Below are 288358 nucleotides of genomic sequence, written 5' to 3' on the forward strand. Positions count from 1 at the left end.
AGATTTCAAGAGGGTTAGTGGTCCTTATGGCTCTTCCAAAATGGTTTTTAAGAAAACAAAGGGAAGCACAAACAGTACTGCGCCCTTTGAAGAGATGCAGAGAAGAATATCAGTACTGATTGAGCAAGAAACTATCACCTCAAAAGAGTGCTTGACATATAAAAATATGACAATTTTAATTAAATTGATTTACACTTGTCACAATTGCTCTGTGAACCATTCTCCTCTCAAAAGCTAACTTAAGAGCTTTTATTCAAAAGAAGACACAATCCATTAAAAAGAAACGGGAGATAAAATACATTTGTAAAGGCTCTGGCAGCTATAGGCTCTCACATTTTTGCATTAGGAAAAAATAAACTAATTCACGCAGGAGAAAGTAGTAGTTACAACCACAGCAGTGTTTACTGTTTCCCATTCCTTGAAGACTTTTTAACAATTAAATTAGAGGAGGAACATTCTTCTTTTGTGATTGGTGATGTTGGAACTATAAACCAAAACACTTTTCGAAGAAATTAATGTAAGGCTTTGGTTTCAAACACAGCAAAGCTGCCAAAATGCAGCCTACCTCCTTTTACTCACCCTTGGCTTTAGCCCCTGAGCTGGTATTTGCCTGATCAAATCACAGGCCAGTTAAAAAAATCTAAATTGACAGAAAATGCACTGCCCATTGCAAAAATACTAGTCAGTGCATTTTTGCTAGTTCAGCTCACTTAGCTCAGTCACGAGGTGATCAGACAAGCTCCAGTGCAAAGGACAGCATGGGAAGAGGTGGTGGGGATGGGCTCAAGTGTCCATTTGGGCAGCAGTTGCTGCCTCAGCTTACATGGATCACCAAATTGAAACTTAGCCCTTTCGGCCTTCTCTTTTCCATGTGTGACTGATTTTTGGATAGCCTTCCTCTTGTGGCTGAAGAGTCTTTGAAGTTTTGTCTCTATGATTTATCATAGAGTAGAATCATAGAATCATAGAATCATAAAATCATTAAGGCTGGAAAAGAACCTTGAGTCCAACCTTTGACCAAACACCACCCTATCAAATAAACCACAGCACTAAGAGCCACGTCCAGTAATTTCTTGCACACTTCCAGGGATGGTGACTCCGCCACCTCCCAGGGCAGCCTGTTCCAATGCTTAACCAGACTTTCAGTGAAGAAATTCCTCCTCATTTCCAACCTGAACACATTATCCTGGCACATCTTCAGGCTGTGTCCTCTTGTTCTGTCACTGTTGCCTGGGAGAAGAGACCGACCCCCACCTGGTTCACCCTCCTCTCAGGAAGTTGTAGAGAGCAATAAGGTCACCCCCAAGCCTCCTCTTCTCCCGGCTAAGCAAGCCAAGCTCTTTTTCAGATGTTAACTATTATAATATCCTTTTGTCTTCAATGGAAAGAAGTGTTATTTCCAATGCAATTTCTGCTAGTTAACTTGTACGAAAAAAAATCAGTTCCAATCAAGAACTTAGACAATTTATATATATTCTTCCTATTTCTTTTGCTACATCAGCATACCAGAAATGGTCAAGAGACATTTTGGACTTCCGAGTTACTCTCTCTAGTTGCTTTTCAGACCTGTAATGCAGATTACAAAGATGTGCTGCCAAGATGCTTGTTCCTTCTCCCACTGCCTCTGCTGGCAATGGTGTTGCATGGAGAGGAGCCTGACCCGGCAGGCCACGCCCAGGTCCTCACCAAAGCCACACTCTCCTCTGGCAAACTCTGCATTCCAAAAGGACAAGTTATGAAGGAGGCAAAGGGCATTATACCAGAGGTCAAGAAGACACAAGATATGACTCTAACATAGCAGTGGTACAGCAGTGTGTGATAACAAAGAGCTGAAAAGCACTTCAGCATGTTGCATTCTCTGTAAGTGTCAGGACAGGAAGGTAATGTGAAGGGTGGTTTGTATGCTCTTAGCATTCACATCCCATGTCTCCAATTATCCCTATGAGAACAGAGATTTGTTTCCTTTTTAAAATTATGCTATTCTTTTGGCATCAGATGGCTGAAAGTTACTAACATTATTTAACATTGTGCAAAAGAAAAAAAGTCTTTTGTGGATTTAAGTAGGAGAGAGCAGCAGAAATCAAGATGCAAAATTCAGTTCATACACAGAACAGAAAAACAGGAAAACGGGTCAGCTTCTTCAAGTAGAGGGGATTTATAGTTGTCAGTATGTAGAGTAGGAACATAGCAAAAATATTCAATGGAATTAAACTTTTTTTTTAAATTTCAACTGCACTTTAGTTATAAAAATACTAAGGGTATGTGAAGGAAATTCTGCCTGATTTCCAGTATATCTTTGTGTAACTGTTTGTCACTGTAGCAAATCATTGAGACATCATGAAAGCAGACCAAATGTAAGACTTGTATTTCTGTCTTCAGCAATCACAATAAAGCTGCATATCTCTTTAGAAGGGTAAGGGCATACCAGCAGGGATGGCATCAGAATTTGTTTTCATTTATCAGCATTAAGATTTTAGTGGAAAATGTTCTAAATAATAATTAATGGATGATGTGGTGATTGTGTTTGTGTGAGTACTTTGCTTTCCCATGAGGTCTTTACCACATCCCAGTATAGCATTGTCTGTCTTTTGCTTTATTGTTCAAGTTCAATCATTCTTTCCATCTCCAGAGCCACCACAGAATTCATAATTGAACAATGCCATGTAAAGAAAAAGTGCCTTCTGCCATAATTAAACATTCTCTCTGTGCTGCAAACATCATAATAAATCAGTCAATGTGCTGAAATTTTTCAAATTACTATAATTCTTGTATCACAAACTCTTATAATAGTCCTTTAATTTCAAAGCCCATAAACGAGGTTAAAGAAGAAATAATCTAAAGGAATAGTAAAGGGAGGAAAAATATAATTTCTCTGAAAAGATAATGAAAGTGTTGTATTCTCTCCAAAATATACAGCAAGAGCAAGGCAGTGACTGTATGTCAACCACTGAGCAAACCCCATAGCATTTCTCTTTCACCTTCCCATGGTATAAAATTTGGAATAATCATCTTGCTGCATGTTGCAACTTCTACTTAACTTCCACTGGTTTTTTTTAATTCTGTAAGGATCTAAAACACATAAGCTCTCCTGCTTGTCCCCAGCTTTAAAAAAAACTCATCAGGTGATGAGTAGCACAGGAATATTGTGGAAACTCCACGCTGATGTTCATTATGCTTATAATTTTTTCCTGTAGCAAGCATGATCAGAAACTAACCCTTAACTAAAATGATATCCAAGATTCCTCCTCTATCACTTCCAGAACTGAACATGATGAAGATAAACAATGATCCTAAGTCTTGCAATAAAATCAGTAAAATTAGCTCAGCATGGAAATGTAGCATATTAGGAATATCTTATGCATGAAGATGGAAAAATATAGTACAAGAGGTAAATTGACACATAGAATAGCAATCACTTCAAGATTAAACAATTTTTGTGTCCTGGGAATTCTTGTCAGTACTGATTCATCCACACCCCACTTATGTCTGATTCTTTTTTCCCAATTAAACAGAATGCAGTCTTATTATCTGATTGTTTTTCTGGCAAAGACACTGTGTTTTCTCTTGTGCTTCTTAAATAGAGATGCAGATTCTTAAACAGCTGGACATTCAACAGAAATGATCTCATTCTTTAAATCTGTGGCATCAAAACAAGACAGAAATAACCTTTGAGTGCAATGAGTATTTTTGACAAGATTAAGGCCCCATGCAGGAAATGGGACACTGAATTGTTTTTAAGATCTTTAATATGTATCTGTCAGAAGAAATCTAAACTGACTTTTGGAAAGGAAGGATGATGTGGACTGAGCATTTTCTTATTGCTGTACCATAATTAAAGTTATTGTTGCCAGGCTAATTTATAATCACTGGGAGCCTCTGCTTTCCCCTTTGGCTGCATGAGGAATTTGACTGCAGGATGGAGTAAGTTTTTCCAGTAGCCTGGGTAATCCCTGTTTTTCCCACCCATCACTAAAACCATTCTTTGCATTAATGTGGTTTTCAGCTGCACTTCAGATCTGAAAGCAGAACTCTTATCAGTTACAGAAAGAAATTCCAAAATATTGTGACTAATGCTACTGAGAGAGCTATAAATCCTCATGCCAATAAAGGGTAAGGCGTAAAAAAATTATCTTTGTATTCCTAAGACACTAGGATTTTAATATGAACCCTGAAGTATCAGGGATTTTCAGGGCATGTTGTGGGTCTGTGAGTGCAGGAGTCCTCAGGAAGCAACGGAAGCAGAGACAAGGTATGTGTGCAACTTCCCAAAAGGTCCTCAGCTCCTGCTTCCTGCACACCTCTGCTTAGTTCCAAAGCACTAGGTGATTTTTGGAAGTTTGCTTTCCTCAGGAGTTTTGGACAGGTGGGGTTTTGTTTTGGTTTGATTTTGTGGTTTGATTTTTTTATTGGGTCAAGGGTTTGAGTAAATTTTCTGGGTAAGCTGGAACATATTAAACCTCCAAGGTGAGAGACAGCTGTCAATGGAAGAAAAGTTCCTGCTCACAAAGGCCTATCTTTCTCACATTTACTTGAAAATTAAATTTACTTGAAAAGTAAATTTAATTTCTGCTTCTATACATGTGCCTGTGTACTTTAGGATATAATTTATTGTAATAACAAACAGGATACTGTGGTCTCCGGGAACAGCTGCAAGGGGCTTTGGAGCAGTGGCGTGGAAAGCGCTACATCCTTCCTGCAGCAGCCAGCAAGAACTGCAGCCAGCCCAGCACAGAGCCGGGCTACAGTCAGCAGTCTTGGTTAATCTCAATCTAAATCCCCCCGGAATGCCTGCAGCAGTGTTTGACAAACTCCTGTGATGAATCTGCCACAAAGGCCACTTATTACCTGAATTTATGCCTGAAGTTCCATCTCTTCCCATCATCCTGGCAGTTCACAGGCTGTGAAATGGGGACTGAGTGCACTTTCTTTTTTGGGGAATGAGGAACTTTAGGAGGATGCAGCAATTTCAACCCCAGTAGCTGTGTAAAGAGGATTGCTGGTGTGGGGAGGCTCAATTTCCTCAAAGACCTGACAAAACTGCTTGAAAATAAAGAAGCTTTGCCCATATGTAGGTGCAGATAATGTCATAAATGATTAGAACTGGTCAGAAACAAAATCACTGAGACCTGTTTAGTATTTTGCTCTAAATCAGGACATTTCTAAAATCACAGGATCATAGGATCATAGAATCATAGAATGGCTTGGGTTGGAAGTGACTCTAAAGACCATGTAGTTCCAACCCCCTTGCCATGGGCAGGGACACCTCCCCCTAGACCAGGTTGCTCAGAGCTCCATCCAGCCTGGCCTTCATCACTTCCTGGGATGGGACATCTACAACCTCCCTGGGCAACCTGTTCCAGCGCCTCACCACCATCATAGTTAAGAACTTCCTTCTAATATCTAATCTAAATCTACTTTCTTTTACTTTAAGTCCGTTCCCCCTTGTTCTGTCACTACAAGTGCTTGTAAAAATGACAAACTCTCAAATATAAGAATTATAATTATAAATATAAGAATTATAAACAGGCATTTTACATAGACGTGAAATGCTTCCTTCCTTAGCACATTAACCTTTCAAAGAGGCAGAAAAAAACACTATTCATTTGAATTTTTTTTTAAGTTTTCCACTTACAAATATTCTTTTTAACCTGACATTATGCTATTTTAGAGGGAGAGCATTGAAACAAAGCAATCTGTTTCAAACACCGTCACCATGCAGCCACTAGGCTGGGCTCTGATCAGGCACCTTGTGCTCTACACCTGCACAAATAGAGTTTCTGAGATGGGAAATCACACCCTTTTAGCTGATCAAGAATGGATCATGGAGATACGAAATGGGCAGAGCTACGACCAAAAACTGAAAGGGCCTTGCCAGACCAGGTTTAGCAGCCTCATGCTCTCAGACAAAGTGCTCTATGAGTGGAGATTCACCAAATCTTTAGTCATGGGAAAAGCTATGCAAATGATTTGCATATTCCAATTTTTTATGCTTTTCTATGAACCAATTCCTTGGAAAACAGTTTTTCATGTAACTTCTTCTGTCAAGAACTCACTGAAGAATGAAATCTAAATGTGAGGAAACTTCAAGTGCAGTAGGATGCTGCCTCAAGTCCAGTCAATTATTCCACCTTTTTAAAGTTTTCCAGAATTGTTCTTCCTCAGCACGAGACCCTGAACCACTACTTCTTAACATACTCCATGTGTCATGGAAAGTGGTGACTGGCTTCATGAGCAGCTTCTCACTGACCCAAACCCCCCATAGGAACATCTCTGGTAGATTACAAATACCACACAAAACTACCACGGTTCTACAATCAGAGTAAGTTTCTGCTGCAGCACAGAAAAGTGTTTTTGGAAGCCAGCACTTGAATATATTCTTGGATTTTAGAGACTGAAAGACTTTATGTCTGCTTTTCTGACTATTCATCCATCACAAGCCTTTAAACGGAAGAGCAAAGTTTACATATTTTGTGAGAGCCCATTTTGGTCAAGTTTTTTTAATTCAAGCCCCTCTTGCAGGACCTTCATCCTGGTCCTTGTTCCAAACTCCCTTTTCAAATTTAAAGATGGATATGAATACATTTGAAATAAGTCCCAACCACTGTCCTGGGCTTAAGAGAAGATGAAGAAGGAAGGAAAAAATTCTTGCCCAAGCAGTTATGAAAAGGGACATTTTGGCTGTTGTTCTCTTCTGTGTTTCCAAAGTAAATCTTCTCGTCTCTTGACTGTCTGTTCATACACACCCTGGCAGTTCTACCTGACTGACACCATCTGTTATTCCTATGCTTGGGGAGAGAAATTAGTCTCTTCAGTCTCTGTAGGAAAAGATATAAAAACAAATGCTGAAAATGTAGTGGCTGTCTATAATATACTGCAAAGGCCTAAACCAGTGGTATTTACATCTTGAGCCACATTAAATTTAGGCTGTGGGCAAATGACCAAATCTTTTTGCAAGATGTTGCAAATATTTGTTGACAATAAATATGTGATGTGAGTATCCAGAATGTCTATGAGTAATTGGTATTAAAACAACATTGCTGCAGATCACTGTTCATAATAATGCCTTGGAAACTTGTAGCTGAAGTATGTTTGCTACCTTGATATAATTTATAGATTTATCTTAAAGCCTGAAATTTAAGCTTTAAGAAAGTATTTAAAAAAAAGAAAAAGAAGTATTTAAAACAAACAAACAAACAAACAAACAACGAACTAAGGCCTTCAACGTTTAAGCAAACAGAATAAGTGTTGGTTGTGAAGAGGAACCATGACTCTGAAAATTAACCACCCCTGCCCTTACAGGATTCCTTGTCTACACTTCGTCTTGTCATCTGGGATGCATCATTGCTGTATTGTGTTGCTTTGGGTCAAACAGATTTTTAACTGAACTGACAAAGAAGTGTAAATCCTTAAGGCAAACCCCCAATATTAGTTAATTTTGTCAGAATTAACTAGCTGGATTTCATGAAGAAACTTGCTGAGAACCTTCAAAGGGTTTTTAATAAAAGGATACTATAGTTACTGGGAGCTAAAACATTAATGAGTGCTTAAAGCTTGAAATCTTAGATCTTATTCATAGAAAGTCTGGAGGGTGGTAACCTACAATAGCAGTTACTAATATTTCTACTTCCTCTGCTTTAAGGAGAAATATCCCCATAGCTGTGAAATAAGCAGCTTAGAAAATTCTTAAATTACATCCTATGTAGCTTTATTGGCTGCTTCATTCAAGAAAGAGTAGGCTGACACTGCCATAGTAATGTCAGATGTAGTTTGCTTAATAAAACTTCTCTCTGATTAGACTGTGGGCAGATATCTTGGCACTAAAACTATAAGATTGTGGTGGATTTCACTGAGTTTAAGAATAAATTTTTTATAAGCATTTTATTTCTTCTTTCAGGCAGTAAAGTCAGAATTAAACATATACTCATCTTTCTATAATCAAGGCATATTGTAAAGGACCTCCCACACAGCCCTTACTGTGACTGTGATCTTTTTCTTGCTTGCAGGGGTCAATAACCAAATAACACAGCTTCTCCAGGAGATATCCCCTTAAAGAGACCTTGAATGTTTTTCTGAGAAATCTGTTCCTATTTGGAGCTGTCAGACTAAATTTCTCTGTTTCAAGACAGCAGTCTTCTGTTGGTGGCTGGGGGTTTTCTGGTTTTTTTTCCTACTACTTTCAAGTAGTGGGGTAGTATCAACATCTTTCTGGAAGTTCTCCAGCAGTTTCTAAAATTCTAAGTCACAATTACACCTGCAGTATCACACTTCGTGGATTTTCTGCCACAGGGGAAGATCAAGACTTAAAGCCTTTCTGCCTGAAGATGTTTTTCACCTCTGCCTGGTGAGGTACTAATTTATATCCCAGAAATTGACTATAAAATAGTAAATATCAGAGTGGTATCATAATTAACCTTGATTTTATAGCAACATGTGTTACCTAGCAAGGTGCAGAGCAAAGAGGATTCATGTCCCCTGTACCATACTGACATAGCATCAGTGTGCTAAGTGATTACCAGATATAACACCTAAGTGTAACACAATTTGAAGGTCATTATCATGGTCTGTTACAATGGTGCCTTAAAAAACCATAGAAGTTGTCAACAGACACTACATTATCATTAGCAAGCAGTTTGGCTAAGAGATTTCTGTGAGGACTGAAAATGGGAAGCACTGTCCAGTCATAATTAACTCCAGTACTGTGGACAGTAAAGGTCAAAACTGAAATATCTGGCAGACTCAGAGACTGACTGCATGTTGTTGTGACGTAATTCTGTCCATCTTACTACAGAGACTTCTTTATCATCACCAACAAAATAATTCGGTTAGAGAGGGAAAAAATCTGGTGATTTCTACAATTTCTCTTGTATAAGAAGAGAGAAAATAACTTCTCTGAGCTTAATACCATCACCACAGTGAACTTGTATCACCATGCAAATGCTATCCAGTGACAGCAAACATTTCCTCACTCACCCTAAAGTGATAGTGCTCAGCTAAATTAAGTATTTTATACTCAGTTAGATGATCATCTGCTTATGTGTACAGGAGATTTTGTGCCTTCAAGGTTGGTGGCATACATGTGTACCCTTCAAATAATACCTTCTTGCTAAGTCAACCCAGCACTGCCTCTAGACACAACCTCCTGCAGCCAGGCTGCAAGCATGGGCCACTGGGCAAAAGCAGAGATGGCAACTGGTTTATGTATGGAATTGAATTGGTCCTGAGCCTGCAGTTAAACTTTCCTCAGAATACTGTGGAAGGAAAGACTGACTCTTCCTTTAGCTGTTATTAATTGACATTATTTCTGTAGTTCCACTGCCATGCACCTTTTTCCTTGGCTTTCAATTTACCAATGAAAGTAAAGTCTAAAGAGAGAGTACACATGAGGCAGGGATTACTGGCCATCTCCTTCCCTTTAGTGTCAATCACCTGCAGAAAGTAGGGAACTATAAAACAGTGAGATAAAAGAACAGAGTGTTTCAACACTGAAGATCCTGTATCATAGCATTAAGATATAAAAGCTTATTTTGGGAGCAGCTGGGTTGAGGCTGGGTAACCTCAAATGGTTATCAAAATGTGCAAAGAGCTACTGTTTTAAACAATGCATGTGCTCTCCTGCCATGGGGATGCCACATACACGTCCCACTTCCACAAAGAAAAGCATAAACAGCCTTGTTAGCTGCTCAACTATGGAGAACTGTCACCACTAATGAGGCTCTGATATTTTTGTTTTTCTGTGAAAAGAAGTCAGCAGATCTTTTCATTCACAGGCATGAAAGAAAGAGATGAGGAAGATGCTGACTTCCAGACTCTGCAAATGCTCACAGAAATTGCAGTCCAGTGACAGGTAATTTATTTATTGTCACTCCATTGTGAAATTACCATATAAATTTCCCACCAGTGTGGGAAGATTAGCTACTATGTATTCAGGCGGCCTTAAGTGTAGAAATAAACTCTCTACAGAGGTCAAATAAACTGTCCCTGAAAATGCTCATCATCTTGGTATGTGAGAATCCATTAATACAGTGAAAGTGGGATGCAGTTGGGAGGGACGAATTTCAGAAAACATTTAGTTGAAAGTAATGGTAGGTACAAAATCTAATTGGACACCTATATGCTAAGAGTAATTATTAATGGACCCACTGTTTAAATTGAGGGATTGATCAAGCCTCCTTTTCCTATCAACTTGGGTCTATAGAAATCTGGCCCAGGTCCAGTTTCATTCAAAGTTTCATTTGTAACCTGGATGATGGACTATGCAGCATTTCTATTAAATTTGCAGACAACATGAAACTGCAGAAGACTAAAAGGATATTGGCTGATAGGGTCACAATTCAGAATAATTTCAACTCATAGGAAAATAATTCGGAAGAAGACATGAGAGGGAATTCAGAGCAGGTGATGAAAAGCTTTATACTTAGGCCATGTTTCCACAACATGTGAGATCTGCGCATTGCTCAAGCGCCCACCTTTACCACATCACTTAGTAGCAAATATAATGTTTATTATCATCATTTGTAACCTATTACCACATGAGCAACATGCCATGCTCACCTCTACCCTAAGCAGCAGCAGTAGGCTGTATATCTACCTGGAAGTGGTCAGAGAGCTGTGTGAAGATGTATAGACCCATTCAAGGCTTATCACACATATCATAAAGGGACAGTGCAATTGTATGGCTGTCAGTGGTGCTAAATCTGGGCTGCTGTAGTTCTGCTATCTGCAGGACTTCCCAGCTACATTCCCATCCTTTTATTTTTGCGACCACTGCTTCTAATTCAACCACATGCTGAGACAGTTCAGGGGGCTGACAGCTGGCTCTGCCAAGAAAGTGATTATTTTTTGTCAGAGCAGCTCTCAGAGTCAGCTCACCACATAATTCTATGAGCTGGTGCAATGTGAGGGATGGGAACATGAGTCTGGGGCTGAGTGGGGCAGCAGGAACTCAGCAGCTTGGATGTGATCAGCTCAAAAGTACCATAGCACTGTAAACAGAGAGAGGACTCAACTAAGACTTTAGGAACTCACTGTAGCCATGTGAATAAAGGGACTGCCCCTCTGAAATCATCCCATGAGAAAAGAGATGTCTCATAGCTATGGGATGAGCATCCATATGTGGCTGTAGAAAATGGGCTTGATAACCTGAAGGCCAGAGGAATATCCCTTAAAGGGAAGAAAGTCAGATTTCAGACTAACTTGAAAAGGATTCTGCTTCTCTGCTGTCTCCTGCATGGCATTTGCAGGAGCAAAAAGGAGCAGATGGCACTAGACAGAGAACAAGAAGCCCAAATGGAGCCCTGGTCACCACCTGTGCCTGCCACAGCTTGTTCACTCACCCGGGACAAATGGGAGGGGCAAATTGTGGAGGATGCCCTGACTGACTGTGCTGTGCACAATCCCTGACCACTGCTTGCTGTGCTGTGAAATTATGCATATGCTGGGGTGAAAGCAGTAAACAATTGTGCTCTGCAAATCTTGCTCCCAGTCTTTTTTTAATGGTGTTATTCCTGCACCCATCCTGGACTCCCAGTCTCTGCCAGACCTGGCATAGGGCTGGCAAGGCCTAGATCCCCCAGGCTGCCAGTTCATTATTCCCAACACTGTGTTAATAATCCGCCAAATTTCTCTTGCAACTTTTCTGCTTGGCAAAAGTGCAAAGACAACCCAGAGCTGTTAAAGTGTAATGGAATTTGTTAAAATGTAACAAGGGCTGCACTACGCAAAGACGATGGCAGTTCTGAAAGCCAGAGGGACTGTGAAGAACTGGAAAGGTTGGAATCCCATCATGTGTCCTGCTGTGTCCATCCCTTCTAGTGACCCTTACAGTCGACTGTTCCTCAGTCAGAAGGAGTTTTCAGTGCTAGAAGGAATCTTGTTGTCCTGGGGAAATATCACAACTGCCACACATAGGGCACAGATGCCGTGGTGTGGTGGTGGAGGAAGATGCAGAAGAGCAGAGCATGGCAGAAAGTGCAGAGATCCCTTGGCCACTGGCACTAACTCTCCATCACCTGCTCTCTCTTCAACAAAAGCACAGACGGTATGATCACCTGGACAGAAACCATAAGGGAGCAATAAAAGCAACTGGAGGTCTAGAAACACAAGGAAAGATTACAAGAATAAGGGATATTTATCCTGTGGAGGAAAGACAAAGGGAAGCCTCATAATAGTCTTCAGAACCCACCAATGGAGAGGAGCAGAGCAGTGGAATTAAACTGCAGCAATTACACCCACTAAGTCTTTAGCACCTGCCCTGACAAGGCCGTGTGAGGAAGCTGGTGATACAATCTTGGGGTGAATTGATGACCTGTTCCACCTCTGACTAAATTTTTATGATTTTATAATTAATACACATTGCATTTGCATCCTAGACCAGATAAAGCAATAAAGAGATTCATTAGATATGAAAGAGGATTACAGGGATTTGGTTAAGAATATTGCTGTAATCAGAGTCCTGTCATAGCACACTGAAAGGATTCTGCTCAGAAATCAGAGGCCCAGATAACTCTGCAAGCCATACTCCCAACACCATTCCTCTTCAGTCTTCAAGTTATTATTTAATTGCTCTTTTAATTATCTTTATTATAATTTGCTTGAATTAATTTTACTCAAATAAAAAATACTCATATTTACCAAAATCAGAAGGATTTTATAAATTGTACTTTTGTATATATTTTATGTCACCACCTTTTTGAGCACTATTCTGGATTTAGGACTGCTAAGTAACAGCAAGTTCTTTATCCAGCACCCATCCATCTTCTAACATCCATTCTTTATCCTTGAGTCCTTCAGTGTGTTGCACTAACAAGTACACTCTGGGAAAATGCTTCCTGAATCACCTCCTGTCTTTTACAACAGCATCAGAATGGTTACATATCAACCAAACCCATTTTACTGAACTACCTGTATGATCTGATTTGAAAGTAATGATAACAATGAAACAGAGAATTAGCACAGGAACTCTTTCAACAATTTTTGACTCCTCAGTTAAATTCTTCTATGGAAATAGTAATTTTGCTGAGCTTTTCCACTTTTTACTGTCCTTTAGCAGACAGCTTGTCCTTTTACTGGTGCATTTGTGTACCTAAATCTCATTGTTTGTGCCATTTCAGCTGCCTGGGTGTGCTCATGCAGTGCTACAAGGAGAGGAAGACTGGAAGTGGTGCCTGTTGCATCCCAAAGGACAGGCAGAAATGTCATTTAGTGCTGTGCTATTGCTTACACTCCAGTGCTGAATAACAATGTAGAATACAAGTTGTGATCATCTGATTCCAGATTTTCTGGTAGTAAAATTAATCCTGGAAGAATACTGGTACACTGCAAGTTTATTCTGGATCCTATTAATATTTCCTATCCCCTGCTTCCAGACACACACTCTTATTGCCTTGTAATTCAAAAGGTTAATCAGTTTACTGGGTTCTAGGGGGGTAGTACCAGGGAGAAGGGGAAGCTGATTTGGGGGCAATAGCTTTGATTCCTCCCTGTATTTCCAAACAGGTTCTCTTTTTTTTAAACAACAAGAAAAATCAAAATAATAGTTTATAATTCTATAGCTCCCATCCTCAAATCTTTCCTGTTTAAAACCTGATTAAAATCTCCTTTTCGTTCTCAGCTTTTTCTCAGATCACCAGTACCAGACTTCTGTGGGTGTGCTCTATCACATATTTATTTATTTAAGTGATATTTCTGCCTTCTTTTGTAAGGAGAACCAAAAAGAACAAAGCAATACCCAACAAATTCCTTTGTGTGTGTATATATATATATATATGTATATATATATATATGCTTTCTTTTGCATGAAGCCAGCTGGTGCTTCAGCTGCTTTTTTCCATGAAAGTGTTTAGTAACTTCTTAATCTTAAATGAGGAATCCTATACATAACAATATACTAATCCTTGATTAATGTCCTGATAAATCCTGGGGTTTTTACTACAATATAGGAATTCAGGCCAAGTGGAGAAGAATATCATAAAGTAATCCCTTTATTTTCCATCTGAATTTTGCAGAGGTTTCAAATATGTTTAAATTAGCTTTGTAGACTGTACTTCCCCTGGCCTTTGTCTTCTCTTCTGTTTATTTATGCTATTTTAGCCCCTCCGGCAATATTCAATAAATAATCATTTCCTTTCTGTTAAAAACTGCCATTGTATAATGTTTGTTCCAATGCATATCTCCTATAGTTTTAGCTGAAAATCACCATCACCACCAACCTGAAGAAGCTTAATTCAGTAAGTTATTAGTGCAGGCCAGTGCTTAAGAATTTAACTCACAGAAATTAAGAAAATGAAAGCAAACACATCTACAGTTTGGCTATGTTTGTACAGAATCCTGCATGAAGTGAAAGTCAAAGAATTTATTGTTTCTATTACATGCTGCATATCAAAATGCACTTGATGTTCTAGCAGTTTTGGTAAGCATATGATAGAAGGAGCCAACAGAAGTGTATTTCCCATTGATACTGAGTCCGTAAGCCTGATTCTGCCTCAGGCTGATTTCCAGTTTACAAACTCAATAGACATCCAGTGCTAGTGGAAGAAAGGCTAACTGCATGCTTTTCCAACAGAAAACTCCTCAGAAAGGACAGATATCTCAGGTTTTTTGAGATCTAAAAAATTATTGTGTCCTGCCCATTCAAAAGACAGAAGATTTTTTTAGTATTCACTGAGCATAATTCTTCTTTGCTTTTCTCAGAAAGAGAAAATAAAAGCTCATTGAGAGATTTTATCCTAGAATGACTGTGGCATGCAATGTCTTGGCTAGCTGTGACAAGAGAAGCTTACCAGATGAGCTTCCAGCCAAATATTTAGTCTTACTCTGGTACCTTTACTATGCTACTCATGCAGGCATCCCTCTGTCACTGCAGTTTGACTGTTGCCTCCCCACAGTCATATCAGCAAGTTCATATTCTTCCTTTGAAACAACACACTTTGCTGTATGTACTTGTCTCATCTGAACAGTTTTAAATCATTCTGGGACCTCCTTAACCAAGACAGACCCTAAAACATCATCTTTGTCTAAAGCTTTCTTGGCAAGTTCCTCATGAGACATACAGTAAATTCACTCAAATGAAAAACAGGTCACCCTACTGCACCTTGCCACTGAATCATTGCATACCTCCCTGTTCCTGTGCTTCAGATGCAAGAAATGGGTTTTGCTACTCCATTACATTTTAGCTATTTTCCTCTAATAAAGGGAGTCCCAAGTATCACCAAATCTAAGTTTTCCACTTGTCCTGTTGCTAAGTTTTATAAAATCTTGGCATAAATGAAAAGTTTGTTATAAAATGAGGTCAATAAAGGATTGCTATATAAGGTCACTGAAGAGCTCATAGAGCACGTGTTACACAATGCCAGCTAGTCAAAGTGAGCTACCAGTCGCAAACCATGACAATGGCAACAGAAGTCCTAATGATGAGTAGCTGCCTCACAGTTGTTTGTAGTTTTCCATAAACCCCAGCACTTGCCATGCAAATAGAAAGTCAGAACCTGCTAACAATAAGGTATGAAAACAACACACTGTTTTGCAACAAACAGGCATTATGTTAATGCACAAAGCCTAAACACCCTTTAGGACTAGATAATTATCCCCCTTGTACTTCTGGAAAGGCAGAATTGCACAAAGGAGAACTGCACTAGCCCAGACATGTGGTTAAATAGTGGTCCAACTGAGACCTCAGAGCTTGTGGGTACATTTTATTGTTGCTGTAAAATAATGATATTTTGTGGTATCTAGACACAGAACTTTTCTTCCGCAAAATCCTATAACAGTGCTTTAATTCTCTTTTCCACAGTTTTCCAGACAGTGCTTGCAGTCTATAGCAGAGCTGAGCTAGCATCACACAGCACCAGGGAAAAACAGAGCATTAAAACACATAATGGACATAGGCTGTCACAGGGAACTCAGAATGAGGATAGAGAGAGGTCAAGCACCAGCAAGAGGTCACTTTATGTAAGCAGAAGTGGAGAGCACTAAATTTAGTCAGCTGATTATTTATCTTATATTACATTTTGCTAGAACATTTGGCTGTGGAATACAAAAATGCTAATGTGACTCTGTGGACATTCTTGAATGCATAATAAATTTGAAGAGTAGATAGATAATCTCATCCAAATAAATACTTTGGACCATTCTGAAAATAGCACTCAGGACAATACCATTTAGACATTAGAGATATTACAATAATTGGTTTCATATAAAACAGATAGCTAAAGACATTGGATTAGTTCCCAGGAGTGTGCTAGAATACATCATTGAAGATGGGTTCTTTAATTGAATGCATATAGGAATAGATATAACAGCTTGAGCCATACACAGTATGTCACAAACCTTAACAATTATGGCTACATTTCATTTTGCACACCATCCCATTCCCATAAAATAGCTTGTTTCAAATTCAAAGGTACAGAATCCAATATATTTGCTTAAGAGGAGTTTTATATTCTTTGAGGAAGGAGATACATCCTCCTGCTTTTTACTGAAAAGAACCAAGTACAGTCCTGAAGCAATATAAATAATAAATCTCTCTCTTACACATTTATAAAGACTCCATCAGTATGATACATATTTAACATACAAGCACTTTATATTTCATTATATATGTATGTGAAAATTAACTCCACTTTCTAGGTTTCCATAAATTTTCCTGTATAACTGGTTTGAAAATATGGGCTATGTATTTTTAAATTTTTAGTTTTATTTTCCTTTTTTTTTGTTGTTTTTGTTTTCCTGTTTTTTAGTACATTTATAGAAGCCGAAAAACTGTTTGAAGCTATGTTTCTCCTTTTCCTACATCTTAGCTTTTTTAAAAGGAGCTGCCAATATCTAGACTGTTTTTCGTTTAAGTGCAGGAAACTAAGAATTTTCATTGGTAGAGTGCACCTATACTGTTCTAATTTTGTAATTCTACATGTGGAAAAGTAAAAACAGAGCAACTCAAGCCATAAGGACCACAGATCAATCTGGGCAAATAATCAGGCATCCTGCATTAGAGAATTTCCTCAATTATTCTATTTTTTTCAAAAAGATAAGTATCATAAAGCAAAGCTCTACCTTCCACCAAAACCAACTGTGCACTGTAATGGCTCTCTTATGTGTGTTATCAGAAGACAATAGCTTTGGAAATAGAGTGTTGTGTTGCCTGTAAGTGTAAAGATAATGAAAATATGTGAATGGAAATCATGTGATTTCTTTGGAATTTTATATTAAACCTCTTGATTGACTCTCATAAATTGCTTTCCAATTACTGCACTAATTCTATTCCCTGATTAGAGATGAAACAATGTAGTATTTACTCAACAACTTTTCTAACACTTAAAAAATGCATCAGTAAAAAGTCTGAGCTGCCTTCAAAATAGCATATGTGCTTTGAAGCATATTCTGAAATTCTTTATAAGTTTTTGCAGAATCTCTTATTCTCCTACAGGACAAAATTAGATTGTAAAACCATAAATATCAAATTAGGTTGCTTGCAGTTTACACCAGAGTAGCCTCATTTCAGAGGCGTTCAGAAACCACAGGAGGCAGTGGATTGCATCAGCTCTCAACCCTGTGAAGACACTTTCCATAACTCGCCTTTCATGCACACAGCAATTGTGAAGCAAATCCTCACCTCAGCTTACTCTGACCCACATGGACAGTCTGGTTCTGTGGAGCCAGATTTCCTTCATGAACTGCTAATTGGGATGCTAATACAGAGGAATTAAGGGGCTGCCTGAAGGCTCCTTACATGCATCACAGTAAGCAACTGCGCTGCATCCAAGCACTACTGCATTTGAATTCTTACTGGCAAGTCAGTTATTGGTGTTTATTTTTTTATTTTCTTCATACAATATTGTAAATGTTTATGTTAGCATAAATGAAGGATTTTAAAAATTATTTTTAATCATCTACTACACACCAAGCAACACACTGGCATGTGATTTGTTTCACTTCATTGATAATATACTCAGACCCTTTTGTGCTGAGGCATGAAAAGTTAATTACTTGCAGCATGGGGTATTTATTATATCTCCTTGGGTTCTAAATGTTAGTATTTTCTGGATGGACTATTTAAACCAATTTTTGAGGTAGTAATATTTTTTTGTTGTTGTTATTTTAATGGACAGCACGATTATGTACATTTTTCATCCTATCTGTACTTTAACAATGGATTGTTTTCTCTTTTTCCTTTGGGTACTGATGACACATTCTTTTAGCCACTGAGAACTGTGTACTCATTACTACTTCTCATTATCTTTTAGATGTTAGATAGTGACACCAAAAGAAAGACTGCCAGATACCTACAAGAATGAGTGTAACTCAGTTCAAACACAAATAAAGCTGATGTAAAAGGACTGAGCTTTGTGGCATCCACAAGTCTGTACATTTCAACTGAAGTTCGTCACTGTCTGCCACTAATCCTACAAAGCTCAGTAGGGATCAGCTGCTGATAACACCAATGAAAGGGGGTCTTTGTTACAACACTCTGGGTTTTTGTACATATTGAAGACCTTGTGAGCCTCATTCAGATTGTCTGTTACTTAGCAAACATTAACGGTGTATATAATGCAGTGCTTCAGACAAATCTGTATTTTCTCAGGGTATTTTATGTTATTTCCATTTATCACAAATGTTTTATATACAATTCATGCTTATGACTTAATTCTCTATCCACAATAAATGCCTCATAAATAAACGTTTTCTTTTTTTTGTCTTCTCTTTAGTGGCAAAATAATGATTGCCCTGATAAAGCTCAAAGCTAGAATGTTTTGCCTGTGGTGAAGTTATTATTACCATTATAAATGTCTTCAAAGAGTTAAAGTTGGTTAGTTAGTTATCCCAATTCTCCCTGTTTAATGAAATTATTTTGTTTCCTTAAACTGTGTTTAATAAGTAGTAAGATAGACTGGAAAATTAATACACATCTTGATGTATTGATTTAGGTTTAGTTAATTCTATTTTCTCTCTGAAGTCTACAAACCTTCAGGTGCTAGCTAATCTATTCATTTCTAACATGCACATCTTTCCAGTGCCTAAGCACCAGTGCTGTTCTTGAAACAGCTTCAGAGATTATTTAAATCCACATGCTTTGCTTTTTCACCTGTTCACCATTTCCCACATACTTTTATTATGTAGTTCAAAACATTGTAATTATACTCCAAGAAACTCCATTGTCATATTAGGTCTAACTTAACACTGGACCACATTATCTAAGGATAGTCCCTACATCCATAGTCCTGCAACTGCAGGAACACTGCTAGACCTCCCCTTGGATTCTGAAACTGCCTGGCAGCAATTCCAACTCAGGACTGCATTTTAAAATGGATAGCACCAGTGTTGGAGGGTAATGACTCAGTACCAGGTTCTGCATATACAGGTAAGATGCAAGCAAAGTTAAGACTGTGGTGCTATGATAAGTGCAAAGAGAGCAGACTGCACAGTTACTTTTAGATTACGGCGTAAGAAATAAAATTATGGGCTTAAAACCCACAAAATGCTAAATTCAAACCTATGAAGTGCAGGGTCACTGTGAGTGAAGCAGCCATAATTAGCAAAGTGAGGCACCAAGACTGGTGAAAACGCTGGAAGGCATGTCCTGCACAGAGTGGCTGAGGACACTGGCTTTGTCTTGTTTGGAACAAAGGCAGCTGAGGGGTGAATCTATTGCTCTTTAAAGCTTCCTGAGGAGGGAACATGGAGAGAGAGAGGGAGGTGATGAGTTCTTCTCCCTGGGATCCAGTGACAGGACACATAGGAATGGTTCAAAGCTGCACCAGGGGAAGTTCTGACAAGACACTATGAAGCATTTCTTCACTGTGAGGGTGGTCAAACACTGGAACGGGCTTCCTTGAGAGACAGTCAATGGCCAACGCCTGTCAGTGTTTGAGAGGCATTTGAACACCGCCCTTAAGGACGTTTAACTGGCAGTCAGGCAGTTGGAGCGATGGTCACCATGGGTCCCTTCCAGCTGAAACACTCTATTCCAGTCTATTCATATAGTCACAGTGCCATGTTATTCAAACTACATCTCCTCAGTACAACTTCTCCACTGGATCCTTCTGCCTGAGCCTCCTTAGGCAGGGGTTGGCCCAAGCTGTACAGACTCTGTAGGGTCTTTCCCTACCACTCAGAGCAGCTATAAGCAGTTCCCCCAGGAGGATGCAGGCCTTTTGTAGGCCTGAAATGCCAAATAGCTAAGTACAAATGTCAGTAGCTAAGAACACTTCTGGACTATGATCTTGTTCAGGCAAAATTCAAGAGCAGAACCACCACTCTGAAGAGAGTTTCTCTCTGTATTGCCTAGAACCTGCCCATGTCCCCTACCACCACAAAGTTGTCCCACCAAGTAATCTGATTTCCTACCTACCATTTTGCATGGATTCCAGATCATCAGATGCAGGCAAGCAAAAAATGTAGCAAAGGATAGCCCCTGAAAGGCATCCAAGGCAGCTAGTTCATATAATTACAGAATAGTTTGGGCTGGAAAAGATCTTAAAGATCATCCAGTTCCAATGTCCCTGACAAGGGCAGGGACACTTTCCACTAGAGCAGGTTGCTTAAAGTTCATCGCTGCCAGATATTCCCATTCAAGGCAGGTGATCTCGCATATGTTTGAATAAGTGAGGACTTTACCATACAAGCATAGAAGATGCCAGGCTAGAAGACATTTTTGTTTCTAAATGTATTCTCCACTTTAAAGGTCATCATATTTTATTTAGCAGACATTAATCAAGTGCTTGATCTCATATGCTACACTCTTGATTGCAAGCCTGAATATGGGAAACAAAGTAGAGTTACGCCTTTTGTTTAAATTCTATTTTGTTTTGAGCCATGCCTCATTACAATGGGAAAGCCAGGTGAACTTCAGTCTTAGTTCTCTTTTTTAGGTCTTTGTCTACCGCATTTAATTTCTTAGGGTTTTATAATATTCTAAGTAGTTTTTTGAAGACAGACCAATTTCAAGTTTTTAAATTCCAGTGGGGCAACGGAGCACTGCTGTCTTCTGAACTGAGTTTAAGGAGTCTGTCCTTGACAGCAAATTTGTGAGAGGAATAAAAGTGCTTTGTGTTTGACAACAATACTGGCTTTTTTTTTCTTTCTAAAAATTCTTGAATCTGAGAACATTCCTTTTTTCTTTTCATTTTGTGCCCATGGGAGCTAATGTCTCTTCATTCCTAAACACCATGCAGTTGTCTTCCATGTAAGTGCTGTCACCTGTAACTTTGCTGATTCTGGGACTGAATTTTAACTCTTTAATTTCTCAGAAAATAAATCACCTTAACTCAAGTAATACATCAGGGATGTGACACAACAGAGCAGTATATTGAATATGGTCTGGTGAGTGCGAAAGTGGCCCACAGACTGCAGACCCTGCCTATTTTTCATTGGTGATCTGGAGCGGTAGGATCACAGTAAGATCAAAAAGCCACGTCTATGTAAGTGCAGTCTACCTCCGTTGTGTAGTCTTCAGACACAGCTGAGTTGCTGACAGGAAGGATGTTGTTTCAGAGTGACCTGAGGCTTGAGAAGTGACCCTTCAGGATGTGCTTGTTCTTGTGAACATTGCGACTGCAGGGGTATTTACAACTGCCTGGGTACTAGAAAGATTGAGTTTCCCTCTGCTGATGTCACTCTCCTCCCCTTGTGTCAGCAGGCTGGTTTGTGGTCCACTGCAGAGACTGAATGGCTGTGGTGGTTAGGGATGGTGACACAGGGTGAGGGCGCAGCCCAGCCAAGGGAAACACAACCTTCAAAGATGAATGTTAGAAGCATCTTTCTGTGACTGTAGTAGGGTAACTTCAGCAGTCGGTATCCCTGAGGGCTTCCCATCTGATGTGTGTTCCTGAAATGGCCCAGGGCCTGTGGCTTGGTCTGCACAACACAATCCAGCCTGAGGCTCCGGGAGAGGGGCAGCACTCGAGGGCATCCTGGAAGAGCAGCGCAGACACATCCAGCCTGATCCACTGAAGTGAGCCTGGATTCTGAAATCCTGAAACATTCTTGTATAGCACACAGTACACACCTTCATCCAGGGCATACCTTACAAATACTGTGACCCTAAGATTTTAACACTGAATTTAAATTAAAACATATGGTGCAGCTCTGCCAAATCTCAGCAAGCAAAATTCTGATTACACTGAAAGATGTTCCAGACTCAGTCCTGTCCGGTTTCACCCATTGAGTAGCATGCTGCCCCACCGCTGGTTTAAATAATATCTTTTGGGAGTTTTGAGGGAAACAGAAAAAATGCCAACACTCTTCTCCATGTTTTCCTTCTTGCTTTTGTCTACACACTACTGTTTCAGTTACAGGCGATGTTGTTACCATTAATGCTAGGCAAAATAAATCTTTTAAAATTCCTCACAGAAGTCTGAGAGCAATGCAAAGGTACATGATAACATAGTAAGAGTGGGAAAAACATACAATCAGATGTGCTTGAAACAGAGATTTTTAAGTAGGCACTTCCAAAAGCAAAAGGACCTGAAAAAATATACTTTTCTGAACTAACTTTTTTAATTTGCAGATTTTGCTCTTATTTGTAGAAATAAATCTCTGTAAATAGACCTATGAGACCAAATATATTTTCAAATAGGAATTATTTTCAAGTTAATTCTAAAACAGCAGACACACTTGCTATTCTAAAGCTGCTACATGTGTAATTGGTACCATTAAATATGTGTTAAACCTCCAAAACCATAGGAGAGACCTAAAACCAACCAGATAGCTGCTGTTTGGGGGATTAATACATTTAGAAATCATGAGAAGCCTTTCTCCAAAACTGGGGTAACAAATTTTCAAAAGTGGAAGCTGTTTTGAAAGTGTTTCTCTGAACAATCAACACCAGGGATTGATACTTCATGAAAAAAGAATGGAAGAATTGGGACAAAATGACAGAATCCACTAATAAGGCTCACCACAAGCGTTTTACTTATCTGCTATGAAATTATATGTACTACAGAAATTTCCTGAGTTTAACATCTACCTGCCAGAAAATTGTCACCCAGTAATTAGCAGCTGCCAGACTTCACTTATTTGCGTGCTTATTTTTAAAGTTCAAAGATAAGTGATGACGCTAATGAGATTCTCTATGAACCATCTTCTTCTTGTGCTCCCTCAGAACATCCTTAATAGAATTAACAAATACACCTCAGAATCCTTGTAAGTACTGAGTACACACAAAGAAGGCCAAGAAAAAAATATTTCCTCAAACTATCTGAAGTTACCAAAGAAAGCAATTCTGTACAAGACCATTGATATCAAATAAAGATAAAGCAAATAGAAACAATCTGTCATGGAGCTGGTCAGTGGAGGGCAATAATGACATGACTGCTGAGGGTTAAAAAAAACCAACCTCACACGTTTTGAGTCCTATTCCAGGCAGCTGCTTGAGGGATCACCATATTCTAACCAGATCACCATGCTCTTTCCCAGCTATTCTCACAAGTCCTTCAGCATGTCCTCTCATTAAACAGACATTAATTTTGCCTCTGATCCATGACATTTACCTCCAACTCTGACGTGTTAAAACTCAAGGACACAAAGTCTTTTGCACTTTCTCTCATGCTCACCCTTATTCTTGCAACAATTCCTCCTTAAACACACCAATCGATCTCATAATCCTTCTTGGAAACCCTACTGAAAATGTCTGAAGAAACATTTGGGCAGCAGTGTGTGAAGATCATAGACTGTAATACAGACCAATAATGGTCCAGTATTTCCTTATATTCACTCACTTGCCTTACATTAGCTAATTTTAGACACCAAGATCTCCAGAGGCTGCCTTATTGTTCTGTGTTTCTATAGCACCTGGTCCTCGGTTTGAGTTCTCACTTACTAGCAGTAATGCAAATAAAGATTTTGACATACAGGTAAGATTTCTAAAGGCTCAAAACCAACCAAACAAGTAAACAAAAAGATAAGAAAATCAGTTATTTCTAAATCTATCTTACTGTTTTGAAGATCTGACATGTTTTTAACAACACTGACTGATGTAACCATTAATGCTGATTTGAAGTCAGTGTTGGAAGAAATGTTTGTACAAATCAAGTATTCTGATTCATGGAGCTGTAGTCTGTGCATATCCAGATTAGAAGCTTTTCAGCAAAGTGCAGAGCTTGAACCTTTGGAAAATATTTTTGTTATTTATTTCTCTTTAGTAGAAGAGCTCTGAGTGACTGGGTCAAAGAAGGCAGTGGGGAAGGCAGTGAGGAAGGATCCAAACCAGAACAGAAGGAGCCATGGTGAGGAAGCAAGAAGGAAAAATCTAGAGACAAAACAGTAGAACTACATTCTGTACAAGCAAGCTTTGTTCACAGCTGTCTCATTATCAAGCCATTCCACTTCAGTACTTATTCACAGGTTCAAAGAATGGGGTGTTGAAATTAAGTATTGCTGATAAATACCTAAAGGCCAGAGTGTACGGGTAGACGAGCCTGATACTGGGACCAGAAAGTCTACTAATACTCTTGAATATAACAATGAAGGAGTAGAGAACCAGGAGAATAATTTATTGAGGTGTTAGAACTATAAAAATGATGGAAGGGCTGAGAAAACAGCTTTTCAGTGAGAGACACAGGACTCGCACGCACTAATAAAAGTGTTACTGCAGAGTAATGAGGTGCCATGCGTCAGCTGACTCACAGTCACCACCTGGATACTCAGTCTCAGTTTGTGGCCAATGCAAAGCAGTTCAAATTAACTCTGCCCTCTTTAGAAGAGGGGAGTTGTTCAATTTGGTTTACCAAAAAATAAAGCTGGGAAATTGTTTCATTCCTGTGTACAAGAATGCTTATGAGAAGAAAAGCACCAAATAGTTCCTTAACTACTGAAAAATTGTAATAATCAAAGCTGTAGCTACAATTAGCTTATGTCCCAAAACACAATAGAAGAGCATTCTCCAAAGTGTTGAGTCTTGGTATCAAGTCTAGATAACTTCTAGAAAGTTCACCCAAGCACAGTTCTTTAGCTTCATAAAGAGAAGAGCTGAGGCAAATGCACAATCTGTCAAGTAAAAAGGCCTTGCAGTTTCATTGGGATGGCACATTTTTTGAGCTATTTAAGTTAAAGATAGAAGATCAGATACCACTGCAATCATCTAACCTAACCTGCTGTACAAAATAGAATCTGCAGAATTCAAAGACTCATTGCATGATGGTATTGTCTGTCCTGTTTTCAGATGAGATAGAGTTAATTTCCTTCTTCACAGCTGGCACAGCTCTGTGTTTGGAATTTAGTATGAGAATAATGTTGATACCACACCAATCTAGTTGTTGCTAAGTAGTGCTTACTTTAAATCAAGGACTTTCCGTTTTCCCATGCTGTGCCTGCAAGCTGGTGCACAAGGAGCCAGGAGGGTGCATAACCAGGACAGCTGATCTGACCAGGCCAAAGGGATATTCTGAACCACTGAACGTTATGTTCAGCATATAAACTGGGGTTGGCTGGGGGAATCAACCACTGCTCAGCATTGGGACAGGTATTGGTCAGCAGCTGGTGAGCACTGTCCTGCGTATTACCTGTTTATCTTCAGTTTCAGTCCTTTCTCTCTCTTTCTCAATAAAATTACTACTATAATCATTAATATAATAATAATAATAATTTATTTGATTCCATTATTAAACTGTTCTTAACTCAAGCCACAAATTTTTTCTTTATTTGTTTTTCTCCTCCCCACTGGGCAGAGCAGCAGTGATGAGTGTCTGTGTAGTACTCTGCTGCTTTGTACTGGGCTGGAGTTAAACCATGACACCCTCTCAGCTGTATATACTCCAATATCAAACTGAGGATGCAACCACTAGAGGCTGCACTATTATGTTGCAGATTTGGACTATAGCTGATAGAAGAGCTGCTGCAGAAAGTTAAAATCCAGTAGCATTTGCCTCTCAGACCCCAAGTTTTTCGTACCCTTCAAAATATCAAAATAAACATGCCACACTGGAAGATATAGTAGGCAGTTTAAGAATGCTAGTGTTTACTAAGTTTGTGTGATAGTGTGAAGTGTTGTTTTAAAGGTAGCACCATCAGCGGATGCAAAAATGAAGATGTAAGATCACACATTTTCAGCAAGAATGAATATTTATACTCAACTATACTTACTTATTATGTGACATACAAATACAGACAAGAAGTTTAATGCATTAGCAGCAGAACAATGTAGACCTTTACATGCCACACTAACTGATAGTGCACAAGTATTAACAAGGAGAGTAGCAAAGAAGTTAAAAGCAAAACAACAGTGGTGACTTCCATTGGAGAAAATAAGGAATGATTAGGATGGAAAAACTATTAAGCATTAGAAAAAGGAAAGAACATGCCGATAGTCCCTGTTCATTCATCTGATTTACTGCAACCAGTAAAATAAATATGGTTGACAAGCTTTATTATTTATGCTAAAGGATCTAGCAAGGATCGCAAAGGGCAGTAACTGGGCAGGTCTGCAGTTATTTATTTGGACGTTTTACAAATGGCAGCAAAAGAGTACCTGCTTACTCATCTGAATTCCCTGAAGAGTTTTAAAACAGGGTAATGAAGAATCACTTACAGAAAGCTAATAACTGTATCACCAGAGGGGAGTGAAAGAGCCACAGGAGAGTTTCGGGGCCAAAATACAGATTTCTGAAGCTTTCTGCAGGAACCAGCTAGGAGTCCTAAGGGCTTTGAGGCCAAAGAAACCACTGCCATGGATCACATCCCCATATTCCCAACACAAGCAGCACCATGCCAATGTCCCTTCTGCTGCATCAGTCACAAATGCCACAACTTGGGCTGAGTTTCACCCTTTTTGCCTCGAGTAATCTTTGTGGCTTTATATTGAAGAACAAAGCACCTCCTCTGATAGCTCTTCCTCCTCGAGTACAGAAAAAGCTTTCTAAGAATTAAGATTTAGACGTTACCTAGCCTAAAAATATTTTTGCACGGACCTTTGGGGAACGGCATTTCTCTTCAGCGTCCTCGAAAACTAGACAACGAACTCGTAAAACAGATTAAACTGTTGAAACATAAATTATGAGCTGTGAGGGAAGAGACTGTCCCTGCACCTGCGGGCAGCCCCGGAGGGGACAGTGCGGAGACCTGTCCTGTGGGCTTCAACCGGCTCCCCCTCGCACCAGGCAGGCACCGCGCCTTACCTTCCCCTGCCCTTGGGTTTTTGTTGTTCAGCACTATCCAAACCACACGTCTGGATTTGTCCTGCCTGTCGCTGGGATTACCCAGCCAGCGCCTGCCGCCTCCTCTCCCCTCGGGGCTCGGGAAAGACCGACGGAGGGAGGGGGCCGCCATCTTCTCAGGGCGGGCGCCGGTGGCGAGTACGCGGCGGCAGGTCCGCTCCGGGGGCTGCACGGGGGTCGTGCGGCCGCGTCCTCGCCCCGCCAGTGTGTGAGGGAGCGAGGGAGGAGGAGGAAAGCGAGAGTGAGAAAGCGAACGGGAGGGTGGGGTGTGGAGGCAGCTCCCGCGGCTGGGCGTGTGCCCGGCCCCCGGTGCTGCGTGACCGCGCGGGAGGAGCAGGAGGAGGAGTGTGGGTGCGGGGAATTTCCTTGTGTGGCGGCGGAGGAACAACACCGCTCCAGACGGCGGGGCTGCGAGGAGGGCGCTACCGCCGCCGCCGCCGGTTGCCGAGCGATGTGAGGGGGAGCCCCCCCCTACGCCCTCCCCTCCGTGCCCCTGGAGCCGCCTGCTTTCCCCCTCCCTCCCCTCGCTCATCCCCGCCCCGCCATGCCGGACCAGATCTCCGTGTCGGAATTCGTGTCCGAGACCAATGAGGATTACAAGTCACCCACCGCCTCCAACTTCACCACCCGGATGGCCCAGTGCAGGAACACGGTGGCGGCCATCGAGGAGGTGAGCCCGGCGGGGGGCGCGGGGCGTGCAGCCCTTTCTGGCCTGGCTGCAGAGAACAAGGCGCTACCGGCGCTGGCTCCTGCCGCTCCCACTCCCGCCCGGCCCCGAGCAGCGCCCTCGGCTGCCGCTTGGAGGAAACGGGGCTCGCCCGAGTGGAGAGGGGAAAGAAAAGGAGCGGGGGAAGGGCCAGGGCGCCGCTCCCCTGGCCCGCGGGGCTCTCGCTCCGCCCGGCCCTCAGCGCACCGCGGGGCAGGGTCGCTCGCCGCCCTCAGCCGTAGGAGCCCGAGCCGTCGCTTTTCCGCTCCTCCTGGCGTCTGAGGAACCGTGTCGGAATACGGGCGGTTCCGTCCGCTTTCCTCGTTCCTGGGGGGGGGGGGGGGAACTTGAACTCTGTAATCTCCCCCGTCAGCCCCTTCCTTCATACCGACACCTGAACCGCCTTGGCCTCGCCAGCTGCCATGTGGGGCTTCGGCTTTCCCTGTCTGACCTTTCTCTGAGTGTGTATCTGCCTGCCTCCGGGCACAGGTGGGATTTAATATGCTTTCCAGTTCCCGCATACAGAAATTTAAACGCACTCCCCCCGGGCATACGGTTTAAGGCAGCCTTCCCTGGGGATCCGCTCCCTCAGGGCCGTGCCCGCCCTTCGGTGTGCGGGATCCCGAGCTCCCTCTTCCCTGCCTCCTCTGGGACAGCCGGGCTGCGGGTGCCTGGCGTGAGCTGCTTTTGTCTCGCCAAAAGCTGGGTGTTTCTCTGTCTTCAAAGATACTCGGAACGTGCCGTTGAACCTGATGGCGAGAGCTCACCTTCCCTCCCAGGGGGGATGTCTGCCAGCAGTCGGGAGAGGGAGACTCTTTTCCCTCCTGTTTCAAATCAGAGGGAAATCTGGGACAGGTCTGAACACAGTGAGAGCACATTCCACATCCTAGTCATACACGCACAATGAAATGAGAAGCGTCTGTGTATCTTGACTCCTCTAGCAGCTTCTCTGAAGTAACTTGTAGGAGGGGGGAGTCTTACTTGTGCTGTAGATTAATTTGCTCCATCTACCTGTTACATCAGTTCTTACAGTGTGCGTTTAGTTGATTTGTTTTGCAGTAAGCATGTATTTTAAAAAGAGCCTCTTCAGCAAAAAGAATCTTGTCAGTAGTTGATATCCCTTCTTACAAAAGAACTGCCACTAGCAATTGATTATTAACGTGTCTTAAGTGAACAAAACCCAGGTTAGGTGTTTAAACACCCTTTTCAGGATTTTCCTGTTTTGCCAGTTCCCAAAACCACTAAAGCAAGGAGTTGAATTCAAAATAATCTTGTTCCTGAGGTAATTTTCTGTCATGCAAGCTTGCACTTAAATGCCTGGATTTAATTATGCTTTATTAACCCGATAGTCTTAAGATCAACAATTCTGTAACAAAGACAACCTCTTCTTGAATATTTGCAGTAATGAATCATTTTAATTGCAAGGTAGAACTGCTTAAAATTGATTAATATAAGATCGAAGTTGGTATAAGTGTTTAGGTCAAAAGCAGTTTTGTGAGATTTAGAGATTTTTATAACAGTTTTTTTTAAAAATTGTTTTTTCTCTAGGTCGAATTTGGTGGATTGGTGTTTGATTTTTAATGCAACTCAATCAGAATGTATCTGTATGTTTCTGGTATTAGCTGCTGCCTGCTAGCTTAGTTAAATTATCTTTAGTAATAATGATGGTAAAGAATGGGCCTAGTGAAGTTTGCAAGGCAGGAGGTGAGAGATTGCAGAAACTGGCAGTAGTTGTTAATAGTATTGATCTATCTGGCACTTCTGGCAAAATATCAGCAGTTCCTGCCTGTTTGTGCTGCTATCTGAAAGCATGTGTGGAAATAACTACAGAATCTTTTTTTCTGTGATTTGTCAAGAACAACAAACATATTTTCATGGTTTCAAAATGGTGAATTTTTCTTTCAGACTTAGACTTCTTTGGTTTGGAAATACTCAGGTCCTTTAGCATGACGTGCCTGGTTTTTCAGGTTAAATGTGATTCTTGGATAAAAAGCTGTCTATAAATTCTGTAATAGAGAAGCCAGGGCTCAGCACCTCTTTTCTGGAAGGCTGGGCAAGAAGTAGTTCATCAATTCGTTATGAACTAAAGCTTATTAAAGAATGCATCTAAAAATGTACAGGGAATACAAAGAACCTGTGCATTTCCAGTGGCACTGGTACTGTGAAGCATTGGTTTCCAGAGCACACTGCTCTCTTGCAGCAGGCAGTGTAGTTCTGGGAACTAGGAAGTCTGGCTGCGTATGATTGAGGGCATGTGTTACTTTAAAGCAGTTAATAGGTAAGTTGAAACTGGCTGACTGCTGACTTTGTGTATGCGCAAATTTGAACAAGTGATTGTAAGAGCTAGTTTATTAACTGAAGACACATTTTTGCTTCCCAGGATATTGTATACATTTATTAAATCAACAAATTAAGTGGTTAGTATTGATACTTAGAGGAAGTTTCTTTACTGCTATTCCTAAAAAGTCTGGTTCTGAAATGGCGGGTACAACTGCCTGCATGAAGCCAGCTCCAGCCTCCCAAGTCTGGCGCTCTCTTGGGAACTGGGGAGGCAGTGCAGAAGCACAGGAGGGGGAGACTACTGTGACTTGTTAGCTTGGGCTCAACTCTCCGCAAACACAGATATTTTTTCACATCCCACTGGGATGTCTTTTGCACTTAACATTGCTAGCTACTAGTTTCGTAATTCTGTCTTAGTTAATTAGCAGGTATCTAATAGTGTCTTAAATTTTAGTTAATGAAGCTTTCCATGGTGGAGTGGAAGAGGCTTGTTAAGTGAGGAAATCAATAAGATGTTGGACAATTAGAAGTGTATAATTTATCTATATGTCTTTGTGAGCATTTAAGGTATTGCCTTAAATCTGAACTTGGATTAACTGACCTCTGTCAGTTTCACAGTATGGTTGATTCTTAGTATCAGTTGAAAATACTTTCAGTTTTACTGTTTTACTGATTACAGACCATGGATCATGGCTTTTGAGATCACCAGAAATGTCTGCATTGCAGTTTGGGAACTGGTGCCTGTTCAAACACTTGCAGAAAGAGAATCTGATTCTTTGCTGAATCTGTTTCTTTGCTCTCAGTAGTGGAAAAGGGATTAGGAAAGGCATGCTTGTGGAACACAAAGTGATTTCAAAGGAAAAGGAATCATATAATTTCTGCATTGTTCTCAGATTAGGATGTTGCTTAGAAAAATGTTGGGAATCTTTAGCTTCTCCTGAAGCAAAATTACTAGTGAGCCATATGTCACAGGCCCTTACAGGTTATTGTTTAATCTTTACATGTGTGATAGTGACTAAGATTAAACAAAATTTAATTGATAGAGTGCAGAGCATGGTCACATGATTGGGGGAGGAGTTGTTTGAAAACAGTAATCTGGTCTGACAACTGCAGCCTTTTTAATTGTCTGTTCCTATTAAAGGTCACAGGATCTAAAAATTTGTGGTGACCATTCTTAAACTATGAATGCTTAAAAATCTGGTTTTAGTACTGCTGTTACTTAGAAGACACACTTCTCTCTTTCATATGATGTAAGTTAAATAAAATAGTCCCTAAATTGTAGTGAAACCTGCAAAGTGATCCTAGTAGGTGTGATAATTTTAGAGATTTTTAGAAATTAGTTTAAAGAGAAGTTAATGACTAGAATCTAATTGTGCCACTTTTTTTTTTCTGAAGCATGGGTTAAGGGTTTACAATAAAGCCCATATTTCTGTTCTGACTGTTTATTGGGGTCCAGTGCTGGACCAAGTAAGTCGGATAGGGAGCCATTTTGCAGGCTGATATGTAAATAGAGAGTAGCAGGCAGTCCCTGTGCTGAAGACATTTCCATCTAAGTCAGGACTTGAGGTACAAAGTTTACCCACCTACTTAAACTTCACTGTGTGCACAGATTTCCCTGTGAAGAGACGAGAATGAAAACATTGAGAGAAGTTTAATAGGTTACTGGAACACCTTGACAGCATAGTGGCATTTGCCACCAGAATAAATGTGTTCTAAAAAGTAGACAGGACAAACGTGGTGGAAATATGTAAAGTGTACAATCTAAAGAAACAGTATAGTGGTACCAAAGATGGTTTTAGTCCTCTGGACAAAAATAGATTCCAATTGTTTACAGTCTATTTAGAAACCACTCTCAAGGAATTTTTGTAAAAGCTGAGAAATTAATGTTAAAGGCATAGCTTGTAATTTCAGGTGTCTACTTGCCTTTGTTTTGTAGGTCGCATTCCATGATTATTATACCTCAATAATTATGTTATTTTACACTTTAAAAGTTTTTTTTTTAATTACCACTCCTACAAATGCAGCATGTCCTTTCAGTATCAAATCCTTTTCTTCCTCACTGTCATTTATAATGCAAGTATTTTGTATCAGAAATGGCAACATCTTCTTGCCACCTAAGGCAGTCCATGGTTTTCAGCTGGCTTGGAGAGGTGTAAAGGATTGTTGCTTATTGAATTTGATTCCCTCTTGTATGGTACAATTCTGTAATTTTCTCTTCTGCATTTTGGTTCTGCAAAGCTAACAAGAGGGAGATGTAGTAACAGCTTGGTAGGGTGGGGGAATGTGAGTCTGGATACATGGATACACCTGGGTGTTTACTTTTTGCTTGCTACATTTATAGGACTGGATTCTGTTTTCCTATAGTCTATGTTTGTGCCTTAGGTTTAAAAGTTACATGAAGAGGATATTTCTGTATATTTTGAGAAGCAGTAGGAAATGTCGTATACTGTACTGCATTTTGAGAAATTTACTACTCTTTCTTGTATATTTCTTTTTAATAAAATATATCTTTATGCCCACTATAGCATGCTTTTTTAGTAGAACATATTTGCACACTTTTCATACCTCATTACTAAAAACACTTCCATAAATACCTGTTGTTTAAAGCTTTTTTTGTGTTCCACTTCTGCTTCCTTTCTGGAATCATGATTCTCTGTCATCAGCATCCAAAGAGGTTTCTGGAAAAGTCATTATAACACAAAAGGCATGATGATTTCAAAAGGAGTGTGGGAATTGTTTTCTTTTGAGAGGAGTATTGAGGATGAAATTTGCAGAAATACATGAGCTAAACTGTCCATCTTCAGCTGGAGCTTTGTGGATATTTTCAAATAGACAGTTTAAACCTTAAAACTTTAAAGTCAATGTGCAGTCAGTTAAAACAATGTCAAACCATATAAATAGTTTTCTGTGCACCTTACCTTGGTGCATTTGGTGATGAATCTGCTTCACATTACCAAATGCTTTCTAGGAGGATGAATAAAAAAATATATCTTTCTGAAGTATTTTACTAATTGTGGGGTTTGTATTTTGATTTTTCCATAATGTTGCTGTATTTTCAAAACCATCTTATCTGAATCTAGTGCACTTCATGCTGATGCTAGAAGAGAGTAATGTAGAAAGGGGCTACTTTTGCTTAGTTTTAACCCACCTTCACTTCCTCTTCTTATCTTTATGTTGTTCTCTGTATTCCATAATATGCAGCAGTTGGGTAAAGGTGAAGCTTTTATTCTGAAAGGCATTGCAAAGTCACAGACAATAGCCTAATCCCTGCTCCAAAATTCTTACAGTCCACATGTCAAGTGAATATGGCTGATGAATACAGCTGGAGAAATGCAAGAAAACTTGGTGCAGCTGACTAGTGTAGTGTGTTAGTAGCTGAACCACTGTGAACTGCTTTCTTTTTAGTCATATGCATTGGGGTAGTGGTAATTAAACACTTAGTTCAAACTCCTAAATCTATTATTTTTTTATATTTTCCACCTTCCATGTGTGTGATTATGCATATGTATTACATACAGCTGTTTCCTGTGTAAACTCCAGCACTGCACCTTCTGAGCCTACTCTTGACAGCCCACACGGTCTGTCTGCCCCAGTTTCCCAGAATCAACCTTTCCACTTAAAGGAAAGGTTGTTTACTGTTTCATCACCTGACAAAAGTCAGGTCTAGCCTTGTTTAGGTTAACTCTTCCCTCTCTTTTCTTGGGTATCAAACTTCTCTATCCTTTTAAATGTTTACAGTCTCCTTATCTTTCTTAATTTCTTGAAACTCCTTTGCTACAGTGATTTTTGGTGCTTTGTCCTGTCTCTGTGGAGGTCCGTGCCTTGGCCCAGCCCTGTCCAAGGTACTGGAGCAATGGCTGGAGCTCAGGTGGTCTTCATGCTAAGATGAAATGTCTCTCATGGATGGGCCAGTGGCAAGAGCCTTCACTTATTCTCAGTCCTTGCTGTCTCCAAATAAACCTTATATTCTTCTTGAAGTTGCTAGAGAGGGAAGAAGCCATGTTATAGTCAGGCATCTGTCACGGCAAGCCAAGCTGCTGACTTTTATACAAGGAAACAGAAGCAGGAGAGGCTAATGTGAGAATTGCTGATTTAAAGGCAGGAATCAAGTGGATGTTGTGGAAACAAGTGAAGCGTTTGTTGAATAGTAGGGGCTGAATTAATTGTGTACTAAAAGCAAAACAAAGGCATTAAAAGCAAAACATATACATATATACATATATACATATAGGGGAAAAGTCATTAAACTGAGAGCTGGTGAGGTTGATAGAACTGAAGAGAGTTTATTATTACCGCAGGCCTGGTTCCTACGGTATAGCACCGTGTCCCGCAGCCATAGGGAGGAGGAGGAGGAGAAGATCCAGCAGGCAGGAGTTGTGCAGCAAGATTGATTTATTTAATTATTTTACAAACTCTTTTATAGACTTTTTTCTTCATAGCCTAATTGGACAAAGGGCCAGCCACCCCTTGGGGGTGATTGGCTAAAATCCTAAAACATCCATTGTCAAAATATTTTTCTACTATACCATAAACAAGACTTTTCAAGGTTGCAGGTGTCTGGGTTGTTTACATTCCCTGCCACCTCTTCTGTGAGAGAGAAAAGTCTCTCACGGACTTAGAAAATAACAAGAAAATCCTCGCTAGCAGCATTTTTGTAACTACAGTTTATGTCCTAAAGCCTGGAAAATGTTCATTAAATATCCCAGGAAAGGGCAAAATTTTTGGGAAATGTACAGACTTGAAACACCCTAGGAAGAATATCACAAATCATCTGAACCTGTCAGACATGGGAAGAAAAAGCCAGGTATTCAGAGGAAAGTTTTGTATTAAAGAATATGTGCAAGGATAAAAGACAAATTTGCAAAGGTCAGGTTTCTTTAGGAATGACAGAAGGCAATAAAGAAAACAAAAGCACTCTCAAGCACATAGAGTTGCAAGGAGGAAAAGAAGAGATAATATGCAGTTAGAATGTAGTAGTATTAAAGATAATGTAGGTATTGCCAAATCTAAACAAGTTCTGTGCTGCAGTTTTTGAGCTCAAAGTGGGGGAGAAGGTTAGAATGGATAGCACGAATAGAGATGAAAGTAAGCAAGGCAATAAACAAAATTGTGAGCTTAAAGCCCTCAGTTTGTTGGGGCTGGTTAACTTACTCCCAGGATTCTGAAAGAGCTAAGATGGTAACTAGCAAATATTTCTGACAAATCCTCTGAAGACTAGAATGATACCTGATGTAGCACAGAGGGTTAAAAAGGCAGGGATGGAAAGAATAGGAGAAATATTTACATCTAAAAAAAATTAGTGCAATAATGCAGAAATGCAGACCATGACTATTTAATTGAGGAGAGGTGTTCTTACTTAAAGGTTGCAAGTATTCCTGAATGAGTGACAAGCAAGTAACCAGTTCCCCTCCTGCTTCCCGAAATGCTTGAAAAACACTATAAACATGCATTTACAGCAATTACCACTGCTATGCAAGATGACAGTACTTTCGCATTTGTAGCATACTCAAATGTGCAAGAGGTTCACATTAGGAGAAATTGTGTGTCTCCTTGTTTACTCTTTCATCACGACTAGAAGTTGCTTATGGGAAAACAGAATTACTGAGAATCATACTTGTGAAGCTGTACAAGGTGGTTACACCCAGGTTTCATATAGCATTAAAATACCTCCTTTGGTCCATTTTAACTGAGACAGATTTTTTTTTTTTTCTTTAACCCAGCTGGAAAATGTCGTTCTAGTTACAGGACAAGCAGAAGTTCGAAGTTTGTAACTATTGACTTTATTGCAAATTGATGGCAGGACTTTTTTTTGGTAGCCTTTTCCCCACACAGTCTCACGTTTGTTAGCACAAAGCTTAAGCTCTTCTGTAGGCAGAATGCTTACTGTGTGTAGCTGCTCTTGCTGGGGACAGAGACATCAGCTCAAACAGTCTTGGTATTCGAGGTGAGATTTTCTGTGATTAAGGTGACCACAAGCTTCCTTTGTTTGGACTAAATCTAGACTTCTTTTCTGAAGTTTACATCAATCTAGGGATTAAGTGGTCAAGTAAATTTGGCTGGAAAGCAACAAAAAATCATAAAAAAAGAAAAGGAAGACTCAAAAAGTAAGGAGCACCTGAAATGTTTAAGAGGTAACATGAAGATCAGTCAAATGTGAAGAACAAGAAAAGGAAATCTGAATTAAAAACAAACTGAGAGATGAGAGAGTTATCCAGAAGCAGAAGTACTGTAGTGGCATATGAGGAGTTGAAGGGTCAGGAATTTCCATTTGGGCAGAAGCTTTAAGGAGGGGATAAGGAAATGCATCAAAAATCTGAGGAAGTTCAAAGGAATTGGAATTGACAGGAACTGCAGAGGAAGAGGGAGTGTGGCACTGTTCACACAGGAAGTAGGATGAAAACACAGGGCTGAGAATGTGGGGGCAGGGCTAATGTGAAAAGGATCAGTATAGCAAGGAGGAGGGCAGGAATATAGGGAAGGGGTAGTGGGGGAGGACAGGGAATAATGATCTCTTGGCTACATCCTACTGTGTAGTTTAGGAGTGGAAGAAGAGTTCTGTATGTTCCCCAGAAAATGGGACGTAATACTAGGAGTTCTGCAGGCTTTATGAGATATGATACGTATCTCAATTTTATTTGGAAAAAGAAAATAATTTACCTTATAGGGGAGAATTTATTGATGGAGAAACCAAGATACAGTATTCTAACTGAATAGGCTTTTTCTTATGAGCAATGCTGCTTTGCAGGAAATTAGCTTGGGTGGTGTGATTCAGTACTTTTCATCTCAAGTAGTAGGCTTTGTTTTCAAGTGAGTAGGTGTTGGACAGAATCTGAAAAATTTGCTTCTTTGTGTGTGTGAACTCTGCTTCACAAAAATATTTACTATGTAAGTGGCATACTGTGCAGTGAAGTGTATTTCTTCGGAGTATATTCTTTAAGAGGTGGCTGTAAAAGTTAACATGAAAGAAGATATAGTATAAATTCTAGCATCTGACTTGTTAAACCAAGAAGAAATAGAGAACTAAGAGAGAAGGCTGAAACTCTGCTCCTTATTGTCTTGGAGCAGTGTGGTGTTCAGAACCATCTGCTGTTTGTGGACCCCTCAGCTATCTCTGATTAAAGATCAGATTATCAATGTAGTTCTAGTCTGAAATCTATAATTCTGTCTAGGCATTATGCTAAGTATGCATGTAGATACATCAAAACAGCTGAAGTGATTAGAGCTGAACAAATTACTTTCACATTCCTGAAAGCTTTGTACTACATTTAAAAAGCATATAGGAAGGGAAAATAGTAGTGGAGGGATGTAGACGTTCTTATGGATTATTTTCTCATGTTTTATGATTTCTGTTCATTGTTTGTGAAAGATTTCTTTCCTAGAATATGCAATTTCAAGGAAACTTAGGCTGTATTCTGGGGAAGTCAAGTCAGAAACAAATGTATTTAGTAATCATTTTAAGCCCTTTCAGTCAAACAGGATTACTGTTTGGCTATTGCAATAGGAGTAGAAATTTCCTTAGCACTTGCAAACACAGAACTGGTCTGTAGTCACATGCAAAACATGCACTATGGAGTCTTGCAAAGCACATGTTTCTAATAATTTGATTATTTTCCAGCACTGTAGGTGTATGTTACACAACAATAGAAAAAATGCCAGCAGAGTCCTCCTACACTCTAAGCTCCAAGCTCCATGTGAACTAGATGCTAATTGGGCTGATGAGAACAGCATTGAAGAAGCAATGAAGTAGTAAATCTTTTGTAAGCTGCTTTTTGTTTGGTTTCATTCATTCTCCTGCTTAGTTCACTCTCTTCAGTTGCTTAAATGGTCTGGATGTAGATGACAAGCATCTCATGTAAGTATTTCCAGCCCAGTCTGTTCTGGGGATGGAGTGGTCATGTTTGCCACTGCCTTCCCTGTCCCCCAGGCAATGTGGATGTGGCACTGGTGCAAGGACGCATGGTGCTTGGTTACATATAGATCCAGGCATTTGTCTCCTCTGCTTCAATCAGTTGATTCAGTAGCTGTTTCCTATTTCATTTAAGAACAACAAAAGTTGTGATAGGCCTGGACATGCTTCTATGTTCTAAATTGCTTCAATTTTAAATGCAGAAGTTCTTTGTCTTAGGTAGTGTTTTGTCTTAGGTACCAGCTCTGTACGAATTTACCTTCCTGGTGCTTCACTGATGATACAATGAAGTACTGTCTATTCCATTTTATAGATACCTTCCATGACATGAACTCTCTAATTATTTTGGCAAAGTCCACTGTGGGGATAAAGCTTTTATTTTTGTGTCAATATTATGTAAATGAGTATTATATACCCACTGTTTGGTACACTAACAATTGCGTCACTTAAGATTCACTTTCGCTTTGGGGCAGCTGTCTCTAGTGACAGGAGTGTCTGAACTGTTAATTTTAGTTATACTTAAAACTGTAGAAATTCCAGTAGAATTTAAGATCATTGGTTTCAAGATTGTAATAGTGTCCTGTGATTTCTGAGTTGGGCACCTAAAATGAATGACAACATAAGACATTTCAGATGCATTCTTTCATTTAAAAACAAATTCCCAAATCGAATTCATAGGATATTATGTTTATGCATTTGTATGACAAGATTCAAGCTGTTTACAGATAGCTACAGCATGACAAAGCATCAACAAAATGAAATACATGCAATTTCTTTTCCATTTAACAAAAAGAAGAGGAAGATACTGATGTTATCAAATATTTGACTGCCATAAGTTGCAAATCTTATACTGGCATTAGTTGCTGTTAATTATACCATTGTGCAGTTACTTTTTAATGGGGAAAAGTGTATTGATACTGAGAGACCATGCAGAGATTTTCAAAGGTATAATCAAAGGTGAATCACAGAGAAGTTGGAGTGAAAATCACAGGCTGAAGTTTGAAAGCCCCTATAGAACAGAAATAATTTTATGGTGTTTCAAGAGGAAATAAGTTTTATCATTTGACACTGAGTTTTATGTGTAATTAATATACCATTAATATTATAGGTAGATGCTGTTCATAAATTTCTGCCCTAATAATAGAGAGATGATGTTTGATGTGCTGCTTTACCTCTGATGAACCTTATTTTGACAGCTGGTTCCGTGTGTCCCTAGGAATAATTGGTTCATTTGAGGTGATTTGCCTTACGCTCCTGAAGTCCCCTCTAGGTACCTCTGCCATTGTTGTGGGAATATGGTGTCCTAAGAGTTTCAGGTGTATCATAAACTAGATAGAGTTTGTGTGCCTTCTGTTCCCTTTCAGAATGGACACTTCATATGTGTCTGCCAGAGATGTTTGTGACACTGATTTATTATTTATTTCTGTTAAGAAGCTCTCAGTAGCCTGTTAAGACTGAAGTTTGATTGAGCTCTGTTGCTGTAGACTCTTCTCTTTTCTAGGCTAGTTTCTTGTCCCTAGAATTATTGGATACATAAGGAAGATAAAGGAGTTTTGGATGCAGAGGGATAGATCAGCTTATGGCATCCAGTTGATCTGTGTACACACTGCAAAGGTTCTCATTTTTAGCATAGAGTAAGTACATCATACATAAGGGAAAATGTAACTGTTTAGTTTTTCGTTGTTTTCTAGAGATTGTAACAGGGGTGTCTGCCTGGTTCAAGTAGAGGTTTTGAAGACTACAAATAGCAAACTAGTCCATTAATATGGGAACTTTTGAGTATCTGGAAAGTGTTTTAATTTGTTAATTGTTCCCATAAATAACCAAAAATTCTCTTTTCAGAAAGCTTGTCACATGCAGAATAAAAGGGCATTATGTTCGGCAAAGATGAATTCTTGTTGCCTCTGATGATGTATACAAAGGTTTAATACTGGGGAAAAGAGTTACTGGATTGAAAAAACAGCAAAAGGAAAATCCCATCAGCCCAGCTCATCATAATGCTGTTGAATGATAAGAGGGTGAGGATCAGCCTCTTCCAACAGCTGGACTCCAAACCATGAATGGCTTTGATGGATGCTGACAGCAGACAGAAATGCAAAAACTTGAAGCTAGGAAAAAGGTCTCTTGCAGAGTGAGGACCAGAGAATTTTGACACGGGTAAAGGGTTGGTAAAGTTTACTCATCCATTTAAGACAATCATCACTGGAACTTTAATCCTGTTGCCTATGTTACTTTATTTTACATAGTGATATATCTTAGGATGTTGCAGCATGTAATATTAAATAAATGGAGATGGACACAAAGAATTGGCTACTGCAAATGAAAAATAAACAACAATTAAATATTAAATAAGGGAGTTTTATTTACACACCCTCTGTTTAAAAATGAGCCACTGTAAAGAGTAAATGCATCATCTGTTACATTGCTTATGAAATCTGTATTTAAAGTCCAGTCATCTTTGAAAGCAGATAGCTGCAATGTTGGAGAAGGAAAGTATATTTCTCAGTGTAAAAATTGGTTCATGCAGGAGGTGGGTATGTTCTGGAGAAATAGTTAGCATAAGCAGCTTCCATTCTTGGTTTTAAGCAAGAGATTTTATTTCACAAAAATGCTTGATGTCTGTCTCCCAGTTAAGTATTGGTTGCATTTCTAACTTTTTGTAGTGAGGGAAGCCTGTGGAAATCAATTAATACACAGACACAGCACCTGTTTTGTGTGAAACGGTCTCATTTAGTGGCTTGTATTAATGATGTAACATTTTGTAGCTCTGAACCTCTCATTTGGGATTTCTCTTCTGATAGAAGTAGTCTGTTAGAGAATTCTGGTTTTTAGGCATCCCTTCTTTGTTTTAATGAATTCATTGTACAAAGTCATCATGCTCAGGTCTGGTTTTATGCACAACATAGAGCAGTGCCAAATTCTCCCATCCTTTACCTTTGCAGCAGAATTACTGTGCACTTCCAAGTATTAATTTCCCAAAGCAGTGGTATTACTTTTTTCCACCATGCATATCCTTAGCTCAATAGTTTACTTCATTCTTCTGCCAAATACACCAGTGCTTGTTTAAACAGGTTGCCTTGGCATTGGGCCCACAAGAACCACAAACCCAGATGCTGGAGAAATAATGCTTTTGTGGAAAGGGACCTTTCAGAGATGATTCTGCCATAAACTCTGTCCTTTTTATTGCAGGTCTGTCTCTGTGCCTTCAGTCTCTTTAGCTGACAGGTCTCACACCAGAGAGCTCATTTATACAAATTAACTGTCATAGCTACTGCAGTTTTTCACATGCATACTCCAAGTAAAATAATTGCCCCAAATTAAAGTTTTTTAAATTACCATTGTTCTAGGATACATTTAGAAGCTACAGTGCCTTGCCCCAGACTATGCCTGTGAGAGTTTTTTCCACCCTTTGTATCAGTCCCTCTGTGAATGTGCAAGGTGATCAGTGGAAGGAAACTGGAGAGGATTTAGAAAAGAAACTAATACATTGAAGGAGGAAATGACATAACAGTAGGAGAATGGAAAGAGGATTCTGGAGGGGGATAACATAATTTAGGAAGTTTTTTTACCACCCTCTGTAGCAGAAAAGTGGATTGAAGCCAGTGGTGTTGACAGTTCATTTCTAGTAGAAAAATAACAAACTGAGACAGAATGTCTGTGGATATGTCTGATCTTTTGAGTCAGCAAGGATTAATTACAGCAAATATCAGATTGCCTGTAAAGATACACCAGAAAAGCCAAACTATTGTGCTTCCTGGATACAAGTATAAAAACCTTGCTGTTTTTAATTTTTAAACAAGACCAGTCCAGTGAGGCACAAGAGCCTTTTCTTGTTCTGCTGGCTCTACAATAACTACTTGATTGCCTCTCTTTTCCTTATCTGACCAAGTTTCTTCCTGTGCCCTTTTGTTTTTGGGAAGGATGTTCCTATATGTGTTCAGCATCTGTAGCAGCCTCTGGCATTATTACTTACTTTGAAATACTGGAATGGATGAAGTGCAGGATTTATGGCTGTTGAGTAGCCTGATGTTTTGAAACAAATTGCTAAAATTGAGAGTGAGATCTGATTTTGTTTTAAAGAAATAATGTTAAGATAACTGTGTATAGTGGATCAAATATCAAGTGTGTTAGTATTTTTTTGTGTATTTGTTAGGTAGATGTTCAGTGTAGGGAAAACCACATAGGTTCCTGGCTCCAGGATAATTTTTCAAATGACACAAGGATTTATTTCCCAAAATTTTGTTACTGCTTTAGCAGTACTTCCACGCATCTGTTGTTGTTCCAATGGACTCCTTATTTTACAAAATGGTAACCTTGAGACTTTCCTCAAATTCAGATCCAGTTCTGTGAATACTTTCAGTGAAACCCCATCCAAATAGCTGAAAATGTGAAATAGTTACTTTATGCTTTCCAAAAAAAAGCTGCTGTGGGTAAGAAGGAAGGAATGCTTTAAAGATTTTGAACTGTTTTAAATGCAAAATAAAGTAAAGGTGATGGCCGACTCCTTCCTCTTCTTCGGTCACTACTTCCCATGGTATGCTGTCAAGTTTAGTTTTTTTCTTTTCCTTGTCTGGAATTAGAAAATTTGGGCTTCTTGTTTCTCTTGAGAATAGCCTGTTGGGCTATGTAGTGTTTCTGGATGAGAGTATCTCAGTCTTTTGTTTTTAAACTCATTACTGGAAAATGGGGGATTATCCTGGGGAAGGATGTGTACGTGCTTTTCTTTGCTTGCTGCCCCGAACATCTGCTGTTGGCCGCTCCTGATAGAGGATATCAGGTTAAATGGAGTGTTATCTGATCCAGTATGGCTGTTTTTCTCTTCCTTCACAGATAATTAATTATTTTCTGGGCCACAAAGGAAAAAGACACTGGTGTGAGGACACTTGCATAAGATAAAGACTGAGACTTCTGCTGTAAGTTTGGCACAAAAGATGTTTAATGAACCACTAGAGCCTAGGGACTCTCCACTTATGCTGCTACTGCCCTGGTTTTCCCCGTACCCTTTGGCTCTGTAAAAGGTGCCAAAATAATCTCTGGGACGTTCAGTTTCTGAGTTTCTGTCTTCCTGCTTTTTTTCCTCACTCAGTTAAATATGCTAATAATAGGACAGTTTGTTTCTCCTCTCTCCACTGAAAAGAGCAAATAATACATTCATCTTTTGTTCCAAACATCTCTGTTGCACAGATCTATTTAGACAATATGGATTTGGGGATTGATGCTAGTTTTTTTCTTTCCTGGTTTTTTTTTTGGGAGAGGGGGGAAGCAGCACAATTAAATGTTTGAAAGTTTTATATCCTGGTGGGCTTAAATCTTTCTAGGCAATGTGAAACAGACTTTAACAGCTTTATTACTATTCTTCTTCTTCTTCTTCTTCTTCTTCTTATTATTATTATTTTAAAATAGGTTGAGGAGTAGGATGTGGAATAACATTTCAGGACATTTCAGTAATCTCAGACTGATTTCTTCCTTGTAAGGTGGATTTGGTTCTAGTTAGCTGACACATTTTTCTGTTCAAAGTAGAAATCTTTGAAACAGAGAAAATTGAAATTGGCCTTTGACAAGTGAAACTGGACCTTGTTCCTACGTGTGGAAAAAAGCTTTGCTACTTATCACTGGTAGCTCCAGTCCTCTCTCTTGTGTTCCTTTGAAAATCTGCATTTTATTTTGATATGCTTGTTGCCCTCCCTAGTATACTTCTGACTAAAAAGTAATTTACCTTAAAAATGGTTTCATCAGATTGCCATCAGAAATCACATGAAAGTAAATGAACAGAAGACATAAATACTGTGTTTGGAAAAAGATTGCACTGACAAGGACATGCTCAAGGAGGTCACTTTCAAGTTTCTGTTTCAGTTCATGTGCATAACACCGGTTCCACAACAATGTGACTTCTTTTCTTATGTGCTGTAGAGAATTTGGTTTGGTTTTTTTCCCCTTAAGTCAAAGTTACATTTACTGTTTTTAACAACAGGGAAGTCTGAGTGCTCATCAGTAGAAACTGATGGGGCTATGAAAATTATTTATATGGCCTCATAGACTCAGTTGTGCTGAAACAGATGCTAAAATATAGGTTTTTGAGGCAAAACTAGAAACATTACATGGGAAGACAAAATTATTCCACCATATGAAATGCATGGTCACTTTTCTTCTTGTTCAGGAGTTTACTGGTCATTTTAAGTGAATAAAAAGAAATGCTAGAATATGCAACATCTGAAGCCATTTTAAAATTCCCTGCTTCTGACACTACTGAGAATGCACAAAGAAGTTGGATGAGGGTACATTTTCGTGCATGTGTGTGCATTGGGATAGTGTGTGTATATTTATGAAACAAACACAGGCTTAGAAATGTGAACTATAAAAAAGCCACAGCTGGACTTAGACTGATTTCCTAGTGCTAAGATGAGGACAAAGAAAAGGACAAGAAAATATGAAGAACAGCAGTAAAGACAAGGAGTGACATTTTCAAGTTTTATCCTGAAATGACTCCTTTGAAACACTAGATGTGAATAAACACCAATGCTATTCAATTAAACAAAGTCCTCCTCTCTATTTTTTAGTCTGTAAGCAAGACTGAAATACAGTATTAAAGATGCAAAGCTTTTCAGTATTTTGCCCATTAGTTGTAGGCACACATAGCTACTCTTAAATGTCATACACTATGAAAAGATTGCACCAAGGAAGGGAGGAATAGACAAAACCTCCTACAGATGCAAGTCTAGTTTTCTTACCACAATTGGAAACATAGTAATTGTATTTCATAAATGTATTAATTAATTAATCGATCTCTCTGTTTATTTATCTATGTATTTATTTAAGGTCCCCCTTAAAATGGCTAGATATTTTTTATCCTTTGTTTCCTGTTTGGAAAGCTTTCCAGAACTGATTTTTCCCCCCAGTTTCTAGTCACATTTTTTTCAGGTTCAGGTACAGCTTTGCACTGATGCAGCTGAAAAGACAGGCAGGGGATGAAGAGAGAACCCAAGAAAGCCTGACCTGTACAGTTTCAACACATTAAGGTTTTATGTTTTGCTTGTTGTGTTGTCCTTGGTACTCTCTGTGGGGTATTTTCCCATTATCCTTTGTTTTGAATTTTTATGTGGACCAGCTGTCTGGAATGGGTTGATACTTGAGTTGTCACTGGTGTATTAGGGGCATTAGCTGCCATTTCTGTTGGACCCTGGCTATGCTGTGCCTTGTGGGTTTATTCCTCTAATGCTTGATCCTGGCTAAAGTGGAAGTTGGTTGAGAGGCGTTTCAAACCAAAATAATGAGGAAGAGGATTTAGTTGAGGAAGAGGATTTGAGGTTTTTTCCTTACTGGGAGTTTGTGCTTTCTGACTGAGGCAGCCTTGGGCCAGAGGATTTTATGAATCCATAGATCTGTCTGGATCCCTGACCACAGCAGTGCAATTAATCCCATGCATTTATCCTTCCAACATTTCTCTTCCTGAAGAACTATCTCCCCCAAACTAAGGTGCAGAGATCGAATATTTTCTCAGCTGCACACACAAATCTAAGATTTACCTGAGAATTGAATTCTTAAGTTTTAAGTCTCTGGCTGTCAACCTTCTCTTTGGACTGTTGCTTATAATGCTTGTAGTTGGAGACATTCCTTTTGCTTGGACTCCAAGAGGGTGATTGCGCTTTGACGCAGTCATCAATGAAATTATCATTCCTCTGTAGTAAGCTGATTGGAGAGTGCTTTTCTGAGGTTATTTTTAGAAATCACCAAATATACAATGAGGGAGTTCCCTTCATGTACTCCTATCCAAACAGGTGACTAATCTAACCTTGGAGATCATACTAGATACGGATTTGTTGTAGTGGATGGAATTCAAATTGCTGAAGAGGGTGAACAAAGCTGGCATGGCTTTTATGGGCTTTCTTAGATTGTTTTATTTTTCTCCTGTACTTCAGAATTCCAGGTGAAAAGGCCTCTGCACCTTTCCTGCTAATATGTTTCATATGTAAAAATATATACGTGCTAATATAAAGATGCTGGAGGCAAAACCTCAAATGGATACAGCAGTACACAGTTACAGTGACACTGTAACATTAATATTCAGGTGTTGTCTAAATTGGTTGGTTTCCATGGAATGCTGTGAAGATTTTGTCCAGCTATTTGTGGTCTAAACAGTTTCAGTTTAAGAATACCCCTAGAATCAGGGGGCTTAATATTTCTTTTTGCATTCACCGTGTTAAAATAATTGGATAGACTCCTAGGGGCTTGACTTTTCCAAATTGTGTTTCTTACACAAATGATTAACAATAAAAAAGGGTAGGTCAGATGTGTAACTGCTGCAATTCATTGAAATGTTTTGCATGAAAACTGGAATGAATTTGGTGGGTTTTCTTTGCTTTATCATGTATCATGCTAAACAGCTCTTGGCATAACACAATTTGTAGTGTTCAGTATTGTTCTTCAGTGGGGTCTAAATTCACCACCATCTTTGGAACATACATTTTCTCCAAGTTTCACAAGTTGTTTTTTTTTTTTTTTTTAAATTAGTTTATATAATCATAATTCTGCTTCCTTCTCGAACAATTCTACATTTTTGAGTCTGCTCTTATTTCACTTCAGTAAGCAAAATGGTTGCCTGCTTTTACTTCTTTCTTTGTAACAAATTGATTATAAGTGCTTGAGCATTCTGGGAAAGATTTAAACTTGAATTTTTAAAGTGTTGGGGGAAGCTTTGCCTAGTGTTAAACTGTGTGAAAGATATTTGAGAGATATGCAATTTATTTTGTTCAGCATAGCAGTGAGAAAGTTCATATAGTTGAGAATGCAATTAACTAAATTATCCAGGAAAACTGAAATTAAATTCCATTTTCAATATTCTGCCTGAGGAAGTGATATTGCTTGTGTCTTCAGCAGTGTCAGAACATATGATGGGTGAAAACTGTTTTAAGCTTCTTTAATAATTTAGCATGGAAAGACAGTATTGTGTAAATTGTTTCCTGCTGAGTTTACATGATGCTGGTCACCAGCCAAAGATAAAGGAGGTGTTTTTTTTGGGCAAGGGTACAGAATAGGTTGTGTAAATGGGGGTGGAAGCAAATGGTAAGTAATTCATTAATTAGGGGAATAAAGTAAACTATGTAGTAGTTGTAATTACAGCAGGTTTCCAGGGCAGAAATTTGCCAGAGGACAATCCACTATTACGTTTTTCTTTTTTTTTTTTTTAGGCTCTGGATGTTGACCGAACTGTTCTCTATAAAATGAAGAAATCTGTCAAAGCCATAAACTTATCTGGTCTGGGTAAGTACATAATTCCTGTTAGTTTATATTGGTGAAATTGGAAGATTTAAGCAGTCAGATGTCATAGTGAATCAGAATGAATGATATGGGTAACTCTGAGAAGAGAAATACGTGCATTTTAAGTGTCAGTCTTGAACTAGCTGTTTGATCATGAGCTCAGCAAGGATGAGATGTTGCGGGGTAGCTAAACTTCTCTTGCTGCCATCCTGGTACCAAGTGGTGAAGCTGTGCTCTCCTCTTTCCGCTGGGTCTGGGCTACCTGCTCCTTCTGTCGTGCCTGCTGTTTGGTAGATCTCTAGATGAGTCTTTAAGCTTGTATAAAGCTGCATATGCAGTGAGATCAACTTAATCAGGATTAGATGAGCACCTGAAGTGGTAGGGCCATGTGTATCATCAAGAGATGAGGGTGTGGGAGGGGTGAAATTACTCTCTGGCAGCAGTAAGAAGCTACATTGGCTCTAGTGCTTTGTGAGACCTCACTCTCCCTGGTGGCTTCCAGTTATGTATGTTGAGAACTTCATGACAAGAGAGAGGTGATGAGCTGCAACTTTTTATTGTCATGAGGTAAAAAATCAGGTATTTTTCTTATAATGCTGAATAAAATACAAAGAACTATTGCTGTGTGCCTTTTTAAATGTGTGCCAATCTCTTGGAGTTGTGTATGTTTCTCTTCTTTGAAAAAAATAACTGAAGCTTTTGTTTTTGTGGATCAGCAGCATTTTGTGAATAAGAAACAGCATTTGTTTTTCGTGGATAAGAAACAGCATTTGGTTGGCTTTTGTTCTCACTGTGCAGTTCATAGCAATTAGAGCTAACAAAACCTATATTAAATGCAAAATAGACAGGCCTGTCAACCTTGGAGAGCCACCAATATCTGACAGAACTTGTGGCCATGTTGGTGTTCAGAGACAAGGTTAGAACAAGAACTGCTATTGTGGTATAATTAATCTCAGCTAATTGAAAGGAAGTTCCTTGTCGAATGTAATGAAGCTGTTACGTTTGGATTGTGGAGGGTCCAGTTTAAGATTCATCAGGAGCTGTTTCATTGGTTTGGCATCCTTTATTCTCTTCTTTTTCTTGCTTGGCTGGTTTTTCTTTTTGGCTGTTGGGATTTTTTAAAATTTTATTCTAGAATGCTAGACTATGCTTCATAATCAGAGTACCTGTTAGAGCATTGTAGCAAATCACTAGTCTTTGCATAAAATCAGTACCTTGCCCATGTTTTAAATTTGTGCTGCCCACCCAATCTTGACAAGAAAGGTTTGGAGGCATTTCTCTTCTACCAGCAGAAACATCACTGACCAAGCCACCTGTCAGCCCTTGGGATTTCTTTTGACAAAACAAACCCCATGGTCCTACACTCCTAAGAGCACAGTGACTGGATTTTTAGTATAGGTTCCCTAAATATTAAATCTACATGTTTTGTATTTCTGTTTTAATGTGAGAGTTTACAAACCATTATTAAGGATTACATCGTGACTCCCAATTTGTACGTAGCTTGGGTTCTTACTTAAAGAAAACCTCTAAACCCTCAAAACTGCTGGATCAGGTTTCTTTTTTTGATAGATTTCATACCTTTTGTTTGTAGAGAAACTTTTAAAATTCATCAGGAAAAAATCATAGGACAGGAAGAGTATTTTGGAGGGTTCCATGGGAAAAGTAGATTTTTGTGTTCTTTAGAAGCAACTGGGGAGTACCAGCACAGTTATTAGTACTGCTGCAATAAACTACCATCCGCATTCTGGGGAATGTCTCAGAATCCGGATGAACAGTCCCTAGGATGCTGGGCAATAGACGACTCCTGGGGATGCCATGTGGAATGGATGCTGTGCTTGTTTCCTAAGGTAAAAAGTCAGCATGGCACAGTTACTGGTTGCACATCTAGCCATAACACTTAATGGTAGTAGCCTTTGCACCTTGCTTTCATGCAGGGGCAGCTTTCTCTTTTTGCAGTAGGAGTTGTGGCCTGACCTCTTCTCTCACCTGGGTTCACGTAAGCTAAGGTGGATGCAGGAAGCAGTGAGGATGCAGGAAGCAGTGTGGAAATAATTCAACTCACTGGGTAGATGTGAGATCTAGAGGCACTGTGACCTGCCACATTCTCATTTTTGCTGCCTGTGCCAGTTCACTGAAAGCTTGTTCAGATGTATATATGTCACACAATAGAATTAGTTGAACATCTTTACTTCATCCTACAGCAAAAATTTTGGTAAGTGCTCAGCCCTTGCTGTTGATGCTGAGGAAAAAAAAGTAAATTTCAGTGCTAGTACTCAGTTTTTAAATTTAATAGCTATCTGAAAACAGTCACAGGCTGCAAATTCAAGTGCTCAAGTTAAAAACTTGTAGAATTAATGCTGTTTGTGTAACTTCAATTCTGCTTGTACATTATGTCAGTCTTAAATTACATGGTGCTATACCACTGCTGCACAGGGTTTTGGTTTCATATATTGGAAATTAGAGAAAATTTGTAGCTATTGAGAAACAAAGTTCTTGAATGGCTGTCCAGATAGGACACGTGAACACAGTCTTGTTTTTAGTCTGGAGCACGAGAAGTTTTTTGAACAGGTTGTACAACAAATTCACAGAAATTTGGCAAATGACATTGTATCAAAAATCCTTTGGATATTAAATGTGTTGATGTGTACAAATGGGCTTGAAATGAAACTAGATCATTGCTTGTTTGAACAGATTAATCCTCTCTAAATAATCTTCAGGGTTTATGCTAGTCTCATGTAATGACTGAGACAGTCTTTTTCTTATTAATGCATAATTTGTTTTCTAGAGTGTGGAGTTTTATTCCCTGACTTCCTTTGAAACTTTAGAAATTGTCTACAGCTAGAGTAAGAAATAGGCAATGTTACCTTTGTCAGGTGCCGACTTGGTGTGCTTTGCCCACATGTTCAAGCTTGACATGGTCACTAAACTTGGGTTCAGAAAAACTTTCTGTTTCTGTTTTATTCCACAGGTCAAACAGACTTTTGATAAAGGGATGTTTTATGCCTGTCTGTATAGGGAAGTAACCCAGGAGTGACCTAGGAATAAATCACTTGGGCGAGGTAGTTAAGACTGAAGCCTCTCAGATTTCCCTTATATTTGAATCAGGGGAATTCATTTTATGCCTAGATTTCTTCTCATTCCCTGGGCTGAATAACCCCCCAACATGTGCAGCTCAAAGCTTTCTGAATATTGGTGTTAGGTGTGTGCAGGATGAGTTGCACTGGTGTAGCCCAAGAGATCTGGATGACTTCTAGGGTAGAGCTTCTGATTTTGTTCTCTCAGAAAGGAATCTGGTTGTCACGAACCAGAATTGCTTTCAGAACTGAACTGGCCTGTGGTGCATGCAGATTGCTAGGATTCGCTTCAGATCCCCACTGCTGCCCTGAATTGGAAAACTAACATAGATATGGTTTTGTCCTCCTTTTTAATGTGGTTTATAGTCCTTTTTCTTAGGGTGAATCAAGACTATTTGATCTATTGCCTTCTGTTGTACAGATCCAAGACTCTGCCAGCACACTTCAGCTCTTCTGTTTCTTTTTCAGCACACAGTAAAACATAACAGCACACAGTTAAAATTAGAAAGTGTTAATAAAAGACTCTAAAATCTGAAAGTTCATTATAGGAGCTGGGAGTTGTTATGGGGTCTCTGCTATGGTGCAGAAATATTGTGGGTCTTTCTAGAGTGTCAGATGTTTGTCTTGTCTTGGCACATTGTCATTTGTACAACGTGGATAGGTACATGCAAACCACTTCAGGCATATCAGTGTTTAAATGTAAAGAATAACTGTTTTTTGTATCAAGTAAACATTTGTAACAATAACTGTGGAAAGTTGTTTTTTTAAAAACCCTCAATTGTGATTTCAGTAACCTTTTATCTACTGATGATATCTTCCTGTTTTGCTCTTTTTGAAGCTCACGTGGAAAATGAAGAACAGTATACACAAGCACTGGAGAAATTCGGTGGCAACTGTGTTTGCAGGGATGACCCAGATTTGGGAACAGCATTTTTAAAATTTTCTGTGTTTACAAAGGAATTAACTGCACTCTTCAAAAATTTGGTAAGAATTATCTAAGACATGTTGAAATTTTAAAGCCATTATAAAGGCTGTATTTTGGAATTACAACAGCTCTTCATATTGAAGACAATTTATGTTTTAGAAACCATTGTTCTTAAAAAACTCTCAGCTTATGAAAATGTCTTATGTTCTAGGCTTTCCCCTTGCAGAAGTCAAAACTCAAGCCAAACCAAATAAACCAGAAAAGAAACCACCACAAAACACAAACACAACAAACCTCCCTCTTCACTTAGCACGTCTAAAAGCTTCCTACAATAATTATAACATGCATTATAAAACACCCATCTCAATTTGCTTTAAAATTGTGAAACCAGCAAAACCCAGCTTGATCTACTGTGTGATCATGCTGTTTTATGTTACTTTTTCCCACTTTCCATTTGTATTTGTAAAGGGAGATTTTAGCGGCCTTGGAAGAGCATGTTCTTGCTTCTCAGGGAAGTGAGGGAAACAAAATCAAACAAAATGCTTTAACAACAGTAGCATCCATTGGGGATCAAGCCTACAGCTGAAGCCAGTAAGTCTTAAAAGCCTCTTTGGTGAGCCAAATGGGACGGAACCAAATGGAAGAACAGAATTTTTAATTATACATGGAGAATTTTCAGCCTCAATTTCACATTAATCAGAGGGTACAAAAAGGGCAGATTCTGATTACATCCTACTAGCTAGAGCTTTCCCATATCTTAAGTACCAAATTTACTTGAATTCACAGAACTCTTACACCAGGGGCTAGGAAGGGGAAGTGACCCAGATTCCCAGAAGCATTTAAAACTCTGTGTCTGCTGAAATCAATGGCATGGAGACACATCAAATGCTTTTGTGAGTCTAGACCAAATGTCTGTAGTTTGCAGCCAGCTGGTCATAATCACTTCTTTGGGGAATGTTTCCAGCTGATGGGGTTTAGGGCAGTTCCATTCATTCTCTGATGCTGTCCTCTCTTTTTACGCAATCATGATATGGATGAATACAGCCCTAAATGTATTTATCAACAATGAAATATATTTCACATTGGTTATATTGATTTTAACTTCTCTGGAAGTACAAATATTATCTGAGATTATGTATCAGAAGAGGCATCCTGATTCAGTGTGAGTCAGTTATCACAAGTCTCTCATACAGAGGCAGGCAGCTCCTATGGAAAGGAATATGGAATGGGTCTTCTAATTGATACCTTCTGTTGACTAAAACCCCCTCTCTATCATATATTAATTGCAGTATGATGAATTCATTAGGCAAATGGATCTGGGAAATGGGATGTTTAGGTGATTTTAAAAAGCAATCTGCTAAAAGCTATACCCCCTCCCCAGAAAAAGCTTCTAATGTGTTACATTGCAAGAATACTTCTGAAAGCTAGAAGGTGTTGCTTTTTTACCAAAAATCTTAGCTATTTGTTCTCTTAAAACCAGAAACTACTATATTTGCAAAATGTTTCTGAAAATAATGACTTTTCTTCCACACTTTGGGAAGGAAAAACACCAAAATAAGTATCTATGGCAAGCTGGAATACATGTTTTTGTTATCTTTTGTTATCCAGCTAAGTTTTGTGTGTGTCTTCTCCAAGGAATATTTGTAGTTCTTTTTGCTGTGTACTGGTTTTTTTTAGAAGCAGCCATGTACATTTGCTTCAGTTTGTGTGTATAAGAAGAGGATATGTCATAAGAGAGTAGTTAAGTCTTTAGTTTTTCTCAGTTTGTGATTCTGATTTTCTCTATTTTTGAAGTGAAGAGTAACTTCTGCATAGGCATGAATGTAATTTTTTTTTTTAACATTGCAATAGCATAGGCACCTTCTCTCTTTAATACTGTCTGGTGAAGAGCAGGTCTCTGTAAAGTGCTGCTGCTTCCTAATATGCTTCATAATGTTGAGGTTTGAAGCTTTTTGTTTTTTCCTGACTAGCAAAGGAAACCTAATGGTCCTTGAATTTGGTGTCTCAATAGGAAAATAGCTTCCTTCAGAAAGAAATACTTATGGAAAAAAGATGTGAACTTCATTATTGCTTGCAAATGCCATATTTATAAACAAGAAATCTAGAATAATGAAAAATTATAGATTTATATAGCTTTGCCTATTAGAAGTTAATGCCACTAGAATAAATTTTTTGTAACTGGTCACTTTGAAAATCTGTTCATAAATCCACTGATTGAGATCTAGTTTTCAAAAACGTTAAAAGGATATTGACCAGTATAAAAAGTTTTGTACAATAATTGGAAATAATTTGGGGTACATTTCGTTAAAGTCATAGCCATATGTGCATTCTCACAGTGAGGTCACATATCCAACTCTGAATGCTTTCAACATATTGACATTAAAAACATCCCTCTCCTCTGGTGTTTCCAGATATATTTACAACCAAAACATGTAGCACACCACATGTTTTGGTTGTAAATATTTTCATCAAAAATGTAGCCAGGGCCATGCAACCTGCTGCTGTAAAAAAAACATTCTGGAAGGTACTCTTTAAATAGACCTATCTCTGGAGTTTCACAGGGTGCTGAATTTCCACAGAAGATTTTAACTGAAGTGAATGGGGAATGTGCAAGGAAGTGAGAGGATATGTTCAAACTGGAACAGGTGCCAAAGCTATTAACACTAGCAAAGCTTTAGGGCTACTGTCAAGTTTTGCTTTGTCATATATTTTACATTTGTTTCTAGAAGCTGATGTGTTCTGTCAGCTCTTGGCCTGGATGGTATTTAGAGCTGTAGCTCTAAAGTGCTTCTGCACAAAGATTTTCTTTAAACTTGTCCTTAGTAAGGTAGAAGAAAGCCATTATAAAGTTGTTCTGCTTTAACAGGAGTTTTAGGTCTTTGTTTTCCCTAATAATTTTAGAAGTTTCCTAAAAGACTTTGAAGTTTTTATCAAGGCATCAGTGTTTTAAAGTATTTCAATAACAGCTGAAGTATTTTTGTTTTTAATCTAAAAAAACCTATGAACTATTCAAGTTAAAGTTTAGGTCTTGAGTTTTTATAAGTTTGCTATGCTGCTTTTATGTGTGCACTTTGAAATAGTGCATAAAACTCCAAAAACCCCCACCCCAACCTTTGTATTCTTCTTCACTTTTGAAGTGATTTATAAATACATCTTCAAGAAATGAATTGATATTTTCTGTGTACACGATCCTTGTAACCACTCATTTTAGCCATTCTAACCCAGTTTGCATTATTTGGATCGCTTTGTGATGTATACTGTACAGTTATTTTCTTTTGCCATAGCTCTGATATCAACTTACAAATTTTTCTTCAACTTCTGTTTTTTAAGAAGATTGAGCAATCAATTCGTCTTTTTGGTAGTGAAAGATCTGAAATTACTAGAGGCCACTTTCAGAGGTAACATACCACCTTTTGTGGCAAGTGTGATATTGCTTCTTGATGGCAACCTTGTTCCTAATTCCTAATGGAATTGGAGCACCCGCTAGAGTAGCAGGAGTTCCCAGGTAGGTTAGGTCTGCATAGCACTTGCTTATAGTGTTAATTACTCTGTCTTCTTAAATATAGTGCCAAGGGATAAAGGTGTGGGTCTTAATATAAAAAATGTTAGGAAAATGAAAGGCTCATTGCAATATGTTTGCACTTTAAATATTTTCTCCTTCAAATCCTATTAAATTGCTACACTGAAAAGAAATAAAATCTAGTTGTGCATCTTTGTCAACACTCCTTGAAAAGGGTTTTGATCTGTGAAGATGAAGTAGCTATTCAACAAATACCATTTTCTGTATTTGTTGTTGTTATACATACTCTTGTCCTTTCTTTCATTTATATAAATTTAAAGCTAATGAAACAGTCTGGATTGAGAGGAATGGATCTGATATTTCCACTCTGTGGAAGGTAGCTGCGAGTAAGAGATTCTATTTTCAATTAATAATCCTTGGGTTTTTAGTCAGAAAAAATGGAAGAACAGCAATGATATTTTTCTGACCAAATGCTCCTGTTCTACTTACTTTTTTTAAATGCAAGAAGAAACAAAATTTGCTTAACTGTAAAAGGTAACAGCAAAACTGAAGGAACTGTCTTTTCTGTGTTATGTAATAAACTTGAGAAATTAATGCCCAGAATTTTCTTTGTTTAGACCAAGGTTTTAAAATACAATGTTTGGTGCCTGAACCTTCACAAACATATTTTTGTTTAGAAGGACTCACTTAAGTCCATGAAAAAATTCTACAGGTATACGTATTTGAGATTGGAGTATTGTATGTGGAGCTTAATGATTTAAGTTGTGAGGTTTCTGTTTTACATCAGTACACTTAGGGAAAACTTGGCTAACAATGAGAGGAAAAAAAAAAAGAGTACTGTTTGACTTATGCTTGTAGAGATATAAGCCAAGATCTAATAATTCCTCCTTAGCAGCATGGGTTCAGCTCCACCTGGAACCACATCTTTATTTTTTTGCCAAGGGGTATTGATCCAACTGGAGGAAATTTGGAGGGTAGTAATAAAACATGATTAGGGCTTCAACAGATTGGTTTATGAAGAAAATTTTGAAGAATTTTAAATTTATGGTTTGCTTCACAGATAACTCTGTGGAGCAGGCAAATAATAAATTGCATGTAAATGGGATTTCACTCTGAAAATATAAGGTGAAGTGTCCCCGAGAAAGTGATAGAAGCCTACCACTTAGGTCTTTCAACCTAGGTTAGAATATGTGCAGTCTGGAATTCTCCACTGGCAAGGAAAGAGGGCTAGAATAACCACAAGTCTCTTCCTTCCTTTGCTTTTGCAACTCTTCATTTTGTGCTTTTAAGATTTCCTGTGAAATACTTCCTAATAGAGAAGTTCCTAGTTTGTAGTTTGAGTATTGGTGGTGGTAACGGGGCTGTTTCTAAGTAGTACATGGTGGCAGCACTTGGTATCTTGTGTGAAATCATTTTTTGAGGCAGCTGTGCCAGCAGCTCCATGTGGGCACTTAGTAGTGCTCAGTTCCTGTTCTGCTGGAGTCATTTTCCCTGTGGCATAATGAGTGGTAGATGATATCCCAGCTCAGTCACACCTGTGCTGCAGGGGAGAGGGGGTGAGGACAGAGGAAGGGCAGCACTGTGACCTTGTGCACAAGGGGAGGGCACAGTGTACAGATGAAAGTTTGTGCCACCAGTCTTGGGTACACGTTTTTCTGAAGTCTTGGGCGTAGATGCTAAAGCTTAAAGTTCAGACAATGTCTCATCTATAGTGGGTGTTCTGATTTCCACTTTCTCTCTGCTGTGTTCATTGGCCTTGTCCTACTGATGCTCATGTCACTGGGAAAATTATTGGAAACTATTAAATCCAATAGCACTTGCCATAAAAAAAAGAAAATAAACAATGATTTGTCAGCAGGCAGTACTGCCATTATCTGCACACACCTGAGCTCGTTGATGGTAGAGAAACCCACAGCCAGGGACAGGGACTGCATCTAAAGTTTAGTAATGGTAATAGGAGACATATCTGCCTGAATTTTAGTTTAAACTTTAAAAGTTTTAAGTTCTGCATGTTAAGAAAAGTATTTAACTTCTGAAGTATACTGAAAAGGTACTTTTTTCCCCCTTTTTGGTTGGACTTAAAAAACAAAACCTACAGAAGTACTACAGGCACCAGTATCCAAAGGTCTTATGGAAAAGAGCTTTACTTTAAAGGAATCAGAAGGGCTGGCAAACAGCAAACTTAAATGTTTAGCCATAGGCCCTTAAACCACTTGAACATCTTTCCCCTTCACAAATACTGGCTTGCTTGTTGCCTCTATGAGCACTTCTGGCAGCTATGTGTTTTGTTTATATGTTCTCTCCCCTGCCATTTCTTCTTTTCTGAGCGTGCTCCAACTTAGGAAGTTTTAATTTTTTACCCTGTCATCTTGTTGGAAACTGTCAGAGGAAAACCGCAAGTGCCAAAGCAGCAATGTTGGAAGTGGAAACGAGGTCAACTGTTTTTTTTTTCTTTTTTTTTTTAACATATAGAATTTGCTAGTGTTTCTCTGAGACAGGATTACTCTAATTTCTGTGAAGATTTCCTGCACCTTTGTATATATATATTTTTAAATAATATTTTAAAACATAAAGTAGTCAAAATGTAGAGGCTGTTGCACACATTCTAGCTCCTTGTACTGTGCACAGAGTAGGAACTGCAGCATATTAATGCTTCTCTACATGCCAAAAATGGGTCTATATTTTTAGATAGTTCAGCTTAAGATACTCAAGAAAGAGCAGAAAAACATGTAAGATCTTTCATCTGTATATTTCTTGCTGACTTATAACTATGAAGGAGTATGATTCATCTAACTGGGTTAATAATGACAAGTTCATGCATTATGTGTGTTTACTTTTGTTACAAGTAGAATAGGAGCATAGGGAATACAATAGACTGATAATAATGTACAGGTAATAGCACACAAAGGGTATTAATTTGAATAGGCAAACATTCTCTAAACTTTTTAAAAGAATGTAGAGTTTTTTCTCTGTTTATTTAAGTCGCTTTGCAGTCCAGGCCATGTGATGTGAAATTCTAGCAAATATCCATAATGGTTTTGGAGTCTGATTGATGTTTATATGAGTATGTTTGGGATAATACTTTAGATGTTTTTTTCTTTTCTGACTTAAAGAAAAATCAGTTGTCTTGAGTCTGCTGTTGAGAAATACTTTGTTCTTTATTTCTGTCTACTAAACCTGAAGAATAATTAAATGGAGTCTATGAAAGTATTGATCCTTAAGTTAGAGATTTGACTACATCATACTCATAGAATAACAAAGTAGAAAACTTTGCATGGAATGATATCTTGGAAGAGACCTCTTCTGCTTTTCCACCTGAATAACCATTCTGGTTGTGCACTTGCAACTTCTAGAAATGTCTGGTTTTTTTTACCTAGGTTTTGTGTAGTTTAAACCTTTTCACTTATCTCCTGTATTTACAACATCAAATTTTATTACCCTTGAGAATGGTTGTGTTGATATGCACCTGTGGTAGTACTACTGGGGACTTAGGATATGGATGGTTTCCAGCACTGCCAGCTAAGCTTGTGTACATGTTGCTCATTCAATTTTTACATGAAGTACTTAAAAAAACCCAAAGCAACACAGAGCTGAAATTTAACTTGTTGATTCTGAAGGGCTGTGGTTGAGTTCTGCAGCTTGTCGGAGAGGAGAAACAGTAGGGTGGAGGAGGGGAAATGGTGATTTGTGTTAAGAGTTTGAAAGACCAGATTTTCTATATTTCTTTAGCCTTCCCATGCAGAGACAATCTGTGTAACCTTTAAAATTAATGAAGGTTCACGTTCACTAGTGGCTGAAATTTCAAGCAAATGCAGTAAGGTAGTTTCTTTGAGGAGGAAAGATGGGGACATCAGGGCTTTGCTTGTTTGTTTTAACAATAGCTATTATGTATCACCAAGTCTGTTTTAGTGAGGTCACCAAGTACCTACAAGGTGATAATATTTTGTATTTTTCAGTTCTGGGAAGACTGAACCATCCATAACTATAAATATTTTTTTCTTAAAATTTTAATATTATTTCATCTCTGGATGGGTTATGCTAAAAAAGACTTCGATGTCCCTGACATTATTCCTGAAGAAATAGAAGCGTTTGTTCCTACATGATGCAAAGTTCTTTCTGTAATTTGAACATCTGAAATCCATCTTCATATAGGGATTTCAGAGCTTTTTTAAAAAAAAGGCATTTTAAAACAACAGCATAAAATACCAAGAAAAGAAATAGCTTATCCAAGGGCAACTTTAACTGAACTGCTGCAAAAGTTATTCCGATTTTTTTTCTCATCGTGCTATTCTAACATATTCTGGATTTTGCTCCTCAGAGCAACCAATCCATTTGATTTGGTACAGTTTAAACTCTCTGCCTAGCCATTATGGCCCATACCTTGAATTTTTTCCCAGAATCAGAAAGGAGTGGGTATGCAGTCTTTCCCTAACTGTTTTATTCCTACAGTCTTTGTTCATTCTTTTTCCATATCAAAACATTACAGATACTTAACTAAAACCATGATTATTTTACCACTGTCTTAATTTGAAATAATTTTTATTTCTTGAAGTACTTATTTTCTCTTGAATTACTTACATACTAAAGATCTCATAAAATTTTTATTTCCAAGTTCGCATGAGATAAATAAGGCAGAGGTATTGCTTTTTAAAAACAAATGGAAAATATTGGAATGGTGGCTATCCTACAGCCCAGCATTCTTTGTCTTTATAACTTCTCTCAGAGTAAGATGCCATGTATTGGGAGAGTAGCAAATATGTTTAATGGAATAGTTCTGAAGAGGCTGGAAAGTGAACAAGGTTAATATAAAATATGCTCATGAACTTAAAATTATCAGTGCTAGAAAATTGTATGATTGTTTTCATTTAATTTAAACAGGGAAATAAGGCAATGTAAAAAATAGTGGTCTTACTTTGCAGTCACTGTTGGATGAGATACTTATAATCAGCAGTAATTCTGGAGGTTTCCTGCTGGCTTGGGGTATAGTGTTTCCAGAGTGAGTTTAATTAACTCATGTTGCTTTCATCTTTGATTACTGGCTGTGCTGATAAACATCTCCATAAGGCAGGGGTCGGAAAATAGTATGTAAGATTTCCTTGTGAAACTTTCTGAAATGTGTGTATTAAGACAGTTTATGTTCTATGTCTAAAAATGTTAACTGATTTGGTGTAATTTTCTTGTTACAGATTCAGAATATGAACAACATAATCACGTTTCCATTGGACAGTTTGCTGAAGGGAGATCTGAAAGGAGTAAAAGGGGTATGTTTTTCTTCCTATTTATATATAGGATTATTCTTGGTACAATAGATACATTTAGCAAGTGTATTAATCTTATGTGTTGGAAGGCATAGGATACTCAAGTAACATGGTAGCTCAATAAACAAGGCTTTGGGGTTTTTGTTTGTTTTTTGGGTTTTTTTGTGAATTGAGTCATCCCTTCTGTTTGTGGTTTCACATACCACGTGTTCTTGACTGTGTATACAAAACAACATTTGAGAAGCTTTAAAAGCAGGGCTGAAATGTAGAAGGTAAGCAGAGAAAGAGATGTAAGATATAGATATTTACTTAGTTGAACAAAGGGTAGCACTATATTTTAAAGGATTACTACTAGTATATTTATTTAGCATTCTAAACTTACCTGGAACTATTAAGAAACACACATTAGACTGTATGAGCATAGGAGTTTTCTTGAAGATGCTGAAATCTATTTGTTTATGCCCCAAGGACATTTTCTATTTGAAATAACAGCAACTTAGGACTCAAATGATGGTATGTTTTTAAAAAATTTCAGAGCCTATGGCGAGCAAACTTACTGGGCTTATGCTTTGTTTACTAGTGAGCAAACAGGAAGTGACTGGCAGCTATTGTTCTAGGACATTGAAGGAAGGAAAAAAAGATGTACATAGACTAAAAATGGTTTCTGTAAATTACTGGAGGATAAATAGATTATTTACTAAGATAGGCTTATTATCTTTGTAATGTTTGCTTACCACATTTCACTGTTGTTCTTCTCTATGTCAGAATAAATACATTTATTACAATACAGTGTTGCACCACTGGCTAGAATATATAATCAAATGCTGCTTTAGTTAATTTAATAATTATCTCAATAATTAACTAACATGTAAGAATTAGTTCCTAATCTGTAATTGCAAAGTTTTTCCAGTGTCTGACAGTTAACATTTTTTTGTAGTTGTCTGTTCTCTTGAACTTCCTCAGAATTTCAGTTCTTGCATTTTTAGACATAAGTGAAATAACTACAACTTGTTAATTTCATTCAAATTACCTTATTCAGAGGAAAGAAGATAAAGGAATTTGGAATATAAGTAATTCAGAATTCTCACAGAATTAGTTATGCTGAGCCATAAGGCCTATACTGTTCCCATTAAGTCAGTGGAAAATTGATTTTTTAAACTCTAGTGTGATGCATCAAGTTCTTAGCCAAGGCTATACTGCAGCCTCAGGATAGGGACATTTTTCCAGTAGAGCCAGAGATAGAATGATGAGAAAGTAGTTACTTTGATTAATAGCAGAGTATGGTCTTGGGATAACATGTAGTTATACCTTTTAAAGAGGAAAATGGAGCTGTAAAAATCATAGCAAAAAGCATCCTAGACACACTTTTAAAAACGTGAGTGTATTAATTCTCTTCACAAGATTGTTTTTCCTAAGTGCAAGATTGCTTTTGCACAGCCCTTAGGTGAGCTGTTAAGAAAGAGTGAAGTCCCTTATTCTTGCAGGCACTGCAAGTGGCCAAGGTGTGTCTTCATTGTTAGAGCCACAGTATTTTTCATGTAAATATCTGGCTGTAATTTTTTCTCTTTTCTTGACAGGACCTGAAAAAACCCTTTGATAAAGCTTGGAAGGACTATGAAACAAAAGTGTATGTATCTTTTTTAAACTTTTGTTTAAGAGAGAAATGGAACTGAAATCTGTAGAGGTTATTATTTAATGCCAAGATTGGATGCTCTCAGCAGGTGCATGTACTAGAAGTGGATGTACACCTATCTGAGGCTTGTAAGTTGTGTCTTATGTTGTAGATCTAACCCAGCTTAGCAAATGCCACTTGTTTGAAGTTACCAGATACACTATATAAGCAGCTGTAAAATAAGTTTATAAAAATTGGAGTTTTATATCCAGCTAAATAAATTGAATGAGTCAACAAAGCTCAACACCTAATATCAAACACAATTGATTCTGGTTCCTTGCAAATCTTAAGTGGTTCGGTGCCCTACATCTGGGACAGTTGTTTCCAGGGTTTGGTCAGTTGTATCAGCACAGCTGATGGTCTCTGAAGTAGAATTTTGTAGTGAGTTTTATTCCACATTACAGTATTATCTGGATTATGACTGTCAGCTTTGTGTCACGTGTATCTTTGTTCCTCTGAAATAATGCTGCCTTGTATCAGACCATTTCTGATTATACAGGTCCAGAAGAATCACGTATGATGACACTATTTAACATAAATAACTTGCAGATCCACAGCCAACTAGACTGGCTGAAAATCTAGAAAATTGTGTATTTTTTTCAACTGCACAAAATTATAATGATTCTCTGGTGCCCACTGAGTTAGTCTGTCTGAAGTCTTCAGAAATTATTCCTGTAGCTGGTTTACTCACAAAAGCAACAAGTTAGCTAAATTTCATTATTCTTTTTGGGAGTAATAATGAGGAATATTGCTTTCTAGCATCAAATTTTGAGGAGGATCTGTGTCGCTTTTGGTTTTTGAAACTGCCTAGCTATAGCTGGATTTTCATAAAAAGACATTCTGAATTACTGAGGTAAACCTCTGGTTTGACACTAAATCCATGGAATATTGTGATGGCTCCAGTATTTATGTTCCTGACACCAGTGAGCAGTCTCATTTGGTGCCATACCAGTTATTGACTGTTGAAGTAATTAAGATTTCTAATCATTGCCTATGGCAGCAGTTGATCTCTGAGGACAGACCTTAAAGAGCAGTCCTATAATTTAGTCTGCTGTTGTCCACCAGTGCTTGATTGCTGGATCTGAAAGCTTGTTTACCTGTGTGTGACTATTCATACTGACATCCCACAAAGTTTATGTGCAGAATTTAAAATAAATTTGTGCACTGCTGGGACGTACACCAAGAGCATTTGTATGTTACTACTGAACCAAGATCTGGAGTGCTTTTAGGATTTCTGATCTAATATTCACTAGGATGAGTGTGTTGAAGTGATGTAAAGATTTGTACTTGATCATTGGTTTGCTCAGAGCTGGTGTTTCAGAGTCAGATATTTCAGAAACATTTTCAGTTGTTATTTAATTTAAGTAAGTACTTGAGAAGTAAAAAAATCTCCTTAGAAAATGTATCTCTGTATTTGGGGATTCTTATTTGAGGTTATGGACATATTGGAAATGTTGCTCTGTGTGCTGGGTCATTCAGGACCTGAAGATGTGATGCTGACGATGTGTTTTCTGTCTCGGGGATTGAATCCATTGCTGCTTGTATTATATAATGAGATTTTTTTCTTTTTCTTTCAACTGGCAATCCTTTTGAAAGCCTGTTTTATGACTTTGCTTTCAAGTAAGACACTTGAGTTTTGATCTGAAATGGGTTTCTTTTTTTCCACATTTTCTGCAAGATTTTTTAACAAATGAAGCAGACCTTGACAATGCTCATTTCTAAGCCATTTATGTGTCAGGTTATTCAACATGCCATAGTCAAAGGTAGCACATACTCATCAGGAAATTCTTTCAGATCCATGAACCATTTTTTTGGTATTTCTATGTGGTGGGCTGGTATAATTACTGAGCGCTCTATTTTTATAAGTGGTTAGATGAAATCTCCACATCTGTATTTCAGAGTTTTAAGCTCTTAGTCCAGCCTGTTGGACTCTTTGACTTTGATCAAGACAAAAGGATCATCTGATTGAGGCTCAGGATAGGGAGTCTGGGAATTCCGTGTACAAGAAAATTCTTTAAAACAGTGGGCTGGTCTTTTTTGCCTTTTTTGTAGGCTGTTCTACAACAGCAGAAATTACTTTTCATGGCATAAGGTTGACAGTCAGGGAATATTGTTTTTCAGTGCAAACTGTGTTCCTTATACCAAGGAGCAGACCAGTTTTCCATGGTTGAGTTAAATTCAGTCTTGGAACTTCCCTGAGACCCCTGCCCCTGGAGTAGGATGGTCGGATTTGTCAGACCTCTTGTGCATAAGATCAGTTCCCACAAAAATTGAGATGTTATGAGCTGTCGTTATGGAGCATTTGTCTTTAAAAAACAGAGATGGGAAGTTTAATGATGTGATTTTCAATTTAGGATGAGAATATTAATTTGAGCCTGAATCTGTTCAGGCCAGCTTTTTTTCTCATACTAATTTTTCGATATAGGAAAACAGTTTGGTTTCTCTGGGTTGCTATTATACATGCTGCTGAGGTTTCTTAAGAAAACAACTCTTTCATTCTGTGGCTGTCCCAAATGGATCTAAACTTCCTTACAGCTGTGTGTTTTGGTCATCTGTTGCAGTGGGTGGATGCAGACTCACCTCAAGAACTCTTAATTGCGAATTTTGGGGGTTTTGTTGTGGTATCTTCATGCTCTCTGCTGTAATAAAAAGGACAAAGAAACCGGTAGAGGTAACACCAGTCTCACCTACAGCTTGTATTGCCAGAGTAGAATGGTGGATGTAGGTGCTGATAGCCAGAGGTTTGCTCAGCCTTCTTCAATATGTTACTTTAGATAACCACTTGTTTGGATTGTGTCCAAAACCAATTTTAGGTGTGTGCTTAGTGAGCTGTCTTTTCCATGACATTTCTTCAAATAGGTGGATAACTATTTTTAAAATTCTTCCTGGTTTGTTTATTTTTTCTTTCTTTCTTTTACTTTTCCCTTTGTTAATAAACTATTCAACGCTGCTAGGCTGCTCTTTTTCTGCACGTGCCTCTGTATCATATGCTTAACATCATAGAGTTCATCTGCGTTTCCTAGTCACAAGTACACACATGTGAAGCTATATGTCAGATAATGAAGTGGTATTTTTGTAGTCTGTGGGGAAGTGACAGTTTTCATATTGATTGCTGTCTTTATAAGGGAAAATTTAAGCTTATTTGTCACCTGTCTCATCTCTCTTACTTGCACTTTTGTGGTGACCTCTTGGGTGCAAACAGACCCACGTGTGACCTATATGAAAAGAAATAAAGTTAATTTTAAAATGGCATTTGATTTGCTTTATTTGCATAACAATTTTTGAGCTGCTGCTTCAACCTCTTTATGTAATTAAGAGTGTTTAAAAATTACTACATCTCTAGTTCTTGTTTGGGAGAGAGATGTTAAGATCCATTCTCATGCTCATGGATCACCATCCATCATTGTTGATTACGATGCAGTTCCTTTGCCCCATAGCTAACCGGGGCTCCGCAGCTTCTGTGCCAGAGCGCGAGGTGCCGCGCTCTTCCAAGAGGGTCTCGTTAGCAGAGCCGCTCGGCAGGATCAGCCACACACTCAAACACGCGTGCATGCACAGATGCAGGGATAGCTTCAGTAATACGGGTCGATAGCAAAGAGGCAGGAAGGATCTCTGCACAGAGCTCCGCATCCGCACCACAAAAGAGTCAAGACGCGAAGACAAGAGACAATGGAGGGTCCACGTTTAAGTAGGGGAGCGGGGCGAGCATCAGGGATCAATGATCTGAGGGCACGGGGGCGGTACACAGGCGGGACTAGAGAATGGGAGCCAATGGAGAGGCTCTGGGGGAGTGGCGAGGGGCAAAGGCCAGTGGGGGAACCTGGAGGGGAGATCTTTCTAAGACACGGAACATACAAGGCAGCAAGGGGATGGGGCAAACAGCAACCAACCAGGAATGCAGAACTGGGGTAGATTACCATAGCCGGGCAAAGCATTCCGGGAGAGGCTTCTCTTCTCGCCCTAACCTGACAGAAGTTTCTGGTACTAGGGACTGTCTTACCTGAGCGTTCTCTGTTTTTTGTACTGCAGGCTAGCTGGCCGCCAGGCATAGCCACCTAACTTCTCAGAGTGTTTTCTTCAGACTCACCTTCCTTGAAATAACTGTGGGAAACTGAATAGCTGTTTATTTGTAGTCTGGGGCTGCTCTTGAATAAGGTAGTATGAGGAACAAGTAACCAATAGTTTCTTGCAAACCTGTCTCAGTCAAAAATTGGGACTATCCTGAGGTGCCATTCATGAATAATTTATCTTTTCTCACCATCAATCGTTAACATGACTCAGTTGGAGCCATAAAGATTTTTAAATGTTTTTAAAGCTGTAAAGCAGTGCACTTCTTTTGGGACCTCAGTTACAGTTGTAGTTTCCTACATAAGAGCTGGGAGATGCTGCCAGCCACTCCAGCAGCACAGCGGGACTGGTCTGTGGCCTTCGGGAGAGTGTTTCAGAATGGGCTCGTTTTGTTACAAGGCGGTTGCTTTCCCCTGTGTACTTAAACACTAATGGCTGGCGTGCCGGGGGACCATATGGGGAAGGAGTACACATCATAAAAATTGCTCATTCTCCCAGCAGACAGATCGGATTCAGCAAGGCACTGAGCCAGATTTCACCCACATGCCTCAGTTTAATCAGTCCTGTTGTGGTAGATTCCGAGGTAAAGACTTTGTATCAATTTTGCATAGGAAATAGAAGCATAAACCTACTGAAGAGTATAATTTACACTCTTTTTTTAGCTGAATATGTCTGTATTCCAGACATAAACCTGATTTTCCTGAAAATAAAGAAATGTTAGTTTTATAAAATAGAGTTGTCTTATTTTGGGCCCTGTAAATGCCTATTATCTTCAGAAGTCTTCTTTAGTAAGTGTTGTGCTAATGCTATGAAACATAAAGGTTAAATGAAAACTAATGAGCTATTCCTGGGAAGGCTGGCTGTGTCTCCTCCTTTGCTATTCTCCTTTTAAAATCTGGGCATGAGGTCTCTTGTGGACAACTGAGTGAAAAGAACAAGTTGTTTGAATGTCGTTATGGCATTTTAAGGTCCAGGCATTAGCAATACATTTCTTCTGTGAAGAAACGCAAGTGCTCCTATCTAGAAATAACTACCGTTGATTTGTTTCTGAACCATTTGAAGTCAATGGAAAAATGAACAAAATCAAATACAGTCATCTGTTAAGATACCTGCTGTCATCTGTTCAGCTATTTGTTTAAGTGATGATATTTCTAGTTTGGTAAACTCATGTTTTAAACAATATGAAAAAATTTTATCTGAAAATTCTGTAAGCTTTTCTCAATTTATTTCTTCAGAGGTCTAACTTGATTCAGTAGATCATTGATATTCATAGCTCTTAGATATTTCTGCTGTGTTTCCTTTTAAAGCAAGTACATAAGACAAAGTGAAGGTCACAGCTTGAAAATAGTGACATAGAATGAAAGTGCTAAACAAGGTAGCTTAAATATAGAGTCATAGAATAGAATAATACAATCACTTAAGTTTGAAAATACCTTTGAGGTCAAGTTCAACCATAAGTCTAGTGCTGCCAAGTCCGCATCTACAGCGTGTTCGTGTTACATCTACACATCTAAATACATGCAGATATAGTGACTCAAGCACTCCCCTGGGCAGCCTGTTCCAATGCTTGACAACCCTTTCCAGAAGAAATTTTTTTCTAATATCCAATCTAAACTTCCCCTGGTGCAACTTGAGGCAGTTTCTTTTTGTCCTATTGCTTGTTACCTGGGAGAGGAAACTGAAATTCAGCTGCTAAAACCTCCTTTCGGGTAGTTGTAGAGAGTGATAAGGTCTCCCTGAGCTTCCTTTTGAACAACCTAAAGAATCCCAACTCCCTCAGCCACTTCCCATCAGACTTGTGCTCCAGACCCTTCACCAGCTCTGTTGCTCTTCTCTGGACTTGATCCAGCGCCTCAATGTCTTTGAGGGGCCCAGAACTGGACACAGCACTTGAGGTGCAGCCTCACCGGTGGCGAGTACAGGGGAACAATCACTGCCTTAGTCCTGTTAACCACACTTTTGCTGATACAGGCCAGGATGCCCTTGGTCATCTTGGCCACCTGGGCACATGCTGGCTTGTGTTCAGCTGGCTCCTGACCAGGACCTCCAGGCTCTTTTCTGATGGGCAGTTTTCTGGCCACTCTGGGCCCAGCCTGTAGCGTTGCCTGGGGTTGTTGTGATCCACGTGCAGGATGTGGCACTTGTCCTTGTTGAACTTAATACCATTGGCCTTTGCCCATTGATCCAGCCTGCCCAGATCCCTCAGCAGAGCCTTCCTACCCTCCAGCAGTCCACATTCCCCCCCAGTTTAGTGTCATTTGAAGATTTACTAAGGGTGCACTTGACCCCCTTTTCCAGGTGATTCATAGAGATATTAATCAGGACTGGCCCCAACACCGACCCTGGGGAATAAGGCTAGTGACCAGTCACCAGCTGGAGTAACTCCGTTCACCACTGTCCTCTGGGCCTGGCTCTCCAGACGGTTTTTTTGCCCAGTGAACAGTGTACCTGTTCAAGCCATGAGAAGCCAGTTTCTCCAGGAGAATCCTGTGGGAAACAGTGGCAAAGGCTTTACTGAAGTCCAGGTAACCACATCCACACTATACTGGTTCAAGTCTAAGATTTCATATTAAGTATTTTTATTTTGAAAGAGATTACCTACAAATTAAGTGGAAAAATCTTTGAATGAATCTGCAGATGTTATGGATGAAATGATGAAAATACTTGAGCACATTTTGCTCCTTCTGCCCTGTTCCCCTTTATCATTCAGAGCAGGATGTATGAAAGGGAAAACCTTTCCAGCATTTCCAAAGGGAAAATATGACTTCTGCATTGAGGACTTGAGTGATAGGAGAGACATGCTTTACTGTCAGCATTGACAGGCAGTAGGGTGAAATAAAATGGAGAGTCTTTCACCAAAAAGCTGGAGGGCCAGAGCCTAGAGAGTCACACTGAAAAGGAGGACTAGACAAAGAGAGGATATGTGAAATGAAAATGTCTAGTATTATTTTGTCAAACAAAATAGCCTTCAGAAGTACTCCTTTTCCCAGAGTGCTACCATTCAGGTGTGTTCTTTCCAGGTGCTATTCTTGGTCTCTGCAGCTTTTCATGTACGTACCCAGACTCAGCCTGGCTTCCTGCTCTATGGAGAAGAAGAGGAAGAATGACAAGAATTGCTTCCCAGCCAGCCAGTTCACTACTGTTGCATGTACACAGGGTGCTATGATTGTTTACCCTTACTGACTGGCAGAATATAAATACAAGCCTTTGGTGTTTATTTATACCATGATCTGTATGACAAAATTGATTTATTTGAAATGCAAATTATAATTTATATTGAAAGATGATTGCTTTTCAAATTGAAGCTGTAAAAATAGTCTTATATTGGAAACTGAATGGGTTTACTTTGTATCTCTTTGACTTTACACACATCTGAGCTCACTGTATATTAGTTATGTGCAGCTGTGTTGTAAATGGACCGACGTGTGCTCACATTTTAATCTTAGTCAGCAAAGTCTGTATATGTGATATGTGCTGCATGAGCTTCAAGAACAGCAGCATTACAAAACATTTGCTGCTTTCTTATGGCTTCTAGGGTATTTTTTAGAGTTTTCACAGTTTTCTTATTAATTTGGTTTAATTGATCTGCCTGGAAAACCTGAATACCCTGCAACACTTGGAAATCCCAGTGTTACATTACAGGACTGTCTTTGCCAAAAGGATTTGGTTAATGTCACAATAGACTGACACTTAAAGCTGAGTTGATCCTTGTGTTTGGATAGGACACTCAGCCAGCCTTTAGCACTAGAAAGATTTGTGTGCACCACCGCTATGAGGGGTTTCTTTGTTTCCCTAAAAACTAAGTGTCCTGTAGTATCAGTCAGGTAGAAGGTAGCAAATTACTGTAGCAAAACAACAGGATAAATTCTGAATTACAAAGGTGAAAATGTAATTAGATATTAAAAACATAAATAATGAGGAAATGCAAATGTGAAATGCACCATCATGTAGCTCTGATACTTGTCACTGAGACATGATTTGGGTTTTTTGGTAAAGTACCTTTTTGAGTTTTTGAAGACAGGTAGCCTGAAACTCCACCCAATGGCTTCAAGGATATCTTTCTCTGAATTGCTTGATAGAGGTCAGTATACTTTCGTCGTGGTTTAACTGGTTTTTTTTGCCTGTGGAGTATGTTTATCCTTAAAAGAGCAGAAAGGATTCTGTCACCAAAATCTAGCTTCCTTTAGGAGGAATACAATGTATGCTGTGATATTGTGCATAGTGTTTGACTCTTTGGCAGTGTTAGCTGGTTTTTTCGTTTAACTATCATTTAGAGATACCGTATGATATGCTAATAAACTCCTGAGATTTTGGAGGTGGTTTCATTATCTTATGCTTGAGTATTGTTCTCTGTAAACAACAAAAATAATATACAGTAGTAATTGGTCGTTACTAGCCTTCACACACCTGGTCACATGTCAGTGAGTTCTCTGGCCTCAGGAACTGTTAGGTTAATTTGGAAATTGAGAGAACTGAGACATCCTGGATCTTTCCTCTGAGGTCTGGCTGTTTTAGAACTATCACGTATGATATAATGTAAACTCTTCTAGAGTGTGTGCTAGAAAGGAGCTGCATGTTTATAATTTTCTGTGAATCTTTTTTGTAATGGTTTCTCTTTCTTGTTCAGGATTGTCTGGTTCTTGTGTTTGGACTCTTATTTTCTGTGCCTACAAAATAGTGTAATTGGGAGTAATTGAGTAAGAGTACAGACTTATTTTTAATGAAAATAGAACATTCTGGAATTGAGTTTAATTCAGGCGACTGGAGGTTTGCAGAATGTTTATTTCAAAGGAGAGGAGCTTCCTTGCAAACGTCTGCCTCTGGCGGGATGTGATGGGCTGAGGAGGAGCACAGTGCTGGCTGGATGTGCTGGCTGCTGGAATACTGCACGGGGCTGGCTCTGCTGTGCCTGCCTGTGCTGAGAGCACAGTGGGGCTTTTTGAATTGCTGCTCAAAATGCTTCCCAGTGGGCATGTTGAGGAGTAGGATTAATGGAATTAATTCTTGTTTTCCCTTACTGCTTGAGATGTAATAGGAGGCAGTTCCTCATTCTTGAGAAGTTTAAGTACGGAATATTTTGTTGACTGGAAGTCCTTAGACCTTCTAGACATTTTCCCATAAGCTGTTAGGGTAATGTTAACATCAGGTTAAGAGAGTACTTGAGACATGTCATCTTTTCAGAGAGAGAACTGAGAGACACTTGACTGCCCAAGAAGAGGTAGGACAGTTGTGTGTGTTACTTGTTCCTCTGATCTCCTTCCTGTATTCCTGTGTAATGCTTCCTCTTGTTCAAATGCATCATAGCATTTCCTCAGGAAGCTCTTTTCAGAATTTTGAGGTTCTAAACAGTATGAGTGGCAAACTAAAAGTCTTCCAAAAGTAAACACCCTCGTGTATTTTCTTTCCTTAATATCTTTTTTTTTTTCTATATTAGACTTGTCTAACTGGGTTGTCAAATTATGCTACTGCATTTAGAAATAATATGGAGAAAAGCTTTAACAAATGCAGAAGTGAGTTTATGGGAATATGCCAGGCATTGGTTATTCATTTATATTCTGCAGGAGAACCTGTTTTATTCAGAGCTCTTGGAAAATGTTCATGGAAACTTTTAGGGAATTAGGACAGCTGGTCTAACAGACTTTGAAGTCTGCAACACAGCCAGCTGGCCGGCATTCCCAGTGCCAACTGGCTCAGCAGCAAGTAGAGAGAGCAACTGTGATTTTGGCTTAGGAAACCCTGTATATATAGAAGATGACTTGATGACAGGCAAGACTCAATAAATCTGGTGATATAATTGAACTTTGTTAACCAGTGTTTGCTCTGTTGGGATTAAACATCCCCCTATGTTTTCAGTTAAAACTCATTATTTTTTCCTGTATTTTCTTTCTTTGGAGCAAGAACTTAGTATGTTCTTCTCATTTATTGTCTTCTTTTGGAATATCTGTCCGAACATTACTTAGACAGATGATTAATTAGATTTCAGCTACTGTATGTCATTGCTGATCTTTAGTCATTGTCAAATTTCAAATGAAATGTCATCTGGAAGTAAGTCATATGCAAAGCTACAGGAGTTTGGCTCCACATCTGTCAGTAGACTTTGTGAATAATCTGAATTCCTGAGAGGCTGTGGATTTCTCACTTCATTGACTGATTTTTTTTTTTTTTTTTTTTTTTTTTTTTTTTTTTTTTTTGCCTTATAGTACAAAAATAGAGAAGGAGAAAAAAGAGCATGCTAAGCTGCATGGGATGATTCGTACAGAAATAAGTGGAGCTGAAATTGCAGAAGAGATGGAGAAAGAAAGAAGGTTCTTCCAGTTACAGATGTGTGAGGTAAGATTCAGTGTGAAATTATTACTGTTTTGCTGCTGGTTTTAGGAAAAATTTGAAAAATGCAGTTGTTTAACAGCAGCTGTGATATTAAAGGGAAATGGCAAGTTATTTGTTGACTCCATTTGTGAAAATATGGTTTTTTATTATCCTGATAGGCAAACTTTGCCAGGAATTTAGATATTTGCTAATTTCACTTAACAGGTAAATTAATGCAAAGCTCAATAAAACACTAAGAGATTATAATAAATAAGTCTTTACACTACTGTTTCACTGTAAGTTATTTTAATCCCTTGATCATTCTCTAAATTGTTCCCTGTGCTGACAGCTGTTGCGTTATTATGGCAAGAGGTTCTAGCCTAGCACACTGCTGGGTTGGTGCAGAAAAAAAGTGCTAAGGATAGGATCCAGTTGTCTTTCAAGTTGTTTCTTGAAATTCTTGTTTCAAGAATGTTTCTACTTCAAAATCTCTGTGATTTTGCAGTATGTTAAATCTGATGTGAATATTTTTGGTTTAAGGATATGTCTGGCTCTGTGGTTGTGAACTCAAGTTGCTGTGTTCTTTTTTAGTATGCATTAGCCCAGAAATACACCACGGGCCCAGAAATACACCATGGGTGTTTCTACTGGCTTTCCTGTGATCATGATAGCTAATTTGACTCATATGCCAGCATAGCATAACTGCAGTTGTCCTGAATATCACTTTTAGTAACTACATGCACTCATGCTAAAGAGAAAAGCTTCACATTCTGAAAATGTTCAAAACTGATAAGGGGATTTGAGTAACAAATAAACATATGGATGTTGTCAGTGAGCTGCCCATCTATACCCTTCCTAAGAAACAACTAGAAACAAGTGCTTCTCTCTTGCTGTGTCACAGTAAAGGAAGAGTTCACTTTAGTCAGTTGTGATAATGCAGGGTGAAGTCTGTGAAATTGGATCAAATTACCTTAAATGTGGAATAGCTGAAGTTTATCCTATATTTCTTCTGATTTTGAGGAAAAGAAGTTTATACTCGGTTACCTCTGAATAGTCATAAAAGAGGACTTTGGTTTTGTTTTGATAGTAAGTCAGAAGGGTGACATATTGAAGTTTTATCATAAGTACAGACTAGTTCTCTATAAATTATGAGAGTGAACCGAATACCAGATGCCTAGAGGTCAGTTTTAAATTAACAGGAGCTGGAGAGGTGATTGTTGTAACTTAATACTATTCAGTGCACATGTCTGCATTCAGGCTCATCATTTGTTCACCTGAACTAGCATAAGAAGCTGTAACAATGAAAGCTGGCACCTGGATACTGCTTTAGTTGGTTTAAAACATTTAGGGTGTACTGTGAGAAGGGGAAAACCAGATAGATTAGAGCATTATTAAGAAGAGATTCACTTCTTTGCTTGGAGGTCCAAGTTGGGGTTAAAATTTGTTGTCATTTAATGGACAGTTAAGGACTTTGATCAGTCATACTTCTGCTTGCATGGCTGACCTATCTATGCTATGGTATTGAGGGGAGGACCTGCCACTTAATATGGACTTTGATTGTGCCTTATGCAAAAGGACAGTAATTACACTTCTTTTGCACTTGACAGTAGATTTTTTGAAAAATCTCTTGCTAAACTGTAATTTGTTGTAATTACCACGTATAAGGATTTGATAAAGGAAAGTATAAAATCAACAGGCAGATTTTTTTTAGTGAACTGCTTTCCTTTTTAATGACATCTGTTTAGCAATGAATTTAACAACCAGTGAGATACAGTTTTAGATGTGCTGCTAGGTGTAAGAATGGGTTCCTAAACGTACTACACAAACCCTTCCATGCTTTCTTTAGCAGAGGCTTTTTTTAGAAGCCAGAAAGGATATTCTAACAACTTGAACAAATCATAGTGAAACATCCTCGCAGGACATCAAAAATCAGCAGTGACAAGAATCCCTTTTGTGTGATTTAACTCTTGAAGCCACTTTTTGCTGCATTTTGTTTTAGGTTTTGTAAATCTTCGACTGTTAAAACTTGTTGAAATATGACTGAAAACAAAGTGTTAAAAAAAACCCTGTAGCAGTAATAAGTAATTTCTTTTGTGAATTACTGTTTTAACAGTACCTGCTGAAAGTCAATGAAATCAAGATTAAAAAAGGAGTAGACTTGCTTCAGAACTTGATCAAGTATTTTCATGCTCAGTGCAAGTATGTTTTACTTTTCTTTATATCTACATAACTGGAACAATGTTTTGTTTTCAACTTTTGACATCATCATAACACTTTCCTGGAATTTTCAAAATAAATCTAAAGATTCAGCTGTACTTGCTGATGTCTTTGACAGATTCCTTTTGTGATATTAGTCATTACTTTTGTTACTACATTCTGAAACATGTAATCAGGTTGAGCTTGTTACATTGAATTTAGGTGTATGTTCCAAAGGAATGACAAACAATAATTTGCCATGTTTATAAACTACTCTTGAAACAGGGCTTTTAGTTTGATCTATTACTTAGTGGTCCTTTAGTTTTGATGGACTTCTTTGAGTGTATCTAACAATGATCTAAATTAATTCTGTGCTCAAGAAAAATAAGTTGCATAAGTAGTGGAATATTGAAAAAGTCACTCTTTTTCTAGTTTATTAGAGGAGGACCCAGTAATAAAACACGTAGTTCTCATTAGAATTATGTGCTTTTGTTGTGGGAGTCTTACAAATCTGTCATGTAGCAATGAAGTCACAGCTATAAACTTGAAAGAGCCACTGCTAACCTGTTGAAATCAGTAAGTTTTCATCTTAAAACAGCAGTCTGCATCTATGTATTTCTTCCCTAAATAGCTGTGTTGCTTTTAAAATCAGTTTCACTTGCAGTATGTCATTAATGTGCTCTGTCCATTTAATAAAATTTCAGCAACATAAATGCTGTGTTGTTGTCACTTTCCTGACTGCTTCCCAGAGTGAAAATATTTTATGTTGCAAACAGTGCAGCAATATTTAATCAAATATGCATGTAATTGTGATTACTTAAAATTTAATTTTTAAATCTCAATTTTTTTTTTAAGAACTGGAATATCTGGCATAGATAGCATTACTCTGCCAATACAAAATACATGTACTACAGAAAGATGTAGCATATTCAGTTTGCATATAGACCATAATTAATGCTTGGGAAACAAAGGGGTTTTCCTTAAGTAAAAAGATTGAATCAGACATGAAATTTTGTGGCTTCAAGAAGTCACAATTATTTTATATCTACTAGAACTTTTGCTGTTCTGCAAATGAATCTTGCATGTTCTGCAAGATTTCTTCAGAAAATGGGATGAGAACTTGTATTTGAGGTGAGAATGAGGAAAATTTATGTGGCAGTGGATTGTGGCAGTTCTGAGTCTTATTGGGGATTTTGTATGTTAGAATAAGCTATGATGGAAATAAAGAGGTGGATCAGTCAAAGATGGATTAAAAAAGTTTACTGTTTTGAAGTTTATGGCATGGCATAATAATATGCATATCTTCCTTTGTCAACTTTCTAAGCAGAAAATACAAAGTAAAGTTTCATAACAGGTTGCTTTTTGCTTTTCTTTATAAGTTTCTTTCAGGATGGGTTAAAAGCAGTTGAAAGTCTCAAGCCTTCAATTGAGACGCTCTCGACAGATCTTTATACAGTGAGTAGCAACCTTTCATATTTGTGTGGTAAATTTAGTTTTTTACAGTAGAAGCATGATCATTTTGGTTCAACTTGCCTGACTGCTTTAATCATCAGCCTTTAAGGTTTGGAGTAGATTGTTGAGTAAAATCTTGTTTTAATACAGCATTCAGAAGCCTTAGTTTCAGTTCAGGACCCCACTGTGTAAAATGTTATTGAAAACAGCCTTTGCTCTAAAGTATTTATTAAGTGGAAAATAACATGTGGTTTCAAATGGAACACAAGGAAGCAAGAGCATTGTGAGGCAATATCAACGTCTTAACCCAGCAATATCCTAATCATTATCAAGTTTTCTGAAGATACAAAGGAAAAGAAACTGATCACATTATCCTTTCTCTTTCATTCGCACTGAACATTTCTCAAGAAATGAATCAATTAGGCAGCAAATTTGAAAGACCTGCACTGAAAATTTAAAAAATGTTATTTTTAACCTGTGTTTTTCTTCATTTGAGATTAAACAAGCACAAGATGAAGAACGAAGACAATTAACACAGCTCAGAGATATTTTAAAATCAGCGCTCCAAGTTGATCAGAAAGAGGTGAGCATAGAAGGTGGTTTAACTTTTTGAAACACCTATTTTAATTACTTGTAATGTAATGTTAATATTCAAAATAGAGTTATTTTAACTTTTATCAGACATCTAATTCCTTTTGTTCATTCATCTTTGTTTTGATGCTGATATTGAATGTTTCTGACAAAGGCTTTTTTTAAAAAAAATGAATTCCCACTAAAAATATGAGACTTACTGAAAAGTAATTTATTTCTGTTACCAGTATTGTAGAATACTTCAGATAGTGCACTGTTGCTGAAACTGAGAATGAAAGAACTTGGGCAGTATCAAGAAGACCCTATTCGTAGAATCTTATCTCACAATATTATTCCAAACTGTATAAAGATTATGTAAAACTGAACTTCAAATCCCAAAACACTTCTGTCATCATCTTCAAAAATGACAATCAAGTTTGCTACTCTTTACACACTTGAAATGCCAGTGTTCAAGTGTGCAAGACCTGGGTCAGTTTGGCAATCTAATAAGTATTTTTTGAGTTCTAATTACGATTGCCATTAGATTTAATGAATTATAGAGTCGTTTCATTTGGCAAACCCTGATCTGGAAGTAAGCATCTTTTGTATAATATAATCCTAAATATTAGGTCTACTTTTGTTTCAGATTGCTAGTGCCTCCTCTTGATATAAATAAATGCCAGCCAGCTTCCTTTGTGTGGCTGCTGGGCCATGAGTAAGTGATGAATGAACCCCCTCCCCCTTTTCAGATTCTCTTTGTCAGAGGGATCACAATGAAACAGTTTAGTCTATGGAGCTCAGACTTCCTTGATCTTTTCTGGTCTTGCTTTGATCTTCCCGTAAAAGTTACGATGACTCCTAGCTTTTACTGGTGACAAACGATGGTTGTTGAGCAATGTAATCTATTGGAAGATGTCCTTACCTGCAGCTGGGGGTTGGACTTGATGATCTTCAAAGGCCCCTCCCAGCCCAAACCTGTGTGATTCTGTGACTTGCTGACAGGCATTTGGAACAGTCTTGAACACTCTTCACTCTGTTACCTCGGAAGTTTGTGATAATGACCAGTGTGTACAAAGTCCCATAAGGTCAGCAGGCCCTTACTTAAAGTCTGCCTGACATTCAGGACTTATACTGATTTGCCAAAAACTTCCAAATTCGAGCTTGGTAGAATGAGAGACTAGAGATCCTTGTGGAAATGGCGACTGCTTTGGGTTAGCCATTGATTGCCCACTCTGAAGAAGGAATCTTTGCTGATTAGGGTGTGTTATCAGGTGTCCTCTTTTAATTGGGTCTGTGCTCAAGAGAGATACCAGAAGTAGTTGGCTTTCATGGTTGCTGGGAATGTTTGTCAGTGATACTGATATTAAATGTATATGGAAGATGTGACAAGTACACATCTTTTCACAGACTCAAAAATTAATAATACACAAAAATTTATTATTTCTACTGGGTTTGTGACATTTAAAATACAAGTATAAAAAGTGCCTTATGCTATAGTCATTGTTTATTAATTCTGCAGATTTAGATATAGATGTTTACCTGCAGAGCATGAGAAGTACTATAATTATTTTTAAAGGTTTTGAAAATATCAATCAATGGGATGCCAAAGAGTTCTTGTATAATTTACTGTACAACCCACTAATATTATTCATGTTGCACTGTAATTTTCTTTACTATAACTGATTTCTTTTTCCTTCCTGAAATGCATTTACATTTTGTGACCGAAGTCTAGGAGAGTAAGTGTTACTATGTTTTAATGAAAATAGTGGCATGACTTCCATTCAGATTTCAAGAAACTGGATTTTTCCTCTGAGTTGTTGTCTATTGGCATGAAAAGACTGGTTCTTTCTTTCTCCTCTTTGGTGTATTTTATTACCAAAAAAAACCCGAACAAACAAACGAAAAAAAAAAAAGTTACCAAAAAATTCATCAGATTTTTCTTTGGAAAGAAAACTGTTTTAAGACAAATTGGTGATTTCCTTTGTACTTTCTTTTGGAAATTAAATCCAGTTGCTTGATTTGATGTTCTTGCAAGATTTTGAAGATATATGTGTTTTTAATTAAAATGGACTTCATATATGAAATGACAGAACGTTGACAACTATTGTTCCTGTTGTGTTTAAAAAACTGAACACACAAGCACTTAGTGAACCTTTCTTCATTGTGCCTGTATGCATAGTTTCTTCCTGCACACAACTTCCACAAACCTGGTTTGTATTGAAGCTTCTTTTTGAAATGTAATTTTGTGTACACCTTCGTAATTTTTAGTTTTTAAGCTTTTATTTTTCAAATGTAGAAGTTCTGCAAGTTTCAGAGTCAACCTTAGAGTTGTATTGCCTTGACTGTTCTTGTTCCCATGACCTTGGGTGAGGTCACCTCCTCTGACTGTAGTGTTTAGATTTGTTTCTGCTTCTTTGGTAGAACCTATAATCTTTTTAGGCCACTGCAAAATAGGATAAATTTTGTGTTTCTTGACAAAAATTATGGTAATTGTGCTATAGGAAAGGCTGCCTGCAGGGCGTTCTGATAGATACATCTTTTGGAGACTTTGTGGGGCTGTAATAGATAAGGGATGGATCTCTGAAACGTGCTCTTGGCAATGACCCTGCAAATGTCGGAGGCGTTCAGGCTCTGGGAGAGCTATGAGAGCTTTTTTTGGCAGCTTTACACACAGGAGTGATCCAAACAGTCTAAAAATCCTGCTCCATGGGAGCTGTGGAATGGCTGGCCAAAATTTGTTGTGTATAGGTTAAATCACATTGTATGAAAAGTTCTGTTGTGTTCACATAGTGGGGCTGATAAACAGGATTTTAGAATATCTCTTAACAGTAGTCACAGACCATCTTTAGAGAATACTGTTTTCACATTTCTTTCGTTTTTAGCTCTGCTGTTCAGCTTGACTTAGAAGTCAATATGTCTTTATAGACTTTGGAAGAAAGAATTTCGAACCTTTCTATGGTCAGTGAAGTGATTCACTAAAAACATGCTGCAAATTTTAAATTACTCACCTCTTTTTATATGCTTATCTGCATTTCAAATTTGATAAGGTGGTCAAAGTTCAGTTCCTTCGGCTTGTGTACTTCAGCCTGTTCTGATCTTGTTATGTTCAATATATACTTAAAATGACAATACTCCGCACTAGGTGTGTGTCCTCTATCCTGCAGTGATCCATTCCCTCCCATATGTAATGTACATTGTTTCTGCTCCTCCAATGAGCCCATTGAGTCTGACCCTGTTATATGTGATTTGTATCTCTATTTTGTGCAGTATGCAAACCAGAAATAAGGGAAGATCCTTTGGAGAGCCTGCATATGGAAAAGGCATGCTGAACTTGCCCAGAAGGATGTTAATTGTAGTGGTGATTTGTGGGGTGGTATCCCGTCTCTTAGGAGCTAGATCAAAATCATGAACTTCTTGTCAGACAGCTGTGGAAAACCATCATTTGGCAATCAGATTGGACAATATTGGTCTGGACATGACCTGAGCTGAGAATTTAAAATGGACGATATGTTTGTCCTTCACTTCTTTTCATGAAATAGTATTAAATTTTTTTAGATACTGTTCATAGTCATGAATGTGTGGAAATATGTGTCAGCTGCTGCAGCTTCCTCTCCTGCTGAAATAAGTCAGGAAGCTTGTGTTATTGGTTTGCCAGTTTGGCCAAACACAGCAGCTGAGCCTAAACAGATGAAGGGAGGTAGCTGAAATAAGGCAGAAAATAATGCACAAAAAGTAGCAACACAGGCTAAAGTAATGGGAATGGTGCTATGAGCAGGTGTTGGAGGTCATCTGTAATCTTTACATAATTGTGGATGGGGAGAACTGAAATTAATTTCCTGTAAGGCCTCTAATCTTGGAAATGGAGTTCCTTTACTGATTAGTAGGAGGCAGAGATCAAGGCATTGGTAGGGGACAATAGGTGGTATCAGATCAGATTTTCTTCAGAAGTCAGTAAATGTATGCATGCAACCATTTTTAATGAGTGACAGGAATATTTTAAAAATGTTGTTCTGGCTTTATGTTGTGCAGCCAGAGTGCAAAACCAAATAATTCTATGTAAACAAATTGGAAAGGAATGATAAGCAGACTGGTTTAAATCTGAAGGGATGCTTTGTCAGGCACGACAGCTAAGTGGTAGTTCTGTAGTGCCTTTAAAAGGCTCAGATGATGTTGTAGCTACCTGCTATGGCTTCCTGGATCACTTGCTGAGAGGCAGGGAGCGGGCACAGGTTGTTTGTCTTGAAAAGGAGCACCAAGGAGTGCTGCAGCCTGTGTGGAGCTCAGCTCATGGTTCTCAGGACCACTGAGCTCCAGCAGTGTATTCAGGATGAGTCTGAAATCCTGCAGCTTGGAGGTGTGGAGTCCTAAGTGCTCTGAACAGGGGTGTAGGTGGGAGCTCTGTCCCTACCATCATGTGTAGAATAGTTCATAGCCATATAGGTGATCTGCTTTGTGGCTTTTTTCCTTACTATACTTGTATTAGCTGCCATATGTAAAACGAGAGTAGTTGTGTCCATAGAGCAATGACAGTAGAAAAGAAAAAAAATGAAAATTTTAAGTAGTAGTCATTGTTACTGTATGCATTTAAAAGTCCATTCTGTCATGTTACTGCTGTTAGTATAGTGTGACACATCAGATTCCTCATTTTCAAGTTCTTATTTTTTAAGGAGTTGGACTCTTGCAGCAGTGGGTCCTGCCTCTGGGTAGTTCTGAGAGCAGTGAGAAGGGTTCAATTAATCCTTGTCTGTTCCTGTCTCAGAATTCTACTTTGTTCTTAATATTTTGCTTTAACTTATTCTTTTTTGGAAAGGACTTTTCAATTTTCTTGTACGACTCCTGAACTATATTTCCAGGAGGTCTCTTCTGCTTTTCAGACAATAACTTGACTTGTTTCCACAAAGAAAATTGCTTCTTTAAATTGATGTACGTAATTATTTTTTTCAATGGAAGAGTGCACTATAAATTGCAGGTAATAATAATCTTTAATGTTTGTACCCTACAGTGTTTATGTGAGTTGGAAAGCCCTCTACTCAATTAAGTTTTGGGTTAAAACCCCTATATATTAAGGCCAAGAGTGCATCTAAATAAAAGCAAGTAAAAAGATTTTGGCAAGTGCTGATAATGGATACTTCTCAAATGTTTTTGGTGCCCTCTGAAAAAAGAAATGGATCTTGTTCTCTCTCATTGAGGAGGAAAAGTGTACTGCATTTAGCCTGTTGGATTAGAGAAGGAAGGAAAAGCTCTGAAACTCATTAATGGGGGGGTAGTTTGGTTGAAAGTGTGGAATGCATTACAAATTGCTGTTGATCATTTCAGGATTCTCAGATTCGCCAGAGTACAGCTTACAGTTTACATCAGCCTCAGGGAAACAAGGAACATGGCACTGAGCGGAGTGGCAGTCTGTACAAGAAAAGCGATGGGTAAGTACTGCTGGAGTTTGCTGGGAAAAATATTAGGCCCTAAGAGCTCAAGCAATTCAATACAAAATATATTTAAAACTGTCACCTTTTTTTTTCCCTTTAAACTAGAATCAGAAAAGTGTGGCAGAAAAGGAAGTGCTCAGTTAAAAATGGTTTTCTTACAATTTCCCATGGTACAGTAAGTATTTGTTTACAGTATTTTATGTACATGGTTGCTAATACAGAAAGGCAAGCTCTGCTGGTCTATATTTATAATTTGGAATTAGCTAGATTCCTGATGCAGTGTTTTGAATATGAGGGATATATTTTTTAAGGCAGCCTTTTAGAAATATATCAAGACATACACAGTATCTAAAAATACAGCTATTTTAATGTTTGTGACTGTTAATGGGAAAAAAAGACTTTTTTAGTGACTCAGTTCATGTAAATGTTCATATTTTACCAGGCTACCTAGGAATACAAATTCTAACTTTTTTTTTTTTTTTAAGATATGATTGGGCATTAAGCCATCTTTTAGATATGAGTTAAACATTTGCAAGATAAACTGAGAGTATGTTGAATCTCTTTTCTCCCCCAGATTTGCTGCTGTGTGGTAGTCTGTTAGCTCCTTAGGAGTAGCTGTTGGGGAAAATCAACTCTAAAAACAACTTCTACCAGAATGACAGGAAATAGAGAATTACAAATCCCTCTCTATTACTGCTACCAGTATTTGAACATACTAACTATAACTATTAAACATTTGTTAAAATTTTAAATCTTTATGCTGTCAGGGTTTAGACCTTTTGCACTTGGCTTTAAACTTGGTTTTGCTTTCCTGTAACATTTTTTTTATATTGTTTTCTCAAAACTTTTAAGAAAGTTTCTTTAGGCAAAAAATAACTCAGTGACAGTATTTCTCATTCTTGGTCTAATAAACAGTCCTGTTTCTTGGTCCCATTATGAACTGTTCTGTTCTTCATGAACTGTTCTGTTCTTCATCCTGTTATGCCTGTTGCTATGACTACAAGTTGACCCTGGCAGCAAAAATGAATCAATCTCTCATTTGTGCATCTAACCACAAATCATTATCAGAATTGATAATCAGGAATTAAGGAGGAGTGTAAAGCCAGGCCTGCAAAGCAGAGTCATTACTATAGCTTTGGAATTATCCCCTTGTTTATTCCTCTTCTCATTTGGGTGTGTTGGAGTGTGTCTTTGTCAGAGAATAGTCTGTTGGTGTACTCCATGCTGGTGTCTCCATGTGCTGTGGTTGTGCTTGATATTGCACATGCTGTACTGGTACCAGTAGGAATGTAGTTGGGGCAGCTCAGAGCTGGCAGAGGCTACAAAATCCACTTGTGGAGCAGAATTTGAAAACTTTCACTTGCAAGTACAATTACTGAGTCTATCAAGATACTGTTTTCTTCTCTTTTTATAAGCTGTCTACCAGATGGTCTGGCATTTTTAGAAGCAGTAAGTTCCCACTGAAATCAGTGGAGCCATAGCTGGAAATCAGTTCCTAAGGCAGATACTCAAATGTGAATTTAGGTGGGTGGGTTTCACAGGTTTGGTCTCAATGTTTTTATATTACAACATTAGAAAAGTCCCTTATTGTTTTAAAATACACTCCTAAAAGGTATTGTCACTTATTTGCTCAGTTCTCCCTTATATATTGATGGAAGCTTTATGTAAAAAATTATTGAATGTTTCACAGACACTGAAACAGGTAGAAGTGATTTTTGTTTGTTAAAAATTTTCTGGGCTGCTCTAAATGTCTTCTGAGAATTTGGAATGAGCAACATTGATTTCCAAGCTTCTCAGGGCTGATATCTCCTGGTCTCTGAAATATGATGTGTTGTTCTCTCATCCCAGCAGTTCATCAAAATCTCAGAAATCCAGTTGTTGGTTTTGTTTTCTTTATCAAATACAAATTTGTAAATACTTTTCCTTTAAAGGCTAAGTGTTTTTCATGGATTTCTCTTCTTTGGTCATGTAGCCTCTCTTTATGAGGGACTACTTTGTCAGTCTTTAGAACAACTATCTTCAGGCGATTGCAGGTGCTTAAACTTGCCTGCCAAGTGCTCTCCTGATGAATGGAGAGAATATGTTTGGTTCTCTGTCAGTCACCCAGCTGTGACCCTGTATGTGCCTGGCTGCATAGGCATACAGAAGTTATACTTTTAGACAACTAAAAGCTTTGAAGAAATCAGCATTCATACATTTAACATGTATGGATGAAAAAACCATGATAGAAGCAGACTGAAACATGTAATTAGGAATTCCTAAGCGCTTTCCAGATCAAGAAGTCACAAGGCAAAAAGATTTCAGAAATACCAGATTCCTCAAACTGGATTTGTATTTAAAGAACATTTGCTGGTTGTCTGCAAAGAAAGGAATGTAAGAGAGAATCATCATCGAACCTTGTTTTGTTGTCATTTCTTTACTGCTGAATACTGTACCATGATGATTAATAGGACAATATGAAGGCAAAACAATCAGATTTCATGTTTTTACCCAGGAGTTGATCACTTATAACCAGAAAAAATGCATGATGAAATCAGCCAACCAGTCTGTTAAATGGACATATTTGCTCATGCCTTTTGTAAAGCCAGCTCTGTATCATGGCACTCCTGCATTGTCTCAGAGGCCTAACTTTTTGATTCCTTCACTTCTGTTTTTTGGTAGAATAGATTATGAGTCAGTTTTTCTGGATAGAAGGTTGCCATTTCTGCAGGAAGGAAGATGAGTTGATGCTCAAGTCTGTGTATGGCATGAAAGGTGGCAGCACATCTTTTCAGGGTGTTGACATGTTAACACGGGTGTCCAAAAACTCAGCAGTAGTCTGAAATTTAATTGTCTAATCAGAGACTCAATCAGGAAAGTGAATTTCAGAGGTTTCAAACAAGTAGTGTAATAGTAGTTACATGTCTGTTAGTGTTTTCCATGTCTAGTGTCTCCTAATCCTGCCAAGTGTCTGAATTGATGTGGCTAAAGAGTTCACACAGCCTTAACTCCCTTTGTCTTTAAGCTTCAGCTTCCCCCCAAGCAGCACCTGCGATTTGGTGGAAGTGTGTTGTCCACAAGCAGCAGGCGCAGGTCAGGGAGGCTGCAGGATGGAAACATGAATTAGGTGCTATCAGCCATGTGCAAAGGGTTTTTAATACCTTTGTTAATGCTGACTTCAGGTTAGGAGTTCCTCAGATAAAAGCTCAAGAATATGTATGGATTCCAAGATAAGCATTTTTGGCCCAGGATATGTTATTGTTGTTGCAGCCATTTCTTTGGGTTCTCAGATTGTGATACTGAGTTCTTCTGCTGCATTCTTCTGTCCAGAGGGACAAGTCCTGTGTGCACTGGTCCTTCAGACCTCTCTGAAGCATTTTACTGCATTCATTTACAGCTTCATATTTCAAAAGTTAGAGAAAACTAATTAGGTCCCAAATGCACTTCAGATCCAAAGTCCTGGGGCGAGGGGATTCTCTCTTAACTTGAATTGCATTTTTACATTCTCATAGAGCCTGTGAGAAAGGTATATATGAGTTGCCCAGTGTCTATATAATTAATAATTGATAAATATTTATATATTTAGATATAATTTATAACAAAATAATTAAAACTATATGCATTTTACTACTAAAAAGAAGCCTGGAATTTGACAAGCTATTTATTAGGAAGAGTGTACAATGCAGTTGTCAATAAATTGTCATCTTGCAGCCTCCAAAGCCTCTCTTGGGTATAATTTGTTTTACATTGCCCAGCAAATGACCTGCACGTTTATTGTTTCAAAGCTTGCATGACTTTGTTTTGTCTGCTGCTTGTGCTGGGCAAAGCATGAGCCTGCTATTTTTCAAGGACATCATGCTTCTTTTTTTTCTAACAGGAAAAAAACCACATAATTGTTTCCTTGCTTATGTTTGTCCATGGTTTTGATTTTTTTTTAGCTGTTCTTCAGATATAATGATACTGTTCTTTTTTGGCCAACTACATTGTTTTATCAAACTGTTTGAAGGGAATCTGTCATCTTTTGACTTGTCCCTTGATTTTTGGAATTAAATGTTTTCATTAATAAATTTAGATGAGATTGTGAGAATATGTACATTTCTTATGATTCATTGCAAGTTAATTACATTATGTGATAGAACAGCTTCATTTGATAGTAGTTCTTGTTTAGATGTTTAAATCTTTAAATTTTAGCAACTCAGTCTATTAATATTGTTAGAATGCAACAATAAGTGTGGTAATGTGTTTGTAGATATTGCTATCTTTATGATAGTCCTTTCCCAACAGTTTAAAGTACTATTTTTTAGATACGGTTGTCTAGAGCAAAGGTTCACTAGTTAAATCTGCTTTCTGATTTAATTATTCCAAAAGAAGAGTGAAACTAGTTATTAATTGTAGGAAGTGAAGGCCATTCCTCAAGTCAAGGTTGCAATCATACCTTTCTAGGTCCTACTCCAGGTCTGTAGAGCAGGTAGGTTAAGGGAAAGAAGAGGTTAGTGCAGAGGTGCTATTTGAAAAGTCTTTGTAGCCTTTATGAGTCTTTCAAAATGCAAGTTCCTTGTGAATTTTGCTCTTAGTAGAACATTCTCACTTTCTATTCAAAAAGGAACTGAAATACCTGAGAGAAACTTGACTAGAAAACATATATCATTATAAAATATACTTTATTTCACTAGATTTTTTAGTAATCAGCTCAGTTTACTTTTACATATGTTTGCTGCAAGACTTCTGTGCAAACTTCTTACTTTCCTTCACTTATGTCCCTTTACTGATTTAAAAATTCAGCATTTGTTCTAAACTGGTTAATTGGGGACCCCTTAAAGATATTAGCAGGAGTCAAAATAGTTAATTATTGAAAAGTAAACAAGTAATTTTTTAAAATTAAATGTCTGAGTGTTAGGGGATTAAATGTAGGGATGAACCTGTCTCTTTTTCATACCCAGTTCCTTCAGGTAAGTGTTCCTGGTTACTGGTAATTGAAGAGATTCTACCCTTCTTCCTTTCAAAATTGTAGTGTCTATCCAGTTCCCAGTAAACAAAATAGTCAAATACAAGTGGTTTACGAACCATGCTGCAGAAGAAAACATGAATCAAAACCTGGGGACCTTAAAAATTAAACAGCCATTTGTCAAGTCTTTTTGGCCAGTGGGATGTTATCCTGTGTTTTCAATCTGCAGGGCTCAGTTCAGTATGGATATACTAAAACGTATATGTTTTATCTTCAAATAGGCTAACCGACCTCCAGCAAAGCTCAATCTGTTAACCTGCCAAGTGAAAACAAACCCAGAGGAGAAAAAGTGTTTTGACCTCATATCACGTAGGTTTGTTGTTCAGGTCTTTTTACTTGCAGCTCATAGCAGAATTTTGCATTATTTCTGTAGATGTGTCAAGAATCCACTTGAACATTTTTGCCATTGTAGCATGCTTCCCTTTGTAAAATGCCCTTCCGTTGACAATTTGACATGTCAGTTATTTTAGCATAATGCAACTAACTATGCCTGTTTCTTTGGAAAACCACTTGTTTTTGAAATTTGTCTTCATACCTTTTTTCTGTATAATTTTTTGCTGTCTTACCGTAGAGTAACTGTTTTATGCTGTGACCTCACTCTTCATGCTGAAAATGTCCTAGCTGATCATCTTGAAAAGTTACACCTTTTGCACAAGATCAAAAGATGCTTTTAAAACTTCTTAAAATTTAACTCTGGTGGTTACTATGCAATTGTGAAGAAAATACTGAAAACATTTTTTGGTTTTGTTATCTCATAATAGATATAAAGGTGAGATAAAGAATCTACATGTTAAACCCACCAAAACAGAATAATTTTTGTATCGGAAGGGGATGATACGAAATTGTGTAGTAGAATGTTTCCTTTTTTTTCTCACTAGGATATTTTACTGAAATAGGTATCTCAGATTATCTGGGGAGAAGGATACAGATGTATTCCTCATTTGTTCCTTTATTTAAGGAATATAAGCATAAAGTTCTTCTGCATTTGTAAATATAAGCTGTGCTGCTTATGTGAATAGACTCGAATCCTTGTGTGCAACACACAGCTAATTAATTTCCGCTCAACCAATTGGGCTTCCCTCTTTACTTTTGCACTTTCTTTCTTTGTTGATGACCGTGTCATGTTTTGCCCAGTATCAGCTTATTGCAATGTTATCACACACTTGACAAGGCATAACTGGCCTCTTAGCCTTCTCCAGATGACTTGTTCACTTCATTTTACTGGAGAGTTAAAAAAACCTCCTTGTTCTTTACAAAATGTAAATTGCTGTATCATCGCAAGATAAAATCTCTTTAGGTAGCACTTTCCTTTCTGTTCTTTCATATGTCTTCACTGTCTTAATATTTTCCATGCTTGAAGCTGTCTTTTAATACCTTTTAGCCTGAATATTTTTCAAACTTTAGAAATTTTTGTCTTACAATATCTTTTTGCGAGTAGCTTTACTTCTTGTTCTCATCAACTATTCTCTCTCCAACTCGGTCATTAAACTGTATCATATCTCATTTGCTCCACAGACTTAAAATGTATTATGCTTTTTTCTCTAGTAGTACAGTATGATAACAATGCTTAGAATTAGAAAAACAGTAGTAAACTGGAAATTGTGAGCTTGGTTTAATTGAAACAGCTTGGGGCTTATGCTGGTTGTAGTTTGGACTTTGTGTCTGGCAGATTTGTTTTGCCATTTGTGATTACTGGGTTTTAAGAGCTCATTTGATCAAATCTTTCTTACATACACAGATAAACTCAAATAGGGACTCATATTTTACTCCCCTTCCCCCCAGCAGAACTTTAAACTTTTGATTATGGAGGTTATATCCAAAACATGGAACATTTCCTTTGCTCTCCTGCTGCTCATGCGATAAAAGCACAGCACTGAAGAAAACAACTTCTGTTTAAAATGCAACAAGCCACCTTATGTAAACATGGATGTAATCATAGATAAACTGTAGGTAGTAGGGTGAAACTTGTTAAATAGACATTTTTTCTGTCAATACACTCCTGTGATTGGAATAGAGACCTCAGGAATCAATTAATTTTAGATTTCATTGAGAGATTTCTGCAAGATGAGTTTTTCAATAATTTTTTTTAATCAGTATGTGAATTATTTATTGTGCAGACGACAGAACATACCACTTTCAAGCAGAGGATGAACAGGAATGTCAAATGTGAGTTACTTTGATAATTTTATCTTTGACACTGGTGTTCTACTGAGACTTACTTTGAACTTCAGAAGTGCCAAAATACTTAATAGCAAAATATTACTGCCATTTTAGATGGACATCTGTGCTACAAAACAGCAAAGAGGAAGCTTTAAATAATGCATTCAAAGGAGATGATAACACAGGAGAAAATAATATTGTCCAGGAACTGACAAAAGAAATTATATCTGAAGTCCAGAGGATGACTGGAAATGATGTTTGTTGTGACTGTGGAGCACAAGGTGACTCAATTAAGCATATTGTTAATTGGTAAAAATTCTTTGCCTCATGAGAATATTTAAGCTAATATTTTATGCTTTCACTTTTACTCATTATCGCACAAAAATCATACACATAGTAGAATATGCTAACAATTTAATGGAACTACTTGGAACTACTTTAGTGAGATTGATTTGCTATATGCTTATTGTCAGAGGGGAGAAGTTACTAAGAAGCTTATTTTTCTCCTATGTATTTTGCTAATTGTAGCTTTTGCTTACATAAATCAAATGAAGTTACATAAAATATGGGTTAATAATATAAGATTTATGTAAAACTGAGCAGCTGTAAGTTACTTGAAGCATTTTCTTAGTACACTTTTTTTCTTTTTTTTTTAATCATGTTTGACTAAGTGAGACAGGGAATATGTCTAAGGCTGTACTCATTTTGAGAAGAATGCACCTGCTGACTATGGTTTGCAGTGTTGGTTTTGCTGATCAATGAATTTCGACTTTAACCCTCTTCAAATTATTTTTTAAATCCTGCTGTTTCCTGTGTTCTTTTGTGTTACAGGGGCACTGCAGGATTCAGGGTTTTTTGATGTGAAACTGTAGCTGAAAGCATCAGCTCTGATGCTTTATGCACTTTACAAATCAATAGTTACTTCTGGCAGTAGATATTGTGTAAGACTATGGGAAGAGTCAAGCCTACTGTCTTAAAAAAGGAGAGTGTAAATGGCGCAACTAACAAATATTTATCAAACAAATGAATTACTCAGCTGTCTAAATCTTCAGAAATTAATTAATTGACTGGCAGATGAGGGAATGATGTAGTAAATGCAAAATACCAGGAGAAAAGACAGTCAAGGGCTATGAAAGGAGAGGGATGAGCCTTAGTATCTTTGAAGTCTTTGAGTAAGAATCTTGTAGTGTGTGCTGTATGTGCACTTCTGAATCACTTCTGCTTCACTTAGTCTAAAATCTGTTTGAAGTACACAAGAACCCCAACCCTGTAAACATTGTTATTTCAGTTTAAATTGCACCTGTATTACCAGTTGAGAATGAGACACTGTTATATTGGTGGTGGGAAAATGCAGTTCCTGAAAGTTGTTTGAAGAATGACATACTGGAGTAGTTGAGGAGCCCCCTTGGACAGAAATGTCCTTCACAAAAATAGAACAAAAATTTTCCTCTTCACTTCTTTCAGCATTAAAACAAATCCTGGTTTTTTTTCCAGGTAGAGTAAATGTAAAGACATAAATTAAAAAAAAAAAAAATAAGATAATCAATGCACAAGAATCTTATTTTACAGAATTTCATTTCTGTATTCTACATATTCTAGAATGAAATAATTGCCTGAATAAATTTTAATTCGGTGGGTGCTTTCTGTTTCAGATCCTACCTGGCTTTCAACAAATTTGGGAATTTTAACTTGCATTGAATGCTCAGGAATCCATAGAGAACTTGGTGTTCACTATTCAAGAATGCAATCGCTTACATTAGATGTGCTGGGAACATCTGAACTTCTGGTAATCAAATTGCTTTTATTAACTTAAAAATAGTACTGTAAAATACTTCTAACACAAGTATATTTTTATCACTTTAGCAAGATGTTCCCATCCTGAAGTTGTCTCTGGATAAACGTAATTTAAGAAAGCTTAATTCTTGAAGTTTAATGGAACCTTCTGGAACATACTGTCCTACTGTAAACTTTTTCTTATCTTAGAATACAAATTAGTAGAGGCTTCATATTTTCTGTGTTTTCAAGTCTTTTTGTCCTTGGTTGCTTTTTAAAAGAACACAGCTGTTTGACATAGAAATGTGCCTCAGATTAAAAATTGAAGGACTTCACAAATACTTAGCCCATTAATTATTTAGCATTATTTTAGAAGACAAATTTAATTCCCAAAGAAAGAAAATGTATTCAGCTTTGCTACACAAATAAGTTACCACTTATCACCTGCTCTGTGACAGTTCATACATGTGTTCTTACCCAGCACAAAGTATTTGCACTTAATGTATGAACGAACTGGTGTCTTGCTGGATTATTCTGCAGTTACTTATTCATGTACTAAATCCCAGTTGAAAGTTCACATCCAGAGAAAGTACCTAATCTGTTTGTTATTGCAGATCAAGAAATAAGGGGTCCCAGCTCTCATTTTCCCTTGTCCTTCCCTTGTTATGTGTGTGGCCAATTACTGAACACGTTTATTAAGTGAGCTGTGGGATTTTCTTTTTTAACAGCTTGCAAAGAATATTGGGAATGCTGGATTTAATGAGATTATGGAATTCTGTCTGCCAGTTGATGAGATGGTCAAACCCAATCCAAGCAGTGATATGTAAGTAAAAAGCCACTACTTCTGAAAAGGCAGGCATTTAATTTAATATTTCTAAGGGGCTGTGCCATTATGGTTTGCACTGGCAGGCCATGGAAGGTGTGTAATGTCTTATTTATGGTATTATAGCTGAGGAGTAAACCTTTCTTCTGATGATTTGCATGTCTGTTTTATTGAGGTTTATCTGACTGTACCTTCCCTAATAGTAGGGAATATCTTACTAACTCTTTGAATCATGGTTTGTGGGACAGAACAAATTAACCATAACTTGCTGGGAACTTTAAAGACATTCAAGGATAGGGATTAAAACCAAAGCAATTAATTTTGTGGTATTTGAAAACAAAATAGAAATTGTAATAAGGTGCATATTTACCTGAAAGATACAGAAAAGCATTTAGAAACTACGCCTGGGACCGAAGTCAGTAACTCTGTGGAATGAAGACAGAACATTTAACTGAATTCCTCGAAAGCACTGAACAGGGATGGCAGAGATACAGCAAGGACAGCTGCCTACTTGGCTGGATACTACTCATCGTAAAAGAGCTAGTAAACAATGCAGAAACAAACCCAGAAGAATTTGCCCTGGCTGAAGCTGATTTTACGTTATGTTGACTTTCAGCATTCTCACAAAAACAGTGTTAAACAAGACAGTCTAGATAATTTTTGACTACCATTATTAATAATAATGTAGAGTATTAATATTAATAAGTAAAATTACTGATAATTTTACCATATTCTAAATCAATATAATAAGAACACTTCTAAAAATTTGTATTTAGAAAGATCATTTAGTTTGATAACTCTGCTTATCAAATTTGGGACTATTTTTTTGAAATGAGAACCTGAATACTATCAAATGCTTTATGAGCAAGAGTTATCCATTGATCCAATTTATTATCATTTATGGGGGTTTTTTACTTCTTGCCCATTACATGGTATCTAGAGGTAAAGTATGACTTTGTTAAATGTCTTCTGTGCAATACTGTGTACATCCCAAGAACTGGTAAGAGGTTATGTCTTTGGGAGGGCATGCAAGTTCCTGTCTTGCTGTGATGGGAAGAGGAGTAGATGTGTTACTGGGCATCAACAGCAAAAAGTGGTAACTCGTGCTGAGTCACGTGTACTAAGGTTTCATCTTGGTTTAGAAATGTCACTAAAAGCTCCAACACATCCTCCCTGTTACAGTTGTGGTGAAGAGTTTAAAGAACATGCTCACTGTTGTGAATTCTAATTCAAGGCCTCAACAGTCTGTGCAGAGGTATAAGATAGTTTGTGGGGGGTTTTTTGGGATTTGTTTGGGTTTTTTTTTTGTATCCCATGCCTTCCATCCCTTTCCAGCATGTGTAGGAGTACCGAGTCAGATAAACATAAACCTGCAGGGCAACATAAACCAGCATTATGAAGCTTTGATTATCTTCTATACATAGAGCTGGGTAGTCTTGATCTCAACATCATCACAGAGTTTGGAAGAAGAAATTCATTGTCTGTCTTCAGATTGGATATTTGATTCATTTTCTGTAACTGCATTTCATATTTGAAATATGAGACTGCATGGTTACATGCATATTTGAAAAGAAAAATTATCACAATGAATGATTTCAAATGACTTGCATGTATTTATAGAAATGCTAACGTTTATCTTCTGCTGAAAGTTATAGAAGTAAATCATATTCAATTTCAGGAATGCAAGAAAAGATTACATTACTGCCAAGTATATTGAGAGAAAATACGCAAGAAAAAAGCATGCTGACAATGCAGCTAAATTGCATGCTCTTTGTGAAGCAGTCAAATCAAGAGACATTCTTGGATTAGTTCAAGTGTATGCTGATGGTGTGGATCTCACAGAAAAAATTCCACTGGCCAATGGCCATGTAAGTGTTGTAAATTTTATTAGACAAATTGTTCTAAGTGCAATATGCATTCATTAATTAAAAATTATTTGAAATAACATCTGAAACACTGTTCTGAATGCATGTCCTTTTAATGATGTAATTTAACAATAACAAAAGATACTAAAGAGTTTAATATAAAATTGTTTTCAAATACTATCGTATTTTAAATTTATTAAAACATTAAACATTAAATCATTCAATAATCTGTTAGTTTTCAGCCTATTTATTTATTTACTTTAAAGGAATGAAGGGGACACAGTAAGTCTTCACAGATGTTTTAATGGTACCATGTTTGAATATTTTGAAATGACATGTTTTAATTGATCTAATTAATGTCTTACTAAAATTTCTGCTTCTTCTTCAGAGGAAACAAATGTCTTTTTTCATCTTATTCTTAGGAGCAAGACGAAACAGCACTGCACCTTGCTGTTAGGTCAGTTGATAGAACATCCCTCCATATAGTTGACTTTTTAGTGCAGAACAGGTAAGTGTATGGAAAGCTAAATATTGGCATTGCTTTTGTGTCAAGTCAAACAAGTACTAAATAAATACAAAGGCTTAAGTACTAAAGCTGTATTTGCAAATGTCATTTTATTCTTTGAAAATCTTCTAATGAGAGTGGTTTAATAATTTAGGGTAGAAAACTTAAATTTAATTACGTTTTTTCTTTCTTGTACTCCAATAGTGGCAATCTAGATAAGCAGACCTGTAAAGGTAGCACAGCCCTGCATTATTGCTGTCTAACAGACAACGTTGAGTGCCTCAAACTGCTGCTGAGAGGGAAGGCTTCTATTGAAATAGGTAAAAGGGTAATGTGTACTTAGATTTCCTATTTGTCATTGCTTCAGATAAGAAACAGTGAAGTTGGAATAAGTGTATTTTCTCCTCCATTGTTTATCATAATTCTGTAAATAAAATCTTCATTATTAAAGAATCAGTATTCACTGTTTATTTTAAGTTTAAAATTGACATATATTATACTTAATTTTTAAACAGATTTAGATTTTTAATTGCTGTTTTGTTGTCAAGTTATATCCTGCCATTTCATGGCTGTCATTCATATATATATGGCATGTTGAATTGCTCCTGCTTGTCATGTTCAGAGGGTTGATGTGAGTTGGACCTACCTATGAAAGAAAGAGATGAGTTTTCGAGTGTGTTGGTCTAGTACTTCACCATGTATCTGCAGGTTTGTCTTTAGTAATGGACATGTTAATAGTGACACCTCTCATCACACCTTTCTTTTTTTGCTATAATATAGCAAATGAAGCAGGAGAGACGCCACTTGATATAGCTAAACGTTTAAAACATACTCACTGTGAAGAGTTGGTGAGTATCGTGTCATTCTGTGTGTGCATTTCATGTCTGATCATTTAACAGTTTACAGCTGAATATTCAGTGAATATATTCCAGATGCAATAGTGCTGTACTAGAAATAGTTATATCTTTAGAAATAGTTATATGCTTACATAAAGCTACATGCTCTTAAGAAGAAAACTGTATTTTTCTTCTGATGCATCAGAAATTATAAAATTTTTGAGGTCGGGGTGATTCTATTGAGCTTTTAGTCACAGGTGCACAAGTAAGATTCCTTCAATAGGTTTTCAGGTGACACTAAGTTGGATGGGAGTGTTGATCTGCTGTAGGGTTGGAAGGCTCTGCTGAGGGATCTGGATGGGCTGGATCAATGGGCTGAGGCCAACAGTATGAGGTTCAACAAGGCCAAGTCCTGTGTCCAACACTGGGTCACAATGACCCTCTGCAGTGCTGCAGGCTGGGGGCAGAGTGGCTGGAAAGCTGCCTGGTGGAAAAGGACCTGTGGGTGCTGGTCAACAGCTGGCTGAACATGATCCAGTGTGTGCTGAGGTGGCCAAGAAGGCCAATGGCATCCTGGGCTGTATCAGCAATAGAGTGGCCAGCAGGACCAGGGCAGTGATTGTCCCCTTGCACTTGGCATTGGTGAGGCCACACCTCAAGTCCTGTGTCCAGTTCTGGGCCCCTCACTACAAAAAAGACTTTGAGGGGCTGGAATCCAGTGAAGGGCAGCAGAGCTGGTGAAGGGTCTGGAGCACAAGTCTTACAAGGAGTGGCTGAGGGAGCTGGGATTCTTTGGGTTGTTGAAAAGGAAGCTCAGGGTGACCTTATCACTCTCTACAACTCCCTGAAAGGAGGCTGTAGGCAGGTGGGCATTTGTCCCTTCTCCCAAGTAACAAGCAACAGGATAAGCAGATATGGCCTCTGGTTGCACCAGAGGAAATTTTGATTGGTAGTAGGAAAAATTTCTTCTGGAAAGGGTTGTCAAGCATTGGAACAGGCTGCCCAAGAAGTGGTGTAGATGTGGCACTTAGGGCTATGGTTTAGTGATGGATGTGGTGTTGCTGGGTTCTTGGCTGGACTTAATGATCGTGAAGGTCTTTTCTAACCTAATGATTCTATGAATCTAAGTGTCTGACATCTCCTTGAAATCTAATTACTAAAGTACTTTTTATGGGTGAAGACCATGGATTAAGGCCATTATCTTGTTGCCTAGAGAAGTTGTGGATGCCCCGTATTAGGGGGGGTCATGGCTTCTCAATAAGTGACTCTGATTCAAGAAAACTGCCATTGCAGTTTTAATTTCTTTGAATTGCAATTTCTAAATCAAAGCAAATACAATGTGGTGCTTCTTATCAGAAAATGGAACATGGATCTACAATGGTTGGTGAAATGTCTAGTTACTTTTGATTTATTTTTGTTGTATTTGGTAACACAGTTTAATTCTTTAAACTTACTTCAGTGCAGTAACTTTCCAGATTGCTGAAAGCAAGATTCTTCCTATATGTGGACTTTGTTTGATTTTAAATATATTGTTTTGAAATATGTACTGCACGTAATGTGTCAACAGTCATCTTTTTTTTTCCTTAGCTTACTCAAGCACTGTCTGGAAGATTTAATTCTCATGTTCATGTAGAATATGAATGGCGGTTACTTCACGAAGATCTGGATGAAAGTGATGATGATGTGGATGAAAAGCTGCAGGTTTGTGTCAGCATTATTTTTCTGTACACATATATGTGTAAGTGTGATGTTCATAATTATTTCAATAACTTTGCTTTTTACTATAGGTAAAAAGCATCCTGGGAAATAAAGTTCTGTAGTAAAATGCAGTAGCTTGAATTTTTGTTTCTGAAATTATAGTTAGTCTTCTTTTTCCTCTTAAAACGTGACCATGTGGTGCCAAATTATAATTAGCCATGCGTTATATCTTCTTTTCAGTGGAGTCAATAGTTGGTTTCAATACATCAGGAATATTTAGATTTGCTGATCGTGAAGCAGGTCTAACATGAACTGGGAAAATTGCCTTTACAAAGGAAGGCGCCTCAGACTCTCCGCATGTTTGTGAAACATCTCCAGTCAATGGCTTTAACTTTAGAACAGTTTATGCATTGTTTTGTCTTCAACTGAACCTGTGCATTAAATAAGCTACATCCATTAATAGCAGGGTAGGGTCTTAATTTTGAATCTTCACATATAAAATAATTTTGGTTTTTGTGCTTTTCATAAATGAAATTTTTAGTGGAGTTGTGGTACTTTTAGGTCCAGAATCATAGAATGGTTGGGGTTGGAAGTCTAACCTCCCTGCTATAGCAGGATCACCTGGAGCCAGTTGCCCAGGACCATGTCCAGATGGCTTGAACAATGGTCATATTACAAAACATTCCAATAGCACAGGAATTTCATTGCATTTGCAAAATTTAATTTCCCAGTTTAGGGCCCAACTTGAAAAAGTATTTAAGCACCTAAACAGACAGGTAACAAACTATCATGTTTTGACACCTAAAAATGGCATGAATATCTAGGGGACAAGTAAGTTGAAATTATGTATAGGTTCCAAAATACTAATGACATCCTGAAGCTTTCAGAATTTGAAGTATTCCATGTAAGTACTGAACTGGGTTTTGTTCTTTTTGTGTGTGGTATTATAATTGCTTATGCCTTTTTTGCTTTCCTTATAAAGTACAAGGAATACACAATAGACTTTATATTAGTCTTCAGATGTGAGCACAACATTTTTTGAAAATAGCTAACAAAAACCTCTTTTTCCTCTGGATAATGAAATTTGACTTTTTCTTTCTATAAGCACTAGCATTTTAATACTTCTCTTGCAAAATCTCCCATCTCAGCTAGGGCATGAATTACTAACAGTAAATTAATAACATAAAACCAAGTTTTATGCATTGGGTTTTTCTATGTCAGGTTTCAATATTTCTGAAAACAGTCTCAGGCTGATTTCCATTATCTTCATAGAATGTCTTTAAAATTGTTAGGTCATCAGACCATTAAATTGGCTTAAATGTTTTGGAGACTAATTTTGTCATCAATAATTCCTCTGTTGTGAAATACCATTTTTACAATACTGTGTGCATAGGATTCTTTTCCCCATGTCCTGTCTCTAGCCCAAGATAGCTGTTATCTCTGGTGCTTGACTTGATCTAATTAGCAACAAAAGGTGTCGCAGGCTATCCCTTTCAAAGCACAATTTCTACCTTCTGAGAATCTTCTTAAGATTTTCCTTTAAAATTTGGTATCTGTGGAAGAATCTGAAATCCATGAGCTGCTAGATCCAGTTCTTCTGCATGAGCCTTCATACTGTATCCCCATATTTATGTATTCCTATGTATTTTTCCGCCCTCCAGATAATAACAATAGTAACGATAATCATTTTGATAAAGCAAATTGAAACCTTTAGAGGTCTCATTTTTTCAAGCTGTAAAACTTTTTTGGTAATTTACTAGTCGAAATCCCTTTCTGGCATGCTCTAAATTTGTTTTTTGATCTATTCTTTTCCTTGACTTTCTTCATTGTTGCTGGTTGCCTTCTGCATTTGAGTGTTCTTTTTTTGACTAGTCCCTGAGCTCCATCTCATATAGGAAGGTATCTACTACTCAGCAGTGTGGCTAAAGTAATGAAGCTCCTACTTTGCTGCCCACTATTAATAGGTTTATACTGCAGGGACTTTTGAAAGGAGATTAAAGACTATTAATCACAGAGCAGTGTCTGTGACTACATTGTTCTCATGGGTGAATCGTTGCTTAGGATCATATCAGAGTTTTGTTTATAAATGTCAAGCTAATGGGTTTGTCTTGCTAGTAAGACAATTGAACAGATTTTGTAATCTATGTCAGAAAAGGTCATGTCTGAAATTTAAGTTATTTTAGTCCAGAATATTTCATATAAAAGAGAGTCTAACCTAAAAGAAGGTTAAGAGAATTGAAGTGGTTTCTGCTGTTGTTGTACACTCTGGCTGCCTGGTCCTGCCTCTGCTTTTGCCTCCACTCTGGCACACATTTGTCCCTGTAGTGAACTGCTTCAGTTTGGTGAGCCAGTGAAAAGCTGAATCATAAACATGAAAAAGAGTCTTCTGCTGGTTTAGAAAGCAGAAGGAGGTGTGGGCTGAAACAAGTCCCAGAACTAAGACAGTGGAGAGGTCAGGGAACGGAGATTGTCAGCCAGTGAGGAGTGCGGCTGCTAAGCCAAAGGAAGGGTAGGGACTATCATGTACATCATTCTGATAAATCTTGGAACTATAATGCTGTGCTATAACACATCTAAAGGCTCTACATGACCAATCCAGAAGTAAGCATTGAACGTATTCAGAGGAAAATCAATTGCTTGTTAGTGATACTGTTGATGTTAGTCTTTATTCTGACTAAATGCTATTACTATAAATGGTTATTTTAATTTCATACAGACAGTATGTCAGTATGGCATGTTTATCTAGCACTATTTCTGAAGATATATTTATGCTCCCTGGGGTGTGGATTGTTAAAGCCCATTCCTGTACTAGTCACATGAATTTGTAACTCCAGCTGTTTTAATTATCATTTGATAATTGAATAATAGTAATAGAATTAAATAGTAATAGTAATAGAATAGTAATACAATTAAATAACAGTAATGACTATGCTTGCTGTTGAAACAGAAAGAATAATGCTAAGTGCAGATGATTGGTGTAAATCTCAAAGACAGCTAATTAGATATCATTCAATAATGTGAGTGGGATGAGCAATGTTCCATCCCAGCTGCCAATTGAAGTAATCTCCCAAACTTAACCAGTGATACTAGTGAGCTAAAGAGAGTTAATGAGAGGTTTTGGCTACTCATTTGTTGTAGGCTGAGCTACAGGTAGAATACTTGGATGAAATTGTGTCTGGGTTTTGAGGTCATGACCATCCATTTGGGATTTAGCTCTGCTGAAATTCAGATGAGGCTTAAGACCTTCAGTTGTTTATTTAGTTTTGAAAATACTGCTGGGTATTTTGATGCAGGAAAACTTTACTTGATCCAGTCTGAAAATCTATATTGGTTATCTATAGAAGTGTAGTCTTGTGTATATAGGGATACAGTATTATCCTGTAGCAGTGTATACAGAAGAAATGAGAATATATTAACTGTTTGAAGTGCAATTCACCTTTAATCTTTTTGTTGTTGTTGTTAGTGTGCATAGTTACTATGTCTTGAAGAGGGCAGAATGTAGGGTTTAGGTTATGTATTAAAAGCAACAAAAATGCATTTTAGAAGCCATTTTTTCCTTCTAGAAACTAAGAACCTTCTATCAACTAATAAATGAAATGAGTATAACTAATGTGGTATTGATGAGTACTTCTGTTACTGTGTTTAAGCAACCCAGTCCCAACAGGAGAGAGGACAGGCCTGTCAGCTTCTACCAGCTTGGATCAAACCAACTTCAGCCTAATGTAGCATCCTTGGCAAGAGATGCAGCGAACATTGCCAAGGACAAGCAAAGAGGATTTATGCCAAGTATATTACAGAATGAAACGTATGGAGCAATACTCAGTGGCAGCCCACCTCCCATTCAGCCTGCAGTACCTGTTACAAGTAGTGCACCTCCTCTACCTCCAAGGAATATTGGCAAAGGTACTAGAAAATGTCATTGTATATTAGAAGAATTGGATCATAACTCTTTTAAAAAATAATTTAATTTTTAGGTTTTCTCTTACAGTTATTTTGCACAGGTAAGTATTGGAACAGTTATTGATGACCTCATTTTATATCCTTGAAGTGAATCTACATAACTTGTTCTGAGTTTTATTTTTGGTATATCTGCAAGACAGTACTCAATAGTGTTTGGGAAAACAATACCTCACCAGAGTTAAACTATTTATTAAAAGGAGGGCTGCAGTCAATGTAGCTCATCAATTTTTTTTGTTATATTCAATCTTTTTATACTTCTGTTTCTTGAAGATGTGATTGTTAGAGTTTAGTGTAAAGATAAAACTTCAATAGCGTTTGTTTGCTGTGAAAATTTAAGACCTGAGAGAATGGAGACTATATGCAGAACATGCGATTTTAACCTTGCAAATTCTTCTCTTAATAAATATATGCTTCAGGGTTGTTGAAATGAAAGTTTAAGTATCGTGATGTGGAGAACTGGATGATTTTAGAGACCTGGTAGCCGACTAAAAATATTGGTGCCAGTTATTGGTTGTCCTCATATCATTAGAGCAGTGTAAAAGTACGTGTCTCATCCTGATTCAAAGGGTTGTGTGCTTGCAAAATCTACCATTAAAGCTGGTGCTGTGAACTTCATTCTTATCTTCGTACGTAATCTGTTTGCATCGTAGTAAAGAAGCATAGAGAAATCTGCATAGGTCCTCTTTGGACAGGTCATATTTGGTGTGTTTCATTGTTTTAATACCTTTATTAATCCACCATCTTTCATGGAGGCTAAATTTATGTATTCAATTCGATTAAAGAAAAGTTACTATTAAACACATGGTTTTCTATGGTGCTGTAATTCAGACTCCATAAGAGGAGATATGATCAGGAAATGTTCTAGGTACACATGGGTGGCTTCTGCTTTTGGGAGCACTGTGCAGAGGTCAGAATGCAAGACTCCACAACCAGTGATTGTGCCTGAGATGCCAAACTGATCTTCTGTGTAATATGAAAAGTCAGTTATGGAATGGCTGCATAAAAGGGGCAGAAAAGCTGAGAACAGAAATTCATGGTTTTGGGTTACTTGGAAAGGATAGCATGGGACTGGGGCAAGTTTAGTAGCATGTAAAACTTAACCAAGGTGGGATTACTTTAATCTAACATTTCACATGAACTCTAAGCTTCATATCAACATTTTTTTACTTGATGGAAGGGAACGTTTTTCCCACCAAACAGGAAAATTAACACAAGGAGCTTGCCTGGTTTATTTAACTGTTAGATTCTGTCTCTGAATTAATAATACAATTGAATAGTTACAGAGACTGTTTTACCCTTTGATATTATTTTTATCATGGCCAATCATACTGCCTTACTCACAGTTTGCCCTTGATTAAATGACACATTTCAAAAAGTGTTATTTTAATTTCATTCCCAACCCCAAACTTCTTGGCATCTTTGTAATACAACTCATGCCATGAAGACATGCTGCCTGCCTGAGATGATTAGCTCATGTTCTTTACCAGTGTATTAGCCTATTAATTGATATATTTAGTTAAAAGCTATAATAGTATAATTGACGAGAGCTTCTTGTTGATTGATGATGTTGTTAATGTTATGCTTATGGTGTATTACTACTCCTTTATCCTCATAGCTTTAGGCTGTTTTCCAAGTCTTCTGAGCCTTTTATGCTTTTCCCTGCAACCTAATATTTGTTCATATACCTTACTCTGTTTCATCTTTTCTTAATATGATGCTTATGTGCTGAGTAGGGAGAAATGGCATAATATGTGCAAAATACTGGCTTTATGAAGAAAACATGGAGAGTGTTTTTATGAAATGAGGAGGCAGCAGTTCAGAATGAAGTCATTTAAGAGGCTCTGAAGAAGTACTTTGTGACTGTTTCACGACTAGTTATTATAGCTTCCTGCTTGAGTGAAATTCAGATTTACAGTTTCATGTTGTTTCTAAGTCAAAACTGATGTTTCAGTTTCAGTCAGCAAAGTAATGTGCTCATGCTCGTGGAAGAGTGAGGTCCTTTTCTTGCAGTACCTGAGAAAATTACAGTTATCAGTCAGGGATTAAAGAAGGTAGCAAGACTTGCCTTCTGTCTTCTTACTGAGAAATCTGTGCTTTTTGAAGTATTGGCATATTTTAAAGTAATGACTCGAGACAAATTTTGCTTAGGTAAAGTGTTAGAAGTTTCTGGGTGAAGTCTCGCTGTGTAATTTTTAACACCAGACTGATTTCTGCTCTGGCATTCTATCAGAATGGAGTGAATATAGTCATTGAATATAGTACTGCTGAATAGAGTGGTCTAGCCACACCATTTCTGAAAGCACAGATGTGAATATTAACACTTCGTGCTTAGGGTAAGCAATGATAATAATGCAGTATTCTCCTCTCTTTTTAGTTCAGCCTTCAGTTCTTGGCAGTGGTATTCAGACAATTTCTTCATCTAATGCAATGTGGAAGACAAATTCTTTAGGAGTGGAAAGTATAAGCAGGCAGAGGTCTTCATCAGATCCACCAGCTATTCATCCCCCTGTGCCGCCATTGCGTGTAACATCTACAAGTATGTTTCCACTTTCCCCTGTTTTCCTTTCTACTGTATCTAATCATAGTTGGCTTATTTTTCCATTTCCACAACTCATACTTCCTCTTTTGGTGACTGTAGCTTTGGCCTATTGTTCCCATCCAGAAACAAAACTGTCTTCTCTGATGCTCCAGTGAGGACTGTGTGGTGTAGTGCAGGGTCAGCAGGAAACACCATCTATTACTAGAGCTAAAGGGCTCATAATTTTATATATATATATAGTTTTAATGCTGCATTTCTCCCTAGTTGTAAAGGTGAGTGTTACATGGAATCCTGGGGCCACATCTCCACATTATGCTTGATTCTTGCAGACCATTGGAATGCAAAAGGATGTTTTAATGCACTGCCAGCTGCTTTTGTGGTGAATTCAAGAATTTGATAGCAATTTTAATTAATTGCTAAACCTAGTGTGCCGTTAGTTGTTAGTCACAACAGGAATTTAAAAAAAGGTGTTCCTCTGAATAAGATTTGCCAGATAAAACTCACTTGGTTACTTTTCCATAAAACACAGACTGCAGGCCTTGATGGAGCAAATAATATTAGCACTTTTAAAAATATATTCTGATCTACTGTTTTCAAGAATATGACTGACTTTGGTAAGAATTTTCTTTGCTTGCACTTTAAAGCTTGAATAAATTTAAGTGCTTGTGAGCCCTCCAGTTTTGACTAGGTGAAACAAAAGGTAAACTGCTTTCCAGAGAGGTCCTTCTTCCATTACATGTAGTAAAGCATTTTTCTGAAATGAAGATAAGTCCTGTAACAGGGGAACCTGTAATGAGAACCCAAGAAAAAAAATGGTAAATAGAAATTTATTGCATGTTGCTGTCTAACTTTCCTCTATAGATGTACTTTCTCCAGCACCACCACCTCCAGTGGCAAAGACAGCCAGCATTATAGAAGCTTTGAACCAGCAATCAAAACAGCAGCCAGCTCCTCCACAAACCAAGCCAACCCCACCACCATTGCCCCCACAACCTCCGAGCAGAATCTCTCAGAGAAAGCCTATTCCTGGGTAACTGATGTCATTTTAGTTTTTAATATACTTCATCATTTTTAGTAACTTACTGATTTTACAAGATATTTATAACATCCAAGTCATTAATAAAGCCTGCATGCTTTTGCCAATGATGTGTTTTAGTGTGTGGGAATGAACAGAAGGCAGATGCTCAGGAAGCAGATGACAGGGATTCCTACAGGAAAAACAATATAGCCTAGTGATTTAAGGTTATATGACTTGCAGAATATCTCCAGAATGCTTAGCTATGACAGAAGTAAGGAACACAAAAAATATTTGATTCCTAATTCTCATCTAGTAACAAATTGGAGATAATGGGATCTAATGCCTGATTGTGCCATTTACTGTTCATGTGCTTTGCTTAAGTTCTGTTCAATCTTTTCATTTGTGGCAGAAGTAGAGAGACCTGGAAAAGAAAAAATAATTTTTAAATTTGCAGAGAACTAAGTTAGGAAGGACAAATGCACTGGCAAACAAGATCATATCCAAAGTGGCCTTGAGAAACTGTAGTAGTCAAGGGAGAAGAAGAGTGTCATTCAGTAAGCAACCCTTGGTAATTAAGAACAATCAACTACAGGAATGAAGCATGGAGAACAATAGAGTATGGGTAAGCAAAAGTTCTTAGAAGAAGGATCTGTAAGGACATAGTAAGTAAGGCAGATGACCTAATGCTGTTGTAGAAGAGTTAAAAGAGAAATAGTATTGTTTTACCATAGCCTGCAAATGATAGGAATGAATTTTCCCAACTGACTCAACATCAGTGGTGCCTCAGCAGGACAGCTGTATTCAGTTTAGGGCATTGCAGTAAAATGAAATAACTGAGGTGGGAACCAGGGGAGATCAATAAGGTAATGAGAAGTCTAGAAAATAGGACCTTTGAGAAAATTTTGGATGAAATAAGGTTTCATTTGCAAATTGGGACTGAAAGATGAAAGCAGCCTTTGACCTTTAGGCTCCCTTCTAGCCCTTTTATTGCATGGTATCATACTACCTGCAAGGTAGACACAACTTGTTGAAGCTTGCTATAAATGCTCAGACTAATATGGATACATAATTTTAAGAAAAAAAATAAAATAACAGTGAAAGGAACTTCAAAACTCAGGAGAAGACACAAATTGCAATAATCAAAGCTCTGTTATTTTTCTGCCTTTTTTAAAATTAAGTGCAACTTTCAATTGGCTTAATAAAAAATACAGAAGAAAAGTAGTATTTTAAAAGCAAAATATCTGTCACCAGAATATACTGAAGACATGCCAAGGCTTCTCTAATTTTTAAAGTACTGTGTATTGCTTTTTGAGTTCTTGTTTGTTTCTGAAATGGATCAATTTCTCACTTTCTGCACAGGACTGAGAAGTCATCTGGCTTAACTAACAAAGGGCAGACCAGAGGACTTGGGTCTCTACAACAACCTGGTAATTGTGGTTTAGAGATTTATTTTATTGTAATTAAGCTGTCATTAAAACAATCAAATAGAGTGTGTGGGTTTGTTGAGGTTTTCTTTAATTTATTTACCTTACACATTTAAATATAATCAGTACCAACATTATTCTTCTTTCTCTTTGTGGTTGTGTAGGCCCTGCTGCCTCAAATTCTTTAGCATGAGCAGAGCTATGGACCAATTAAAATCAATAATGGGGCCACATAATAAACAGAATCATAGAATGTTTGATGTTGGGAGGGACCTCTGCAGGTCATTGGGTCTAACCCTTCTCCTCAAGTAGGGAGAACAAGAGTGGATCACCCAGGACTGTGTGCAGAGGGCTTTGGTGTGTCTCTAAGGATGGAGACTCCACGACCTCTTTGGGCCACCTGTACCAGTGCTGGGTCACCCTCACAGTAACAAAGTGTTTCGTGGTGTTCAGACAGAGGTTCCTGTGTTTCAGTTTGTGCCCACTGCCTCTGGTCCTGCTTTTCAGCCAGGTGGCCACCAACATATATTGGTGCATGGCCTGCTCGTCCTCAGGTATAGGACTTTGCACTTCCTTGCTCTAGGTTTTCTCCTGATGTCTGGGAGCAGGATTCCTGAAAACCTGTCTTGCTAGTAAAAGCTGAGGCAAAGAAGTAACTAAGGCATTCAGTAACTCAGCCTTTTCCATGTACTGTGTAACCAGAATCACATCTTGTTCAACAATGGGTCCACATTATTCTCTAATTTTTCCTTTGTTACCTATGGATTTATAGAAGCCCTACCTGTTGTCTTTGACATTCCTTGCCAGATTAAACTCCAGTTAGGCTTTAACTTTTCTAACCTCACCGTAAAACACACTCAAACAAAGTGGGTTTGAAAATTTTTGCTTGCCCTGTTGTTTGCATATGTCATAAACAAGGTGTCAAATACACATTTTAGAATAGAAAAATGTGTTTCTGGCTTGAAAATCCAGAGCTTATATAGTATCACTTTTAATTAAATTGCAGATTGATATTGTTCTTTTCATGTTAATAGAGTTCATTATTCAGAGTTCCTTACTCATTTTGTGGTTTTTGTTGTTCAAAGTAACTACTACTTTGGGACATGACAATAATGTAATCTCCATAAAATCTCTACAGTAAAGTTTGTTCAGATTCCGTGGTGGTTGTAGTGGAATTTCTCGTACCTGGTTTCCCCTTCTACTGTGTATTTTATATTCATTTGTTCTTCTTGTGATTCATTTTTATTTCCTCTTGAGATATCCCAGGGGGATTTGCTAATGGCTATCTGCCATCTGTGTCAGGAGTCTCCTGTGAGGGATACACCTTGATAATGATGGTCTTTAATAGGAAAGAAAGGTTCTGACAGCACACAGTCTGTAGTGAAGAAACAGGGGAATAGGATATTTGGTTCTGCTCTCATCTATTTTATCTCTCTTAGCATATCTGCAGTGTTAAAGGTCTTAGGCAGTTGTCTTTCGGAAAAGTGGCTTTTTTGGTAAGGAAAAGGATAGAAAAATGCTGTTCAGTTGTTTAGAAAGAACCAGTAAAAATTAAATACTCATTGGATATAAAATGGTTTGTATACTTTTAAGAATAATTAGTTTGGTTTCATTGATACCATCACTGTTACTTTGTTTGAAAGCGTGCCTACTATTTACTTGGTTTACTTCCCTTAGCAGGAGAGTCATCTTCTGTATCCGAAATTCCAGGAACACAGACTGGTTCTACAGCAAATACTTTGGCACAAATCCAGCCACCAGCACCAATGCCAAGGAAATCACAAATAGTAAGTACAAAAGTTGGCATTTGATTTTATTAATCTTCTGCATTCTATTAAACACACTGTAGAAGTGATAGTGTGTCCTGCTATGGAGAAAGTGTGAGAGCCATGAAACACACAAGGCCCGTATCCTGTTTTTAAGTATGTGTATGACTTGTACTAAATAGTTATGAAAGCTTTGTTTTTCTTTAATTTCTTATAGGAGAGTATGTAATTTTAGATTTAAAAAAGCAAACCAAACCGGCTGGATTCTTTGCTCATGTCCAAATGTGACCAACACAATCCACAGAATGTATGGTTTGACTTACTGAAGATAGATAAGCTTTATGAGTTAGTGACTTGTAGGTGAGCTTGGTGAATCACTTCTAAGTAACACGTGGCTTCATTCTTAATCTCCAGTGAAGTAAGGAATAAGGGAACTGTCATGCTTTTATAAAGGACACAGATACACTGGCAGTTGTTCATGTAGGTAGGTAAAATGACTTCAGACAAGACTAGCAGGAGTCAAGCTCAAAACAAAAGAAACTGACTCTTTGTGCTGTTGGTTCTCAGCATTCACCTGGTGACAGGAGAAAAATCTCTTGGTAAGCATATCCCTAACAGAAGGTGGTTAATTCTGTATTTTTCTTCTTCACCCTCCCCCAACCTTACATCAACTGTTAGAAAAGAGATACTGGATTTAGATGGACTCTTGATCGGATTGTGTGGCCTTTTTATACTCTTTACTTATTATTTTTAATCTAGGACCATGAATGGTAACACATATTAGTGTCAGTACCTGTAATCTTCTACTGGTGTAGGTAAAGGGATGTATTTCCAGATGTCAGTGGAGCTGTGCAGTATGTGTAGTTAGCTTGGTCTTTGGTCCTTGCTTCAATTTTATGTTGCATTCTTGTGTGATAGATGTAAAAGATCCATGTCCTTGACCATGACAGTGTATCTCTGGAGGAAGCAAATCTCAATATGGACAGCCCATACTTTCTGAGATGCTGTGTGTGACTAGGTCTGGGCTGCTTCATACATTCTGTGCAGGAGTGTGGTTCAGTGGTAAATAATAAACAGAGGTAGGAGATGTGCTGTTCCTGGCTCTGCAGTGGTCTTATTAATGGCTTGTAATGAAAAGACTTGCTTTCTTCAGTCCTCTGTCTCTCTCCATCTGTTTTTCCTTACCCATGTCCACTGAAATAGCAACTCTTCAGGACAGGGTTCAGTGTGTTTGTGTGCATAGCCTTGCACACTGGTCTTGAGCTTACAAGAGCCCCTATTAGCTGTTTCTCATCTGATAATGCTGAGAAGCCTCAGAGACATCAACTTGCATTAGTTGGGAGTATAAAATTTTCTGGTTTTTTGCCTCCCCCACTCTTGTTCAACCAGGTTACTGTCCGTCTTGCATTATAATAGCCTTCATGTTTTAGGCTGCAGCAAAATTAAATAGTCTAAGTAGTGTAAATTGTTTATGTTGTCATATTTACTTTGTGAAGCTGTTGGACTCTGACCTTAATTTCTGTTGTGTGTGCTGGGATTCAAATGGATTCAAATGTGAAACAGCTCCTTACCTGACTTTCTGAATAAATTGTAGTTTCTCTATATTGTTCTCTCCTTTTTTTAAGTCTTATAGGACCAATTGATTTAGTTATGAAGGAATGGGCTGTCCTGGCTAGTTTTGGGGTCAGTGTCTTCAAAGTTTAATATTAATTGCACATAATATGAAGAACATATCTGACTCTCCAGCTGTCTCTATGGCTTCAGTAAGGTGAGTTCTGTGACTGAGAAAATCAGCTGGGTGATTTTCTTCTGTCATAGGACAGAGAAGTAAGGGAAGACCTGGATCAGGAGTGTGTGCTAGGTAAGGTGCTTTAGCTAAATCAATCTAGCTAAAGCATCTTAGCTGAGATTTAGTCAAGGGCCCCTCAGCTAAAGAGCTTTAGCTAGTTCAGTCTCGCTAAAGTTCTTTGGCTAAATTGCTCCACTTAGCCTTATACTCCTGGCTTTTTTGCTAAGTCTTTACCCTGCCAGGGAATCCAGAGGCCAGCCCAGATTTAGAAAATGATTGCAGAAATATTCCTTAAGTACAGAAAACATGGGTCTAGTTGTACATGCACATTTAGCCAGTGGCTTATCTCCTACACAGTGCATTTACCCAATAGCCTGTTTATCAGGTGGAAATTCCTGATTCACCTTTTGTTTTCTTTTTTTTCCCCAATGTGATATTTAGATTTTTGAAGCCATATTGTAGATACATGGGAAACTTCCCTAGAAGATTTTATTCCTCTGGGAATGATACCTATTTTAATTCCCTTGCCTTCTAAAGAACAAGAAATACCTGTAATTACTGCACTTTGAAGTTAGTAATTGTATCACTGTTGTACTGATGTGAAGCTTTTTCCTTTTAATTTAAAAGGTGGTTATAGTTCAGACTGTCACTTGTCTGAGAGGGAGCATCTGGAAAAATGGTTGTGCTGCAGTGCCTGCCTGGCTGGCATCTCACAGGGGTGAGAGCACCTCAGGGTGTGCCTGCCCTGGGCAGGCCAGAGCTTTATTTATATTAGAATTTATATAGTATTTATACTAGAATGCAAATGGATGCTTCTAGAGGAATATAACAATCATGCTCCCTCCATCCTTCCCCATCCACATTCCCTTCTTTTCTCTGCATGGTGCTCAGCTCTAACAAAATGGCACAGTAGGAGACTGTTGGGCAGTACTGTCCTCAGCAGAGCATTTTGCTGGTGGAGAAAAGGAGAGTTGTAAATGGAGTCGCTTGTCCCTTTACAAGCTTCCTGCTCCATGGCTGACCTAACTAGAGACTGGGACCAGTCACTGGGGAACTCCAGAATGGTGATGAGGCCATCTTTTCCTTATGCCATGTGGAACTTCTGCCCCAAACATTATAATGCCACTGCATTAACAGCCATTTCAGACCTCAGTGGCACTTAGAGCTCTGACATCTTAGGGTAGAAAGTAATTTTTGCTCCCTATGGCTGGGAAAAGGGTGGTCTCTCGGTTGAAAGCTTTACACTCTGCCTCTAGGTCTTGAGCCTCTTCACTTGTGCTGGGTTGTTTTGCATGGAAACAATGTGTAGGCAGCATTATTGTGGGTCTGCAACAGAAAATGAGGAGGCTGAAAAGAAATGCAGCAGCAGACTGGTTTGCACTGGAACAGGTGTGAGATGAGGATGGTGGATTCTGTGAAACCAAAATGAAACACTTTTGGTATCACTTCGCACAGAACATGGCTAGGACTGAGTCCCACTGCCATACTGGAATATTGCAACTCCTTACTAAACTTTCCCTTTGAAAGAGCTGCCAAAAAGCCTCCTGTGGCTGACAGTCCTCAGAGCACTGTTGGGAGGCAGAGGATGTTTTGGTGGGTTCGTACACTATCGAAATGGGTTTAGCAAATTAAGAAGGAACATATTAATAGGTGGCTCGGGCCTCCCTCTGATAATGCTGCTGCTGTTACATTTGCACAGAACTTGATCACCCCATCTTTTGAATAAAATCATGCTCACTGCAGTGATGTAGAGCTCTGAAGACAGGTTTGGGTGAGCCAAAATGGAAAACTTCTAAGAGAAACATGGGCTATGTTATTGGCACTGTGGTTCCAAAAAGCTTTGGGTGGTGCCAAATTCAGCTTGAAGCATGCGCACCCAGCATAAGATGTAGCTGAACTCTAATCTATGAAAAATAGCAGTTGGAAGCAGTTCTGAAACTCTCTTTAGATAACTCCAAGTCTACTCTGTCTGTTCTGTGCTATATTATTTACATTCAGGGTTTTTTTCATTTCAGTCAAAAACTAAACCCAAGAGAGTAAAAGCAATTTACAACTGTGTAGCAGATAACCCAGATGAGCTGACTTTTTCAGAGGGAGATATTATTGTAGTTGATGGTGAAGAAGACCAGGAGTGGTGGGTAAGTATTTTGCATTTTCTGTCAGCACACTTTGAAAGAAAGAAATTAAATCTTAGCGGTCAACACTCACTTCAGAAGATCCCCTGCTGGGTTTCCAAACAACAAGAAAAGTTTCATCTCATGGAAACCTGAGATGAAATTTCAAAAGTCAAACTTCAGACAAGCTTTTAGCTTTTCTTATTCAGAAAAAAAAAAAGAAATCTGATTAGTAGGGGTCACAGTACACTGGGGACATGGTCTTTGTGATCTAGAAAATTTTTGGTGGAGTGTCAGCAATTTAATTAATAGCACCTGCTATTACAGGTGCTGTGTAGTGGGCTTCAGAGGAGAGCTTTGTATTGTCCTCAGTCTTCAGATGACTAGGAGTGAGTCTGTCTGAGCTGGGAAACCATCTCAACTATTTACATTCCCGAGTCTCATTGGCTAAACAAAATCTTGGAAAATTGTTGTGCATGAAAACACTTGCCTTAATATGTTAGCTAGTGAAGAACAGAGCTTCAGGTTGCATTTAAATTGACAATAATGCTGCATAAACACAAATATATTCATGTAAAACCTGACACTGTTGAAGCTTGGTCTATCCTTTTGCCTCAGTGGTTAAAGAAGCAACTCAACAGAGGCCGAATGTGGGCTGCCAGGCATTACAGATTGCACTGGAATTATGCAGCAGTGGTACTGCAGTAAGAGGTTTTATATTCAAAGAACTGGATAAAACTTCTGCATTTGACAAAAACCCAACCTAAAGCTGAAAAACATGCACTCTGTAGGACTGAATTTTCGTATTGGCAGAAGAAAAGTAGCACTACTGCAGAAAAGATTTGGTGGGAGGCTTGTTGTACTACAGGCAGGAAGGTCACTGGTATTCATTTTGGTGATAATGAAATGTCATTTTGAGATTTAACTTCAAAATTATCTGGACTCTTTCAGATTGGTCATATTGATGGAGATCCCAGCCGGAAAGGAGCTTTCCCTGTATCATTTGTGCACTTTATTGTTGACTAGATTGCTACTGATAAGTGGAGACATTTCTCATTTCCAGCGGTCACAGAAATAAGTTTTGTTCTATTTCATTTCACCTACCTATCTGCAGCCACCTTGCCAGAGCACTGCCCAAGTCCTAGGTACTGTAGCTTACTTTTTTATTGCCATCGTTCTGATTTTGGGACTTTTAAAACTTTTTTCTATGTGAAAACTTCTCATAAGCAGTTTACATTTAAAAAAAACCCAACTCTTCCTGTATTTTTCAAGGTGAACTGAAAAGCTTTAACAATCAAAATCCATGTCTGAATATCACAACATTATGCATGTTCTTATCAATCAATTCACTGTAATTTTAGTCTCCCTTTTATAACATGACAGTACAACAGTTCAGTGTTGCTTCCCCAGTCAAAGAAATTGTGTGTGCATCTACCAGGGCAGTGAATTTATCCAATTCTCGACATCGTTTGAAGTGGTGGAACCAAAATGTGCAAGCTGCTGTGTAGTTCTGAAATGGACTCATTCAGTATCTTGCCATACTGGATGTCATCAAGGATGCCAACAGTTGCAGACGAAATTGTTTTAATCATGTGTCTTTAGCCAGGTAAAAGTAAAAAAGTGTTTCAGTTTACCACAGGAGAAACTTCTTTCTTTCAGAATGGATGTAGATATTTACTTAAAGTTATCTGAAATCTGTGTTAGTCGTTGAACTTTCTAGTTCTGATTTTGTGAGCTTGAGACTGTTTTGTTTTTCTATGCTGCACTTGTGTAGAACCTGTTTTTTGAATGTTCTTTATGTATGTTACATCCATTTTGGTCATTTAATGTGACTACTGCTGGTTAACTAAACTATGGCAATATTAATGAGTTACTACATTAACTCAAGGATTTGAAAACTGCACTTCCTGAAATGTACTTAACTATGATGATGGATTGCAGAGCATTTCTTACACTTGTCTCGCTATAGCATTTAGACTTTGTTTTTAAATTCTTGAATTTTTTTTAAATCACCCAGCAGTGTGTTCACAGAGAAAACCTACTTGGTGGAACACTTAGGTAATTATCCTTGGTCAATAAGATATCTGACACCTCACGAGTTCACTATGTTATGTTCTGGTTTATGAAATTTGTGTGCCACTACCTTGCAAACAATGATAGTTTGCCAACTCACTCTGTATTTATATAGTATACCCACATTTATGGTAGCTACACTGTTAAACTTGTTTTACTGATTTGTGAACAAAGGCTAGGCCATGGATAGTTCCCAGCTGGTTGATGGAATATAAAACACCAATACAGATCTGACATCATTTTGATGTTTGTATATTGTGAATTTGTACCAGGTTTTGCTTATGCTCAGGAAACAACTGAGGCATAGGATATGAAAAATCAATGTCTAGGTCACATTGGCTTTGATCACGTTATGTGAACATTGTATCTCTAGATTTATCAAGAGAACTTTGAATTTCTGGCAAATGGTGCTTAAATTGGCCATTTCATATTGGAAGGAATGGAAAACAGGCTGCCACCACCATCTGTGCTTATTTGGAGAAAAACCACGTTGCGAAAGTGCTGGAAGAGCAACACCGATCTCACCCTGTCACCCTTCCTGAATGGTACCGTTGGTTGATGCCTCTCGGGCATGTGGGTACAGCCACGTCGATGTGTAACTTTCACTTCCTAGATGCTGTTGCTGCAGTATAAATGGGGAACAAACTGGAATGTTTCAAGATATTTTTATTGCAAGTTGAAGCAAATTAGTCCGTATTTTCAAAGTTCCCAGTAAAATGATAGAGTAATAGTTTAGCACTACAGTTTTATTCACTTACTGATACGTTCAGTTTGCAACACTATTTTGTATGTTTCTATCCCTGATAGAGTCTAGAGAATAAATGGGCATATTATTTTGCACAGAGCTCCTAATGTACAGTATTTTTAACACAGAATCTTATAGTGTATGTAACAATTCGTAAAGTTAAAAAATTATGCAAATTTCCCTCAAGTTCTGCTAGAAGAGGAATAGAGTAAAATGTCACAACTTTGTTCACCAGTAACTTAGAAACCAGGAAAACTTGTAGACTAGAACTTAATAGCATTAACAGTGCAGATAAAATCCCGAGGACCAATAAAGAGCAGCTAAGCAAAATTTATCTCTTGATTTTCTGTGTTTCTCAAAAGGTTTTCTCCTCTGACAAATTAAATTCTAGAGCCTGTAGATATCTATTTATAATATAAAAGTAAGAATTTTAAGTCCAAAATTTTGGCATATTTCATACAACTTTTTAAATCTGATTCAAAAACCCTGTTAATAGACAGACTATTAGGTTGCTGTGTTAACTGTTTAAAAAGGAGCAAGTGACACTTAAAATGCAGCTTAGAATGCTATGAGATGTATAATATTCAATTCAGTTGTTTTTATTTTGTTTAGTTGCAGAGCAACTGTATATATTGTATAACCTAAAATCAATTCTTATTTTCAATGTCCTGGATGCAGTGATTTATAATTAGAGCATGATTAATAAATTTTACTCTTGTTAACCAGTCAAATGTCTGGAAAAATAAAACTACTTTTAAAATCACTTTTTCTGCTTCTCTTCTGTTCCCTTGCATTGCTTGTGCAATATTGTTCTTTTTAATGTATAAAAATGACAAATACAAACAAATATCACTTGAGGAAAAAATGTACATCTTGTGGACTTTATTTGAACAGAAAAACTGTAGATGGCACACCTGAGGTTAAATTAGAGGGGTACAGCACCAAAGGACTCCCTCTTAGCACTTTGCTTTTGTTTTAATATCTGGGTTAAGCAGAATCAAAGTCTGTATTAACAAATTGTTTCTCAGACAACGAGGTAGAAGCAACTGTCAGTTTTATTTTACATTCCTGCAATATTGATATTAATATACAAAACATAACTAGGAAAAAAAAAAAAGTGTTAAATATAAAATTCTATATTGTCCTGGACACTGAAGATGGAATCTTCAAGTCATGTTTGGGGAATGCCAGAGTACCATGTGCAAGGTTGTGTGGCTCTGCTTTGCACAGTAAGTCCTTCCCAGGACTGTGTGTGGCTCCAATCTGTCCGTGGTATCATGAGGAGCCCTGGTGCTCCCACACAAACACTGCTGCCGAAGGAAATCAGGACTTCTCCGACATTAAAACTGAATCAAAGGCTGTAGACAACACTTTGCAAATGGATTGTGCTTGTTCCTAAAAAACCCAAACACACACATTAACACTTTCTGAAGAACTTCTAAACTTCTCAAAACTCATTTAAAGCAGAATTTGTCCTTCATCTTGCTTTGTCAGACCAGATTTCATTTGTGTGGCCTACAACGACACATGGAAGCTGTCTTACACGAGCTATTTGAACCAAGTCAGGGTTGCTGGCTGTCAGCATAGCACGGCACCAGCATTCAGAACATCACCTCTTGTGTTCCCCCAGTGCTGCCAGCCAAGGGTCTGTATCATCAGAGCATCCTGACAATGAATTCTCCTACTCTTAAGAAGGGATCACCTCCCTTGCTTACAAATATGGCTGTGTGCTCCATTACCAGAATTGTTACTCCATCACTCCCTGCTCCATATCTTAACAGGTTTTTGCCTTTGAAAATACAAGTGGAGATTCTCCATAGGAGCTGCCATAGCACTCTTTAGACTGGAGAGAGCTTTCTCAAGTGAGTACACTCACTGGCAATTTTAGGGAATGTAGGGGTTTTCCTCAAAGCTGATCCAATGCAGTCAGCAGGGCTGTTTTCCCCTCCTCAGCCAGCACACATTTATGCTCCTTTTCCTTTTTTTTTTTATTTTTTATTTTTTATTTTTAATTAAGCAATCCTCCTCCTGCCAAAAAGCTTTCACAAGGGCCTTGGGTTTATAATCTCCCTTTACAATCAGAATTCCAATACCTAAATTAAATACTGTAAGCATAAACTCGTACCAAACTATTGCACTGATATACCCAGAGGCTGCATTCTTCAGAGGCTGCATCTGTTGTCTTCAAAGCCAGTAAACTTTTTCCGGCTCCCAGACCATCATCATAGCACACCATCCGTACAATCAAATAGAGAGCGTGCCTATGTAATACATCCTGAAAGCACACGGCAGATAAAAGTTACCCTGGAACAGTGCAACAGATATTTCAGTTTTCCACGTTTTTATTCTTGCTTATAAAAGAATACTTCAGATTTATTTACAGGAGAAAAGCATTCCTTGGTATTTTTCTTTTTTTTTTAATTTGAGAGTTTAGTCAAGATTTTTGTAAGTGGTGGTTTAGCATAACTTTAGCTTTAATTTTTGCTTCTATTTTAGAAGTGCATTCCTATATGGACTATGAAGACAAACTGAAGCAGTTTGAGTTGTTCAGCCTGGAGAAGAGAAGGCTCTTGGGGAGACTTTGGGGCACCTTCCAGTACCTGAAGGGGGCCTGAAAGAGAGCAGGAAAGGGACTTTTTACAGGGGCATGTAGTGACATGGGATTCAAATGGCTTTAAACTGAAAAAGAGGAGGTTTAGATTGAATTTAAGGTAAGAAATTCTCTACTGTGGGAGTGCTGAGGCACCAGAATACGTTGCTCAGAGAAGCTGTGGATGCCCCATCCCTGGCAGTGTTCAAGGTCAGGTTGAAGGGGGCTTTGAGCAACCTGGTCTAGTGGGAGGTGTTCCTGCCCATGGCAGGGGTGTTGGAACTAGTGGATCTTTCAGATCCCTTCCAGCTCAGCCCCTCCCATGATTCTATGGTGACATTCCTGGCCATACTATGAAAGTGCACATTCACTTCCCACCAACCCTCGCTTGCCCTCCGTGACAGGTGTAAGTAACACTGTCCCTCTGGCACAGAGGTAACTTAAAACGACTTCTTACTTTCCCAGTATTTTTCCAAGCAATCCCCTGTCTCAGTCTTGGGAAGGATACACCACAAGAAACTGTTCCCAGAAGAGGTATAGACAAGGTCAGTTGCTTTGGGGGGCAGTAGCCATGTGGCTGTAGCCAGGCTGTTTGTGACCTAAGCCACAGGATATGTCCTGACTCTTCCACAGATATCATCTGGGAGAATTCCACTTTCCATCAGAGCTGCAGGATTTCCACCATAGTCCCAACACTTCTAATTTTGGCCATTCCAAAAAGGGGATTGGTAGAAGACACCCAGTACAAGGTCTCTGCAGCCTTACCCTACACAAAGCCTTTCTTCTCCAGCCATCCTACCCTCTGATCATTCTCATCTGGTTTATTCCTGTCACATGACCTCCAGGGTCTTAGGAATTCAAGACAGTTCTGTTTTCGTGTCCATGGCATCAAACACCTGTCCCTGTCAGCTGAAGGGTCTAAAGAAACGCCCACTTTGATAGAGGAGCTGTAAAAACAGGCAGTGAACTTGCTGCTTGCCTTGAAACCCTGGAAGGAGAGCCCTCCACCACAGCCCTAAGGTCACCTTGCTGAAAGCATCTCCATCCCTGATGCTCACTCGGCTCATTGCTCACATTGCTCTCACCACCAGCAACTATCACACCCTGCCCAGGGCAGCTGGAGCCCACTGGATCCACCCTCCCGTCTCTGTGTGAAAGATGCCAAGACTGTTCACCAAATTGCTTGGAACTTGCTACGGTGCTAATGTAATGTGTGCAGTACAATGTCTGGATTATCACTAAAAGAGGGATGATAGAATTCTTCTGAGTACACAGTCTCCTTGTAAATTAAATTCTTCCCCTCCTTTCAGTATCTTGGAACTCTGTGAAAAGAGTTTGGTGACACACTGAAGGACAAATTAAATGCCAACAGTGACACAGATGCAAAAAACCAGAATTTGGGAAACAATGCAATGCAATAAATGGCCAGTGCAAGCTAGCTTAACCACAAAAGGCTTTATCTGCTTGTGTGTGCTTTCAGCTTTAAGACAGAAAAATGATGGATAAAAATCTTAAATTAGCTATTTGATCTTTATCAAAGCACAAAGGAATTTAAATAATAGTGTAACCTATGTTTTTAATGAGAATTAAGAATTTACGAGAGCAAAAACAGAATCCAAAAGAATTCAAAGTCTGAGTAGCAACTACTACCCTTCCTCCCAGGCATTAGAAACAAACGTTTTCTTTTCTGAAGGGACCATAGGAAACTTTTTGGCTCTCTTCAGAGCATGCAGTATTAAGCAATGCTTTTATGAACAGGCATGGCTGGGTTGTTGATAGGTCAAGGCTTCATAAGGCCAAGTATTTATGGTATCTGGGGCTCTGAGGGCAACCAGAAGGAAACCACATGGCTGCAACAGAAAGCTACACAAAGGCAACTGGAGGGCCCTGGGGAAGAGACCGGATTTTTATTTTTAGCAAATAAGCTACTTGAAGTGCAATAAAGGAAAATAAACTACATGTTCGAAATGATGCAAACAAAAAGTAGGCTTGATCAATAAAGTGGAATCATGAGGTTTTAATGCTGGAGTGAACTCAGCTCTTGGATTAGGAGTGCAAGGATGGAACTTAAAAGAGCTGGGCAACTCAGGTATTCTTAAAAAACAGAAACACCAAGAGGAACTACATTACTAACTCGGTCTGAGGAAACTATGGTCTTGGCCACCACAGTTACACTACATTCCCCCATGAGAAAATGGCAGGACAGCCACAGAGGAAGGAAGATGTGCCCAAAGAGCATTGCCAAAGGCTCGCTTGCCTGTCATCTGGTGCTCTACCTCAAAAGGAATGGCTTTTTGTCATTAATCCAATGAGGAATAAACAGACAGCCCTGCAGAGATACGACATGAAGCAGTGCTCCTGTGAGAGCCTGTTTGTTTGACTTTTGCTTAAAGCCAGAAATGACATTTTGGTTACACAGATCATCTCCCAGAGATAAATGAAAGCACTTTTCAACTCTCATCAGAAAGACAAGTTTGGGTTAAGCACTTACATACTGATCAGATGTGGAAACTTTAATGCCATATTTGGAAACTCCCATAATAAACTCCTCTTCACCTGGAACAAAAGGTAACTTTCCATCTTGCTTTGGAGGGAAACAAACAAAAGCCTTTAGTGCAGACAGAAGAACATGAACAATGAAGATATGTAACAGAAAATATGTGTACTTAGGTCCACTGGATCAGCACCACTGCAAATCAGATTGTGCTGTGTGGGGTCTGCCCACCGCTCATGCACTCGCCCAGTCTCTTGAAGTTATGTGAAATATACTGTGGGGAGACTGGACACTAGGAGGCATTTCTTTACTGGGAGGGTGACCAGACACTGGAACAGGCTTCCTGAACAGGAGGTTGATGCCCCAAACCAGTCAAGTGTTCAAGAGGCATTTAGACAATGCCCTTAACAACACATTTAACTGTATGTCAGCCCTGAAGTGGTCAATCAGTTGGACCAGTGGTCACTGTGGGTCCCTTCCAGCAGAAACACTCTATTCCGTTCTGTTCTGTTCTACTCCAAATATTACATAGTTCCAGAAAGGAATTTATCATCTCAGGGGAGAGTTTGTCCCTGTGGTCAAATCAGGTCAGCTGAAAAATCATGCATGGCCTATCGTGCTGCACTGACCCAAGGTGATCTATATTCCACACTGGCAGCACTTTTGCTGTTTGGCTGCAAAAATAGTTTTAGCACATATTCAGATGCTTGAAATGTCAAGCTGCTGCATGATAAACAGACATTCTGTACTTTTAAAAAGATATAATCAGCTACCTAATGAGAACAACCAGTTATGGCTTTTAGTACAAAAATAAGTACGAGCAACCAGAGTTTGGCAAGGATGACCCAAATATTATTCAGGTTCTTTGGGCACAGGCTCTTGAGTGATTGCAAGCAGAAACTTGACATTTTCCTCTATGGGAAAACTTCTACAGTACTGAAGAAATCTGGGGGAGATATTCCTTCCTGCCTACTAATCCTAATTGTGCTGGAGGCAATGTAACACCCTTCAGCTGGGACTTGTTCAGTAAGGACTGATGAAAAGGGCCTTGGCTCTGAGCCTGCTTTTGCAGAACGGTTCTCTGGGTGCATCTTCTCCAGTTACTTAAAATTACAGAACTGAGTGTGATGGCTTTTGAGATTCATAGGGTAATGGTTAAGTATACCACTTTCTTCGAATAAGTCTAAAATTTACAGATGTCAGACCACAAGATAAATGAAAGAAACACACCTAAGCTTAAGATGTTTTGAGATTGTTGGTATTGCCTTTTGTAACCCACTTACCTGTGCAACATCTATGTAATTTATCAAGTCCAGTGGCCCTTCAAGACTTTTGCTCTCATTGTATTTCAATTTTTCAATGGCACCAACATATTTAACTCTGAATTCTGCACATGTATCAGAATTACTATTGCTTTGTCCTGCAACAAAGTAAAACAAAGCCCTTCTGAAGACTTTTAGAACTGTAACACTGTTGTAATTGCTGTTAACAGGGCTAACATACTAAATTCCCTAATTTTGCAGACTTTCATCAAACACTTATCATGGTATACTAACTCCTCTTAATTGAACTGTCCTGAGCTGATTTAGAACAGACCTTGGTAAAGCTAACAGTTTAATTTGAATCCATGATACAGCACTGTTTATACCAATTCAAATTTGGAGTTAACAACCTTGAATCAGAAAACATAGAATAGCTGGTTCCACTTTTCAGTATCTATTGGTTTCAAATTAACTGTTTGGTCCAACAGTGATACACTGTAATCTGGTGACTAAAACCAAGTACAATCAAACCTTATTTCCATTATTTTGGTGGAAATGTAAACTCAGAAAAGCAGAAAACAGTTATCCAAAAAGCTGCACCAGATTTATGCTGGTAACAGACTGGTAACACAACTAAATTTTTCTTCCTCAGACACTTTACTTTGAAAACAGTAACTTAATCCTAGATGAATCATTAGTAAACGTAGAGGCCTAGGGCTGTGCCTGTATTAGTCACCAAGCTACCTAACAGATTCACTCAGTATTACTGAAAATAGCTATTTTCAGCTTTTCCATTTTCTTCTGTTTTATACAAACACAAAGTTAATCCTGCTCCACCCATATCTGCCCAAGATCTGATTACATACCTGAACTTTTTGTGGAGTCTGTATCTAGACTGGCCACAGTACTAGACCTGGAAAGTCCCCCAAGACTGGAATCTACAGACTAAGAAAAAAAAATCAGCATAATTGGAAAGTTACTGCAAATGTATTAACAATGCACTTCTAGATGTCCTGCCTCAACTCTTTTTTTAAAAAATCTACTGCTTATGTTCTAGTTACTTCAGAAGCACTGCAAAATGGGGAGGAAAAAACAGTACCACCTGTTTCTTTCCTGAAGTTATCTTTCTGCCTCCATGTAGACTGGACTGATAAAAGTTCATCAGGAACCCTTGAGAAGTCAAAGTTATTTTGAAAGAAGGAGGAAATGACAGAAAAAGAGAAAATGAACCTTAAAGTTGTGTCCAGAGAAAAAGGGAAAATGAACGTTAGGGTCATGTCCAAAATTTTCTGGTACTGCATTTTAACCTGAAGAAATTGACAACTACATGCTAGTCACCAATACTTGAAATAACATAACAGTGCAGGGGAAATGAAACAGCACCTTGGAAAATCCAGAACAACTGGATCATTCTAAAACTTATCAGACAAAATGAACACATTATTCAAAATTAAGAATACTTTTGGAGATACTGAGAAACCAACAAGTACTGAAGAATAAACTCATTCTTGGTACCTAGAACCAGGCACTGTCTTTAAAGACAAAATTTAAGAACAAATGTACTAATTTTTCCTCCAAACCTTACTGTGTGCTACCAGAAAAATCTCGTGTTTGTGCATTTCACTGTGGAAGTGACTGAGTATTCATCTCAAAATAAATGGGCTTTATGATGGATAGGTATTTTTAACGCTCAAAACACAACCTGAGGAAATGAAGTAGAAAGTTCTCTTCGTGGAACATGGCATTTTATGGAAATCCCATCCTCCCATTAGTGCAAGTAAACCACTGAACTGTTAACTTGAACCAAACCAAAGTGCTTCCCAAAGAGAATAAACACCACATTCAGCTTACCTTGCTTTTAGTGCTGATTTCACTGCTTTGTGAGCTGCTGCTGCTGTGTCGCTTTTTTCCTTTTCTAAACATCTTCTCATAACTGGATCAAGGAAGATCTTCTAGGTAGAAAAAAATAAAAATTAAAGCTTGTCGTATCATCAAGGGAAGGAGGTCCAGGCAAATACCAGTGACTGTATCCAAAGCAGACAAAAAGTGGAAACTTGTACAGGACTCTGTGAGTGGAGGTAGGAATTTTACTCTGGTGCTCGTCATGTGTGACTGGGAAAAGTTCCTCAAGCTCTCTGCTAAAACTTTCCTATCCTTCTGAACTGTCAAAAAAGGCTACTAGCCAGTTTAGAGACTCTTGCAAAGGTCAGTTTCTAATGCATATATAGATTTAGAAACAAGGCAAAATTTAAAATTTATATTCCCACCTAAATGTATTAGATGATTTTTATTTGTGACTACAATTTAAGTGCCCTATAAAGTGCACCCAATGCATTCCCTGCTCCAATGCCTGTTTTCACTAAAACAACAAAAATCGTGCAAAATCTATCCCCCCCTCCCGACTGAACACACACCCAACCAAACAAAAAAACCTACAAAAAAAACCTCATCCCAACCTACTTCTGAAGAACTACTGATTGGAATACTCACAGGAGCAGCCATTACTACTTAACATACTCCTGAAAATTAAAGCAAAACGCGTGGTACATTTACTGCATTAGAACTGAGCTAGTGGGAGTTCTCAGAGCATTCCAGAAGCATTTTTCCTGTGCCTGCCCTACTACTACCACCTTGCTTCACTTAACATTTGGCTGGCCAGTGTCAAAACAGGATGCTTTGTCAGGGAGTGCTGAAACCCTATTTCTCAGCTGCAGAGACGAATTATTTTCATTACGAAACTTCAGAAACTTTGAGCCGGTGGAAGAAAGAGGACCAAGGAGGATGACAGCCTACGGAAGACAGCTCACACTGCAGAAAATAATGGAAGAAGCACAAGGCGGAGCTTAGATGTGCGATGCAGTGAGGGATCACAGTCCCTAGGCCGCTGCTGTGTCCGTCAATGAGCAAACACTCGGTCCCTGGCGGACTAAAAGCCACTCTCGGCAACCAGCGGTGCACAGGGCAGGGCACATTCCCGACGCCGGGCCGCCCCAGCTTCCAGCACGGAGCTGCCAGCGCCTCCTGCCCAGCGCCTGCGGCCGCAACAGGGCCGCGGCTGCCGCTTCTGCAGCGGCCCCCGAGAAGGCACAGCGCCCACTGCCCCACGAGCGATCTGAGCGCGTTAGAATAGCCCTCGGTGGCACCCGGCCTTTCCGCGGAGCATCCCTGCCCCTACGGGCGCAGGGAGCGGCCCGGGAAGCCGGGCAGGGCAGCACCGCGTCCCGCCTTCGCTTCTCTCCCCGATCCTCCCTCCGTCCCCGGCCGAAAACCCGACAAGTGACAGAGCGATGCGGCCGCTCCCCGCGCCGCTGCTCACCGGGCGCGCCGGGCCCGCCCGCTCCCGACGCCGGCGCCGCCGCCGCTCCTGAGGGCGATCCCGTTCCGGGTCGCGGGGACGGGCGCAGGCGCGGGCGGGGCAGCGGAAGGCGGCGGCAGCGCGGCGCGATGGCGGCCAAGCGCAAAGCCGAGGCGCTGATCCCGGCCGAGGAGAGCGACCAGCTGCTCATCCGGCCCCTGTGAGCGCCCGGGGGAGCCGCGCCGGGCCGGGGGCGCGGGGGGGCGGGGCGGGGCCGGGCAGCACCGCTGGGAGCTGCTGCTTTCCCTGGTAAAGATGCCACTGCCGTCTGAGTGTGCTTCTGGTAGCGCCACAAGCGTTGTTTTTGGGACAGCCTGAAGATGCTGCTCCAGGCTTATTCGGCCCGATTTGTTACTTAGGTGAACTTTAATGATACGTGTCAGTAGTTTGAGACTCGAGTGCTCAGTAAAAAACAGAAGAGGCCAAAATAATTTCCTTAAACAGGTTGTTTTTATTTCTGCTGTGTTACGTAGGGCCTCTTTTCCTTTGAGATAAGTACAGCTGTTCAGGTACTTTGGATATCTGAGCTTAAAAGGGCCGTGCAGTTGTTATTTCTACACAGAAAAGTAATCCCAGTAAAGGCATCCGAGGTAGTTACGTCTTTGCAGTGTGTGTGGGTTGTTTCAATCCTCATGACTTTGATATCCTTTTGCAGAGGTGCTGGCCAAGAAGTAGGAAGGTCATGCATCATTCTGGAGTTTAAAGGAAGAAAAATAATGGTAATTATTGCATTAATATATTTGTATGCCCTCTCAGTGTGGTACTTCAGATCATCAAAGTGATCTGAAATGTTGGAGGTTAAATGCAGTCTCTGCACAGAAGTCAGACACAGTGCTAGAAAAGGCACATTTTGTAGCTTTCTGGGGCAGTATAGCATATGTGATATTAGACATCACCAAGGCTGTGCTGTGAAACAAAACCATATCCCCATATAGAATCCATGTGCTTCCAACCCAAATCATTCTACTTGAAATCCAATACTAAAAGTAATGTTTAATGAAAAAAAAACCCCTTACTTTGCATGATGCTAAAAGTTACCAGTTAATAGACCAGAATGGAAGAGGGGTTTTTATATGTTCTGTTAGAAGCTTTAATGTTCTTTTACTTTTCAGCTTGATTGTGGAATCCATCCTGGGCTGGAAGGAATGGATGCTCTTCCTTATATTGATTTGATAGATCCAGCTGAGATTGATCTCCTCCTCATTAGTCAGTAAGTGGCACCTAAAGGAACAAATAACTTGAGGTCTTGGTCTGAGCTGTGTTCACTTGTAGGTTATTAAGAGAGGCTGAAAATAGGTGTTATTTAGATGGTATGGAAAAATTCTAGTTTCCCGATTTTTTTTTTCTCCTCCTAAAAAAAGAAGGATCTCCATTTACAATTAAGGACTGAATACTGAGGATGTTCATTCACTTTTAATGCACAACTCTTCTCTGAGCTCACTGTGATTTCTCACTCTTATAACCTGGCTTGCTTTCACACACATTGTGACAGCTCAAGTTTTCTACACAAAGACTGCAGAAGAGTATTGGTTGTGGTTTTTGCTCGTTTTGCTTTGAGTTAAAAACGTTCTTGGAGACTTACACAACCTTTGAATGTGGTTTAAGTATTGCTTAGTGGCTGAGAGATGAGGAGAGCCATTACTAAATGATGTACTCAGTAATAAACAGCTCTCCATAAAATCCCAAGTTTTTATGGTCTGTGTTTGTTCTACCAGTATTTCAAAAGTAGTTTGTTAAAATAGTTTGAACTAGAATTGTGAAGAAATAATTTAATTTTAGGAGATCATGCTTTAATCTGTAGTGTGCAACATGCAAAATTAATATCATGTTTTTAGCTTTCTTGTATCTTTGATGTTTAGTGTCCCTGGTTCCTGTTCTCCCTTTAAATTTATATGGAAATTATGAAAAGAAGGTAATTCTAATACTATAAATGTAAAACCTTGGCAATTAATGGAGAATTTCCTGTATTAGTTTTACCTTTTCTTGGTTGTCTTTCTAGTCACTAGTCTGCAGAACATAGACCAGCACAGTTAACAAGAAGGCTGAAAATTCTGTTTCTGGGTTTTCATGACACTGTGTTAGTCCAGTGAAGTAGTCAATTATGGATATTATATATTAGTGTTATGTAATATGAATATATTAATTGGATTTGTGTGTCTTATTTTAAGTTTCCATTTAGATCACTGTGGGGCTTTGCCATGGTTTTTACAGAAAACAAGTTTTAAGGGAAGGACGTTTATGACTCATGCCACAAAAGCTATTTACAGATGGCTTCTTTCAGACTATGTTAAAGTCAGGTAAGATAACCTGTGGGGTATCTCTTCCTGAATTATTTCACCTATATAGCCAATGGGAAACTTAAGATGAAGCTACCAAAAGTAGCTAGATGAACCTGGATGTTTTCACAAGTAGCAATGTTACATATAACCAGATTAGAAGTAATGAATCATCTTACTACCTCATGGATAGTTTGTAGTGAATTTTAAGCTCCTAAAGATACAATTCACTCTTCAGGACAAAGACAGACTAAATATTAAATATACAAAGAGTGCTCTGTTACTTACATGTTGGGGTTTTATTTTCTCTCTTTTATATTTTGTTTTCTTGTGTTTCATGCCTTGACTCATCATTTCCACGTGACTGCAATGGTCCTGAGCATATCTCAACTCAGCTGTGTTGAGCTTGGGTCAGAAACCTGATGAACAGTCCTCTTTTAACTTGTTTATTCTGGGCTGGTAGGAAAAGCATGGATCTGTGTGGTTTTTGGGGACTGTTACAAGCTAAGTTGCAGATCTCTGTTCAGGGCTGGGAATCTGTTGGTACTTTTAGAGAAATACAGAGCAGCTTCTGAACTGAGAAGACTATTCTGTCTTTCAAAAGACAGATACTTTAACTCTCCTTGCATGAGCTACATTTAAGTAGCTGGACTTGATTTCTAACATAGGAGACATGGTGTTACTGAATGGAAATCTGTCATTGGGGAAAACCCAGGAAGTGTTTTTCCCAGCTGCTCAAATGAGCTGATATTAAGCCATTTCACTTCTACCCAGTAACATCTCAGCGGATGACATGCTGTACACAGAAACAGACCTCGAAGAAAGCATGGACAAGATTGAGACCATCAACTTCCATGAAGTGAAAGAGGTGGCAGGAATCAAATTCTGGTGCTACCACGCAGGCCATGTTCTGGGAGCAGCCATGTTTATGATTGAAATAGCTGGTGTGAAGGTATTTTCTCTTTATTATATGATGACATCTAGCCTGAGTACTAATGTAGTCATTAAGTATTATTGTCTGTTATGCTCCACCACTGTGGCTGGAGCTGTCCAACAGACTTGGACTCAGATCAAGGTGAGTGGCCTTGGCCTAGGACATGTATTTACTCATTGATTAAAACTGGCAAGTGACACATATTGGATCAGGTAAGATGTTTGGATTGTATGGGAGTCTGAGACATAACTCAGACTTGGAACCACTAAACATGTAGTTTCCCATGCTGGTCTGATCAGAGGCAGCTGTGGGGCAGTTGTGGGGAAGCTGCATTTTAGTAAAATTTGTGTACGGATGTTTGTTTCTGTAATTCTCATTTACGTGTCTGCCTGTCTCAAGTGCTTAAGTGGCATTTGTCAATGCGAGTTATGTTTTTCTCATAACACTTCTATTCTAAAGTACCTAAAGAAATAAGATTATTATTAATTTTAGGCACAGAGGGATTAAGTAAATCATCATATAATCGCAGGCAGCACTGTGCCAAACCAGATACTTGAAACTCATCTTATGAATTGGGTTCAGCAGGATAATCACCATCCAAGGAAAGTTTCACACAGCCCTGAAGAGGGAGGAGAGAAGGTGGTTCTGAGGCTTGCTGCCCAGTTGGAGTTTGTTCATATTTTATAATAATTGAGAATTATAAAAGTTTGAAGTTTAAAAAAAGCCTAGAAATAGAACTGAGTTTAAAATGATCACAATAAAATTTAGATCTCTTAGTGTTTCTTTTTTGGTTTTTTTTCTGATTGAGGCATGACGAAGATGTCCCTCTTACTATGCATGATTGAAATGGATTGGGTTTTAATATCCATAATTTTCTTTAACTCTGTGTGGTAATAGGTTACCTGGCAGATCAGGTGTCTGCTGTTGCTGACTGTATGTTACTGATTTTTCACATTTTCATCAATGGAATTATTGTTAAATAAAAAAATGTCAGTTTTGAAACCATCAGTTTCACCCTGCAGTTAAGAATCCATTAAAAATAAGTAACAATTAAAAATTACTTCTGGTGTAATGGGGAACATGACTATTCCATTTGGAAAATCAATTAGATTACAGGCTTTTTTTTTAGTATCAGAAAATCCTAGAAGAATTTTAAATAAATAATTTTTTTGGATTATTTATTATACTTGCATTCTGATATCTGAATGCAGTTTTATCTTCTATTTACTTCCTTTTAGGAGTCGCTGCATTTTATGTTATGTCTACTTTTACTTCTTAGTGGTCAGTGCAAGTATGCAAAATGCTGAAAATGGCACCTTGATATCTGAAATGAAAAACAAGAGCTTAATATTTGTTTACCTAGTTTTGTTGGAATTATGGTACAGCTTGAAAAACCTTTACTTTTGTGGTTTAAATACTGTTGACCTAATATTGTAAGCACTGTTCACATCAGAAGAGTCTTATTTAAAGTACAGCTGATCTCATTATCAAAAATTCCTTGAAACCATCTTTGCACAGCTTTTTAAGGGCTGCTGACCTGGTAGAACCTGTAACCAGAGTACCTGCTGCTCTTTGTCTCCAACAGCTGTTATATACAGGTGATTTCTCAAGGCAGGAAGACAGACATCTGATGGCAGCTGAGATTCCCAATATTAAACCTGATATTCTTATAATTGTAAGTTTTGCAAAATTATTTCTTTCTACTAGTGATTAATTATGGATAGGGGTATGACTTAATTAAAGCAAAACAGAATGACAAAGACAGTGGAGATTCAGTGGTAGTGATTTGTGTTAAATATCCAAACACTTGGGTGTTTAGAACTCTTGACATTGCTTCCCATTGTATTGAAAACTCCAGTTACAATTCTTCTGCTGAAGCTCCTTAAGGCTCTAGACAAACCTTTCAGAGATGGGAGATATATTAGATTTTGACTTGGATTGTACCAACCCCAATTTAACCAGATGTCTCTTTTAGTAGATCCTAACCTACTTCCAGATATGTTAAGAATTAGTCCTCCGTCAAGGTGGCCTGCGTGCTGTTTCATATTTTTGTTTTGTTTTGTTTTCTGAGTGAATTATTTTATCCTGAATCCATGTTTGGAAAACAGCAGCTCACGGGAAACATTTTATACAACAGTTTTATCTGGAAACAAACACTGGGATCTTTCAAATTATTTCATTTACCGTGTCCCTTCTAGCTGTTCTCTGTAACTGGTAATCTAATTTTAAGTCACAACAAAATCTTGTATTTTGTATAATTCCTATTTTTTAAGCCAGAGGTTAAACCATGGCACATGCACCACTATGGGCCATGTCAGTATGATCATCAAAGCTCTGGCAGCATTTCCAGTTAGGAAAATAAGTGTGTTAAACCTCTTAAAAGAAGCATCAAAATTAATAGCTCTAATTTCTTTAGTCCTAACAGGATCTGTCTGTCTAAATTGCTTGGAGGGGTTTGGGAGAGGGGAAGTTTTGGTTATTTTCCTTGGTGGGGTGGTTTTGGGAACTTGGGGGTGGTTTTGACTTTCCCCTCTCTTTGACCTCTCTCCCTCCTCTCCCCAGCATGTTAACACCAGTATGTTTATCTGCTTTTTTTTGTTGGGTTCAGAGGAGAAGATCAGGAATTACTGTCTGTGTCAGCCCTCTCAATACTCTGTCTCTCCTTGTGTAGGAATCCACTTATGGCACTCACATTCACGAGAAGAGGGAGGAGCGGGAGGCGAGATTCTGCAACACCGTTCACGACATCGTCAACAGAGGGGGCCGAGGCCTCATCCCTGTGTTTGCCCTGGGTCGAGCTCAAGAGCTGCTTCTAATCTTAGGTATGTACCTTCCCAGCTCCTCTTAATGAAAAGGCACATAAAGTGATTTAGAATGTTTTCAGATGTTGTAATTCCTTGAAGCATTCCTTCAACCATTTTACAGCATGTTAATTACCTATAATTTAATATATAATGCATGTTTGTTCGAATGCAAAAAATCCAGTAAACCAACCAGCAGTTCTGCTTTGTGAGATAGGATGGGAGACCTACAAAGGAAGAGATGATGGTGTGGTAATACGTGCTTGGCTTTTGAATCTTTTTGAATCAGGATTTCAGCAATTAGGGACAATTATTACAAATTGAAAAATAACCAGCAACAACAACAACTGTTTTATTTAAACTGTACTGCTAAAAAAGGGGTATATTTCCTTCCAAAGTTCTACTATTTTTGCCTTTTAATTCACAAACTGTGTGTGTGAGTATGAAAAACTCTTTCTAGGAAAAGCTTAGAAGACCGTAAAGGACACTTCTAACACTTCTGAAGTCCTAATAATAATGAAAAGAAAATGGGGCTTTTGAACAAAAATGAGTGAGAATTACACATGAACATACCAAGCTACTTCACATAAAATATATAGATAGTTGTTACAAGGTACTTCAGATAAAACAGTTTTTAAGTAAATTATTCCCAGGCCTTGCTTCCTTTTAGCATATTTAATTTGTACTGTGTTATGTGATTTTTTCACTAGTCTTTCTCCTCATTCACATGCTGGCAAGATCAAAAGATAACTATCTCAAGCTTATAATGCTTATATTTAGGGGTGTTCAATATGAAGCGTTCCCTAAACTACTTGAAATTTTTCTCACTTTTCATTTCAGTTTAGCTCAGTCTTAGAAACTAATTTGTTTTCAAAATGTCTTACTAGTCTGTTCAAATGTTAACAAGAAATTTGGATCTAGGCAAGAGGTAGTATTCAATGTTGTAGGATTATTTACTACTTCTCATTGACTGAGAGGGTTTTTTTTAATTTATAGAGAACATAAAAACTGAGCATTTTCAACCTTGTGTAGCCATTAGGTTGTAATTTGTTTGCCTCTTTGCTGTGCATAGATATTACAGTGAGTTTCTAAAGATAAGCTTGAAAATATATCTAGCAAAGCGAGACATGCAATTGGATGCTTAATTAGGTAGAAAATGCAATTGCATCTCATATGCCTACAAAGTTGAGCCTGCAGGCTTCCGTGTTTCTTTTTCTTCTTTCTGTAACTGTATGACAAAAATGAAACACTGTGTTACGGCGTAGAAAGTTATGACGATGAATTCGGTCTGTCACTGGTTATCTTTTACTGGCTGTTTCCACCTTAAACCTGAGCTTATTAAGGTAGTCATGGCAATGAACCTCTCTGAAATGTCGTGAGAAGCTTTGCCTGCAAATCAGAAATGTAGGTAAAAGCCCATTGTAATGTCATTGTAAATTCACAAATACAGCCAGAAGAGTACCTCTATTTTTGGACGATTGTGCCTCAGTTGTGCAACATAAATATCTTTCAGACTAGCAGAACTGTATGCAAATGGGAAAATGGGTAAGTTATGTTTGTACAGCTGCATTCAAATCTCTTTCTTTGTGTTTAGGAAAGCTCACGGCTACTGTCATCTTGATAAATTAAGTTGTGGTTAATGGAGACTCTTTCCTTGTTTTTGTTCCAGTTGGGCTTGTCAAATGTAACTGTTGGTGGTATACAGAAAGCCAGGCTTGAAAATTGAGTGATTCCTTCTCACCTAGAATTCCATGGATTTGTTTTATGGGATGTTCATATAGTGAGTTCTCACGAACAAATCTGTGTGCAGATGTCCCTGGCTCTTAGATGTATAATTAATATTTGACAGGGACATTTTAGCTTTATTGTAGAGGTGTAGTAAAACTTCTAGTGTCATAAATGTAGACTTACTGCTGTGTAGTATCATGTATACTTTATACCTTGTAGCTGAAGGTGGTGGTTGATTGAAATTTGACCTGCCAAACGGATCTGAAGTTCACCTTTGTCATGTTTGTTTGCCTGTTTGTTTGTTTGTACTGGTTGTATACAGTTTTAGCTGATGACTGTTTTAGAAAAGCAGATGAAAACAAAGAGGCTGTGATGGTGATCTTCTGTAATAAAAATGAAAAACCACACTGGTAAATCTGTTTTACAAGAACTACTAATGTTTCTGAGAAGCACACACTTTATAAATAATCCTGTGGATGGAATTTTGTGTTTTGTTGTTTGGTGGCTGGGGGTTTTTTGTTTTGTTCTTTTTTATTATTTCGTTTGTTTGTTTTGGGTTTTAGATGAATACTGGCAAAATCATCCTGAACTCCATGATATCCCCATATACTATGCCTCCTCTTTGGCAAAGAAGTGTATGGCAGTTTATCAGACATATGTCAATGCCATGAATGACAAAATCCGCAAGCAAATTAACATCAACAATCCTTTTGTTTTCAAGCATATCAGTAATCTGAAGGTAAGCTTGAGATTCTCACAAAAGCTGAATGTGACAGAAGAGTCCATATTTGCTGAATAGTTTGCATGTTTAACACCATAATGGAATATTCTGAGTTGGAAGGAACCCACAAGGATCATGGAGTCCAACTCTCAAGTGAATGGCCCCTCCAGGAATCAAACCCATGACCTTGGTGTTTTTAGCGCCATGCTCGAATCAGCTGAGCCAGTCAATGTCCTTAATAACCTACTAGATTGATTAGGTCCAGGTTTATATCTGAGTTACCTGCTGTCCCAGTGCTTAGAGGGCTGTTTGAGGGGAGCTTAGGCCCCAACGTTTCTTCCACTATAGATCCCTGTGCTTGCAGTTTACTCCTTGTGGGTATCAGTAAGAGGAATCTTCTTGCAAAGGGTACCTTTTGTGAGGATGGGGTACAATCTGTGAACACAGGGCCCTTCTTGTACATTGTTCAAGGGTGCAGCTGGGCTGTTCTTCGTTTAAGTGAGTTGTGGTGACTGATATTCTCACTGTGTGTCTTTTCAGAGTATGGATCACTTTGATGACATTGGTCCGAGTGTTGTGATGGCTTCCCCAGGTATGATGCAGAGTGGCTTATCCAGGGAGTTGTTTGAGAGCTGGTGCACAGATAAGAGAAATGGAGTCATTATTGCAGGGTACTGCGTTGAAGGAACTCTTGCTAAGGTGAGTTGCTCATGCACCACAACCTCTTGATGACAAGTAGCATTCATGTTAGGTTTGTAAAGAATTGGTCAATAGCAAGTGTCTTTATTTGATTTACTGAGATTGTTGTCAGGTATGTATGTATGTAGTCAAAACTTTGGCTACATTGCTTTTGGCTAATACTACTGAAAAGTACAGAAAATTTGCCTATGGCCATTTCCAGTGATGTTATATAGAATAATCTTTTCTAGGGGCAGTTATCTTGTCATGAGAAAGAATGATTGATGCTTTAGACCTCTCCACTGCTTAATTTTACAAGAAGGTAGCCGTAATCCTAATTCTAGAGAATTTGATGTTAAGTCTAACAGTACTTATGTGTCAGAGATCAGACTGCCTTGTGCACCTTGTGCCACTGTCCATCTGTAGGGAACGAAATCCTTCCAAATTCCAGCAGCTAAGGGCAACCACAGCATCTAGCTTTGCCTTTAGAGATAGAAGTCACACACTTGTTACCATTTTGATGCAAATTAGAGAGATTTATCTAGAAGAAGGATGAACCCCCAGATCTGCTGAGGAGGCACAAATGAAATGATGTGTATTGTGCATGCGTTTTTCATGTGTGAGTGTGTGTTCTGGGTAATTTAAGAGATTTTTTTTTCACTGGTTCACACTTAACATGGCTGCCACTATTATTTCATTGGTTTTTAAAATGTAAAGCATTAGTTACATGGTGTCTATAGGAGGCTTTACTTTTTTTAATTAAGGTGCCTTTTTTTCTAGCACATCATGTCTGAACCTGAAGAGATCACAACTATGTCAGGGCAAAAACTCCCACTGAAGATGTCTGTGGATTACATTTCTTTCTCTGCTCACACAGATTATCAACAAACTAGTGAATTTATCCGGGCCCTGAAACCTCCACATGTGGTCAGTATCCATGCTGCCCATTTCTCCAGAGTGGGATTCATCAAACCAGCTCACAGCCTTGACTCAAGGCAGGGACTGGTGTCTAGCAGTAGCCAGCATCCCTGTGCTTTGAATAATTAAAGGTGGAGATTTTAATCATTTATTGTCATGTTACCTTAGCAAAGTAAAAATGAACTTGCTCTTGAGTGTCTGTGTGTGAGATCCCTGGGGATGACTTTCCAGATAGTGGTGTGGTCCATAATCTGTTTCAGCAGTGTTTTGTGCAAGTAAGATACAGTATAGGACAGCATTAAGTTTAGGATGCTGGTATTGGAATAATTCACTGCAATTTGCCCTGAAATAAATAAGAAAACATTGATTGAAGGTGTGTTGCAGACAGCAAAAGACAAAGGCAGCACTTGCAGGGAAAAACATGAGCAAATCATGGGAAGCAGGAGATGTGAAGGACCAGAATGTGAAAATGGGGACTAGGATCTGAAACTGGTGGAGAAACAGTGTGCAAGCACAGAAAACAAAGAAAAAAATCATAGCAGAAGAAAAGAGCATTTAACTTGGCAAAGAAAATTGTGAACTGTGAAGCATTCCCTTTGAATTGCATGTTTATTATGCTTATGTCTACACACAAACACAAAAAGATAAAGCTAACTAACTTTTAGTGTTGAACTTGCCTTTCATAATACAACAATGTATTTGTGTGTGAAAACTTACATGGGGTCTCTGTAACACACTTTGCTTGGCTGCATGTATTTTTCAACTAATACTTATGAAATCCCAGCCTTCAAATAATGCAGAGAATTCAAAGACACACAGAACTGTAATTGAGCTCATGTTTCATACACTGTGGCCTCATGGAATCGCATTTTTATAAAGATGAGGTAGAATATGGCAGTTTTCTTGGATAATTTGCTTACTAAACATGTCTGGTTGAACAAATAACTTCTGCTAAAAGGAAAACTCTTTTTTACAGATTTTAGTTCATGGTGAGCAGAATGAAATGGCCAGATTGAAAGCAGCATTGATACGGGAGTATGAGGATAATGATGAAGTCCATATAGAAGTTCATAATCCTAGGAATACTGAAGCTGTGACATTAAACTTCAGAGGAGAAAAACTTGCCAAGGTATGAAATCAATGTTTTCTTATATGCAGAAGAGTATTTTCTTCTGGTATAAAAACTACATGGGATCTTTCAAGGCTCTCTTTTTAATTGATTTCAAATTACATGTTTTCTGGGGTCTCAAAGTATGTGATTGTGTTTAGTTGTATTTGGGGTTTGGTTTGGGGGTTTTTGTTTTGAGGTTGGTTTTTTGTTATTTTGGGTTTTTCTTTGGTTTTTCACTCTTCCAAACTTTTCTTGTGCTATGTCTCAGAAGGTTTCTAGGTTACTCTGACCTTCTCTTGTTTTCAGGGTTAATTTTATACTCTGATTTTTCTGAGAAAACCATATTTCATCTGTAGAGTTACCTGAAGCTGTGAATAATTTCAGATTGCCTTGTTGCACTATATTGTGTTTTTTTCTCTCCAGGTGATGGGATCTTTAGCAGATAAGAAACCAGAGCAAGGACAGAGAATTTCTGGAATCCTTGTTAAAAGAAATTTTAACTATCACATCCTTTCTCCTTGTGACCTCTCCAGTAAGTATAGACAGTGATGTGATCAGTAGGTAATTGAAACTTACTGTGTCATTAAAACACTTACAGTTCTGTGGTATTTTCCTGCAGTTTTGTGTTTCATAAGCAATTAGTGAACATCTTAGTTTTATTTTGTTTTAGTTTTGCCCTAAGTTCTGAACTGTTGTAGTGAGAAGAAAGGCATTTAATTCATTGTTCACTCAAATTTAAAATCTTTTCTTTCTCTAACAGAAAAGAAGCAAAATTCCATGTCCCTTCGGGTTACTTAAAACCTTTTCCTCTGCAAGAATATGCATAAAACAATCCAGTGAGAACCAAAAAACACCTCAGTCAATAGTCCTATCATTTTCTAAAATGTCATTAATTTTTAGTGTAAAAGCTACAGAACAGAGAAAATATTTGTGTAGTCCTCCTATGATTTTTATTACTCAAGGAATTGATCTATTTTCAGAATAGAAGAGGAATTAAATCTAAGGTCAGAAGAGCTTGGGGGAAAGCAGTTCTGCTGCCCTAGTTCATTGTTTGTGTCTAATAGGCAGGATAATATAACAAGCTGGTTTCCTAACCACAAATATATTATTTATCTTACAATAGGTTCTCCACCTTCCTCTTATAAATTGGCCTTTTCAGCCCTCTTATCTTAAATGTATCAATGCCATTATTTATCTACTATGGCAATTTTATTGATTAGTAAATTCAGAGAGCTAATTTTTAACATGTACTTTTTAAAATGGTTTCAGATTACACAGACCTGGCAATGAGCACAGTGACACAGACACAGGCCATTCCCTACACGGGCCCTTTCAATCTGCTTTGTTACCAGCTACAGAAACTCACCGGTGCGTACGTGGGAGGACACGGTCGTGATTTATACTGGCCAGCTTTTAAAACAACCTCCAGTCTTCAGAGGTCTTCTGACTGGAGATTTCTTCCCATTTTACAACATTCATTAGACTATGCAGCTTCTGCCAGATCCAGTTCATGAGTATGACACAGTTTTTCGGGGGGATTCTACTGTAATCATATTACAAAGTAATGAGCATATAGCAATACAGAGCATAGGCTGATTTCTGTCTCTGTCAGCCCCTAAAACGAGTGCTCTGGCCACTCTGATGGAAACTTTATTATTTGATCTTATATCTCTAGCCCCAAATGGAATGGCTAATGCCATCCAGTTAATAAAAACGAGCTCTCCCCTCCTTTTTGACAGACAGCCTCTTCTGTGCCTCCGTAAGAGGCAAGAATTGGCTTTTCCTGAATGAGAAGCCATTTAAACCTGAGACTGGGATGATCCTCTGTGCCTCTCTCTGGCTTTCCTTTCAAGAGTTAGGGGCAGCTCCTGTCCTAGTTCATTAGAGGTACACACACTTGCAGGTTCCCTTCCCAGATGTAAAGCTCAGACTTACTTTGTTCTCTAGTGTCAGAATCTAATTCATGTCACTAGTGAAGAGAACGCCTATATTCAGTTGAGGTTCAGGTCTCATAACCCAAGTGCCAACAGACACACAAGTGCCTTTGGTTTAAGCTCTATGCTCACGTGAGCAATGGGTTATCCTTTAAGGGGGTAAGAGCTGGTTACTATTGCAAATGGAGCAGAATTAATAAAGTTCTCCTTTGTTTTCTTTTTGTTGGTGTACTCACGCAGCATCAGTGTACTAGGCCAGTCAAGTATGAGAATTCAAACCAAGTAAAAGGGTCAATATTAACTAGTAAAAAACCCCAAACAATTTAGAAGAAAGAAAATAATATTGTCAGGTAAGGGAAGAGAGTATGTGGTTCCATTTTGTAAGCTGCTCTGAGCAGTTCTGGTAACAGACAACCCCTCTTATTCTTAAACTCACCTATTTTCTTATGCAAATAAAGTTAGTTATGCTTCCAGTATAATTTCATTATTGCTAACTATTTGTTGTCACTTCCTAGGTGATGTAGAAGAAATAGAAATCCAACAAAAACCAGCCCTGAAGGTTTTCAAAAATATTACTGTGATCCAGGAACCAGGCATGGTAGTCCTTGAGGTGGGCATTGGTGAGGGAGATAAAACTTAACTTTGTTCTCCAGTTTCTGCAAAACAATACCACACAGATGCCATGCAGAATTCAATGTTTTAAGGAGTTTTCTGTTGGATGACAAGTAGAGCAAAGGCTAGAACAAAGTTCTCCTTGAGCTGTCGTCCTGTGTGGATTTATATTATTTGATTCATCCACAGCCAGTTGCTTTCTTTTTGCTGCATCTCATTAATATAATGGCAGATTTGGTGCCCTTTTTTTACTTGGCAGATAGTAATTGGAAATAACATCAAATGGTGTTCCTTCCTCCCCCAGAGAGTTGTGGTAATTAGTTATTTTGTAAATGTGCTCAGAAACATTCAAAAGCTTGAATTTTTCATGGGAAGTTACTGGAGTACACCCACTTAAAAGTAGTTAATAATTTGATGTGAAATGTATGACAGTCATTTGAAGCTGGAATTCGGAGAAAAGCAAAAAGGAGAATGCAATTAATGTTATATTGGTTTTATGCTGTATTATTCACTCAGTCCAACTTATGAATTTTGTTTTGTTTTGTTTTCCAGTGGGTGGCAAATCCTGCTAATGATATGTATGCAGACACTGTGACGACAGTGATACTGGAAGTTCAGTCAAATCCCAAAATACAGAAAGGTATAAGTTTAATGTATGCTTATTTAACTGAGGCATTTTTTCCTATTTTTTTTTTACAACCAGCTTAGAGGGAAATAATGTCTTCTAATAGATTGCAATCCCCTTATTGTATTTCCTTGCCTTATGGAACTTACTAGGGAGTAAAATTTGCTACTGAGAAACAGAATTACAACTTGGTCTTCATTATTTGTGACACGTTCATTCGTTGAAACGTTCTCTTACATGGCAGCTGATAACAGACTGTGGGAAACATGGCTTTATTTAAAATAAGTTAAATCTTACACAAAAAAATCTAAAGTCATTAAGTTTTATATGGCCCAACCCAGGCCATTTTATGATTCTATGATTCTATATGGGCAAATAGGTGTTTATTTTCACTGGATTACTCCTCTTGTCTTTTTATTATATATTTTAACAATTTTGTATAGTAGCAGTCAGTGTTCCTTTGGTATTTAGTCCCATACCTGACTCAACACATTTGTTAAAAATCCTTTCACCTGAGTTTATAAATTCCCATAACAGTTCTTACTTTCTCATCTTTTTTTAATACATTTTTAAATAAATTGTTTAAATATACATCTTTTATTTAGTTTTTGGACTGTTTTTCAGGAAAGTCAGTTTGTGACTAGAATCTATCAGTTAGCCATTTTTCCCTCCCAGTAAATGTCTGTGAAAGTAAATTTTTTTTTCTTTTCAGCTGCAGTAAATAAGATTTCCAAAAAAATAGATATGGATGTGTATAGGAAGAGAATGGAGATCATGCTTCAGTAAGTTGTATTTATTTTTTCTAAAGGAAAATGAGCACTATTAATCATGTAAATAGAACAGTCAGTATAATAGAGTTTAAAGATATGTAAAAATACTTCATGCAAATTTACTTCAGTCTAATTTCTGTGAAGGCCAGGAATTAAGTCAAGAAAGAGGTACAGTAAAAAGTTCTCAGCACCATTAAAATTTTGAATACAGGGCCCAGTTATTTCTTCCAGAAGCAGATTTTTAAGTTGTCTCCAAAAATGCTGTTACAAATAGTTAATAAAAACAACTTTGGATCACATCTCTTAAAACTTATGCTGATGTGTAGTCTGTTATTTATGTAGAAATCTTGCCTCTTTTGAAATCAAAGGAATCCTTGCCTTTGTCTATGATGAGATTATTTTGGTAAAATACTTACTGTTAATTGATACCCACTGTCATAATAAAGATTGATATTTTTAATTACATCTGAATGGGTTAAACAATTGTTGCTGAAAGGTGATACTCACCTGACAAAGGCACCCCAGGGTTCAGAGAAAAAGCTAAGTTTATTGTGCTGTTTGGTCACATCTTACACTCATGGGTCATTGCTTTAGGGATATGTTCGGAGAGGACTGTGTGAGTTCCAAAGATGACTCTGTCCTGTGCATCACAGTGGATGGAAAGACTGCCAACATTTCCCTGGACACTCGGGTATGTAGAGCGAAGCACTTGCTTCTGTGCGTGCTGTGTTCAGCAGTCTCCTGTCTGGCACAGTGCTGCCTACAGTGTCATGTACCCACTTGCTAAGGAAACGTACTTGGTATCAAAACAGAGTGTTATTAATTAAAAATTTCTACCAATGTTTATGCAACAAATGCAGTACATTTAGAAAAAAACCCAGTATTTTTCTGCAGCTCAGTTGTATGAGAAAATGTATAATGAAAGATTGTAGAAGAGAAACTGAGTTAATCCACTGAGTTAATTTATTTTTTTAATGCTTTTAAAGCATGGCTCTGGTCTGAATAATTGAACAGTTACAGTGTAGGAATGTTGTTAATAGTTTTTTTTGTCCTCTTGATCCTTTTGGAGCTAAATTGAAAGCCTGAAATACTCACAAAAAGAAATACTTCATTAATTTACTAGCTCGGTTCAGAATTGGATGTCATGCATGTTAGAAGGGTGCTTTAAGAAGCCATCACACCTAGATATTCAAGTAATGTAAAACTTCTATGAATGGTTAAAGCCATGTCCTTCATGTTCTTAAGCATTTTAATGTGTTGACTATCTGTCATTACTAATAATGTATTAAACATAGATTGTGTATTGCCTTTTCATAGTAACAATACAATGTAAATTCACTCTATGGAGTAGCTCTCACATGCTCTCCTTAAGGGGTCACAACAAATGTTTTAAGTGTTCTACAAACCCAGAAGAAAAGATTGGCCTCTGCCAAAAATTTGTGACCTATTGAAACAAAAAAGTGAATGTAAATTACCTTCAGAGAACAGTGAGTTACAGCCCTGTGGTAACATACAACTTGTGCCATCTCTTCAATTTTTTAATAAAAGTTGCTACATTTCAGTTTGTACATTGTACAGAAACATATAGGACTGGTGAAGGAACTCTTGAAATAAAGAAAAAAGTAACTAGACTGGAAGACAATGCATACTGCTTAATCAGGAAGTTTGATTTCATTTTTAAATATGTCATTATTGTTAATAGATTTGTGTACTGACAGAAATCCCAATGGCAGCTCAGTTACAACAGGGTGTATCTTTGCAGTACTTACTTTACAGACTGTTGGCAATGGCAAGCTTCTGCCATTGTGAACCAGATTTTACAATGAAGATCTTCTGGCCTTTATGTGCATATTATTGGCTTTAAAATAAAAAGCTGTTTAGTGTAGATCTGACTGGTGGGACATGTGGATTTATTTTTGCCGTGTTAACATAGTGCTGTCACAATTAACACAATTTTAACAACATTGCTAAGTAACATTAAATGCATGTTTGCTGTTTTAAGTGCCTTTTTCCTCCCCCCAAACCTTTATGGTTGGAAAGAGTTACTTGATCAGAAGAGTTACAAGTTAATACTGAATTAAATGAGGTATAGTCCTGAAGTCTAGAAAGGCCACAGGCCCAAGAACATTGTTGCTACTTAAATGCTGCCCTTTGTTTTTGAGGTAGAGCAGTCAGGAGTGAAGGTAGATCAAGTTGCATTTTTGGGGTGGGCATCTTTTTCTAGGAAGATTTGTTTTAGTAAAAAATTTATTTGTTTGGATTATTTTTGTGTAAATGTCATCATGTGTGTGGGAAGATCAGTGTGGTGCCTGTACCTCTGTGGTGAATACATGTGTCTTGCAGTATTAACCTAATACAGCTTGAGTGAATTCACAGATGAAATAACCAGGGACTGAATCTTGTGTTGATTTTATTTGATTTTGAATTAAATGTAATCTACAAAACGTAATGCATTTTACATAGTAGTTCTAAACATAAGACTTGAAATTAAACTTCTTGTCCCTCAGCAGGACTTGCTTAAGTCTTCTCTGAACTCTTCTCCCTACTGGCAGACCACTGAAAAACATACAGTGCTGCTCTTGATAATTTCCATGACTACTTTTTCCTTTCCCCTTTCGAGCATTCTTCTGGTGCTGAAAGGGAGCATGAAGTTCCAGTTGTTATAACATCCTTCTCTTTTTGTTCCCAGACAGTTGACTGTGAGCCAGGAAGCGAAGATGACGAATCCCTTCGTGAAATGGTGGAACTGGCTGCACAGAGGCTTTATGATGCCCTCAGCCCAGTATACTGACCTCTGTAGATAACTTAGGATGCCTAAAAAAAAAATCTTTTAAATGTTTAATTTGTTTGGGCTATTTTTTAAGAGTAAATAAAATTTTTTTCTTCAGTAAGTCAATTCTGTGAAAGTGCTGAGTTACTTCACATAATGGATCAGCAACCTCATAACAACTGTATTTGTGCATATAGATGCAATTAAATCAGGCAGAGTGTGCATATGTTCTCTTATATGCACATGCAAGGAATAAGAAAAAAAAATTAACCTAATACAGAATTACAAAGGTTAAATGGAGTTTTGTATTTTTAAATATTAGAACCATTTGGGAGGATAAATTGGGTGTATTGAGTTTGCATACAGAATTTTGTTCCTGTTGAGTAAGTGATTGCCTGCACACTTGTATCTACTTGAAGTCAAAGGGGTCTTGAACACAACTAAAAATGGAATCCATGTTTGCTTTGGAGCTTTAAAACGCTGCATGCTGGCATTGCCATTAGAGGAGCACCACCAACTGCAAGAGAAGTGGGTGCTTATGACCTGTGACAGCCTCATGTGCCCCAAGTGCTGCTGTCCCCACGTTGGTGACCACCCGAGCCTGGGAAAAGGGACACACAGAATCAGACACTGCAGGACACAGAGCAGAATTCCAAATAGTGTGATTGATACTCTGAGGTAGCTGCGGTTGTTGCCAAACAATGTCATGCTGAAAAATGTCCACAGAACCTGAGTTTTCTACAACAAACCTGTGTCTTGTACACACTTCTCCTTGTCAGCTGATTAAAATGGCACCTGATGATCTTCGTAGTATGAGTAGTATTAACAAAATTAGCGACACTTTCCTCCCCAAATTGTGTCGTTAGCAAGCTAAGCAGTATAGAGTCTTTTAAATGAGGTAGTTGCATTTTCTTAAGAAGTCTCTTTGAAACAGGTAAAAACCATAAACTAACGCGTTCTTTTGAAAGTACCTCCAGCCAGCACAAGGCGGGTGTATGAGGGGGTGGGTCCCTGGTTGCCGCGGGCGCGCTCTCCCCGCGCACCTGCACGAATGAGCCTTTTAAAGAGGCGATAAAAAAATTGAGCTAGAACCTGAAGCCGGTTTGTTACCGGGGCTTTCCACCGCTCCGCCCCATTTCCCGCTGCAGAGGAAGCGGCGAGGCCACCACCGCCTCCTCCTGCCGCCGCTCCCGGCGGATGTCCGGCCGCGGCCATGGCGCTGCTGGAGGCGGGAGCCCGCGGGCGGCTCCTGCGCTGGCCCCGCGTCCTCCTCTTCGGAGACTCCATCACTGAGGTAGTGCTCGCCCCGCCCGCCCCTGGCCCCGCAATTCCCGTGTGGAGCTCCCTGGCCAGCCCGGCTCCTCGTACCGGGGCCGGCGGCCCGGCAGCATCCCGGCGTTGGGCCGAGCGGCGGTGCCAAGCGGCGGGAGAGCGACGGTCCGGCGGCCGTAGCCGTGTCCCTGTGGCCCGCGGTCACATCCCTGCCGGACCCGCCGTGAGGCTGTGCCAGGGGCCTTCGCGCCTGGTGGGCGTTTATGGGATTTGGAGCCGTTTCACAGGAATTCCTGAGCTCGCTATGTCAGAGGCGCGAAAGTGTAGCCTGGGGTGTGTCGGTGTCAGGGGCATTTTCCATCCGGGAAGCCCAGCGTGCTGCCCATGCCGTCTGCAGGGGTCTCGCACTCTGCCCTCACTGCTCCTGGTGCATCCCAGCTCCTTGTATCCAGCTCGCCCAGCCCGGAGACAGATTCCCCATTGACGGGACTGGACCACGGCCTGGTGAACATCTCCTTTGAGGCGGCACCAGCTTTTTAGCGTTGATTTTGGGTCTTTGCCTTCTGTTGCGTGGGCTGTGTGGTGGGTCACGGAGCTGCTTTGATGAAAAAATAACTAACCAGAGACCAAGTTTAATGGGAGATGGGTGTCTAAGCCGACTCACTGTGCAGACTTGTAGCAAGGAGGATGGTGCAGCAGTGGGAATAAGGAGAAGGAATTAGTTTTTGCACTTCTGGAAGGGGTAGGTATTAAACTGCACTCCAAAACAGCATGTGGAGAGAGCATTTTTGAGATGTGCTCTCCAGAATGAAAGGATCTTAGAAATAAAGTGGAAGAATACTACATACAAATATAAGAAATCCTCACTGGCCAAAACGAAACTACAGGCTGACAGCAGTCAGTTTGGATTTTGAAGGGACCACAGGGTCCATTGCTCCTTAGGTACAGCCTTGTGTTGCCTCGGTTGCCAGTGGTGTACCTGGGTAAAACCAGGACTGTTTGACCTCTGAGGGACGGGGCAAGGAGGGACAAAACGCTGCAGCAGCAGTGCCAGAGGCCATGCACTAATGCTTTTGAGGTGGGAAGGTGCCACTGGTGGGGCTAAGCTCTGGGGAACGAGCTCTTCCAGTGAGGATCTAACCATTTTCCTTGTTTTCAGTACTCCTTCCAGGAAAACGGCTGGGGGGCATACCTTGCTGAGAGATTGGTCAGGTAAAAGCTTAAATTTCAAAAGTAATATCTGTCTTGCAGAAGGTCATGCAGCTTTTCTAAATGAAAACCAACAGCGGTTAATATTTAATGCATGTTTATTTATTGACATTTATTTATTTAGTGAAGTGGAACTGCCTTCTGGGCAGCATACCGAGAGCTGGTGGAAATACTTATTGGGTGTTTCCACTCAAAGCTTGAGTGGAAATTAAAAATTCCTTAGTGATTGTCAGGCTTGTTGTTCTAGTTCCATGGTGTAAGTAACAGGTAGATACTACATGTGCAGCCTATGTGTGCACTTTCAAAGTATGATCCCATTGAAAACTCCTGTGACATTTTGTTTTTCCTGAGAGGGATGGAGGCAGATGGCCTGACAGAATGGTTCAAAGCCTCCCAAGTTTTGTTTTGGTGGACAGAGGAGAGATGTTCTTTTTGAAATGTGTCTCCGTTTCAGAAAATGTGATGTTGTGAATCGTGGGATCTCGGGGTACAACACCAGATGGGCTAAATTGATTCTTCCAAGACTGATCACTGAAAGTACTGGTGCTGACAATATTGTTGCAGTTACTATTTTCTTTGGAGCTAATGACAGTGCTTTGAAAGGTAGGGTAGCTTGCTTTCTGTCTTTTTTCCCTGTGACCTGTTCTCTTAAAATGGTTTTACAGTTTCATAGAAAAGGCAGAACATTTCATAGGCTTTTCCTGCAACTTCTCCAGGAACTGATTGCTCTCTTTTCATTTATACAGAGGTTTGTTTTCAGTCATTTTATTTGTATTTAAACCATGCAGTGCCTTCCATTTCTCTCCCTATCACCAAGTTTTAATATTAGAAAAGTAAATTTCAGGGTGCTCAAGACTTAGTTGTATAGCAATTGCCTAAAATTGGAGTTGGGCATCCAGCTGATTTTTTGTCTTTAAAGGAGTCTCATGAGTTCTTGGTAGATGGGCTGAGGAAAGGAGGGAAGGTAGCATTTGGATTCTCTTTCAGATAAGCATAGCAGGATACAGAGTCTAATCAAAATGACAACATCGGTGCTTGAAGGACTGACTGCATGTCCATGGGACTTTCCAAAATTTTCTCTGCATACAAGAATATTAGAAATCTCAGGTTTGGTTCAGGTGACGTTTGAGATTATTATGTGTTCTAATAATAAGATATGAAGTTGTAAAAAAAAGCATCTTGAAAAAACCCAAATGTTGGGGTTTTTTCCCCTGTGCCTCATTTGCCTTAGTTGGAAATGCTGTCTTTAAACTCTTGATTTGTCTGTTTTGGGTATTGAGGAACAGAATTTTCCTACCACAACTCCCGAATCCATGGCTGAGGGGAACTGCATGCTGGAAATGAGTGTCCATGGCCATACTGTGTAAAAGCCCTGTTAATGCTGTGTAATAAACCTGCAGGGAGCTCAGCCCCACTGATGCATGTGCTCCACCCTTCTCAGAGCTGAACCCTAAGCAACACATTCCTTTGGAGGAATACGCCGCCAACCTGAAGAGCATGGTGCAGTACCTGAAGTCAGTAAACATTACTGCAGACAGGATTATTTTGATAACACCACCACCTCTTCAGGAATCAGCTTGGGAAAAGGCATGTCTTGCCAAAGGTAAAAGCATGATGAGGATGGGTGGAATTTCTGCATTTTACCAGCAGAGTGTGACAGATCCCAGGTTGTCAGGTGATTTCCTCCGTGTGTGCCATATTGCAGTCGTGTTCTCTCACTTGTTGGAAAAGGGCTGCTGTTTTACTAAACACCTTCTGGATAAGCTCGTGGAGTAACTATCAACTAATTACTAACATCTTTTCCAAAGTGTTGATTGATGTGTTAATGCATAGAACTGACAGAATTGGCCACCCTCTAAGAACATGGGGTTTGTCAACAGGTCCTAGGCAGATTGCTTTGTGTCCCAGCAGCTTCCAAAATAATACAAATAATGGAAGATACTTTGTCATTGTGTGCCTTAAAAAATTTTATACTAGGTACAGCAGATTTAATGTCTGTTTGGATAAGCAGTAATATCCCAGCCAGGTTTATTTTAAAGTTAAAAAAACAATACCAGAGAATATCATATTCTAAGGATTCTAATAAAAGTGCCTGAAAAAGAATAAAAAGGTAGTTAAATGATTTCCTATCACGTTGTTTAAGCTAACTCTAAAATTAGAGACGTAATAACACTACTTTTGTTACTGAGCTGGTGGAAATTGCCATAATCCCACTGACTCCAGCAGTGACAGTTTATTCCTCCTGAGAGCATATTCTTTTTTCTATTGGGACATCTTGTGCAGCTCTTGCACATTTATAAAAAATTAGGTCAGGTGAATACAGAACTGGTACCTTAGTGGCACAGTTTTCAATAATTTAGGTGGTGTTGCATGTCCTGAGTTGTGTTTTCAATCAAAGCAGTAAAACTTTGAAGATGACCTTAAGTTTAAACTGCATTAAATTAGACAACATTATTGTGTGATTTTGCATTAGGAGGCTTTGATGTGAGGTCATGTGAGCACACCTCAAATACTGCTTATCTGGCTCCCAGCTATCAAGGAGCACTTGTAATGTTAATCTATTTTCCTCTTAAAGCTGCCCTTTTTATGGGGTAGGGATGGAGGAAGCTTGAATTTACAGCATTGAATCTGCCAGCATCTGTCTAAAAGAGAGTACTTTCTAGGGATGGAACAAAAGACAGGGTGATCTCAGACCATGGACCACAAATGAAGTATTGTGGGCATAATAAGCAGCAATATCAGCTCATCTGCCCTCCAGTATCAAGGAGAAATATTCTGCCTATTTCTAGTTTTGTCACATAGATACAGAGCAAAGGAGAGATGGGAAGCAGGAGGATGGTGATGTTCACAGAAGCATTGATCTAGGTATGAAAAGTAGCAAGAGGGCTACTGCAAGGAGCAGTTGCATGTGGAAGTTGGACAAAAAGCAGAAGGCAACTTGTAAATAGATTTCCATTTACTTAACTGTTTTACCTGCTATTAGCAGGTGTATGAAGAGTTTTAAATCTAAGTACTGCTTTCACCTGAAGCTTGCCAGAAGGTGAAAGCTGTCAGCAGCAGAGTTATGCTGTGTGCTTGTTGCTGTTGCTTCTCTCTCAACCTGATGTATATTTGTCAAAAAGAGACATTTTCAAGTGACTCAGAACCAAAGGGTGCCCCGAAAAAGACCACACAAGCTGTAGCTTCTAGCCACTTCTATTGCTGTGCTTTGGATTTAGTTTGTGAGGGATTATGTCTGCTGGTTTAACAAACTGATACACATGGTGTGTGCCACAGAAGACTGAAATTGCACTGCATGGGGGGCAGTTGCTGGATGTTTTCTCTGTTTCTGATTGGTAGGTGACAAACTGAACCGCTGCAATGCCACCACCGGGCAGTACGCCCAGGCCTGTGTCCAGGTCGCCAGGGAATGTGGCACGGATGTGCTTGACCTCTGGACCCTGATGCAGAAGAATCAGGTATGATGAAATCAGAAATGTTTGAAACTGTCATGAATTGTGAAATGCATCATTTAGCATAGAGGAGCTGGTAGTGCTGCATTATCACTGAAATGGTACAAAATACATCCAAACACTTAGAGAAGGAAAAGTATAATCCTGAGTGCTTCATAGCTGGCAATGAGAAATAAAGCTTTATACAGCCTGGCCATGATACTTGGTTAGCAAATGTCCCCTGGGTGCATTATATCTAAACAGCCTTTTCCTTGGACATGAGTCATGGAATCGTTTAGGTTGGAAGGGGCCTCTGGAGGCTTCTTGTCCAACCCACTGTGCAGTGTTGGGCTAACTTCAAGGTTAGATCTGACTGCACGAGGGTGTTGCTGATGCTTCTGACCAAATAGCCAAACTCATCCATGGGAGACTGCAGACTTTCCCTGCAAGCAGGTAACTCCAGTTTGGACACTGAACCTTTTCTCTCCCATGCACTTCCCAATGCAGTAGACTGTTCAGTAGAGCAGCTGATGCAATATTTTGATTGCATCACTTAATCCTGTGATATTTTCCTGATGAATAGCAGTGATTTTGGCCATCATCTCTTAATATTTTAACATAAACAGTGAAAAATAAAGCCAGTTTAGCAGCTGGCTTTGAAGAATTACTCAAGACCTTCTCTTTGCAGCTAGCAAATACATTAATACATGGTTTTAACTTCCCTTGTAGGATTTCTCTTCCTATTTGTCTGATGGTCTTCATTTATCAACAAAAGGCAACAGCTTTCTAGCAGCTCAGCTTTGGTCACGCCTGGAAAACAAACTGTCAGCTCTTCCTTCACTGCTTCCTTACTGGCGTGACGTGGACCACACGAACCCTGAGGCCAGTCTTCTGTGAGATCCCTGCAGGAGGAGCTGGGGCAGCCATGCCAGACAGAGCCAGCCCATTATCCAGCAGCTGCTGCAAACTGTGTCCTCAGGGAATGGGGCACTGGGGAGTCCCCAGCAATGCTCTTCTCTGTCCCCTGCTCTTGGTCTGTGGGAGAATAAAGGTGAGACCACTTGGGGTGTGTCCTGGGGTGGTGTTTCTTCAGGCTGCTGTTGCCAGAGTAGCTGTGGGGATGAGTAGCTCTTTCCTTGGAAGACTCAGAGGAAAATGAGTCTCAGCTGCTCTGTGGCCAAAGGATAGAAGCTGCCCTGAGCAGTTCCTGGCCTTGGTGAGCTTTGGGGACTGCACTGTGATTAATACCATCTACTTGCTTGAAACACAGAGGAGCTCGTAAGAGGCAGTAGTGTGGAGTTTGTCAAGAGCCATTAATGTCAGTCCAGGTTAATTTATTTGGATGTAATACGGCAGGAAAAGCAGTTCCCCGAGTTTTACTTTGGCTTTGGTAGTGATAAGAGAGTAGTTTAGAGCAGGGGTTTTAAAATTTATCTTAACTCTGGCACCAGCAGCAGCTCTTGTATATAGGCACAGCTTTTAGACCAATGCATGTTTTTGGGCAGTACGAAACTGGTGAATAATGAACTTGGAGAAACTACTAGAAAAGGTATACATCTCTGCTGACAAAGCTGCACCCTATGTCCTTTGCCATCAAGTTATGGAGACCTTTCAAGTGAGCTTTGGGATTCAGCCATCATTTAACAGCTCAGGTAACATATAAGTACTGCAGACTATGCAGATTTTGGCTAACACAAACTACAAAACTGCCTTTACAGATAAAAAAACATTTTGCCTGAAACCTAGATGAATTTCAACAAGTATGGGAAAAAATGCTTTGGGAAATTACTGTCTAGCAAGCCAGATAGCAGCAAAAATGATAGCAGGAGCAGTGCATAAAAATGCAGTCGCGTATTGGTGCAAATGTTTAACAGTTATGTTGACATGGAACAGGTGTGTTTATTTTGTAGTGGGTGAGAGAGTAATGAGAGGCTCTCATGCTGTCCCGCACTGTTAGAGCCATTAGACTGCCTTTGCTTCATTAAAGAATTAAGACAAGCTGGCCAAGACCTGTCATCTGCTATGTGATAGTGTTATAAACTGGAGCATAAGTAGTTATTTTTCATGTGCCTGGAGCCCTGGCAGAAGGGCAGAAGCGTTTGATATATAAATATTTATGAGTATTAAACTGGACTATCCTTTCTGTAATAAATGCTTACAGTAAAGCAAAAGGGATTCCCTGTGGGAAGCTGTGGATATTCTTGCCTTAGATGTTAAGAACAAACCATGCAAATACTGCTTTCAGTTTCTGGAATACAGCTCAGGCTCGGGGATGGATTCGGTGCTTTCCAAGGCCTGCTCCAAATCTCTGTTTTCATGCTCCCAAGCACTTGCCACTGTGTAGTTTTCATCTGGGATGTAAAGACCTTTGTGCTGAGAACATGTACTTACAGATTTGGTGCCTGAACAGGCATTTGAGCACAACCCCATCCCTTAGGCATTAATGTCACCATCTGAACTGATGATAATCTGCAGGACACATGAAAAGACCGGCTCCAGCCCAGGCAGGAAGCAGGCAGCCCTTAGGGTGCAGGGCTGCACCACAGATACTCCAGGTCTGGCCTCTGCAGCACCCAGGCTCAGAAAGGAATTGTCAGAAATCCTGGCTCCTGCCTGGCTGCATGCTAGACTTTTAACCCAGGCTTTGACAACCAAAGCATAGAGATCTTTAAGAAAAGGACTGCATAGAAACAGCTCTTGTTTAACTGATTTTTTTTTTTTAATATAAAAAGCTTTTATTTTGTTGGGAATTAAATTAACTCCTCACACATGTACTTCGCACTGAATCAAAAAACAAAAACCCGAACACAAAACAAACAACCCCAAAGTTCAAAACCAGTATATAAAACACAATAGCTAGTCAGATAGGAATACCATAAGGCACACATTCAAGTACTAGTGTAACAAGGATCCTTGGGTGTGGAGGAGAGGGAGTACTCAGAGAACTTTGCAGCAGAGGTTTGGTTCCTTTCCCTCACATTTAAGATCACAGGCTTACCGCAGCCCCGCTTCCCTGTGGCTGACTCTGGGCCTGTAACAGTTAAATGGTTCTGCCCTTGGCCACATGATGTCAGTTGTATCAATGGATTATTGTGGGAGGAAACAGATGCAGAATGAAGGTGCTGCTGTACTACCAGGACTGACTGTGTCAGTCCATCTGCTACTGAGCCAAAACGATGCTCATGTGCCAGTTCCAGCTCACCTGACAGATCTCCAGGTGTACAGAAGACACCATCCAATTACCAACTTTTAACATCACATTTTAACTACCTGTGTGAGAATCTGAATTCATAAAATCTGCTCCTTATACTTACTTACCCTGCATGTTTTAACAAAGGTTTATTTCTTTACTAAATGCACAATTGTTTTTAAACAAATGCCTCCCCTGCAATGGAGTGATTTCTTCCCGTCATTCATGCAGTAGGAGCTTCCAAAGGCCACAGACACCACGGAAAATGGAGCTCAGCAATTTGAACATTTCAACAATAGTTGAAATAGTTGCCTATTTTAAAATAACATTTGGAGAAACATTTCTGCACCAAAACCACTGCAAACAGCAGTTTAAAATGTCATCTGCATAGATGATTTCTTCCTTTACAGTTCTTCTCCAACCAGACACCTGCAACACACAAACCTTAGTGCAGAGGGGGAAGCTCCCAACAAAAGCCACAAAGACAAGACAGCCTCAACCACTGAGGCAGAAGTTTCATGCTAGAGGAGCGTTTCTCATGCACCGTATACAGTTTAACAGCCTCTGTGATCCTTTTATTTATACAGAAGCTGGGCATATTAAGCTCCTTTATTCTGATTATGCATTTCATTGAATGCTGCGAGAGGCTGTAATTGTATTTGTTTCATTACTCTCTGTTCTCAAGGCATGTGCTTAGGCTTTTGGTTACATGTACCTTAAATTGCTAAATTATCTACTCTATTATGGAACATATTGCAGTGTTCATTTTGGTTTTAAAAGCCCCTTAATTTTGTCTATCAGTGCTGTCAGACTACAAAATATTAAATTATAAAAAAAGGCTGATATACACAATCCAATATCCATTAGGATATTTGGTTTTGCACCACAGGTTGAAGGAAATGTTAAAGGTCAAGGAAATAGAAAAACAAATCCAAAAAGCTTCAAAAACAAGCCAGTTTTAGTTTGGATTTTCCTTTTTAAAAGATATAATGCTCTAATAAATGTAGTTTAAGGAAGGTCATACACATGACCAGCATCTGCAGTAGGTCACTTCCTTATTCTCCCACTCCCTCACAAAAATATATATACATATATTTATATTTATAGAAATGAAATGGTTTCAGATCCATATTTTGCAGACACAAGTCACACATTTAGGAGGCAGCAGGACACTAGCACTCTGTTTCTTTGCTGTCCACCCGGTTCTGGCGCTGTAGTTTGAAGGATGAAGCTTTCTCACTCCTAATGACAGGATGGTCTGTCAAGTCCTCAAAAGATTTGGCGGCCGAGCTGCTGTTTGGGAAAGGGTCCTTCTCGAAGGCGTCCTCGTCGATGTGCGAGTCGGTGCTCGGGTCCTCCTGGATGGTGTCCATCCTTTGGTGGTCCTGCTTGGGGGGCGCGGGCGCGGCGGGCGCGGCCGTCAGGGGCTGCAGCGGCTGGTGCCGGCTCGTGGCCGGCGCCGCGGGGAACGGCTTGATGATGCGAACGGAGGCGGAGTCCAGGCTGCTGAGCATCTCCACGTTCTGCAAGACACAGCAGCCGCGTCAAAAGCCGTGGCAAAAGCAACCAGCAGCTAGTCCAGGGTTTGGGTTTTGCACCATTTTTCAAAGGGAGAAGGCACCTTCTGAGGAGCAGCTGCACTCCTGTTAGAACAGCCTCAAGGCTACCACATCCTCCCTGCCACTCCCTAAAGGCAGAAAGGCCCTTCTATCTCTGCTTCTTTCTTCTCTGTGTAACGCACCGCAGGGGCTCGCCTCACTGGGACAGAGCTGGTGACTCGGCCCTACCTTCCCGGGGCCCAACTGCTTTGGCAAAACCTAGGACTGGAAATGCAGGGTCAAGCCACATGACACATTGCTCAGTGCAGGGAAACAGTCCAAGGTACGGCTTATTCCAGCCCTCCAACTTGGAGAGTTCATGGTTTCATGTACAAGAAGCTGCACTGAACACAGGGTCAAAGACTGCAGGGACCAGTGTCATCACAGCCAAATTCTGCAACCCAGATTAAGTACAAGTCCATTGATGTCTGCTTCTATTTGAGCATGGTTTGGAAAATACCCAAAGATCTCTAGGCATGAAAAAATCCCCAACGACCTCAGCAAATGCTAATTTTGGGAAGGATGAAGTGTTTAGCTGTTACAATTTCCCAAGTGCTCCATCCTCAGCAGATTCAAAAGACACAAATCTGTTGAATTGTTGCTGGTGGAAGGAGCCCATTGGCTATACCTCTGCTCTCTCTCTCCCACCTCTGGGATTTTCTCAGTTGAATGCAGGTAAGAAGCAATAAGATAACTTTTCTCATGGCGTTCAAGACCAGCTGTGGGGCACTTGAACTAAGACCACCCTCAGTTCTGTCACAGTAGATGACAGAGGCAGTCTGCCTCAGTGTTTTCTGACTTCAGTATGCTTCCTCCAATGGTTGTACAAGGAAGAGCTCTGAAAGGCATTTTCCCCCCTCCCCTTACAGAACAGCATTTCCTTAATTGAGTATTTCAGTTCTTAATAGGAACTGGATTGTCAAAGCACAGGAAAGGATACCCAAAACTATGTCACAAGGTGCCACGTGCTGGACTGTAATTAAAATTTATCTTGGCACTTTTTGCTCTTCCCCTCTCCCAGCTCAGTATTTACAAGGTGAGAAGTGCCACCGATGGGCCCCTTCAACAACTGGAAGGCTCTAGCACACCTGGCTGCTAGAAGCCAACTCCTGCAAACAGCGATTCTGCAGCAGAGACACTGCATTTTGCAGAGATTCTGGAGCCTCGTGCTTCGGTGACAGCACCTGGCTGGGAAGAAGCAGCCTGTGGCTGGCACTGCCGAGTGCACTGTGCCGAGGGGATGCCGGACACGGGCGAAGCTGTGCTCTGTGGAGCAGAGCGGCTTCCTGCCCCGGAGGGCTTCCTGCCCCTCTCTGCTGCACCACAGTGGCTCTGCCAACAAGGCTCAGCTCTTACAGGAAGGAAGAATCAGACCCTGCCACACTGCAGTGCTTGGTGAGAGTGAGAGTGAACAGAGGCTTGTTCAGAAACCAGCTTTCCCCTCTGCAGCAGCAGAGAGCTCTGGGGCTCTCTGTTATTACTCTTTTGGTAAATATTCTGCAGGCACCTGAGGTTCAGGTTTTCCAATACACATGAGACAGCCTTCTGCCAATTCAGACTTAGCAACTTACACTGGGGCAAAACAGGGACTTTGTGTTCTCCTCATACTGCTTGTCCAGTTTCTTGTCCTATTGAGAAACACACACACAAAATAAGAAAGTTAATTTCTCTATGGCAAGGTCTCCTTTTTCCTGCAGGGACACAGCACTTTGTGGGGCTCTTTTCCCTTCCCCTACTTCCCATGCCTTCCCATTCATCCCAGGAGTGCCTGTGGGCACAGCACCCCTTTGCTCTAAGCCCACACTGCTGTCGGCAGCACACCGCATGTCCACACTCCCAGTTGCCATGAGCTCTCTCTCTCTTTACCCATCCACCCAAGATCAACTAAGATCACTTCCCACTCTGGGTATCCCCTCAAAATGTGGGTGTCTTATTTCTTCACAGGGCTTTAGAAGACTTTGTTTTTAATGCTAAAAATACTAAAATTATACTTGGGTAGAATTTAGAAGGTAGAGAAAGAAAATCTGCCTGGGAAAGAATGGGAAAGGCTCCAGGGAATAGTCATGGGAGCACTGGGTCTGCCAGGGCCTGGCAGAGTTTAGCAAGAATTTTGCCTACTGAAGGAGCAGTAAGCCTTACATATGCTGAACTTCCCCTCAGGGTTTGCTAAAAGCTTCCCATGATTTTCTCCCACAGCCATCTGCCATTTCACATATGAAGGATGTTCTCACAGCAGTCATCTCAGAGACAGCTTACTCACCACACAGTGCACAAGGATGCTGAGAGGAATCCAAAACAGTAAGGAGAAGACAAGCACAGAGCCCACTATATTATCTGCTAGGAACTTCCCTGTGAAACCAGTTCAAATCTGTCAGTCACCAACCAAATACAGTTTCATGAACACACACATCTATCCCCCACTTCTGCAGCCACTGCTCAGTCAAGTGAAACCTCAGAATTGCTCAGAGAAGCACAGGCTGCCTACTTTGGAGTAGGTAAAGATAAAATTATACAATTTTAGAAAATTGCATCCACTATGTTAACAATAGCAGGTTTTTCTTTGTTCTCAGAAGAGAAATGCTGTAAGGGTGTAATATTTAATATGGGTTGTTTTGGAACAGCCAAACTGAGCCAGCCGAGCTGCCCCTCTCACACAAGACACACTGTGAGTCCATTACCAAATTCTGATGTAACAGTCATGTGATCTTTACCTGCCTCCACAAACAAAATATTTGAATGTCAAAGATTCAAAAACTGCCTCTATCCAAGCAGGCTAAATAGCTTTATCAATTATGTAAGAAAATTTTTTGTCCCTGAAACTTGAGATTGAAAGCCACAACTCAAACAACGGCACTGTGCAGGCACAGCGGTGCTATGAGCGCACACACGGGGCTCATGACACAGCACCAGCTTAACCACTGGTTTTGTCTGGTGCCACTAACACAGGGCGAGACACTGGGGGTGACACCTGGGGTGAGGTGACACCTGCTTGGGTTGCACGGTTGGGATCAAGACCAAGGAGGCCCACTGAGTCTCAGGGAGTGACTCAGCACAGGCACAGCTTGAGGTGTGTGACCTCTGGTTTTCTTAAATGAAAGAGAAAGGAAGTGTTCCCCTCCCAGTCTGTTGACATTTAAATCCCACTGAGAGGCCCACTACATCCCCTGCTGGATCTAGCTGACCTCTAAAGAGACTGACTGTTATATCCTTTTCTCTAATTGACCTAGTTCTTGGTATTCAGACAAGAAGCTATCGTCCCTTTCACAAGCTTGGAAGATGCCCAGAAAAAAACGGGGTACAAAAATGCAAAACAATCCCCCATCCTTTCAGCTTTAAAAGGTGAGATCAGTAGTGTCAAACTCCAGGGAAAAACATACTTAGATGTATCACAAGCACAGCTACCATTACCCTTGCACACGGGTGAATAAATCCAGCCAGCTAACTCCCTCTGAGCCTTTAGAGGTTTATGTCATGAACTCAGACACCCCCAAAACATATGGTTATGTATCTTACCAAAAGTATTGATGCTGAGTTGGTCTATGAAATCCCAAAATCGTTCAATCACATCCTGTACTTGCTTCTCGCATTTGCCCTGCAAAAGTAACAAAATAACTTTATGCTACCTAAGCACTAAGTACTGCCTTCTTGGAGAAGGAGATACAATGATGGTAATGAAATGAGTTCTCAGTTCTCCAGACACAGTGTAACTTCACTTACATTCTGAATACAGATTTACACTCGTGCCCAATAGCAGCAGTCCATTTTTACTGCCTTTATTTTTATCAAACCAGTTTCAATTCGATTGTTGTCTGAATTAGATCAAGTTTTAATGTTTGAAACATGCAAAATCCACTCCACCTTTGGCTCATGTTAGGGGACATAAAGCTGATGTTTCTGGAGAGATTTAAACACTGGAAGCCTTGGTTCCCATTATCCACAAAGAAAGCTGCCAGGAGCCCAAGGTTACAGACAAACTCACTCCCAGGTTTGGCTGTGCGGGTTTAACACAGTAGCACCTTGGTCTTCCAGTTCTGCCAGCACAAGGACTGGGGCATGCCCTCCCAAATTCACTTCTGCTGACACCCAGTTTAGCTCCAACCACTGCGGTCTGCAGGTGTTTGTGCAGCTGTACCATGGAAAAGGCCACTGAGAGCCAGCAACCCATCAGTCTCCCTGCCACGGGTTCACTGCCCCTTTCAGATACTGCTGGCTGGATTTTCATGTGATTGCTCCCTGACCTGCATTATTGGAGTAAAAATTAATTGGGCTAACGGGACCAACTAGAAAGGCAAGCACTGCAAACCCAGCTGAGCTTATGGCAGCACTCAGACCCCTCCTTTGTGCAGGGTGCCAGCTGGCTGAGCTGTGGGGAGCAGCAGAGGGGGTAACGAGCAGCTGCAGAAGGTAACAGCTTCCCCTTGCATGGGTCTCTGCAGAACTCCAAGACCTGCAGCCTCCAACATCCTTTAATATTTGCCCCATGAAGTGGTACATAAAACCTGTTACCCTGCTCAAGCTTTGGCTTCTCTTCCCCAGCACAGTCCTCCTTCCCAAGGACTCAGACCCCCAGCGGAGCAGAGCTGGGCACACTTACATTTGTGTCACAGAACCCCACAGTGCAAGGCTTCCCCTTGCGTAGGAACAGGAACTGGTCGTTGGCATCCACGTACGGCGTGCATCTGTCCTGCTCGTCCCGGCAGCACACCTTGCAGGAATTATCTGTTTCTGTAATGAAGCAGCAAACTCATTCCTTGGAAGCACAAAGAGTCACCTGCAACCCACAACCCCACATGTCCCCTGGCTGAGCATAGTCCTGATCAGCTTCCCCACAGGGAAGGCAGGACCAAGCCACCCAATTTCAGGCACTGTGACGATCAAGCCTAAAACTCAATCACATGCCCTGTGCAACATATTAGGGGGCACAGTGGGACCAAGTTCTCCAAGCTGATACCCCAACATTGCATGAATCAACAGGCCAGTGAAGAGGTTCCAAACACATCCAAAAAGACAAATATTTCTTAGGCTCGGAGATCTCTACGCATCCTTCTCCTTGGCAATGCCCTCCATCTCAAAGAGTGGGGCTCACAGCAATTCATTGCATTGCCCCTGTGAAGCTTTCATCCTACTCCCGGCTGCTTTTCCACATTTAAGGGATAATATGGACAGCAAGGGAGCAGGAAAACACACTGGCAGAAGTATATGGCAGGCAAGTTAGGAGGAGAATGAACTTGGGGATTCTATATTCTCAAGGGACTTAATTCTCTTTGATATCTTTCTTTAATCACTTATTGGAGACCACTACTCCTCTGCCAGATGCTGGATCCAGAGGTTGGTTGGAATCTCCTTACAATCCCTTCTGTCCATCTGTGGTAGAGCTGGAAGGTAGGAGAGTGTCCTCTCCCTTAGCTGGACTGTCAGACTGTAAGTCTCATCTTACTGTCTTCAACCCAGACCACCAGAAGACAGGAGGACATTCACATTCCCTTTTTAAACAGAAAACAGCTGACAAAACCCAACAGTTTAAACTTTTCCAAAAACCACAAACTCAGCCATCCAACAGGCCAGCCCACAGTGAAGCCAGCTCTCTCCAAAGAGCAGAGATGAAATACAAATTTCAGTCCCAGTCCTGTTTCAGTTCAGTCTGTGTCACCCACCGTTGCACGCACATGACCGCAGGTTCTTCTCCCTCTCGCAGAAAGGGATGCACTCCCCATCCTTGCACTTCCCCATGTCCACGCACACTGTGTCATCCGGAGCATTCCCTGGAGGGGGACACTCGCTGCTGTTCCCTACAGATGGAAGTCAGCAGAGTGGGAGGACTGTGTTAGAGCAAAGGGCAGAGCACCTAAGTGTGCAGAAGAAAAAAGGAAAATAATGGAAATACAGACTTTTCCCAGGAAAATCCCAATAGCTTGTTCTTAGCTTTCATCTGCAGGCTCCCTGCCAGCTGCTCTGAGAGGCAGCAAAAGCTCTGGAGGCTTTCAACAGCTCAGGCATTGTGACACTGGCAACCAAGCAGTAGGTGAAGACCCTGGAGCTCCCCTCAGCAAAGCACACACTCTGGCTTGACTCCCTGCCTCCAATAAAGATTATGAGGAGGAAGTAAACAAGCAGTGAAATGAAGCAGAGTTGCAGTAATTCTACCCTTTCTATGGCAAAATTAATTCTTGTCCCCTCCCAGTGACACACTGAAGAAACAAAAAATTTAAAATAAATAAATAAATAAATAAATAATCAGTATTTTTTATGTTCTTCTGGGCAATAAATCAGAGTGATTCCTGAACTACAATGAAACTCATTATAGGAGCATATTGTGATGCTTAACTGGTCTCTAAAATTACATGTACCGGATGACTAAAGGGCACAAGACAGAAAGTGGGTTGAACAGGACACTGAGCCTGGAGCACTTTGCTAGCTGACATACAGGGGACAGAACCACATCCTACCAGTGCAAAACGACTCTCCTTTACAAGTAGCATTTATGGCTTCTTGGCATTTCTTTTGTGCACTTTCAAACTGGCAGCCTTTACAGCAAGGACTGTTCCGGTCACTGGGGAAAGATCAAAATGGAAGAAATCAGTATTAACCAATTAAAAAAAAATAAGTACAAGTGTGACAAAGCCAGAGAAAAAAGATGTTTAGAGAAAAAAAAGCTACTTCTTGGAGATTGACTCATTGATTCAACCCTTGCCCTCTCTGCCCTCTCCCACAACCACCTTTCTACATACCTACTCACTCTTCATGTACTAAAGGTAAAATCACATAGAAAGTACAACATATTGAGAGACAACACAGGGACCCTTGTATTTATTCAAGGCACTTGGGATTATCCTCTTGTAACTTGCTGTTCAACTTAGGACAACATCTTTCACCCTTTCCTTCCCCAAACATTTCTCTCCCTTCTGTTTGTCCTGAAGGTTTCCTACTTTGTATTTTGCATTGCCTTTACTTTCATTGTTCTCACCTAGTTAGTGCAAGAAGGCCCTTAGTACAAAAACACTCATTAAAATGGATAGATTTTTTTGCTGAGCAACAGGAGTTGCACAAGGTCTCTAATGTTACGTGGTGTAGAGCTGAACTACGAAAAAAAAGACTGGACACTGCATTGCAACAAGGCCATGAGCATCCCAAAAAGCAACAACAGAAAGAGGAGTCATTCAGTGCAATCACTGTGTTGTCTGCTCAAACACATTTTGCAGCAGTTTGGAAATATCAGTATGCACCAGTGTAAAGAGCCACCTTCCAATACAAACAAAAATTGTATTTGCACAGAAAGTGTGCACAGGAATTTTTTAATGCTTTTTGATTGCCTAAGTTTGCTTAATAATAATGATAGTAATAACAATGACAACACAATAATAATTTTCAAGGCTGTGGCTCTTGACACTTCTGAGGAAAAGAGAATGCTGTAAAAATTAATGTATGCACACAGAAGCCTTTCATGAAATCTTTCACTGTTGTGAGCTCACACATTTAACCTTAAAGCCAGGAAAGAGGCCTGTGACACTGCAGGTGGCTTTAGGAGTTTTCAGCCCAGCCCATTGTTCTCTCCTGAGTAAACAGAAGCTGCAGCTCATTTCCCCTTACCTGCACTTGGCACCATCTTTCAGTTTACAGTCTGCAGAGCAGCAGGGATCAGCCAGTTGGTACAAGAGGCCAGGATCACATTCCTCCCCTTCATCCACCCTGGAGTTCCCACACACTTTGTTGTTGCGCTCTTTAAAGCACTCCTGGGCCTTGATCTCTATGGTCCTATGGATAGATTTTTTGCTGCAGCTTGAGAACATCTAGAGAGCCACAGGGGAAAAGAGCAGCACTGAGTGCACCTTTCTGTCAACAACTGGCATCTAAGACAGCACCAGCCTCCCTATGCCTCTGAGTTCTGGCATCCCAGAAAGCAGTTATTCCCTCTACACTGTCAGTTTGATACCTTGGAAGAATTTTAAGATGGGAAAATAACAGTTGGGTCAGTAACAGACACTGCTACACACTGCAGGGACTCCCCTATGCAGTCTGGCTCAGAGAAAACTCCAGCTCTCCCATGGCTTCAGCAGCCCCAGGACAGGATGTGAAGCTGCAGCAACAGGCACAGACTGTGGGGCTGGGCACAGCCACAGGTCAGACCAGACTGCAGATAACCCCTGGTAATCTGGGTTTCTCATCTGTAGAACAGGCACAGTGCCAACTCCACACTGCCTGGGTAAGCTTCCATCACAGTGTTTGGCAGCCCCTCTCCAACAGCAGCTAAGGACCACCCCAATGCTGTGTGGTACTGAAGGTCCTGGACTGGACTCTTGTAGCAGCATACAGCCACAGCTAATTACAAACAACTAATTAAAATGCACCTTGACATGCTATGAACTCCAGTGAAACCTAGATTCCAAAGATGAGCTTATCTTGCAGAGAACCCAACTGCATGCAAATGTTTTCTTTGCTAATGGCTAATCCATTACATTCTGGTGGTTTCAAACTTCAGGAATCATTAACTAAATAGATTTGCCATGAAAGGGTCACTGACCATAGCAAAAACATTTGTGTTGATGCAAAACTAAACAACCATACCTTGTTGTTTTCATGATCCCCACTGACAGCAATAGGATACATGACATATTTCCCACCCTGGTCTTCAGTGGGGGCACACTCTGGCAGACTGTCAGGATCATGCTCTGCTCCAAAGTTATGTCCAAGTTCATGTGTTGTAACCAGGTCAGCCTCCTTTTTTGAATATGAAAAAAGCAATGTTGAAAAAAATTAGTCTGAGCAGCAAAGGACAGAAGATCCCAGCTACTTCCAGGCCACCAGCAATACTAAGATACACCAAGACGGTCAGGAATTTCCTATGAACATTTTTCTGTTTTTAGAAGTGGAGAAATGAAGGTAAATAAAATCGTGGTCCTTTTCAAAGTCAAGTTCAAGAACTAGATTTGAACATTAAATCACTTTTAAAGGCAAAATGCTTTCCTAGAATACCAATTTGAACTTGTTTTCAAGGCAATGCAGATGCCTAAAATATGAAAATTTGCTTTCATGCAGCTGGAAGGCATAAAAAGCTAAACCAAAACACAATCCAAACAAACACCAGCTACTACAATTAGTCAATCTCATTTAACATATCTTTCCATTAGAATTATTTCTTCTAAATGGATGATGACATTAGGAGTGCTGAATAAACTCTGTTACTGCATGATTTCTAGGAAAGACACCTACAACTGTGGCCCAACAGGGATGAATTTCCAACATCATTTATGCAAGACAGGGCTGCCTGTGCTGAGGATCCCAAACCGGCTCTGCTCGCTGCGCACCTCCCACGGCGCCTTCCCCAGCAAGCATGTCAAGCTCACAAGGTGACAACCACAAATTAAACTCACACAGAAATATAGGTAACCACAAGGAGACCAGGCAGTTCTGCAGAGGAGCTCACTGCAGCTGCTGTGTGGGCACAGGAAGGACCAAGCGCTGCCATGAGCTGCCCTGGTCCGTGTCTAAGCACAGCTAATGTGGGAGCCAGAGACAGGAGAGCTGCCCAGGCATCCCTCCTGTGCTTCACTGTGTTTCATTTGGAGAAGAGTTTTAAGAAGGTTGTTTTGGTTTGTTTGTTTTTTTCTCAATCGAAGTGGACACCATAAAGCACTTTCCCTGTGAAACTCATGTGAACCATTGTCCCAAGCCCTAAGCCTGCCACTGGGAAGACAGAAGACTCAACTTCCTTCATAATCCAAGGCAGAACTCCAGTCTGGAGATTGAACAACAAATGCAAATAGCATGGCAACAGCTAGAGATCTCTGCCAGCATCCCTCTAACACAAAGCTTTACTGTCTTTTTTCCCTATCTTCCTGATAGTTTCTGTGCCAAGTTTTAGCCCACACATCAATTATAAATTCCTATTATAATCACGCTACAGAAAAGCACAGCTGAAGAGCCGGCAGAACTCAGCAAAAGTGAAATATGCCCAACTGCAAAGATTTATTAGATGCAGACAGAGGCACTGCTCTGGTGTCTTTACAAGTGAGACAAAGGTAATATTCAGGCTTTCAAAGCTCATTTGTGTATTTACTATCTAATAAAGTATGGAAAAAAAATCCAGAAAGTGTCAACTTACATTAAGCTTAGTATTAGCACTAATAAGTCCTGTCTACTATACTGTTCTCTGCTCTAGTTACTCAGGACACACAAAAATCAGGTGGAGGAATTGCATTAAAAGCCTCAAACTACCTGCTTTGCCTGTTTGTTCTGTTTGAGGGTTTGTTTTGTTAGAGCTTCGTTGTTTATTTGGGGATTTTTTGTTAAAGCAAAATACATTTAAATTCATCTTTAGACATCAAAAACCTGTTTATATCTAGAAAACTACATCTCCTATGAGACACCAGCTGTTTCCTCGTTCCTGTTTCACAGTGAATTCAATTTTCACTTCCATTCAGTCCTGACTCCCCTTGTCAGCTACAACAAAAAAGATGATTTTTGTTTTATGATCTATACCCTTGTACCCAGAGATCTGACTCAAATGGAAAGCCAGCAGCTCTTTTCTGAAAGAGCACAGAAACTTGTCACAATCCCACGGCACACATCACCAGCACACACACATGAGGAGGATGCTCTCCTACCTTTGTCAGGATGGTCTTCCCATAGTTCTTGGTGCTGGTCAAGCCACTGTTCAGATAGATATCCTTCTTTGCAATTTGACTGTAATAAGCTACAAAAGTGAGAAATAAACAAATTAAAATTGAGAAACATTTTTTTTGTGTTTCAGGGTACTTTTGGGGTGAGAGGGATACTTGTCCAGGGAAATGAACAGCTTTATTGTTCTCACAGGCTCACTAGTGAGACCCTGCCTCTTGCCAGTTTTTGGAGCTGGGAATCTTTCAAGCACAGCTCCAACAGCTCATGTATTGCAGTAAAGGCAAAACCAGCAGAAATTTCCAAGACAACAGCATCTGCCATTCCAGAACCACTGCAGGATGTGCCCACACAAAGCAGCCCTTAGAAAAGGGTTTTTTCTATACAGCTTCTTCACACCAGATAGCTTAGTGACTTTGTTCAGTGACTTTTATCCTTCCTGCTTTTTCCAGCTCCAGCCAAAAAAATGGCCATCCCTTCTATGTAAAAAAACAACTACTAGAGTCTATGCAAATTACACAACATACTCCATAAAAGTTGGAGAGAAGAATTAAACATGAATAACAAAAACTAGCTTTTAACCCACAACTGGGACAGAAGAAAAAGAAGCCTTGCCTTTAGGACAAATGCCACCATGGCTGTTAGGTCTGGGAGAGCCAACATAAGCCAGTCCAAGTGTTCCCATGTCAAAATCTTGATACGTGAAGAGATGAGCAAGGCACACATGAGCTGCTTTCTCAGCAATATCACAGCTAAATTGCTTAAAAAAAAATCAAATCTCTTGTTAGCTTACAGTGCATGTTAGAAGTCTAGAGATAATAACATTTATTGAATGTGCCAGACAAGTACCTCCTAGATCTGGTTAAGTCAGAAAACAGCATCTGTTTAGCCATGCTACAGAGCTGCAGGAAATTAAACTAATGCCCAAGTACACTGTATACATTCATTTACATAACTTGTCTATTCATTTTCCCTTTTCACAGTGAGGACAAAGCCAAGTACAATAACTTGATGAAGGTCACAAGGCAGCCAGTCTCAGGGCCAGACATATCAGGACTGCCTTTCTGACTCAGACCACATTAATAAGACTAATTGATGTCTGCTCTGTAATTATGCAAGGGAGTCCTTTACCACGGGCTACAGGGCACAGCAGCTGGTTTGACTTTGTGTGACATCTACACGTCATGCAGAGGGAGCAGAGGACTTTCACTCGTTACTACAGAGCAGCTGTATGAATGAGTAAGTCTCTGTAAGGGGCACAATTTTTTACAACCTACCTCTAGCAGCATTTTCACATCCCAGGCATCTTTCTTATCATCTGGGTAACTTCTTGCCATATTGTAATGCCTTTCTCCAGGTTTTACAGGATTCGGCTCATTGTGGATGATAATCTACATTTCAAAAAGGGCAACAATAATGAAGAGGAATTTTGGTCAATTTTATAGCTACAGAAAAGGTTTCGATGTAATTTTAAATGTCTCAATAGATCTGTAAGGAGAAAAATTCAGACTCAGCATGATTCTAATATTAACTTTCCAGCCTCTGCTAGTTAAATACACCAACTAAATCATAACTACATTCTAAGCAACCCTTTTACAGGATGTCAGAAGTTTTCACTGTAAATTCTGCTGTGAAGTGCATTTTACTTTTAGAAAAACTCCAAACAAATACAACCAGTATAAATAACCCCAAATCATTTCAGAGTTCCAGCTAACCAAAATGTGAGTTAAAAGATTGCTACTTTCTCAGTAACCCAGAATTAGTTCATAATGTTCTCTACACCCTCCCTGCCCAAGTACTACTCCTTCTTTATTCCTGCAGATCTTTTCCCAGCAAAGGGGCAGCTGGCCTGTATCATTAGTCTCCATGTCCCACATCACAGCTCTTGAAGTACGCTGAGCTGATGGATTCCTCCTGGTTTTAATGCTGTTTTCCAGATTTCTGTGCACTAACTTTGAGACACCATCTTAGAACCTGAAGTCACTACATCCCTGTGTCCATATATACAAGCCTCTACACATGATGTCTAACGGGGTCATTAAAGCTCTTCAGGCAAGATTTGTGTGTTTTCACCTGTGTTTGAGGCGCACTCAGGCTTTGTAAGCCAAACACCAGCGACAGAAATATGAAGTAAATGCCTAAGTCTGACAGAAACAAAACTTGCTCATATTCAGGAAAAGAAAAGCAATTTTGAATTAAGAATAAATATGGAAAGATTCTCCCTGAAAATTCACATCTCAAACACTACAAGGAGCTGAAAATGGGCATCATGTGTCAGATCATTAATGCTGGCAAGATGCTATTTCTGAGTGCTCCTGGCTGGAGTTAATAATGTAGGATTTTATTATTTTAGCCCTAACCAGACAAAACCCCAGACAAAATAATCAGAAACCTCGCTATTTAAACCACGTTCCTTTAACTTGGAAGCCCTCTGCAGAGTCCAGTGAATACCTGTTCTATCTGTATGCCGTACCCATTGAAGGTTCCATCGTCCCAGGAAGTGTTTCGGTAGATGTCATCTACTCTGTCTATCAATTCAATCTGTGCAGAAGAGAAAAACAAGTTACCCAATCAAGCTTTCATGGAGCAAAAGACACTCAGAGAAACTGCAACACACTTACCCAGAAACAGTCACTTGAATTAAAATTGAACCTCGTATAAGGTAACAAGACAAACTCCCTGGATCCAAGTACTGTTGGTTTTGGATCAGTATTATCCAATACACTTGAAAATTTTCCATCATAAAAAAATAGCACAAACTTTTCCATTTATCACTTTTGTTTGTGTAGTGGAAGAGCAATAATATCAAGAACAAGACATTTTGGAAAATACTTTGTTCAAACACTCATTTTCCAGATTTCTTTGAGGGGAAGGGCAGAGGAGGGAGCTGTTTTTACTGCTTTGTTTTAGCATGGTGCTTAACTAGTTTAACTGACCCCCCAGGCTTGCTTCCCTCACCCAGCCAAAAACCTATTATTTTCCTCATTATGGTTCAAGCACAAGGTTCCAGAAAGTCTCTTGTCAGTGCTCACAATCAATACCTCCCTTTTCAAGCTGTTCTCTTAATAAAACACCTTCTACTAAATATAAACCACCAAACTTGCTGAGAATGAGAAGGGACATTCAGAGCCACTCAATAATAGTTTATACTTTAGTTTTCCAATCACTGTGTCGTTAACAGTACCCATCTACCCAGGAAACACAACAGGGGTCAGCCTCAGCACATGTCAGATGCTGAGATAAGAGCACCTCTGCAAACACACCAAATGAGACCTCCTTACCTGAAGACCATAAAAGCATTTCTGGGGACAGAAAGGTCAAAAAGCCAGCAAAAGTGGAACAGTGTGATTAGCATTTCAAAGAGTCAAGCTCAGAAAGAAACTTCTGACAAACAACAGGCCTCCAAATGTGTTTTCATTTGGTTTTGTCTCTGGTCCCCAAACGCCCATACTCTCCACTTCTGCTGAAAGCCTGTGGGTAGGCCTTGTTCTAGTTCACAAAAAACCTTTCAGAAACAACCCCAGTGTTTTGGCTGGGCCACTAGGCAATTGGTACACAGGATGGAGCCCTGCTTTCCTGAGGATGGCTGAACACCTGCCTGCTGATGGGAAGCAGTGAATTAATTCCCTTGTTTTGCTTTGCTGTTATGAACAGCTTTTGCTATTAAATTGTTTCCATCTCAACCTACAAGTTATCTCACCTTTACCCTTCTGATTCTCTCCCCATCCCATCTGTGAGGAGAGAGCAAGTGGCTGCCTGAGGCTGAGCTGCCTGCTGGGGTTAATCCACAACAGAAATGTACAACTGAACAAGTTGTTTACTGGGCCTGCTTCTAATTCTATTGTTCTGGACAAAGACTCCTGAAAGAATTTGAAAAAGATCTATATGAGTTGCTTTAACATCATTAAACATGCTAGAACTTTAAAGATGCTCATTTGCAGTGGATTTCAAAATCCAGGAGACTCTAGAGCTCTGACTGAGAGAAGTTCCTGGGAAGAAAATGGCATAGTCAACAGAAGTGTATGAAAGGAAGGTATTTGCTTTTAAGTGAAATTTGAAGACTATTGAACTACTTTTGCTTAATTGTAAAGTATTTTTAAAGCATGATTTAGCACTTTCCCAGGTAAAAGCTGTGTGTACAAAATTAGTATAAGCTGTATGTTGCTTTAACTACTGGATCCCTGTGTTTTCCTGCATCTATTCCAGCAAATTTTAGCAGGGTACATTTACTTACCAAATAGTTTATAGTGGTGCTCTCTTCCCCACGGCCCATGTACTTGAAGAAACGATGGTCTGCCACCACCAACATCTTGCATGTATTTTTGGAGCTCTCTGGAATGGCTCTTTTCTTCCGATGGGTGCTTTCTAAAGTAAATATTTCAAATAAACACTCAATACTACTACCACTGCTGCATCTATTGTCCTTATTTAAGGCCTGAATGTGAGTGTGGATGGGGTCCTGGGAGGAGAATGGGAATGTTTAGTTTTAGTCTGGGCTTTTTTTTTAATAGCTGCTCTTAAATTTTGTCTTCCTAAGAGTCTTCAAACTTACTGTAAGGACAGGAATGCATAGCAGTGAAACTTGAGTTATTCATCAGATTTACCTGTGGAGCTTTTATGGTCATCACCACAGCCTTAACACCTCTCCTCCTCCTGTTCTTATCCATTATCCCAACTTTTGCTGACACAGCAAAGGACAGAGGAAAGAGGGACCAAAAACTCTCAAAACCCCATCATAGCTCAAGATGGATACCTTGAGTGACCATAGAGGCCAAACAGGTCCCACTGCAGAGTGCACAGAAGTACAAAGTTGTTTTAAAAGGCATAAGGAGTGCTGCTTCCCCCCTCCATGCCCACAGTGCATTGAAAGAGCTAATTTGTTTCAAAGATGCTGCTCTACCAAGGTATGGACACTCACCTTCATTTTGCTCCCTGTCTTCCAGTCCTTTTGGCAATAGCTCATCTTCACTCAGCTTTAAATAACCACACACTTTGGGGGACTGCAATCTTGAGAAATCTTTGATATCTTCAGATCTGTAGACCAACAGTCTTTCATCTTCCACATCATCTACAAATCTCCACAGTGGCTGACAGCACAAGGAGAAGTTAGGAACACAGTGAATGCAAAGTCTAGATAAGTAAAAATCTTTATGTGTGTACCATCATGTCTCCACAGCTCTCTGCGTACACACAAATACACAAATGCACTCCACTCACAGCAACAAATCTACTGATAAAATGACATCCTCAAGAAAGCCAAGAGAAGTCAACTCTCTCCTGGTACATGGTAATCCACCAAAAGTCTGAGAGCATCTCAACAGAGTAGTGGCAGCTACCTGATGAAGCCATAGGAGAGACAATTTTTCTTCCCCTCAGAATCTGAGCAAGCTGAGGAGGCTTCTCAGGTTCATCTCCTCCCCTCTGTAACAGCATGGAGCCAGGAGGAGATCTTTAACTGGGCTAATGTGGGAGACAGAGGAGTAGAAACTCCTGCAATTAAAGGAGGCTTTGATTTACAACCCTGGAAGAGGGTAGGTCTGGCTTAATTGACAGAGATTTATAAACCTTAAGCAAGAGGATCACGAGTCTGTGTTCCTATAGTTATAAGTAAATGGGTGTTGGTGGAGGGTTTTAAATATAATAGTGTGATTTTATATAGTTTAAGTTAAGAATGTAGATGGTATAAGAGAGACATCTGTGTGTACATGACATGAGAATTTATTGGTCAAAACGCAGCTGCATTGCAGTGAGAAGTGCCACAGGTGATAGGTCATAAATCCAAAACAAAGAGTCATTTTAAGTGCCTATTGGATTCAAAAGTTATAAATTAACTCTAAATCTTGTGACTTTCACCATTATTCAGAGGTATTGTAAAGCCTCACGCCTTGACTGATGCGTTCTGTTATCTTAAACCATAAATCCGTGTAATCACGTAGTCCCATCTCCTGAAATTATTTCCTCTGACGAGTGGAACACACGATTCCAACATGCTAACAAATGCACTCACCAGAAGCACAGGAGGTGGCAGGTAACAGAGCCTTTAAGCACACAGCAGAATATGGGCTCTTTGATGTTCAATAGCTACTCAAGTCACTCATAAGCATTAAAATTTCTCCAAAACCAAAGACCATGAAATCTCAAGGAAAGACACCAATTCTCACAGCAGATGCATACAAACCATCTTTTTACTTTATTGACAAGTCCTATTATTATCTGAATGTTAAAGCTACAGCAACATACACCATGGACATACATACACCAACATACACCAAATACAGCATGGACAGGGTCAGTTCTTTGGCCAAAGCCAAGCAGCACAGACTGCCTGCATCCACAACATAGAGCACCTGGCTCTGGGTCTCCTCTGGCTCTTAGGCAGTGCTCTTGCAGCTTCAGCCAGCCATTATTTAGCACACTGTGCTTTCGCTTCACAGCAAAAAGGTCCCAAAACGTGAAGGCTGTGCCATGCCAGCAGCCATATGTCTGCAGCACAAAACTGAGGGTTTTGCACACTAAGGCAAGGTGTGAAGGCAACAGTGGTTTACACAAAGGCCCACAGCCATTCCAAACGTACACAACTACCTTGAAAACAAAGGCAGGAAATGGCAGAGCAGCTTTGTTCATGCTGCCTTTGGGGAATAGACTCAGGCATGCTCCCTCTGTGACTGCACATGGGAATCATCTCATCTGGGGCTGGTTAGTGGCCAAAGCTGACCTGGGGACACCACCAGCAAGGCAGCGTGGGCAAGCCAGAGGCTGCACACTATTGCCTGCCCTCAGCTGCACAGCTAGCCAGGAGCAGGGCCTTGGCTGCACAGAGAGCCAAAGCACACCCACACTGCTCTGCACCACTAACACAAAAATGCTTTACATCACAATCAAACAGCTACTGTATGTTCTTCATGTAAAACTCAAGTACAGTGATTTGGGCATTTTGATCACAGTTTTATACTTAAACATGACTAGATTTCTCAGGTTTACTCATAATTCTGCATATCCTTGGGTCTGAAGAAAATTACAATATCCATATAACACTCAGCCATAATTACTGTTATTCAAGCCATTCTAATACTGCTTGTGTCTGGGAATATACTGCACTGAACAACTCATTATGACAATCTCTAATTATATATTTGTTGAGTATGTTTTTTTTAACCAAGAGTTCAAAATAACGCAAGCAATGAAAATGGTAAAAAACAAGGGAGTAGGGAAAAATAACCAGATTTTCAGATAAAATATCAGATTTTCAATGAAGCTCTAAGAATGGGCAAACTTCCAAGATGTAACAAAGCCAGTTTTAAAAAGCTTCACAGACATCGACTCTGTTTAGACTGCCACAGTTTGTTAGAGGCCATGATCATCACTAATTACTAACATTATCCATTTCTGCTTCTGAAACCCTTTCCTGTTTAAAATATACCTTCTCCCTGATGTATCCAAAACACACAACTGTCAGATAATGTCACTCACTAATAAAAGTCAACACTTGCAAGCCAAATTGGTTTCTTATTTCTCTCCCTCCTCCCTACTCACCCCAAAACAAACACTACCACCAAATCTAGTCTGAGCTACGGAAGTGTCAACACAACTAACTAGGAACACCCAGAGGAAAAGAAGGTGATTGTCTGGATACAGTTTTCCACAGCAAAGCGTACCTCAATATTGTATTCTTCTCCATCAGTATTGATTCGCACTGTAAAATCTTCATCCCCAATATGTGCCACAACCTTGGAATTATGCTCTCCTTTAACATAAGCATGGAAGAATTAAATTAATTCAGCTGTTTGCATGTGCTCCTGCACACATTACATTTTTTGGGGGCTTTTAATTGTTCCTAAACCTCATGACAAATTACTTCCTCAGTCTCTGTACTGTTCAATTTAAAGAAAAAAAGAAATTAATCAGCACTTCCCCCAAGACTTAACTTCCTAACAGTCACAGTCAACGAGACTCAGGTTTAACAGGTAATTTTGCAGAAAGTGTTGAGATGGCTCTGAGGATTAGTAATGGGACACATAATATTTCTGCCAACAAAAGTAGCGTGCATCTAACTACTATCAGACAGTAATTTCACGGCGTCAGCCTGCATTCCAGTGGAAAAGTCTCACTTTGCCACAAAGGCAACACAGAAATCAAAACAACTTAGCAGAAGCATTAGTACTGCCTGAAAGTGGAGCATTATATTTCTTTACAGAAAAGTAATCTGCAAAGAACTATCTTGAAGTTTTTTAATTGAACAGTCTGGGCATCAGTGCATCACCTCTACCTCGGCTTTGTGTTCTGGGGCAAGGAACATTCAAGTTCTACATTCCAGATGGAGTTAAAGCTACCATCAACTCTTAAAAAAAATAATAATTTGCAAGCTGCTGCTTAAGTAAATTACACCTTTGTGTTCTGCCAAACTAAACACAAGAATCCTATCTTAGGAGCTTGATGCAATAAACCTTACCACCCACCAAACCTAAAAAAATCCCCAAACACACCACAAAAACAAAACCAGAAAACCCAAGGGGATAAGAATTACATTTATTTCTTCATTCTAACCATATCTGATGAAAATGAGGGAAATATACCATTTACTCTGCCCAAGAGACTCAAGCAAAGCTGTGGTTTCTCAGCATTGACCCATAGTCTCCTTCATACTAACCAACAACATGTCCGGTGAAGAAGTCTTGCCATTGAACACGATACTCCTTTTCCTTGCCTTCACCATCCACAATTAATGCTTGAAATTTTTCTGAAAAGTGTTCAGCAGTTGCAGTTAAGTATAATTTAAAGTGCCTGTAAAAGAATTTACTTACATTTATTTTTAAGCAAAGTATACACATAACAGATACATTCAATCTCCATTTTACTGAGAGTCCAAAAGAAGTTAAAAAGCATTAATGCTGATAAGCAGGCTATACTGTGTAATTGATAACTGTAAATATTTTAAGAGTCACAGATGTTTAATTTTAAGAAAAGTTAAAAAAAAATTAACTCCAAAATCCAAAACAGTCAGAGTTTGCTCATGATGTGCCTTCTCTATCTGCAGTCAAGCAAAACCAGTTACTGGTAACTATTTAAAAAAAACAGACCAAGAAATTTCTTCATCTATTTTAAATTAAATTATCTTAAAGTTCTTATTTTCTGACATAATACAGGCAAAAGACCATAAACAGAAACCTGAACTCTGTACATTTTTTACAATATATTGTCACAAAAACTAAACACTATCCCAAGAAGTAAGCTGATAACCTTCTCAAGAAGAAGCCTCATGGGATCTTGGTTTATGTGGACTTTGGGTCAAACATTTTTGGCATGCTCCTCTGCAATTATTCTGTAATCATCACCGGCAGTATTGCAACCTCACCCTAAAGCCAGAGTGCATGAGGCAGTGCAAAACAGGGACAGTCAGACATTTGATCCCATTAACCTTTCATAACTGACCCTCCAAACTTAAAAACCACCCTTCCAAACATTCAGAGATTCAAAAATTATGCATAACTTGCATGACAGCTGAAGATGACAGAGGGGAAGGCACATGAGAACACAGAAGACAAAAGAAGTCAAATGAACAAAAAACTATATACATTTGTTAATACAAAGTGTTATTCTCACCCTGCTCCCCATTTCAGATTCACAATTTCAGCACTCAAATACCTGCAAGGCACTTTTCTGACTCTCAGAATAAAATCCCTGCGATCTTCATGCCTGCTCCCTTCTATTTCTCCTTCCCCCATTCACCTGAGCTTTTATTTCCCATCTTATAACAAAAACCAAAAAACAAAACCAAACCAACCAAACAAAAGATTTTTAAAAAGTATTTTATTTAATGGGACATTTATACTCAGTAGGAAAAGGATTAAACCTCCATGAAAATAAATATAGTGAATCTCTTGGGCAACACACCCCACACAGTACCCAAACTGAAGGCTGAGATTTACAAGAGCCAGAGGACATTCAAGAAGTACTGACAACGTTGCCAGAAGAGGTCTAAGGGATCCAACCCAATCAGTGGCAGTAATCTACATGAAACTAAACCTAAGAAATCCTGAATTACTGCCACTTCAGCCATCAGAGCAATAAAACATAACTTATTTTCCCCTTTCCTCTGACCCTCTCTGAAGTCATATAACCACACAGATCACTAACCTAAAAGAACTGGTCAGTCATGACAGAAAACAAGACAATTTCTGGGTTTGAAACTGCACATTATTCATCACAAACGGAAGGAAAATACCATGGTATTTCATTGCAGATGATTTAATTACCTTTTCAGGGCTGAAAAACTTAAGAGCCTCTCTACATGTGTCTCAGGCTGGAGGTCTCTCTTCTTCAGTGAGTGTTGCTGGATGCTAGACACAGAAAGGATGTCGTAGTCTGAAAGCATGGACTCAACTGTGTCTGAAAGACCAACAAGCAAAGTTTTAGTTTCAAAAGACTTTATTTCCAAATGCACACATAAAAAAAGAGCAAACCAGAGCCTCCCATTTCAACAGCAAGACCACACTTTGCTCTGATTTTAGGATAATTATTGTACATTTCTGTAAAGGTCCATTTTGCATAGGCAAGTAGAAATCACAGAGTGTGACAAGACACAATCTGAGAGAGACCAACAGAGTTTGCTTCACTTTTTCTACAATTTCTAAGCAACCAACTCATCATTTTTACTGTCACAGCAATGACATTCAGCAATGCAGAACTAGTGCCCTCCCTGGCTGACCCCCAGAAACTAAATGGGGGAGAATGTCCCCATTTCTCTGGAGGGAATTACTCTCCGCATCTGCTGGTCCGCACATGAGTCTGAGGAAGAAAACAGTTTAACCTATTAATTCCCTTGTTTTGCTTTGCTGTTATGAACAGCTTTTGCTATTAAACTGTTTCCATCTCAACCTACGAGTTATCTCACCTTTACCCTTCTGATTCTCTCCCCATCCCATCTGTGAGGAGACTGACACCAAATTAATTGCAGATTGGGACTGTATTGGGCCTTTCTGCCCAACAGTAGCTAGAACAGGTATCTGCATAGCACAGTCAATCAGAACTAACAAGGCAACTCATGTGAGATAACCTGGTTTCCCAATACCTTACCATCATACAAAATTCCTTCTCCTACTTAGAACATGAAAAGTTGTTCAGAGAAAGGAGACCAAGTGCCTGAATTCCTATGGGAGCAGTACACAAATTACAAATTCAGGTCACTACTCTGCAGATGTTTCCACCATTAACAAGTGCACAACAGCTGCCAACAGTGTTTGGCTCTTGCTGATAAAGCCTCCTGCTATTTCATAAGGCATTCCTTCACCAAAGCACCCATCCACACTCCTCCTCTGGAGCACCCACCACCCAGCAAGACACCCAACAACCACCTTGGCTTCCACCAGCACTGAGAGATGCAGTTGCTATTTACAGCCTTAACCAGAGACTCTTATTCCCACATCAATGTTTTCCTTCTTCGACAGAGGTGTTCACTCTTCACTGCATCAAATGAGGATTCAGGTATGTTTTACAAGAGACGGAAGCGCTTTAATAAAGACATTCTTTATTTTAAAAATTCCCTGTTTTTTTCCCCTCCACTTCCAGCTATGCTGCTAAATCAGGCCTGATAGCTACCAAAGAGGATTTTTGTAAAGGAAGGTAGCATTCCTTCAGAGCCCCTGGTCACTAGCTTACACCACTCAGCAAAGCCACCTCGTGTGTTTTACTGGACTTTTAAGTAAAGCAGCACCACTAATAAGCTGTTTTACTGGCTATTGTGCAATGAAACAAGATTGCCAACTTGAAATCTAGATGCTTACAGCTCTTGAAATAATACAGGTTTCTGAAACCCGACACTCAGTACCATAATTTATCCCCAGATCCATGCCTCCAAAGCTCAGGAAAGCTTTAAGAACACATACATTGATCAGGGCAAGGGAAGCACCTTGCTTTTCCTTTTGCAAGGGGGTGGGTGGGGAGAACTAACCAGCAGTGTAAGGGCACGAGTGTGCTTGTGTACACTGAAGTGAGGAAGGTACAGAAGAAAAGATGACTCTCACAGCCCTCGTGGCCCTGCACCAGACCCACTCGCAGAGCGAGGGATGGGCGACATGGCTGCTTTCTTGGGCAGCAGAAGCCACCAAACAGCGGTTCCCAGGCTTCTCCCTCCCCAGCTACTCCTCCCCAGCCCTTGAGCAACACAGGAAGGGCAGTGCAGTTGCAATTTCCTGATTTCTGTTTACAACCCACAGGTCGAGAGCACCTGCAATCGATTACCATGTGTTTCGGGTTATATGCAAAGGCAAGTTTCTATTACCATATTTTCTGTTGTGGGGGTTTTCCCTCTATGTGCCCCACTGCTGCATGCCAGGCAGGGCCTTCATCATTAGCTTGCCATGTGCTGCAGAGCTGGTTCACTAGAGCCATGCAGTGAGTAAATGGCTAACTTTACCCTCCAAACAGCCCTTTTTTAATTAAAAAGTCTGTTCTAATTAATTTCTTTTTGTCTGGCATTTGCCATCATTCAGAACCACCTAGGAAGGGGGTAGGAACAGGCAGGGAAATCAATTCTGAAAAAAACAACCTCATTAAACTGCCAATTTTTGAATTCTTTTAATCAAACTTGAGATTGTCTCACCACAGTCAGCTAGAGCTGACCCCTCAGTTAAAGTGAATGTTGATATACAGGATATCCAACACTGGTTTATGATATGGACCAAGCGTGTGGTACGTGGGGCAGGAAACATGAGGTGTGGTACCACTGCCACACTATTTGGGGACTTGCCAAGCACAAGGTCTGCCCGAGAGACACAACCCCAGCTATAAAACATGACTGTCCTTTTGCACCTCTGCCTGTGAAGTACAGACCAGAATCAAGAGAATGCCGTGCCAAAGAGCAAGATGCAGTTGCCACTATGGCCAGACAAAATGTCTCAGTTTCATGGCAAGAGAACTGAGAAGTCTACTAAAAAAATCAGGCTCTTTTATTTGGTAGGCAAGTCCTGCTCCACCTTAATGTACACAAACACCCTTCTGGAAATGCCTCACAGAGACACAGGAAGGGTAGTAAGAACAAGACCTAAAAAGTTCACAAAGATGAGTAAGATGATTCTATTGAAGTAACAAATGAAACACAGGGCACTCCCAATTCCTGTAACCCTGAAACAAGAGTGCACTTGTTCATATTTCCTCTTACCCTTCCTAAATTTGTTTGCTTTTAATTTTACTTACAACATAAGTAGAGGCTTAAGACATGCTGCTCCCAGACATAACAACATAACTGTTAACTAGCTATGGTATCAGACATATGGAAAAAATATATTGGTAATACATTCAAACAAAAATTTTTCTGTAAAATTTTCTGTTCATATTGTGAAAATGAATCCATGTTCATGGCTTACTGAAAATAAAAGACGAAGTGTCACTATTTTAAACAAAACACAGAACAGTACAGAGTCCAACTGTACAACAGTTTGTGGATGGGAGCCATAGAAAGCCTATACTTCTTATTCAAGTTTAAAAATATTTCTGGTATTCCTTCCTCCTTATCTTCATTATGGTCCAAAAGTCATTTCCCATGGGCTTCAACAGACCTGAGCTGACTTAGTTTTCCCAAATCACTTTTTTGTGGTTCCTTCCCTTCCACACCCTCCTAGACTTCTGCATTCCTGTCTTTTTAGGGAACGCCTTAATTGCATCCTATTATGCCAAGTATATATTTATTGTCACCAGCCTTCACCTCAAGGTACCTTTCTTTTCTGGAGGGAAACCTCCCAAGAACATACAGATCTTGAGTTTGAAAGAGAGACAGGGAAGGAACATCGGTGACAAAGATGATATCCCAAAGCTCTCAAGAAGAAACCCATAGCAGTGATCCTCCTCTACCCCCAGCTTTGAACTCACCAACTCTTCCCTCTTTTATCTCACCTTGTTTCTGGGCTAAAAGCCTCCTGGCACTAGACTTTGAGACTTAACACAGGAAAATATCTTTTAATAAACTCTGCTCCAGCACCAAAGAGCTCAAGAATGCACTGGGCAAGAGCTTAACTCCCTGAGTTGGAGGCCACAGCATGTACTTCCAAAAGAAGTTTCTCTTTCAGTGCTCAGCTAGCAATTCAAATACCAATGTCACCCTTCTCCAACCAGCTTGGCTTTCGTAAGTACAACAATAAATTCCCATGATCTCATGCCACATCTATTGCCCAGAAACCAACAAGTAAATATGGCAAGTCAGCCATTTCATAAGCATTCTTTTGCACTGCATTATTTATGGAAAGGTTAAGCTTATCTAGAAGCATGACATTTTAATCCAGAAGATATAATTAATATTTTTAAAAACTCTCTTCAAAATTACCCCGTGACAGAAAATGTCCCTACCTAAAACTCGAGATCCAACATTAAAAAAAAAATATTACATTTGAGATTTAAAAAAGACCACTACATAATCAGTGGGGTTTGCAGGAATAGTTGCAGTTATTTCTCCAATCATCCCAAAGGAAATAAAAGCAGAAATAATTTTTCTGTCAAAGGCAGAATGGGATGACAAACCTACAGGGAGCAGTCCTAGGACAAACACTGCAAACACACTCAGGAAGGATTTTGCAGTGGGACAGTTAAATCAGTGTCATCTCCCAAGTGTGGCACTCATCAACTACATCTGGGTTCTGATCTCAAGCTGATTTCCAATGAGTATCAAATACCTATCAAAAGCTTATGAGCAGCTGACTAGTAACAATTTTTCTAATTCAGCCGAGGAGTGACTGAACAGTTGAAGGGCTCCATATTGTTTATTGTTACTATTTCATTATATATGCTCTTCTTAGTACATTAAAATATTTTAATTAAAGTAACCAAATACAGTAATTTGAAATATAATTCAAAGTCTCAGAATTTAGACCAGGAAACACAGACTGGAGTCTTTCCAACCAGAACCACAAGAGCTAAAGCAGGTCTCCATCACCCTACATAAAACAGCTGCCCCTGTGTTTGTGGTAACAGCCGCTCACTGGCTGCAATACAGCCAGATTGTGTGGCTGCAGCACCAGTCCAGGGAGTGCTAATGGAGAAGGCAAATATATTCACATTTCAACTGGGTACACAAATGGTCTGTGCCAGCAGGAGGTGATGCAGTCATGCCTAAATGTTTGTGGGTACCTTCTCTGAACAGCTTATGCTGCTTTTGGGAGACTGCCGATGAAGAGGACGCATTGAGAAGGTTCATCTGTAACAGCTCCTTGCATGTGCTGTTACATCCTTCTGCAGTACATCTGGTACAGAGCCATTGCCAGACACAATACAAAGTGAATTGAAACACTCATCCCACACAGAACAGCCCATGCTTTTAACAGTTTAGATAAATCATGTTTATTTGTTTCCACTGAAGAGTGGTTGCTGTTTTGCTCATCAAGAACATGGAAACAGAAGAACTTGTGTGAGAAACAAGTTCAAAGCAAGAACCAAATACATGTCAGTGTTCTAATAAACCATAACAAGATAAAGGTTTACACTCTCTTTGAGCACACTTCTGGACAAACCTGTTACTAAGAATGGCCAGCCACGTCAGCCCTGCTGAACGTTTTAGAAGGCATGTTTTTGACTCAGTCCCAGCAGCACCAAACTTGTTAAACCACGTGAGAAAAAAAGGTGCCCAAACTCACTCACTCAGCAGCAGATGAAGCCTCGGGGTACGGTTACCCAGCCCTCAAGCTGGGAGGGCAGGGATGCTGCTGCTTTATTGTCCAGCAGCTACTCCACAGGGCACTTCTCCTGCAGTTACACTGGGCAACTACTCTCTCCTTATCACACATCCAGACATGCCAGTGATGGATATCATGGAAAACCTAACAGCTTACTAAAAACCCTTTAGCTCATCTCAGGAAAAACTTGTTCATGAAGCTGCACCTTTATACTACTTCAAAGTTTTTTTCCCCACAGTAAAATAAACATCTGTTTCTGGGCAGTGGGAATACTTCCTTAAGGGCGCAAATTCTGTTTAGCAGAAGCTGTACAGGTAATTTTCTGGAGGTTTTGAATACAGCTGAATACCCACAATGGCTCCTACACGTTACCTCACACACTTCCAACCTTGCAAATTATCTCCTTCACTAAGCATGTCTTAAATAAGGACCAGAGAGGAACAAAACTTATACTACTGGATCTACTCGATTTAGTAACAGTCTGTCCTATTAATGACAACAGATGACTTTTCAAAATAAAAAAAAAAAAAAAAGCAATATCCTGCCAAATACTGACATTATTAAAAATAAGGAAGTCCACTGAATTAACATCCTCATAATTAAAGTGAAACAAGGGCAATTCAGCCATTCCAACAGAATTACATTCCAACATTACAACAGGACAGCATCATATGACTCGATGCTCAAAAAAACCCCCAAAATGTGACCCACCCCCAAATCACATGCTTTCATACATCCTGCAGAGAGGAACTGCCCAGTCACAGGACGCAGTGTTCTCTGCAAACAGATCATTTGTCTGGCTCTCAGAAAACTACAAGCCTCACTACTGTACAAAGATACCACATCACAAAATCCTGCTGTGTCACAAAATAAGTTTGAGTGGAGCTGATTCTAGGTAGACACAAATTACTGTCTAGACTACACTTGCGAGACCAACCCCTTCACTTCTGACTGCATTTCTTCTCCTTGTGGATACAAATTTGGACTCATTCATACACGATCTTCCAAAATTCGAGGCACGTCACAGGTACTGAGGAGGAGAACTTTACTATTTCAGTAACACCCTGAAAAGGTGAGCAAGGAAACCAAGGGATATCGTGATCTTGTTCAACACGTCAGTAATTATGGATCAACATCTACTGGGTGGCAGCTACAGGTGCCTCCCTTCATAACAGAGCGCCCTTGTCTTCCCGCTTCCCAGTCCATGCACCTACATAGGTTAAAAATGCAAATATCAAGAAGGGAAAAAAAGTACAAATAATGCATATTAAGACAGCACAGGAAGACAGGGATGGACAGTGTGAAGAGATGCAGCGCACAGGTGACAAAGATGGGCAGTACTATCACATGTATCGGCAAGAATAAAAGATACAGGAAGACCATTAGAACCACTGAGAGGGACATTAGACCACTGATGCAGGACATCCCCAAAACAGACAAGTTCATGTGCTGCACATGAAAATCACAGAAAAGGACAGCAGGATTAACAGCTCTTCGTTAAAGAAACCTGGTTCTTGGTTGCACAGCAAAGCACTTCCCATCATCAGTCTGGCAAACTCAGACTCCTACAGTTTATATAAAAGCTGGGGGGAGAAAATCAACCTGTTTATAACAGAAGTTAAACATAAACTTCTATCTCTATCTGCTGACTACTAAACACACAACTAAATCCTAATGTAAAGTCAGAATGCCAGAGCGTTAGAGTATGGCTCACTGTGCTTCCTCACTCAGCCCTTCCAGCCACGGAGCAGAAATCCATGCTGGGGCTTCTGCACATGCACACAAAAATTCCAGAGTGGTAGAAGCATGAAACTGAGATGAGTCACTGCTGCCATCAGCAGTGTACAGCAGCAGTGAAGTTGTCAGTTTTTACAGTGGGAGGAAAATTAAACCATCCCAAATCTTAAATGCAAACAGGAATTTTACTTTTTGTCTGCTTGAAGGTCAGAACAAATTGGCACTACTGAAAACCAAACTCAAGCTGAGCACTGGATTATGTTCCCATTACAAAAATCTTGCAATGGTTAAAGGTAATTCTTATTAATTAGACTTTAATGTAGCATTGACATTCTTTTTGTTGACCTTGAGTACTTCTCACAGAAACTACACTTCAATCACTTTTTTCAGTTGGAAATGGAAACACTGACCTATTCATATGAACAAGTGAAAACAAATCTGAGAAAAGTTCTGGAAAACCTTGATAATAAGTAACTTCATGGAAAAGATTGCTAATCCACAACCCAAAATAATACTGATAATTTGCATTGAATAAGGCCATGTCTACACCAAGCATTTGCTGTTTATACTGAGACAAAAACACTGCATCAACGAATTCCTGTAATGATTTTGAAATAACCCCACCACATCCTGGGAAAGGATCACATGCTGTGGGATTGTGTGTCCTTGAATTCTCCACTATGTGATGCATGGTGAGAAACACTCTCAACCTTCGGCTTTTGGGGACAAACTGCAAAACCAGCTCCATCTAAAACAGTAGTCTTGCTTCAAAGGATGTCCAAATGGGGTAAGAAACAGTAAAAAAAAGGAAGATCCTGGTAGGGAAATGAATCATTTGACCTTCACCTAGGTCTTGCCTTAGTCTCCAACAGAAGCCTCAGTTCAGCAGGATAAAATTTAATCTTGCATAAAGATTTTTGTCACTAATTATCTCACTGCACATTTTTGACACCAAGCTAAACTTCCAATCCCTTAACTCTCTGCCAGCCAGTTACATTCCTGGCCTTTTGGACTTGCTGCATTTTGTCACATCAAGCGTGAAGAATTCAAAACTGACTGCAAATCAATTTATGCTGCCCTCTGTATCACTTAGCTCCCCTGGTTTATTCATCAACACCATCACCATTTGTTTTTTTCAATCAACAACTTCTAAATCCTAGTCTTCTGATGTGCATTAAGTAGGTTTGCACTGAACCATTTGTCATTTCTCCAGCTCACACAGCTGTTCTGAGTTCTGCATGGTACTTCTGCAGTGTGGAGAAAAAACTGCTGAAAATCAGGGTACTTACGTCAGATTTTAGTAGTGCAATTTGGCAGGTAGAAAAAGACCCCTAAGTGAGTGATTCAAAGAATATCATCTGCCCAGCATAGGAACAACTATCTTATTTTAGTTCCCTATCTAGCTCATGATAAAAAGTTCTCATTCAAAGGTGGTAACAGTAGAGTAAGACACATTTTACATCTAGACTCTGTTGGGGGTAATCCTGGATACATGCTGCTTAGTGGCAGCACACAACTTGTATCACTGTACCATAATACAGATCCAAGCAGTTCTTTAGTTATATTCAGTGATCTATTCACCTATTCAGTACCCAAGCTGGATATTTGCACTGTTATTCTTCTCAAGTACATTAAACTCTGTTACCATCCAGATATGTCTGAACTCCAAGACAAACAGCATAAATATTTTATAGCTATAAAAAAATATCTTCAGAGATAAATGACAACAAAGAGAATAATTTTGAAAGAGTTGACACTAATTTTTCAGGGGCCAAACTACAGTATCAGTCACTGTACTGACTAGTAGAGTCCCATTTCTCTAGAAATTAATCCCTGATGTCAACATTACTAAAAAGAGTATACTGAAAGACAAACTGAGGTGCATATTATCCTGCCTTCATCCCTCACCTGGAACACAAACCACTTCCACCCCCAAAAACAAAGGGGCGGGTGCTCAGACAGTCACACTGTGAGCTGCTCCACAATAATGAACTTCACAAGGAAAAAATACACCCTTTACTGAAAATAAAACAAAATCAAACAAAAACCCCAAACCACCAAAAAAAAAAAGGAAAGAAAAAAACCCAAACAAAAAAAGAGATTACCTGCCAGACAGCTCACATTCCATGAATCTACTCAAAGGAATGGGGAAGGGATTGGAAAGCTGAGGTCAGGTTGTGGCAGTCCCATTTTAGATCAGTTTAGACTCCTGGAGCACCACACCCTAAGATTACTTCAGTTGAAAAAAGCTGGAAAATGACCCACATCTTTTTATCACTTATTCTATTCTTTGTCAAATTCTTTTTTCATGGTACAATTTTTTTTCTTCCTTGAAAAACCAAACTCAGAGTAATAAGCAAGAAGTTCTAAACATAAATCACAAAATGTTAGTTCATTAAACTTCCTTAAGGATAGTGCTTATCATAAATCTGATTTCAGTTCCCAAAAATTAAGCAGTGGTTAAACAGAGCTTTCAAAATAATAACACTCAAATTATTAGAGGGAAAAGATGATATTTAGAAAACCAAGCTGTAAGATGAGGACAACAGAACTCCAACAAAAAGATGAACATAAAACCATAATAAAACAGGCAAAAGTATTTTAAGAAACAGCTTGTAAAAGGCATAAAGCTAATACTTGAAATATTTTTTATTTTATGAGAAGAAACCACACAGCTAAATAACCAAAAGGGCTTGTAAAACAAGTCAGCTGCAAATACAGCCCCAAGAATGGATGCTAAAGGCCAGTACCAAGAAGTAAGGCAGTAATTGACCTTAGTACTCACTGCAGAGGAGATTAAAAAGTTCCCCAAAAGCTTATCATGATAGAATATATGTAAAGACCTGTGTTCAAGACCCAGGAAAACAGGCTTTATAGTAAGTCTAGAAAATGACCAGTAAATCAGCAGGATATGAATGTATTAACCCAAGAGTTAAAAAGCACTGCTAAAATAGAACTGGTCAACTACTAACTGTGGTGTGGGACTACTGTGCCACTGGTGTGGAGCAGGGGGTCTGAAAGGACCAATTTCCACTCCAGGTACCATCTAAGGGCTAATCAACAAATACATTCAATGTCCTGACCTGGCAAACAGATAATAATAACAACAAAGTGTAAGTTACTAGACCCAGGGCTAAATAAGATATTAGGGAAGTAGTGCCTCCTATGTATTAGCATATATATATATATATGTATATGGGAGTAAAGCGTGGATAGAAGTAGCAGCTAATGTAGCACACATGGATTTTTCAAGCTCTCTCACAAAATACTTTTGTAAATTTAGTTTACTAGACAACAGAACAAAATGTGTGATAAAATTCAAGGTATGAATGTGCAAAATAACACATGAGGAAAATAATTCCTCACTGTATTTACATGGCCAAATATTTCAGTATAATTATTACCACTCAAAGCAAAAAAAAAAAGCAACAAAACAAAACAACAAAACCCACAAAGAAAATAGAGCTTGGAGTGACTATTGAAGATAAAAAACTACTCAGAAAGGAAACAAAATCAAAAGCACTCATCATTACAAATTTATGCTGCCTCTGTATTACAAATGGTGTCCTGCAGTCCTGATCATACATCTCAAATAAATAAATACCCAACACAAAATATACAGAAAAAAGTGACCAATAAAGTCATGATTCTTTCCTCATACTAAGAATTATCACATAGATTAATATTTTCTCACTTAAAAAAGATAGTACAAATGAGACCAATTACATAGGTGTGTAAGTCACTAAAGGCGTGAAGAAAATCAGTAATTCTTCCATATTGACGATTTCTGACAGCAGAAATGGTCAACGTTTAGAAAAAGAAGAAAGAAGGTTCTTCTCCATGCAGCATTTCATAAAATTGAATAGCTCATAGTCCAGGCATGGTGGTACATGAGCCAAGAAAATAAAAGCTGTCAGATAAAGACTGCACAAACTCATAGCAGACAGGTCCTTTAAAAGGCATGAAGATCTGACAGCCCAAGATGCAACCTCTGTTCAGGACCTCATGATCTGCCTGATGTTGAAAGGACACGCTGTGTTTGTTTTGTTTCTATTACACTTCCTGGAGCATCCACCACTAAGCCCCATCCTTCCCAGGTCCCTGCAGCCACCAACTGCTGAGGTGTGCACAGAACCACAAATCCACCTCAGGTGCAGGAGAGGGCAGAGGTGCACCCTGGACACCTGTCAGAAACTGTGCTGAGAGATCTAAGCCAAGAAAGGAGACTTGAAGCAGTCCCTGTTGGCCTCACCGACTGAAGGCAGGACAAATATCTCTGTGAGAATGTACAGCTGATTAATCACTGGAACAGTGTTTGGAGACTGTCTTTAGACAGTTCAGTTGCCAACTTGAATGTCAGCATCATCACATGTGAATCCTCACCCTGCATAGTGATGGGCTCAAGGAAACCAACAGAACTTATCACAAAATCATTTTTGTACCTTTGATTTTCAAAACATGAGTTTTCATGTGGGGCCAGACAAAGCTTTTAAAGGAAACAAAAATTTTGCTGCTCCAGTGATGAGGAACTATGGTAGAGAGGAGAAAAAATGGAGCAAAGACAAGGATCCAAGAAGCGTGTAAAAATGGGTCTTAAGGGCTAGACACGACCACTGCCTCTTGCAAGAGCCCATCTGCCATTTCAGTGACAAGCTTTTGCTTATCAAACGAAAGTCTGCAACTTCTTCATTGCAAAGCAGCTCAGACGCAAAACTGTTTACCGAAGTTAAATAAAGCAGCGGTTCTCCTCCATGTCAAGCTTTTCTAGAGGTCACTTTCAGCTCCAATGGCTTCGGGCTCTCTGGTGACTCTCCAGACAGAACTGTGAAGGGAAGCCATTTATATGATTTGCCCAGTGAGGTTGTGCAGTCTCCCTCACTGGAGATAGTCCAGAACCGCCTGGATGCAATCCTGTGGAATATGATCCAGGATGACCCTGCAGGAGCATGGAGACTGGACCAGACGACCCACTGTGGTCCCTTCCTACCCGACGTATTTTGTGATTATCCCGCCTTAACAGAACGCAAACTCCTGTGAGGAAAACTCTTCAGCAGACCTCGAGAGTGAAGACAATGGTGTCTCCCTGCCTCCCCGCAGAGAGCGGTAACCCCAAACACGGCCCATCAGCGATGCCTTCAGCAAAAAGAGTGCCCAACAACACTCCACACATCACCCATCACCAACCCCTGGCAGAGGCGGGGTGCCGTACCTCCCCCCCCCCGCCCCATCGCAGTGGTCTCTCCCTCCTTCTTCCCTCTCTCCCCTCCCCTCCGCGGTTGCCGTGGTCGCGCCCTGCCCTCACCGTAGCGCTGCGGGCGCTGCGAGTGCCCCAGCGCCTCCAGCCCGCCCGGCCCCCACAGCAGCACCAGGGCCGGGACCAGCCACAGTCGAAGCCTCATGGTCCGGGCGCGGCTTCCTCCGGCACTGCGCGCCCGTTCCTTCGCATCCACTCGGGGCAGCTTCGCCTTCCGCCCGCTGCGCCGAGCCCGCTGCCCTCCTGGGCCCGCACCCGGAAGCGCGGCAGCTGCGCGCGGGGCATTGTGGGACGGGCGGGGCCGCCATCTTGAGCGGGGGGCGGTGCGGAGGGGAGGCACCGGCTGCGCTGTGGGGGTGTGAGGCGGTAAGTGCTGCCCTCATGGAGACATGGGATGGGGCAGAGCCTAAGGGGTTACAGTGGGGCGTCTGCTCCAGCCTCCCTGCTTCTGCAGGGTCATGGTAGACCACATGGCACAGGATTGCATCCAGACGGTTCTTGAATATACTTAGGGAGGGAGACAACACAGCCTCTGGACAATCTGTTTCAGTGCTTGGTCACACACAATAAAGTTCTTTCTCATGTTCAGGTGGAACTTCCTGAGCATACATTTCTGCCTGTTGCCTCTTTTCCTATTGCTTGGCACCACCAAGAGGAGTCTGGCTCCATTCTCTTGACACCTTCCCTTAAGATAGTTAAACACATTGGTGAGGTCCCCTCTCAGTCATCTCTTGTGACTGAACAGGCCCAGCTCCCTCAGCCTTTCCTTGTAAGAGAGATGCTCCAGTCCTGTAATCATCTTTGTAGCCTCTGCTGGACCTGCTTCAGGAGCTCCATGTCTCTCTTGCACTGCGGAGCCCAGAACTGGACACAGAACCCCAGATGTGGCCTCACTAGAGCTGAATAGAGGGGCAGGATCACCTCCTTCCATCTGCTGGCAATGCTCTTCCTGCTGAGGGCATGTGCTTTCTTGGGACATCCTCACCACAGCCCCCTCATGGTTTTCCCAGGGTGGGAACAGGCCTCTGGGAAGGGAGAAGGCTCTGAGTTCTGCAGCCCTCTCCAGGGACAGCATGGGGTGTGGACCTGCCTGGGCAGGACCCTGATGCTCTCAGGTCTTGCACGCTCAGCGATGCCACTCACAGCTGCATTTGCAGCTTCTCCCCAGCCCATGTGAGTGACTGTACTGGGTGATTTACAAGGTTTTGTGTAGTTTCCTTAGCACAACTGAGGCTTGTGGCACTTAGTACAAATAGTAAGTGATGGGTCCATGACTCAACTGTTCCCAAAGAGCACGCCTTATAACATAAGGCATAACAATATTACCTGCCTTATTGTCAGTATTGCTTCTGAATATTCAATATGCTGTTGATCTCCACTGAGCTGGCATTGTCCTACAAATAACGTTAAACTACTCAGCTCTCACTCCTGACGTGTAGTGGTCAGTTCAGACAGCATTATTCCACATGTGATGTAAGACTGTCTTTTCCCCATGTGCATGGCTTTAGATCTGTCTTCATGATCATTTGTCATTTTCCTGCCAGGCACTGAGGGCTCTGTTCAGTTGCCCACATGTGGGTGTCCAGTGCTATTCCAGATGACACAGAGGGTCTGAGTGAGGCTTTAGAAGAGTCTGAGGGTCCCTGTTGAGTCCTGTGCCAGAGCCAATGTGTCCCCCATATGGTAGAGCACCAGTGTGGGTGAATGAGCCCTGAACAGAGGAAGGTCTTTCTGCAATTCTCAGCCACACCTTTTCTTTCCTTTCATGAATAACAAGATATCTTCAGCAATCTTTGTCTTGTCACTCCTCACCTTAGATTATTTATGAATAAGCACAGAGATGTGAAGGTGCATTAGTGACTTCCTTTCATTGAGAAAACTGACCATGTACTATGTACATGACCATGTACTGACCGTGTGTTAGTCTTTTAAATGCATTTCAGTCCATGCTGGAATCTTCTCTCTTATCCTGTGGTTGTTTAGTTTCCTTAAGAACTTTTGGCAAGAAAGTCTTGAAAGTCTTTCAGAAATCTCAGCAAACTGTACCTCTGCAATCCCTCTTATCCAAGTGCTTGCTGACACATTCAAAAGACTTCAATCTGAGTTTGTAAAGCAAGACTTCTCTTGGCAAGAACAATGTTGACAAAACCCTTGTTGACCTTTCCCTGGTAAATCACAGCTCCCCACCTATGCAATAACTATAGTTGTACTAGTCTGTGCAGAATAGGTGTCACTTTTAATGGTCACTAGTTCTCCAGCTTTCCCTTAGAAACAATTTTTAAAAAATAATGTAACATTTGATACAATCCACTTCTTAGATGCCCAGAAAGTTCTAAGCAAGAATTTATACCACAGTTAGAATTTCACTGCACAATTAGAATTATTGCATCCTTGAGTTTCCTGGGTGAACAGTGTCTGTTGAGAATTAGTCACTGTTTATTTTGTGTCATGAACTTCTTTTTAAGTCAACATCTCCGTTTGAAGCAGATCAGAGATAAGGCCAACGATGAAGTGTTCCAACAGAGGAACACAGACTCAGGAGGGTCTCCTGGGTTTTCCACCATGGCTTTATCATCTCACAGTACTGTTTTTGTAGCCAGTCCGGTTGGTGGGTTTCAGCTTCTGGCACCTGGTACACTAAGATTATTGAAATAATATCAGATTCTCTTGAAAATTATTTATTATTGAGTTTTATGCATTTTATGACTCTTTCCTTTGATGTAATTAATGAGATCTACCATAACCCTCTGATATATAGGTGTGATTATTTTTTTTCCCCAAATGAAATGTCTTATTTTGGTTAGTCTTCCCTTGTGTGTGATTATTTCATGTTTGTGTGTAATCTAAACATCTTCCTGGCTTTTGGGTTTTGGTTTTTGGGGGTTTTTTGGTGTTTTTTTTGTTTGCTTGTTTTGATATAGTACAGCCATTCTGTAGTATATAAAAAATACTTTTGCTCTAACCTTGTCTTAATTCTAGTGACTTCCCATAATTTTTGACCTCCACTGAGTACAGAGTTGAAGTTTCAGGTAGATGATACTTCACCAGCTTTCTAAGATCTCTTTTTAGGTTAATAACAACTAAACAAGTGCTCATCATTGTGAGTATTTGGTGAAGGTTAAATACAGCATTTATAAACAATTTTCATTTGCCATTTTATCAGATGTGATTTAATATTGCAGGATCTTTCTGCAAGTCTTAGAATCAACTTTAGGCAGAACTTTTTGGAAGAGTGTTGTTTTATCTGTGAACAATTTATCCCAATTTTCAGATCACATATTGGACTTCAGAGGTCCCAGTACAGGTCCAGTTTTTTATCAATGGATAGACTATCCTATCTCTCAGTATTCTGTAACTTGTGAAGGAAGATACAGAAAGCCAGGTAAAAAGTTTCTTTTTCTTTTATCACTTGAATTTTCCCACTGACTTGTTCCTTCAAGACACTTTAATAATAGAAGTTGATTGCCAGTGCATATTTTTAGAGTTATAGAACTGTGATTTGGGCTTTGCCAGAGCCAATCACAATGGAATTGTTAGATTAAAGTGTTCAGACTATTGCTATTTAATAATAGCGTAACAGTATATAGTAATTGTGAAAGTTGTCATTGATTTAGCAATATTGTTTATTCCACATTAATAACAGTAATTGATTTAGTATCAGTAGGTTAGTTTAATGGCATGTCTGAGTGTGATTTCTTTTTTTAATCTTAATTTGTTTTACAAATATATCATCTTGTGTCCAGTACAAGATCACTTTTGGAGTGTGTTGATACTCAGTATTAATAGAAAATGTGTTCTTTCCTTCCCACAGTAAGGAATTTGAGCCATTTTATTGACACGAGTAGGGACTAAACAAGGATGTAAATACACAGGATATGATTAGGAATTAATGGGAAACAGCACGTAGTGTATTTTGGTGAGGAATAGCACAAGTACAGCACATTGAATAAAAAAAACCCAAAATAATTTTATATATATAGGCAGTGAATGTGTTTCCCTGTGTTAATAATAAAACCTGAATATGTGGAGTGACAGCTAGCTGGGTAACTGACCCTGTTCAGAAGAAGGGTTTCTTTAAGAACAACTGTTTGGTAAAAGAGGTAAACCCACTACTCAGAGTGATTCATAAAATATACAGTTTAGTAGTTTGCTTGGAAAGGAAGGTGGATTCTGTGGCACACCCTGGAGGAAGATGGTGGATTACCTTTGTTTTGTGAATGTTTAAAGAGTAAATGATCCCCCGAGGAAAAAGTCCTGATCTTGGTTCTGAGCTAAAGAGATAAGCAGAGCTCCTCCCTACCCATGTGGGAGATGTAGGCTTCATAAAGCTGCATATTTTCCCATGGGAATTATTGAAACCTGTATTATGTGTGGGTTTTGAACCTATGTTGGGCGAAGTCCTGGGAAGTGCAGTGACTTATAAGAAGTATTCATACTTTGGGAGAAGGATGGAATGAATAAGTTCATAAGTCTCTTCCACTTTCATGATCCTCTGCAAAAAAAAAAAAAAAAAAAAAAAAAAAAGACAAAAAAAATTCTTTAAAAGCACTTGGGAGTTCCTCAACGTGCAATAACCTCCAAAACACAGAAAAAACCCAACAGCAAAACATCATCCATGTTTATGTAGCACAAGGAGGGCTTCACGTTTGTTTCATACCATGGAACACAGACCTAACAGCAAGAACAGGTCTGGAAGAGTTAACAGGCAGAAGACTGGTATACTTTGGCCTGATTGCTGAGGTTGTCTTCTCCCTCTTGCTGGTAAATGAGGTCTGGACTCCTGACTCCTGTGGCACACCAGTTCTGAAGGTTCTGTGATTCCTCTCTTCCTTACCTCTTTTTTTCTCTTCTGTTCTCTTCCATGTCTGTCTTTCACCAAGTCATCTGACTTAGTCTCCTCTTTTATCTCCATAGATGTTTTTCTTTCCCATACAGCGTTTCATTATTTCGAAGGCCTCACCCTTACTTAGCACTGTTTGGCCTATTGTCACTTTCAAAACATGCAAACTAGCACTCCACATTAGTGATCCATGAGTTAACAGTACATTTCCCAACATTTCCCCTACCTACTCAGCAAGACAGAAATTTGGCTACAACTCTTGAAATATACATATTCCAATATTTTCTGACTTCGAGGAACTTCTATGGTCTCCTGAGGTCTTCCAGGACTACACAAATATGCTGCAACTGGACTGATTTACCTGCTGTGCTAGTTTTGAAATCTGCTATTACTTCATCACAAAGGAAAGCAGAGACCAACATGAGAGAGCTTTTTAAACGCAGAAGGAACCTGAATTTGTTCTTCATTATTGTGAGCATATGTTCCCTGTAATTATAATAACACCTAATGCTTTTCTTTCCTGAAGCATATCAAAGTTAGTCTTCCTAGGGAGGGAATATACTCTTGTGAAGTTACTTCCTGCTACAGTGTTTTTAAAATCCACAAAGAAATTACTTGGCCCTGCACTCTGACACAAAGTGGTCCCTATTTCTTTTATCGGCCAGGAGATGGTGCTGCCAGTCTTCCATCTCTTCCTTTCCAGTTTTCAGGAAAGGTGGCACATGTTTATGTATAAATAATGAAGATACTTCTGCCATCTGTCTGGTGCGCTTTTGTCCTAATAGGGATCTTAAGGGAAACAGAAAATACCTTCCCATATTTAAAGCTTACTACTATCTTACAACTGGACATACAACTGGACATACATATTTAAGATTCACCAATTTTCCAGAGTTTCTTAGTGTTCCATGGCAGGATGATGAATATAAACCACTTTATGATTTCCTGGGTAGTTTCACACATGCCTTTCTCACCTTAGAGACATCTGTGGATACACTCTGGCAAGATGGTTCATACTTTCACAGGCATACCAGCCCTGTTCAGAGAACAAGAGCTGTGACACTGCTTTAAATGGAAGCAAGATGCAGTTTTGAAACTCATCCTAAATCACTTTTTGTAATTTAGACAGTTCTGTTAGCATCAATGTTAACAGGTCACGTGGCTTCAGGTTCCACTGAGCACACTTCACAAAATTTGGCCTGAAAAGACCTTGCAATGTATAATGGAGAGACACATTCTCTTCTGCTTGATCACATTTATAAATATGTGTGAATGCCACAGAGCAACATACTTCCTTTTAAGCTCAAAGGTCCATTTCTTTGCCTTGTTTATTTGGTATCAATGCAATCAATTTCATCAGTGCAATTATTTGGTAACACTCATGGCTACAAACCTGAAAAAAAAGAACTGGACCTAATTTCAAATTCCCAGGTTTTGTTATGTTCTGGTTCTAAAATACATCCTGCTGATTTAACATATATCCTGGTGATTTCTCTTACCCACACAACAGCTGTCACAGACACTGGTGGAAGTTAACATCTCTGGTATCAATTCCTGCTCTTCAGAGGACATCTGATATTTTTATTGATTCTCTTTTCTCTCCTAAGAAAAAGCTTCTTTGATGTGAAATTTAATAGAAGAAAAGAGAATCTAAGTACAAGGTGAAATATATTTCTTCTGGGTAGTACTTTTGATCAGACATTAGGACCAGGCATTATTCCAGGAGTATTGTTAATGTAAAGGCAGCTAATGTGGACCTTGTGGAAAGTAAATAAATGTGGGCCAGTCTCCAGCTGTACTACTTTGGAGTATGAGACACAGAGTGAACTGACTGCCAGTATACTCCAGCAGCCTAAGCAAAACCTGTCAGCTGGACAACTGGACACCTACCATAGTAAACAAACAAACAAACAAACACCCCCAAATATTTAACTGATTAAATTTGCTAACATTTGTGTTTGGAAAGATCTGCTGGCAGTCTACCTTATGCAGACTGCTTTGGTTCTACATTTGTGTGTGTATATGTACTGTATATATACATATGAACAGTCCCCGTTTAGGCTTAGAATTTTATGGGAAGCTTTATAAGAGACAAATGAAACGCTTTTGGGAAAACTGAAATCAGTATTTGGTGGCTTCACAAGTGAGACTTATTCTCATGCATGGGAGTTGAAAGGTGGTACTCCTGGGTTTTTTTCCCTTGCTAGCTAGGTTGGCAGTATGGGATTTAAGTGTAAGCGGAGACTTCAACATGCTATGGAAAATTAATGTATTGAATTCTGTACCATCTGCATTACAAAGAAACAGAAAAAGAGTGGGCTAGAAAAAGGCTGTGCTGGAATGGATTTGTGCCTTCTAGGGTTTTTTTGGCAATGTCTCAAACACCGAGCAATTCATGGAATACATGGAATGTAGCATTAGACTTTGCTTGCTATTCCTAATTAGAGCTGTAGTAGACCACACTTGTGAATGTGGTGTCATCGAGAGTTGCTTGAAAAGAGACAAATGCCTGAGCCAACCAAATAAGACCATGCATTTTTCTTGAGTTCCACGGTGGGAACTGGAGTCCTGAGCCTCTTGCAGAATCAGATGCTCTTGAAAAAATTGCTGTGATGGGATGTTGCAGTGATTCTCCTTCTGTACAATGAAAAGTTATGTGTTGGTCTTAATGCTGCTCTGGGCACCATCTTAAAGCCTCAGCAGAGGGAAAATACCAGGACAAGAGGATCTTGTGTAGTGACCTGGTGACTTTGCAGCAGAAGGACAGGGCAGTTACCCTGAATTGCGCCACTGACTGAATGAACCCATTTGCCCCAGAATGGGAGGAATGCAGGCAGTTTTTTGCTGAGCTGCTGCAGTCCTTAGTGTTTACAAGCAATCAACCTGTTCAGAGGTTTCATTCTCCTTACTTATTTTTGACCCTGTCAACTCACTGGTATCTGAGCAACATAAGTGTGAAGCATTGCTGCTCCAGGCCAGCAAGTACTTCACACTCTGAATAGGTGTAAGTGCCTGCACTGAGCAGGAAGTCTGGATCCAGCTCCTCACAGTTCTTTCAGACAGAATAGTTCTCCTGAGTATGTGAGTGAGACCAAGAGGATTTATTTTTAAATCATTTCTTTGCAAAGAAAAGTTCACCAAATGCATTGGGTCTATGAACACTATGTCAAAATCTTCATGTTACCAGAATTCACACATGCCACCTGTTTCCAAGAAGAAAAGGAAATCTCTATGAGCAGCCTGCATCTGGGATAGCACTGCAAAATGGGCCTACATGTGTGTTAGGTAGACACACATGTTGTAGACAGCCTACTGATGTCAGACTCAGGAGCACCACTGGCTACCTTCATCCAACAGTCAGGGTTCAGGTGACCCAGACTGGCCATCCTCATGATGGAGCTTTGGTGAAGGAGCTGCATTTGAACTGCTTAAGACCTGTGTGTGATTCAAGAGTCACCTGCCCATCAGCTGAGATTTCAACAATTTTTTTAATATGTCTTCTTATTTATATGCCTTTGATGTCTCATTTTCATGGTGCCTCATTTCTCTCCACTGCAGGGCTTTCAGTTCTGTGTGCTTGAAATGTGACTCATAGAGTCGCCACTCCCCAGCCCTGCCCAATTACACTGCTCTGGGATGTGCTCACCAGCCAGATCTGATATAGGACACACAGCAGGAAGACTAGGAGAAGGGCACTTCCAAGGGACACTTCTGCTGCAGGACACTGGTGCTAGAAGGCATGTTCCCTTCGACACCTGTGCAGGCTCTTCATCCTTCTCCTGGCCTACCTGCAGTGGTTTGGTTGGAAGTAGATTCTGTGTAGTGGCAGTAAAGAGCCTCAAGAGACCTGCCCTCTGGGTCAGCAAATATTGCTACCAACTGTGTTATTCACTGGGCTGTAGCTTAGATCGCCCTGGTAACACAGCTCTGCCATCACAAGGCAGCTGGAACCACTTTGGTAATTCTGTAATCACAGATGTCAGACTGGGTCAGGAATCTCCAAACGGTTTGGACCACTGGAGTGTAGTCAACTCTAAAAACTTATTGTACCCTGTTATTAAAATTCTACTTAAAACCGTGTTTTCATATGATTCTGCAGAGTCCATACCAGTGGCTCATGGGCCACAGTAAGGAAACCACTGGCCAAAATACTTCAACTGTAACTAACTTAAGGTACCATTAAAGAGACTCCATCTAAATCTCCTCACCTTTCTGCATGAGGAGATTTAGATTCAACTGTGAATCAGTTTTCGAGTGGTAGAGCATGGATATTGATATATATTAGATGTGCAGTGCAAGAGCCAAGTGTTCATAGTTATTATACACCTGCTGACTTAAAGCACAAATTTAAAAGGACTGGGAAATAACCTGAAAACAAGCACATTGCTAGACCCATTTTTAAATTATTATCTTAGGTAATTTTCTTTATGAAAAGTGACACCAAGCTCGTGTTTCTCACACATGACTGCAAACTGTTACTGGTGAAGAACTGGTAGGCAGAAGTTTCTAAGGTCCCTAAAGCAGAAAGCACAAGTACAGAGTTTACTGCAAGTCTAGGACTGAAACTCATACTCAGTTATCACTCTTTTAATATTTTTGTTCTCAAAAGAATACTGCTTTATATTTAACCACGGATGTTAACATGGCTCTTTGTAAATTATTTTTGCGCTTGGGGAAAAGATAATAAAGGGAGCGTTTGAAAAAATGTCTGTTCTGAGCAAATGCCTGTTAGTTAAGATAGTAGGTAAACAGCACTGTAATTAAAGGACTCAAACACTTTGAAGTTGCTGAGGAAATGTGTGACAAATATCATCAAGAATGTGGTTCAAAGGATACAGTTCGTATCTCTAAGACACAAGGGAAAGCCTAATTCTGATCCTGTGCTACTTGGGTACATGGCTTCCGCTGAATCAAACTTACTCTGCTGTCAGATATCAACACTGGGTAACTTCTCTGGCTTTATCTGGGATGCTGAGAAAAGACCCGTGGGATCAGGGCAATGAAGGAGCCTGAAACAGGTCATTAAAAGGGCCATGAAAGATGAGGAGGTCAATAAGGTGACCAAGAAAAAGTTTAAGAGAAATAAAACCCCAAACTCTGTAGTGTCATCAGTGCTTTTGCTCTTGCTCTTGTCTCCTTGATACCTTCTTCTCCTTTCCTTTTCCCTTTGAGCTTCACAAAAACTGTTCCGTTTGGCCAGTTAAGTGATGCTGAATATGGTTTATCCTTGTCTGTGTTTGTAATTAAATTGCATTGAATTCTTAGGTACACTCATAGTTTATTTTATTGGCTGGTTGGGTTTTTTAAATTTATTTGTGTTCACAAATACAGGTGAAAAAAGGAGTGGAAGGTGTAAATAGTTATGCAGAATTGAGGTCTGCAGTTGTTGGATTTCTGGATTGTCTGGAAGACTCCTCCAAGACAGATGACTAAGAAAATTGAGACACAGGCAAACACTTGTGGTGGGATCCCATGGGCCTCCACTTATATTTTCCGTTTAAGGGCAGCAGTGTCTGCACAAGACCTCTGGACTCTTGTAGCAGTGGTCATCCTGTTCAGTTGTCTTTGTCAGGATTACAGGCTCATCAGATGCCTCTATCAGCATCTTCCAGCTGTACTGGCAGAGGCCTTGCTGTAGGAGTCGTTTCCCAGTAGGAATCAGTAAGACCAGCAGACTGTACACTGCAAATTAAACCATCCTTTTTGTCAAAAGTCAGTTCTTCTGTGTGTTTTGATGAGAAACATTGCTGGAGCCAGTGTAAGCAAGGATGCATTGCTTCTGTTTCTGACACAATTATACTGAGTTTAAAGAAAACATCACTTTTCAGGGCCTTTTACAACACTAAAGTGATTAGGACAAAATTAAACCAGTTGAATTTTACTGTGCTACTGTTGGACAGGTTTTCTCATTTACCACAGCTGACACAAATCCAGGTCTTTTCCCCTTGAGAATAAAGATTATTGGCTTTTCTGAGTATCTAAGCAATAGTCTAAAGCGTAAGTCACCAAGCCCCAGTCTCCAGAATGCAATGGTAGTTCCCCAAGAATAAAAACACCACCACTGACTATACAAACATATTTGCACTTAATGACTTTTGCAATAAGGGGTCTAAAACAAAAATTAAGATAGTATAAAAATAAAAGAAATTAACATCTTGAGAGAAAAAAACCCCAGCAACACTGCTGTTTAGGTATGATGAAATAAGTATAGTGGGTAGTTTTAACACAAGATAACTTTAATGTATTTGTTAGTGGATTAATGAGAACAACTGACTGCATTAATGTTTTTAATGCTATGTAGAGTAGTGGGATGATTTAGCATTATGTGTTTGAAAGACACGGCCCTGAGGAACCTGTAACTTTGAAGTTGGACCTGCTCTGAGAGGAGATGTGAACCATATTATTTCCATAGGTCCCTTCCAGCCTTAGTGCTTTTATGACTCTAAAGCATTATTGAAACTAAGCTGCTTTTATTAAAATATTTGCCTTGTTAGTGGCTGACAGCATTGTGTAATGATAAGAGCAACGCAAGCATGATGTTAAGCTATAAAAAGTCATAATCAGTAAAGTATGAAGCCATAAACAAACAGCTGTACTTTATAAATGTGTGTGTGCAATTTATGCAATGTAGAAAAACAGTTCAAGTATGAGGAGATGTTTTGTAAGATCTTTAAATGTGTATTATTTGTCTTGCTCCTATTAATGCAAAGATACTGCATATATGGCAGTAAGTAAACCTGAGCAGGTTTTTTTATTTTGTATGAGTTTATCACTTTTATAGTGCTGTTTTACTGTGCAAACTTCTAGTATTCCCTACCATAACTTAAACCATGTTCAAATGAGCTATTTGAAAAGTTAAATTTAATTAATGAGTAAACTGGCTGTTCTTACCTGTATACAAGAACAGCCAGAAAAGAGAAGTTTATCTCTAAGGATTTCGACTTTTATTTATGCTTTTCCCAGACAACATGACCAGTAATTACTGTTAAATGTGGTTTCTAAATAGTCTTCACCCAAGACACCATAATTAAAGTAATGTATTTAGTACAAAATTTTTACAACATTTTTCTGTCCCCGTTTGAGTTTGGAAATCTGAGTTATGCAAAGGCAGGAGTGGCTCACAGGACTGCAGAGTTACAGCTAATGATGTGTGGTTACTGGCATGGGGTCAGCCTAGGCCCTTAGTAACCAAAAGTTGTTAGCATCTGATTATAACTAATTTCCAACATCAAATGCGTCAGTCCTCTGCAAGCAGACATGGTCAAATCTCATAAATAAATACACATATCTACACAAACAATATATATAACAAAATACTTATAAATAAAATATATGTTTCAGTACACACACACTAGCACAACTGAAACTATTTGGTGTATTACTTATTATTTTCCCACCTTTTACTTCTCATGAATATGGTGCATCTTTTAGGTTTTAATTTTAAAGAGAGGATTCCAAATCCACTTCTCACTTGAAAGTAACAGGAGTCTTGCTCTAGATTGTTTCAATTTAATAAGTTAAACTTCTTTAGTGAAGTAATTTTCTGTGGTTAATTATCAGCTCATCTTGTTTCTTGCATTAATCCCATATTCTCCTGTTTCCTTGATTACAGGCATCACTACCAGGACATTTCATTCTGGAACAGTACAGAAACAGCCTCCCACATAATAAAGCACGGGAGGACTGTAAACAAGATTTGCCTTTTGATGCTTAATTTTTTTTTTACCCTTAAGCCCAGCTTGTGAAGGTAAAAAGAAATTGGATCATGCAGAACACCTGAAATTGTTGTAAAACAGGTTTGCTGACCATCCCTGTGTTCTGCTAGGGTGTCATTTGGATTGACACTTCTGCTAAGGATACCAAGCTTCTTTCCTTGGTGGAGATCTTAATTTTTGTCTTTTGTTTACAACTCTTCTTTTTGTGCAGTTTGAGACTCAGGAGCTTTCACCTCTAGAAGATATTACTCCTAAAGAGACTTTGATCATCCAGCCTCATGAGTGAGAATCTGGTGTCACTCTCTTTGAGCCAACAATAAACATTACAAGACCAGACTCAGAATCCAGTGCAAACTAGACAAATAAACCTGCCTTGAGTCTGTCAAGCAGGAATGTTAAAAAGTCCTTGTACTTGGGTTTTTGTTATGTAGCCACATCATTCATCATAATTTGCATTGGCATGGGGAGGAGGAGTGCTCCTGGCCTCTCCTCCCATGCATTTCTCTTCTTGAGGAGCCGTGCAGTGTGGGGGTCAGCATGTGGGTGGGGGAGGGAGAAGGGAAAGGTGTCCATCCTTGCATGTGGTTTTGCATTCAGGCTGTCTGATGCCAGCCTAAGAGGGACACTAGGGACAAGCAGAGATGAGACAGCAGAGGGTTTCAAAGGCAGTATGGATTTGTGTTGGACTAAATTGACTGCATAACTGTGACCTCAGAGGGATCCTCCAGAGCATGTATCCAGTGCAGGAACTGGTCATCAGCAGAGGAGACATGGCCCAGGAGGACAGGCTGTCACTGGAGCTTTGTACCCCAGCAATTCCCATTTAATGAAAGTCTTCAGACATCACTGGCAGGGAGTATGATTCAGCACAGCCTTTAGATTGATGTAATTTGTAAGGCTCAGACTGATACATTTTATCCCACAACACTGTTTAGAAGCAATATGTAGAGTTTTTAAGCCAAGGATCCTTGAATTAAGAAAGTAAGTAAACAAATTACTAATAGCAAACAGGAGTTTTGGGAGTGGGAGGTGCAAATGGATATGAAAGCTGAGTGACAAGGAAGAAAAACAAACAAAAATACATCAAACTGCATCTACCAGTTACTTTCATCTCAGTGAAGCAGGTCTCTGAGGCAGTTTCCTCAAACAGCAGCAATTTCTCTATTCCATTTGGAAAAGGAAAACATGGAAAAACTTCACAAGTCAAGGGAAAAAACCAAGCAGGAGCAGACAGGAAATACACTGTTAAATGTAAGATTTTTAATTTTTGGTGATTCCTTCCACAAAGGTCCCTCAGTAGTCAGATACTCCTCATCTCTAAATGTTAGATTTTATTCATTATCACAGTATTTTTCTTGTTAACCAATGGTATTTTTATAATACACATGTATTTATATTTCTTAAGAGTTTGAAGATTTTTTTCTCATTGTTTAGAAATTTGGATTGCTTTGCATTGGAAAATACTTTAGAAGAAGAATGCAGGGCATGGAAAACAATTGACATCCCTGTGTCTCATCCTTGTCTGTGGCCCCACAGGTGGCAGGGAGGAGAGAGTGCTTCCTTTGGCTACATGAGTAGGAAAGAACTGATTATCCGGGCCAAAGGAACACAGGACTTGTCCAGTCTCATACATCCAAGTCTTTAATAGACATCTACTTCAGAAGGCCCCATAAAATGTGTAGTCAATAAATCTAAACTAAAAAACAGGTTTTCAACATCGTCTGGCCCAAAATACCTAAAGAAAAAGACTGAGAGCCACAGCTATTAAAAAAAAAAAATAAGATACCAGAAGAGGTCAGGAGAGATTGGGCATTGCAGAGGCCCTTGGTTTCTGCAGTAGTAGAAAGTATGTGACATACAGTCCTAGCAAGAGGCACTCTACTCCACTTTCTCTTACCAAGGAGGAAATCCACCTTACCACAGTTCTTCCAAAGTAGATCTAAGAGGCAAACTCCTGGATCTGAGTTGGCTAGATGAGCATCCATCTAGTAATTCCAAATCAGTTGTGAAGGATCTCAACATCCTCTTTCAGACAATACAGTGGTTTTGTGTAGTTTCCATCAAAACAGCAAAGTATTTTATTGGTCTGTGTATTCTGCTTTTTAAAGTTCTTTATCTTGTACACCTTCCCTTCTCTGCCTAGATGCAGGTGTTTCTAAGTGCATCCTTGTAATCCATTATCATCTTAATGCTACAGTCAGGATTCTTTGGACTTCGTGTTTGGTTTTGTTTGTAGGTATGATGTGAATAATGTTAATGGAGAATGTTTACAGATGGGATGCACCAAGTGGGAATAAGATTCCATGTACAAACTCTGCTGCATGAGGTTATGTTAATAAAATGTATTTCAAAGACTTAGCCCCTGATAGTATGCTGATTCCAAAATTCTTCATATTGCAGACAAGATCTGACACTAGAAGACCTCAAGCCACCTGGCTGAGGGAGAACAGGTAGTCTGTTCAGCCAGCAAGAAGCACGAAGTAATGGGGAAAAAAAAAAGTCTCCATGACAGCCAGGTCATGACTGATTTATAAACAGCTGCAAAAAAGCCATCTTAAGGCCAGTCTAACCAATTGCAGACTTTGGCACAGCATGCCCATGTCATATGTATACAAGGTATGATAACGGACAAGTAGTCAGCACAGTGCTGCACTTCCAAAATCTTGTAGAGGAGTCTACTGCCCAGTATTAAAACTGGGCAATAGACTATAATATCCCTGCAACTGCTTCTTTGAGCTCTTCTTCTCAAGTCTTGCTTCTATCCACACATCAGCTGCACCAAGCAGATGTCTCATGCAGCTGAGGAAGCAGTGCTGAATTCCAGGCAGAGCAGATGGCAAGTCAGTTTTAAGGGTTTCATCTAAAAGACCAACATAATGATATAGGACTCTAAGGCATTCAATTCATCAGTGCTTGCAGGGTGATGGAATCAACGATAACAGGATTTATTTGTTACATTGGGAGATACATTCTTCATATTTTTTTTATCCTTGTTGTCAGTCATGTGATTGCATGACTAGTTGGGGAAACAGAGACAACTCTAATGGAAAAGAGAAATTAGGTCATCTGGTCCATCCTCGCTGCCAGGACATGACTGTTCCCTGCAGTGGATCGCTTCCCACACAGTTATCTTTCCAACTGTCTTTTAGAAGATGGAAATGCAATTCAGAGTCCCATTTGGCTATGGCTTCCAGAGCTTTTGACAACTTTTTATTTGGCCAAGAATGCTTAATGAGAGAATCAGATCTAACAATTTTAAATACATTTCAAAGAAAGAAAAAGCAAGTATCAGAATTTCATTCTCAATAAAAACTTTTTAATAGAAAAATTGTGCAGTATGTGGGATAATTGAGGACACTGTTTTCATTAGACAGGAAATAGTTTCTGTGACTCAATTCTACAAATTAAACAATAGGTTTCCTGCTAAAAAGATCAAGCAACTAATTCAGTAAGTAGTTTAGGAAGCATCCAGTACTCATGATACTCTGAGCAGACTGTCATCAGGAGACCAGCACTAGTGCTAGCTGACTGTAGGTATTCCAGGTTGCCTTGATAGATTACTCCAAGTGCTTGGATCCCCATCCTTCAGCAGAACATCTCAATGGGCAAACACTCAAGACTATACAGAGCAGGACTGGTTATCAAGGAAAAAAAATAAACACAAATGGAAAAACAGTGATAGAACTTACACATAAGGAAATAGCAAGCTACTTCCCTTTCAGCAGCTTTAGCATGACTTCCATGCTGCCTGCAAATGCAAACAACCCCCATCTTTTACCACTACATCACGATGCTCATTGAGTAAATGCAGTATTTTAATTAGTAAGTGGCAGTCCAAGTATTTCCCTAAGGTTGATCTCCTTTTCCAAAGGACCCATTTGCATCATTTTATCCAGAGATGTGACCATGTAGTTTGGTTTAAGGATTGATTCCCTTTCTGAAGTTAGGCAGGGTTTCTCCAAACTCTACTCAGCCTCGCTGGAGCACTTCCTTTGGCTACCAAATTCTCATCCTTTGCCTTCTCATCTACATCATTTCTTGATGTGTTTAGACCATCATCATGGACTAGAGAATTTTGTTTGAACTTTACTCTGCAGCAACATTCTCACCAGAGAGGACTCAAAAGCATTTAAGGAACTTCAGCAGAAACCCAGCAGTTCAGAAACAAGCTCATCATGACAAAATGAGTAATGTCTTCTCTAGATCTTCTCTGAAAAGATCACAACCACTGCAACCTCAAGTACAAGTGCATGTGGTTGCTTTTTATGTCTCACCAGAGCAATCTTAAGATTTTTTTGACAAAAGATGCCGTTTTCCCTTCTCCAACAGAGGAAGAGTGCTTTCAGGTACTTGGGAGTTCAGGAATAAAACAGGTTACTTTATCCAGTTGCCTTATTAAATCTTCAAATTAATCCACATAGCTTTTCCTTTTGTCCCCAGCAGAACTACAAAGACACTGCAGGGTTATTCCATCTCTACTATAAATCCTGAAGTTATTGTCAAGTTCTTATTATCCTACTTGTCTTTTAAAGTACATGAGAGCACTCTGTATTTCATTCCTTTACATAAATAATGCTTGACTTTGTGTTAATTTAAATGGGCTTTATCCCACGATTTTAGGTAGCCATTGAGGTTACCAAAGGTTGTCCAAAACTCATGTCATGAAAGGGTCAGCATGCCAGGTGGGAGTTCCTAGGGTTTGGATGCTTGTGTATGTCATGTTCTCCACAGCAGGGCTGTGAAGCTTTACTGTAATAACAATAATTATTAGAGCCACGGTGACATGACAATTTTCCTTGGCTTTGATGCAGTAACAGGTTTCTAGATTCTGCTTGATGAGGAAAAATGTGGTTACTAACAGAACACCACAGTGAATTCTAGACCTTTTGTGGGTGTAGCAAATTCCTACTGTTAGAGAAAAACAAAACATTCCAGTATTACAAATCCACTCAACAGTCAACTTGTTTTCTTTCCTGTTACTTTTCTTACTACACCATTTTATCCTAGTAATTTATTAATTAGTAATAAGGCCTGCCTGGTTGTCTCAACAAGTAAAATTCAGAAAGTCAAGGAATACAACAAGAAGTTCCAGGGTGCTGATAGTGATCTCATATTTGTACCTGGCTGGGAAAAAAAAAAAAAATTACATTTGGAAAGCTTGAGCACCTTTGAAAAATTAAAGCACCTTTGACAAGAATGTTTCGCCCTTTCTCCTCCAGTTTTAATTGGACAAAAATATTTGCAATTGACCCATCAGTCAAGACAGACAGATAAGCAACATTTCCTTTCTATCTTTTAAGACCGTGAACTAACAAGTGAGCCATTTTTATAAAGAGCAGCCATTTGGAAAAAGAAAATATGTTTATTTCTTTCAAATGTCAATGCCCATGCTCCTAAAGATCATTCTATTAGACAACCAAAACAATTCCTTCTTCCTCAGCTGTTCTGTCCCTTCGCAACAGATTCTTTGCAGATGCATTCCAAAACAGATTGCCTCCTTTACTAGCCAAATTATCACTGACAAAATACAAATCTAAGTACTGCAGACCATCGATAGACTGAATCCTCACTACCATCAGCAAAACCTTGAGCAAAAGAATGTGCAGCATTAGGACAAACCTCTGAAAACCAATTACTGTTGCAGGTGTATTGAAGTTCTGCTATGTACTATCCCTGCATACCACAAAGTGTTCCTGGAGCACTATTAATCTAAGATTCCTCTCTGTGCAGAGCAGCTAACAGCAGAATGCTTACAAGATTTAGCCAACAGGCAGCACTGACACAAAAACAAGTGGGTAGAAACTAGCTAAGAGAAAGCTTTTATTTGAATTTCTAGCTATCAGCAGGATGAGGAACTGGAACAGGCTTCCAGTACCAAAGGAGGAAAAGAATCTAATACCAGCCTGGATAAACATACTGTGTAGTGCCTGTGATGGCAATGAGTGGGATGTGATATCTAGGGGGTCTCCTCCAGACTTATTTAAAGTACATAAACCACAGCATAAGTTGTCCCACTTTGAAGCAGAAGTCTTTAATTGGTTAGGCTGGCACACTTAAAGCTATATTCTCCACAGGAACCATTTATATTATTATTTCTACAAATTTATATTTTTAAAATTACTTATCAAAGCTGCTGGTTTCAAACCACATTCCACAGCTCCACTAGAGGTGAACATGTACTCTTGGTACAGAACAGCACGTAACCATCTCATTGCTTGTAGAATGGAGCAGCACATGCAGAGATATAAACATCTTTTCAGCCTTGACCACACACCAGACCTTCACATGTGTCACTTTTAAGTGACGAAGTATCTTAAGTCCTTTCCACTCTGGAGGCAATAACTAAGACAGCAGTGTTTGCATTCAATATTCTGATAGATGGGCTCTGTTTTTTTTTTATTGTCCTGCCTTACAACTTTCAGGAGTGATCATTTTGCTGTATCTTCTCCCCTCTGGGATTCTACACACCTGGTACCTGGGTGCAGACCATCCCCTCAAGTATTTTCAAGGTGCAAGAGATGAGAGCAATTAGAGTGCCTTCAAGCATCTCCCCACCAACCATCCAGTGTGCCCAGCCCTCACTCCAGAGCCTTAGAAGGACAGGGTAGGAAGGAAGAGAAAAGCAAGGACAGCTGGAGTAGAGCAGAGCAGGAGAGTAACCAGAACATTAGAAACACAGTTGTAGGGACGGAAGTTTCACAGGAGAGTAGTTTTGAACTTGGCTGGTAAATAATTCAAGTGGGCCCAGCAAAAGCCATTATTTTGTTCCTGACTAACATTATTGAAACTGTCCCAGATGGTGTAAAACTTGAGAGGAGGGACAAAATGGAATATCAAAAATTGAGTCAGTTAAATTGCCTCTAGCTGCAATTCCACTGTACACAAACTTCTTTGGTGATACTCTGGTACTCCTTGAGAAGTTCCTCCTGTTCCTCCCACTGATGAAACTGTCAACCATCTCTCAATCACAAACCTTAACAGCAATAAACTGGCATGAGTTTCCACTTGACACAATGCTTACTGAGCACCAATATTTATTTGAAGGATTTTGGCATAGCTACATATTAACAAATATCTATACTTTGAAGTGTCCAAATAAAAATATATTTTATGTGGGTACTTATTCTAGGTTTGCATAAAACCCTGCTGAAGACCTGATATATGAAAATTGAAAATTATGTTCTCAAGGCTCTAACATTAAAGGTGAATTAAGTAATTAATAAAGTTCACCAACTACTGAAACCTTGAAAATCATATAGCAAGATCTTGTTCGGACCATTTAGTCTGATCAAATCAGCTCTATAAACGAAGTTTGTCACCTACACATTGAAACCAATGAAATTATGCTAACAGAACAAAGGCAGCCTTTTATATAAGGTGGATTTCTCAAAAGGGATGAGAGTGGCAAAACCTTGGCTTTGCCATTTTATAAAATGGCCCAAGTATTCTGTTGCCTCCTGGTTCACGTTGGCATAATTTGTTCTATAAATAGAAACAAGTATTTTTTAAACTTCACTGGGCTGATTCATGCATCCTGGCTTCAGTATCTCTAACACATGCACAAAATCTCTTTGGAAGCCTTGAGTTATGTGAAGAATGCTATACAGTGTTGTTATTGCTGTCACTGCTGAGACAAACTATCACTCCCTGGCTGTCACACCAGATTTCCTTAGGGAATGTAATTTAAGTAATTCATAGCATAGAAACAAACATCTCTTCTCCCTCTCATTTTCCTCCTTTTTACAGGACTGTAATGAGCCCCTTTTATTTTTTCCAACAGATTTACAGCAGATTGGAAATACCCAGCAGCTGCTCAGCAATAACAACTTCAGCAGCCATAGGTGATTTCAAGCCAAGGCCTAAAAAAGGCCCAACTCTTCTCCCTCCAAACATGTTTTAGGAACTGTCCTTTTGTTTCCAAAGTTGAGGGACTTTACAACGACAACAACCACAATGACAGGAATGAGGATTTAACTAAGCAAAGAGGTTGGAGAACAGAATATAATTTGCAATAAAAAAGCTTATGAGCCACTTCTAATGGCATTTACAGAATCTCTGTTCAGGGATTCTTATACTGATGTCAACTCACAGATCCTACACTAGAGACAAACTGCCCTAAACTAGTTGGCATATACAGAAATACAAATTTTCAAATACTTGATGTCATAGTTTCAGGCTACACTTTATTATCAGGTGTACTCATGACTATGTGGCAGAAGACAACAAAGCATTCCTCTAGGAAGCTGGAGTCCTTGCAGCATAGTGGAAAATATCATGGCAGTAATCCAAAGCTGGTACTAACATTTCACCCTTCCCACTCTGGCATTTTATGCAGCTGAAAGCTGGCCAAGCTGTAATTGCTGGAGCTTTCAGCAGCCGTGTCAGCTAGCCACACTCACACAAAAGAGGGCAGTTAGTTTTTGTTACAGAAGTCTGGGATTTCAGCTGCACAATGGGAATCTCAAGTCTGTACTCTTCCAGTAATGTCTGGAATAAATGACAAAGTCTGCCCTTCTCCTACATATACTGATTTATTGCCAAATTTTACCTGGGAGGGGAAGACTGCAAAGTCATTTAGGGAATTACAATCCATCCCTTTTTTTGGCATCATCCCATTCCCCTATACATTTCATTCCCTCCCTCCTCCGAAACACTGCAAATACTTGGCCATATTTTGGAAGTAACAATGAGGAGAGATGCTGCTGTATTCATTATTATTAAAGTTTAAAAGCTGATGCTACAGTTTCAAGACTTTTTTCATGTAAAATGGAGATGCAATGAACAAGAGATAGCTAGAATTTGTCCAGCTTGGTAAACAAAAAAAGCACATTTAATAAATTAAGCTATAATCTAGACACAAGGCCCAGCTCCTCTTCCTGTAAGGAAAACTGACAACTCTCTCAACAAGGTGCAAAAGAAAAGAAACAAGAGAACAGCATTAGCTGACAGTGTAGTGCAAGCTGAGACAGCAGCCAAAAGACAGCAAAGAAAGCAAACCCTTAAATGAGCAGACAAAGCTGACTGCTACATGTCAGTACCCAAACAGCTTGACTAGAGAATGGCAGCACTAAGGAACTGAAACCTTTATGGAACAAATAAAGGATCTGTAAGAAATGTGTGGGTGAGGGGACATTACGAAACAAAAACACCGATGAAAAGCGTTATGAGTTTATGTAGAGTCCTGCCACACAATACTTTGACAGCAATTCAAAGTAACTGCACGAAGAAAATGGAGTTGATACATTTTTTTTTTAGAGTAACGTACGTCAATTGAAGCGCAGAATCTGAACAGTTTTATTGTAGGAACACTCATTGTGCACACTCAATGAATAAGAACATGGAAGGTGGAAGATGTAGCACCAGAAGCCTTCATGGACTAGTAATATATATCCTTTTTCGTAATGTAATTTCCTGTCCAGCCACAACACTAACGAGTTAAATATTTTCAAAAACCCACCAACATGGGAAAGTAAGAGGTAGAGATGTAGGAAAAAACTCCTAAGGGATCTACAGAGGGAAAGAAAAAACAGAGCAACATATTGTTACAAAAAGCTCCAAAAATGAGGGAAAACAGTAACACTGAATGCAGCCTAAAAACAAGAGAAAGCAGATTATGATGTGGCAGCACACAAACTAACATTCTAGAGCAGGACAAATTCTTCTGCATTACTAAACATGTAGCTGGAACACTGTAATGAGGTCCATCACGAAAAGCACTACAGGAGAACACAGCAGAGAATTCCAATAGATTACAAAAAAAAAAGGCATAATTTAGATGAGAAGGTAAGATTTGCAAGCCATGAAAGTATCAAGAAATTTGCTATCTTTTCTTAAGTCACTACTAACGTGAATCCATTTCCTCTAGTAGATTTAGTTATTAAGAAGTCCACATGTCAGAGTAACTGTGAAAAGTTATCCGGGATATTTTTTTAAAACAAGTTCATTTAAAAGCAGACTTTTAAGAAGTATGCAATAAATTTGAGAAAGACACTTCCAGCACAAGATACTTACATTTAAGTTCAGCCCTTAAGTTATTATATGGAATTGTTACAAGTCAACAGTAGGTGGTTTATAAAATGTAATTTTATTTAATGTTACTTTGCTGTTACAGAGGGCATAACATTTTCACAAGGCTTTTTTGGGACTACAATCAATGATTAGCAACACACAATAGTGGTCCAAACTCTCTAACAATCACTGGACAAACTTGACACCTTCTCACATGTGCACAAACCTGCATGGAAAAGTACTAAATTTTATACTTGGACATGTGAACTTCAATTGGTTTTCCCATTCCAGTGTATCAAGAAATGACATGCACTTTAGTCTGCCAAAAAGCACTGCCTGTACTCCAGCAGTAACATGCTGCTTCTAATACATAGTAAAGTGAATACCAGAACTACAAAGGCAGGAGTGTAAGTGAACTTTTATTGGGAAGGGATATCAACTTAAACAGCAGCAACTGAAGATTAAGAGAAGCCCCTGTTTTTGAAACACACAAGCTTCTGTATTACATGATATGGGAAGCAACTCAATTTGTGGTTTTCCAAACTTTAAATGCTCAACTTGATCTGGCCCAGAATTTCCATATTCCTACTGAAACGAATACACAGTAGCATGTGAAAGTCAATTATGGAAAGGAAACCCTGCAGAGTAAGAAGGGAATGTGGAGAATTAAATGCTATGTGGAACACTCTTTAGTTGCATTTAACTACATTTTCATATCTTACTGTAATACAAAACACAGTCAACTGGCAGGAACTGGTTCAGATTTGTTTTTAAATACCAGGTACACTTTAGTCCGCTACATAAGTGTTTGGAAGTTACTTATGTTTATATGAAATGAAGCTATTAATACTTTTCTACAGCAGTAACCGCACACCAGGAAGGCCAGGACAAACACAAATCAAGGAATGGAGTTTTCCCAAAGCTGCAGTGTGAAAAGACTATAAATTGATTTCCATACACATGGATGGGTTTTCTTTGCTATAGGAAATCCAAGTGGAGCTATAAGGAATGGAGACGTGTAAAAAGGTTTCTTGAGAAGGAAAGGGAGAATGACGCCCCACGTGCAGTTTAGTTTTCTGCACCTTCTGCAGCATCACATTCTTCTCCTGCACTGTCTGATGTCCATAACTAGAAAGAAAAGAAAAACAGCGTCAGCTTTCAGAAGTCCAGCTTCAACTCCAAAAGGGGACAACTACTGACTGTAAGGAAACAATAATGAATTAAACTTAAGGATGGCCACAAAGTACCAGGGCACTGGCGCTGCACAACCCTGGCTTCCAGTACTTGCTGGGAGGTAACTGGACAGAGCTCAATGAGCTGTTAACATGCACAGGGCACAATGAGCTTTGCCCCTCAGGCAGAGAGGCAGAGCTGATGTGTTCTCAATAGCCCAAGCTTTTGTGCTTAACCCTGAGCTGTGCCATCGATGCCAGGCCATTGAACAGCCTCAACAACACCTCAACAGGCAACTTCCATTTCAAACGCAGCAGTCTGAATCTTGCAAGTGTAAACTGCCAGTTTGGTTATTGAAGCTAAGCACTTTACACTGCTAACAACAGACATTTCTACTGAAGGAGTACTGCAAAATAGTAAGTGTTGCTGTAATTTTAAATACAGTGAATATTCAGAGAGGGTATTCCCTGAAAAAGTGCCACAGTTGCATATTTTAATAGAACTTAGTTGTTCCAAAAGGCACTTTTCTTATATGGTTAATCATTATAATAGCATACTCAAACAAACTGATTTTATTCTTAGTACATTGAAATTTCAGAGCTTTTAAATGAAAATCAGGACAACAAATAAAGCAAGCTACACTGGATGTACACCAGGACAAACTTTGTTTTGAGGTAGCCATCAAAACAGTTTGAGTACGATTCCCTGACAGATCACAGATGACCGTGTTTTAACTCCTTGTCCTATCTTGTAAGTTAGGAAGGGGCTGAATGCCCCTTCTCCCGTCTACCATAAGGCCATCAAACAGGAAGAATGTGAGCTAACCAGGCTGTTATTCCAGATTACACAGCATGAAGTTGGACATCAACTTACACAACACTCGAACTAAGTTATGAAAAGGTATCATAGGTAAACAGCCCAAGTCAGTGCTGTGCTTTGGACTAGAGCAAAATAAGGGGGTTTTTTTCCATCACAAATTCTGTCTAAGCAAACAGCTGGTTACAGAACCAGATAATACATTAAAAAGCAACTTACTGTTAGGTTGTCTCTAAGCAACTGCATGATGAGAGTACTGTCTTTGTATGAGTCTTCATTCAGTGTATCAAGTTCTGCAATTGCCTCATCAAATGCCTGGAATGATTAAACCATCTTTAGCCTTTCTATTAACTGATCATTAAGCAAGCAAAAGCTAAACCTATCAGTAAAGGTAGCTTAAAAAAAAGGCAACATTAGAAGTTAATGACCTGAATTGCTCTATTTGAAACAAATCCATAATAAAGGTATACTAAAAGCTTGCCATGCTGCTGAAAATTTAAGTCACATTGTAAATACAGCCTCTGCTTGTACCCCTCCAATCCCACTAACAATAATGAGCTTGGAAACCAGAAACTTTAAATAGAATCATTTCCTTCACAAACTCTAAGAAGTAATAATTCGTACAGTTTTAAGCATAAACTCTCTTCTACTTTCCCTGCAAGCATACCGGGAAAAAAAATTGACTTACTGTCTTTGCCAGTGTGCAGGCAAGCTCAGGATTGTTGAGAATCTCATAATAAAATACAGAGAAGTTAAGAGCTAGACCCAAGCGAATTGGATGTGTTGGCTGCATCTCCTTCTTGCTGATGTCAAATGCCTCCTGATAAGCTCCCTGTGAGTTTTCTATTGTTTCTGTAAAAGAATGACAAACAAAGTGGTTTTGGGTTTGTTTAAATTTTTCAAAAGATATTACTGCTTAAATCACTCCATTAATGGGAGACTGAACAGTGCTGTACGTAAGCCTGTTCTTAGGAAAACACTGCACTTACTTTAATCAAAGTAATGATTTTACGCCCATCTTAAGTACAGCTGCCACTGACAAAACACAGGGACCAAACTAAGCTACTACAGAGCAAAGGTATTCAAGAGAGATAAACACAGAGAACTTGGTAAACACAAGCATCCAAGATTACTGTATTGCTTCAGTGGCCTTTGATACTTTAGGTGAGGGGGGGAAAAAAGCATTTGTGCATTACTTTTTCTACAGAACTCCTACTTCATTCCTTGCACAGGATGGACATGTTCATCTGAGTTACGTGTGCAGAGTAAAGACCCTACTTCTTGAGGAAGTTTGGAAGGCATGTACAGCACGTTCCTGAAAGACTGAAGGCTTGCCTCCAAAAACTGCACATGGACAGGTCAAGATAAAAAGCCCCAGTGTTATGCCCAAAATAACTGGGATAAACACCACAGAAAAAAGAGGTTGCCAGGTCAGAAAGTACTTCAGAAGTGAACTACCTATAGTCTATTCCAGATTCACTTCTGATAGACAACCAAAGGGCCAACAGCTGCCCTATATGTCCTGCAGAATGGAAGGAGACTGCAGGAAAAGAAAGGTCATTGTCAGAGCTCAAAATACAGCTCTCTGAGGGAGCTACTACTGGAAAAAGAGCTTGGTAAGTAAAATCTAGTAAGCTTTCAAAAGAGTCAAGACAAATTTGGATTTTCCAGTATTTACACTGTAATGAGTGCTAAAGGACTATCCATTTGTTGAGAACAGGTGAAAGAAGGCAAAAAACTAGCAAATCCAGGAGATAAATTAGCTTGTAAATACATAAAATATATTTGAAGCTGAGAAAATAAACAGATGCTTAGGGATGGAACATCAGAAAAGCTTAAAGTCTTGAAGTTTGCAAGAAGTTAAACAAAATGTCCGTATGGTAATACATACAAGCTGTAACTTCACAGCTAAACCCCAGCAGGATCTGTTAACAAGGTTGTATCAATCTCTCTGGCACTGTATCCCCTATCAGCATGTGTGGCATTTAATTTAGCCGAGAGGAGCTGGTATTTCTGTTCTCGGACAAGCCCAGATTTGTAGCTGTTGCTTGAGACAATGTATAAATCAGATGATCTCTGTGAAACGCAAAGGCAAGTTTTCTCTGCTACCCTTGGACTTGCTGTTGATATTTGAATCAGGTTAAGGGTTAAGAATTTCTGAATGCAATGACATTTACTCCATTCTGTATGTCTTCATCTTTCAACTTGAATGCTCCTACAATACAAGGAGACTAACGAAGCCTTTACTGAAGTGACAACCAGCCCCATCCTCTTTGCTTTGCAATGCAATCCGTTTCAGGCGGCCAACACTGTCAGATCCTGCCATGCCCAACCCCGGGGGACAGTCACTGCAGCACCCACGTGCTCCAACAGTCCCTCTCCTTTGTGTAACAGCATTACTGCAAAACTAATTTTAGTTTGTTATGTAGAAATAGATCACTAGCTTATGCCACACCAAAAGTTTTTAACATCACAACACTATCTGGGTGCCTTGCAAGACAGTTTTAATAATTAATTCAATATATCTTCTCAATGCACAGTTAAAATCTTCCCCAGAAGAGGTTCCTAGGTACTTACAACTACCTATGCACATGTTCTAACTCCTAGGAAAGGTGTACAGTCTCAGGATGCCCACTATCAAGTAGCAGTTCCCAGGCCTTTTCTGCTGAATCCAAAAGGGCAAGCTAAAATTTCAGGAACAGTATTATTCCCATGAAAATCAATTATTTTATAGAGTACAGCTCACACTTTTGGGCTAGAGTATCGACCTGGTAATTTTGTTGCTTCTTTATAAACTCAGGAGACTACAATGAAGTCTGCTTCACAGTGAAATGGTTAAAATTTATAGATCAACAGGACTCTAATATGGAGTACAAAATGTTACAGAGATTTTATTCTCCCCCACCAACTTTATTTTAGTAAAGAATTACAAACAACATTAAACATATTACCATACCTTCACCTACATTGTTTTCCAGAAGCTCTGAATAAGCATTACAGAGGAACTTTTCAGAAATTTAGGGTAGCTGACAGGAGCACCAGCTGAAATTCCCTGGCATACTTAAAAGTCTATTCAGAGTTTTGCTCTCTGTCTGTAGGAAAACTGGAGATTTCCAACTGAAACACAGCTAACTCATGTGAATTTGGAGTCTGTGTATTTCATTTCCTGGCCCCTCACCACGGACCAGAGCTGTGAAAGACCCAAGGCCACAAGGTACTTACGTTTTCTGTCATCACCACAGGCAACTTCAGCAAGGTATCGGAAGTAGTCTCCCTTCATCTTCAGGTAGAATACCTTACTCTCTGGATTAGTTGCATTAGCTATTAAATATTTGTCCAAGAGCTCCTGAAACAACAACAAAACACACATTGACATATCACAAACACCACTGCAACTAAGTTCAATCTACTTCTCTCCCAGAGGTTTGAATGGACTCAAATGTTTGCTACAAGGCTAAACAGAGTTTTAAGGTATTTTAGATAGATGCACACTTATTTCAACAAATTGTGTAAAGGCACAAAACTAGAGACTGTATTAGGATCAACAGACAACTGGCCAATCAGACTGCAAGGAACAAGGAAAGGTTTACTGGTGTACAGTTTCAGGACCAAGTTTAGTTTCAGGATATGCACTTCTCATTTCAAAAACACTGCAAATGAGCAAGCTTTTACTGGAAAAGCAAAACACTACACAGAAGGTTTCAAAGCTACTTTTTTTTGCATCAATTTTCTTTATTAGACTTATGATAAGGAATCTCTAGCCCACCTGGGAGTCAAGGATTCAAACCCATCTAGTCAGCAGCCAACCTCACCAAACTGCACCAGTTCTTTGCAAGGCTCTAAAGGAACACCTGCTTCAGCACAGCAAGGAAGCATCCTTCCTATCCACCCTGCCATTCCCAGAATGAAAAGTTATACAGTGCTCTCCAGCACACCCTGAGCTGCTGCAAACATCACTCCCCTTGTTCACAGCTCCCCTACCTGATAACTAGAAGGACAAGGAAAGTTTTGCAAGCCTCCAGCAAGAGAAGGAAAGTCTCTCTCCAAGGCTGCAAGTCATCCTAAGACAGGGGTGAAGAAAGGAGAGAAGAGCTAGAGGACTTTCCCCCATAGAACAGGGTAGTTCAGACAGTTCTCCTGTCAAGCAGGAGAGCAGCTTCTGGCTGACCTTGTCCCTGAACTCCAGAGATTTTACCCAACTCATTATTACAACCACCCATATTCTCCGGAGTTGACAAAAGATGCAAATGAGTTCTGACAGACTCAAGGAAACCCTGCAATACTCAGAGCAACTTCACAGTAGGAATGTAAGCAATAAAGATCTGCATTTACTTATTTGGAAAGTAAACAGGTCATAAAAGGAGCAGAAAGTTTCCACAAAGCTTGCAGCTGGCTAGTTAAGAGTTTTGATACAGGAACATGTATCAAAATTCATGAAGCTGCTACAAAGGACATATTCAAGGAACTGTAAGCTTTCTGCACAAAAATCCTTAGCACTTTAATTGGCTACTACAGCACTATAGTCAAAACAAGCTAATGTCAGACACAAACCTACTCCCTATGCACACCACCATACCATTATTACTTCCTTTAACGATCAATGGAACCAGAGCAGTCCAGTTCAAATCATTTACCCATTCCAAGCCCATTTGAAGTTTTGGCAACTATTTTAAACTGACACTTGAAGTAGGGTACTTCCAATTGGGTTAAAAAAACATTTTTGCATCCTAACAGTGTGTGTCCCATGGATGTAACACTGCAGTGCCCAGGCAAGCTCCCTTAGAGATCCCCACCAAGGCAGTATGGAAAGTACAGAGTCATACTGCCCTTGATACCACCCTAGAGAAAACAGCAGGAAGGTAAGATGATACCAAGCCTGACACACCCTTGCACCTACCAAATCAGACAGATATTTTTAGGAGTTACTGTAAGGCTATAAAACCATGGCCAAAGCCTAGACACCAGCTATTTGGCAAAGGGTAAGGTGAGGAATCTGTGTAACAATTTAACACAGTCAAGTATGCAGGGGCTTGAGCAAACATATAGAACAGTATAGCTCACTGGTGTTATGGGAAAAGCAGCAAAACTTCATGCCTGTTTCGAAACAAGAGTTAAGAGGTAGTAGGCTGATGGGTAATACAACCCCCATATTAATACTGTTATTGTGCATGAATCATTCCGTAGGAGTTACTTCCACTCTACAGATTTCTGCAGAGAAAAAAAACTTCACATTTCGGCTTGATGCTTTTCCTGATGCTTTTCTCCTATGACAATGTCCACGTCAGCCATAAAAGCATGACATGACACAAACCAGTTTCAGAGTCTCAGAGACAGCAACAAGGTAACCTCAAGTCTAACATTTAAGTTTGATTTTACAGTAACTGCCCATAATGATGAAAGGTGACACATAATACACCCACGGTTTAGAAAGGTTCCATAAATCCATCAAGTTTGAACAGCAACCACCAGCCTCTAAAAGCCAGCATATCGCTGGGACTGCATTAAGCAGCAGAGATGTGATTTATCCATGTGCTCAGATTAACTGTGCCACAGTCTAAGGAGCACTGACCAGACAAGCAGTGAAGATACTACATGGCATTTTAAACCAGGTATTTCACAAAACTGTATCTTTGATTCATCTTTTAAATGCTGAAATAAAACTTTTCAAGATGTTACAACTACATCAACATGGGAACAAACAGGCATTTTTCTTTTATGCTTTCCAAAACATAGAAATTTACTGTATACTTAGCACACAAAGTATTACCCACTTTATTACACAATTCTGTCTCTGGAGGTAGCTCTAGCACTGGAGCTGATCTGGCTTGGTTATGACTGAAAAACACTTAACCCCTTGAATCTAGTGTACACTAAAGAATGTTAACAGGAAAGCTTTAGCACGTCCACTTTAAGCTGAACCTGAAAGCTACATTCCCTAGAGCATTAGCACCCACTTTTTCTTCCCCCCAGATGGGGTAGGCCACACACTTCAAGGAACATGAAAGGATTTTGCCATGGTGCCAGCCCTACCACAAGCAAGCAGCACTGTGGCCTGTGTATCAGTGAATCCTTAAAATGCTGCCTTCATTATGCAGATCTCAAAAACAGTGGCTCTGTCCAAACTTCTGAGAAACTTAGAAAAAAGTGGATGCTGAGAATGAACTGCAGTTTTTCAGGCTGCAAAGAGTGGGTTATTTCCTAGGCACTTCTCAGGTGGACGAGCTGAGTAGACCAGCAGCTCCCACTCCCAGTTCATCTTGAGCGCCTCCTAATCCTTACATAATACAAGTAAGGAAGAGACCTGTGCCCTTTGCTTCAGCTAGGGTGGAATAACCTCATTCTGGACTTCACATATTCAGTTTGGGTTTTTTAGTAGTTCTAAATGGAACAAGATCTCATTTATTAATCACTTAGGTTAGGATAGAATCCAAACAGACTTTGAGTGAAGCTAATTATTTATCAGGCCAGATGTTAATCTTACAAATCAATCATGTATTTGGTGTACCTCGTGAGCCATTCATCTCAGGATATCATCATCATTTCTTGGAAGGCATCTCACCCTCCCTCTCACAGACAAAATGTTGGTGGGGTAGTGAGAGCAGACAGCACAGTAAGCCAACTGATTTACTTCACACTGCTGTGAGTCAGTAATGGCCAGGAAAACTCACGATTTCCTGCATCTGTTCTGTCATCTTTCCCCACTTGGACTTTTTTACCTTTCCATCAGACAGCAATGAGCCAGGAATCCTTATTTTAAGTAAATATTAAATAAAATTACTACAGGCAGGCAAAGCAATGAAGCAGACCACAGAGAGCCTCAAAAGTTTTTGTGGTAATTTTACTTAGGGAGAGCCAAGCACTGCCAGAAGTATGATTCTGGGATGAAGTAAGGCAATACATTAGACTACCACCCATGCTCACATACAGTGAACATGCCCATCCCTTTTATGTATTAAAATACAGCTGCCACCATCACTTAAGAACTGCAGCTCTTCCCATCACCTTCCAAACCAAGCCTTAAACAACCAGCAATTATGTGCTCTGCAACACAAAACATGCCTCAGAAGCTGCATGAAAGCCATATGATGTCCGAGCTGCTGGCCTGCCCTGATGGGGGAGTGACTCTCAGAACCAGGAACAGCATGAAGACTCAAGAATCAAAGCTCTATCATCCTTAGACCAGACCCTTTGTGTTCCACTGCAGATGCATTACAATGGGTCTGAAGTGTGACAGTCTGTGGTTGGTAGCTGCTGCTTCCCCTACACTAATATATTATGCTCAAGTGGTGTGCTGGTCCTCCTAGAGCATGATGACGTTTCCTATCCCACTTATCAGAAGTGTTGCTCATCCATTTCAATTTATTTCTACCTTCACAGTGTGCTAACACTCCTGTCATCCTAACGGCATCATAGTCTCATACATTATATTCTTTTCTCCTCCTATAGAAGGAAGGCTTATTTATCTATTACAGAGATACCAGCAACGAAGGGCTACCACTCCCTGGAACAGGTCTGCAGCTGCCTGAAGAAGCCACGGGGGAGCAGGCTGGGAGCCTGGTAGCCAGATACTTCTTCCCCCTGAAAGTTGAATTTTTTTTTCTTTCTCTCTCCATTGGCAAACTTACTCCTCTACATGCCAAATGAAAGTTACACTTCAACTGCCTATTTGCCTATTCTCCATTCTATTCTTGTTCTTTCCCAACTACATAACTATCCTCTCAGTCCCTTTTCCACTCTGTTTAAGTAGGCTCAAGGGTTGAACACGTGGTACCCACTGACCACTGCAATTAACAGGAGCCAGAAATACTAAGTCAATACATCTGCTCTCATCACTTCCCCATTATTTCAGCTTTATGAAAAGCAAACCCCGAAGGAATGTCAGCCATACCTTTACTTGAAGTGTCTGACACACACAAGGCAGCTCCCTGAAGACAGAGCTCCTTAATAATTATTTGTGGTGTGTGCATCCAGCCAACATCTCAGAACACACTAGCACTCCTCCTCTGCAATTCACGTTCCAGTTCCCCTCCACTGGGGTATGCTGTTACCTGTTTTCAGGGCAACACCTCCTTTAAAAACCTCACGTCAAAACAAAGTCCCACCACTGTCTCCCTATCCAAGCCTATTTTAAAAGGCAAGACTGATTGAAGCATTAAGTTCAATCACAGTGTACACGAAATACTTTCTGTACAACTTAACTACAGGGTAGGTTCAAGTGGCAGAAAAATTCCACTGCTATCTGATCTGTGCTGTTCTCTCTTCCCGCATATCCAACTATAAGAAATCTCAACAGCAAAGATGAGTTTGGAAAAAAACCATCTTGGATACCAAACTTACTTTTTAGCTTCCTTCAGCAGTTGTGCCATTTAGAATTGGACTTCAGAAAGAGCAGCAAATACACAAGTCTAAGTCTCCTCATACCTTCCAATACCACTAGCTAGTGGATATATTCTTCACACTTAACCATGCAATACCAGAGGATGACCGTGAACCAGGTCAGCTCCAGAGATTACCTACTCATCACAAGTGGTTTGATGCCAATTTTCAAAGCAAACTAAAGACACCATGTGCCTGGGTATTGACAGAAGATCTCAATGTGGTAAACTCAAGTAACCCAAAACATTTACAATGTCACCATCACTCAGATGTCAACACCTATGACATGTTTGGGTCACATCAACAGCACCAAGTTATTTAATGTTATGCTGTTAAAATACTGATCTACATTGCCATTTGTGTTTCTCACTGAGTGCAGCTTATCATTAATTTTGCTCCACCAGAAGGAAAAAAGTGAATGTAAAAGCAACCATCAGAAACAGCAATGCTCTCCAAAAGTTTGTCCTGTAAGTTAAGCTGCTGCATGGTATTCAGCAAGGAGGAGTATCAATGTTATAAATGGCTGGCATAGAATTTTCTGAATTAAGTCTATGTTAGACAAAGTTTGATTTTTCAAGTCAGACTGTTTCAGCAATACCCTTGAGACTAAAGCCCATATATCTTACTTCAAGTTGTTTGAAATACCTTATTTCAGCACCATCTCCATTTTCTGGGAATGTAATTTTAAAGGCTATTTTTAAAAGTGAACTTCCAAACCATTTGTGGGAAGTAATTGGTATTTGCAGGTTTTAGTAATTTAAAACAATGTCCTTTACCTGGCTTGAACTCCTATGACACAAAAAGCACCTAGAGAAAAAACAAAATCCAATAGTAGTAATTTTTTTTGACAGAAGAACAAACTAATAAATATTAATGCATATAATATTAAAAAAATTATATTCCTCCTCACTGCATAATGGAGGAAGTTCAATTATATAGAAAAAAGAGAGAAGAAAAAGAAAAAAGAAACCAAGCTGAACTTCTGCTCAGCAGCTCTTAGCTGTTGTCCAAGTGTTCCCAGACCTGCCAGCAGAGGAGGTGCCATCATTCCACAGGGTACCGATTTTTCACAGGTTTTACAGGAACTAGACAGTTTTATTGTTGTTTCCTAGATGTTTCTTCCTTCTCTGAACCAACACTGAACGTTCCCTATTTTGAGCTTTCAAGTGCTTTTGCGTTTTTTGTTTTGTTTATTAAGGAGCACTGAAGCTCACCACCAGAACAGATGTTACCTGGGTAACAGCAAGTAACCGATTCCTTAATGTTGTACCCCACACTAACTGGCCAAACCCCACAGAACAAAAGAGTTCTTCACATGCAAGTGAAGAAACTGTTTCAAAATAAACCTACTTTGAGACAAGGTTCCTTAAAAATAATGCACAAGCACAGAGTGCATGTCAACACTTCTTTTAGCAAGTTAACTCACCACTCTGAAACATGGATTCAACATCAGAACCCCATCTACATGAGCAGCTTGCATCCCAGAGGAACACTGTGAAGTGTGAGGCTACATAAATTCAGCCAGGGCTACAGTATATAAAATATTTGGAAAAATTATTCAGTCTCAAGTATTTTTGAGGGTCCATCCAGAACCAATATAAGAAAAAAAGACCTGGAAGCAGCATACAGAGAAATGGTTTCCACCCTAACTGCAGTCAAAAAGCAAAGCTAAAAGTTGGTGAAGCAGCTCAGACCAACATCACCTAATATAACTTAAATGTGAATTTAAACACATCAAATATTCCAAAGTCTCTGACAGCACACGATTGGTGTGGGCTCAGACCTTTCAGTAAGGCTTCTACTCACAAATGAATGCCTGTTTTAATCATCCAGTGAAGTGGTATTTAAGACTTCTTGACTATTTCAAGTATAATCAGTCATTCCAAAGTCCACAGTATGACTCACTGCAACCTAGGTGTGTTTTAACGTTCAGCAGTTGTTTTCTTGACAGGAAAGGAAGAGTCCCCTGCTGCAACAGTAAGATCACTTTACTTTCAACAGTGTAATTTTGCAGAACTAAGTTCTTCATCCTTCAGGACTCAAGCTCTATACATCAACTCCTCTTGGGAGAATATTAAGTGATTTTCATACAGACCTCTTCAGACTAACAGCATTTCAGTTTATGTATTGAGGAAAATATGTGTGCACCTTTCCAGTAATGGCATGGCCTTAAGATGACCTGACAAAGCACTGTTGAGAGCAGAGACAAATGTACCTGACATGAGAACGGAGAGGGTGACCTAATTCGTCTTTTCCATTTGGTTCCATGTCTTTGTCTACACAGTTTTAAAAACTGGCAGTCAATACCTAGGAATAGCCCTGAATGAAGTATCTGGAATCCCACTTAACAAATGCACTGGAAGCCTGAGCTGCAGCACATCTGCCCACACTATTCCCACCTGGTGCTGAGATTAAATTAATCTAGAATTTACACTCACTGTTTATACTTCTCCTCAAACAAGTTTAAAAGTTCTGTGGTCCCCAGAGAACTATGTAAGCCAGGAACTAGAAGTGTATGGAAATGCAAGTTCTCCTTTCTATAGATTTTCAGACAAAATGAACAATCCAGTGCAAGTCAGAGAATTATTTAAGTTTTTATGGAAGAGCCTAAAGTTTTCCAGTTTCCCCCATCAAATGCACAAATGAGTCTTTAAAAAAAAGGTCATCTTTTCAACAATTATAAATTTTTGATGAATTAATGGCTATACAACACAGTCAAAAGTTTTCAGGAAAATTTCCTTGGTATCTGACAGATTTATCTCAAATTGATTCTAACATCCTTCCATGACTGCATTTTACATGTTTCTAATTCCTCAAAATACTTTCAAGTGCTCTTTTCCTCTTAGCAAACATGCATTTTAGACACCAAAGTCTTCCCTTCATAATCCTGGCTATCTAAAAGCTTCTTTCAGCATACATTTGTGACCTTGCATAACATGATAGAATCAAACAAAAAAGTCTAAATTTTCATTTAAAAATACTTCTATGCTCTGCAGCTACAGAAGCCCAAAGGTAAGATTAAATGACTGGCTGAGGTATATCTAGACTAACAGCACTCAAAAGGAACATCAGCACACAGGAGTTACGTGGTCTTAAGGTACATTGCCCTTATGCAAAGAACTCATTTTGACTTGCTTTAGTTCTCTTCTCTCTTTGGAAGCTCTTGATCAGAGGCTTGGGATCACTGAAATTCAAAATGATAACACAACAACCCTTTCTTCCCATTGCTTAGTGTAGCTTGGAAGAGCCTTCTGCCTCATCCAACTTCATCTTGAAGGAAACCCAGCAATACGTTATTTCATTCAGTCTATTAGGAGTATGCCAGTAATTTGTTATTCCCCAAATGAGACAACAATGAAGCCTAACCATAGGTCAGAAAAACTAAAGGCAACATTTCAGATAACTTGGCTACAACACTATCTCACAGAAAGTGAGCCGTGACTTTTTGCTAAGGTACTGCTACCTACTTTTACTAAAAACAATTTCTGCTTACAAGAATTTTGCAAAATGTATTCAACTTCAGAATGAAACTTCCTGATGAAGCTTTATCCAGGAAGGATGTGGCTGTCAGTCAGGTAACAGTGTATATAGTGTACTGAGAAAGTTATTATTAAAGCAAATGGAAATTTTTTTGTTTTCAGAGCTGAACACCACTCCTATATCCAGCTACTTCAGTGAATGGATCATATAAATTAAAGCAGAGAATAAAGAGTAATAGAGTGTCTTGGGGTGACTTGATGTTGTATTCCCAATCACTGCACTATGCCCAGAAATTAGTATATATGCCTTTCTATGCCTTTAAACAGAGCCTGAGAGGGGAGAGAGAAAAGTACTTTTTCAAAGCAGTTTGTTTTCATGTTCTGAGGTCAGAGATAAAACCTGTCTGCTTCTGCAGAGCGAGGCTGAGGGAAGCAGCTTGGTTGCTTTCCAGCCAGCTTTCGGCCAGTTTTTCAGCTCCTTTTCCTCCAGAGAGTTGAATGTTTGTTTTCCTGGGACTTCATTTTTCCTTTTTATCTTTGCTGGACTGTTTCAACATCAGAATACATCGGGAGGAATTTCCACTGAGGCCTTGGCCCTGGAGGAGGCCCACCACCCTGTCCCAGCTCCAAGGAAGAGGAGAAAGACTACGGAGGGACTCTGAAATTTTCCTAGGTTTTTCTCTCCACAGAGAGAGGTTGTCTTATTTAGCATTATTATTCTTCTCCCGTGTGTTTGTTAAATAAATAGTTTTTATCTCTTTCACTTTCCTTCGAGGAAAATCCAATTCTTCCTGAACCTGGTGGGGGAGGGGTGGTTGTAACCTGCCTTCTCTCAAGAGGATGAATTTCTAAATTTGGCCAAACCAGCACATAGAGCAAGTAATAAACCTTTATCGATGTTAGAAACTGGTAAATCAAACCCTTGATTACTTTAACAAATTTAGAGAAAGGCACAAGCAAAATCATAGCTAATTCAGGACTTCCAGTTCTTAGATCTTGACATCTGATGTTTTCGTGGGTGCACAGACCACAAGATGTGAAACTCAGCACTGAAATTGTTTTGTGCCTCTCCTAAGTGCCCAGTTCACACAAACTGGGTACTGTTACATATTCAGATATACAGGATGGATTAGCAAATGACAAGCTTACAAATAAGCAGTATGCTCAGCTGAAATGTTCTGATGTTGGTTCCAGCTTCCTGGGATGCAGAAAGGATGAGGAGGAACTTGTAAACACTCACCCAATGAACTTGGTGGAGCTATACTGAGTAAGTGCCACAAATGCAGTGCTCGAGAATAGTTATTACTTACCTTACCTGTCTGTGACAAAACTGGCTTCAAGTTAATTGGCAGTAGGAAAGCACAACCACAAGTACCATCAAGGGGCACCTGGCCCCTCAAAGACCAAGAGAGTAAAGCCAAATATGAAAACATTGATTAATCAAGTGTGCACCCTCACCTACCAAATAACAAAGTATATCCATGCACTTTTACCAGCCCTTCCTCTGCTATCTTCCTCACTACCTTCCTTTCTTTGAAAATCGGTCATCCCCCATTACTGAAACCAGAATACCAAGCTGCAGTGCCTGTACAGAAATGGGTACAATCTACAGCTTTTATATTGTGCTACACAACCCCAACTTGTGCCATCATAAAGAAATCAAATGCTAATAACCTTCAAACTCAAGTGTGCTCTTTCCTAATCAAGTTCTCTCTCTCATAAACAGTCTTCTGTGTTTTACTTCAAATAGGCACCTATCACATTAGTATGTAAGGCAGTAGAAATGCCTGTGAGACAACTGTCTAGAAGCTAAGCGTGACAGTGATTTACAAAATCTGTTAAAAGCTTCACTGCATGAGCAGAAAAACAGAATTTGTGGTTTTGTTGTCCAGTTCTACCTAGTGAGCACATCCTACTTTCTCAAGGCCACCAAACCAGTAAATATCCTCCAAGAAATTTAATAATTCTAGCCAGCATATGGCTGTAGGGGGAGGGGGCAGCAAGCAATGACTGCATGGGATGGAGGATTCAGCAACCATCAGAATTCCTTGAACTGTTTTTAGCTGGACTCTTTAACAGTCTGCAGTCTGTTCAAGAACCTCAGTGTGTTCTAGGCTTTGTTTCTGCAAGAATCAGTCCTTTCTCAGAAATTATTCCATTTTCTCTGCACAAGAGTAAGGATTCCAGCAGCAGATTCTACTGAAGGATGACAGAGAAGGTAAGAGAAGGTAAAACTATGAATAAATAAAGTTCAGATCTAAGTTTCAAGTACATTAAAGTAAAAAACAAATTAAAGCATTAAGCTCCACAATTCTTACCACAAATGTGCTGATGGTTGCTAGAAGTTGTGCTAAGAACACAAAGGAAAAATCATCTCTCTCTCCACAAATAACTTTTCATAAAAAAACATTATTTATTCCAAACTATTAATTTAATTCACATTCACTCCACAATTCTGGATTTGTCAAGAAGTAACGCTCCCAACCTGACTTTCATGAAGTAGCCTTTCCTTTTAGTCAGGCACTTAAGAATTGTAAGTTACTTTAACTTACAAAAGATTTAAAAAGTAATACTTGAAACACTGTCCCAGCCATGACTGGGACAACTAACTCAAGTCCAAATGTAGTATTAAGTGACTAGCATGTCTAACCTTCAAAATAAAACTGCATCCTACATAATTCCCTGTATCAAAAGACTGTATGTAATACCCCTTTACTGGGTTTCACCTGTACACCACATATATTTTTATACAAAGTCCATCTGTTCACTGAAAATAGGAATGCAGAGACAAAGGATTCACAAGACATGAAACTCTGGTAAATGATTTACATACCAGCATGAAGCTGATACCTACTGCATCTGCCGAATTTCTGCATGTGCAATAAAAAAAAATAAAGATTTCACTTTTCTGTAGACCAAAGGCAGCAGTACGGAAGAAACAGGGCTATGGTCAAAGTTATCCATCGCAAGACATCAGATATTTTAGCTGACATGAGGAATCTATTTGCTACTGCAAGAAAATGCCAGCTTCATTTTCAATGGAGCTATGAACTTGTGCTGTTGAAACAAACTGCTCTAAACATTACCTTATAGCATGGTGAGTTTTGTTCTACTTATTTTAAGTGACTAACCTTAGAACTAGATCTACAAAATGGATAATCAGAAGTCGACAGGCGTTTTTTACCTGTTTTTATTAGCTTTTATTGTTTTTTAATTATGTGAAGCAGCAGTAGGAACTACATTGCAACCTTGGGAGGAGGGTGGGAGGGAGGAAGGAAAAGCAAGCTGGCAAGAGCAACACACCAATCCAATCCATGCTTTCAACAATTAACAATGCAATCTCACAGAAGATCAAAGCATCCTATCAGCCTTAAGACAGTAAAAATACAGATAATATACACCTTAGAGCTAAGAACTACTTCACTGCAGGCACTGCCACCAGGTACCAAAAAGAATCAACAGCACAAGTAATGTGACTGTTCCTGCATTTCTAAAAGTTCACAATGCCCTTGCTCATTTCTAGAGAAATGGGCCAACATGGGCCTGACACAATACGATGTAAAAATGTTTACAGAGGACACTGTGAAAACAGATGTTCAGAAAAAACTGAAAAGCCTCAGGTATGTAACTTTTCTACACAAAATTTTAAAAAAAAATTAAAAAAAACTTTTACGTTTCAGCTAGAGACACAAGAAGTAACCATCAAGATACAGTTGTTTTTAAGCCCTAATGATCTTAACTACAGCATCTGCATCAAGATTTAAACTGCTGGGAAGTAGTTATCAAATCTCATCTCTATTACTCCAAGAAGAGCTCCAACACATCAGGACCTAAAAACTGAACACATGCAAACAAATGCGCAAAAACCCTCAAGCTGCAGGTGGACAGCGCTGCCAGGCAAGGGCTGCCGTCCTCCCTGCCTTGACACTACTGCTCTCTAAAGAACAAAGGAGCCTAAATGCAACACAAGTTACAGCCATGCAAAAGGACCAAGGCTCTCAGAAAACCCACCCGTTTAATCCTCAGAAAGGTTCAAATTCAAAAGTTAACTTTTTAAAAAACCTAATGCCACTGAACAGTGGAGTGTGCATACAATTAAGCAGGTCTTATATTGTACATTCCATCTTCAAAGTTTCCCACATAATTTCACTAATTATATGAAAGTTGATGCTGCATCCACCCTTTCTACATTATCTAGTACCCCGTGTCTTGAAATCACTCAAGTCAAGAGAAAGCAACATGAACTTTGTGCTCAGAGAGTATACGAAACATAGTTCAACTTTATCTTGAAAAAAATTAAGTTGCCAACCTGTTTCTTTATTCAAGGAGAAGAAAGTTTCAAGAACAGTTTTAACTATGAGTCATACAGGATGATTCAACATTAATTCTCTACATTACCAAAGAATTAGTCAATCAATACAGGGAGTTCAGCAAAACCTCCTAGTGTACCTTTCAAATAAAACACTTGTGCAAGTTGTTTGACAGCCATACCATTTCTCCATTAAAGAGCCACTCTCACCTGAAAGGCCAGTCATAAAATTAAGTTAAAAAGCATTCAGATCATGCCTACTTGTGAGATAGGCAGTTAAAGAATGACAGTGAAATAGTCAGTAAAACTTTGATTTTTATGTATATACCTATATACAGATATCTCAATGTCATTTTGAATGTTTGTATTCTAGTGGTGATTAAATTTAAGTTCTTTATCAAACAATACCTTACTTAAGTGGCTTGGGACATTTTTTGCAGGAAAAAAGTAATTACAGATTCAGTGTTGCTGATATTTTAATTTAAAAATTGGCACTATATTTAATGCTAGCACAAGTATTTCTAAATGAAGATTTAGAAATATGCCATACCAGTAGATAAAAAAAAGACTTTTGAAAAAACTGTTAGTAGTATGACTAACAGCAGTCACACTCCACCCAACACACCCACCCCTGCTAAATCCAAATACTTCAGATGACAAGCAACCTTTCCATACTACTTGCCAGCAGTTGTTACAGTTTAGCTGCCATCCTGGAATTAAAAAAGCATCTCTGAGATTCAGCTGAAGAGATCTGAAAAGGCTACAAGCGGTTACCATAGTATTAGTACAGAAGAAATTATCATTCAAAGGAGGAGCCAAAACCATCGGTGGCTCAACTTTAAGAAACCCATCTTCTATAATGCCTGCTCGTCGTGAATTCCAGCCTCTGAGATGCTGACTCATGGATCATAGGCGTGCTAGATGGAGACGGAAAGGGAGGGAATCGGAACAGACCATAACTGCACATGGTCCTCAAAGGAAGAATAAAAAACCAAAGGCTTCCATTTCCTCCTAGCAAACGAAGGCACAGCTTTGGAGCACGACAGGACGGGACAAGCATGCTCAGCTGTACATTTCGGTCTTCACTACTTCCTGCATACTTCCAGACCGGAAGGGGAGCATTGCCAACAGGCCATTGCTGAGAACAGAGAAAGACTACAGTGCATTGAAAAAATCATCTAGCACAGGAAAAGCTTGCTTTCCCTACATCAGAGGTCTGTGCTAGCACAGCTACCAGAATACCTGCTGGCCACCATCAGATGGGGTGGAATAACTTCAGTATAGACAATGTGAGAAGTGGTTCACTGCCTCTCCCTATGGAAACACAAGCCCCTTGCCAAAATGGTACAACCCGTATGGGATTTTATGCATCACCTTCTCTAAGGCACTAGATATGGTAAAAGGACAGAGGGAGATTAGGAAGTCTGAAGAGTGAGCTTTACGTGGAGGTTCCAAGAAGTAAGTTCTGAAGTGGGGCACTGAGTAGAGAAGAGAAAGAAGAATGACACAAATGCTGGCACTGCATCACACAAGCTTCTAGTGAAACTCGTCACAGGAAGTAGGAACCCAAAGTACATCCCATCATTTCACAACGGTGAAAGTTTCACAATTTCAATACACCTGTAACTGCAGAAACAGTTTTGCTCTTGTGGAAGGGATGGGCTCTTAAATGTGATAAGGAATTGACTCAACTGATTCGTAAAGCTAATAAATATGAAAATTAGTTTCAAGAAAAGGTAACTCACTTTGACAGACTTAGAAAGAACGAACAAACCTAGGCGGCAGCACACAAGGAAGCATATAGGTATTTTCAGCACAATCCAAAGAAGAATTCCCTTGTACGTGAGCCAGAACACTTAATCAAGAAGAAAATTCAGTTACTTCCAAACCAGTCACCTTTAAATTTATGTCTCCTAAACCAATCTAGAAGAAATTTACCTCAAAATTCTTTATTTCCCTATAGACTTGCTTCCTCCTGTTCTCACATTAGCAATACTAGACACCAAAAAAAAGACAAAGGTAACTAAGAGGAGCGAATAAATCACTGAAAATGATCTGCCACACAATTACTATTGCACTATGCACATGCAATTTCTTGCAGCTACGACTCCCTGGTCATGTAGAACAGGGTCCAGCAGCCTCCACACTGCTGACACACATCTCTTGAGCTCCTACGACAGTGCACTACAGTTTTCCTATCAACAGCACCTGGAATTCTGCTGCTTCCACAGAAATGAACTTTTGGGCTTTGATGCATGCTTAGGGTGCCATTCCAGCCTTTACACCTTAGGTTTTCATTGTTCCATAATTACTGCAAATTCATCTTGAGGATACCCTGAGAAGTCAGTGTGCATCTAACAAAGTAAATTTCTACGTGTCTCTTTCCCACCTTCAATTCAGATGTCTCAGCTTATAAAGTCAAATTTACGTTAAAACATTCCTCAATATGTCTCTTGAAGACCCCTTGAGAGTATTTTTCTTCATGAGGAAGTAAACAAAATGTACACATGGTTTAAATGTTTTTAGCAAGTTATGAACTGATCTGAATAAAAGAGTTTTCATGTTTTCAGCTTATCTTACGAATAGGTAAGTTTATTAACCACAGAGGGTAAATTCCCTGTATCTCCACAACTACCTGGTGAAATACTGCATATGGATTACTCTGCCCGAATATGTACCTCACAGATACTCACTTTGAGTATCTCAAATGCCTCTACACATATAGGGTCCATAGCACAGTGCAGCTGATCCTCCCTAGCACGGTGACCCACATAATGGTTGTAGAAGTTACTGCACTAACTTCCCCTACCCCAGCACTTTGCATAATATGCCCCAGCCAAGTTCCCAGCCCTTCCCCCAATACAGCAGCACACTTAAATACTGCATTTCTTTACCTTAAACAAAATAGAAGAAAAAACCAAGTCCCCACTTACCAGCACCGTGGTGCAGATGGACCTGAGCTCAGACTCCACCTTCTCCCGATAGTCCTTGATAAGCTGCATCTTCTTGTCACTGGTGTCTGTCTTCTGCTCGATGCTGGAGATGACCCTCCAGGCCGAGCGCCGTCCCCCCACCACGTTCTTGTAGGCCACGGAGAGCAGGTTGCGCTCCTCGTTGGACAGCTCGGCACCCTGCTCCGTTACTGCCTTCATGCAGGTGGCCATGTCATCGTAGCGCTCGGCTTGCTCAGCCAGCTTGGCTTTCTGGATCAACTCGGTCTTATCCATGGTGGCTGGCAGTGGGACAAGAGCAGTGTAGTAGCAGAAGCAGGAGAAGCTGGGGATGTCACACTATCAACACGAGAATGCACCTCAAAACCTGACAGAAAGAAGACAGTAACCATGATGGCGGGATAAACACCACCAAACACGATCCTTTCGGCACCTACCGCAACCCAGCAAAAAACAAGGATCACTGTGAGCCTTGCCTCCCCTTCCCAATCTCCAGGTGCTTCTCCTGAAAAGACGGACTGCAACATCCTGCCCTTCCATGCAAGGCTACGGGAACTCGTCCCAAGGGTCCACCCCTCGGGAAACTACGACCTAGAAACCCAGCCGGGGAAGGCACACTCGGTGCTAACCAAGGGACGGCAGCCTGGCGCCCGAGCAGTGGAAATAGCTGTTTTTCCATCAGAAAAAAGTCATCACACTGCTTTTCCTCCGTGCCCTACGTAAGCCTATTAACATGCCCTCTAACAGGGAGTGGTGGAAGGATTCCTGGTTACCACCCAGCCTGAGGCCCTCGCCCAAATCCCTACCCCCGTGTGCTACGAGCCCTGCGGGCGAGCGCCGGAGGCAGGCGGGCATGAATGCCGAGACTGGCGGGAAAAAAATACATGATAAAAGCAGCAAGGCGAGGTCGGCCCCGGGGAACACGGCAGGGGTGAAACCCCGCCAGGACCCGCCTCCCTGGGAGCGAGCGAGGCTGGGGCCGCGAGGCCGGGTCAGGGGCCCTGGGCGCTTCTCCTCCCCACGGCGGGGCGCAGCGGCCCCGGGCCTCCCGGCTGCGCCGGCGGCCGTAGATCCGGCCCTCAGCGCGGCGGGGGCCCCGCGCTGCCGGCGGGGAGCGCGGCCGCTCCCGGTGCGCGGCAGGGGGTGCGGTCTCGCGCCCAGAGGCCGCGTCCCCTGGGACGGTGGGGGGAGCGGGGGCGGCCGGCGGAGTCCCCGTGGCGACGGGGCGGGAAGAGGAAGCGGCGACGGGTGCGAAATGGCGGCGCTGGCTGCACCTCCCGCTCCACGGGGCCGCCGAGCTCTCCACGCCGCGATCACAAAATGGAGGACGCGGCGAGAGGAGGCAGCGGAGCTGGGCCCATCCCGCCGCCGGCCGCGGCCTCGCGCTCACCTGCGTCCGCCGGGCTGTGGGGCCGGGCCGCGCCCGGTCGGTGCCGCGCTCGGGGCTGTGGCGGAGAGAAAGAGCCGCTCCCGTCTTGGCCGAGCCAGCGCTGAAGGGCGTTGGCGCGCGCACCGACCCGCTGCCCGGCCCGCGCCCACGCGGCCAATCGCGGCCCGGCCTGCGCGCCAGGCCCCGCCCCTCCGCGCACCGCCGACCAATCGGAGCGGAGCGCGCCGCCGCGGGGGCGAGCGCGGGCAGGGCGCGAGCTCGGCTGGGCCCGTGGGCTGCGGCTGGGGCCACGGGGTTTCCTCCAATGAGATCCAGGGTGGGGTGACGTCACTATCTCCATGGTGACGCCGCTACACCCCACCCCCCCCACCACCCTCCGCCCGCTCCCCCGCTGCTCCCCCCCCCCCCCCCGCCGCCCAGCGCCCGGCACCCGGGACCGGGAACGGGAGGGGGCCGGGGGAGGCAGCGGGAGGGGGCGCGGGGCTCCCGGTGGGAGGGCCCGGCCGAGACGCTGCCCGTGCCGGTGGCGGGGCGAAGGGGGCGGCGGGGGGGCCGGGCGAGGCGGTGCCCGCGCTCGCACCACGGCGGCTGCTCTTCCTCCCGCGGGCGGCCGCGCCCTCGGGCCGCCGCTCCCCGCAGCGCCGGCGGGCGGTCGCTCCCGTAGGAGCGGGCGGCGAGCCCGGCCCCGCCCGAGCTGCCCCTGCGGCCGTTCCGGAGCGAGGCCGGACGAAGTCCGGGTGCTGCCGCCGCCGGGTGCCGGCGGGCGGCCGAGTACTCGTACAGGCACTGCGGGGCTGCGTATTCCCGAGTACGTGTTCCCGGGGCCCCGGGGGGTGAAGGCAGCATTTCCCATAAGCAACTATCAGTGTATTTGCTTGTTTTCCTCCTCTTGATTTCACCTTAATTCTCTAGAGGTCAGACCATGCTATGACATACCATAGTAGCGTGTTACCCACCCGTGACTGGATAAAGATGAGGCACCCATGGCCATAACGTTGGCCGAGTGGGTGCACGACTTTGTGCACTCGCGCTGCCTGAGCCTCAGAGGATGTGATAAGGACACGGTGGGTTTGTGCTGTTGGTCTTGCCATACAAAATCAGGTCAAGCGAGGTCAGGTTCTCCAGTGTCTGTGCAGTACCAAGTCTCTGCGTGATGAGATCTCTCACCTTTGCTTTCAGCATCGCCAAATATAGTCACACTGAGGAACTTCAGCATCCCGATGGGATGATGAATTCTCTGAATCAACCTCAGGATGTTACTGTCTAAACTCATAAAGCTCTTGGTCTATGTTTGGACTAGGACCGGGACTATGCACATGGAAATTTGAGCTAATCTGTGAACAAGCCACTCTTTCTTGTCATTTGAGTTTTGGAAACATTCCTTTATTAAAAAAAAAACAACAACAACAACAACAACAACAAACCAGACCTATCAATAACAACCTTTTCAAATTTAATGAAAATCAGAAACTCCTATGGATATTTAATGCTCTCTCTCAGAAGTTACCTCTTGGTAACTTGCTACAGTTTTAGGATGCCTGTTTATTCTTCCTTGTAAGTAGGATATGTTCTCATTTTCACTAGTCCCTAAGAATTATCTTCATTTACATGAAGTAAAGACCAAAATTGACCAACTTTGTAACAAAACCTTTATTAACACCATGTCTCCATCAACCAACCATTCCACCTATAAGGCCCGGGTAAGTGCGTTTTATTTGAGGAAGAACAGCAGACGTAATTGAGGCTACTTCCTTCACTGATTCACCTTAGAAAAGGGGAAGATATTAAGAATTACCCTCATACAATTTAGTTCCCGTCTCTCTCCCACCTACTGAGAGGCTGCATTAAGAAATGCGGAACCATGTTAAAAGTTGGGAAGTGCTGAGCAGAGCAGTTTGTGTGCATAGAGCTGTGTGATGGATGCAGACTGAACACCACACATGATGTAGAGTTTGATGTATGTATGCAGAGCAGCTGTGTGGCCTGTGTGTGTCTGGCTTCAGACCCCCTCTGTGCTGCTTGCTTTTCAGGCTTGGGTCTTGTGGGCTTACATGCCGTAAGACTGCCCTACAATACCATTTTTAATCACACAGCCATAAGCTTATTTTCCCACAAGAACCTTTTGCTAAGTAGGAATGTTGTCCTTTGGGGAGCTTTTCTGAGAGGGGGCTTGAAGAATTTGTTGTGTTTAGATTAGAAAAATGAATGTTAAGAGGAGATTTGATGTCTCAAAAGAAGAGTGAATGGCATGGATGTAGAATTGTTGTTTAAATGGAAGACAAGTTTGTGTAAAATGGACATTAATGAATTTAGAAGATTTGGAATTTTCAGAGCAATGAGGCCATGAGACATTTTCCCTGTGCTGAGGGCAGGAAACCCAGCCACTTTGAAAGCAGAGCCTGATGAGTTTGTAAAAGTGCCTATATGATGTAGTTGCCTGAGACAGCAGGAGACTGAGCTCCAGAAGCTTTCCAGTTCTTTGTTTATTTCTTGTTCCATATTCTTACACCTGCTTAGTCCCTGTATACTTTATTGTACAGTTTACTGCATAACATTATCCTTTATTGAATAAAAAAAAAAAATTCCTTTAGAGCATTTCAGGAGTGCTATAATCTTACTGACCTTAATGACTTTACTCTTGTCACCACTATGAAATGGTTGGCATTATTTTGTCTTGTGTGCAGGAAATTAAAAACATCAACACTTCTGGTTACTTATATGAAGAAATTTAAGATCTTAATTTCCCAAGTGGTAAATACCATATCAAAGACCTTCATTTCCAGGGTGGTAAGTGCTTTATGCTACTTTGCATGTACAGAAAGTCCACCTCCCACTGACTTCAGATGCACCTACTCACATTCAGCATCTTAGCAGCTCACATCACAAATTACTCAATTGGGGTGTGGGAGCAAAATAAGGAATATATATAATGCAAATTCCTCAGACTTACACGTGAACTTTACAACAGAGCTAGAAGACAGTTTTCTAGGGCCTCTGTTATTTGTTATAAGACTCTTCTTGCTTTTTCCCAGCAGAACCAGCCCCTCCATCAAGTGCTTTCTGTCTCTACAGCAAAGGAGGTTGAGAGGGCACAGGCAGGAGTTTCCTTCCTACCATCTGTACAACAGGTACACAATAAGTCAAAGTGGCGTCTCACAAAGCAAACATATAGCACTGTGAATGAAGGTAAACACACAAAGAACCCCCAAAAGCAGACTTCTGTCATGGGATTTACCCAGACTGCCACTGAACAACAGTATGAGCAAGCTCTTTGGATATGCAGCATACTCCTGAACTATCTGAAATAGTCCTGTCGTGGGTAGCAGTAGAAAAACTTACTCATTTTGTGTCCTGCCTTGAGTGGGATGGAGATTCTTTACAACTAGTCTCGTGTCTGTTCACTTAATGGAAAGAGAACATATTTCATGTTTATTGAGGCCCTATTAAGGGCCTTAATTTCTTAAGGTGGTTAAGGACTTTTCTCTTTTCCTCCCATACTAGTTCCTGTAATATTTTCCTTATTATCAGCCCCTTAATTTACACTGCTATCCTATCTCATCCCTTTCTGATTCCTGCCTTCTGCTCAGCTCCTGCCTGTACACTTCTCCTGCTGTCATTCTTTCTGTATCTGTACCCTCTGGCCTTCTTTTGTGTTCCAACTTCTACTAAAACTTCTGGGCAGAGAAGAAGACTTGCTTAGGAGGCCTAGACATTTAGCAGTCTTATATGAGCGCTGGAGTCTTAAGGAAATTCTGCAGGCAAATTTTAAGATGTCAGCTGAGGATATTAAAATTGAGTTTTCTCATTGTGTTTTCCATATTTGGTTAGTTTTCCATGAAACCAGCATAACACTTAACTTCCATCTGGCCAGCTTCTTGAAGAAGGCTCCATTTTGATGGTTGCAGGTGTTGGAATTCTTTGATAAAATCGTAATAAAGTGTGTCATCCTGGACAAAACTAGAATTCCCCCTGATTTTTGCTTTGAGAAACAGCTAAATTGTTCTAGCTAAAACATGAAAAACATTCTAAGTGTGTTCATACAGACTGATCTGTATTTAAGCATTTGGAAAGGAATTAAACCAGTGGTCTTCTAGATAAAAATTAGATTTACTTAAATTTGTTTATCTTGCACCTGGTTGGGGGACTTAGGAATGAGAGGATAAGATCTTTTGTTACCCTTGTGTTTTATGTTCATATCTTAAAGGTGCTAGAGGGTGGCATGAGTACTCTTACATTAAAAATAGAAAGTCACCCATGTAAGAGGCTAAAGCATCATCAGAGTCCAGTAAAGTGACAAATAAATGTGAATCAGTGGGATCAAGGTCTTTAAATGTTAACCTGATTACATATTGTGTCAGTATTGTGCCATGAGGAAGCCACGGGACTTCTTAAATTTTTGAAAATACTTGCATGGCTTGTTCATTACTGGTATAAACTAATTGCTCCAAGCCTCTGAAGATGCTGATGAACGTGTAGCAAATGGTGGGTGCTGTTTTATGCAAATAGTTTTCTTCTGCTGGGAGAAGAGGGATCAAGGAATACTTGGGTTAGGAAGGCGACTGGCAGCATGGGAGGGTGGTACTGAACCTTAGTTTTGGTGCTGAATGCCATTTGTCTGGTTTAACTGGCTTCAGGATAAGTGTATCTCTATGTTGGGAGTAGTTTGATTGTTGCTTGTAAAGGATGGTATTGATTAATATTGATATCTGCTGAAAGGTAAATGCTATTGTAGTCTGATGTGCTGAGGCAGCTACTGATCATGGTTGATAGTAGCGTCTCAGCCTTTGTCTGACACTCTTTCTTCCCTCCTACCATTGCAGTAATTGATATTAGATTCCACTCCTCTTTTTGGGAGGTGCAGTATATATAACCGTATTGAACATGACAGGTTTCTCTGCATCCTTTCCTTCTGTGGCATGTGGTACTGAAGAGTGGAATAGGGTCTGGGGAACCGAGTCGAACCTATGTTATCTGGGTTAGCCATCTTCCTACCCCAGTGAGCTTTCCTTTCCTCCTGATGGCCTGTGAGGGAAGGAGGGAGGATGCTGACTAAACAGAACCATTCCCTTTTTTGTGCTGTTGGCATTAACATGCAGGTCTGTTTTGGTCCTAAGAATGTCCAGTGAATCTCTTGTGAAGTAGATCCAAAGCCGTGGGACCTCACTGCCAAGAGACACGTGTGATGGAGTCCCATATGGGATTCCTCTCCAGGAATACCCTGCACTGGTCTAGCTTTTTCAAATTTCCCTCGGGCTTCTCTTTTATTTTCATTGGCTCTGTCTTACAAGTGGGAGGACAGGAGCCAGCTGGAGTTCACAGTATCCCTCAAAGTTGAGGTGTGTGGTTTTTTTTATGGAAATTAAGCAAATAGCCTTTTAATGGCTTTTGTTCAGTTACGTGCAACTTGCTCTGCTAAAGGTTGATAAAAGGTCCCCTTTTGCATAAACAAACAGGACTGGAAAAAGTCACTCAGATTGTCAAGTAAATTTTATCTTCCTATCAGGAGGCAACAGGAGGGCCCCTAGAATTAAGAAAAATGTGGCTAATGTCCTCTTAATGGTGATTTGATTATTCTTTCATTACAAGTAACTAGTTCCCTTTTCTAATTCTATATCTTGCTTTTATCTAAGAAAAATTACCCAATTTACGGGAGTGGACCATTAAAATTGCTCATCCATTAACAGTGTATTGTAGTGATATGAGATTACTGGTTTCAAAAAATGTCTGTATTGCAATAGATTTGTATAGATTTTTGGTTCTTCTGCCGTTTTTCCAATGGTCATGACAAATGAGAAAGCGGGTAGTAAGAGTGGATGTGTAAGGCAAAAACAATATGGAGAGGTCAGAGAGCACAAACACTGCCCACGTTCAGTGTGCCTTTTAGGGAGTGACAAGTATTGGGGGGGAAAGGGGCACTAGGGAATAAGACCAAAATACATAAAGATGCACTGGTACTTGGAAAGGCTTCAGGTTTAATAAAGGTTTAGCAAATTCAGGGAGAGCTCTGTTACGTGTTTGACCTCTGTACTTCTTGGTTTTTATCTCTCTCTTCTTCTCCTTCCCCTGCAACTGCCATATGAGCATGTTATTCAAATGGGAGAAGGGGCATCAGTAACCAAGTAACACAGTGGGGACAGGAGAGGGGGCATTGGAGGTGTAGTTGGGAGCATGATGTGAGAAAGCCTTGGGTCCTGCAAGGCAGGTCACTGCAAGCAGGTCACTGCAGGCCACTCTTGTTAGTTTTATGATGGGCTAGGGATGCCAGGAGGCAAAGTTGGTGCAGAGAGGTAAATATCTCTTACGGTATCAATTAACAGTTGGAAAAATAGACAAGCATTTGATCTGAAAGTACTAATGTAGTTTCTCTGTATAATCTAAATGTACTTTTCTGTTCTGTATCATATAACATTAAGACTGATGTATATCTGAAGGTCAAGTGTTCATCTATACTGGTAAACTGACTGGTAAAGGAACTGTGAATAGTTGCACCTGTAAACTGTAAGTAAACTGGGGTAATTCCTTATGTTTCCTTATGGAAACTCCATTCTGTAAAGAAAGCCACTTTTATTCTGAAATACAGTGCCTGCTAGGGGAGCAATAACAACGAAGTATGATTATTAGATTATTCCCAGTGTAGAGCAGCCATAAGAATAAGGTAAGGAGAGGACAAAGAAGATAGGGATGGAAAGAAAAAAGGCAGTCAAGTGGTTAACTAGAGATACCTGTGGGAAGATGTGATATAACTATCCTTTCTCATCTGAATTTTACAGACTAAAATTAATTATGTAGTAGCCCTCAATAATTTGTTCAAAGGTGAGATATTTAGGTTTTGAAGAGTTCATGCTCTTCCATCAGCTCAACATGGCAATAGGATGTGTATGTATTGAATTTTTCCATACAATTTCTAATGACAAAGTTCTTGGTTATGAGTTTAATTAGGACTCAGTACTGTCTTTCATGTACAAAGATCAGAAGTCTGAGGAGTATGGAAAATGCATGTTAAATGTCTCACTACTTACGATTATGTATCGGGTACACCATTAATAGCGATTTATATATAGAATAAAATAATTCTTCAGCAGAAGAAGGGCACAGCATATGCATATATATACATATTTTAGCTGAAATGCCCTTTCACAGGCCAAGAACAGGGCACTATACATACATCTTCAGTAAGTGAATTAATTTTGGCAGTTAACATACTGCATCTTTGTTTTACTGAAATATTTTATCAAACTGTTGTCGTTGTCTGCCATCATTATAGGCAAGCTGCTTAATGATGGCCTGTGCTAATGCAAATTGTATTACTTAATTACTTGCATTATTGTTGTAGGAAGTTTCAGATACACGGGATGAGTGTCCATGGAGCTACAAGCAAGGAAAAAAGCTTCAGACTAGGGAAAGATGTAGCTAAGTGTGGGGTTGCCTCCTGAGTTGGTAGGTTGAGCTTACCAATGTGAGGTTTTGCCTTCTGGAGAAACCAAATGAGAGAGGCAACCTCCCTTTCCCTCTTTTCATGTCTACTGCTAATGAGAGGGCAGAGCTTTCTGTTGGGGTGAAGAGCTATGCTTACAACATACAGCCCCAAAAGAGCATGGTAACATGCTGACGTTTGCTGTGTTGGCAGATAAAGCCATTTCTGCAGCAGGAGATACACTTCTGAATAGGGAGATTCAGATGTGATCCTGATCCGTGGATGAGTACATGAGGACTTTAGTCTGAAGGTGCTAGATGTTCACAGTGTTTAACATTGGTGCTGGGAGGAGTTTTCAGATCTAATTTCCATGCATTTGAACACTGGAGACTTCCAAATAGAACACGCAGAAAAGCTGTAAGTAAAGCCCAGTATTTATTTAATTCTGCTTCTTTATGGGGTTCCTCAAATTATTCTTGTTTGTGTAACCTTCAGTAAAGTGTGTTTGAAAGTTTAGATGTTACCTAGTTAGCATTGCTTCCCTTCTTAAGAACAGGCAATTCTATGAATTTGCCTTATTTCTGTAACTTTAAATACAATTTTCCATACATCTTTACCTGTGCTTAAAAGCTATGCATGGACCATTAAAATAATAAGATAATTAAGGAGAAAGTTTTAGCATAAAATGTTATATTAAATATATAAAATATTTCATAGGGATTTTTTTCTGTTTCACAGATTACCACTTTCTTAGCTCTTTCATTCAACTGTTTTTGTGGAGGGATGGTATCTTACTTTCCTGGGTGTGATATTGGAGGAGTACTGGTTGACTATCTTGCTTTATTGTACCCATGCTACTGTCATCACAGCTAAGTAGGAAACAAATGTCCTGCTCTGTCAAACTCTTCAGGAATTCTTACCCTGTAGAAGAAGGCTGCAAAATTTTCTCATGGCAAAAACAACCCCATGCTTCTGCAGTACTAATGAAAGCACCTCCATGCCATGGGCAGGGATATCTTTCACTAGACCTGGTTGTTTAAAGCCCCATCCAACTTGGCCTTGAACACTTCCATGGATGGGGCATCCACAACTTCTGTGGGCAATGCATACCAATGCTTCAACACCCTCATCATAAAAAATGTCTTCCTTATGTCTGATCTAAATCTACTCTCACTTCAAAACCATTATCTTTTATTCTGTAGCTCAAGCCCTGGTAAAAAGTCCTTCTCCATCTTTCTTATAAGTCCCCTGTATATATTGAAAGGTTGCAATAATGTCTCTCTTACAGATAAAAAGAAGGGTGTATCCTGGAAATGTTGGATTTGTTTTCCAAGACTTTTTTAGAATGCTCCACAGAAAGACAGGCATGGATTTCTCTCCAGTAGACGTAGTTCCAATTTACTGGATTCTTGAGCATAGTAGCCCCAGCATCTCTAAGTAGCCGGTAAAAAACACTTCCAGGGAATGATTCTTCCCATTTCACTGAGACTGTGGAAGTGTCTGTTTCCAGATCCTTAAGCAACTAAATAAAATGAAATAGGTTGAACATAAGTCAAAGTCTACAAATATGAGAACAATCTGATAAATACTCATAATGGCTGAAGATTACCCCTAATGGACCAATATAAACATTATATATTAATTATGAACAGGTTATGTTCACTCAGAAGGCACATAAATGGTCATCAGGCCTGTATGAAGGGCTCAATTTCATACTGTTTAAAGGGGTATTTGTTAGGGGACTGAATTTTCTACATTTTCCCCTTTTATGTCATACTTATATACTTTCATTCAAAGTCATACATTCTTTTCAGGTGGAGAGGAATATTCTGTATTGCTGATGCAATTATTTTATTGTTACTCTTGGCACACAGCTGTTTAATTGGTTTGAAGGAACAGTAGTTGCAGGGCCTGATAAGTAGGATGATTGTCATCAAGAGTCATTTAGTGTTTGCTTTCAAAGAGCACAAGCTCCCTTTTATTCACTTTAAAAGGATAAGGCCTGATTTTTGTCTGGTATAAATCAGAGAAAAATGCTGCCTGTTTTGAATGTGTGTCCTTTGTATTTAATTAATTGCTTGAAGATTTTTATTGTAAGCCCATTGTAGGATTTGTACAATCTCATTTAGTCCATCCTTACTTTTGAAATTCTTCAGTTATACCTCTGTGGACACTGTATGTTTCTCATAGATTTCTGTGATGGGAGGCTTGGTACTGGACACTGCTTGCAAGGTGAGACTGTATTGATTTAGACAGTGATTTAATGCTTTCAGGACTTTTCTCAGTACAATTCTTCCTGATATTTTGTCAGCTTTATAAAATGACACTGAACATTGTGCAAATGTTCTTATTTTGCTGACCATATCAATACTTAAATCATTTCTTCCTAGACTGTACTTTATAACATGGCATTTCCCCTGTTTTGTGTTGTCCATTCAACCAGCATTTGTTAGGTCTCTACAGAGGTTTTTCACAACCTTATCTCAAAGTTCTGTTTTGACTGTCAAATAACATTGTGTCACTTGTAAATTTGCTCAGTTCACACTCTTTTCCAGGTCATTAGTCAAGACATTGAGCCTGCATCTTTAGGCACTGTGCAGTTTATCTTTGGCCTGAGTGAAAAGTAAAACCTGTATTCCCACCTTTTTGCTTGCATCAGTGACAGTGGCAGAACTTGATGCATCTGAGAAGGTGGCCGAACAAATCTTATCCTTGTAGACTTTAGCATTGTTTGAAGTTTGCACCAGTTTGGATAAATAAAAAATGCTGTGAGCACCTGTGGTGGCATCAGAATCTCGGAGTGGTTCTAAGAAACCTGTAGGAGTTGAGTGGAGCCCACAGATGAGTGTTTCCTACAGCCTCAGAGCCCAGCACTTGTTATCTGGGGTCAAACCACCCTAGACTGCCCCTGGCTGGCAGCTGACCCCATGGGTAGCAGTGAAGAGTAGGCAGAGGAAATGGGTGTGTTGGGCCCTCTGCCAGGTGCTTAACCCTGGCTGGAGCGCTGGAGACTGTGCACCGCAGACTCCATTGCACTGGGATCGATGAAAGGCACTCTGCACGTTTTTTCCTCTTCCTTCCATCAGCCTTTCTAGTCCTTACTGGAGAGATGTATTTCTGTACATAGCTTGTCAGTCAACATGTGGGAGGTAGTGCGGATGTCCACAATCCCTGGAAACTGCTTTCTTTGCTATATTCCCAAAGCTTCAACATAGGAATACTAAGTCCCTGCATCTTTTACATTCCCAAATGATTGCCTGGCTCCAACTCAGCCATGGGCTTTCCACTCTTCTCGTGTTGCTGAATTATTGATGCTGCTTCATTGCAAAAGAGCTCCTTAATGCCCATGTTGAAGTACAAGAGCCGGATGTGAGGCATTCCCTTCTGTAGTTCATCTCATCCCTCAGACACACATAGGCAACTCCTGGAGGGAATAGGTTGGGGTGAGGGAGGAGAGAATGTGTGAGCAGATGGGGAAAAATGGGATCAAATATCAAAACACCAGAATAGGAGTCCCAGCTGAGAGATTGGAACACAAATAAGTGTTTCATTAGTTGGAAGGAGATGGTTATATCTAGTCCAGTTTGGCAAGGAAGATCCACGTTAGTTTTCCACATTTTGCTAAGGCAGCTTCTAAAGGAGTTCCTGCAGGCCTGTCTCCCCTCTCAGGTTTGCCTTTAATTGTGAACAGCAGAAGTATGCTGGGGAAAGGCAGTGCAGGGGATGTTGGAAGGCTCTGTGCTTGTTCACTGAAGCGCGAGAACAAATTCTGTGCACATTTCAAGGCAGGAGCATGTCTGGTTGCCTGCATCTACCTCAAATCCTGCAATCCTACCTTACAATTCACTCATGCTGCCTGTGCAAGTGCAGCCTAAACCTCCTAAATGCTAGTCCCTTTGTATCTTCCTCCTTCCCTCCACCAAAACAGCCTCCCTACCTCTTGAGCCTGAATTTGTTTGTTCAACACAAAAACCAGTTCCTTAGAATATCCCAGCAAGATCCCAATAGGACTTTTGGTACTGGCACATTTACTTTTTTACTGGTGAAAATAACTCATACCTCTTGGCATAAAACTTGGGTTTTTCAGCCCTGTGTCACATTAGCAAGGGATGATTGTGCTTATGTAAGGTGTACATTTCTTATGTAAGAAATGTAAGGTGCTCCTAGTTTGCTGCTAAATTGCGGACTTCTAAGTGTATAGCAGAAATTCTGGTGTTAATCCCTAAATACATGACTTTATATTCCATGATCTTCAGTTTTAATCTGTCTGTTTTACTCTTAACCTACCTGTGCAATACTCTGATCATCCTCTGCACTGACACAGTCTTTGAATCTTGTGATATGCTCTTGTTTCATTAGCATGTTTTCATTTTCTTGCGCCAAGGTTGTTAATGAAAGTTTTAAATAAGATCAGTTCCAAGGTCCCAAGCTTGAAGAAGCCGTAATTGGATGTGCAGGGTACATTTTGTAGATAAACAATGGACACAGCACAGATCCTCATGGGAGCAAATCAGCCTAGTCCTGATGTCTTCTGCTGAGTTATTCTGCTTTTTCAGAGGATGCTGCTTCATTTCAGTCTCTTGTTCTGCACACAGATAGCAAAGCTATCCCTTGTCGTATGGCCTGGGTAGCTTTATAAGGACTATGAAATATGATTTGAATGAAGCATGATTGAATGGACAGCACTGATATTGAGGTGGAAGTAGGACAGAAATACTTTTGCAGCAATTTTTTAAGGGAAAAACAAACAAGAGGGTATTGTGCAGGTGTGAGAAGAGGTAGAGGATACACAAGCCAAATGCCCTGAATAGACAGATAAGGAACCTCACAGAAATGCTGTTCGTTCTTGGGGCCATGAAGTCAGAAATGCATTGTGCTCCTGGCGTGGCTCAAACAGCCACTTGTGAACTACAGATATGTCTTTATATAAACCACCAGTGAAGCATATTGCATATCTATGCATACATAGATATGCAGCAAACCTTTTACCTTATTTCATGTGCAGAATTAACTGCACTTTCAGTGGAAAGATATTTTCAGTGTTTTTTTTTTTTTTAATTAAATAGCCAGGAACACATAGAGGTAAACACTAAGCAAAACCACATTACTAAGCATCTGAAAAGCAGTTAGGAGTATTAAAGACCACAGGCTTCAGGAGAGTCATCTGCCTCTCCATTATCCCCTAAAGCTGTTGTGCTGTAGGGTATCAGCCCTTTCCCTGCACTTTTCTGTCTCTCTTCTCTTTATTACACTGATGATCTGGGGAACCACAAAGGAGAAAACCAAGAAATTACTTTCCAATTTACAGACATTAACCCAGTGCAGATGTCCTTTAGCGTTTTCCTCAGGTTTAGGTCTTCTTTCTCACAGATTCTTTCCAGACCTAAACAAATCTGAAGTTACAAGGATTTAATCTTTCCAAGTTTTTCCTTGTCCCCTGGGCCTGTTGTCTAAAAGCAGTTCTTTTCTGGTAACTCAAGGAGAAATTTATTAAATATGGCATGGATTCCTAGATATCCAGGAAAGGAGCAGGAGGGTAGAAGGCTATTAACTAGAGAGAGACTTCAGAGGTTGTGTGTGTCTCCATTGAAAGGGTTGATGGCTGCTTTTGGTATGGGGTAGCAAAGTGCATGAGAGGCAAATCAGTAAGTGGGCACGTTTAGGACTGCCCTCAATTTGAAGGATGTCACTGTTAAACTTGTTGCAAGCAGGCAAAACTGGATTTTTTAAAATGAGGATAAGGACAGAGAAGGAAAAATACATCCTATTCCCCCAGAACACTGGGCCCAGACTAGACACAAGCACACTCCCTCCCAGTTTGAGCACCACCAGTGAGCTGTGTTGATGCACAGTGTTCCTGCTAAGGGACAGCACTACTTTTGGTTAAGTTCATTTAATTCCAGCAGGTCAGCGTGAAGTACACTGCAAAACTATAGGAAAGCTGCAGAGAATTCCCTATAGCAACTCTCAGAATTGCTTTCCTTTAGCAAGTGTCTGCATAGCGTGACCTCAGCGATTTCCCTCATAATAATGATTTATGCTGGCTCAAAACTGAGGGCACCAATTAAACTGTAAGCCAGCAACACATCTTTAGAAGTTTTCTCCCCCTGTGTACAGTAAGCACTTTTAGAATAAAAGCACTTTACCTTCCAACTGATGTGGTTTTCCTTTAGCTGTGAATTTTTTTGACTGATGTAATAATGCCTTATCACCTGGTGTTCTGGTTTGGCCAAATTTAGAAAGATATCCTCTGAGAGAAGGCACAACCACCCCTCCCCCACCAGGTTCAGGAAAAAAAAAAAATTTCCTCGAAGGAAAGTGAAGAAGATAAAACTATTTATTTAACAAACACACGGGAAAGGAAAATAATGTTAAATGGTAAAATCTTTCGCTGTAGAGGAAAAACCTGGGAAAGTGTTCGAGTCCTCCCTTTGGTCTCCTCGGAGCTGGGGCTTGGCCCAGGGCCAGACCCTCTGTGCCTGATGGAAAGTCCTCCCAATGTGTTCTGATGTTACAGCAATCAAGCAGTCCAGTAGAAAAGGGAGAAAATCCGGAATTCCAGAGAAGGAAAAGTTCAACTCTCAGTTTCTCTCCAGAGAACAAGAAACTGGAAAAACTGGCCAAAAGCTGACTGGAAAGCTGCAAGCCGGGTGCTTCCTCACTCCCCTGCCGCAGCTGGGGAAAAAAAACCTGCTATCTTTATGTGACCTTGAACAAGCTGCAAACTGCTTTGAGAAAGTTTTGCTCATTTTTTTTTTCCTTCCCCCTCTCAGGCTCAGTTTAGAGGCATAGAAAGGCACAAAAATTAATTTCTGGGCATAGGCAGCGATATGGGATACACATCATAAAGTCACCCCAAGACACCTGGGCAGTCAGCTCAGTGAAGGAGGAGGCAACAAGCTTCATCAGCAATCTGGACAAGGGGACTGAGTGCACCCTCAGACAGTTCAAAGATGACACCTGGTTGGGTGGGATCTACTGGAGGGCAGGAAGAGTCTGCAGAGGCATCTAGACAGGCTGGATCAATGGGCTGAGGCCAATGGTATGAGGGTCAACAAGATGAAGTTCTGGGTCCTACACTTGGGTCCCACAACAACTCTATGCAATGCTACAGGCTGGACACAGAGTAGCTGGAAAGCTTCTCTAGTGGAAAAGGACCTGGGGGTGTTGGTTGGGAGCAGCTGAACATGATCCAGTGTGTGCCCAGGTGGCCAAGAGGGCCAATGACTATCAGGAATAGTGCCATGGGACACCTTCCACTAGACCAGGCCTTGAACACTTTCAGGGATGAGGCATCCACAACTTCTCTGAACAACCTGTTCCAGTGCCCCATCCTTTGGAATGGTACCTTCCCCAGTCTACAATGTAGAGAGATGCTCCAGCTGGGACTCAGAAACCAGAGAGCAGTCAGGTCTTGGTAAAAGCGTACTGTAGTAGGCCCTGGTACCATTCTTGAAGTCTGGCTCTATTTATTTATTTCTGTCACAGTCAGGGTCCTAACTATCCCTCTTTATCCCTCATCCACTTTTTTTCCTGCACTAAGCAGTTGTTAGGGATGTGGCCAAGAGTCAGGCTTCTCAAAAGGTCATCAGTTCCAGACTTCAGTATGGGATTGTGATGGTAAATCAGCTTGCCACCAGATAGAATACTGAAGACCAGCATTTTGCTCTTTGCCAAAGTGCAAGAAAGCAGGTAATGGCTGCAGCAAATAACAGGTATCTGGCAAAATATGTTGACATGTCAGTAGAAGAATATGAGATATTTTCAGAAGAAGGATCCACTTCCTGTTATCCTAAAAGGTTGCATCCTCCAACAGGTTACTGAATCTGCCTGCAAACTGGGTTTAAATCTTTGCCAGTTTGCAGTAAATAACACTAACTGCAGGAGCAAGCCTAGTTAACACTATTCTTCAAGCTCTCCTACAAGGATCCGTGGGGAAGGCAAGGATGACATTCTTCCTTCAATGGCATTGGTCTCTCTCTTGTTTCAGAAGGCCAAAAGGGAGGTGGAAAAACTTGTGACTCCTTGACTTGAGGCACACCTGACTGGGCAGTGTTGCCCTTTCCATTCCTGTATTAGTGTTTAAGCTGTAGTTCCTCTGTTGTACCAGTCCTTAGGCTGAAGCAGATCTCTGAGTGCACTGGAGAAGGAATTGCCATTCCCAGCTGGACACGGCTATTATTGTTTATTATGGACTGAGTGTTCATCTCAATGCTGTTAAACTCAATGCAAGTTTGTGAAATGCACTATATGTAGCTCCTGTCCCTCTGACATCCATTTAGCTGGAGTGAGGCATGGAAAGGCAAAGACAAAAATCACTCTCCTGGATCATCCCTTACAATAGTAGATCACTCTTTTTCCATTTCACCACATTCTTTACATTCTTTCACAGTCAGGGTTGGGTCTGGAGGAGAGCCAGCCAGATCATCAGCCTACTGCAAAGCCACCAGCTTGAGGCACAGGGATAAGTGTTAGTGAATGTTAAACTTAGGAGAATGGGGAGTGTGCCTTGTGGAGCATCTTGCTCTTTCCACTGAAGGATTAGGAATCTGTTTCTACAAGGAAATGGAACACTGGGGACGAATACCCTCTGTTCAACTTTATTCCCTTTCAGGGATGGGGAAAGGAAAGGTTCCCTTTCCATGGTGAAAAAGCAGTAGCTTTGGTCCCTGAACTCAGGACATCATATTGTCTACTTTCCTGTGTGAATTTTACCATTCATATTCCCCCAAATCTGGACAGACACTTCCTAGCACACTTCCAGAAGGATGTGATACATGACAAGGAACACTTAAAGACCATGTGCCTTGTTTGTACAGCAATTAGCTCATCCCCATTTTGATTGCAAGCTTTCACTGCCAAATATTTGGGAGAAGCTTAGTTCCTATGATACTGCTGGTATACATCTGCCAGGATGGATCTGCTCTGAATGATGTTTGCTTTCTTCAAGCATTTGTCCTTTGAAGCATTGTCCAAAGCAGACACTTCCTTTGTAATGCCTGGCAAAAGATGGCTTGAAAAACCACCCCAACCTGCTTCAAGCCAGCTTCTGAGCTGAAAGGAGGAATATGGCCACAACAGTGCATCCCATTGTTAGAGAAAATAAAGATGGAATTGTTGCTTTTTTCCTGCTCAAAGAAAGTGAAGTGAAACTGGTGCCTCACAGCTTTTGGTATCAACCTAATTGAATAGTTCAATTAAGGCCGTAAAGTAATGTGGACTTTGTAGCTGAAATCTGATCTCTGTCAAAGCATTTCAAGGATGCGCATCATGCCTGTAAAAGGCATTATAATTATGGCAACAGAACTTGCGTGCTAATTTGTGCTACCCTTGCCACAAAGCACCCTGACAATTCTCCTGTTGTCATTCTGCATCCTGAGAAATACTGAGCCCCCGTTAAAACTCGAAGTCTGGTGGTGGAAGTGTGCCTGCCTCACCCAGGTGTGTCAGTGAGTTGTTAAGAGGATGTAAACAATTTAAAAGCAATAACCTGGAGTCCGGAGTGTTTTCAAGCAATGTCTGGGCAACAGGCAGTGATGCCCTGCCTACAGTATCTTTGTGAAACTCCTCTTATCACTTTATCATCATGCTTGTACTTGGTGTATCAGGGGCAGTACTCCTGTAGGTATGATGTTACTGCTCTATTGAGTCCTTCCTGTGCCTCCACCTCAGCCCTTTCCAGAGCTACAGAAGCTGGGGAGGACATTAGGATCTTTCTAAGGAAGAAGTGTTTGGAGCATAATGCAGCGCTTCACTTGTGCAGCCAGGAAAGCTTTGTTCACCCTTAGTAGCTGCAGATACAGGAGGGAGGCTGTTGGACACAGCTGCTCCCATCATCTTCCACTGCCTGGATGTCACTTATGTGCTGCTAAAACCTCCAACCCACATTTCTCTCATGGAGTTTTTCAGGCTTTGTCTGATTCATGAATTAGATCTAATCCCTGCTAATCCACAATCTAACCTAATCAAATCAAGCACTACTTAAGAGCTTGTTAGAACTGAACATTAACATCTAAGTAATATCCCAACACTCCATATAATTTCATTCCTTTTGCACTTAATGCAGTATCTTGCTTTTGTTTAATGCCACTTCCTCGCCTGGTTTTTCTCATGTATGCCCACACAATATTTAAATGATTAAGATTGCTGTGTGACAGATATTTTAAATATTAAATTGAAAGCCAAGGACTGGTGTATAACTTATCATTTTAGCTGAAATCATTAAGAAGCCTGAAGCACTCCTTGAGCCTTAGGACTGAAACACCACTCAGGTCTGTTTAGAAGTTCAGCTTTCACCCACAGATCTAAGGTTCCTAAATGTTACAACCACCTTAGTTATGAAAAAAAAGGAGATCATATTGGCAGATTTCTTGCAGTTTAGAGTCTTAATTTTCTGTGAATTAACTCAAAAGCATCATTAAATGCTGTGGGAGCTGGACACTTACTCAGGCGCACTGGCTGATGCCTGGAGGCAAAGCCACACCCAAGCTAAGCCTAGCCAAGCTACAAGCAAAGCAGATTTCACCCTCCAGATCCTTTCAGCAGGTCCTTTCCTAGGGCATAATTTGTTGTTTACAACAAAGGAAATATTACAACTAAAACACAGTCCCCAGGGGGCACTTCCCTGTCTCCGTTAACCGGAGGAAACAAGACACACCTTCCATGTGACCTGAGAAACTGCTTTCTATCGTGCCATACGGACCTGAGGTAGGCAGGGATGCCAAAACCATCCCTAGGCTGCTGCTCGATCTTATAAAACTCTGCAGCAGTTAATGCATGTCAGCTCTGGGACACAGAGATGTAAAATGCATTGCAATGCTTTAGAAGATTCCACCAGAACCCTTGTCTAATCCAAAGGTCATGTACTGCTGTGATGTGTCTTGAAATAAGAAAAGTAATCCTTCTTCTTAATGAGTTGAAAGCAGCACTGCATGCTGATAGGGATACACTTCCCTGTTTATATTGTGGATTGTTTCCTACCACTTGCAAACTAGAGCTCTGTTTCGTGGAAATGCTGCATGAGCACTTAAAGTACTTTGGCTCTTGCTGGCAGCTGAGGCTGATATCATCTTGTGAGGGGTTCTCAGAAGTCTACAGGAGCAATTTTCAATGGGACAGCAGGTCTCTCTGTTCCTCTAGATTATAAATTGTGTCTTTAGGTTGCTCTTCATATTCAGAGTTGTGTTACTGAAAAAGTCAATATTTTATCAGGTCGCTGTCTGCATCTCAATTTTGAGGACAACTAATGTCCTCAGAAGTACTGAGCACTCATGATTCCTAGGCTTCTGGCAGCTCAGTTCTGAGTTTCAATTTATATATTTAACTATAATATGCAGCAATTGAAATGTGAGCCATGAAATACTTTTTTAAGACAGCTCTTCTGTTAACAATAGGTCAAGTTAAGTTGCAGTGCTTTTTACATAATGTATTTTATTAAGAACTTTTGATAAATGTTAAACAACTGGAAGGAAGGGAACATCTTCCATACCTTCCATGATCATCACCACACTATCAGGCTTATGAGTAGACTACAAAGGAATTCTACACCTTGACTTCTGGAGGCTGCAGGATCCCACTGCTTACAGCAAGGCTCTGAGCAAGATCCTCAGGCTAGGCCAGGCTACAGAACTCTCACCTAAAGAAAACATTAAAAATGTTCCAATTAAAATACTCTTGCAAAATGATGCCCAGCTCTAATCAGCAGAGGAGAGCAAAACAACAGGAAGAACTGGGAAAAGCCTGAGAAGGATTCTCCAAAGGTGGTGGTTTGAAATCTGCCCTTATATAATTTGTTGAAGCCACCAAATATGAACCTGGGCAGCAAACTCATTCAATTTTTTATTCTATAAATAGTTTCCTCTCTCCAGTGGCATGAGTCTAAGGTTTAATAGTGGTTTGGCAGTTTGCAGAGAAAAACCTGAGCAGTGTGCCAGCTTGCTGGGAGGGAGGAGCAGAGGGATGGTGAAACACCCTGCAACTCATTCTCACTGCAGCCAACTCACTTAAGGTTTGGACTTAACCCGTTTGTGGGATTCAACATTGGAAAACATAGGAAAGCCCAGATCTCAGGGGAGATACTTCCCCAGCACCCTGCCTGCCTGCCTGACTCAGCGCTGGAGCCTCTGCTGCTCTCCCCGCTGGGCTCCAGCACCCTGATGGGAGAGTCCTCTGTTTTATACACATAAATTTCTGCATAGCTTTTAAGGCGGGGGAAAAGCATGCAAAATGTTTGGGTTTGTTTGGGTTTTTTTTTAATGATTATGCCTTACAACTTGCTTTCCCAGCTCAGTTCTGCGTTGATAACTGGAAATGCAGACGTAAAGGAGGCAGTACTGGAACTAAAGAAACCAGACAGGAAAGAGAAAACAATGGCTAAAAAAACAATGGATAAAAATCATTCCCCTCGACAGAAATGGATAACCAGACTGAGAGGGATGAAGAGGGATCCCTGAACTCCAGCCCCTGTCTTTGGGAGGCTACTTTGGGAAGGCTGGGGAGAGGGGGGAAAGCCGAACTGTGAGAGCAGGAGCCTTGTAGGAAGGGAGGGAGCTGGGGGCTGCAGGGGTGTAGGAAGGGAGGGAGCTGGGGGCTGCAGGGGTGTGTCAGCAGGGAGCTGGAGATGCAGAGCCAGGTTCGAGCTCCCACACCCCCGAGGATGAGCAAATGCAACTTGCTTGGGCTGGGAACAGAGAGCATACATGTAGGTAAGGGAATATGCTGGGAGATGTGTGTGTGCCTGAGGCATTATAACTTGGCCACGTGTCACTTCAGTTTTTGTTGGGGACGAATAAAAGGGGTTTCTAGGGGGGAAGTTGCAGATTCATAGCATTCAGCTGGTGGAAAGCAAACCTTTTTCTGAGAGAGCTGAACTAGCTGTAGTTGGTCACAGCTTAATGTGACCCTTGGCAACCCCCCCCAGGAGAGGGACACAAGTCCCTTTGCTCACTGAGCATCCCTACTACCCCAGAAAGGAGGACACTGTCTGTGGCACAGCAGTCATGACAGGACAAAATTCTCATTTGTTGTTTACTGTTGTTAATCTTCAGTTCAAAGATCATACAAACACATCAGAGTCATCCCTGCCTCTGTTGTGGATTCTCCACTTGGAGGAGGCCCCAGAGGGAAGTCCCTGGAGGGCAGCTCAAGCTGCAGACCTGCTTTGTGTCACTGACAACTGTGCGTGCAAAACAACTACACCCTGAGGTCTGTGCCCCCACCTGACCCCAGAGCTCCTCCAAAGTGCACACCGTGTGTTCTCCCGTGCAACAGAGAGCTGTTTGCAGGCCTGATGCTCCTTCCCACCACCATCCCAGGTGCAGCTAGCCCCTTCCTTTCACGAATGCACCCACCTCAAACAAGAAAGGGAGGAATAACCTATCCAGTAGACACCAAAGAGGATCAAATTAGGAGAAGGAAACCTGTTTTACTGGTTTGGCATGGCCTGGTTTTAGGTAGCAGGGGGGCCACAAAGATGGCTCCTGTGAGGAAGCTGCTGGAAGCTTCCCACCATGTCCAACAGAGCCAATGGTTGATGGCTCTGAAGATGGACATGCTGCTAACCAAAACTGGGCCACTGAGCAAGGTTGGTAATGCCTCTGTGATGACATATTTAAGAAGAAAATCAAAACAAAGTCACAAGATTTTGGATTCTAGTCAGAGAAGGGAAGGTGAGAACATGTGAGGGAAAACAACAAGGAGACACCGAGGTCAGTGGAGAAAGAGGGGGGGGAGGTGCTCCAGGCACTGGAGCCGAGGTTCCTCTGCGGGCCGTGGTGCAGACCATGGTGCAGCAGCTGTGCCCGTGCTGGAGTGGGTGGATACCTGGAGGAGGCTGTGATCCAGTGAAAGACCGAGCGGAGAGAGAGGGCCGTGCTTCCAGGCGGGAGCAGCCTGTCCTTGGAGGGCTGCACCCCATGGAAGAGAGCCACGGCGCAGCAGTTCTGGGAGGGCTGTGGGCCCGTGGGAGGGACTCACACTGCAGCAGGTGTGGTGTGGCTGCTGCTCATGAGAGTGGATCCATGTCAGAGATGCTGTAAGCATATAGTATTGGCTTCTCGCAAGTATAAAGGTAGATATTATATAATGTTAGAAATGCTTTTTGCTGTGTGGATGTAGTTTTCTCTTTTTTTAGCAAGAATGTTAGCAAGTGTGAACAAGTAAGATAACCTCCAAGCGAACAGAGGATGAGGCCCAAGAAGCTGCTAATGAACACTTTGTCCAGAGAACAAAAGGGCCCAAAGGCTACTCCGCCTGGAGAAAGGGCAGCCAAGAGAGTCCAAGAGCCGCTATCACCGCTCTGCCCGGGTGGCCAAAGAGGCCCAAAGCTGCAATCAGCCCTGACTGTCTGGAGAATTAAGAGATCCACCCTACCATCGACTCTTACCTAGCGAACCCAACCCCAAGAATCAAATAAAACCGCAAGGCAGAAGAATACGCATGCTCTAAAAAGGCGGAACCAAGGAGTGGCCATGCAGAACAGCTCCTGGAAAAGTTTGAATATGCATAGAGAACAGACAGTAAAAATGGTATAAAAAGGACTGTCCCGGAGCATCAGGTGTGCTCTTGGCAGAGCGCCAAGGCACCCGGCCGTTGCCTCTTTGCTTTATTTTATGTGTCTCTTATTGCCTTTATATTAAACCCTTTAAATTCTCACAGGAGAGTGAACCTCGTTTTTCACAGAGAGGTTCACGGAGAACTGTCTCCCGTGGGAGGGACCCCAGGGCCTCACAGGGGAAGACTCCTCTCCCGAAGCAGTGGAAGGAAATCTCGGTGATGGACTGACCAAACCCCCATGCCCTGTCTCCCTGTGCTGTCGGTGGGAAGGAGGGAGGGGCTGGGGGAAAAAAAGGTGTTTTTAAGGGCTTATTTTACTTCTCATTATCCTCCTCTGATTCCGTTAGCAATAGATTCATTTTGCAACTTAAGTTGAGCCTGTTTCACCCTTGAAGTGTTTTTCCCAGTCCTTATCTCACTCATGAAGCCTTTGTTAACTTTTTTTTCCCTTTTCCCTCCTCTGCCCAGCTGTGGCAGAGGAGGGTGAGCGAGTGGCTCTTGTGGGTGCCTGGCATTGGGCCAGCGTCAAACCACAACACTTCTCAAGGGTCTCCTGTGCTTTGGCCTACTATCTCACCTCTCCTTAATAGTGGCTTCTACTTCAAGGCAGGGCTTCATCATGGTCATCTGGTGCTCAGGTCTCCATCCATGTTGTGGGCAACCTGTACAATGCCTGTGGAAGTAAGATTCATTGGCATCCTAGCTGGCCTAGGTTTTGTCCTGCTGCCCCTTGCCTGCCACAGATGTTTTGCATGCCCCAAATAATGTATGAGGCTGTGTTGGGGTGACCCAGCCCACTGCGGGGCTGGGGCAGCGAGATGCCAATCAATCCCAGCCCATCCCCTGGATGGAGTTTCCCGAAGAGGCAGACTCAGAGGGTGGGTCGAGGGGCGGCTCAGAAGCCTCAGCCGCACGCCCTGGGCGGTGCCCGGGTCCAAGCCGCCTCCCCCGGTTCTGGAAAATTCTCGGTGACTCGGTTGTTCGCTGGTTCTCTGTTACAACTCCCGCCTCTCGGTTTCCCCCAGTGGTTCTTGTTAAATTGTATCCTCCCCCTGGCTTGTACCTCATTGGTTGTTTTCCCCTTTCACCGCGGTTTTCAAATTCCCTATGAAACTGAGGACAAGCCTCGGGGAAGGATCCCATCGCATTCCGTCCCTTCCGAGCTCGTTCGGGTTGCGAAACTTCTCACAATAAACCTGTTAGAAGCCAGACCAGAACAGCCTCTCTCTTCCTTTGTGTCCGAGCTCACGTGAGCCGATCCCATCGGCTCCTGCCGTGTTCCCTCTGCCGAGAAGCCAGCCAGCTAGCCCAGCCAGCTAGCCCAGCCAGCTAGCCCAGCCAGCAGCTCCTTTCCTGATGCCGAAGTCACTTCAGCGATGCACAGAAGTAACGCAGCTGGACTCGCTCTGACCTGGGGCTCGCCAGAGCTCATGCCTCAAGCACAAGAACTGCATTAAGGCTGGGCAGGGAGAAAAGATCTCCAAAGGCAGCATCTTGAAATGCGAGGCTACAGTTCTTGGCCAGGCATTTCCACCTCACACAGAAAGTGGGGGTTCTGTTCTTGAATACCTTGAGTGAGGTGTTTTCAAGTCATAAAACTTTCTGAGATTCTTCACCACTTGCCTTTTCACGTTTTTGTTCATTGTGCAGAAAAGAACATTTAATTTTTTAGGAAGACATATATATGTTGTTAATTAACAAATGTATAAAATATTTCATCAGGGAAATAATTTTAACAGGCACTTCGGGTTTCATGTGCTGTTTACTTTTGATAGCTTAGGTGAAAAGTGTTTCTTGAGGGAAAATGTGATCTTCTTACGCCAAGACAAAATGTTTCTCAGCCCAAGTCATTACATTTATTTCTCCATGACCCTGATCAGAAGAGTAGTGAGTAGTTCATAAATTGATGTTTATATCAGCAGCCTGATGAAAGACTAGAGCCCACAGGCTTTAAATATTGAGCATGACACTATTTTTCAGAAGTTGTGGTGTTAATATCATGGTCATTTTTGTATGCTACTAATTAAAAGTTGTCATATGGTCTGTTCCCTGCATGTGGAATGACACCTGTTCCAAACAAAGGCAGTGCTGTACTTCACAAACATTTGGGGTTAGATCCTCATTTGGAGTAATCTGTATTTGATACCTTCACCTCATTATGTCTGTATTTGATAGATTTTTATGGCAGTTAATGGTGGGCTGTGTTTAGATATTTGCATATGATCTAATGTTATGCTATTTACATACAGAGTACAGTACTCAGGAATACAGTCTGCTCTTTGTAGTCTGATAAAATGCCAATGAGCGTGTAGATGTGATGCAATGTACCTGTGATCAGGGATGGCTGAATCAGGGATTGAAAATGAGCTGTCAGGGAAGATGTCATGAAAGCAGGCTCAGCCTACAGTGCCAGCTCATCTAACCTTTGGCTGCAGGGGGGAAAGGGAGGAACATGTTCTCTCTTCTCCCATGGTTTGGTATCTAAAATGACTGCATTAGCACCTGAAAAAATGAGAAATAAAAAGAAATCAGTTTCTGTATTCCTTTTCCTCCATAAATCAAATGGTATTTTGGGAGGATTACATTCCTACAGATTAGTGGTTTGACGTAAAATAATTTTGTTGCAAGATGTGAAGTGAAAAGTGCAGAAAGGAAATTTTTTTTCTTTCTTCTTTACCAAAAATTTTTGTCCTCCTTCTTGGCCGTACAGAGAGGATAATTCAGACACAATGGGCTTATTTCTGTCCTAAAAGCAGCAGCACAAATCAATAATTCTACCAGGGTCAGGACTCATCTGCATGGGAAGTCAGACTGCTGTAATTATAGCTGTATTGCTTCAGTTATGCCATATAATCTCTTGTGTATCCTTTTATTACAGGATAAAGAGCAACTTTTTTCAGCTTAGTTTAAACTACCTCTTCTGATGTTAAGAAACATCAACTGTGTAGAAAATGGCCATGGTTCATATTGGAAGATAAAGACTCACATGGGGAATTAAGTTGCCAGCATGATGAATTAAATTCACACCTTCCTTTATGGTGGTGTAATTCCTGTTTTCTGTGGTTAATGTCAGGTTCAAGGCAGTGTTAATCCTTCTTGCAGCCTTTCTAAACTTCTGTTTAGAGCCTGCTGCTAATGAGCTGCCCAAACAGAAAACCTGATTTCTGACATTTTAACAGTGCTGCTGCACTGGGGCTGGGCAAAGTCAGAAGTTAGTAATCCTGTCTGTGAGACCTCAAAGCAGTGGAGAGCGTCCACTTAATGTTATTCCCACTTTTACATCCTTGTTTATTTGTGCTTTGTTGAAAAAATGAGATCTTGGCCCCACTGATGCTAATGGCAGAAACTGGAGAGGGTTGGAGTGGGAGAGGGTTTTGTCCAGAGAGCACAGAGCATTTCTCCAGGAGTTATCTTTGTCTGGTTCCCAGCCCTGTGTTCACTGCATCAAGCAATGGTTTTCATCTAAAAGAATGAGTGAATTCTGTAACTCTTCCCCCATGAGACTGGTTAGTTTTATCATCTCCAACAGGATGCAGCCATATGCACAGAAACTTGCTCATGTCTCTGCATGAAGGTTGAGCTTGGGCTGGTAATAAGGACTGACTTTTAGCCCCGGGGACATTTCTCCTGGTTGTTTGTCATGAGCTGCTACACCTCAGAAACCAGAATGATCCCCCTTGCATTTCTCAATCAGACTGGAAAAAAGATGCAATATTGTCAAATATTACAGTCAGCAGTTTCAGTGCCAGAAGGGCTTTTCTTGAGCAAATTCGCCTTGGCTGGCAGCGTGCTGTGCACTGTGCTGTTGGTGGTGACCTGCCCTGGTGGTGACAGAGCCCGCTGTTGGCAGTGCTTGGATATCAGGTAAGTTGATGCCTTTTTGTTCTGTTTAAAGGCAGACAAATAAAATGGGTACTCCTTATGTGATCATTAAATACACACATTCCTGGTTTTATTCCATAAAGAAGATTAAATCCTGTGGTTTTGCTTTAGTGAATGTGAACCTTTGAAAACCTAGGTTACAAAGAAGTGCAAAATGTCTTTTAGAGGCACTGAAAACATTGTGAGTAAAGACAGACCAAGAAATAGTTTCTGCCTCACAGCTTGATTATATGAAGATTCCACAGCTAAAATCTGAGGTCAGAAATCTGCCTCCTTCATCCTAGGGTTCTGGTAGGTTTAAATCGTTGATAAGATGATGCCCATCACTGGTCAGAAGAGCTGTCTTTGTTACCTGTAATTGTTTTTTTAAGGAAAGGTGTATTAAATTATCCTGTCACTAAGTCCCTTTTGACCAGTGCCTTACTATGTGTTAAAAATGTGTTAAAACCTGAATCCTGCTTTCTCCATAAGAAAGTGCACCAAAATGCCCTTCTGCTTGCTTTGGCAAAGGACAACACATGGCACTTCTGCAAGGATGATCCCAGCTTAGGAACAGTGGATCTCAGCTCAGTGGGGTGCTGACATACAAAGTCAGGGTGGGATCAGGCTTGGGTTTAGTCTCTCTCCTGACACAGCTTCTTTCACCTGAAGCTGTAGAAGGTGAGGCAAGCTGAAGCACATTCCTTGCATCACTCCCGAAGAACAGCTCCACATTTCTATGTGATGGCTATAGAGTCATTTCTCATACAAGAAGACACCATTCCAGCTTGCATCCAGACCAGAATGGTTACAGTGATCAGACTTACCCCTCTTTCTCAGCCTCCAGTGAGCTTAATACCCTGTAACTCTGCAAATAAAGCCCAAAGGTCTTGCTGTGTGACAGCTGATCTGTAAACTCAATGAATATTTTTGGTGCAATATGGGCTCTTTATTTAGCTACCATTTTTTAGGGACTACCTCAACATTGTGCAACCAGTTCTACAAGTCCCTAGGAGTATGTCCCTTTGTGCTTCAAACTCAGGTGAACTTCTTTGCCCCTGTGTTCACTGGTAACAGCACACAGCAGGGAGGGGGAAGATGCACACCTGAAGCATGGATGTGCTGCACGCTTCCTGGAGAGAAGGAAGAGCATCACAGCTGATGGAAGTCGATCACCTCAGTGTGTTGCTATGTGGATGGATGATGTACAGGCAGGTACAATAATGTACTTTTCTCTACAGTTTGTATCCATCCCTTTTCCCCTCCATGCTAGACCTGCTTCCTCAATACTTTGAATTAATTTTACTGACCTGATATGCTTGGCGTGCAGAGGTGATACTGCTGCTCTGAGTCACTCCCGTGGGATGAGGTAATGCTCCTGCTGGCTTCCCCACGCGCTGGGGCGGCGGCTGCTCTGCCCTGTAGGAGTGGTGATCCAGAGAAGGTGCAGCTGAGCATGGGGGCTGTGCCTCCTCCCAGACCTCACCCCTGCAGGAGGCTACTACACTTTCCTATTCTCCTTTAAATTGATTAACCCCATTTCTTCAGGCTTTCCTTATGCTTTCTTCTCTGTACATCTTGCAGGCAAATGCCATAGCCCGGCTCTGCTGGTTAATGGGGGCATGGATTAGTAAATCAAGGTTTTCTTCTTGCACTGCATGTGAACATCTTCCTGCTACAACAGTTCTTCCCTGCCCTCTCCCGGGGTTTAAGCTTCCACCACGCACTATGTGCAAGTTTTGGCCAGTGGCAGCTGCAGGTATCACATTGTACTGAACGTCCCTTTTCTCTTGGGAGCCAGCCCATGCTGCCTGTGTTTCCTGTGATGAGCACCTGCCTCCTTCTGTCTATGGCTGTATCCTTCTGCATCATTCTGGATTGCTCTGCATCTTTCTGCATCCCTCTGTGTCCCCCTGTGCATCTGGGTGGCCAGAGCAAGGTGTCAGGCCAGCGAGCAGGCTCCTGCTCCATCTGCTCCTCCTGTTGGGAAGCAGTCAAATCTGAGGGATCAAGGCTTGCTCCCTCAGGTCAAGGGCTTTGTCTGCTCTGTTTGCTCAGAGGCCATTCACACTGTGTGCCCTAATATGTACTTTTAATTATGTTGCTCCTGGCTCAAGTGCCATTTACCTGGAACAAGCAGGTTTTCTTCCAGTGCAGCAGTGTATTTATAGCCCTGCTAGTGCTGGCACAGAGAGGATGCATTTGGGGGCATGCCCAGGTGGTCAGACAGTCCACCACAGCATTGATTTTAATTTGGTTTTTAAATGTAATTTTTTTATAATATCATGTCATATATTTTAAAAGATATATTGATATTCTATATTACTCCCAGCCGTCCTCTCCTCTTGCTGGGAGCCATCCTCCTTGTCAGGATGCAGCCCCAGGATGGGAGTGTGGGACAGGGGTGTCCGTGTCCAGGGACCACAGAATACACCAGGGACCTCGCAGCTAATCAGTTCTTATTTGCCCTCCAAAAGCTGACAAAAGCAGGCATAAAGGTGTAACAGGAGCACAAACTTGGCATTACCAGATCCTATTAGTTCTATATGAAAGCAATTATGTGTTGGTGTCAGATCTAGATTTCATACATACCAGGGCTTTATCTCTTACTGCACAAATCTGGTGCTGATGGTGGCAGAACTGCAGCCATGAGTTCTCATACAGCTCCCCCAGCACTGATGGCTACAGGAGATGGTGCCCATGCTGTTCTGTGATATGAAAGTAAATGAAAAGAAGGATGTCACTTTTGGCACCTTGGGGGACTGAATGAGTTTTTCACAATAATAAAATGGTTTAGGTTGGAAAAGACCTTTAAGATCAGATATTTGGCACAGCACTGCCAAGTCCACTACTAAATCATGTCCCCAAGTGTCACATCTACACATCTTTTAAATCCCTTCCAGGATGGTGACTCAACCACTTCTCTGGACAGCCTGTTCCAATGCTTGGCCACCCTTTCAATGAAGAAATTTTTACTAATACCCAATCTAAACCTCCTCTGGCACAACTTGAAGCAATTTCCCCTTAAAAAATTTTCCATCTCTGTGAACAGTAATTATCTTTGTGAGCACTGCCAACATTGCATCCCTCATGTTCAGCTGCTGTTTGCCACCACTACTTTCAAAAGAGATCAATATGACACCAATCTGTGAGGATGCATGTTCCCACAGACCTAAGTCTTCCAGCACATAACTCAGGAGTTTTTTGAAGACAGTGTATCTTTGAAGTAGGAAGTGTCCTGGGCTCATGGAAGATGCAGTGATGAGGGCATGAGTGGTCTACAAATTACCTGCACACTTCTCATACTATTTAGAAATCACTGCTAGATTTTATCAAATGGCTAAAGAAGCTGAGACAACACTCACTAGCCTTTAAACCTCTGATTTAGGTGGAGAAATGTACTGGAAAGGCTTTGAAATTCTACATCTAGCTGTATAATAGAAACACCCACGTCCAGTGGTACTTGCTTGTCTGAAGTCTTCAAATTTCTTATGCATGCTGTGACATTTCCCCTCCATTTAATGGCATTAATTCTATGCTGAGATTGCCTTGGCTTGTTTCTGGGATGCTCTCCTGCCCAGCCTTTTGCTACAGTTGAGCAAATGAATACTTTGTGGTGTATAAAACTTGCCATTTGGGTATTATTTTTGCAACGTGTTTTTTTCTTCAATTCCAGCACCACTTCTCTCTCTCCCTCTCTTTTGTGTGTTACTTTCTGTGTAGCGTGAGCCCATCTGCATTTAGTCGAATGAGTGGGAACTGTGGGCACGCAACAGTATATGATCCCTTCTATTACATAATTAAATTGCCATAATGTATATGACTTAGGAATATGTCTGAACAAGTTGCTGTGAATCATACATTTTTCAGCCTGAAACTGCCCTATTTAGCTTTTGTTAATCATTTCACTGCTCCTACATTTCAAAGTAAAGCTTCCTTTTGCTTCAACTCCAAATGCAAAAGGATAGGGAAGACTGAAGCACATTTCCATCTCAGTTATTCTAGTGCAATATGAACATAAGGTAAATTACACCACGTGCAGTTGAGATCAGAATCTGGCACAGTCTCTGTGCCCCATGGTAAGAAGTTTCTGCAGTCCTGACCTACTGAACTATCAGTAACAGCAAGCATGTAGGTGGGTAATTGTAGTTGAATATCTCACATAAATTTTGGGCGCAGATTTGCAGGGCAAGTTTTTAAAAACTTTAAAATGTTTAAATTTTGAATCTGTTGTCTTCTTTCCCTACCAGTTGCTACTTGATCAAAAAAAAAAAAAACCAAACCAAAACCAAAAACTGTTCTGTCTTTAGTAGGATCCTGCTTTTAAGCAAGATACATCTTATCTTTATCAGAAGCTCTGTCTGCTCAGAGAGAGGATCCTGCCAAAAACATGGGAGAGATTTGGCTAGAACTAAATGTAAGAAGTCAGCGGTAAAGGGAAAAAAGTCCAATGTTCGCATATTTACTCTGTGTCAGACTGTCTTCACTGGAGTTACTTTAGCTTTCACTATGCAGCTCAGAGCAGAGCTTGATGCTGGAGTGTCTGAGCTTTTGCAGTCTGGTTCGAGTAAACACCGAGTAGACAGGGTAGCTGAATAAGTGTGTCTGGGGAGCAAAAGTGTGAGTGTGAGTCAAAAGTCGCACATACTCGATTAAAGAAATCCACTTGGTTCAGAGATCCCGCACCGTCTGGGGAGGCAGCAGGGCGGATGGGCTCGTGTGCTTGTCCATCTGGGGACCTGTCCTGCCCTGGCCCCAGCACATTCCCGGGCAGGGCCTCGTATCTGGAGACTGGCACCAGCCAGTGGATCTCTCGGTGGGATCACCTGCCCTGCAGATCTCAGTGGGGTCTCTCTGCTTCTCCCCACACAAAGCAGTATCAACAGGCAACCTGTGTTTCCGACTGGAGTGTGCTTTACTGGGGATTTTGGTGATTCACATTCCTTCCTTTGTTTCTGCCTTATTTCTTATTTCTGTTTTGTCAACCGCAGCACAGCGGTTGTGTCTCAGGGACAGCTTATTACCATACAGAGTTTTATAGCGAATGAATAATCCAACTTCTGCAATGTGTTTTTGAGCCAGGCTTGCAAAATCTCTCAGCGAAGGGTCTGATTGCCGCCCAAAGGAAACACTGGGAGCAGTCCTGCCCTGCATGGGGCAAGGTGGTGAATGCACATATTCTGGTGAGAATTTAATGTTCTGTATTTTGCGAGACGTGCTGCACTGCTCTCACGGGTCCAGCCTCTTTCTCCACACTGTCACAGAGACTGCATGGAATGAATGGCCAATGCCATGCTGTGGCAGCTCGGAAGGGGAGGGGGGCCTTTGTCATGCAGATTAAAGCACTTGCATTCCTATAGGCAGAGACATTCTTGGCACAGTCTAGGATCTTTCTGTAGCTTTTCTTCCTTCGATAGAAGGTTCACTAGTGTTATCCCTATTCCTTGTTTATATAGGTGTCTAGAATGAGCTTGCATTTAATTCAGAGACTACATTTACTGCAAAATGGTTCTATTTATAAAGATGTATAGAGAGCACAGTTAGACAAATACAGGTGGGGTGACAAAGAGTGATACCCTTTGCTTTCAGTGGTTATGACGTTTTCCTCTTGCACTGCATAGGAATCCCAAGGTTTCCCAAGGCACTTGTTGATGTTAAATACCCCTGACTTTCAGACTGTCTTTACTGGGTAATAAAAATAGAAAATGTTCTTACCTGGTGTAGTGAACTTAACTGGCCTGTTTTACACCTGTGCGTAAAATGTTACTGGTGATAAGGCAGGATTATACCCTGAGATAGTTAATGGAAGGAAATCCCTGCTGGAAGCTGGTAAGAATATGACCCTTCAGGTTGGTGGCACAAGCAAGAGAACCCTGGAGTTCTGCCTTTCTTCCCAGTTCCATGATCAGCCCATGTACCAGCTCTGTTGCTCACTCTTCTGCTGCAATATTGATGGCTTAGACATTTACTCCACGTAACAATGTCCCTTGGAAATTGTAACACAATAAAAATATTGGGGGATTGTCTGAGTTATTTCTTATGTGCAGCATTTTCAAGCTGTCTGATAAAGTTCTTGATGTAATTTCAATGTACACAAAATCACACAGACCACTATAAGAAAATAATACCATGGACCCTATATGAATGACATTCATATGCATCAGCAAAGCCCACGATACCCTACTTGAACATAAGAATCTGTTACAGGGCTGTCATTGTGGGTGTAAAAACAAAGAAAATTACTAAAAAACAAAGAAAATGACTAATTCGTATTCTTGGAAAATGTTATTGAATTATTTTTATTAATATTTTCTGATAACTTCCAGTGGAAATTATGCAAATGCCTGTCATGGAGTACTCCAGGTATCCTGGTTCATGAACTTAAAAGTTGCTTTGCTTTGATGCCCAATGCAGACTTTTCACCCTGATGGGCCAGATACCAGATTTCTAGATTTTGCCTAAACCCCTTTTTCTTAGGAAATCCACTAATTTCCATTTCATACTAATCACCCTGAGTTACCCCTCAGTTTAGAGCAAGAAGTACTGATCAAAGAAGTCATGCTTTACTTTTTACAGAGATGAAGAACCACTCAACAATGTCACAGGTTCTTTATTGTAGTGGAAAACACTGTGTAACTCGCTTCAGAGGATGATACTTCTGGATTTATCAAGATCCTTACAGTTTCTGAGCAGTTCAGGAAGGGAATAAATGAAGAGGAACTTCAGAAACTATGAGCTTTAATTTTTTTCCTACTATATCTTTTTCAGGTTTTAAGAGCATTTAATTGCATACTGAAAAAGGATTGGAACACAGTGTGCAAGTAAGGGCATAAAAAAATTATGGCATCACTTTAAATGCCACATTCTAAAGTCAGATAGCTGCTCTCAAATGGAGCACATGAATTCTGTAGTCTCTAAGCAGCCGGGGACCCCGGTATTGGAAAACCGGTCCACATCATTGTCAGCTCCAAATCTCTGCTCAGAAAACTGAAGTGAAAATTATTATCATTCAGAAGGCATTTGTAGCCAACAGTTTATTCCAGTTAAATGTTTCTTTAATTATTTCAAAGCATATCTTTCTATTTTTATCACTACTGATCAGCCAAAACAAATCAATTTGTGTGTTAAATTAAAGACCTTCCATTGAATTGAATTAGTTTTTAGCCAGACTCTCATTTCTAACTCCCAATACAGCTAAGACACCTGCCTTGTAGCAGATAATAGTTTATATTGCTTAATATGCACAGATGTCCTGGAATACAAGAGAATAAGGATTTGGAGGGACTTATCTAGTAGGTTCAAGTAACAGCTCTTTTACTGGGTGTTCATGTTGGTTTTGGTTTGGTTTTTTTTTTAATAATGGAAAGAAAAGTAAGCCAAGGGAACACTTTTTTTTTATATTAAAGGTAGGGGATCTAATCCAAATGTCATGAAATTAAGAGCTTTTTCCTCTGCATTTGGCAAGCTTTGGACCAAATGCCAGGCTTGCAAAATGCAGCATTTTGTGACAGCAGTCTCAACCCCACCACCTGATTTGGGGCTGGAGTTGCTGCCCAGATCAGCAACTCAAAGTGTGTTGCTGACAGTCTCTTTCTGGATGAGAATCATGGTCCTGTTTGCCTTTCCAGGCTGTAGCTGGGAACTGCTAGGTTGGGTTGGGAGACCTCTGGTAAGAGTGGGCATCTTTCCCTGGTTGGACAGGTGCCTGCTGTGTGATGGTGCAGAGGGCTGAGGCAGGCAGGGGAGCCTGCTGGTGCTGCAGGGGTGCCACCATAAGGACATGGGCATCGTTGGCAAGAATCCTCACACAGCAGGTCTGAAAACAAGAAAAGGGACAGTCGTGCCATTTTTCGTGGTTTTAAGGCATATTCCTTCACACAGATTTTTAATAATGTAATTGCTGACTTGCAGCTGACCAGCTAACAGCCACAAACATGAGTTCTTGCTGCTGAAAGACAGCCCTGGTGACTGAAGTTATTGCTTCTGCTTCAGGGAATGATCAGCAAACCCCTTCCCCATGCAGTGCTGGCAGCCTGCCTCCTCTCTGGCCAGCAGGATCACTGTCTCTCAGGTGTGAGACTGAGTTTTTTGGAAAGAGTGTGGGACTCCTCAGAGCCTCATCTCTGCCCAGCTTTATTGCACAGGCAGTGGTCTGGAAATATTGTTAACATTGACTAATGTGCTGGGATCACTGTGGCCGCTCCGCAGGCTCTGAGGCTTGTCTGCACCATGATGGGATGTTGAAGTCCTTGCTATGCACTCTGCTGCCCTTTCTAAGGTGAAGCTTGTTACCTGGAAAAGGAAATTTATTAAACCTAAAGCTGACCAAAGCTTCCACTTCCCATACTGTGACGATTTCTCCTAAGGCACACTCAGTCCATGATGGGTTGTCTCCTGCAGACTGCACACTTAAAAGCAAGCAACAGATGCACAGCTTTCACCCAGCTCTGAAGAGCATAACCTAAAAAACACTTATGAATAGTTGTGAACCAGCACAGGAATGCCAGGTGTGGGTATGACTGGGTCCTGCCTCTACTCAGACACTGGGACTTCTGGTGAAATGCATCCATGAGCAAAGAGTGGTCACCTGCAGGCTGCAAATCTGGAAGTTTCTTGAGGGTGAATGATGGAGTAAATCCCCAGAGAGACCTGTACATTTGGTCTGACCTCTAGACAGAACTCATAAAACATTTATAAATTCTCTGTGCTGCCTTTCTGAAGGGCCGTGGTTTCCTCTACAGCAGTGCAAAGCCCTTCCCTCTGCATCTTGCCCCATCGATTCCCATGCTCCAGCTGGGGCTGTGGGCTCTTGGCTCTCTTTTAGCATTTCAGTTATTTTATCTGCTCAATGAGCAGACATATGATGTCTGCCTCTCCTTTCTTATCCAAGCCCATGAAATGTGCATGAGGATGGAGAGCTGGATGGAGAGGCCGGACAGCCAGTCTGTTAGCAGGGAGCCCTCTAAAACCTACCCTGGAGGAGGTGGCTCTGCCCCACCATGGCCAAGGAAGACAGGACACGTGTGAGCCTGCACAGCAATGCTCAAAGGGCTGAATTCCCTTGGTGTTTGTGTTTCAGGATGACTAAGGAAATGCAAGCTGTGATTAAACCTTGTGTTCAACACTGCAAAATAATGTCCTTGTACAAAACCAAAAGCAAAGACAACCTTTCTTGAGACTCTCTAGTTGTAATTATCTTTGGAACAGCAGAAAGGGAAGAAAAATCATATTGTTCTTTCCATTAATGGATGTCCTCCATTGAAGGACATTATCACAACTGAGATTTGGCAGTGGAGGTGAGCTGAAGCTGGAAGAGCAGATGCTCAGGTGGTGTAAAATGGCTTTAGTTTAGTGGAAATCAGTGGATTTTCATTGCTTTACCCTTTAAGATCTGATTCATAAGCCCTGACACCTTGTGTCCTGTTTCTGACTGCTAAAATCACTTTTTCTCTTAAATAACACTTTTAGGGTGTTGTAAAAGAACTTTCACTAAATTTAACAAAGAGAAAATTAAAACCTTGTGAAGTAACAGTTTTAATGCTCTGGCTTATTCTAATTCAGTCCTTGGGCAGTTTGCTTTGTGAAAATGTTATGACAAAATCTGAGGGAGAGGATTTTAAACAAAACCAGACCTTTCTTACATGAAAAACCCCCATCACTTTTGTTTTTAGACGTAATTATGTGGTACAAACTCTTCTCATTTGCCAGTATCTCAAAGTCAGCCCTGAGATAAAGGCTTACCTAATGTACTGGGTTTTTTCCCAGACCATGTCTGTCACATCCCATCAGCATCCTGAAATGCCTTCTGGCCCCTTCCCTGCCTGGTTCAGCTGTGGTCAGTGGCTGAGAGGAGAGGAGGTGGGAGCTCTCCAAGCCTGGCAGTGCTGTGCCTTGCTCGCTGCTGGCCTCTTGCCCCACAGCCGTGACATCTCCCTTGGTCTTGTCATCCTGGAGTCTGAGTTCCTGTAGGTTATTCCCTTCTGCCTTGTGTTTGGTTGATGTTCTGTGTTTTTAACTCAGTATCTCAGGTGAGGCTACACTTGCTGTGACAGCCCTCAGTGCTGCCGGTGTGGTGGGTGGAAAATCCCATCACACAGAGCAGGCCAGTCCCTCTCACACTCCATGTCTCCACCCCAAGCACAGCTCTGCTGCCAGCTTGCTTGTGTCACCACTTTGCCCCCAGATGATCCTCACCTTCAGCAAAACTTGGCTGAGTATGAAGCTGTGCCAGACCATCACTTCAAAATGCTCATGGCAGCACTTTGAAAAAATGTAAGAGAAAGAGATGAACAGGTTTCATAGCCCATTTTTTTACAAGAGTGTAAGCAAAGCTAGATATTAGGGTGTCAGCATACCTCACACAGTTTGGAGAGAATGAAATAACACAAATAATATTTCCACAAGTGCAGATACCCACTCTTGGACCAGCTGACTCCCAGAGGTCCCTTCCAACCTCCACCCTTCTGTGAACCTGTACTGGGAGTCTGGTGCTGCTGGTAGCAGGGATGCAGTCACCACCTCCAGGTACCATGTGCTCACAGAGGGCTTGACCTTCCATCAGGGTCAACACTGTGGCTGTGCTGAGGAGGGGCACAGCCTCTGCAGCACATCTTGCACAAAGACTTTTATTTCCTGTTCCCCTGCCCCTGGCTGGAGATGTCACATCCCATCACATCCCAAAGCCCCTGGCTACTTTCCCCTCCCAGTGTACCGATGATGTCATTTCAAGCACCATGACATCATCTTTCAGGACAAGAAAAAGGAGCAGGTCTTGCTCTTGCCATACCTGCCCAAGTGGGTTTGCTGCTGGAAAGTCTTGGGAGGTGATGTGAAACTGTCAGCAACCCTTATAAAAATTCTATACTGCAAAGATCAAAAAAGGAATTAAACCCATCAGTGGATGAAATCGTAAGGCTGGAGTAAACTGAATTTGAACACTATCAGATTTGGTTCAATGGTATTTTTAATTGAAGACTAAGTAAATAAATAAATAACATGATTTCATGCAATTTTTGGCCAATAGTAAAAAAAATCTTGTTTCTTGGCCATGGAAAACCATCTGTCTTATACCCAGCAGGGGTTTGCACCTAAGTGATCTTTTTTCTTTTTTTTTTCACTCTCGTTCTGCTTGTAGTATGGGTTATTCCTTCCCTGGATTTCCTCTCTCTCTGCCTCCTGAGAGGCTGAACCAGTCACATATGTCAGGTTTCAGCAGGCAGCAGGCTGCCTGCCCAGATACCAGATTTAATGAAAATTCTGGTTTTTCCCATCCAAGCAAACCAGTTATCATCCCCTATCTGTACAGGAAAGCCGTGATAGTGTCTCAGGCCGAGAGCTGTCTCAGCAGTGACAGACCCCTGGCAAAGGGCTGTCAGGGATAGCGGTGTGTTTGTGAGTGTCCTGCCCTGCCTGGATCCTGAGGATTTACTGTGCTTGCTGTCATCTTTATGAATGTTCCCGTCATTTCTATTTCCTACCTCAGTATACCATCCTGTCACACAAAATGAGACAAGCTATTAGTACCACAACTGAACTGTAAATGGCACATATATATATATATATTTTTTTTTTTAGGTGTACAATTAGAAACACCATAACCCTCAAATGTCTTTTTTTTTTTTTAATTTTTATTTTTCTGTTTTTTCTCTTCTCCAGTCCTTAATTAAAAGTTTTCTTTCTCAGGAATTTAAGAGGTGAGGTTCAAAATTTGTAGTATTGAGTTGATTGATTTTAGTATGCCAGGTTTGCATTACTATTATTCGTCTACCTTTGTCTTTTAAGATAGAAGACCAAGAGTTGCTTTAATAAAGGAGGTGTCCTTGGCACCCAGATAGCCTTTACCACAAGAGACACAGTCCAGCCATAATCTTGTCCAGTCATAATCCAGTCCAGCCATAGCAAAACTCAGCCAGCTGCCTCATAAAATTGCAGGTCAGAGGTCAGAAAGACTCACAAGAAATAAATTAAGGATACAAGAAGAGGGAGGTAGAAGAAAAGAAGGAAAGTACGTAATAAAATTTTGCAAAGTTCAATAATGTTTTCTTCTTTCTACCAGGCCCTTAAGTGGGGCAAGGATGCTGTGGTATCAGCAGGAAGGACCTCTGGAGAGCAATGGGTCCAAGCCCTGCTTGCTCAGGATGACCCACAGCAGGTCACATAGGACTGTGTCCACTTGGGTTCTGAGTATCTCTAAGGGTGGAGACTTCACAATCTGTTCCAGTGTTCATCCACCCTTACGGTAAGAGGAGTCTTTTTATTATGTTTAAACATAATTTCCTGTATTTCAGTCTGTGCCCAGTGCCTCTGGTCCCATCCCTGGGTGCCATGGAGAAGAGCCTGGCTGTGTGCTCTTTGCTCCCTCCCCTTCAGGTTGTTAAAGGCATTGATAAGATCCTGCTGATCCCTCTCTTCTCCAGGCTGAACAGTCCTGCCTCAGCCTCTGCTGACATGATGAATGTTCCAGTCCTTTCATCACCATTGTGGCCCTCACTGGATTTGCTGCAATGTGTCCACATCCTCCCTGTACTGGGGAGATTCTCACCTTCCAGGTTCTGTAACAGCAGCATGGGTTTTGCCTCAATTCCCCTCTGTGCTGTCAAATAATAAAATAGCCATTGCTCAGCAGAGTAATTTTTGAAAGAAATTAGTTCATAGGCAAGGCCATTTTAGGCTTAAATTTAACTTTTGTATGGGAATGACTCTAAAGGTGTCTGTGTAATGGCTGCACTGGGATACACATCTTCACACAGATACTTCATGGATTTGTTGAATGTACCTCTGTACATGAATGACCAAAGCACTAATAATGTGTGCAAAGGAATGGAGGCCATTTGGAAACCTGTGTAATTTTGATGGAGCATAGAATGGATAATATTTTTTCTCTGGCCATGTGCTCTATCAGACTAGTCCATTTTAGTCATCCTTGAATAGACTTTGATCTTTTACAAATGTACTTGATATTCAAATTATTTTGCCAGTGGTTAAGTAAATACATTTCATCTTAGAATTAGCTTATGTTCCCAAGATAATCCATTGTTCATGCTGCAGGAAAAGTCACCCAGCTCATACAATGTGATTTTTGCTTTCTGTGCATTTGACTGCCAGTTCTTTCATGCATTTCAGTTTGGTGAGGCACACATTTCCTGAAAGCTGCATGATTAATGTCTGTCTCCAGAAGAATTTATGATGCTTTTCTTATGGATGCATTAGCAAAAAGTTAGTTAGTAGAAACATTAGTTGAAAGTGAACAAGGTCCTTAGTGTGCCATCTAAGCATCAAAAGGTGTAAAAGGAATATGATCCAAGCAATATATACCTGTCAAGGCTGTAAGAGTTCTCTTTTATTGCAAAACAAAACATCAGTGACTGTGGTGATTCTCAGCTGAGACCTAGCAGAGCAGTCCCAGAGCTCTCTCACAGCTGTGTTGTCTGTTGAACAGCACCACAGCTCTTGCATCTGGGTCACCAACCTGGTCAAAAGTCAGTCTTGTTGGTGTCCAATTGTAACAACACAGATATAGTGACATCCAAGTTTATTCCAATATCTTTTTCCAATACAAAAGGTAGATATGTTTGTATCTAGTAAGGCTATTAAGACTTTAAGACTAGCCTCGAGGCATTTATGATCATACATGTGCAAAGAAGGTTTATTCCTGAAGAAAATCACTGTTACAGTACAAAAGAGTGGCACTAAAATGTAGTTATCTCCAAAAGAAAAAGGATCGTGCTTCTCCATTGCCAGGGTTGGGAAGGAGGAACGACTTCATTATATGACCTTATTATATGATTATATGAATCAGCAATCCAATGTCTTTGTGGGCAAAGGTGTCTCTTCTGTAGAAATGTGTAAATGTCTCTTTTTCCACTTTTGTAATAGAAAGAAGTATTGAACTGACCTGAGTTTTCCTCTTCTTAAAACAAGGATATGGTTACTACATGTCAATTAAGAACTTGATCTTTTCCAAATATGTTTTGGATATTAAAAGCCTAGTTCAAAAATATTGGCTTCAGGTTTGTATATTCATCCAGCACCCAGTACAGAGTGATGCAGGTATATTGTTGGGAGCCTGAGGTGCCACACCATAGAAATAATGATTGCTCATCAGAGTGCTAATGTTGCTTTGCACAGTTTAAATAAACTGTCTTGAATTAACAGCTCCTTGGTAGAGCCACTTATTTTAAGATTGGTTGTTCTTCTGCTGCAATTATATCACTGTAGTTTAAATGACTAAACACTTTGAGACACAGGCCAAGCTTCAGAGGTATTGTGATGGATACTTTGATGAAGTCAAATGATCAGCAGTTACTGCTATGAATAAAACAAGAATATTTCTTCATATTTGGCTTAGTGCAGTATCTAAATAAAGGTTCAGGATTATGTCTTAGGGACCAAATTCTTCTGGAAGGAACCTGTGAGGTTCCTTCCTCCTTTTTCACTCTGTCACCCTTCTACTGAGCTGGTTGAGGAAACTACCAATGTCCTTGTGTCATTTTGAACTTTCCAGCTCCCACTGGCACCACTTTATATAGCACAAAGCAATTTGTTTTCATTACAAAGGACATTAAGGTGATGTAGCTGAAATTGTTCTGTGCCTTAAATCTATATAATTTGTTGCTCTTGAGCAATTCAGCTCAGCTTCCATTAGCACAGACTGACATCAACAAACCATTTCATCTTCCAGGCCTGTCACATCAAGTATTTTTTACAGCACTGTTATAACTTCATTTCAGAAACTGACTGTGACAAAGATGGGGCTGCATTAGACTCCGTGTCAATAGCAATCTGATTTGCTTCTCAGAAACTTCATTAGCTAAAAATAAATTAGCAAGTGGCATGTGTACAGCATTGGCAGTTCAAAACCACTGAGAAATGAAGTGCTCTGACAAAGCAGTGCATGCCCCAGCAGCAGCACCCTTGGCCACTGACGATTCCTTAGCAGTGCCATGAATGTTGCCGGTCCCATTCCCTGTCTGCTCTTACCAGCTGCTAGGAGAACATTTGTTTGCAGACCAGTGTTCTCCAGAGTTGCTTATATTCCTGTCAGGTGCCTGCTTATCAAGTGGTTGGGGAAACTCAGGTTTCACATAACAGGAGGTTAAAATCCAAGGAAAGCAGCATCATGGAGTAAGATGGGTGCAGGCTTTTTTGGAGGAAGTGTGGTGAGGAGCCTCAGCAACCAGCACAGTATGAAGGCTGCTGGTGGTTTCTATGGTCTGGAGGCACTGAAAAGGGCTGAGACAAAAATACCCGGTTTCTCTATGTTTTTGTTAACACAGTGCATTACTTCTATTACTTCAGTGCCTCTCTGCCCACGAGACAACTCCTTTGCATTTTTTAAGCCCACTGAATGCTCGTGGTGCATTGCACTGGTTGCTCCAGAGCCACTTCTAAGATACAGCTCTTCTTAGGGCTGGTCTGCCTTGTTTGGGTCTGACCATCTTTGAATTTGACTTTCTTCAAATGCCTTGCATTTTAGAAGTCTCAGTTTGCTACGTGTTCCAGATCTTTCTGCCCTACCCAAGAGTTGCTGCATTTGAAATTTTACCAACAGTGACTTTATGTCTTAGGGATAATGGATAAAAATTTTGAAGAGGTACCCAAATCCTGCTGGTTGTCACAATATCCCACAGATAACAAATCTGTTTAATGAAAAAAACAGTTTTCTGGGCTGTTAAATAGTCACTTCTTTATTGATATAATGCTTTATTAATATTGTATATTGACAATTTCTAATCAGAATGCCAATATGGTGCTCAGAAAGAAACCTTGCAAAACTCTATTATGTCTTTGCAGTTATAAATCAAACATATAATCTCCTCAAAGAATTAGATATTCTCTTTGGCAGGTCTTATCTTCCATAACTACATTTCTACTCTTGTCCCTCAGCAGTTTTTTACTTTTTTGTCTAATACCCCAACTTGCTGTCCTTCAGTTGTTGAGAGGTGCTAACCTACTTGGGAATTTGCTACTACAACAGCCTTCTCCTAGGCTTCACCACCTGCTCAGGAAGAGAAGGTTTATCTAACAGATAGTACCAGCAAAGTGGACATCCTGTCCTTTCCTTGTCACCTGTCCTGCCATCTAGGGCCTTTTCTTCTAGATACTTAGTTTTCTTTATAAATTTCCTCCAGTTTATAATATTGGATTTTGACACCACAGAAGGCATAAAATCGGGTGGACTAAATATCTAATTGATGTCTTCCTTACTTTGTTCACTGACATTTAAAGGGCCTTTTAACTGTGCCCATGTGGAGTCACAGTGCTGGCACAAGCACCCATGGGACAGGGGAGTATCCTTGGAGACACTGCACAGCCCCTCACCAGCACAGCAGACCACACCCTGCTCACACTGGTTTTAATGTCAGTACAGTCCATCCAAATCAGTATTCTCAGACTTGTTGAAATTACCTCTTGTTTGGGTTCCTTCACCTAACCAGCACTCCTCTGAGCACAGCTTCCCCCCAGATTAGCAGCCAAACTTGACGTGTTTCTGTTCAGAGCTGCACTAAGATGATCAATTTAATAACCTTCCTTAATACACATACTGCAGATGCTCCAAAAGCACGTCTAACACCTGCTCACCCATTCTCAGATGAGGCAGCAGTAGTTTGGAATAAAAAATGTCTCTCATTTCTGTGTGAAGTGTCTGTAGTGACAACTACCTTAACCTTCTAGCAGATGCTCAGCACACCCACGGTGAGGATGAAATGTTTGTAACTGCAGAAAGTAAAGCCTACCTGTATTTTTTCCCAGACTCTGAGAGGTCCAGAGGTTCACTGCCTTTCCCGTGTAGAGATTTGTGTTGTGCACCCTGCAGAGGAACCCTGGCAAGTGGAAGGGCTGCCTGAGACTCAGCCTAGGAGCTGTGGCTTGTAGCTCACTTTTGCACCAATCTGGGTATCATGACATATAGGAAGCCTATAAAAAGGTCTTGCACAGCAGCCCTCAGTAAAGATTTTACTGGTTATCCTTAAGTGCACAGAGGCTGGCACAGGGCAATTTGGCCAAAAGTGAGAAGGAATACAGAGGAGAAAGCTGCAAAGTTTTTTACAAGTTCAAAAACAAGCTCAAATACCAAAAAAAAAGACCTATTTTCCCCCAATGTATAAGAAACAAATAGTCTTGTTATTATCTTCACAATTAATTATCTATACTGTTCTTTTTTGTATTATTTTGTTAGCTTAATCCTCCACTTCATTAAGCAAACTACAAACACTACATACTCCCAAATTTTTTGTTAAGGTCCCTGCCAGCCAGAAAGCATTAGGACCAAATCTACACTGCTGAGAGTGGATGGTTGGATGGTCAGCAGGTTGTCTCTGCCCAGGTTCAAGAAAGAGAAATAAAGATTGTGCAAGCCATAGGCTGCTGCAGATCAAAAGATGTGAAGACAAACAAGAATATAGTAATTTTTCACCATTGCCATAGAAATCCTCATTTTCCAGAAGCACCTGTTCTTTCTGTGACCTGGGATAGCACACCCTGGTGTCAATTAGTCCCTTGTGAGCTTGACTTACATTTCTACTAGGTTTCACTGCTGCCTCTCACACCTCTCATGGGACTGCAGAATGATATTTAGAACTGTGAGGAAGTTAATGCCAATAAAAAATAAGGTGACTGATAGTGGATGCTTAGAAATGTGCACAAAAGTGTGAAAGCTGTAGAACTTCCCCAGGAGGCTTTGCCAAGGAACTCCTGAGTCAATTATGGTATCCTTGTGATTAATAATACTTGATATATTCTGTCTTCCATCAACAATTTCCCTTCACTGTTTGAACGCATACAGTTGTGACATCCACCAATGTCATGTCTCAGTGAGCTCCCCAGTTTAACAACACACTCTGTGCACTTCTTGTTTTTGAATCTGCCACTAGAAAATTTTAGGTGAGGTTTCCTAGGTTATTATTATTATAAGTAGTAGAAGTAGTAGTAGTAGTAATAGTGTGAGAAGTTGAATCTTATTCCCTGTTAATCTACCCTATGTGCCTTGAGGTTTTATAAACCCTAACATATTCCTCATGGTCCTTTATTCCTTAGGTTGAAGATTCCATACCTCTCTCAGGTTCTTCCCTGTATCACCCTTGGTTCACATCTTTGTGTTTTTCTGCTGCTACTATGTTGCTTTGGAAAGAGATGCCAATGCTCACTGTAGAGATGTATGATAAGATGCAGCAATACAATCCTTGCATTATTTTCTTGGCTTTTTTTCTCAAATAGTTTTCTATAATTTCTGAGTAGTAGTATTAAAATTAGCCTTTTCAAACTGATTCTGAGCTTTGAGTAGACAGTTTAACAAACCTCTCTAAGATATCTTTCCCGAGTGGTAGGAAGCCAGTCAGAGCCCATCACTGTGGCATGGAGTTAAAGTTGTCTTTCCAGTATGCATTATTCCACATTCATCAATATCACATTTCATCTGGCTTTTTATCATCCAGGCATTTATTGCAAGGATGTATTACAACTCTGTACAGTCAGCTTTCAGTTTTATTGCTTTGAATCAGTTCATATCATCATCAATCTTTGTTCCTCACTCTTTCAAATCATTTATGAAGATGTTGTCATATGATCCATATGGTTCATATGATCTAAATTATGGAAGAGATTCCTGTGGGACTTCTCTGGTAATCGCCCTTGTCCAAAAACACTGCCTGCTTGTTCCTACCTTTTATTTTCTGTCTTTTAATGGTGATTTGCTCAAGCAAGGCCCTTCCTTCTCAGGAGGTTTAGGAGGGGACAAGCTTGCAGACTTACCCAGAGTAAGTGAGCATGAGACAAAATGCACCTTGTCTGCTCTGCACAGAAGAACTCAGCTGGGTCAGCTACATGGGGTGTTACTCATGCCTTACACCAGCCAGAAGATCACTATGGGATGAGAGAGAGTAGTGGTTTGGCCCAAAATACTCATTTACCATTTATCTTCTGTGAGATAAGAATTAGGAGAAATGCAAAGCAGGCACCAAACTTGAAAGAATATAAAGAAGTTTATTAACAGACCTAAAAGAAGGAAAAAAATTATACCACACCTTCAGAACTCTCCTCCTCCCCCCACCTTCCTCTCTTCTCCCACTGACAATGTAAAAAGACAACCCTTAAGATGTTCACTCTGTTTACCACTTCCATAATAACCTTGTTCAGTCCATTTAGAAAGAGAAGTCTCTTCTTGCTCGTGCTATGAAAACAGTATCACAACGAGACAGCCGCCCACTTCCAAATATTGTTCAGTCCATTTAGGAAGAGGAGTCTCTCTGCTCACATGTGAGTCCCTTCCCCCAACTTGCAGCTTTTCCTGCAACTGCTTTCGAGGGTCCACTCTTGAAGTTTTTTGGGGTACAATTTTAAGGTTGAGCCGTTCAGAAACAAAACCAGAGGCCCTTCTTCCCTGGGAGCAAAGGGTCTTCATCATCTTCATCTTTAGGACTATCTCTGGGAGCATCTCTAGGAACTGAGGTTTTCTCCTTTCCCGTTTGGAGCAAAAGTCCTCATCTGGTTCATCTCTCCCTGTCCAAACTTCTCATGAAATTACAGCTGCGTCAGCATCTGCCTATCTCAGCGCAGGTGCTTTTGCTTACAAGCTGAACACTCCACCCCCCAGATCTTCATGAAATTACAACGGGATGCTCTGATATATCATAGCTTCACAACAGAATTTCAGCTTTAAGCATCTCCTCTCTCTCTTCCCTCAGGTTTTCAGCTCTTCACAGCAATAAAGGGGTTAATCTCACCTCGGCCTTGCAGCTTTGCAGCTGGAATGTTGAATGTTTCTTACCAAAGTGGAGAGGGAGAAGAGCCGAATTGATCCGGCTGCCCACAGCAAGGCAGTGGGGGGGGTTCCATGGATGGAACAGGTCCATTGACTCCAGGCTGGCCATGGCCCAGCCCGGCCTGGCCCAAGCAGGGCCTGGCCGAGCCCACTGGCCCCCACACGGGGCCTGCAGCCACCTGTGCCAGCGCCGGAAACAAGAGAGAGCTTGGGGGGGGAGTTTGTCTATTCTTAAGTGTGGATCACAGAGGCGGTCACAACCTTAAAGAATTGTCCATATTCAAACTGGCCAGCTGATAGGTTCTGTCAGGTCCCAGAGGAAGCTGTAAGCACCCCTTAGCAAGGACATCCCTTCCGGGACTATGCTTGCTAACCTATGACAGAGAGCAAAGCGTACAAAAGATTGGTATTTAGCTTTTTTTGAACAAAAAGGGTTGACCATGAGGTGTTTGCACCTGCTTGATTCGGCTCTCCTGGCCCCATTCTTCAAAACCTGTCCTAATCTAATGGCACCTGGCAGAAGATTTGAATGTACATGAAACTCCTGTGGGCTGGTTCCCGAGTATGTGTTTGACCAGCAAAGGGACAGATGCCTGGAAATCGCAGGGACACTGCTGTCCCCAGTGCTGGCAGTGCTGAACAGCACACATCTTTTGCAATGAGAAGGGAAAAATTTCATCAGGACAGGTTGAAGATATTACTGATTTATGGGTCTGCTGTGGAGAGTTTGGAAGAGCTTCCAGAAGAGCAAAGGAAAGAGTCCGTGCTGCCTGTGCTCATGCCTTGCTGCCATGAGCCAGTGATGATGTGCGGCAACACCAACTCACAGTCCCAGAAGCACTTAACCACCAAGGCTCCTGGATTTTGTTCTTCATGGCTGCCTGGGTCTGAGTGAAGAGCATGCATCCACCCAGGACCACTCTCATCCCCATAGCCTGAGTGTTGGTGCAGGCCCCCTTGGGACATTCTAGTGGCAGTAGAAAGAAGAGCAAGTTTACACTGTGTTTCCATTTGAAGCCAAAACTGAAGAAGTTAAGCCCTTTAATTTTTTCTTGATGTGTCTAATTTTCTTTACATGGGCTGACACACACTGTAGTGCCTTTATACCCTCTTGAGAATGTGAAGAAGCTGTCTCATGCAAACACTTCTTGTTAATAAACGTAATACCTCACCTTCAGTGAATACTGAATGGTTCAGAGGCCTTTGAATAGGTAATTCTGTTATCTGCTGTTATCTTGCTTATGAAATCCTATTTGTCTGTACAACACTTTAAGGTCCACCCAGCATCCCATTCTGATATAAGAAATTTTATAACAAGCACAGGAAAAAAGCAATCATTGCTAAGAAAAAGTGGTTGTGATGTTTTTTCCTGTAAAGATAATATTATTTTAAAGAATATAATAATGCAATAAATACCAAATGTTGCATTCAGTGATAATCTGTAGAACTTCTACTCCTGTAGTGAGTTTTGGGTCATTGCTTAGGTACTCTGAGGCTGTTGTGCAACAGGTAACATAATTCCTCTGCTCTGGTTGATCTGGTGGCCTGAGCCACTGTGTGTGCCTTGCTGGATTCAAGGTCTGTCTGCTCCAGAGCTCACCTGTGGATGCACAACTGGAGTCAAGCAAAGCCAAAGCTACAGGAGACGCCACAGAAATCAGTGTCACCTTACTTTCCTTCTGTAGGTCTGGTCAAAGATGTTCAAGATTATAAATTCTTAACCAGAATGTCTCACAAGAAGCTCATCAGAAAGAGAAGGGTTTCACTTTCAATTATACTCTGTGGTGAAATGGGAGCTTGAGGTGATGTGGTTGGGTGATTCTCAGTTCCCATTTGGAAAATTCTGCCAGCAATCTTGAGGAATACAAAACTCACTCATTAAAAAAAAACAGAAAAATGTAAAGCATAAATGCTGCTCTACCTGACCAGGACTCAAGTGAGCTGTGCAGGCATTTCAGACCTACACCCCACTGTTCAGTGGGTCTGGTGTTTAAAAATGTAAGCAGTGAAGGTGCTCCTTGAGGTGAAGATGGTTTCCTGGAACCTGGAGAGACAGCCCAGTGCAGGCCAGCTCTCACAGGCACATTAGATTTTAGAGGCCATCAAACATCACTACTGGGCCACAACTCCCTGCGTCCACAATATTTAACCCTCAATTTCCCTTTCCTCTTCTCCTCAAGATCCTGGGTCCCTCCTCATTCCTCCCCTCTGCCATCTGTAATGCCTTAAGACTCCTACAATGCAGCACCTCCCATGTCTCTTACTTGACCCTGAATTTGAATCCGTGGAGCCCTTCACGCCCCTGGCCCTCATCACTGCAAGAGCCACCCTCCATCACTCTTCAGCCAAGACAACATCCAGCTTCCCACTCACACACCCCTTGGGCTGTGCAAAACCAAAGGGAGGCACCTTGGCTGCTCCCTGCTGTACATGTGCACCACTCTGCCAGACAAATGCTGTGCACATTGTCACTGGCCGAGAGCTGACCTGGGCTCCCCACAGCCTCATGGGCCACTTGGCTGCTCCTTGTGACCTCTGGAGAGGCCACATGACTCCCACTCTCCCTCAGCAGCTGTGGGACCAGGGGAGTCGCCTCACGGACCATACGCTGCACAGATTTTGTGCTATGTTTCTCTTTCTGGTGCTGTATGGTCTCTATCTGGGAGAGGGCTGGGCATGGCCAGGAGTTTGTGTTGGGTACTGATAGTCCTTCTGTCAGGGGTAAAGAAAAAATAAATTTTCAAGAGTTCCTGTGGATGTATTACCTTAAAGGGGCGATGCTAAGAAATTAAAGTAATTTCATAATCTAATGCTGACAAATCCAAAAGCTTTCCAGTAGAAAATAGCCCTGCTGAGACAGTATAAACTTATGCTTCTCCCCACTCTTGGCTTGTCATACATAAGAGTTCCAAAAATTGAGGTATTTTTTCCAATCCTGTTAATGTAGCCTACTAATTCTGCAGCAGGAAGCCTATGATACCAAGACTAAAATAAACCTGGATTTTAGAGGGGGAATGCATCAAGGAATAGATGCTATTTAATGAACAAAGCTCTTCTTTTCAGGTAAATATCGGCAGTAATGTAAGAGGAGGGAACTGATCCATGAGCAGACTTGTCTCTGCTTGCTGAAGTCTTTCCTAAGACAGTAGTAGTTCCTTAGCATGGAGGATTTGGAAACTGTTTTAGAAACGGTGCTTGGCTGATATCAAGTCAGTATTTACATCTCTGAAACCAGGGACCTCAGTGCAAGTGCTGACAGACAGACAGCACCCATGGGCTCTGACTCGGACTTCAGAAGATGTGCTCTGCTGTCAGGCAAGAGCAGTGATCTTTGACCAAGGTAAAAAAAAGGAATGCAAGGAAATAAAAAGCTTTGATTTGAGTGTTGAAGTAGAGTCAGTAAGAAAGCCACACCTGCAGTTCAAACCCTCCAAAGGGTAACTTTATATAAATATATTTTATCAAATGTCTTATAGCAAAAAGAATTTAGATTTGGTAGCTGAGTTTGCTTAAAGCAAACTAAATTTCCTGCTGTAGGATGGTTCATGTTCCTTGGCATTTGGTACATTATTCAAGGGAGGTAGCTTTGCCTGATGACAGTGTTTCAGTGTCGAGGTAGCAAGATGCCAAGCATACATAATGTTTTGAAGCTGCAGAAGGAGGGCTATGCAGAAATGTGCTCTGCAGTCTGAGGTGTTTATTCCAAATGGTGGCAAACATGCAGGGTTGATTGCACTGACCTTCACATCTTGGCACACCTGGTAACCGTGAAGGTTTGTGTCAGTGAGTGGGTGAACTGTTTTTCCATACCAGGCACACCACAGACACTGCCATGGAGCAGCCTTGGGGAAGGAGCTGGGGATGAGCCCTCCCTGGCATGGAGCGGTTCCCTCGTGAGCTGGCCCAAGCAGACGAAGTGAATTCCCACCTCAAAACTTTCACCTGTCTTTCCTTAGGACAAGGCGACTACTCCCTCTCTAACACAAGCATTCTGTTAATGTAGGCTTTTAAGTGCAGCCTTAGCTTCTCAAAGCCTGTCTTGGAAACTACCTTGGGAATATGCAAAAGGTTGCAGATTTTCATTTCTTTATGACAAGGTGTTTTTTATTTTAAAGAGCAAAGAGGTCTTTGTGCATGAAAAATTTGCTCAGCAACTACCAATACCAGCCAGTTCTGAGGAAGTTAGGTTCTGTGTAAAGCCACAGGGCAAGTGGGCGTGAATTATCCTGCAGCTGCCTTGTTTTTCTGAAAGTAAATGGTATTAACTCATGGTGAACACTGTGTGATATGCTGGCAATGACTTTACATCAAGTGCTGCTTTGCATCTCCCTCTGACTTAGGCATAATTGAACACTGTTGGACATGGGCTTCTATTTTACATGGCTCATTGGTTTATGTAGGAAAGCAGTTTTGGTGTTCTTCCACAGCTTCTGATGAATATCTCACACAACTGGATCTCTGGCTACTCCCTGCACTGAAGAAGTATCCGAGCAGTTTGTTCTGCTTCATAAGCTCTAATAGTTCAAATATGATGCTACGGATTTGATTTTAACCAGAACAAGGTCCACAAGAAAATAGAGCTTGAAGAAATCTTGGGATGCTTTCTGGTCCACCTTCCTCCTCCAAAACAGAACCATCTCTGCCTGACAAAATGTTGGTAAATATTTCAAGACAAAAGATCATTTGGGGCCAACTGTACCCAACCAGGTTATCAGACCTGGTCTGGATATGCCATCACCCATGTGTATTTTGTGAGTACAGCTGAAGCATTTGTGTGTCACTGTAGTCTAGTACAGACACGGTCATGAAGTGAACTTTTAAATCCTTCCTCGAGAAGCACTGTTCTAGTCTGAGCTGTTGTCCTCTGGGTGAGAAGGGTGGAGGCACTTTGCAAGTGCTGTTTGATGCCCAGTGCGGCTGGCTGCTGGTTTGGTGACCAGTGAGATACTGCTCTGCCTCCCCCTCCCTCTTCCTAAGGCACAGGGGTCACACTTTACTGTTGTATTTAGAGAAGGGTGTCCTATGGTGGTTAAGATATTCAAGACAGAATTTTAGAACTATTTATGCAAACATTATTTCCTGGGCCAGTGATGTTGACATGTGAATATAAATGTCCCACGGGTGTCTCTGAATGTTGTCACTGAAATGCTGATGCTCAGACATGGTGTGACCCTCACATCTAGGAGGTGCCAGCAGCATCTGCTGTAATGCAGAACAACCATGAGTTTACACTATTAGGCAGGATCTGTGTAAAATGAAGCCTGGAAACAAGATCAATTTCCAGCTTTGCTGTGTCTATCTCACCTTGGCTCCCATTTACATTCTGTCCTTGTCTCTTCCCATGTAAGATTAGAGTAATAATGCAAGTCAGCCATTAAAGGCTGGTGCCAGGGGTAAGCAAATGAAATATATAAAACATCAGATGTAAAGCCACAAGGAAGAACTTCCTACAAATGCTGTCAATTTATCACTGCATTGCTCAGATAACAGTGGTACAAGTGGTGTTTGGTTCTCAGAGACATTCTCATGTAAGTTAAAGTAAATTCCCCAAATTGCACATGGATTTATTTTCCATTTATCTGCTTGTCTGGGTAGTGGCCCATCAATATTCAGCTTAGTAGCACAAGAGCACCCTGCAGATAACTTTCCTACACCAGAGATCAGCTTGTTTTCAAAGCGATTGCAGACTGAAATCTGAGACAAAACATAAGATTGATATTCCATGGTTTAAAGAGTCAAACTAATGCCTTATGATTCATCTATGATTTATAAGTAAGTACTTGTGCTGATACAATGATGGGATTGCTTGATGACTCGTGTGATTTAAACGTGTCTGCAAAGCTCGGGCATGTGTCATTCAACAAAACTTCCTACTGAGCCCATGGGTTCACTGCCTCAGCCATGCCCCCAGGCAGCTTCCCCAGACTCCTGCTGAGGAGCAGCAGAGGGGCCAGGAGGGCTCCCTTCTCCCATGCAGCCTGTCCTTTCTGAAGTCTAGACAGGCCTGATGCAAAGGGTAGAGTCACAGTTACATGTTTTCCAGGGTTTTGTTGTTGCAATTTCTCTTCTTCAACAAACAATTGCTATGGCAACCTTACTGCTGCTCAAGTCTTCTCACTTCCTATTTATTCTAAAACACAGCTACAAACTGTGATTGCTCCAAACACTGACATATTTAAGCCATTAAAATCTTCAGATGAGAAAGAGTAGGCAGGGAAATGTGATCAGCCCAGAGAATAATATGACCCTTCAAGACTTCATCTCTATGCAGATTTTATCTGAATTTTAGTCAGGAAATTGTAGTTTTCATTGGTGTTATGGTTTCTGATCAAATAAGGAAGGCTTTTCTGGTCACAGTCAGCTGTGGCCTGGTAGGTCTCAGCTCAGGGAGGAAGGATGCTGAGCATTTGGCCTTCCTCTTGGATGCTACAGCATGCCCAGGGCTAGGGGAGATGGATCTGCTTAAATGAAAATTTTGTCAAAAGGCAGTTTTGTAAACTTTTGCAAGATACAAGATGTTCATGTGTCAACCTGAGGGGATGCCTAAGAGGAAGGCAAAGAGACAAAAAAGGCCCCAAACAACCCAAAAATTCAGGACAGAGCAGGACCTCATCTCCCATTCCCAGCAGGTTTTGCCACCACACACACCCATCCCTGGGCACCTGCAGGTCCACCCGACTGCTGAGCTCTAATGCGACACTTTCACCCTCCCCTCATTTTTTAAAGACTTACAATGATTTCTAAGATTCTTGCGTTTGTTTTCTGCAGCTTGGTTTTTTTAAGACCAATTTATTTGGGAATTTGAAGGAAAGATTCACCACAAGGATCTTCTGCAAAAGGTCCTTGGAGATTCTGAATGGGCTCTGTTTTAGAGTGCCCACCTCCCATCAGGCTGTGCAACATAGTGTCTGCTGGCTTCCTAAATCACTGGGATTTATTTTCTACATGAAAGAACAGCTTCTTTTTGTAGAGAGCATAATTATGGTGTTGCTGAGAGAAAGGTTTGTGTCTCCTCTGTGCTCACAGGGTTCCTGCCCTACGTTATCTCCTGGTATAATCTAAGTGAAGACACTGAGAAGGAGCATCTCAGACCAGCTTCTGAGCTGATGTTGACTGAAAACTCATCCCTTCCATCTTGGGCTGCCTACAAATGCCTAGATCTAAAATCTATTCCTAGGCCTGCTACACAGCATGAATTTGGGGAGAATAACTTGAATTGTCTGGGCCTGACCGTCCAAGTACACAATGTGAGGATAAGAGGAATTACTTGTTGGGGTTTACAAGATTCGGTGTAATCATGCTCTGAGATCTGATTAACAGGATAGAGTTCAAGCATTTATTGTTTTCTTTGGCTCATGTCTCTCCCTGTAAAAACAGTCACAGTGGTCATGCTCTAAATCTGTTTGTGTGTGAGGTTTGGTGCAAACCCTTAGAAGGAAATCAGAAGCCGTGGAAGGAAAATGCAGACAACTGCCTGGGGCGGGAAGAGGCTTTCCTGCAGAGGTGAGTCAGTTCCAGGGGAGAAGGGCGGCTGTGTCCAAAAATAACAATGCAGAAAACAGGCACACACCACTACCCTGACATTGTCCACTTGAGGAAGAGACTGGGTTTCATCTGAAACTTTTTTCTCTTTATTAAGCAAGCAGGTTTCTCATCTGCACTGAATGCTACCAGATCTGCATCTGTATTCTTGAAGCCCATGTTAACCTGGCCTTTGGAAAATACCCTGGCCACATTCTTCTTTGGGTCCAGAGGCACTTCAAACTGGCCCCGAAGAGGAATTTATGTCCAATTTATATTCTGTTTCCTTATGTATTTCGAAGGCAGGTTGATTAACATGCACTAGTGTTCATATTCTTGTAGGTCTCACTAATCACTCTCTTGTGTTCAGGCTGATTATACCAAGCTCAGGATATTCTGGACCCTGTTACTGTTTGGATAATGTAGTAACAAGCTTCTGTTCTTCAGTGTTCCTGCAGTGGCATTGCTACTGAAGAGCTTCTTCATCCTCTGTGACTCTCTAAGTAGTGCTGGGCATAACAGAAATATTATCCTGAATGCTTAACCCTTAGCATGTTTAAAGCAAAGTATAAACTATTTGGTGGGATTTTTTTAACTAGAGAAAAAGATCCCTTTAAAATATAGACTCTTTTTGTAGAACAGGATAACAAGATCTTCACATTCAAAAGTTGGCAGGTAAATTACCTTACATGGAACAAAGTCTAGTAATACCCATGACTGCCACTTAGACAGGAGTCTGGAAGCAGAAGTGAGACAGAAATGATCCCCCCCGCATAGAACAGGCCCTGGAATTTTACATACTTTTGTCTGTCTCAGGAAGGGAGAGAGGAAGGAAGAAGATCTTGAGACAGGAGAAAGTAGTGCCTGTATCGCCTACAAGACGCCTAAACCCCTCATGCACCTGCTGGCCTGCAGGGAGCTGGCCTTCCAGCCTCCTTCCAGCATCCTCCCAGGGGCCAGGGTACCTGCCAGTCTCCCTCCAGCATCCTCCCAGGGCCCAGGACAAGCTCCCAGGAAATAACATCTTCATGTGCCACAACAGCGTGGTCCAACTCATACAAATGGCAGGATACATGAGCCAGGGCCATGACATTTTGGGCCAGATTTGAGCCTGGTATGTCCCATGTACTATGGTGCAGGAAGGCATGAGGGACAGGAAAAGCTTCTGTTGCAGCTAGCTATGAATAACTAGACTCAGAAGGAAACAGAGCCTTCTCCATGTTTTCTCAACCTTCCTCCTCATCCTGGCTCATGTCAGAGTGATCCACCAGGAGCATCACTGTACCATTCAGCATCTCTCTGGTCATTTATTTTCAGTTACAAGACAGAGTTTCTACATGAGGACCAAATTTAAAGCAATTCCACCTGCTTTTGTACTTAAAACACTAGGTGAAATAAGTCCTTTTTCTCCTTAACCATACAGTGCTTGTTAATACTGTTAGTAGGAACATGGCACAGGCACCTCATTTATCCAACCACAGTGTCTGTTCAGCCCAAACTGCTGCTTTTACATTGTGTAGCTGCTTATGGGCAGCTATTGTTCACCTAATGCCTCATCACAGGGATTGCCCAGTCTATTGCAAATGTGCATTTAGAGAAAGACTGTATCAGATGATGCTGCTATCATAGTAAGTGTAAATATGCTTCATTACACATCCAAATTTTAGAAGCAGTTGAGAAAAACACACACTAAATATTTCCAAGCATTTGTTGAGTGAAAATCCATGTGTTTTGAGCTTTGCTGCAGATTATTTTAATAGCACCCCATTTAAATAACCTATTTATCAACTGAGCACAGCTACTAATGACTTCAGTGGAAACAAGGGTGGGTTTTGATAGAACTAAGAGTTTAATGTTGCAACACAAGCTCTACCTGACCAAAAAGATAAGTATGGCTCTCTCCCCAAGACCTCTTTGAGGACTCCATTATCAGTAGGCTTGTTTTCTTGACATTGATTTAATTTTTATTAAGCTTATCTTCTCTATGCTTTAAGAGGGCCTTACAGAAAGCTTTTCTCATTTAAAAAAAGAAAAAATAAAACTAATGTGTTATTACTGACTTAGATGCACAGGTCTTTAATACACATTCCCAGACTTTTTATCAGCTAATAATAGTAATAAACAAAAGGGCAGTATACCTAGAGAAAAAAAAGAGGTTGTTCATGCAAAAAACTGTATCAATGTGGGTCCACACTAACGAACAAGGAGGTGGATTTGTAGGAGCTGGAAGATGCGAGGCACTGGCATCACAACACAGCCACTCACTCCAATGCTACTGGTCTGAACCCAGTTGGTGCTGCATTCCCCAGGGCAGCCCAGTGGCTGGTGGGTGAGTGTTTAAAGGCCAAACCAACTGCAGAAGGGACTGACTTTTGTTAGCAGGGTTGAACACTGCATGGAAAGAGCTGTGAGCACCCCTTGGGCAGAGCAGACCCTGACTGTGGGTGCAAGGGGGCATGTGAAATGCAGAGAATGGGCAGGGACCTCACTGCCACTCACCATCTCCCTCCCACCCTCTCACCGTCAAATGCAATCCCATCTTCAAACTCATGGGTGTTTTCTGTCTCTCTGCTTCCTCAGGGAGCCTTTTCAGACCTTGCCCACTCTAACAGGCCAGAATCACTATTTCGTTTTCAGTCTGAAGCTGTTCCTGAGCAGAGCAGCCTGTCTGCTCTGTCAGAGCAACTGGTGACACCAGCTGTGTGATCCCTGAGCTTAATCACCATCCTTATCCCTAATGTTTGCTGCACTAATGGAGATCACTACCATCCCCACTCTCCCCTAATTTACTAGGCTAAATTAAAGTAATTTTCTTTGTGTTGGCCAGGCTTTCCCTCCCAGTCATTCCCTCCTCAGAGCCGGGTCTACTTTGGATTGCTGTAGGACAGTGTCCCTACACTGTGCAGCACTGCCTCTTCACAAATGTCATTGTCTCCCTTCTTCCTTTCATGCCAAGGTTATTCCTTAAAATATTAAATAAGTTTGGCTCTTAAACAGTAAAATCCAAGAATCACCACTGCTTGAACTGGGAAGTTTTGTAGTCCAAGCATGGATGGAGTCAGCCCTTATGCTGTGAATCCAAATAACCTCATTGATTTCAGTAGGTTTATACTGATTTAAACCTGTGACATTTCATCAAATTTACACATTGCATTTTTAAGGACAAACCTAAATTGGGATCCTCATGCAAAAATTATCTGGATGTCTGTGGTTATTAAGGTAGACTCCACCCATAAGCTCTCAGGACCTGGATGTCGTAGGTCAGAGTGCACAGGTAGGGACAAATCACTTCTAGGCAGCAAATGGGGAATGCAACAGACAGATAAGTAACAGACAGATCTTTCTGTGGCAAAAATCAAGGTAATCTGCTGAGGCTGAGGACACCATACACAGCTCTTGGCTTTTACTGCGAGGTTAAAGCCAAACTACTGAAGTGAAATGAGGAAAAATTAGAAAGAACACGTCTATAAAGTGACAGTAAAAGCTAGCCTAGGGTGTTACCCAGGAAGCCAGTCTGAAAGCTTGTATTGGGGAGTTTGTCTGGGCTGTTATTCTGGTGATACTGAATTGGGAAGAGCTGTTCACTCCCTCAAAGGCCCTGCAGAGAGACCTTGAAAAATCAGAGGGCTGAAGAATGACCAACCATATGAAGAGTAACAGACACAAGTGCCAGATTCTGCACCTGGAATGGGGCAATCCAGGATGTATGGACAGACTGGGGAATGAGACACGGGAAAGCAGCTCCTTGGAAAGAGACCTGGGGATCCTGGTCACTGGCAAGTTGAACATGAGTCAGCAGTGCCCTGGCAGCCAGGAGGGCCAACCCTGTCCTGGGTGCATCAGGCACAGCATCGACAGCCGGGCAAGGGAGGGGATTGTCCCAGTCTGCTCTGCCCTGGGGTGGCCTCACCTTGAGTGCTGGGGGCAGTTTTGGGTGCCACAATGGAAGAAAGACATTAAACTGTTAGAGAGCATCCAATCAAGGACAACAAGGATGGTGAAGGGCTTTGAGGGGAAGCCGTGTGAGGAGTGGCTGAGGTCACTTGGTCTGTTCAGCCTGGAGAAGAGGAGACTGAGGGGAGACCTCATTGCAGTTACAACTTTCTTGTGAGGAGGAGGGGCAGGCATTGATCACTTCTCTCTGGTGACCAGTGGCAGGCCCTGAGGGAATGGCCTGAAGTTGTGTCAGGGGAGGTTGAGGTTGGATATTAGAAAAAAGTTCTTCACCCAGAGGGTGGCTGGGCACTGGCACAGGCTTCCCAGGGAAGTGGTCACAGCACCAGCCTGACAAAGTTCAAGAAGCTTTTGGACAATGCTTGCATGCACATGGCTTGATTCTTGGGGTTGTCCTATGCAGGACTCAATAATCCTTACGGATCTTTTCCAACTCAGGATGTTCTGAGTCTGTTATTCTATGAAAGAGGAAAAGGAAAGGAAAGGAAAGGAAAGGAAAGGAAAGGAAAGGAAAGGAAAGGAAAGGAAAGGAAAGGAAAGGAAAGGAAAGGAAAGGAAAGGAAAGGAAAGGAAAGGAAAGGAAAGGAAAGGAAAGGAAAGGAAAGGAAAGGAAAGGAAAGGAAAGGAAAGGAAAGGAAAGGAAAGGAAAGGAAAGGAAAGGAAAGGAAAGGAAAGGAAAGGAAAGGAAAGGAAAGGAAAGGAAAGGAAAGGAAAGGAAAGGAAAGGAAAGGAAAGGAAAGGAAAGGAAAGGAAAGGAAAGGAAAGGAAAGGAAAGGAAAGGAAAGGAAAGGAAAGGAAAGGAAAGGAAAGGAAAGAGGGAAAAGAGAAAAGAGAAAAGAGAAAAGAGAAAAGAGAAAAGAGAAAAGAGAAAAGAGA

At 40.4% G+C, this 288358-nt stretch overlaps 6 protein-coding genes across 16 annotated transcripts; 3 read left to right on the forward strand and 3 right to left on the reverse strand.

Annotated features, from left to right (window-relative positions):
- Nucleotides 1-27437: 27437 nt before the first annotated feature.
- ASAP2 (ArfGAP with SH3 domain, ankyrin repeat and PH domain 2) lies at nt 27438-114586 on the forward strand. Of its 5 annotated transcripts, none has more exons than XM_069011560.1 (28): nt 27440-27810; nt 47218-47290; nt 51200-51345; nt 59993-60067; nt 61642-61691; nt 72005-72134; nt 74224-74309; nt 75686-75761; nt 76255-76341; nt 81645-81748; nt 81857-81926; nt 86957-87044; nt 88853-88901; nt 89010-89176; nt 90548-90681; nt 91397-91491; nt 93170-93359; nt 93779-93864; nt 94066-94181; nt 94642-94709; nt 96285-96398; nt 100043-100298; nt 102730-102891; nt 103756-103924; nt 105272-105339; nt 107017-107123; nt 110907-111029; nt 111957-114586. In XM_069011560.1, the coding sequence occupies exons 1-28, from the start codon at nt 27685-27687 to the stop codon at nt 112029-112031; spliced, it is 3090 nt and encodes a 1029-aa protein (XP_068867661.1). In that variant the 5' UTR covers nt 27440-27684; the 3' UTR covers nt 112032-114586. The 5 variants fall into 5 exon arrangements, with proteins under 5 accessions (XP_068867664.1, XP_068867661.1, XP_068867662.1 ...); XM_069011559.1 differs by having other exon boundaries at nt 27441-27810; nt 107014-107123; XM_069011561.1 differs by lacking the exon at nt 102730-102891 and having other exon boundaries at nt 107014-107123.
- A 274-nt stretch (nt 114587-114860) lies between these two features.
- On the reverse strand, nt 114861-123578 carry ITGB1BP1 (integrin subunit beta 1 binding protein 1). 5 transcript variants are annotated; one of them, XM_069011569.1, is made up of 7 exons: nt 123486-123578; nt 122021-122121; nt 121036-121114; nt 120191-120327; nt 118905-118997; nt 115949-116098; nt 114861-115218 (listed from the first exon to the last, which is right to left on the reverse strand). In XM_069011569.1, exons 2-7 carry the CDS (start codon nt 122090-122092, stop codon nt 115147-115149), a joined length of 603 nt encoding a protein of 200 aa, XP_068867670.1. In that variant the 5' UTR covers nt 122093-122121; nt 123486-123578; the 3' UTR covers nt 114861-115146. The 5 variants fall into 5 exon arrangements, with proteins under 5 accessions (XP_068867670.1, XP_068867671.1, XP_068867672.1 ...); XM_069011570.1 differs by having other exon boundaries at nt 122021-122118; nt 123486-123565; XM_069011571.1 differs by lacking the exon at nt 118905-118997.
- On the forward strand, nt 123577-141528 carry CPSF3 (cleavage and polyadenylation specific factor 3). The gene is made up of 18 exons (XM_069011566.1): nt 123577-123684; nt 124180-124243; nt 124637-124734; nt 125693-125821; nt 126575-126752; nt 128320-128409; nt 129406-129556; nt 131827-132002; nt 132525-132683; nt 133443-133589; nt 134557-134709; nt 135115-135223; nt 135961-136059; nt 137141-137235; nt 137790-137877; nt 138575-138644; nt 139227-139323; nt 141322-141528. The coding sequence occupies exons 1-18, from the start codon at nt 123614-123616 to the stop codon at nt 141421-141423; spliced, it is 2076 nt and encodes a 691-aa protein (XP_068867667.1). The 5' UTR covers nt 123577-123613; the 3' UTR covers nt 141424-141528.
- A 1032-nt stretch (nt 141529-142560) lies between these two features.
- On the forward strand, nt 142561-149321 carry IAH1 (isoamyl acetate hydrolyzing esterase 1 (putative)). Of its 3 annotated transcripts, XR_011150035.1 has the most exons (7): nt 142561-142696; nt 143834-143886; nt 144338-144486; nt 145325-145486; nt 147223-147341; nt 148044-148365; nt 148820-149321. XR_011150035.1 is itself a non-coding variant. In XM_069011567.1 (6 exons), the coding sequence occupies exons 1-6, from the start codon at nt 142616-142618 to the stop codon at nt 148209-148211; spliced, it is 732 nt and encodes a 243-aa protein (XP_068867668.1). In that variant the 5' UTR covers nt 142561-142615; the 3' UTR covers nt 148212-148377. The 3 variants fall into 3 exon arrangements, 2 of the variants coding, with proteins under 2 accessions (XP_068867668.1, XP_068867669.1); XM_069011567.1 differs by lacking the exon at nt 148820-149321 and having other exon boundaries at nt 148044-148377; XM_069011568.1 differs by lacking the exons at nt 142561-142696; nt 143834-143886; nt 148820-149321 and having other exon boundaries at nt 144409-144486; nt 145284-145486; nt 148044-148377.
- A 256-nt stretch (nt 149322-149577) lies between these two features.
- ADAM17 (ADAM metallopeptidase domain 17) lies at nt 149578-185638 on the reverse strand. The gene is made up of 19 exons (XM_069011565.1): nt 185412-185638; nt 172970-173102; nt 171364-171497; nt 170372-170460; nt 167635-167803; nt 166951-167081; nt 165168-165257; nt 163994-164107; nt 163332-163476; nt 162704-162792; nt 160665-160817; nt 159690-159889; nt 158549-158652; nt 157757-157891; nt 156697-156827; nt 155616-155694; nt 154363-154451; nt 153674-153730; nt 149578-152027 (listed from the first exon to the last, which is right to left on the reverse strand). Exons 1-19 carry the CDS (start codon nt 185506-185508, stop codon nt 151677-151679), a joined length of 2490 nt encoding a protein of 829 aa, XP_068867666.1. The 5' UTR covers nt 185509-185638; the 3' UTR covers nt 149578-151676.
- Nucleotides 185639-207983: 22345 nt separating this feature from the next.
- On the reverse strand, nt 207984-230569 carry YWHAQ (tyrosine 3-monooxygenase/tryptophan 5-monooxygenase activation protein theta). The gene is made up of 6 exons (XM_069011575.1): nt 230421-230569; nt 229013-229397; nt 213138-213261; nt 210604-210767; nt 210135-210230; nt 207984-209054 (listed from the first exon to the last, which is right to left on the reverse strand). The coding sequence occupies exons 2-6, from the start codon at nt 229304-229306 to the stop codon at nt 208995-208997; spliced, it is 738 nt and encodes a 245-aa protein (XP_068867676.1). The 5' UTR covers nt 229307-229397; nt 230421-230569; the 3' UTR covers nt 207984-208994.
- Nucleotides 230570-288358: the final 57789 nt, after the last annotated feature.

Source organism: Aphelocoma coerulescens, chromosome 3, assembly GCF_041296385.1.
Source record: "Aphelocoma coerulescens isolate FSJ_1873_10779 chromosome 3, UR_Acoe_1.0, whole genome shotgun sequence".
NCBI lineage: Eukaryota > Metazoa > Chordata > Aves > Passeriformes > Corvidae > Aphelocoma > Aphelocoma coerulescens.

What these genes read in the sequence shown, in the direction of transcription:
- ADAM17 (XM_069011565.1), bottom strand. Translation starts at nt 185,508, where the DNA reads ATGAGGCTTCGACTGTGGCTGGTCCCGGCCCTGGTGCTGCTGTGGGGG. An exon ending in AGTTTTTCAGCCCTGAAAAG is followed by an intron (nt 171,498 to 172,969) that starts GTAATTAAATCA and finishes ATTCTTTTACAG; the next exon opens with GCACTTTAAATTATACTTAA. An exon ending in GGGATCATGAAAACAACAAG is followed by an intron (nt 159,890 to 160,664) that starts GTATGGTTGTTT and finishes GTGGCTCTCTAG; the next exon opens with ATGTTCTCAAGCTGCAGCAA.
- ITGB1BP1 (XM_069011569.1), bottom strand. Translation starts at nt 122,092, where the DNA reads ATGTTTAGAAAAGGAAAAAAGCGACACAGCAGCAGCAGCTCACAAAGC. An exon ending in AAATCAGCACTAAAAGCAAG is followed by an intron (nt 121,115 to 122,020) that starts GTAAGCTGAATG and finishes TTTTTTTCTTAG; the next exon opens with TCTGTAGATTCCAGTCTTGG. An exon ending in AGACTCCACAAAAAGTTCAG is followed by an intron (nt 120,328 to 121,035) that starts GTATGTAATCAG and finishes ACTTTGTTGCAG; the next exon opens with GACAAAGCAATAGTAATTCT.
- CPSF3 (XM_069011566.1), top strand. Translation starts at nt 123,614, where the DNA reads ATGGCGGCCAAGCGCAAAGCCGAGGCGCTGATCCCGGCCGAGGAGAGC. An exon ending in GATCTCCTCCTCATTAGTCA is followed by an intron (nt 124,735 to 125,692) that starts GTAAGTGGCACC and finishes TCTTATTTTAAG; the next exon opens with TTTCCATTTAGATCACTGTG. An exon ending in AGCATATCAGTAATCTGAAG is followed by an intron (nt 132,003 to 132,524) that starts GTAAGCTTGAGA and finishes GTGTCTTTTCAG; the next exon opens with AGTATGGATCACTTTGATGA.
- IAH1 (XM_069011567.1), top strand. Translation starts at nt 142,616, where the DNA reads ATGGCGCTGCTGGAGGCGGGAGCCCGCGGGCGGCTCCTGCGCTGGCCC. An exon ending in TCGGAGACTCCATCACTGAG is followed by an intron (nt 142,697 to 143,833) that starts GTAGTGCTCGCC and finishes CCTTGTTTTCAG; the next exon opens with TACTCCTTCCAGGAAAACGG. An exon ending in CCCTGATGCAGAAGAATCAG is followed by an intron (nt 147,342 to 148,043) that starts GTATGATGAAAT and finishes CTTCCCTTGTAG; the next exon opens with GATTTCTCTTCCTATTTGTC.
- YWHAQ (XM_069011575.1), bottom strand. Translation starts at nt 229,306, where the DNA reads ATGGATAAGACCGAGTTGATCCAGAAAGCCAAGCTGGCTGAGCAAGCC. An exon ending in CCATCTGCACCACGGTGCTG is followed by an intron (nt 213,262 to 229,012) that starts GTAAGTGGGGAC and finishes TTGTTGTTTCAG; the next exon opens with GAGCTCTTGGACAAATATTT. An exon ending in CTGTGGTGATGACAGAAAAC is followed by an intron (nt 210,768 to 213,137) that starts GTAAGTACCTTG and finishes ATTCTTTTACAG; the next exon opens with AAACAATAGAAAACTCACAG.
- ASAP2 (XM_069011559.1), top strand. Translation starts at nt 27,685, where the DNA reads ATGCCGGACCAGATCTCCGTGTCGGAATTCGTGTCCGAGACCAATGAG. An exon ending in CGGTGGCGGCCATCGAGGAG is followed by an intron (nt 27,811 to 47,217) that starts GTGAGCCCGGCG and finishes TTTTTTTTTTAG; the next exon opens with GCTCTGGATGTTGACCGAAC. An exon ending in TCTCGACAGATCTTTATACA is followed by an intron (nt 75,762 to 76,254) that starts GTGAGTAGCAAC and finishes TCTTCATTTGAG; the next exon opens with ATTAAACAAGCACAAGATGA.